Genomic DNA, 271,393 nt, shown 5'->3' with positions numbered 1-271,393 from the left:
CAAATTGCGCACTCTGTGGTCACTGTGCATTTATTAGAGTTTTCTGTGCATAAATTAAATTTTCTGTGCATTTTACACTGCTACTTTTTGAAATTGATGACAGAAGGGAATAGGAAAGCAATACATTTTATTTCACAAAACTGTTGCAGTATCTACTTAAATTCTTCCACAACAAGGTCAGAAGGAAAAAAGTCACATTTTAACCAAGCATACGTGGGTTTATCTCTTCCTGCACCTCATCTCTACATCATCTCAGTGACATTCTCTTTGCCAATGAATCTTACATGAGAACTGATGAACTTGCCCCTACAATGTCTCGAAGAACATAAAAGAGCAGCGGTCTATTCTCAGTCTCATTCAAGGAGTCAAGCAATTGGCATGAATGTCCTATCACATTCCCAGCAGAGTTTGAAAAATACTGTCTCTCAAAGGTACCTTTTACCACATGCTTGATGTGCCCCAGTCTTTGGGCGAATACGCCTTGTAGCTCCATGAACCTTCACCACCATCAGACAGCCAACTGAGTGTCTACTAATACTCAGTTTTGTTAGTTAAGTTGTCAGAGTCCAGAGGAGTTTTGCACCTTCATGGTCTGTGATGCATGGAAAAAGGCTGATAAAATTTCAGTGCAGTTAAAAATTACCCTTGAGAATTCATGGAGAATAGGCAGCCTTTCAGGTAATAGTGAAGGATGAGCATGCTGCTGAGGTTTAAGAAAGAAAGAAAATGCAGCCTGTCAGCAAAGCTTCTGTTGTGGAAACAGAAATACTGGAACAAGTAACTAGACAACCTTCTTGGAGCATAACACAGAGAGGGTTAAAAAAAAAAAAAAAAAAAAAAAGTTGTCAGAATAGATCTTATTAGAATAATCCACTTTCTATGATAAGTAACAGATACTTTAAACAAAGAAGAAGGAATTGTGATCATATTCTATTTTCTACTTTAGAAAATGTTTTGATGCTGTGTCTCATGACATTATCCTCAGCCAATTAGAAAACATGATGCAAGTCTAGAAGAGACCAGATATAACCTACATTTGTAAAACCATTCTCAGAGAGATAGCGATTATTAAGGTGAACAGTTGTTACAGAAGTTTGTGTTGAATGGGTTCCACAAGGGTCTTCCACAAGGATCCGCTAATATTCAACTGATATTCTGCAATGAGATACTGCAGATTCCTAGTAGTCTAGAGAAAAAAAAAAAAAAAAAAAAAAAACCTACTTTGAAAGCAACATCAGTAGAAATCTGAGCATTGCAGTATCCCCTAATATCCATTTTAACTGGCTGTATTGAACTCAAGGACTTGGGCAAACATCTCAGACCCTTTCAAATGTCCATTGAGCTTCATGTTCTGGCTCTAACTGTAACTGGTAGTGATGTCTAAAGACAGCACATGAGAAACAACACAAACATAAGCTTATGCATAGCCTCAGTGAAAGCCTCTTTTTCAATTTATATTAGCTATTTAAGGGTATCTTGGGCTGGAGATAAAATCTGGAGCTGTTGTTTCATAACACACCCATGATTTTTTCCAAGATTTTAAGCCTTCTTGGTTTCACGTAAGTTTTTCTAATTCTTATAACATCAACTGCATTTGATCAGTAATGAGAGGCTACTGGGTTAAATGAATCTTTAGTCTGACCACTCAAGGGTTTTCATTGAGAAGCAGTTACAGTGATAGCATGTGATTCCTGCCTCCATAACTCCAAACATGACCATTAACAAATGGTTTCTGTGACCAAGGGGTACAGAACACACACTTCCTTGGGTGCCTCACAATCAGTTTACTACTTGTTAAGGTAGAAATGTTTGCTGGCATGCGCTGTATCTACCTTCCTGCATGCACTGGTGGATTAACAACAGTTAGAACAGTAGTGTAGTTAGGACAGCATTTTAGAGGTTTATAAACAATAAGATTATCATGGTGGAAAAAGACAATAAAAAATGAAACGCTCACCCATGGCCAAGGCTCACAGTAGAAAACTTCAAAAAGAGGGATCTCTAGAAAGAGATCCTTCCCTAGTGGCAGTCAGCCCTTAAATGGTGTCTAGGAGAGGTGCAGCCAGGCTCCATCCCTTCTGGTCACACAAGTGAATTGTCTTCACCTGTACTCCCATGGCTGACTCAGTCCTTACCTCAGGTGATCAATCAGTGGTTCAGGCCCTGACACAACAGTTTCCTTACAGTCTGTGCAAAGGAAATTAGCTGTGTAAGAGGGGAAATGCATCATCAGTGGCTCATCCTGTTAAGGAATCAGGCTGCACCTGAGAAGTTCAACTGCCCCACATTATCAGCAGTGATCTCTAAGATGTCACTACTGCTCACTACGTACAATAACATCATCTAGCTATTTAGAAGCCTGCCATGGGTTTCTTGTAGTCTGGATATATACAGAACGTTGGCTTGTAGAAAAGCTTGCCACACCTATGAGTGTGTCAGTATTTCTCTTTATTCCATCTTGGTTTTATGGTACAAAATTATCTAGATTACACATAATTTATGTGTTGCACAGTTGCACAAATACTTCTGCAGATACCCTGGAAATACAATGTCTGGTAATGGTAGGCTTGTATACAAAATAGTGAACATACTGCACATTTTCATTTCTTGCAAGTAATTTCAGGAGGACTGTACAAGGGGCACTGGGCCATGCCTCAGTCCAGAGGTTTGCTCCTGTATCTAATCTCTGAGGCAGTCATTCACATCAGTAATGCTCTGACAGAGACTTATATCAATCCATGTGCCTCCGTAAACTTTGAATTATGGCTCTGTGTGGCACACATGGGACCTGTTCTGTTAATGTTTGCCATGGCTTTTAGGTAAAGTACTAACAAGGCACTATCATTCACTTGCCAGAAATTCATCCCTGCTTGTAAGAACACTATGTATAATGAAGTCTTAACAACATTCAGTCGAGCAAAAATACATATATTTTTTTCTTTCAAGGAGCAAATTTTTGCAGCTATTTTGACAAGCAGCTCCTATTCTGAGAATGGACATCTTTGATTTCATTGTAATGTTTTCATTCGAGAATACTGACAGAAAAAGATCTGATTCAACAGGCATAGAGATATCAGAATCTGAACTACCATAATGTAGAAACATAATTGTATTAGGAAAAAAAAAAACAACAACCAGATTTGGTAACAAGATAAATTTTCTCTAAGGCTAATACACACTGAAAATCTAAATGCCTAAAGAAAAATAGTATTTTTTATTGTTCCTGCAGCCTTGGGTGCTGCAGTTCTGCAGAAGGATCTCTGGTAGGTAAGGGGTGCTTTTCCTTTCTACATGTACCTACAGATGCTTGGCATGCTGCAGATCCTGCTTGGTTGGATGGCCACCTAACTCCCAGGCGCTATGCTGCTGAGTTTAACACCATGTATTTCAGCCTAGCAGCCTGAAATCATTTAAAAGACATTACATGACTTTAATTGTTTTGGATCAGCACTCTCTGTTAATCATCATCTGACTAAACCAGGACTACTCATGTAAGAGTTTGCAGAATCCACTTTAGGCAGCACTAACCCTTTGAAGACTGATGTTGTCAAACACTGTTCCCAGCCAATATGGAATAACTTAGGGAGAAATAATGGATGAATGCCAGCCGACATAAACAGAAAATATCAATGATTTTTTTATTCCAATCTTTGAACCATGTGTTAATTGCAAAAAGCTGTGTAAGACTGGTGAAAATGTGGAAAATGCAGTCTGCTGGGCTGTTCTGCAAACCGATAAAATCTATACAGAATTAAGACATGTGTCTTCATTTAATCTTATAATTGCCAAAGGCAGTTCATAGGCCCTCTTCAATTCCCTTCACTTTTCTTCCAAAATTCATGGGCTGCAAAACCTTTACTGGCATGTTTTCTGTTCTACCAATTAGAGAAAGGCGTGCAGAATCTTGATGTTATGACTATCAATATTATCTATTATGCCGAAGGTGCATTTCTGAATACTCAAAGCATATTGCAATGTCAAATTACATCCTAATCTAAATACAGACCTTGGTGTGTGAGAATTCAAAGATGCATTCTTCTAATTTGACACATTAATGTCCAGAGAATTGGATATAAAACTGCCATTCTGACCACACAGTAAAATGACTAAAGTAAGCTTATTCTGTACTCTGCACTGATAACTTTTTCACCGAGGAGGTTCCCTGTATTGTAGCAATCAGTGTGGAAATGAAAATCACATGGTTTTATCAGACAGCTAAGCCTAACCTGAGTAAATACAGTAGAAAGCTGTAGAAAGTGAAAGTTTGCAGTGAAATTTGTCTGTCTTCGTCCATGGGCCTTCAGTCACCTGCTGAAATGAGATGGTAGACAAGGGGCCATCTTGCCACCCTAAGATGATTCTGGACTGTGTTCCTGGCAGAATTACAGAATGGCTAATGTTGAAAATGATTTCTGGAGATCATCTTCTCTCAATTGTCCCATCTCTTCTCAAGCAGGGATACCCAGAGCAGATTCCATAGCAGCATGTTGAGACCGCTTTTTTCCTCCAAGGAGGAGACTCCACAGTCTCTTTAGGTAGCCTGTGCCAGTATGGTGTTCCATCACCCACACATTAAAGGAGAGTGAGCCCCTTGTGTTCCAGTTTGTGCCCTTTGCCTTTTGCCATGGCACTGGGCACCACCAAAAAGAGCCCAACTCTATCCTCTCTGCACTACCCCTTCAGGGATTCATACACATTGATGAGATCCCATTGAGCCTCTACTCCTGGCTAAACAGACCTAGCTCACTCAGCATTTCCTCATATGAGAGGTGAGTGATGAGTCCCTTTCTTATCTTTGTAATTCTTCACTGGACTCTCCCCAGTATGTTCATGTCTCTCCTATACTGTGGGCCCAGAACTGGACTCAGAACTCCAGGTGTGATCTCACTAGTGCTGAATAGAGGGGAAAGGATTGCCTTTCTTCACGTGCCATCATTTTGCCCAAGGCAGCCAAGAATACCATTCCCCTCTTTGCTACAAGGACACATTCCCGGCTTGTGTTCAACGTGATGTCCACCAAGTTGACCTTTTCTGCAGATCTGCTTTCCAGATGGGTGCCCCCAGTGGGTGCAGGGCTCTACACCTCCTCTCATTGAACTCCATGAGATTCCTGTCAGCCCAGCTGTCCAGGTCACTCTGGATGCCTGCACAACTCTCTGATATGACAGCCACTCCCCTAGTTCTGTGGCACTGCAAACTTTCCTGAGTAGTCCTAATCTTTACCTGGAGAAGATTAAAGAAGGTGAAAGATACCGATTCTTGATGCTGTGATCCTTGGCTTACATGCAATTTTGCAGCTACTTTGATCAGTAGTTTTTCTTCCCCATATTACAGTTCAGTAGATTCTGATAGTATTTCCTGAGATGCAAAAAGAAATTGGTCCTTCTTTGCTGCACTGTTCTTTCATCCATCTTCTTTAAAATAGATATATTTCTAGATACAACATATGAGTATAGTGCATATATGTATGTAACTATGTCAACTGACTTTGTGAGACAAGCAAGAGTAGCTTCTGAAACCTTACAAGACAATACCATGGACTCTGCTAAATCTCTGTGATTTCAGTATGTGCAAAATGACTGGAATTACTGTACTGATGCTGAAAAACAGTAAGCCATAACATGTCACCCTGCTAAATTCAATATAAGAGCAGCATAAGCACCTCTCCTAGTGCAGCTATAGGTGTAGCTGCCTAGTATTCTACTCACAACAGTGCTTTGGAGAGGGACTCTGTGTTCCAGAAATAAAAATCAATGTTGTTATTGTAAGCTCTGTAACTCTTTCTGATACTCAGATTTAAGTTGCTGTTGTTAACTGATAAAATGGAAGTGCATCTTCCAATGTTTTCTCATCTGAAGGGAGAGACAGTCTACCCACATCCCTAGACATGGCAGTGTTGTGTGAAGAAACAATTTAATGTGACTTATAACTGATCCCATAGTTCAGATAATAAAATCCCAAGTATTTGTTCTCTGATAGGAGAACAAAAGAGAGGAAGCAATGTAGTGAATAACTCTGAATCTGAATGTTTGAGCTGGTCACTCATGCCTGTCTAAAAAAGCAGCTTTTCATTTTAGTAACAGAAACACTTCTAAAGTAAGGTGAAACTACCATAAAGAAGAGGAAACTATTTTATTTTATTTTATTTTATTTTATTTTATTTTATTTTATTTTATTTTATTTTATTTTATTTTTTAACAGGGATGAGACTAAATTGATCTGGTTTGTAAATTATTCATTGTAAATCTTTTTTTTTTTTTTCAACCCAAACCATGGTTTTTATTTCTTGTTAAATCTGTTAGAATGTTAAGCTGATGAGTGCAGCACAGAGAGGAAGCAATACGTCTGGTTTTGTTTTTAAAGTAAATGCTTTCCAAAGCTCTGTGTGTGAATCCTGGAAAAGAATGGTTTTGATTTTCCCTTGAGAAAAGGGCCGAAGCATTTTTGTCGATAGACATCCTTCTCAGATAGAAACCTAATTTATTCTGGCCCTGCTGGATGGTTTCAGAGCCATGCACCCTGGCAGCAATAATACTGTCAGCTTTACTCTCATATTAAATTCACACTTGAGGAGCTATAGATGATGAATTTCAGATTTCTCCAACTCCTGATGCTCTTTTCAGATTTCGAGTAATTCTCAGAAATCAAAGCAAAAGCTGCTGGACAAAGAGAGTTGATAAGACTCTGATCTTTGGATTCATATAGTAAAACTTTAAACACATACATATTGGCATGATATCAATTAATCTGTAGGTAGCACAGTGACCTTACTTCAGGCAAGCTTAAATCAAATATTTTAACTCTCTCTTTAGATATGTTTATACCACATTATACATATATTCAGTTCAGCTGATCTGTCCACCAGAGATTTCTTCAGAACTGTGTACAGAGATTTATTACCAGTAAATAAATTTCCCAGACTTGCCTTGCCATAGGAATGCGGCTGGATTTCAACCAGGCTCTACCCAGAGCTTCTACTTCCCTTGTTCTCTCTTTTTCTGGAGCTCTTGACTTGACTGCACCTAACTTTTAGGCAGAATGCACCTTAAAGCCACTGCAATGAATGGTAAAAAATATATTGATAGGTTTCAGATTGTTAATTAAATATAAATTATATAACCTTACAATATTCACTGTTTAATGTGGATTGTTCAAGAAAAGTGTAAAACAAAGATGACAACATCATTGCAGCACAATTGTGGAGAGAGTTATATGATTTGTTTCAGTTTTGAGGAAATTAGGCTCAGTGGGAGAAGAAAAAAATTCCTCAGCCATAAGAACCAGCTGCTGCAACTGAAACATGGACAATAAAATCAATTCCTGATTAAAAATAAATAAATAAATTACAAGTATTTGGGGAAGTGCTTCTTTAGAGCTTAGGGCTTGAGAATTGTAGGGCTACGAAGACTGGTCTTAATTTGCACATTGCAAAGACCTCTGGAATGATCTCCTTTCAGCCTGAAACAAGCAGAGTGATGTTTCACATCAGCTTCTGGGCATGTGTTCATAGCTTTTCTTTTGCAGTACCTAGGTTGAGCTGTGATGCTACTTCAGAAATCCAGACACCAAAGACACAGACCCATGGTCTGTTTGAACTCATTTTTGGCTGTAATATCATGGAATTTGGCTCCTAAGGAGGATATCAGAAATATCTAGAAGTGCTGTTGGATGACACAATTTTTAGTATTCCACATCAAAATGGAAAATATAGCATTATTTTTTTTTCTCAAAGCCCCAGATTCAGATAATCCCAAACTAACCCCACACATAGAGGAAAGCTGAAGCATACTTGATTATCTTAACCTGTTTCTTAAATCTAGTGCCAGCTAGGTTCTCTATACATCGTAACTGTGAAGATTCTGCAAGGACAGTAAATGTTTCCTGTTGTACTACACTCAGCAGATGAGGGAAGCTCAGAGCCAGACACATGTGCAGATGCTGTACTTGCCAATCAAGTAGATGTAGACCCAGCAAGGAAAATGTTGGAAGGGAAATCTCTGGCATCATAGAGCATTCAAAGAAGTTTCCTTCACACTGAGATGGACCCAGCAGCATCAAATGTAGGAGAACTTTGGATTAAGTTTCACACTTGGGTGCTCAGGCTTGTCACTGATACTCACTGCACTTGGACATCATAAAAAATAAAAGAATTTCCTGTCTCTGAAATATTTTCATTCACAGAAAGCAGTGCCATGTAGATACCGTGGGTTTAACTGGTGAACTACAACTTTCTGGGATTAAACATCACTACTGCTCAGTAATAATGAGAAGAAAACCACTGCATCATAGTTCCCACTATGCATTTTACTATGTGGTCGCTCATTCACTCTCCTCAGCCTGACAACAGACAAATGGAGCAGCATCAGGACAGTACTTACTCAACAGTTGGCTCTTGCTTTGTGGTTTTTTCCCCTCTCCACATTTCAGCAGTATGTGGCTGTTTTTATTATTTCCTGATCTAAGGGCTCTCTGTGTGTGAAGATGTTGCTAATGGCTAATTGTGTTCATGCAATTCTAGGAGGGAATGCATTTCGACTTGAAATACTCTGTATATCCTACATTTATTCTTAATCAGGAAGCTCAACTTTTAAGGAAGTGTGCTGCTATATCTCCTTTATTTTTCTGTCTGACCACTTCCAAAAAGAAAAGGTAAAAAAAAAAAAGAGGATTAGCAAGAACTCCCTCTTTACTAGACTAAGATTTTAACTCCTCTGAAGAAGGAGGCTTTTGAGAAGGAAAGATGAATCAGTTTGAGTAAGAAAGGCGTCTTCATCCCCCACACTCTACAAACAGAGATGTCTGGTAGCCCTGTGAGGGTGGAATTTCAGAGGAAGTTGATTTCTGATTTCAAATGCAAGCAGAACTTTGAAATCTAGATATTACCAGCCTCCTCAAAACTGAGAGATGGCACTGAAAGATTTCCTAATCTAAGTCAACCAGCTTGATTTCCTGATCACTAGAATTTCAGTTGCAACTCTGAAGTTGAGCTGCCTCTCTGCATCTTGTATTTTATGCAGTCTTAAAGAGATGTACATGAACTGACTTGTGAATCTTTCAAGGGGTGCTTAAATGCTCAAAGTCCCCAGAAGAAACAAAAACACTGGCTCTTAGGGATGGTGATGGACTGAAGAATGTTGCCCAGGAAGGTGATGGAGTCGCTGCCCCTGGAGGTGTTTAAGAAACATGTAGATGTGGCACTGTTTGATATGGTTTAGTGGATATGGTGGTGATGAGTTGGTGGTTGTACTAGATGATGTTAACAGTCTTCTCCAACCTTTATGATTCTATGATTCCATGATCTCACTGAAGCTACACCATCATATACCTGTTGGGATGTAACTGCTGGGAGAAGCAGTTAACATTGGTTTTGGACCTTCTGTATCATGAACACAATTATTGAGAGATTAGACAAGTATCAGTGTAACTCACATAGCAAAAATCTAATACACCCTCTTCAGAATTCATGGAGAAATCTATTGGTTTCTGTGAACTTCACATCAGTTTGCAGTTTGGAAAGAATTAAAGAAAATAGAAGTTTACCTTGGTGTAATGCAATGGTAGATCTACATGTGTCATGCAAACTTTTGGCATATATTTCTATCTGCAATTTTTGCTTGAGGTTTGGTTGTTTTTATATGGATACAAGCTGGTGTGATTATGACCAACAAGTTCTCATTCTGTGACATGGGCACCATCCTGTGACATGGGCCCAGGTGACAATGTCCTCAGTTATTCACTTTCAGGATGGAGTCAAGCAACAATTAGAGTGTCTTTTAATCCACTCAGTTAATCCAGTTAATTGATCTTTATTTGTACAGAAATCTAAAAATAAAGCACAGCAAGTTTTGGTGGGAATGTGTTTACAATGGCTACTACCTGAAATGGAAGAGGAGGGATGGGATGGGATGGGATGGGATGGGATGGGATGGGATGGGATGGGATGGGATGGGATGGGAACACATGCAAATATCCTACCTGACAACAACACAGTACAGAATGCCCAAGTGTCTGTGTATGAAACCAGGTGAATGTGTCCCTGCTGTCAGTGTGAGTCTGATCTGTTACGGCGAGGACTGGAGGTCATGTATCTCTTTCCAAAAGATTTTCTTAAATGATCTCAATAATCATCAGATGAATGGAATCAAGCCTTTCATAATACGTCACACTTTCAAATCTTTTCTTTGGCTCTGAGAACACGCTTAACATTTTGAGCTCTGAAACTTTGGTATCAGCTGTTTTCCAAAGTGGAGTGTCTTCATCTGTAGGTATTCATGATCAGAAGATGATATGTTCTTTGTATCAGTGGGAGCTCAAAGCAAAGGTAAGATTGGTATGGGTGATGACATGTGCCATTGCTATCTGGTACTCAGAAGCAAGTTAAAAATATCTGGGCACATGCAAAAATGTACTCTGAATCCAAAGTAAAACCAAACACTTCATAGTGCCCCGAAGAGCATTTATCACACTTATCTTCTTTATGTAATTATGTGCTTCTGTAGGTGGTCAGTCTCCAAAGAGAAGCCAAGAGGTAAAAATGTGCATGAGAACACAGGGGCAGAGAGATAATGTTGAAAGGGCTAAATAGTTGTGTTTTAGTTTCCCCAGCAGAGAGAAAAATTCTCATTCCATGATGGCATGTATAACGACAGCCTGTTTCTAGGAAAAGATTTGAAGGCATGTTATTTTTTAAGATTCCATTAGAACACTTTTAAAAAAAATTTTCTAGGAATGCTCTTTTCAAAGCTTGCTTACATTAAATTTAAATCCCAAGCAAAATGATTTAGAGCACAGTAAGTTTCTGCAGAATTATGCAGGCAGGTCAGGAAATGTCCTAGAGAGGACTGTACTCAAACTGTACCTCAGAACTGTAGTGTATATGTAAATATATAAGTAACCTTACACAAACATAGAGCTGCATCTATTTTGCCCTTCAGTGCTGATCCAGAAATGCAGATCAATTGGAAAACATTTGGAATTGAGATAGGGCAGAGCTGCAGTGTTACAGGGGCAGTGAGCGGCTGCTCGGTTGGCTGTGTCACTACAAAATGGGAAGTGAGGCTCAGGCTGCCCCAGAAGACCCAACTGCTTACTCTGAAATCTTCCATTGTTTAGAACAGAATATTTTAGGTGGAGGAAGCAGCAGCTTCCAGCAGCGGAGATTCTAAGCCATTGCCTTTTGATTATCTAATAGTGCTTTTTTCCGCTGGATGATTTGCTACTCTTCAATAACGTGGCCATCTCAAATATACATGATGATGCATTGTCATGGATGCTTCTCGAGGCACAGATAGGGGTGGTGTAGCAGGGGGAGCAAACAGTGTGTGCAAGTGCTTGCACACACCACAAGCCCTAGCTGCTCCTAGAACAAAACCACGGCTCAGAATGATCTATGCTGTGACTGATAATCATATTAGTATTTATGGGAATTGCTGTGTAAAGTTACACATGGCATTCCTTGCCAAAGGATCGATTTAATGCTCTGCCTTTAAGGTCCATCAATTGTCTGAATAGTTTCCTCTTTATAGATTTGGGCAATATGAGACTGCATTTTCAGATACTCCTGGCGGGGGTCCAGTCATGGATTCACAGATGCATTGATTCAGAGGAGGAAATGAAGGAGATAGGGAGGAACTGGGGAAGTACAGACCTGGTAGTCAGAGTCAGATTGAACGAGTCCTCTGTTCCCCGCATTGGAGGGACTATACCAATCTCAGGTATGTTTAAGAAAAGGGTCTGAATCACTGAGTTCTCTTCCGAAATACCCAAGAAGCTTACAGTATTTTTGTCAACCTGTTTATTGGCCATTTAGAAGTCTATTTTAGAAATACATCTATGATTGTGCATACTATTCACTAGACTGGCATTTGTCAAAATGAGCCTAGCTTGTCTCCCCATTCTTCAAGCCTCAGTTTCATTCCCAAATATTTCAGACAGGCTATCTATCTGGCAACTCTTTCTCAGGACCTGGAATACCATTTTTTATGATTTCTCTACTTGAAGTGGAATCACACTGAAGAGTGTTGCATATCCTTGGCTAACAGCCCACTGAAGCTTACTTGCCATCTTCTCTTTCCACTTTAAGTTTTTATCTCAGCTAAGGGAAAGTCATGACATTCAGTCTGGTTTCCTTCATCTGCACAGTGCTCACAAAGCTAAAACAGGAGCAGTAAGGGAGGAAAGTGTTATGAGCCATTAGACCTTAAGCCAGTCCAGCTAATTCTGCTCAGAAACAGATGTTTTCACCAGATTTGCTGATTCTTCCCAGATATAAATCTTCTCTCTAGATTACTTGATTTCAGTGGAATTCATACAAGAATGCTGCCAGAAACCTGTATGTATGCTTTCCTGCCCTGCTCCTGGGTCACTCTCCTTGTTGATGGCCATAAGAGAAGGAAAGTACCAGCTGCACAGTGACTTGAGATGCAGAGTGGCTTTAGTCCCTGCAGCTCCTTTCACAAGAGGAGAGGCAACATTTCATAAGCAGACATTACTGATGTTCCCCTCCGCACAGGATAACCACTTTACATTCACAGTTCTCCATGAGATGCATAAATTAATTTGCCCAGCTCAGCTCTTCATTGTGACTCACATCCAGCTCTTCAAAATGGGAAAAAAAGCAAAGTTTGGTGCTTTGCTGCTTAGAAAGCGGCAGCTGCATAGCCAGCTCACTGGAGAACTTTGTATTAGCAATGAAGAAAAAAAGGTGCCCACTGCTGCTAAATGGTGTATGGAAAAATGAAACCCTAAGATACGTTTGTGAGGTGCACCAGAGCTATCTCTAATAGATACCACATGCTGCCTGACGTAGTGCCAAGGTGTTACGGAATCCTCTGAAAATTTAAGATGATGCTTTTCTTTCTTTCTTCTCCCTTTTTTTTTTTTTTTTTAATCCTTCTTTTTCTTTTGTTTCATAGCAGGCCAGAGGAAGGTAAAAAGGGCATTTTAGCATCTTGCTGTATATCAGTGGCAAGGGAGTAATGTAATCTTTTGTCCAAACACTTCTGTATTTGGTATTTATAATTTTAAGGATATATTTCAGGCCAGATATTTTCTCTTTCCAAAGGTATTTTCTCCTTTACATCTGTTCTGATGTTGTATAGCTGAAAGAAGATACTTTGCAGACGAACACACATATTTCTTCTCTGACTAACTGTTGTTGCCACTAGTGTGGCACGTTCATTTTCTCCTGGAAACTGAACTATCATCAGACTTAATTTTGTAGCATTTTATCACACAGTTGCTCCTGGAAAGAAAGAAAATGCTGTAGTATGGAAAGGGCAATGATAAATAAAAATATTTTTAAAGTCAAGGTCTTCAGCCAGATGAGCTCAAAGAAGAAAATAGCAATGCTCTTCTTTTAGGAAATCCATTACAGCATTTTCTCTCTGGCCACAGAATGGCATGAGTGCTGCTGTTACACATGTCTGCAGTCAGCTGGAATTAGAAGAATGGGAAAAGCTACCTAAATTCTGTGTACTGATTCCACAGCACCCCAGAAGCCACTGGAGAAGCTGGCAGGTAGAAGAACAAAGTATGAGGGGGAGAGCTGGAAAACAAGAAAGAGATCTAGTGAAGTTCCTTGTGATCAAAATGTGTTGCCATTTTAGGAGGTTATATTTCCTACCCCTTATTGACATTCATGAATGTAAATGTGTAATTTCATGTGTTGCTGGAAGAGTCCACCCTTTATGTCAGACCAGATGATGAAGCAGCCTTTCCATGGACACAGCAAATGCATCTATGATAATTTTTCCATCCACTAGCAAGCTCAGCTTAAGACATCTGTAACCTATCTATCTCAGAAATTGACAAAAAGTTAGTACTTTTCTAAAGTGGCCACATTATCAATGACATGTCCATCCTCTCAAACATCTGAGAACACTCTCGGGGTGAAAAAACACATTCCAGTTATGAATGCTGCCTTCAATTAGCAGCACCACTGATCCAGAAATGGTTTCTGGGCTGTTCTCATACTCCCAGCCATCTGTTAAAATGCCATCAAGGCAGCTCAGAAATCCTTGGGTTCGTTTCACTGATGTACACCTGCCAAATAGTGTACATCATAGGTAGGCATGGGCAAGCTATCACAGTCCAGCAAGAGCCATTTCTGTTGGAAGTCTCAAGGAAAAGACTGCCAACCTCCTGCCTTATTTCCTTGTGAGACACTGGTGATTAATGCACAGAGATGATCAAACACTTCTTTGCTATTAGATTCTGAGAAATCAGAATCCTTTCAAGCAAAAAAAAAAAAAAAAAAAAAAAAAAGGAAATAAAAAGAGAATCTGTAACATGAAAATACTTAAAAAGTTCAAGCACATCTTTTCATTGCATTATCTGACTATGAAGCTCATTTACTGCTATTTCTTTTTTTATTTGCCAAGGTAGCTTCCATAAAATCTATAGCTGCAGTTGAAAAGAAATATCCTGAAAAGACTGCCCTGCAATGACAACATATCAAGAACAATGTTCACAGGAAAAGCATTTAGTAAAAGATCATTCAGATGGCACTTTGCACGTACTCTATCAGTGAAATGCATCCACCTCTGAGGTAGTCCGTGGGCACTGTTAATGGTACGAGTGAGGAATACTGAACACGGCAGAGAATTGCGTATCCATGTGAACAGAAAAACTTTTACAGAAGCTATTATTTGAAGATAGTCAACTCCATTGACTACAGGCAGTTTATACGGGGTTGCTTTTTAATCATAGCAAGGAAATAGATGCTTTCTTACTGGTTGTCTCTGTATCTTTGATCTGGTCAGGCCTATCAACCCTTCCTCCAGGAAGACAGTGTCCTAGCAGGAGGAAACATCAACTGTTTTTGGTGAGATTTGCCTTCCAGCTCATTCCAGCATCCTCCTGTAATAAATACAAGTAGATGGGAAAAGGGACCCTCAACGATAGAAAGAAGGTGGTGGCAGTAGGTTTATTACCAGCTGTGGACACCCATACTGAGAGGACAGTATGGCAAATTCCTTGCTAGACACATAGGTGGTGAAGTTTGGCGCCCAGAACTGCCAATAAAGTGTGCTAGAATGAGCCAGTAAGTCTATAGGTATGCTGAATAGGGAAGAGTAGAAAGATTTGATGTAGAATAAAGTGTGGCTGTTAAGAAGGAGATCAAAGTCCAAGACCACCATGCCAACTTTTTCTAAATACCACTATATTTCTGGGAGAGAACCTCGGGACAGGTAAAGGTCTCAGGTATCAGTGCAAGGATAAGAATGGGGGTAAAACTGGAGGATTTAGGCCTATTAAGACTAGAGAACAGGAGAAAATTCCAACGGATAGGTGGAATGCACCTTTAAAGGAACAGGTCCAATTTACTTGTATGGGAATCCACATCTGATAAAGTTAATAATCATGGAAAATTCTCTTTACAGCTAACATACCATCAGAAGGGATGTGGCTAATGCACTGTACCTTTGAAAAGGCCAGAAATGAAATAAATAGCACAAGTACAACGACAAGAGGCGATCACACTGCCAACAATGCCAGTACTGAGTAACAGAGCAAGGGCAGTACTTGCAAATACATTTACAACAGCATCAGATGCCTAAAAACAGCATGAGGGAGATAGAATGCTTAGCATCAAATAGTAATCATCACCAAAACAAAACTTGTGGAATGCCATGGGAGGAAGATGACCCATGGCAGCTCTGCCATGCACTGGAAAGATAGAGTGGGACATACAGATTGAGGAGTGATACCATCCATGAAGAGTAATGGAAGAAATGTATGATAAGAAAGAAATTAACTCTAGAATGCTTGTGGGTAAGAAGACTGAAATGCTACTAACACCACAATCAAGCTGGCGGTAGAATTTAAGAAATGCTATTTCAGATCAGATCACCTGAAAATTTAGGACTGATAACTGTAGGAGTCTTGGCTATCTTAGAGTACCAAAGAGTGAATAAATGCAGTGGCACTATCACAGTGGCCATTGCAGTGGCCTGCAGACATCACAATGGCCACCACTGCCCTCACAAGTACGGGAGCACCAGCAGGTGGCTCACACTTGCTGAGCTTAGGCCCTCTGGGTGCCACACATGGATGCATAGGAGAGGAGCCAGAGCAGGAAGGCAGGCAACTGCCCGCCTGGGTGTGGGGTGAGAGAGAGGCAGTGCCAGGAAGTGCAGAGGAAGATGCCACCTGGAACGCAGATTCAGTGCAATGGGAGCACAAGAGGAACCACTGCATGACAGCCACAGCCACCACTCTTGTGTCCAGTGGCATGCAGCCCACTAACTAGTCTACAAGAAGGAATAAGATGAAGCACAGCTGTGTGCTTCATCAGCCAAAGAGTGAAGTATGGCACAGGCATGCCCAGCGCTCAGAGAATGGCGTGCAATTAAGTCTGTTCTGCCGTTCACTGAGAGGATGGAGATCTCATCGTGCTCATCACAAAGGAATTTTCTGCGGGCAATACTCAGGTGTCTGGAAGACTATGAGGTGCAGAATTGCCCCTTGGGGACTAAATGGCATGGGGCACCTCATCCCCTGTTTGGCAGTGGATGCTGAGGAGCCCATGGAGGTGCATCCTCCACAGAATGGCATGAGGCCCAGCTATGCCAGACATGGACAGAACAACGGGAGGCACAACTGACACCACCAAACAGGCAGCTACGGGAACCACAGCTACAGCCACCAGATGGCTACAGGAGGCACAGTTATGGCCACCAGTAAGACAGCAGTATCTAACCAAATGCTTTCCACTCTCCTGAGAACAGAAAGAGGCCAAGATGTTCCTGATTTTAAGAAAAAAAATATATTAATAATAAAAAACAAAGAAAGAAACAAACAAAAAACAAACAAAAAAAAACCAACCCAGATCCTTCCTGCGAATTTGTACATCTATTTCTTTGGGTGCTATAGGGAGGTACATAGGGCAGAAGTTAAAAGGAGGGCAATAAAACTGAATATAAATAGAAATAGACAATATAGGAAAAGAGAAAGCAGAATGGATTTAATAGAAATGTCAGGTAGGTTACCATTGCAGAGGCTAAAAAGTCAGTACTTTAAAATTTAAAAGAAGAGAGCAAGAATGATCACAAAGCAAGGCAGCTGAATGCAAACAGAGAATTAAAAAAGCTGAAAAAAACTCTCAAAAAGCACCTTGGATGGGCAGTTATGCTGGCAGCAAAAAAGCTGTGTAAAAACTAAAAAGCAGGAGGTGCTGGGTATTGTGAGATACTTAGCAGACCACTATGTAAAAAGGACATTGTACCAGTGTAAGTCCCATCTAGAAATACAGCCCTGAGGCAGTTCTGGAAATCTCATCCTTCCAAACCAGGCAAGAGGCAATCTGTCCTAGAAAATAGGACCTCAGAGCACTGGATGAGTGCAGTGAGTAGGAAAATTGCCAGCATGGCTTCTATCACAGGAAACCTCTGCACCAGCCTACAGCTCTATCAGTAAGCATATAGATAAAGAAGATCTCTTAGACCCAATATACCTCAATTTTCAAGAAGCCTTTTACCTGTTGAAGCTGTTTAAAGATGTTGAGATGTTTCTAAGGAAAGCTCCTTCAGTGGATAAAAAACGAAGGATTAGCTTAATGGTATCTTCTTAGCATAGGCTGCTGATGGTTCACCTACAAACAGTGGTTTGTAGGAATCTGGTTTTGGTTTGTTGGTTCTTTTTTTTTTCTTCATTTTCTTCATCAATTCCTTGGAAAAGGAGCATAGAAAGATACAAAACATGGAGGTAATGAGAACTTCCAGTTGCAAAATACCAGCATGATGGTATGGATCTTGTAAAACTGCGTGTGTGCATGGTGGGAGTGGGACAGATGAAAACATGAAGGTATGTAAACATGTGTTATGTGTCTAGGGGGAAAATAATCCCTAACGAAGGAAGTAAGCTAATCAGAAGTAGCAGAAATGGAACATGACTGCCGAAGGAATATGAGGAGAATGAGTCATTGAAAATGGCCAGGCTCAGAGACTGCCAAGTATTTGTATCAGTATCAGCACAGGCAATCTCCTATTGCCTGTACTGGTGACTGAAGAAAAAGCTCAGCAGAAGGGAGTGATGCCAGGCACACTGTGCTTGTTTGTGAGATGTTAGGCCTCGCAGCCAACCTCACTGAGAGTGGCTGGGTTGGAGAGCTAAGACATGGTTTATATTAAAACCTGCCTCTGTGACACTGAGGCATCCTTGGTTCTTCATGGCTTTTTTCAGAGCCATGTAGAAGGAAAGAAGTCAGCCCAACTATGCATGAAAATATTCATAAAAATCCATGCAACTTTTCTGCCATATTGCATCTTTTTCCCTTTCTTTCTTTCTTTTTTTTTTTTTTGATAGAGGACTAAGAGAGTGGAGAATGTGATACTGAGTAGTAATTGCCATCAACACTGCCAGAACCAGCTACCAGAAAGTGAGGGAGTGGTAGCAGATGCATCTTTGGTCCGTGCAGTGTCAACCTTCATAAGCCTCTACAGTAACAGGAGGGAGGTGAAAGAAGCTTTTTGTAGTCTCTCATCTGAAAAGACTGAACCGACTGCAGTGCTGCAGGTATGTATTCTAGTGAATAGAGAATTCAACAGGATGGATTAGGCCATTAAAACAAGAGCATGGAGTTCTTCCTATTTAGAAGGAAAACAATCTGAACCTAAGGTTTGGATTCATCATTCAAGCTGCAGCACCAATGAACTTTAAAGCAGACTGTAGTAAGAAAATTAATATTCCTCTCCCTTACCTTGGATGCACTCCTGCATCCTCACATTAAGCTTGTGGGCTTGCAAGGAACAGATTTTCCAAAAAATATATAAAAAAAAAAACATAACATGTAATTCAGTATGTGAGGCTGATTCTTGTGATCAACATATTAATTTTAATCCTGTTGATCATGTCTGCTGTAATTCTGCATTGTCTGTCATTTTCTCAGGGTTGTTTTGTAGTACCTTCTGAGAGGATTGAACATACTCTAGTGCTGCAGTTCTGTAGTTTAACAGTGAGAAGTTTAACAGGACAGTCATCAAGAAGAGCAGTCATCATTAATGCTGTTAAAATACTGCAAAAGGACATGGGCTTTTTTCCTTTATTTAACCCAGATCTCAGAGGAGATTTTCCGGTGAGGTTGGAGGTATTTTGTGTAGTTCCTTAGGATGATCAGTCTCTTGGCTGATTTCTCCAGTACTCCTTGGTCTTCTGTCTCCAAAAAAGAGTGTACTGTACTCTACAAACCATGCAGAGAAAAAGTTAGGGCAGTGGACATAGCTCTACTGTTGAGTGTGGAGCCTGCTTACCTGCCCAGATCACATGTGATGCTGTTGGGAATCACAAATACAGTCCTTACCAAGTGGCATCAGTGAAGAGGAACACCTGGGCACTGAATCCACATCATCATGCTCACTGTGACAGAGTACTTAGCATGGCTCCCATTCACAAATAACTTGTGTCTATCAGCTAGATCAGCATCACTCTTCATGTTCCATACTTCACGCTTCTTCCATTCATTCATCAACTGATTTTAGCTTGCTTAACCATGCTAATATGCAAAAGGAGGTTCTGATTTACAGGGCTATCTTTTCAGTATGAACACTTTTAAGTTCATTATCAGTTACAGAACGAGGCTCCAGGTGAGATGAAACCCTTGCCTCATGAATATTGTTAGTAAAGCTTTGTATGCTGATGATGGAAGCCAAATAAAAGCCAGCCAAGGTGAATCAGCATGTGCTCTGTGACTAAGCTATCTTTATCTCATGCAGTGACACCACTGATCCCTATTTAATCACACAAGATGACAGTACTGAGAGGAGATAAAAAGGAAAAACTGGCATCTATGACTGGGCAACAAATCTAAAAGCTATTGCAATTCTGCTGGAGGCCGAGGAAGGTGTGCTGGATGGAGAAGCTGTAATTTCCTTTAAGATTACAGAGGTTTTATGGCTACGGGATTTGAACCATTGCATCCTAGTGATTCTTTTTCAGACCTTGAGCACATCTCTGCTTGCCATGCAAAGGCTCACCTGTGTTTGCTCTCAGGTGAAAAAACGAGGAGCCTGGCACTTGGTGGAAGCCTCAGCATCGCCATAGGACAGACAGGGAGCAGGGAAGGAGCAGGCACAGTGTGAAACTGGGAGGGGAGCTGAGGGAGAAGTGGCAAGCACAGGTGCAATCTGTGGGAACCGAGTGCTCATGGCAGGGTTGCCACGGGAGGGCACAACCCCCAGTGCATCCGCTGCCACTGTTCGCTCCCAGATGGTGCAGCAGCTAACATTAGAACTGTTCAGCTTGTGTAAAGCACCAGCTCAAGAAAAAGTAACGAGGCTGTTTCTTTGAATGCGAGATGCTTCATCCACTTGCCCCCCACATGCCATCTGCCCAGTTTGTCACCCATGTGAGGGCAAATTGGAAGCAATCCTGGGCAAACAGCTCAGTGAGAAGAAAAGAGAGCAGAGGGGACGTAAGTCCCCATGAGCCCTGCCTGCACCATTTTTAAGACTGCTGTCAGGAATTAAAGTCCTGAGGGAACTGGTTGATGTAGTCGCCAAGTCTATCTTGAAAAGTCATGGCGGTCAGGTGAAGTCCCTGGTGACCGGAAAAAGGCAATGTCACATCCACTTTTAAGAAAGGTAGAAAGGATGACCCCAGGAACTATGAGCTTGTTAGCTTCACTTCAGTGCTGGAGAACATCATGGAGCAGATCCTCCTGGAAGCTATGCTAAGGTATGTGGAAGAGAGGGAGGTGATATGGAATAACCATGGCTTCACCAATGGCAGGTCCTGCCTTACCAACCTAGTCACTTTTCATGATGGCATGACTGCATCAGCAGACAAGGAAAGAGTCACTGATGTCATCTATCTGGACTTCAGTAAGGCCTTTGCCCAGAAAACACCCTTCTCTCCAAAATGGTAAGTTATGGATTTGATGGGTGGACTGTTTGATGGACAAGGAACTTATTGCAAGATAGCTTGTCGTTATCTAAATATTTACACCTCCGGACAAATCTGTAACAAGTTTTTGGAAGTGAGAAATCAATCACTGTACTAAACTACATAAAAAAAACAATAAATGGTTTGTCTCTCTTGAAACCATCCTCAGAGTACTGGGTCTTCACAAAGATATGCATCTACTGCAACTAAATAAATAGGAAACAGAAGTAAGCTTAGGGGTTGCTGAAGCTCATCCACCTGAGTGACAGATGCCATGACTAAATGAGAAGTATTTGTCTGTATTTCAGTCTCCAAATACAGGAGACACAAAGACAACAGACATCAGGAGGAGCACAACAGGTGACAGAATGTCTCATGATAACTAGAACTACTTGAGCAACGAAAATCCTTCTTGTAAGTAATACAAATCTGAAAGACCAGCTGGAAGCAGAATGCTTCCAAAAATCAAACCTTCTGGGGAAAAGAATCTCCTCAGTGTTGTGTGGCTCTCTGTGTTTTAGAAGAGACCTTGGTCCCTCTGCAAACATTTCTTCTCATTCCATCTGGATACGCGTGCCTTTTTCTTGCTGTAAACTTGATTTGTAGCTCTATTCCAGAGGGCACATCAGAAGGGAAGATAAACAGATGTAGAAGAATGATGAGGCTTTTTGCAATATCATCACCTTGGCAAAGGAGGGAGACAGTCTTGTGAAGCCTGTTGGATACTTGTTCATGAATTGATGCTGTTGTATTAATGATGGAGTTCCAGTCTGGTGCTCAATGGCTCCATAAAATAGCTATTCACAGCACAGAGAAAAAAAGCAAAAGCCCTGTGTATGCAGTGACAAATAAATAAGAGAAGCGGAGAAGTTAAAAAGAACTAAATCAAAGAAGCTAGCGTCTACTTGAGAACCAGTCACCAATTCCACAGCTGGAAGTGGCTACAGCTCATATATTTCTAAAGCATTTGGTTCGTTTTTAGGAACACTTTACCTGATTCTTCAATGGGCTTTCAGAACATTAAGCATCTGCTCTGTAAATACTACCTTCAGAGATCCACTGGGATTGTACTGCAGACTGCAAACCCTGTCATATTCAGTGCACGAGGGTCTCAGACTGCAAAAAATCCTTTTTTTCTCATTACACAGCTTCTTTTCCTCCAAACTCCTTAAGCTTCGCTGCAGATTTCATTGTTTTACTCCGATAACTCCAAGAGGTACTGTCAGGGAGCTAATGAAAAGCAAGAATGGAGTGCTAACGAGGGGGGAAAGCCCAGGAACTGATCTTGTAATTCTGCTTTGAAACAAAAATACAAAGCAGGATAAGTCCATCAAGGCAACTGTTGCCTTTTAATCTTATGGCTTTTTGCTTTGTTTTCCTTTTGAATGAAGATTTGAAAGAGCTAAAATCGTCCATAAAAGCTACTAACCACAGAGGCAGGCGGAGCATCACTGAACTGGATGTTCCCAACACATGACTTGAGCATTTGTGTGACATTCACCCCTTGGCATGGTTACTTCTGCGTGCTGCTGGACATCACCAGCCAAACCAGTCCAAATTAGAGTATTTCAGCAAAGTCAATGAGCCAGTAAAATATTATGCAGAATAATGGAGGATTTATTTATTTTCTCTGCTTGAATGATTTCCCCTTAATAGCTGCAGCTGTCACAGACAGGCATATATACAGGCTTGGAAGTTCAGGAGTCTGCATGCTAGAATGTCTTGCTTCAGTGGGCACAAGGGAATGCAAGCTGTGATCCACCTCTGCTCATACAAACTGCAGGAGGCAAAACTTGTTAAAAAAAAAAAAAGTTATTTTTCTATGCCATTTCCTTTTGTTGTTTGCTAGAGTCATCGAAAGGCTTATTTTATTTTCTTTTAAATTTGATCTCCTAATAGGGCTGGTGTTAAGGAACAAAATGACATTTTGGGCTACCATACTCAGCTGTGGGCGCTACTCCCATCATGAAATGCCAAAGAGAACAAGGTGCTACAGGCAGCAGCACAAGTGCACAGCACCAGGGTACCACCATTGTTAGAACAGGTGGAATTTTAAATTACACAGTGCCTGGTCTGCTCGGTGGCCTCTTATGTACACATGATCTTGCTGCTGGGACATGATAAGTGTTTTAGGTGGAATGACTGCAGTTTCTGACGCTATTTTCCTCTATACGTGACCCAGAGTAACTGATGTATGAGCATATTGCTTTGGCTGTAATCTCACCCACAGCACCTCAGCTATTCCTAATGACTGTGCTGGGATTGCTTATTGGAGCTATGCCACTGTACAGAAAAGAAAAGAAAAAAAAAAAGGATGAATGGTAGGGCCAAAAGACCAAGACATTTGAAATAAAGCTACTAAGACATACGGCTGATTTCTGTGTTTAGCTACCTAGTAACAAAGAATTTGAACAGCTGGCCTATTAATTCAAAAATTGGCACTTTCCTGCAAGCACTTAAACACTCAAATCCATTCAGCTGTCTGAAAAACACCTGCCCTCAGGAGAGCACTCTGTGATGTAGACCACAACCGATACAGGTGCTCAGGCTCGGGGGCAAGGTGAGATGCTGCATTAGATAGCTCTTGGTTGCTCCTTGCTAGAGAATGATGTAGTCTCAGCTGAGTCTACCAGTCCTCTCTCTATGCACTGTAAGTAGTGCCAGGCAAACATGGGACTGTGCTGATCCTACACTCCATTATTTTCTGCCAGAGGCTGTGTTGCAGTTAGAACCACATTCACTTCACTGCAGGAAGAGGCAGGGACAAACCAAAGCACAACATGCCCACTTCTGCAGCTAGGTGGACAAGTACACAGACAAAAATAGACTGTACCATGAACTATAGGGCTTCTAATGAGACCTGTTAGCAATTCTCTATAAAGCATTCAAGGATGACAGACAGAGCCCTGCATCTTACAACTCACTTCTCTGTGGGACAGAGAGCCTTCTGCCAGTGGGGAAAAAAAGATGTAGCTAGCAATTGTCCTCTGTTAAAGAAGAAAACAGATCATGCCATTCACCAGGCACTTTTGTGTGGGATCAGCTTACCATACACTGTTTGAATAAAAACAACAGCCCGTGTTTATTCTTGGTCTATGGCCAAATGAGGGTAATTCCAGTAGGTACAGCTTACAACTTCGTGAAAAAAATACTGAAACTATTCCTCATCTTCTGTACTTTGAAAGCACACACTTCATCAAGAGTAAATTAGTTAAAATACAGTGACTTGAACAACAGAGAGTATTGAAATACGACAATTGCAGAGAATTAAGGAGACTAGGTATGACTGCGTCCATTATTGATGTCAGAAAATATCAGGAGTTCAGAACATTTCAATAAATATTACCCCAAAATATTCAGTGCCACATGCCATAAGCAGACACATAGCTGCCCCACCCATTAACGTACAAGTGGAGTTCAGTGAAGCAGAACTGTGTGAGATCAAAGGCAGATCTTGCCCAGGAAATCCAGATTGCTTTCACGGCTGTAAAGAGCAGAAATGTAAGGGTGGAAAGTACCCATGCCAGAAAAAAAAGAAGCCAAGATGTGTATAGATGACTACAGAGACCTTGCCAAGTCGTTAACAGGCATTGGCTGGGATGGGAAACACAAAATTGTTTTTGCATAGTGGGATTTGGTTGAGGGGGAGCAAAGTAAGAAGGCAAATTGGCCTCGAGGTTTACAAGCATGCCTTCTTTCTTGGCTTGAAAGAAACTGAAATAACAGAGGCGAGGACACTGAACTCAGGCCTCAGCTAGTGTTTAGAGCTGCACTTTCATCAGCTGCAGAGCCTGGTACTAGTGTGCTGCACATGCAGAGACCCTCTCTGCAGCACTTTAAAAGATAAGCCACAGCATGCATGCTGAGACTTCGTTTTTCCTCCCAGCTTCCCAGAAAATGGGCCCGCAGCTGAGTGACAGCCTACCCTGCAGCATTCTTCTTAGGTGTCTGAGGTGCTTGGGTTAGTCTTTTGTTGTACAAATGCAGCTTCTATTCATCTAGCAACTACTAACTGAGCCACTCAGCTTTGTAAACTTCCAGCGAGGTCTTCCAGGTATGCGTCAAAAGCCCTTACTGAACTGGAAGAATAGCTTTAACACACTAGTTTTTGTCACTGCTGATTTTGTCTCCCAAGTTACTGTTGGTAATTCCACCCAAACCTGATTCCTGAAGATCCTTCAGTTAAGGAATGTTAAGATGGGAGGTCATCTGAAAATGCGAACTTGTGCTTCTGTGCCCTGGAACATGTGGACTTTTGTTTGCTAATGCATGACATAGGAATAGCAAGCCTCCCATTTTTACACATAGGATTAGGTGATTTATCCTGCAAATGCTCTGCAAGTAAGTTTCCAATACAAGTGTTATAAATGATGCAAAGTATATCTCAGTGTTGGACACCTTTTTCTTGCATCAGAGAACTGTACAAATGCATACCGTGTAATATAACAAATATTTGTGTGGTAAAGTTGCTATTTAAAAGTTGGTTTCCTGATCTCTTTTCACTTTTGGGACAATTCATATAATATCACAGTGGGAAGTGCTGACTGCTTTCAGAGGAGAGTGATTCTGGTTCCCTTCCAGGCTCAGCCAGCATCTATTATTCTATTTTTAGTGTTGTACCATGGGCATGTTGAAATCTTTAACACCAAACTGGTTACAGGTCTCCTGTTCCTGCTGATGGCATTTCTGAAGCTCTTGGCTGCTGCATCTTACTAGGGGTAGTATGGGACGTAGTGGGTGAGACAGCAGACATTTCTTTTGGATCAGATTGCTGAAAAAAGATTATTTGGCTTGCTCTGACACATGAAGCACCATCAGCTTGCCATCTCAGCTACCCAGGTTCTGTCAGCTGCAGGGATTCAGGACAGTCTGGTGACTTATATTCCAGCTATGGCTGCTTACCTCTAACCTCTTGCCTATTGTGGGTCGTAACAGTATAACCTCACCTGAAGTGCAGTTTTTCACCTGCAGCTTTATACAGACAGCACACAGCAAGGTAACCAAACCCCTGAGCAGACAAAGCCCATTAGCACAGTTTGCCTCAGTTCTAATAGATTAAAAAAAAAAAAAAAAAAAAAAAAATCCCTCCTAAAAGCTGTAGCAAGGATTCTCACTCTGATGCCCCTCAAGCACCAGATGTTACTTGGGCAACAGTCCAACTCTTTTACATTTGGTCCTCCAGCTTGTGGAAACCAATTATGGATCAATAACACACTCTTAAAGCAAGTGCTCACTTGAAACAGATCTTTACTTGTTGATTTGCAAGTTCAGTGTGGTAAGTTGTTAGGATGCTGTACTTATCTGACTTTTCTGCATCTCCGCTACTCGCATCCCATCAACTCTTCGCTCTGCCCTTCCAGATAATACACATTTTCCCTTCTAGAACTGCTCTGTCTTTTAGATATCTTATACTTACAACAGAAGTCTTACTCCCAAAAAGGAGATGGCAGATGTACTGTAGGAGCTTCAACAGTTCTTTCATTGTGCTGATTTACCCTGCAATGCTTGATGCAGCATCAAGACCACTTCAATGCGCAGTTATTACAGGACAAGCAGCAGAACATCCAACCTTCCCCAAACTGAAATACCTTTGCTATGCTCTTCCCACCACTGATGCACCAGCTTGAAAAGGGATAACCCCCTCCCTTTGGGAACAGCACGCCCACAACCATACCATGAAATTCTTGCCTCAGAGTGCCCGCTACATTTGCAGTCTGTCTCAAGTCTAGTTGCCCCTAGACTTCATTCTCTTCTCATTCTGCCAGTAAGAGCCAGAAAGCACAAGGTCAGATCAGGAGAGTACAAGTGGAAGGCTTTGGCACAGCTGGAAATCTAGTTCCTTCTGTGGCAAGGAACAAAAAGCTGCTCTCAGCTATCCATTGTACAGTTTTCAGGCTAGGCAGCTGACCAAACAAGTAGTAATACTATGAAGCACATTTAATAAAAAATGTTCTCAGACATTTTGACAAAGCTGGAGTACCTGCAACTGCAGCCTGTTGCTGAATACTGCAGATAATCTACATACTTGTTCCTACTGTCCTTTACTAACAGTGCTCTCCCTGGACCTAAATGAAGATATTAGTTGTGTTGAACTTTGCTCCCTTGCTCTATCAGTACTCTGTGTGAATGTATTCATACTACACTTCCTTTTCATAGTAAATGCAAGACTGGAAAAGGCTACCCTATGCCCTCTGCTGGTTTTCCAAGGCACCTGTTTTCATCTTGGAATTAAGCAGAGCTACTACCCTCCTCCTTCAGTCTATCGGTATGTTTCCCTGTTATTGCTCCATTTTATTCTAAGTGACAATAGGAAGTACAGAACAGAGCCACAGACAGATACATTACAGACTGCCTATTTCATCTTCCCTGTGACTTGGCAAACAACCACGGTTTCTCACATTGCATACCTTTCCAAACCAGACTGTTGAGGGCACTCAGATCCCCATCCTTTCCTAAGCAACGGGATGCTGGGGATGAGTCTGCACCAACAACAGCACTTTCCTCTGGTTGCCCGTTCACATTAAGGAGGGCAGCAAAATCTACGCACCTTCAGCCTGAACCTTGTGGACTCAAAGTTGTGTATCATCTCATCAGTTGTCCCATTATTTCTGCCTACCCTCCTCAATACACACCTCAAAGGCATCAGCAACCACACTAAGCTATGCTTAGTACAACTACCTATGAGGCAAAAGCCTCACACTTAATGCAAGCTTCAGATGTTCTATAAGCTACACGAGTACTGCTCTGGTGCTGAAATCATGTCAATCAAAGCCACTGCAATGGAGTGCAGAAAAATCTTAAAAGTGTGGAAGCAATCTGACTGTAAACAGCTGCAGCTGACATGATGAATGGACACAGCAATTTTCCAGTGGCATACATTTAACAACTTAGGGGCTTCATGAGCTAGCCAACAGTCTGTGCGTAATTGCCCACCTCTTCACAAGAGCTTGGTAAGGTCACTGAAGCCTTTAATATCTACAACACCAAGATCAGTGCTAGCACCAAAGCCTGAGCTCTTTAACAAGCAAGTTTTCTCTGCGCTGATCTGTAACAGGTCATTTGCTCAAGTGGCAAAGAACAGTTCTGGAAGGAAGAATGCCCCATTTCACCCAGTACATATCTCAAGTCACTTTACTTCAGCAAGATCATAAGAAACAGAAGTACTCAATGGGAAAAACAGAAGCTGATATCAGTATTAACGACAGTTTTTATTAGGAAATTTTTAACAAATCATCAGAAGTTCAGATTGACATTCACCTGCACGTTATGGTAATTCTGAGCAGTTTTTAGGTAACAAAAATTCCTGAACTTCAATGTAAACCAATTGCACCATAAGTTATTAATCAAGCTTTGAGCTGGAGCATTAAACAAGTAAAGTCAACTTCCAGACGCAAAATTCATCGTGCAATTGTGTTCTCCATAAGTGTATTTCTTCAAATAATTATCACTCAATCTTCCCAGAATCTCTGCTCTCAAATTTTCACCTTGCTGGTGCCGGACAGAAGTCCCAAAGACCCAGCTAGTTGATGTCTAGCACAACAAATACATACCTTTAATACACTGACTCTTAGATTGAGGATCTTATTCTGGCCTCAATTGTTTCACAGAACTGGAAACTCAAGATATTCATACGAATGACAATGTCAGCTGCCCTACAGAAAGGTATTTCACAAAGACGGGATGCACACATCCTCGTTCATTGTGGTTATTACTCTGCCATACATTTCATTAAATACACTTTAAGTTAGGTGAACCATCATTTCAACAGAAGAGAGGCATCCTGCAAGACATCATCTCATAGACAGGGAAACATGCCAGCACACTGACACCTGTTACAAACCGAGTCCAGTTTAATAACAGAATCCGTAGGTCAGAAACACCAAACCCCCCTTCCTAAAATCTGTTGCAGGCAGTTCTTCGGGGTACTCAAAATCTAACTTGTGGCCGGAAATGCATCTGCTTTGTAGCGTTGTTACTCATTCCCATCTTGAGCATCCACTTGGACTTCATCCTCTGCAAGTACTGCATATCACGCTTCTGAGCAAAGGCTGCCCCTTCAGGGAGGAAGGAGAAGAGAAAGACAGATACACATTTGCAGGGTTACTACTTACAAAGACAGATTAGAGTTCTGCAATTAAGTCAGCACGTTTTCTCTCCATACTGGCAAGGTTTTTTTCATTTTTTCTGCCAAAACCTCAACACGTCACTTACCTGTCTGGCTTGTCCAGCCCAAAGCTCTGTACTGCTGCAACACCCGACCCACTGCTTTCTTATTTTTAGAAACAGCCACCGTTCTTGACAGACCAAACCGCTGCTTGTAGTATCTCATTAAAGAACGATGACCCACTCTCGCACCTATTCAAAGGAGGAAAGATTAAGCATAATGATGCTGCTTCTGACAAATGATCATCAAGAATATTACAAAACTGCGTGAAGGACAAATGCTGAGAAATGCTGTGCTACCTGAAGGGAGGATCAGCTCCATGGTGTCATCATCGTATTCCAATTCTCTCTCAGCTGGGAGCTCTGCAGGTACCTCCATGTCTTGCCCTTCGTTGTGATCAGGGTAACTGCTCCTGGGGAGCAGCAGTAGTATATGTTTTATACGTGGCAAGAAGCCACAGTTATCCACACCCAATACACAAAAGATCCACCACCCACAACTACAGCAAGTCCCAAGTACTGTCATATGTCATCAACCATGGTTTGAGTGTTCTATCCAGTAATATCATCTCCTGAACAAAGGCTGATGACAGTCATCCCTTCCTCCACAAAGTTCTACAGTCCAGTATGGCTCTGTTACTACACGCTTAACAGCTCTTTATCCTGAAAAGCCACCAGTTCTGCACAACTGATGAATGGAAGCACTTCACTACAACAGAGGCCGTTTCTGACCAAAATGATCACAGCTGAGGAGAACCAAAAGTAGTTCAACAAGAGGCCTCTACACCATAACAATCCTGTTCAAATCCAACTGCTTAAAAGAAAAAAATCCTGAGTATGTTGTAAGCCTAAAATCTACCTAAAAGGTAACAGAAATTGCATTTATATCCTTTTATGATCTTTTTTGATCTTTGAAATCTAAACAGTAACAACAAATAGACAAAACAGAATTGAAAATGTATTTTCATGTAGGCATTAATATGCCTACAACAGACAGAAGAATCAATCACGTTGTTAAACGAATCTAGAAAGGTGGCAAAGCACCAACACAAACTAAGCATCTAAATTAGGAACAGGACTAAATTTTAAAAATTAGTAAGAGATTCTGATGAAAAGTTCAACTGAAAAGCATCCTTACCTAAAATCATAGAAGTCTGCAAATTCCAAAGCTGCATCTCCATCTGTGAAGAGCTTACAGTGGCTTTTATCATTCATGTGAGCCTGTACTGCTTCCGTAGAGTAGAAGGACTTTCCCTTTTCATTGCACCAGATGCAGATTTTCCCAACGCCAATTTTCTCTCCTGCAGAAAAAAAAGTGACACTTATTAGTCTGAACAGAGCCTGTCTACTCAGTAATTAACAGCTCTGTGATGTAAGCTTCCCAGCTTGAAGGCAGGGAGACAGAGGAAGAGCCTTGAGTCCTTCATTTCCTGCTGTTCCTATGCCTAGATCATATGGCATAAGGGACAAAGCCTTAATGTTGAAAGAATTCATATGACAAGGTATGGATCACCATGTATTCTCAATAAAACATTTCATGCCTCCAATACATCCTTCTATGCAATACTTCCAAACTAATTTATTCTCATCAAGACTTCAAGGAAGACATTTTCTGCACAGCTTTTAGCTTTTACTCACTGGTACTGTCAATGGATGAGTCACTTACAACTCACTAGATATTCAGAACCTCACCCAGTACAAAACAGTTCAAATGCACACTTCAGCAATTGAGTTTCATCCTCAGTTTTGTGTTAGCTGAAAAACATCTTCAAGCATTAGAACAACATATAAGACCTACAGGGTCTTACCACATGCTTGCACAGTACAGTTTTCCTCTCACCCTCCCTAGCAAACCCTATAACAAAAAGCTAAACTAGACAGCCTCTTGATGTGCAAGAAGAAAAAAATAAAATCCAAACAAGCAATGTCCAAACACACTTTAAGCTGTATCCAAGCAAAAATAAGCAGTAAGTCTTTAATTACCCCAATTAAAATCAGAGGATATTTACAGGCATACCCAAGTACTTTATTAGTCCTCTGAGATCCACAAGGTACTCTATGTCTGGAATGAAGAAACTGTGAACTTTTGTCATATGGGCCACATTCTTCGTGAGAGTTCTGGAATGGTGGGAACAGAACAAGCAGTCTGTGACCGGTATGGCCCCAATGGCGCAAGTGCTTTCAGCTTCTGCTTGCTTCTCCTCCTCTTCTCCCACAACTTCCATCTCTTCTTCAGAGCCGAAGTCTTCATCAGAATCCATGTCTTCCCAGCCTTTGAAATGGAAGGTTAGGAAATATTTATTTACTTATTTCTTCCAAGCACTGTATTTACCAATTAAGTTAAAAATGAGTTTTAATTGAACATACTGTTCTCTACTCTTTCCAAGAAGTGCCACATGCTTATTTCCAGGCACAAGATTATATCACTGCCAGTAAAACATTTCCTTTTGTAAAAACATACAGCAAAACTCAAGACTGCTCATAAAGAAGTTTTTTTTCCCTCCATTTTCTCAACAATTAATGCTTTACTGCAGTTTCAAAGCCTTACATTTGATTTGCTACAGCACAAGGACACGTGCATGCCTCATTAAAAACAATACAGCTCTGTCACAAACATAAAAATGTTCATTTCCAGCAGCAACTTAGCAGCAAACACCTCCCATTCACATATCCATCCTTAACAAAAAGAGAGCTACCAGAGTTACCCAGGATTTACTAACAAGTTGACATGCTTGCAGAACTACTGCCATGCTCAATACAGACTACAAGCAACTGCAGATTCCCCAGAGGTTCAAAGATCATCAGGAAGGGCTTGAATTCCCCATAGCAGTACTATTTCTTAACTTCTTTATTTTGACCTTTTGTAAATGCACAAAGCCACTGCCAAATATGACAGATATTTACAACCACCAGGAGAAAAGTATGCTTCATCTACATTCCAGTACTGAAGCTGGAATAGCATGCTCCTACTACATTCATTCCTGTCCCCAACTACTGACACAGTTTAATCATCTCATTCTAATGCTGTAATAGATGCATTTGCAAGCTGCACTGCAAACTACAGCACTGGCAGCGTCCAGGTTAAAACTACCCTCTTTTTTTTTTCTGGGAGTTTTGCAGCTCTGCTTATTTCAGTTGCCTGCCTTCCAGGCTGGCCTCAGCAGAGCTGTACACACAGGTGGGGAGGGTGAGGTAGCAGAAAGGGCAGTAGGGGTGACATTTCCTCAGCTATTTTTATTATAGATACCAATGTGCTGAGAAGCCGTGCCACCCCACGACAGGCTAAGGAGCAAATTTCCTCCTCTGATCTTGATGGGCAGTGAAGAACAAAACCTGCACTCCAAGCCCCCTTCAACAGAGCAGGAAAGTGAACCATGGTACAAAAGTAATAAACAGCATTAGATTTTTTTTCAGGAATAGTTTTAGGGTAACCTGTGTTAGCCCTGGAATTCTCCTGGAACTTTACACAGAAGATGGTGCTTTTATTGTTAACAGCCTTTACATTCAGCCTTTACATGCATTAGTGTCTTGTGCGGCTGGTTCTTCAGACACTGCAATGAAGAGCCTCTGCCTGCAAGTGTGAACTGACCTGAAACGCTCTGTTAAAACTTAACAGGAAGGTGTTCTGTGATGAAAACAGCCACACCTCTAAAGGAAATGAAAGGCAGCTTTTGCACAAAACAAACAGCTCCACAGCTTACCCCAAGCTATCCACTGACAGCACGCTTACCGCCTTACCTTCTTCCGAATCCTCTTCTTCCTCTGCTTCCTGTTTTGCCAGCTTCTTTGCTTGCTGTTCAAACCATTGTAGCCGCGGAGGCTTCTCAGTTCGTTCTTTACTGTGCAATGGACTGGCGCTTTCCATAGGAACTGGAGAGCTGCTTGCATGGTTAGGAGGTAAGGGCGCCTTCTTTGGAGATGAGGATGGCTGAGCTCTGATGGCTTGCTGTATAGCTGCATTCATTTCATCTTTGTCTACACTCTCCACGGCGAGCCCCTTTTCCAGGTTCTTCTCATTTAATATTTTCACCTTCTTGCTGATGGCTTGAACAGCTTTCTTCTCCAGCTCCAGGTGCTTCTTGGACTTCAAGTGATTCTCATAGGCGTTGAAGGTGGAGAATCTCTTGCTGCAAACCGTGCAGTAGGTGGCAGTGACTTTGTCCCGCTCCTCAGCCACAGCCCTTTGTGCTAAGACTCTCTCCTGGAAGTTCTCAGCGGTGACAGGAGGCATGTCAGCAACCTTGCGCTTCAGGTTGTAGCGGTGCCAGTCGGTTTTGTAATGGGCACGCTGGATGTCAGCGTCCTTGAAAGCCACACGGCAAGTGATGCACGTGTAGGTCGCCATTACTGGAAAGCTAAAAAAGGAAAAAAATAAATAAAATCACACCAATAAACATCAACAACAAAATCAACCCGACATCATCTGGATGGCACCCAAGTAAGGCAGCGTAAGAGATATCGTGACATTTGCTAACATTGGTGATAACTGTGCCTATGAGGAGGATCAGGTAGTTATCAGAGATTTCTGGTACCGCAGTGGCACTGGAGCAGCCCAGCTCTGGACTCAGCACACACTGTGCTTGCCAGGGCTCAGACAGATCAAAAATAGGGCTTTCTGCCCTAAAAGCAGTACTTTGACAGCCCTTCTTACTTTAAGTGAAAAGTTCCTATCGAGCTTGCAATCCGTTACCTACAGGCTTTTGAAGAGACCTGCAATTACTTCATAGTAAACAGAAAAGGGAAATCCTGCTTTGACACTGGTTTTCCACTTCCCACAGCCTTCACAGAATCACAGAATGTCTTGGTTGGAAGGGACCTTAAGGATCATGAAGCTCCAACCCTCCCGCCCCTACCACATGCAGGGCTACCAACCTCCACATGTAATACTAGACCAGACTGCCCAGAGCCCCTTCCAACCTGACCTTGAACACCTCCACGGATGGGGCATCCACAACCTCTCTGGGCAGCCTGTTCCAGCACCTCACCCCTCTCTTGGTAAAGAACTTCTGCTTGACAGAAGAAAAAATTATTACTTTTAAAAATAAAAAGCTTTCAAGCTATCCTGGACTGGTGTGTGCACTGTTCACAACATTCTTTGTCCTGCAGAGCCATCAGTTTGGAGACCACGAAGGCAGAGACTTCCAACTTCTGTTCTTCTCCCTAAACCTATGCACCCCCTTCCTTTTCAGTACTTAGTGACACGTAAGAGAAAAAATGATGGAATCTCTTGAACACGGTAAAAGAAGCAAACAGCCAAGCAATGTGTTCACATTGGAGACTGCCAAAGCTACTCCACGTGGTTAATCTGAGAAACAAAAGAATTGGCGTGTGAGGAGGAGAGGGGTCTGACAGCAGGGAGAAAAACAGCAGCTGCCAAAAGGGAGACTCCTCAGTGACGGACAAGCGAATGGAGAGCTGCTGTCTGAAACAGCAGTTTTCAAGAAGCGGATTCCTACTTGACTGCTTACAAACATATTGTCTGCCGCTGAAGGACCCCAACCTCCGGAGCACCTCCCTCCCCCACCTACACGTATACCCGTATTTTACTGCCATAAACGGGGTGACGCAGAGCCACGCCTGCCGGGGTGACCGTCTCCCTTCGGAAGGCCGTGGAGGGGCCCGGCCCTGCTCTCGCCAGGCGGGTACGAGGCAATAAGGCCCGGCTGCCATTCGGTTCAGCGTTCGAACCAGCAGCGTCAGCACAGCTTAAACGCGGAAGAGAAACGGAAAAAAAAAAAAAGAGCCGAGAGCCTTGGCGGCTCTGGGAGCCGACTCAGGTCCGACCCGCAGCGAGCCGCGACCGCAGCAGCCCGACTCCGGCTCGGGATCCGCTTGGCTGTGCCTGGTCTCGCCTCCTCCCCAGCCAGGGCGGACCGTGCCCCGCGGCAGCCCGCCACCCCGCTCCCGGAGCATGCACCTGCCGCCCAGAGACACGAGAGAGCCGCGCCGCGTGCCGGCTGACCTGAAGGCGTGGAGCCGCAGCCGCCGCGCCGCGCAGGAAGTCCGAGCTGCGGGCCGGCCGCTTCCGTCCGGCAAGGCCCCGCCCCGCCTCCTCTGGCGCCCCCTGCCGGCGTGGAGGCCGGCCCCAAGCGCGCCGCCCCGGGGAAATAACGCCACATCGGCAATCGGTGGCCGAGAGCTGAGATCAACGTTTATTCAGAGTGACCCGACACACCGCCAAGCGCTGGTTCACATCAGGGAAAGGAAAGGAATAAACAAAGTGCGGCAAAAAGTCGACCGAAGGCTTTTCTCACCATCTTTTTTTTTTTTTCCTATCTTGAGAACAGACATACAATTAGATATAATGAAAGATAAAAACTAACACGTATTTATTAAATGGTCTTACAAACAATCAATATAATAATTCCATGTTTACAAAATAGTAACCAAGCTAGGTAAAGTGCTGTGAAGTACTGTAAATACAGACGATTTGTAACGCTCCGGTTTCTGGTTCCCCACTATGGAGGTGCTGCTCACAGGGTGCCGTGCACCGGAGTGCTGCCAACACACACTGGGACTGCGGGGGAAGTGTGCACAGAGTGCTGAGGTGGAGTCTGGAAAAGCGCAAACCAAACCAGAGAACAAGAGCGGTTTGTGATCCGATCGCTTCGGGCCAAATGAGTTCCCCTCCTGCGCTGCTTTCAGCAGGAGAGCCGTGGGTCAGCGCCCAGCGGAGCCAGCAGGAGAGCGCGTGGTGCAGAGAGGCGCTCACGCCCTGCACTTCACGTGCATTAAGCCCTGTTTCAAGGCTGACAGCCCGGCCTGATACTGAGGTGTAGAAACACGTGGGTATGTTTTCAAGTGGGGTTACGGCTCTGTGTGAGCAAATCCCAGGGCAACGAACTCAGTGTGAGCTTGCCTCCATGCTCCACAGCCTGACTGTGCTGGCGTTGGCCTGGAAAGCGCCCAAAAGCCGGCCTTTAGCAGCACAAACACAGGCTTCAAAGCCACACACCTCCTCGTGCTCACTGGACCTTCTCCCTGCCCTTGTATTTCATTTTGGAAGATGAGAAGATGATGGCAAAGGTTAGCAAGGAGACAAGTTGAACCATGGGCAGTTGGTGTGACCAGAGTTGTACACAATGGCTATGTTGTGGCTGCTGCTAGAATACAGCTTAATGAAGGCTTCTGAAGTTATTTCCAACTAAATAGGATGGAAGGGCTTACGGAAAAGAGAAATATTTCCTTTGCATTCTGCTATCCAACTCTTGTGGAATGTACTGAGCAGAGGGTTTCCTACAGCCCTTGCTTGGGAGCAGAGACATTCCACAGAAAATAAACATCTTTCCTCTACTTTAGAAGGGATATCACATGCTACAAGATGATCTCCTTCCCATTACACAGTTCTTAAGGGGCTTGCATAAAAAATACTATATAATCAACTACTGTGAGAACAGATAAATTCCAGACACTCAAATAAGCAACAATGTCCCTAATCTTTAATGATATGCTTGCAAAGTTTTGCTATTAGTTTCTGTAAGAAAATTGGGACTCGCACTTCAGTGGAGAAAAACTGATCTGTGTTGAAACCAGAAAATGGATCATTTACAAAAAGTCCAATAAACTCCTCCAACGGCTTATCCTCCTTGATCTAATTTATTCTCCTAGAAGAGAGCCCAGCGTTAGGTACTTTCACGACCACAAGTATTCTTCATAAAATGACAGTAAAGTGCACGCTGTTGCAATGCCATCGCTGACAGCCACTCTCACCCACCCACTCCAGCCAAGCTTACAAAGGACTGCTGCCTTCCCAGCCTCCCTGTCCTGCAGCCTGTCATTTCCCAGGGCACCAGCACCCCTGTTCAGAGAGCACACCTTGTCTAGGAGCTCTGCAAAGTTCCATCAGCATCCTGGAAGTTGTAGGCTTCTTACTGTACCTACTGCCCTGTACACGCAGCAAAGACATAATGTTCTTGTCTAAGAAACATAAACGGCCTTTAAACTTTGTGATTTTCCAGAAAAAGCTTCCTTTGTTTCTATTTTTCCAAATGGGAAGGACAGGCTGAGGGAAGCTGAAAAGGAAACTGAACAATTAACAGTGTGAAAGCGACGTGGCCATGTTTTTTAAATAATTTTCAGAAACTCGCTTTTAATGGTAAGATGCTATAATTTTAAATCAGCAACTTGGGTGATCTATATCCAGCATCCACTTAATTCAAAATGCATTTGATAATGAAGGCACAGGCTCACTTTTTTACTGGTAAAAGACAGCAAACACGGTCAATATGCATTACTGACACAAAAGCACAAGTGACGATGAAGCTAGTGTCAAAAATTCTCAGCATCTTTCCTTTAGCTACAGTCTGTTTGGCCACCTGCCTACCTTTTCACCTCAAGAAAAGAAAAAGTAATTAGAATGGAGTTAACTTCAACAGTTTTACCTACACATACACATTAGTAGAAATTGTTATACTCTGTTGCTGAACTTTCTGAGGGTCCTAGATGACAGTATTCGCCTCTTAAAATGCCAGCAAATGGAAAATCACTTCAGTAGTAGCAGCTGACATGGTCCCTCCACTTTGCTAACAGTTTATGTCACAGTAAAAAAACGAACTTCTCCCCATTTCTTTGATTACTGTTGCGTGGTATTACAACTTGATTTTGTTAAAGGTGAACGAAGAAGCCCTAGGAAAAGTTAAACGAGTAACCTGCTTAAGATCCCATGCCATTCACTGAGCACGTGTGGAGTTTAAAATGGTCAATCACTGAAACAAGTTCATTTTTGTTTGAGTGTTTGTTTTAAATTACATGCCAGGAAAAAGACTCTGAGTGTCTTCCATAGCAAATCACTAAGTACTTTAAGTATCTCACAAGATCCAGCTTGTACAACTTTTGTTGAAAGTGATGGCAGTTGTTACAGGGAAAAACAAATCCAAATGAACAAACAAAACAGAAACAAACCCCACAACATTTGGAATTATGCAAGTAGCAGCTAAAAAAGCCCTTCTCTTCACCTCTAACTTTTTTATCTTCCCTAGTCCAAACAATAACAATCCCACCTGCTCCCCAAAAGGCTGTTCAGATTACACAGTAACTCATCTATAAAAATGTATTGGCTGACTTTACACAGGCAATACTGCCAAGGGCCAGACTCTGAAGGAACACAGCAGGTGGTCAGTCACATAGCGCGCCACTTCACAACTCTACAAGCCTAAAACAGCAAACAATGTGGAAATGCATCACCATATCCAATATAACTCAAAGTTTTTTAAGTGTTAAATCAAGTTCTCCAATAGTGCTGCACACACATTTAAACCAGACTTCTGGTTAATGCATTCTTAGGTAGGAGATACACAATACAAATCAGTAACTGCAGGGATTCATACTTCCTGCCATGACTGAAGGAGGTGAGATTTAGTTAATCTCACTGCGATCCTCTGATAACTCATCCTTGCTGTGTTAACCATTACTTGTATTGCATGGTTGGCAACTATGAGTAAATCAATTGCCGATGTTGAAAGTTTGGCTCAGGACCCCAAAATGCATGTTTGGCATAAGGTAAAAAACCTCTCCCCCAATCCTTTGGAATAGCTGACCTCCGACACACATCTGCGACCGAACAGTGGATAGATAATTCATTTCCATGCTATTACAGTGAGGTATAACTACCAGAAACATTAAACTATCAGTATCAGCTGATATTTATCCAGTTAATTCACTCTGCATAAGGGAAATTATTACAACACATCTAAAGTGATAGTTAAAGCTTACAGCTCAGAATTTTCCTTTTTTTGCATTTGATTTTGTGTGTGTTTTATGTTTCATTTCCTTTATGTCACCAGCTGCAATTCCCAGGTTAATGATTTCCAAGCAAATGTGAAAGGAAGCCCGAAGACTTCTTTTTTTCCTGGGATTCTGCTTCTTGGCCTTGCGAAAGTCCCAGTTCTTTCTCAATCTGCTCAAGCTCAGACTGGTCGAGCAGTTCAAAATCATCGGCTTCCTCGGTGTCTGTCTCCTCACTCAGGCTGGGCACCGCGCGTGAGGGAGCTGGCTGCACAGACTGCAGCTGGTCTTTGATGGCAGCAGACACTGCGGCGGCGATGACATCCCCAGCAATACCGCTCATTAAATTAAAGGTTTGGTCACTGGTCAAAGGCAAGGAGAGCCCTGCGGTGGACGGTCTCTCTTTACTCTGTCTTGAAGAATGCTCCGCCTTTACAGACATTTGTTCTTTCTTTCTGTTTTGCTGGATGGGCATACCGATGCTCGAGTCATCGTCATCATTTGTTCCTGCACCATTTTCTAAAGAAGGGAATTCTGAGAGATCTCTAGCGAAAGCTTCTTCGTGATCACTAGGCCGGTCAAAATCTATCACAGGATTAACAGAGGGAAACTGTTAGCAAACAAGAAAGGCTTCCCCCAAAATGCAGCCGTATTTAAAAATGCAATTTGTAAATATTCCTTTGAATACATTTATTATTCCATAATCTTCTGCAGTGTTAACATAGTGGAACTTTATCTTACATCTAAAATAAAATAACAACCTACTTTGTACTGCCTGATATCAACCTGACTTTGAATCTGAATTCGTACCGTGTGAGGAAATTATTCTAATCCCATTAAAAATGATTAAAATGTAAAACAAAGGAACAACAAAAAAAACCCCTTATATAAATAAATAAATAAAAATAAACTTAGCTATATTGCATTTCCCATTTCAGTGAGCCCACAACATTAAAATTTTCTGCCCAAAGTCATTTTGCAGTATTTATGCAGAGATTTGGAAAACTCTTGAGAACAACTCCTTTCAGTATTGTTTGAAGAAAATACCATTTTAAAGTGATATCTGGCTGTATATGAAAGAACCCATGCAAATGTTCATCGCAGCCAGTTCTAAATACAACAAACACCTAAAGTCCTAGCTATTATAATGTAACAAGTTTTTAAAGTCTTCTTCTTCAAATACATGTAAATTACAATATGTGTAAATTACAAATTTACAAATTAGAAATTACAGATTTTCAATAATTCTTTTAAAAGTGTAATAAATTTTTAATAGAATGTTTAAACAAAGATGAAAAAACAATGTAAAGGCTTAATTCATAGTTTTTCACCTTCATGTCCAGTGCTTGTGCTAAGTAGGGAACAGAAAAATGGAAACTACAGGTGACTGGTATAGTTTCATGTATTCAAGTGGATAAAAGCAGAGTGCAAACTAGTAAAAAATTAATTTTAATGACTGCTTTAATGGCATGTTTTTAGAAATCTGTAAAGCATACTGACTACAATGCACGGCTTGGTGGAATACGCCTGAATGAGCATAAAGGAATACTTTGGGCTAGTACTACTAGGCAATGTTTGAATGAGAAAGCAAAAAATATTCAATTTGAACTTACTTTCTATGAAAACAAGTGATATGAGCTTTCATAAGGGCTAAGGAAGCGAATCCTAAAGCTCTGATGCATCATTTTCTTCATTTCCTTTTGGAAAAAGAGGCTGGAAAGGTGATGAGGAAGGGCTATGTAAAGTGGCAGCTCAAATGCAGAGAGCTTTGAGAAGAAATGTGCCAGTCCTTGGATTCATCCAATCTGGTCTCATGTTTGTGTGTATGTCCAGTTTGCTGAAGTGCTCCGCAGGGCAGAAGAGTGGATGTTTTTTATTTTTTGCTTAGCAAGGCCTTTAACACGCTCTCCCACATTTCCTTACAGCATAATTGATGAGTGAACTGGGTAGGTGAACTGCTTGCTGCATGGAAAATTGGCTCAGCCGCAAGGCTTACGGGGCTGTGATTAGTGACACAAAATCCAACTGGATGCCAATTAGTGGTAGTGCCTCCGAAAGGCACTGCAGCCAACACTGTTCAAAGTTTTCATTAATGATGTGGATGATGGGTTGGAGTGAACTCTTGAGCAAATCGATGGACAGAAAGAAACTGGTCTTGGGCAGATGCAATTAATATTCTGGAGGTGAGAAACCTCATCAGGTTGGAGAAATGAATGGGCTGAAAGGGAATGTTATGAAGTCCGGAAATGTGCAGTCTTGCAACTGGGATGGAATAACCAATGCAGCAGTACTAGCTGGAGGCAATGAGACAGACAGCAGCTTTGAAGACACTCCAATTTACAAGTTTATGATCATGCAATGCAGGCCATTTACAACTCGAAATATTAGCAAAATAATTTACGTTATTAATTTGGCCTTTATAATGGGGCTATGTAATATCATTTACCATTTTCAGTGAACTTCTTAGAAGAAAGGTGCAAGATCAGCAGAGCAACAAATCTGCACAAAGGTTTACACCAAACTACCGATGTTCTTGGCATTTATTCTGGCTTAGTACAACTGAATGCTTGGTCTGTAAAAAGCACGAGCTTCAAGTTCCAGACTAGATCAGGACAAGTGCTTGAGGATCTCTTCCTAGTCTTGGTCTTAATGTCTCATTTAGGCTCATGACTGGATGTCTTTAACTGGCTGTTTAGCCATTCAAAGTATACACTTCTTTCCTAAAAGAACTGGTACTAACTTAAAATGTTTACTTGCTTAATAGGTCTGGTGGCAGAGATGTGGCACATATTTGGATGCATCTGTTTTACTCACTGCTACTTATGTATTTAGATGCCTAGTGATGTACTTCATTATTTTTAAGATGAAGACAGCTCTTACAGAAGTTGTATCCAAAACAAACACTGGAATGAAATTTAAATTCCGTATTGAAAAACAAACAAATAAGCAAACAAATGAAAACAAACCAAAAAAGGCCGAACACTTCTGTGCCCAAATTCTCCAATAGTTTTCAGGTAACTTACAGGATTGTAATTTGCTGATAAAAGAGATGGAGCTGTTACATACCATCAGATGTGTCTGTCTGTGGGGAATACCCCTCGGATAAGTTAAAGGTCCCATTATCGGTCCAAGATACTTCTGATACATCTGTGTCAGACACTGACAGCTCTTTGGCAACAACTGCAGGACTAACCTACATATAAATTCAAACATTCACACTACAGGAAGCCAATGTTTAGATATTGAAAGAGAAGTATCCTGCATATCACAGCACTATACATTGTCTCTTATTTAAGTTTAATGGTAGAAATACTAAAATAATACTACAGAAGACTTAGAGATGAACCATCCCTCTTCTTAATTCATGAATATATTCGGCTAAAGCACAGGAGATTCCAATTACTCATTAATGTAATATCTTACTGTAATGAAATCAAAGTAAGCTTGCAAATACAAAATATGCATAAAGAAACGCATCGAATGAAAACAAAAACATCTTCCACAAGATATGTGAAACACAGCCAAATCTTAACTCCTTATCCTGTAAGAATTTATCAATGTTCAATTATGTCTGCTACAATTTTTTATCCTATTATATATATATTTGAGAATATTAAAACTCCTTCAAGGTGATCACTGTCAAAGTCAGGCTCTACACATAATCAATCCAATACTGTGCCAGAATTTCTAGAAATCTAATTGCCTTTTTAACAACTGATGTTCTGATTATAATGGAAAAGTTGTCTGCCATACATATTGAGAGAAAAAAAGAGGTATTAGACTGTTCTCTTACGTACTTGGAAAAATATTTGTAGATAATATATTGATTTATAATATTATTGAAAACGATCTGACAAATGATTAAACAATTATCTGACAAATTATGTAGAGTTTCTATGCATTTCCCTTTTATATTTTAATTCTTAAAAATTAGCTGAAATTTCACTTCTGCAAATATAAACAGCTTGCCCTTGCTATGAAAGTCTAGTTTAATCATTCTACAGCCAGTACAAAATAAACACACTGATCTAGATAGTAGTCTAGATATTATCTATATAGATTTTAAAAAGAAGATATGGCTGACTGAAAAAAGTCACCTTAGGACACAGGGCTGATATGTCTAATTCACTGTCATCTTCTGTGGCTTTTGTTTTTGCTGTTTCTGAAAGAAAAAAAGAAATCATCCTACGCATGACAATGGACTTCCAGACTGTGTGTGTGCTCTCTATCACACAAGTTAGGTAGCACAGCAAACTTTCACCTATTGATATAGGCATCATTTATGTAACAAGCTATGGAGGTGAGAAAAAAGGCTGAGAAAAAGGACAGCTATCTATTAAAATATATTGTGCAGGCAGGAGAGAGAACGCTGCTCTGAAATGCATTCAAACACATTTATTTACCTGTATTATACCTCCTTCAGAAGCCTCTGTTGGGTCACGTTAACGTAATGTGTCCTCAATAATATACATTTATTTTTTAAACTATGGTGCCAGTACAAGCTGCAATCGCAACATACTGTTAAAGCAGGCAGTGTAGTTACGCCAGCACATTACTTTACTGTTACCTGAAAACATACAGTTTTCTGGATAACTGCATGAAGTATTCATTCCTTTTTTATTTTTATTTTATTTTTATTTTATTTTATTTTTTATTTTTTTTACACCCAGTTACTCTGCATTCATAACATTTCTTGCAAACATGCATACAAAGCATCCTGTGATGTTTGGCAGAATGTTGCTCCTAGAAGATGAACAGAAACACAATTTTCACCTAATTTCCTCTCTGTCTGAGAATAATCTGGTGAATATTTTGAACTAATATAAGCCAGCATCACTGGAAAGCACAGTCATGTTACTGTTGGTTGACTGTTTTTGCAACTTGCTGCTTCTTCTCTTGTGCCAGTACAAGGATGTGTGAACTCATGAACTGAAGCCAAGTGGTTAAGCAATGCAGGGAGCTTGCCTGGGTTAAATTAAATTCCAGGATGAGAGGCAGGAAAGAAGAACTCTAAACTGGCCCATTTTTCCAGCACTGGCTTATGAAATTTATGAAACAACAGCTTAATCGCTCTCTCTGCCAGATTCACTTAAAACTAGAACAAGGTGGAACAATGCATGAAAGGAACAATTCAATGCATTATTCCTTATTTCCAACAACTATTCCATTGTCTGTGAGAGAAACAAAAAATGCAGCTGGTTCCTCTCACTGTGTTTAGGAACAGGAAATTATACAATTATCTGCTGTAAGAAATATATATTTTAAAGCAGATATGAAATCTACTGAGATAATGCTGACTAAAAAGTTTAGGCTACCTGCAAACAGTGACTACAACTATGAAATTTTAATGATCAGAACCAGTGCTAACAAAAATAAGCTTAAGACCACCTCATCCACTTAAAATATTTTTCCTGAAATTGCTTCATAACTTAAAATCCAAAGGTTTCTGAGGTTGTAAAGATTTCAAGTGAGATAGGTGAGATTTTATTTTAAGCTGACTTCTTCCTGGTCTGACTAAAAACTCTGAATAATTTCAAGCTAATGGCCTACTATAATTCTTAAATGCTTACTGAGTATTTGAGGAAGAAAACATCTCATTTTTCTCGTTGCTGCTGGGAGTAAAACAAGGCAGATACAAATGCTAGAACAGAGCTCAGTCTCTTAGTGAAAATCCTGTGATGTACAGTTTTGTGCTCTTGAGTGATTCTCTCTCCTGGATGAGTTTGCCTTATCTGAATAGAAATAGACATTTCATACTTTACATCAAGTAGGCTTTTTTTCTGAAAATCTACAAGCAGTACAGCTAATCACATATGAAGAGAACCATCAGTCCTGCCTTGCTTCCTTCCATTAGATCTTTTTTTTCTTTTTTTTTTTTTTGTCACTATACTGAGATGCTTGACATATATTACCATTCATTAAGCTAATGACAGCCAGGTTCAAAGTAAGAAACACCTCTACATTTGGCTTCACAGGACAAGTCAAACTTTTTGCAAGGCGAACAAGGTGGCACATCTGCATACAGAAATGCATTATTTGGGACTGCACTTAATTACTCACCAGATCTCTCTTTTTTCTTCTGGTTGATGTATTCCATTATTCCAAAATCTAGTTTCATCAGAACAGACTTAACTCTGTTGCATAATTTCTGTCCAAATTCATTGCACTTGAGGAAGGGACATAAAAAGGCACACAATACTGTGATAAGGACAGAAAGAGAAAATGCACTGAAATATTGCTTTATAAAAAGTTAATAACTAAAGATTCAACAATGCTTCGTATTGTTAATTCTACACAATATAATTAATTTTGCATAAGATAGCCCACATTGAAATGCCTGTGTCTGACAAACTCTTAATAAATCCATCTTCTGGGAGCCACTCCAACTCACCACAAAACACCACAGTATTCACACCAAATGACACCCTTCTTAGTTCCAGCAAGGGACAATTTACGATCACTATAACATTCATCATCATCTTGATTTAGTCTGATTTTGACATCCCTATCTGAGATGCATGGCTATGCAACATTATGGCAGAATCAACAAGCTGAAAAAACCTGTAATCTGTCTTCCAAAGAGCAAATGACATTTGTCAGAATCTACATCTGTGTATGCACATATACATGTGTATATATGCATGTATGTATAACTATCAATAAAACATAGTCTCTATACAGAGACCGAACAATGAACAAATCACATTCATAAACTGTGATTGGAAAAGAGACCATACTTACACAAGACATAGGAGAGGACAACTCCAGGAATGTAACTTCCCAAGACAGTGAAAAATGTACACACACTGCAGACTAGTAGGCAAAACTGACAAAGACATGAAAATTGGCCATTAGCATTTCCATTTTTATAAACATTTACATCATTTTGCAAAGAAAAATTCTCCAGAATGTTGCATTCCAAATTAATCTAGTATGCAGTGGAAAATAGAAGGTTTTTTTTTTCTTTGTTTTTAATTAGGAGATGCATTAACACTTCTTTGCAAATAAGCATAAAACAGTGCATTTTTTGCTAGTCAGAATGTATTTCCTTTTCTATGATAAAAAACATGGTATTTTTACTCACAAGCTCAGTAACCACTAAAATTATGAGAAATTATTTTGTCTTCATTACACAGAAATGGCTTAATGCTAAATATGCAAGAAACAAAACAAATTGCTAGGTGAATTTTACAATGCATGCATCCAAAAAAGCAAGAAATCCTTTTATAAATTGTACATTTCTGCTGTATTATTTCATACAACTGTTATGTTCTGATGCTTGCTGGTCACCCTAATATCCCATAATGACAAGACAGAGTCGAATTTTAAATACAAAATTTGAGATTCAGCCTCTCCTGTAACTGAGATATATAGAATCATAGAATGGCCTGGGTTGAAAAGGACCACAGTGATCATCTAGTTCCAACCCCCCTGCCATGGGCAGGGTCGCCAACCACCAGGCTGCCCAGAGCCACATCCAGCCATCTTTCTGCAGAGCACAATATTGAGTACAGAACTGATCTGTTGAAAATTTACAGTAAAAATTCATTTGCTTTAGAGTTGAACTGTAACAAAATTGCTCATTCAAAGAAATTTTGCACACAGCTAATGTGCTTATAATTAAACTGCAAAATAGTGATACGGCTCAGAGAACAAAGTCTGGAAAAAGAAAGGAAAACATGCTGTTAAAATAAACTTTTAAAAATCAGGATTAGACCTATCTTAAAGATATAGCTACTCTATCACATTAATACAGGGCAAAATTATAGTACTGGGTATACCAATATTGCATTTTCTTACCTCAATATACTCCAACTTCTTTTAAACATCACCTCATCATCCTAACCACAGAATTTTTTTGCATGTGTTTTTGTAATTTATAAACCTTTCAAATGTATTTGATCCTCCTGTTCACTGGTATTTTCAGTCTGAACTAATATTTTTGTGTAGTACTACGTGTTTCCAATTTCTTTATTATTAAGGGCTTTCATGAAGAATTTTGTAGCATTTTTAATTGCAATCAAAAGAGAAGAAAACAAATACCCTAATCTTCTCTTTCTACATTTTTATGATTAACAATAAAAATGTAAAAGCAAAATCTACTTTTTCACAGTGCTATTGCTACTATCTGCTGTTACATTTATTTATTTTTTTCTTAGAAAAAGAGTGCTTTTTCACATTGGACTAGAACTACATAATCATCCTCTCCCCATTAGGAGAGAATAAACCCTGCTCTTGCTTGCTTCTTCATGAACTGCATTCTACAGCTCATTTTTTTTTCCAGAAAAAAAACATCAAATGCCTGAAGCTGTATAGAAGAAAAATTATCACAGTAAAATATGAAGAATTCTCTTTTATTATATAATACGTACAATACAGCCCTTACTGCAAACTACAATTATTTGGAAAAAAAAAACCCACACATGTTTTTGAATGGTGCTGTATTGATTGATTGATTGATTGCTTTTTATAAGCTTTATAAAATAGTCATGATTTAAATCTCCCTTCTACAGAATGACTGGTGAGGTTCCAGCAGCTGAATTAGTAGAACTTTACTGCTAAGCTTTACCATGGACACCTTTTCTCAGTGATCATCTATCTACTTGTGTTCTGCACACAGATAGCACTTAGAAGAAACTCATGATTGAATGTATCATAATATGCGTTTTGATCTCTTTCTCTGTGTTTTTTCCTTTTTTAAAATCTACCTCACCTTTGCATCCAACTGCATCAAATTATCACTTTCAACTCGCCAGTGCTTACCTTGCCAGGGTTTTGTTCCTTGAAGTGGGACATTTCTTGAAGAAATACAAATAAATTCATCAGTGCTTCCGAAAGGCACTGATTTATTCTGGGTCTGTAGTCTTGCCTGGAACTGATGACTTCCCAGCTGAGTAAAATGAACACAAGTACACAATAACTTTATTTGTAGCTCATATGAATACTGAAGTTGCCTGAAAATATGTGAAGCACTATTGTCTTCCAAACTAACCATGTTGAAAAGATATAGCCTTCAGCTATCTAATGGATGCTGCAGGCTAAGTGTATTTCATACACACTTTTTCTTTACACATTATACAAACTATGAGAGTCCATAAGAATTTTAGCTTTTCTCAGTAGGAAGTTATTCGATTGGTTGCTTTTGCCTAGTCCCTCTCCAGGAGGCACACACAGCCTACTACTGTTGTGTCATACTTCATTAGCCGTGATTGATGTTCATTCTTGTTTATCTTTTATTGTATTTCAGAACATGAACTTGTTAATATTGCTCACTTCTTGGTATAAGGGAAGTTATGGAGATTTCCAAGTATTTGGACATATGCTTCTATTTTTGTAAGGCACTCTCAAAATGAGTTCACATACAACAGCACTGCTATCTGTAGTCTGCTGAGCCTCATGGCCCAGTTATTTTGGAGTTTTGTTCCCCAAAATTACAGACTTATTGGCATTTTCATTTACTTAATGCCTAGCATTTTTCAGAAGATAGATGGATCCCTACCAACACAGGCTTCTTTGACCTCAAAAGTATTTCACATATTCCTTGGAGCGAGTTTACAAACCTGCACGTACCCACAACCCCAAGGTTAAAAAAGAATGTCTAAAAAACATTGCTCCCTCATGTTTTTTTGTTTTTTTTTGTTTTTTTTTTTTTTTGAGTCTATAAAGAAAAAGCTGTGATGATGCAGATTTTATTAGCAAGGGAAATGAGTTTGCTTAGAAAGCCAAGGAGATAATGGCTGAAAGAAAAGGGAGAGGAATTCAAAGTGTGATTTGCTTCAGAGTGACATGCACAATTGCACTGTACTACAAGAGATATGCGGGTGTTTCCTAAAAAGATAAGCTTCTCCTAGCAGGGCTGAAGTTATATGCTGCTACTTTCACACAGTTTTGGGAGCAAGCAAGGTGCTAACCCAGCACTGAGGGGATGGTAATTAAAATGGTCAAGTGGCCTGAATGAGGTAGAAACCTTGATCTGTGAATCACAAGAGCACATAAAGTAATGCAGCCCACATGGTTTAGTACATTGTGTTGTCAAATGTAAAGAAAGGCTTTAGATTGCTTCAGGTTCCTGGTCATAGATTAATTACAAAGCCATTCACACGCTTGCTAAATATATGCAAAACATGTATTTCACTTTATTTTCCAATGGAAAAAAAAAAAAAAAAACACCAAAAAACCTATTTACATATTTTCAATTGAATACAGTTTCAGTTGAATAGCCCACAGGGATAAACCACACATTCTACTAATTGTGATAAAAGAAGAAACTGAACTCCGAATTTCAAATCCAGTGTTTCACAAAAGTAACACTGTTCTTAAGCTCTCCTTGAAACTAGCAGCTAACATTTCAGCCAAAATGACTGAAATGAATGGAAAACCTATCTGACATCCAATTTAGCAATGTGCTTGATGAGTCTAAGGCCACTTTTTCTTAAAAAATCTATTATCCTAAATATGCAGGATAAGAGAGCTGCAGGCTTCTGGTGAATTGTACAGTTTGGTTCATCTGCTGTCCGCTCTTAAATTTGTGAATTTTTACATAGTTCGTTGTAAGTCAGGATTGAGCCTTCTTCCTGCTTGCACATGACATCCAAAACTACTGCAAAACAACTTCACCACGAGGTGGTGATACAGCACCATGTGTGTCAGGGTAAGGTTCGGGAGCCATTTTACACTGAATATACATAGTATTAAAGGAGTCACATTCAAACTGTGCTATGAGTAGTGAAACCAAGAACACAGCTTTTAAAAGAACTAACTTCTTGGCCACAGTGTAAAACCAGTTAAAATGCAAACTGTTGTCCCGTTCCAGGTGCTATTCTAGTACTTATTAGAGTACAGCATTTCCTATTGTACTGCAGTAGTGTGATTACCTCTCATGTTACAGAATATTCGGAGAGAGAATATTCCCCTTTAAGAAAAATCAAACCATTTTTAAACAGGGTATCTGAAGATCATAGGTGAGAGTCCTGTGTCTCAGATGAGGTGACTTCTGCAAGACTGAGAACACACATTTGCCAGCCATGTAGGACTGCATTCAGGTCTTTGCCTCTGACGGAGGCAATATAAAGGCATTCAGTAACTTAGGGAGGATTCAGCAGAAACACAGCAGAAGCAATTAGGAATGTTAGTAACACAGTAACACAGAACTCAACACATCCACAGTACTGCTTTCAACATCCATCCTCACTGATGGTTGGAGACTTAAGTACTATGTTAGAATTTTGTTTTATGAGAACGATATTTCATAGATAGGCTGTTCTCCTTACAGACACAGTGCTTCCAGCTTTTGTAACACAGCATTAATATGCATTTTAAGACTTGCCTGTTTATTCTAGAATTGAAAACTACTATTGTGACATTATTATGAATTACAAAATCTTTTCATACGCTTTGCTCTATCCTTTATTTAAAATTGTTGGCAAATAAGATGGAACTTAATGGAAGAGATGAAATGGGTAGAACTGATGTCTGCTCTCAAAACAGAGCTTTGAAATACACAGGCCAACTGTAGGCAGTTAGTTTAGTAATGTCAAAAGTTAATTGCAAAATCAGAAAAAAAAATTAAAAAAGGAAGGCATTAGTTGCAATAATAATGCAGAATATCTTCATATATACTAGCCACCAACATAAAGATCACCAATATAGATCATTGTGGAAGAAATACTACAGGGCACCAAGAGAAGAACAGTAACAATTAGAATACACAAATTATGCAGAAAAGTGTCACGTGGGGAAAGTTCTCTGGAGTTCCTCCTCTTGCTTGCTACCACTTCTCTCTTTTACCAGGCTGAGAAAATGAATGTGTGAGCTGCAGTGCAATACAACGTACTGTCAGATGCCTTGAGTCTGTGGTCAGCTGGTGGTGCACTGACAAAGATGAAACCAAGCATGGAGAGACAATTGTGAAGTTTGCCTCAAAGCATTATAGACCCACAACTAAGTAAGCTTGCTCCATAGAATAATATTTGTCAGTTTCTTGTAGTATTAATCAACAAGAAGCCAGGAGCAACCTGTCTGTTCTGCTATGTCCACACATTTTATTTTTATGAGGAATACCAGGGGACTGTTTATAGGTCTTGTACTGATCTTGGGCAACTACAGTCATGCATGGGATGCCTCTTTTCGCTAACATCTTCCATTAGTTGTCAGTCCCAGCAATATCTGACTCTGTGGTCCCTTGTTCTCTGGGCCCACGTGAGTAGCAGTGCTCATCAGAGGTCAGAGGATGGAAATAAGGGATAACTGCAGAGGGAGTGAGAAGGAAAAATAGGGGTGCAATGTATATTTGTATGTACACAAAAGTACAGAGCTTCCAGAATGCTCTAGCAGAAAATGATAAAGACTAAACCTACATCAGATCAAAAGTGTGCTCTTACAGCAGTGTGCTCTTGCAGCTCAGAAAGCAAATGGTATCCTGGGCTCCATCAGAAGAGGGGTTGTCCAGCAGGGGACATAGAGGTGATTGTTCCTCTCTACTCTGCTCTTGGGAGGCCCCATCTGGAGTACTGCATCCAAGTGTGGAGCCCCCAGTACAAAAAAGACAGGGAGTTGTTGGAGAGGGTACAGAGGAGGGCCACAAAGATGATCAAAGGGCTGGAGCACCTCCCCTGTGAAGACAGGCTGAGGGAGCTGGGCTTGTTCAGCCTGGAGAAGGCAGTGGGGTGACCTAATTGCAGCCTTCCAGTACCTAAAGGGATCCTACAAACAGGAAGGGAGTAAACTCTTTATAAGGGTAGGTAAAGGCAAGACAAGGGGAAACGGTTTTAAGATGAAGGAGGGAAGATTTAGGTTGGATATCAGGGGAAAATTCTTTACTATGAGAGTGGTGAGGTGCTGGATCAGGCTGCCCAGAGAGGTTGTGGATGCCCTGTCCCTGGAGGTGTTCAAGGCCAGACTGGATGGGGCCCTGGGCAGACTGGTCTAGTATTAAATGGGGAGGTTGGTGGCCCTGCATGTGGCAGGGGAGTTAAAGATTCACGATCCTTGAGGTCCCTTCCAACCCTGGCCATTTTATGATTCTATGAAAAGCTGACATGCACTGAAGAATGCATACTGTAAATTAGTGTTTAAAAACAAAATGGAAGAAAAGAGAGCCATAAAGTGTTGTGAATAATAAATGTGGAGCGTGTGACTACGACATCAGTCAACCAAGAGCATAAGAAAGTACTCCAGCATAATGTTACAGTACTTCAATAAATGACTTAAACATGAACCCTGTCCTTCCTGCCAAAATAGATTTTCTAATTCCAAGGTTACAGAGTGTCTCTCTGAGGATGTAAGTAGCCAGCTGTGTCTGAACAGCTTCACAGTTTGTGTACCATTTAGAAAGAGGAAAATTTTACTCTCCTAATTTATATTGAGTTTATATAAAATACTACACTTCTGTGCCTGAATTGCCAGTAAAACCGAAGACATCCAGAGAGAAAACTAATTATTCATATCCTTCTACTACTACATCATTCCTAAAATGGAGCAAATAAACAAACTGTTTCCCAGTAGCTGTACAAAAACACACCCTCCCTCCCCAGATGCTTCAACCCATCACAGTCACAAACACTGGCCAGAAGAGTCAGTGGCATTACATTCTCTAAATATGACTGATGGTGTCATACTCTCAGTTTGTATCTAGACATCTGTTCAAGCAAAGCCCCATCACATTTCTCTCAGAAAGGTCAGCAGCTCTCATGTTACTGGTTTCAAGATCTCTTCGTGATGTGCCAGATTTTTTTTAATTATGCACATGGTTTTGTATATACCCACATATACACATGACTTAGAACTGCAGTGGGCACAGAGCAGACAGTGATGTAGCAACTGAAGGATTGCAACTACATAAACAGAGAAGTCGATAATTATAGTGCTTCCAAACCTGCTTCATCTCCCTGCTGCAAATGCACACACTTCAAACCTGTGCAGACTCTGTAATTTTAAGTGGAACTTGGAATCTGTTTGTCAGGGTGGAAGAGCTCGAAGTTAAATTCCCAAAGATACGTAAAGCAAAATATAGATAATATGACTATTCTGTATTTAGCATTTTTTTAAAACTTGCTATCTAGAGCTTATAGAAATCTAATTCTAAGGAGCATTTAGTGTCATATCAGAGCATAAACATCTGATAAAATGCTGTTGCTATAAAGATGATATTTAAGGACAAACCTCAAAGGCAACCAGGAGTTTAGCATAAAACTTGAGCAAATTAGATGAAGTGTATAAACTGTGAGCAAAACTGGATCAGGAAGATTTACTTTCTCAGGGCTTTCACAGTTCTCTCCTGGGATGAAAGAAACCACCACCGTGCAAAAGGGAAAGACTATAATGGTGCAGTTACCTTTCTTTGAAAGAAACACTTCATACCTGGCATACACCAAAAATGCATTTTAAAAATTGTTTTCTAAGTTATTCAGGGACATAGATAATGGTTATTAAATGGTATTTAGACAATTATTATGAAGAATACTTAAACGTGCCTCTCTGGCCCTGCAATTTACATTTCAGTTGACCATATACTCAAAATGAAAACAGCTCCAAAATGTATAACAGTAGAAAAAATGCATCTTACAAGTGGAATTAAGAACCAATGATAAGATCACTAAGATCTATCACTGAAGTGTGTGGTAGAAAACAGTGCAATATTGATGGGCCTTAGTGTACTACAGTATACCCAGTCTGTAAATGCTATGTGCGCTGCATGGAAAGACATAATGGCAAATACCAGTGAACTCATGGCACAGCATCTTAATGACCAATATGGCTAGTTTCAAAGGTGATTACTACATAGAGCTGTGTTTTAACCTGTGCCACTTCTGGATCCTATGTAATAGTTAAGTATACTAAAATAATTATTTTTGTGTCATGTGGCTATGACACAGACAACAAAACTTGCAGTTTAAATTAATCATTTAAACCATGTCATGTACACCATGTAAACCATGACACCATGTAAAATTCTACTTTCTTCAAAGAGATCCATGGAAGAATTACTTCTGTAATTGAAAGAATGAGGAAAACAGCAAGCATCTAGAAATACACTGCTTCTCACACTTCCCTGAGAACCTTCATCCTAAAACTTTTTGTTACAAGGTCTGTATTTCTTGGAGAAATCTCTCCAGCTTGCAGATGTCTGTATGCACTTTATTTCTCACTGCTAATCTATAAATACTGCAAAGGCTTAGTGTGATGTGATAACGTGGCAAATATATCCTTTATGCAACCACATTGAACATCCTTTCACTACTAAGAACCATGAACATGTGGAATCTTTAAAATGTAGAAAATCACATTTTCATTTAAAAAACAAAAAAATCAGCCCTGAAGAGTTACACCAACACTTCCCAATTATAAAAAAAAAAAGCTAATTACCTATCATGTAGTTCAAATACATCATTTCTAAGACCTACATTAATTCAACAGTATGCAACACTGATGCTCAAACTTTAAAACTGTTCTGAACATTCATCAGTCTTCTGCTGACACCCCAAATTTGTGCTTTTTAATCATAGCTATTATTACTTTTTTTTTTCCTTTTGAAGGGAAGGTGTACTGGAAGCAGCTTTATAAAAGCTTTATTTCACAGCTTTCAGTAATAGCATGTCTCCTTTTAATTTCTATTTTTGGTAATATTGCTGTACAGAAGTATGTTTAAATGGCCAGCATGTGATAAGCCTGGATGTGCTTTTCTCAGCGGCCTGCACAGCAGACTGGCCAACACATGTGACTGTCAACAAAACAAAATATATGCAACCTTTCATCCCTGTGTCTATCAGCTTCCTGCACAGCGTGTTAAACTAAAGTCGTGACAGCATTTGTTCTCTTTAGCTCACGTGGGAACAACTTGTCACCACTGTGTTGCTAAGCCATACCAATCCCATAAATAAAGATCTTTTTTTTCCCCCCTCTATATTGCTCATCAAGAAAAACTTGTCTTAAAGAGAAAGCAGTAGTATCATTATAAAAATACACTCTATAAAGGGATAGGGAAATTCATCTTGTCCTAGAGGCTGCCTGAGGAAAAAAAAAAAAAAAAAAAGGCAGGTGACTACCAAGATTTTATTTGGAGAGGATGCATTTATCTCTTACATTCAGTTGTAACATTGATTCTGTTAGAAAGTGTTGTCAAGGGGCTATATTCTTTACCTAATGATTAGATACAAACTGGCGAGCCCAGCATTCTTCAACACAGCACAGCCTCCTAAGTGTTGTTTTTTTGCTGAATGTCCAGCTAGTTAGCAAATATACTCCTCCTAACATGTGGGGCATTCCCCTGTGCAGCTTCTCTATGCTGACTCTCAGCAAAGTGACAGGTCAGCTCTGATGGGAAACACTTCCTTTGGCCTACGCTACACTCTCGCCCTGCTCTCCTGAGAAGAATCTGGCTACTCCAGTTTGAGGTCATCCAGAATGTGAAATGTAAGTTGACGGTCGAGTGCTGTTAGTTCAAAGTCATGATTTACTAAATCAGCACAGACTCTTCAGATGCCTTTTGCATGAAAATGACTCTTTCAGAGTCACATAAATACTATTACAGACTCGCTTTTCTATTTAGTAGAAGCTATAATGCTATTACTACTCTTTGTGGACTGCTGTATTCTTAGCAAAAGAGTAGAAGGGCTGGGATCTTCCAGGTCAGCCTCCCATTTGTAATAGAAACTGGTGATGTAAAAGATGTATTTTCATTGCACTATTTTCGTTTAGAAAAGTAAGGAAGTTTTGTTCCTGTCAACAGGAGCATAAAGTTCTGTTTGCTGAATTTTAAATAACTCTGCCCAGTTTTATAAGTAATTCTTTTACATCTGTTTGTCTCTCCTCAAAGTCAATTCTTTTAACCCTTTTCACAAACTCAACCCGTTTTTTTCCTTCAGATTCCATGTTCTTCAGCTAAGATACTTCTAGTTCAAGGCCTCTCAAAGTCAAACAGCTAGGAAAGATGAGCTGAGCGCTCCTTAAGTTGCAGAGCAGCTGCATGAGAAAGAAAAATTACATTTTCAACTGCCAAACAAAGAATACTTTTAAATTTGCAAAAGCATCATAATGACTTTTTTAGATGATATCACAAGGTGGTTTTAAGTCTATGAAGAAAGTCATGGTGTTTTCAGTTGGCTCCAACGACAGTGGGAACCAGCAGCCAGTGGCCATTTGCTCTGATGCATTACTGAGAGCTCCTAACCGCTCACTGCCTGCATTTGTGCAGCAAGTTCAACAATTAAAGCAATATCAAATATTTTCCATTTTACTTGCGTAACATTAGCAGAAAACACAACTACTCTTATGTGATGACAAATCCGTCATTAAATACCACGTCAATTTGACTTTAAACCAGATCTCCATTTTTCTTAAATCCAAGTATACAGTGAAAGAGGTCATGCACTGAGATTATAGCTCAAAAACAGCTGGTTCAAAATACAGGTCAAAATAACAGAGCCTTTTTTTTTTAATCCAAGTCAGAAAAGACTCCTGGCTAACAGTTTAGTACACCATCCTTTTGATAATAAGCACATAATAGCAATTAGAACAACAAAGACATTGCTCTAATGCAGTTAGTTACACTTCAGTACATGCCTGAAGAACTGTATTCGCAGTGCCTTTTATACATTCTCGACCATCAATAGATTCCTCATGAGTTGTCATTTTTTTTATGCTGTTGTTTTCTTTAAAAAAATACAGCAACTTTCACATGTAATGGGGAAAATACTGTTGTTACCTTAACTACTTCAGTCCTTGACCTTTGATTACATCCTTGCTCACTGTTTTTCATCTGGCCTGGGATCATATAGACAAACAAAGCAGAAGCGGGTACCTGATCTTCACAACTCTTAAGCCTTTTACTATCTTTCCTAAGAAGCATTAAGTATATTTGTGCATACATTCCTTTGGTTATTATATTTCTAGATTCACAGTATGACTAACAGACTATTGACCAATGCCAATGCCACACCTTGAATGACAACGTTAATAAAATTCTCTGGTGACACAATATTTTCTAACGTAGGACATGATCTCAAAAGGGGATAAGGTATACGAAGTATTCAGTTGTATCTGAGGAATATAAAAACTGCAGCAAGCTGAAACCAATCAGTGAACAAAGCTCACTCTACAGCTTCTACACAAATACAAGTGTCCTCCTTTTTTAAACAAATAGACCCACAGCTTCAATTCTTTGAACCCTCAAAATTATATTATCTGTATCTGTGTATTTAATAGCTCTTCTGCAACCCTAAAATGCACTGCTATAGTATAGTTCTTTTATTATTCTAGTACACTTCCAACAGATCTTCCTCTTATTCCTTCCTGTTTAACTTGGACCAAAATATTCTCACTTCCACAAAACATTACCACATAAATGATGCAACCACGTAAAAATGATTTTGAGATGTATCTGATTTATTACCAAAGGCAGATTAATTCAAGAAAATAAGAATGTTTTGATGAGGTTACTTTCTCAAATCTTGCTGCTGAACAGCAAAGCCACAAAAGGATGGGAGATTAGGATCAAGATCAACTCATATAGTGGTGGTTGCAGAAACGATAAACAGGAAGAGCAGGCCCTATTATCGTACTTTTCAAGTTATTGCTTAAGAAAATTTGTCTTTCTTTATTAATAAAAAAGCTTTGATTCATAGAATAAGACGTCTTAGAGGTTTGGGCCTAACATCACCCTTTATTTAAGTGCCAAAATCTGTTCCAAGCCTCCATAGAGAAAGAATTGTGAACAAAAGAAGTTCTACATGACAGAGTGTGCATGCTTTGTACAGAAACTGCATCTTCTTACATGCTGATAAACACTGCATTAAAAAAAAAAAAAAAAATCAAAATTACAATATTATTTTTCTCAGCTGCTACCATTTCCTCCCATCTTGTATTCAATTAAATATTTCCAAAGGAGGAGATGATGCAAATCCTTTATAAAACTGATTCAAAATGAAATAAAAATAAAAAATAAAAATAAAGTGACTATGATTTGAATCCTCCATTTTTTTCTTCCACGTGTCATGCATGTTGCTATTTTCCTGTATTGAAAAATATATAGTTTAATAAGCTGAAGACTCAGCTAAACAGTCTTTAATGAATAGCAATTAACACTTCCGTGCTAGCTGTCACATATTTAGCCAACATTTCATTAAAAAGGAAAAAGAATGTGCTACCCTGTGCTACAATTACTTACAATCCATGCCATATATAGGGCACAACCTAGATCCCTGCAAACGGAAATGTGTAGGTGACCCCACCCTTGCAAAGACCCAATTATGCCACTGGGGATCCATTCACCCACACTCATCCAGTTAGGTGACAATGTCTGAACGTACTCATCTACAACAGACATCCAGAACGTTGTTCACCCATCTTCCAATGCTGCATTCATTTACATATTGCAAAAACATCCTCAATTATTAAATTTAAATATAAGAAACAGAGGTTGAATCCCAAGCCAGTGCTCTTCTGATTTCTGTAATTTCTTAGATTTTCCTATCTATATTAGATTTTTTTTTAAACTAACCTCTAAAAATGTCTGCTTCTAAATATATGACTATTTTGCTCTTTGGTATTAAATATTTATGAGCACTGTTTTGAAGCCAACATTTTATGTAGCATCAAGAAAGTGAAAATCATAATTACAGAAAGACAGTTTGGACTTGAAGAAATCTAAGTCATAAAGTCTATCATAGGCAAACATAAATAATATTTGCTTTTAAAATATCTTTTTTAAAATCTATTAAGCTGAATATATTTAGCACATTTATTCCCACAGGAATGTGCTAGAACACATTTGTAAAAACCATATTAGTTAATTTGCTGTGAAGTTTTTGGGCTATCTACTTTCTTCTTGTCCTGTTGGTGGTTTCTATAACTAATTCAGATAAAAATTCAACTTCAAAACGACTGACATACCTCAAAGGGACACAGTGCCCTATCCCACAGTAATGAATTACGGTTCTGTCAGTATGTGGCTGCACATAAACTATTTGCCTCTCTGACATTTTGAGACCTGTAAACTGTCCCAGGGTTGGGAAAAGTGACACCCAGTATCTCATTCCATTTAGCTTTAGTTTAAGAACTACACAAAGGATGTACAATTTAACCATTATGTAGACACTAATATTTTATTCTTCTCTTTTACAAAGCATTAGATTAGCATTATGGGCAAAACACTCAAAGAGTTAGATGATCTGTTGTAACACAGAGCAAACTAATCTTTGACCTAGTATGAAAACACAGGACTTCACGGAGAGATTAATTGCAGACAGCTTTGCTTTATGCAGCACTGTATGAGAAGGCCATCAAAATCTTTTACAGTACCTTTCATCTTGTCCCAGGTCCTCACTGTCTGACATTTCAGACGTAAGAAGAAATTATGTCTCTCTTTCAACCAATCTAGATAATCCAGGTAAGGGTCTTCTAGTCTGCTTTGTGTTTTAGTAGCACCAAACGAGGAAACTACTCTGTGTGCTGCAGAGAAAAGTGCTCCTTGCTCAAAGAGCAAATGTTTACAACACATCCTAAGTGTCTGCTTGTCTTGAATGAATTTCAGAGCGTTCTGCGTTGATTGGCCAATGCTATAAATAAACAAGTCCTGACTCACCTCGCACACTATGACAGGGTGTTTAGTAGCAGGCACAGCCAAGAGCACAACATTTTTTTCTTTTGGTCATGTGAGGGAGAATTACCACCCAGTTATTGCATCTTATTTTTCTCCTTCCACTGACACCCTTCCTCAATGTCTCCCACTTGCTCAGAATCAAGTGTACATAAACAGAAATTATACAAAGCTAGATGGCACTCAACTTCAAAAAGTAATAATTTTTAAAAGTATATAAAAAATAATAAATTAAAAAAAAATAAAAAATATATAAAAAATATATATAAGTATTTTAAAAGCTTACTGTAACTGTAAAAAGTTCAAATTTTATTCTCTGCAAAGTGAAAGCCACAATTTTTCTCCACTGACTTATTCACAGATGAAATACAAACTCAGCCATTGTTTTCAAATAAGGAATAGGAAGACAAGTTTTCAGTAACTATTAATTGCATTACTTTTAAGTTCTGATTCTAACTGTTCCTGCCACAAGCAGGCTGTCATGGGGATACCAGCAAACTATACTCGCAGCCCTCAAATAAAGAGGTATGCCAATAGGAGGAAGTTTTCTGCCAAATATCCCTTGTGAACAACCTAAGCTGAACTAACAAAGTCACTTTGTTCATATCACTTTCGGCTGTGTGCATGACAAGGATTCTGTCACTCCAGCTATACCAGCTATATTTCTATTAAATTTCAACACCCCAGCCACCTCATCTGCGCTTCATCAGCCCAAGACTCCAGGGATCACATATCTGTTGTTCAGCGCTGCTCCTTCACATGGCTTGCTTCTTCCATTAAACAGCTTGGCCTGTTCTTCATATAATGTCAAGCAATTACTACATCCAAAGATCTTCACATAGAAATCTTTTTTGTCCTATGAGGAAGCTCAGCAAGACTAGACCTGCTTGCCCTGTGTGAAGCAATAGGAACTGTCGTGGAAATGTGAAAAAAACAAAGCTGGAACAAAAGCTATGCCAGATTAATAATCAACCAGCCAGTATCCTCTGTTTGGTACACTGCACTTGATGCACTCCAGGTTACGTAGCACTCAGTGGAAAGTTGCTTAACTTTCAAAACTACAGAGGGACTACGTCCTTTCTTCTTACTTTAATATAAAAGACTTCAAAACAAACTGTAAGATCTAGATTAAAACTTCAAAAATTCCCAAAACAGCACAATGAGAAAACCACGACTTTCAACTGTGTGACTTATATTTACTATGCAAGTATTCGAATTAATAAAATGATCTCAGGGACACCGTGTGTCTGTGAACTTATTTTACTCTTCTCTGGCATTCTCCTTAGTTCTTTTCTCCTTTTCCTAAACCCATCCACACCCTTCCTCAGTCTTTTCAAGACATGTACTTAACAGTGTAATAGTACTGAACTTTAAGGAAGGAGGGAGAATAAAAACAGGAATAAAGTCTTCTACTTCTTAATTTCTTTAAGTATAAATATATATTAACTTATTTTATATTTAAAATTATTTGTTCTCTATAAAAATATAAATAGAAGTCCTGTTCTACTCAACAGAGACGTTCCATGCTAAACTATACCCACTTATTCCATCATCCTTTTTTATTTTTCCTACTTGTATGCATAGCTGAGATAATTACAGCTGTACTTCCTTCTAGATTAACTCAAAGCAACAGAACTACTCAATTCTAAATCTTCTTCAGCAAAAATCTTATCTGTGACAGTTTTACTTTCACATCAAAATTCTGAAGTCTGGCAAGCAGGGCAAGAATCAAAACAAATAAATGAAATCTGCAAACATACAAAAGCAATGTTCAAAGCATAACTGTAGCACTGAAAGAGAAAGCAAAACTAAGTCCCCCTGTGCAACTTTAATTTCTTTTACACGCATTAGGGTACACTTTTATATAGCCACGTACATTTTACTGAGGCACCACCTACTTTTAATACATTTCATGAGCACATTCATAGGCTAAAGAGATGTCTACTCCTGTATTTTAGGATTGGAACTTGCTGCAATCCATGCTGCTAAAGTACTACTGTGGACTGTTCGTTTTTTCTGCCCCTCTGCTCCCTGTGAGGAGCTGCAGCTGCCATCAGGACTCCCCTCAGCTCCTCTGCGCTGAGCGCCCCCAGGAGCCTCAGTTGCTCCTCACACGTCTTTCCACCTAGGCCCTTCCCCATCCTCACAGCCCTCCTTTGGACACTCTCTACAGCTTGATGTCCTTCCTACACTGTGCACCCAACCCGCACGCATTGCTGGAGGTGAGGCTGCACAGCACACTGCAGAGGGGACAGCCGCTGCCCCCGCCCTGCTGGCAGTGCTGGGCCTGGTGCACCCCAGGTACGGTTGGCTCTCTGGGCTGCCAGGGCACGCTGCTGGTTCATAATTTACTTTTATGATTCCTTGGAACTCTTCACATGCCCTCAGTGAGGAAAGGAGGATATTATCACCTTATTTTTTTATTGATGGAAATATTAGGTTCAGAAGTGTCTACTAAACGAGTACCTAACCAAGATGTCAAGGGTCAGTTACTTCGAAAGCAGAGCATTTATAAGACACGTTGATACTCATGGACTAGTTTCTACCGAGTTTAGTGCTCATTGCTTTTGTAAGCCAGACTTTAGAACATGTGAAGATGTAATTCGCTCCAGTGTAATAACACTAAAATATTTTACGAAGTTTCACAAAGACAACTATCTAGAAAATTCACCACAAATTTTTGATTAGTCTTAAGTTTTCCATACCTAAGGGAATGAGAGCTTGTACTGACCAAGCTGGAGACCTCCATCAGATAGGGCTCCAAACTATTTCACAACTGTATGAGATAAAACAACTTTCCAATACTCTTGGATGGGACAGCAGCAGGTGAACAAAAGCACTGCACTGAATCTATTCGAAGGCTATCTGGCATTTTCAGCTAAGTACAAAACTGCAGCTCAGGGAAAAAACACATTTCTATGTTCTCCATACATTCTTCTAGACTTCACCTCATGGCTCAAGAGACTCCTGAGCCAGATGCAAAGACTGGATTTTTAACACTCCTCAGTAGGTTTCAATAGGTAGAATTTCGTAAAGTTGTGCAGCAAGGACTTCTGCACTTTACTTACACTCTATTCAAAAAAATCACCAACTTTGCTCTGAACTAGCCAGCTCCAGCTTCAAGTGATTTCTAGGAATATGTCTAGAACAGGTAAAGAACAGCAATCTCTCATTAGCTTTTCACAGCTATTAAGGTGAGGTTGTGAGGTGGAATTGCCTAGAAGAGAGCTGGTATGAGAATAGTTAAAAATCATTTTAAAACATTTCCAGTACGGAAAACTCAAGTGACTGGAGAGAACAGAACTGAGGAGAGAAAAGTTCTCCCCTATCCATGGGTGTTTTCAAGGAGACTCTTACTTCCTTGCTTAGTTGCAGCTCATGCTACAAGTTTCTGAAACACACAGGACTTTGCTCAGTTCTCCATGTTCCTTTTACTCCTTTTTGCCATCTCCAAGGTCTTACCCAACGTGACTAATCAATCCCTGCTCCTCTCAGCAGTCTCCATCCTAGTCTTGCCATGTCTTACTTCTCACATCCAGCATTTTTTTTCTTTTTATTTTTCTATCCTTGGCTCCACTGGTTCCTAAACAGAAGGAACAACAACTTCACTCTTTAGTGAGCACTTCTACCAGACTGTGCTCCTTCTTAAAGGAATAAGAAAACTCTTGACTTGAAATCAAAAGGAAATACTGATTGTGTTCTGCTTTCTGTCAGCCTATCCAGACTGAAAAGACATACTTCGCTTATTTGCTTCTAGCATACAAGCAGTACCCTGCCATCAAACATCCTCACTGTTCTTTTCCTTGTTCTTCCCTATATATACTATACATATATATATATATATATATATATACACACACACTCTATAAACAGTGTAAGATGGTAGAGATCAGAAACATACGCTGTTATTTCAGGTGAATACATGCCACTGATTTACACCATGCTAAAAGTGTATTTTTATTCTTGGTCTCTGTACCTTTCATAGCAGCTCTATTTTTTCTTCCTTTTTTTTTTTTTTCCAATTGCTTATTTGACATTTTTGTAGAATAATTCATTATGATACAAATATCTCATTTCTGAATGTTCTGAATAGCCAGTACAGAATAAATAATTTTCTTCAGGAATTCAGAATTACTTCTTCCCTTACAGATGCTTTTTTGACTTTATCAGTCATCCCTTCACATAAATTCCCTTCTTTTTATACTTCAAAGAACAGAGTTGAGAAGCAAGATTTCCAAAAGAGCTGTCTTTCCTCAACAGTATTATATTTAACCAGTCATCTTTTTGTTTTGTTTCTTTCAATATTCCACGTTCACCTTGTACAGACCACAGCTCCCTCCAGGTGAACCCTATAAACCTTTTTTTTTTTTTTTTTTTTTTTTGTGTGTGTGTTTTGTTTTTTTAATTGCGTATAACCACTAATGTCTCAGTATAGAATTTACATAGTAAAGCTGGTAGTTCAACTGTTTCATCTTGGAATTCCTTCAGAGCTGTAACTGTATTTGTTTTTTTTTTGTTGTTCTATTTGATTACCATCTTCTGAGGCTGCAATTTGCTGTACATCCTTTGATATACCCCTTAAAGAAGGTCAGTATTGTGGAAACCACCTCTGTGGTGAACACAAATAGATAATCCATGAAGTTCTTCTGTAATGGCCAAATCTCTGAATTTTCCTTTTCTGCTTGATCATCTACTGACACAAAAAAGCGTCTTCTGAAAGATATCCTGCTCCTGATGTGTTAACAGGACTACGGAGTTTACTACATTTGCTGAGTACACTAATCATCACATTTTTACCCTTTTTGCAAGTTGATCCTCAAACTCTGCCAGCCTTGATTATTGTATTATTTTTTACTAATTATTGTATATGTATTTTTACACAGAGCTTTCCAGAGCACAATCTTCTTTATTTTATTTGGATAACTTTAAGAATCAAGACTTACTTCTGTTCATCTACATGACCTTGTTTTTTTTTTTTAAAATAAAGAAACTTCATGCAGACCTTTCTCAGTACTTTCTTGATAGTTGGTAACTGTTCTGCTTGCCTATGCCTATTAAGATAATCCCAAAGATGTTCTGGAACATAGTTCTGATGCTTGTTTGACATAATAGTTGATCAAGTATTCCTAGACATTTTGTTCTTGCCTTTGACTTGGACTGAACATGTATTGTAATCATCAAGTAAATGCCCTCACCAAATTGTGAAATTTACCTTTTACAGATAGAAATCGAATATTTCAAAGGAAGTTACCATCAAGAAAAGTAAGTATATGTCTTTGTCAGAGACAAGAAAGCAGCCTTACTGAGTAGCCAAGAGGATCGAAAATGCTGTGGGATGCTCTGTTTTACATACTGGACATGCTCAAGGACTTTAGCACGTAAGTGAAAGACAGTATACTATCCACGTGGAATGTGAAGGGGACATTCTGACAGTATTTCACATGGACTGTAAGCCTACAAATATTTTAGTATGCTTCAGCTGCCCACCAGCTCCAGAACTAGACAACTCCTGACGCTTTCCGTGTCTCTCCTCATCTGTAAGGACAGTGAGATGGTGCTTTCAGTGTATGAGCCTGCTCTAATTATTCAACTGAGGGTGAGTCTCATTTCTAGTAAAATTGATGGAAAATAATGAACATTGTACTGTACCCTTAAAAAAGTAAAAAAAAAAAAAACAACACCTCAACTGACTCAAAGCAAAAATAAAATTACAAAAAGAATACAGTTTAGATCAGATTTCCAGAAGAAATGAAAAGTCTAGCTTTTCACTTTTGTATACAGCTCAGGCTGGTATTATTTTCAGCAAGAATCTGAAGGCATGTTTAAAATTTTTGTACATTTATGCATTTATATACAAACCCAGAAAGTATTTTATCAATTTGAAACGCATACCCAATTTTCACATATTTTCAACATCCAAACATGCTGAATGATACCAATCCCAATCTTTTCTATCTAAATCTAATTCAAAATTGGATATAGAATTGTAGAATTGAGTTGAAAGGAACCCTTAAAGATCATCTAGACCAACTCCTGCAATGAACAATGATCTACAGCTAAATCAGGTTGCTCAGATCCTGGTGCAGCCTGACCTTGAATGTTTCTAGAGACAGGGCTTCCTTCTGTGGACAACCTGTTCCAGTGCCTCATCACCCTTATTATAAAAATCTTTTTCTTTCTCTGCAATCTTAATCTCCTCTCCTTCAATTTGAAAGTTAAAAAAAAAAAAAGACACTTAAAGACTTCTACGCACAAAGCAGAGTTTTGCACTTCCCTATATATGAGACTAGAAATGAAAAAGATCTTTCAATAGAAGACCTACAAAAGTAAAGAAATTAAGTACTCAGAAATTTTTTTTCCTCCTTATGGAATCCTGTGTATTAAGCAGGACTCCTTCTTCATATTTAGATGAAATAACAAATTGTTACAGCATTTTTAAAATCATAAGCTGCATATTCAGGATAACAAAACAAAACCAACATTAAGGTTTGACTGAAAAAAAAAAAAAAAAGACACAACATTCACAAAGGTAAACGTGAGATCATATTACACATGCAAAAAATATTTACTCAGCAGAACAAAGCATATGAATATGTATTTTTAAAGAGCTACAAAAAATGGGATATGAAAGCAACATGACTATTTAACAAACACCAAAACCTGACTTGTATGAGAAACAATGAATTGTCATGAGATATTAGTGGTTCATCATAAAGCATGCACACAGCAGAGTGCATGAGACTATTTCCAAGTTTTTCTTAACATAGGCAAAAAGGAGAGTTAAAAGCAGAAAGTCTTCAGCAGTATTTAAAAAGCTTGAAGGTAACAAATCTTCCTCTTGTACAAATGTGATAGGTCATGCTAGATTTATGTGACAAACAGAGAAGAGCTGGAGAAAGAGTGGTGTAAGATCTTACCACTAAGGGTGAAAATCTCAACTGCCTTGGGACTTTTTGACCATGGGATCTTGTTAAACAACTATAAAAGAAACATATTTTGGAGAAAAAAAAAATTCATCATATGTCACCTTTCAATTGAATATTCTTTTCTGATTTTTTTCCCAGATGACTTTTCACATACTCTCATGAAATTACTGTTTTACTATATATCGCATTTCCAATTTCCCTAAAACCTAAAAGGCCTACAAAGGTACTTATGTTCATCTACACTCGTGATCTGTAATTTAGTTAAGTCACATTAAAATGCAAATTCTTTGCTAGGCACATACAGTTCTCAAGATTTTGAGACCTCCCTCTCCACCTGTTTCTCTTGGCAATCCGAATAGCTTATTCTCAGAAATTGTTTTCTTCCCTTCCTGCAAAGAGGCGAACCCTATATATGCACACAGACCAAACAGCAAGATACCCAAACAATGAAATCAGCTTGCACTGGGCCAATCGATACAGGCTAAAAAATAGTTAAGAACACGTGAAGATTTCTAGGTATTTTTTAGAAGTGTTGATGCAAAGATAGCACAACTCTGAGAATTTTTGACTTATAATGTAACTATTAAACACACCACAAAACATGAAAGAAGCAGGCTGCTAGTATGCTACCAAGAAAAAGAACACTTAGAAGACATTTTTCTATGTAAATAAATTCAGAAAGTAAAAACTCACTCAAAATCATATACTAACAAATGCTTACATCTAAACGATTTTGTTTATTTGCTAGCAGTTTGCTAAGAGCAAGTTTTGATATTGGCATTCAGTAATGAAGAGGAAGAAGAGTTGTCCATCTAATTATATCATTTATTCTTAGATGCAACGTAAGAAAATCTCCCCAGAGAGTGGTTAGTGCAATTGCAAGCCATAACTAGATCAAAGTTCAGGTCACAAGCCCTGAATCAGACGCTGCAAACTTTAGGATGAATCACTGCAGAACTCCATGTACACTGCAAAATGGATGCACAGAACATACTTACATATTGATCATTTCCATTGACATCAACCCTATTCTTATGCCTCTGCTCAATGAGCCAAAGTTGTTGATTAATATTCAAGATTCTCTGCCAGATTTTTTTCTTAGCTAGCTTGGTTCTTCTGGTTGCCCTTTAGGGCATCCTTTTTTTAACATCTACATCATGAAAGTGAGACAGAAAGTGAGACAGCTTCCCAAATCATTCTGCTAATTTTTCTCATCTATTTACTACCTATTTATTGGTTTACTATGTGACAGAAGATAAAGACTCTTTAATATGTGTGAAGTTAAAATAATAATATTCTCTCCCTATAAAGAGCTTTTTCATTTGAGTTATTTAGTCTTACTGTGGCAAACTTATGAAACTGAGCAACAGAGACAAAAAAAAAAACAAAATTATTAAGATTGTGACTCAGTTTAAGGCCAGATTTTATCTGATGGATCATTCAGTAATTTGTATGCTACTTATCACTATTGTCCAATATATGTAACAGCACATCAGCAAACCTACTGTATTAAAATCAAAACAAGGACATGTAAGTTTATAATATAGCATTAAAGTTTTTACCATTTTAAACAGATCTGAGACCATTTTAAACAGATCTGTCATTTCAGAAGGGATACACTTGTGGTTGCAGAGCAATAAAAAAAAAAAAAAAAAAAAAAAAAAAAAACAGAAAAATATGGGAACTCCTCACTCATCCCAGCAGAGCTGTGCCAGATGAAAAGTAAAAAGACGTGTAAAGTTTTCAAATGCTAACACCAAAATGTAAAGAAAATACTCTTGAATTACACTGCAGAGGGTGTAATTCAGGGTAAGATAGGCAATAATAAGAAATAATATCAGAAATACAGTCGACAGAGAAATGGTATGCTTCATGTGATATACACATGTGTACAACTGCAGACTGAATAGGATGGTTAATTCTGAGATTCACTGATGGAAACAAAACTACCTTTATTCTTGCTTGATTGGTGTCTAATTTCTTAGTGGAGTTTCTCCAAAGCAAATATTTGTCAAACAGCAATACTTCTGCTCTTTTAGTATCCAGCTCTTAAGTGAAATAACTGCAAAATTTACATCTTTGAAGGCCAATAAAGCCTTCATACAAAAAATACAGCCAAGATTGCAAGAGAAATCAACCCCTTCTGCAATGACATCCTCCCTCAAAAACCTAAACTTACACCATTTTGGGGATGATGAAAGTCAAGAAACATTCAGCCCAGGAGCAATGATAAATACAGAGCTGCAGCCTGGCTTTTTTGTAACCAAGCACACAGGCAGATCTGCAGTTGAGCAGAATACCAAGCTGGTTGTGTGAATGCTGCCAGAGCACTCAGCCACAAGTGCTGAAATGATAACCCTTAGCCCTGCCTTAAAAAGATCATAATGAGGATGACATTTTGCTGAGAGGCTGACAGTGTTATCAGGAAGCCAAATTAAGTCAGTTGTCAAGACTTTTCTCCCAAAGCATAAAAGAAAACTTCCCCGTTCCTTTCCCATTCATTTTTATTTAAATCCATACCATAAGGGCTCTTAAAAGACATGTAAAGAACACCTTGCTTTGCAAGGCAAGATAACAGTTTCTATCCCCATTTCTACCTCATTTCTCATGGAAGTCTATAGATTTCAAAGGAAATAATTCATTAAGCTGTAGAAAATCTTTTCAATTGTATGTTTTCCTGTCAGAACACTAAAGAATTAAGCTTTAAACTTAGAATTTACACACATGCTTATATTTATATACATTTATACTCAGATGCATAAAAGCAAGTTCTTAGATACATTTTGACCATGCACCTTGTACAGATTTGTTGGTAAGAACACAGCCAAAAACAGGGACTTCCAAAGCCAGAGGTGGTGAATTTGTATTTAAAAAGCCTCCACAGAACTGCCCTGTAATTTGTATTTTTAGTCCACATATAGATCTACTTTTCACAACAATCCCGTGTCAAGGATTTCCAAAGCTTTCTTGCATTTATTTTCTTAACCTCCTGCTTGCTATTTTACGTTCCCTCATTCCAATACTGGGAGAGAAAAGACATGTTTCTTAGGATATCTTAGAGAACCCTTTCTCTCCTTAATTAATATTTCTCCTTAATTACTCCTTTTCCAACAAGTCCTACCTCATTTAATTGTTCTTTGTATGGAGCTAGTTCCTGTCTCTGCTCAATGTTGTTGCTCTATCCAGGAATTTTTGCACTTTTCACTTTTTTTTTTTTCTTTTTTTTTAGGAGGCAGCACATTAGATTTGTTTGCCATTTTGCTGTGTAAGAAACATTGAGGGACCTTCAGAAATTCTTCAAAGTAAATTCTTGTCTTTATTTCCTTGAACAACTTGCTTACGCCTGGCTATCTGCCTTTTTGGGATGACTTACGAATACGTTTAACAGAATGCTACCACCCCACACTGCTGAAGGATGCATCTGACCATTCAGTAGCTCAAACACTACATATTCTCATCTCTATTTCCTATATTCCATATGATTATTCTTTTGTTTTAGTTTTTCTTTTTTAATACACGGCAGAGTCCTCTCTCAAACTGCAGAGTTGCTTATTTGCTTTTAGAGTGAAACACAGCTAATGCCTATTGGAAATTCAGCTGATCTACTTCAAATTCTACCCAGCATTCAGTCAGTTTTCATCTGCAATTTTTAACAGATTTTTAAAAACTTCTGTCATTTTAAAATATTTCTACTACTTTAATACTGGACATTTTCATATTTATTGTGAAATTTTCTTAATTATTGACACTAGTAAAAATACTGGCCTACGGTAATGTCAATGGCCACAGCTATGTCACTTATGTCTTAACTGTACTACTAATCAAAGCTCTTAATAAGAAAAGGCTTAAAAATTTAAAGAGTACCGTTCTCCTTATATAAAATCTTAGACGGGAAAAGGAAGTGTGTGTCATACAGTGCTTTGAATACAACACACAATTGGACTTCAGAGAACTTTCATGTTTTTGCACTACAGTAAACATCTGTCTCTGAAAATTTTTGTTAAGCTGTTCTCCTGAGCAAGTCTGACCACCCGTATTCAGGAGAGGAGATACCTGCCTGAGAATGGAAACAATGAATATATACCACCCTCTATTTTCCTTAGTGTAAAAAAGACAGACGTGCAGCTTGAGAGCTGATTTCCATTGATACTTAGACTCTGACTAAAGCATTTAGGAATAGAAGCAAAAAAAAAAATAATTTAGGCAGCAGATGTATTTTGGTCGGTTAACGTGAAACAACTCTCCTGCTAGTAAGAAAAAAGAAAGCAGAGTCAAGGAAGAAATATCATAAGGCTCGTTTCAAAACAGCTGAGCTGTTTTACTCAACTGTGTGTTGAAACACCTAAAAGAATACGTTACTCCGCTGATAGGCTCACATGCTTGGACAAAACTGCGTGCCAGGACATTCCTTACTAAATTAGTGACTAATCAGATGTTGCACTGGGAAACACATCCTCACGTGTTACAACAAACACGGCTGCAACATCAAAAAAGTAGAAGAGCCAATGACTATAAGTTCTTATGTCCTCGGTAAATAATTTCCATCATGCGTTTGAAATCTAATGCCTGTATTTGGCAAACCAGATGCAATTAAAGGTCAAAACCTTATTGCTATATAAACTCAACTACACTTACACTGATCTTACTTCTGATTGCCATCGTTCTAAAGGTTCTGTGCAATGAAGCCCTCTTCCTTCCACAGCAACATCCAGTACGTATTTATAAATGCCTAGTTTCAATATTCAGAAGAGTTGTAAGAAACATTTATTGAGTTCTCAAATTAACTGAAGTTGACTTTTTTTCCCCCCCCCCCCTCTTCTTACCCTCAATTTTCCATCCACCTTTCAAATTATTTAGAATTTGAATATTTGGCAGTAGTTCACCCAGAAGGGCTGTTGGGGAACTGCCTATTTTCTCTTTGTATAAAATATTCTTGCAGCATTTAGGAAGCCTACTGCTAATGGAAAACTCTGTAATTCTACACTCTTTACAACCTGTGTTTTTGCTGTTGAATTATAAAGCAGTACAAAATATTACTTAAATAATCCAGTTTATCAAATCACATACAATAGTACAGAAAAGCAAACTTCCTAAGCAGAAAAATGAGGCACAGATTCAATGATTTATGTCTCAAAGTTTGCTAAAACTGTGCATTGTCTGCAGAATAACCTGAAGACTGCTGAAATCAATGCTCAGGGTCAGCCCACAGAACAATTTATGTTCATAAGAAACATTTATATACATACATTCTCATAATCACTTTTGCTGATCCACATGGCAAGTAAAATTATGTTTGGTATCAACTGTCACAAGCAAATGCCTATGATAAATAAACTTATGTCAGAGTTAGGGCTTTGATTTGGTAGCCTTTTTATACAGGGAACAAACCTTATTTTTCTCTGAAAATACTAAAATAACGAAGACAACACTTCTTCCTATGGGAAACGGGTAATTTAGAACAATATTGAATGAAGCAAAAAGCTAATTGCACTTGTAGCAGAAAAGCATCTTTCACATTTTTGTTTAGCATAACCCATACCATTTGCTTTTCAAGCAGTCTTGATATTATTATATCAAAATATACAATATGACTAAGCTTGCTAACTGCTCTTATGGGATTTTATTCCAATATGTGACTTGTTTCTGAAAAGCAACTCCAAAACTAAACAGTCCATTTTTCTGAATCCTAAAAGTAGCATCTCTATTTAGAGTAACACTGGGGGCTCCCTGAATGTTATAGTTTATAAATACCCTTTAAGATGACAAGTCAAATGACTTCAGGATTGCAAGTTATCTCTCACAGTTGTTCAACTGTTAAAATGGAAAGTGGTAAGAATAGAATAAAAATATCCATGGTGAAAATGTTACATGTGCAATGGAATAAACATAGAGAATAGGGCACATGAACACTGCCATTAATCTTTTCACTTCCATTTACTCTCTACCCTTTAAAAAGGTCAGTATTGTGAACCCTGCTGATGAGCAATACATCACTCTGTTCAAAGCTCCACGGTGATCAGAAATGCAGTCTCCCCCTCATGAGCTGTCTCACACTTACTGCAATGATATTCTCTAGATCAGGTGTTAATCATTCCATGCAACCCTTCCTAATTATAAAGAACCTCTTAAAAATATATACGAGGCAAAAAGAAAGAAAAAAAAGAAAAAAAAGAAGAGATTTCTTTTGCAAACAGAACAAATCCCTGAGGCAAGCAAGCATGCTCAACAACTGATTAGCGATCACAAAGGCTGTTCCTGTGTCTGGACAACAGTCCAAATAGAATATATGGTGTAACTCTGCAAAGAGTCACAAAAGTGACATTTTGGCTACTTCACTTTTCTGTTGTGTTTAATGAGGTGTGGTACCTTGTATTCCTAACACAACACCGCTACTTGTTAACCATTTCAAGAACACAACAACATGCAATTAAGGTTCATCTTTCTAGAAAAATGGATGATATGTTTTACTAAATCTGCCTGAGCTCTCTTCGATTCTTTAAAATAGAAATAGCCTTACTGACTCTGGGAGTTTGGAGCTGCCCTGAAAAAGGATATTCTTCAGCAGAAATTGACTTCTAATTTACAGCATCTGCAATGCTTTGGAATACAATCCATCAACTTCAAAACAATTAAAAGATTGTGCTCCAACTAGTAACCCAATTTTTGTATATCAATATACAGCTACTTCTGCATACACACACCTACAAATTGCAACACATTCAAAATGGATCTCCACCATAAATTAGAAAATCCTATTTGAATCCTATTCATTCAAATATCTTTTTGCTGTAAGAATAAATACTCTGGGTGAGAGCTGAAGCAGGGAATTGCAAGCACTTCCTTACAGAATGCTGCAGTTGTATCTATCTATTCCCCTGTCTGAGCCTGGTAGGAAGTACATTACAACCCTTCAAAAGACAGTTTATAACTTGAGGCTGAGTTCAACACTTGACTAGAAGTCCATTTGTCTAAGAAAGAATACTACTTTTTGGCTGATGTTTTTACAAAAATATGTTTAAACCTTCTGGATCTTTCAGCTGGAATGATCTTTATCTAAGATATGAGGGGGCTTTGTCACTTCCCCCAAGTACACTTCACTTCAAGTTTCACTTTCTTATAGAGGAAATACATCTCATTCACGACTCTGGGCGTGTTTTTCTATAATACTTTTAGGCCAGCGGCCAAAGTAAGTTACTCTTCTCTACCCTGCCTCTGAAGCACACTATAATAAACTCTGTCAACAGAAAAGAGTAAAAAAAAAAAAAAAAAAAAAAAAAAAAAGTAATAAAGCAAAAGGCTATATACTACAAGTGCAATAATACTCAAATTTGACAGCAACGTATATAAGTGTGTGTTTGAAGCTGATAATTTCCAAGGAATTTTGAATAAGCAGGAAAAGTGCAAGAGATGCTATACTTAGCAAACAGAATTCAGTATTTCTCAGAAAGCCGTACTACTCAAAAACGGTCTGTGAACAACATCGTCTTCAATTCAGGAAGTATTTTCCCTTTCTTCTACTCAGTTGACACTCTTTGAGTGGCTCTTGCACCCCAGAACAAGTAAAGTAAATAACTATTTCAGAGATCCTTCAAAGCATACAAAAAGACACAGCCCCAGCAGTTCTCTACAGTTTTCAAGATACAGTTTTCCTACTGCGATGTTCACAATCTTAAGAAATCATTCCGTGAAGATGGGACAGATCAATATTTTAAGAGAAGTTTGCAGTTTTCACCTATGACTAAAGTTCTTCCTACGAAGCCAGCACAAGTGAGAGCACATTTTACTTACCCTATAGTGAGATTTCTAAAGCTTTCTCTCATGCTGAGAAATACTGCTGATAATATTGCCGTGTACTAAAGTACTAAAAAGTGAAAGACCTTGCTGAAAACTTGGTAAAATACAGGCAACTGGATGTTTTTGCACTGGATATTCTTGCACTATACAAGAGAGCAAATTCAACTGCAGGATCGCCATACTTGCTCTTGCCTAAGACAGAAGAATAGATGTAGGCATCTGCTTTTGAGCTAGTGCAAGTGGAGAAAGGGACAAGTGGCACAGGAGAGCTCCACAGCAACTGGCCATTCCAGCAGTTTTATCTGTCTGAATCTCTGGTTCATTTCCTCACCCACCTCTTCCCTGTAATTGACTGTGTTCATTTTATTGCTGTTCCTTCAACTCATCCATTTCTAGAAGCTGTTCTGTTTTCTTAATTCTGGAAATAAGCTGATGTAAAAAATACAAAAATCAAAACAACTTGGGAGGTTGCATTTTTTCCTCACTGGTGATAATATGGGTATTATGAGACGTGCCAGCGAGAATGAAACAGCAATCTCAGAATTGGGTCAGCTCAGAATTAGCACTTCTTAGGTTCACAACGTACAAAGTCTCCTAGTTGCACTCATAGACACCTTTAACAGAACTGCTTTTTTGGCACAGTAGATCCATAAACATTCTTACAAATAAGTGAAAGGTGACTATAGCACCACACTTACTCAAAAATTAAATATGAAGTAGAGCTGACTTTACTGTATGTTATAAATTGCTGAAGAAAGGCTGACTTAGGCTTATGTAAAGTGATGAGTAAAGGCTGTATTTCCACTCTCTCATCATTACAAAGCAAGCATTTTTTCAACTGAGTGCAATAGTTCATTTCTATCAATGAGTAACAAAGGAAATTAATTACTGAGTCACATTTGCACAGGATGTAGCATACCCTGCAGTCTGCAAAGACTGTATTTATGTTAGGTACTCATTTCACACATTCAATCACCGATGCAGTGACTTCACATGAATAAAAGTATTTAAAATCTAGTTTATTTAAGCACAGTAAGAATACATACATGTCTTACGGTGCTGGTGCTCAGATGACCTATTTTTCAACACAAGGCAGACTGACAAAATGATAGGTATAAGGATTTTTGGAAGCCTCCATGTGAAATTTCCTGTTCCACACTATTTCTCCTGATTTATTCAGAAAATAACATTCGTTATTCGATATAAAAAAGAATGTTTCAACAATTAGAAACAATTAATGAAATGTCCTGTCAACAGGAGTTGTGAGACCAAGAAACAACTGTCAAACCAGACTATGCAAACTACTCCTCTGCATCTTTATATTTAAAGATCTGTCCAAAAACGCTTTCGCTATCAGAAGAACAGGGAAAAAAAAAATCAGAAGTAAGCAAAGGTAACCTCCTCCTTTGTATCTCAGTCCTGCAAAACCAAACGATGTGTAAACATGTAGATCTGTCAGAGCTCTCTAAATAGCTTGCAATAGTCTCTAGATAACCCTTGATAATTTTGACTACAAGTAGGCAATATGTTCAGAAATATTATCAGAGGAAAGGATAGGAAAGGAAGGAGTAAAGTGTTTATCCAAGAGCTGTGTTGCCCATATGCAATCCCCACAAGGTAACACATTCTATTGAAAAGCCATACCAAAGGGCAGGTATCAGAAACGCCCCGTTATATGAGACTGACGTGTCCTTAGTATTTTCCTGCAATATCTGTTCTAATCTTTCAAATGTCTCAGAGGAAATATCCTGGGAGGAGTGGCAGAAACTACAGAGGACAGAATGAGGGTTCAAGGAGGTGCTTGGATTGGAATATGCCAGGAAACCAATCAACCAGTCAAACTCATCAAGGAAGTATGATATTTGATAAGACAAATGGATGAATGCAAAAACAGGAATACAAAACAAGCAGTATAGAGAAAAAGGAGAATGTTCACAACAGAATCTAAGCTACTCGAGTTCTCTGCAATAGTTTTAGAGAAAATAAATCTATGCCTGGAATGTGTTTGCAAGATACAGCATAATTGATCTCTTATAACTGACAATGACAAGGCCTTGGTTTGGGGCATCATGGTAGGAAATATATGGATGCTATGAGAAAAGCAACATGAACCATCAGTTTCTGAAAGCCTAACTCATAAATCAGGAAATATCAAATTGGGGTAATGGAATATATCCTAGCAAAAAAAAAGTTAAAGAAACTCCAGTAAAATTCCCCTGGTCCCTCGTTTCAGCCAGTACTTCCTCAGAAGTTACTCCCTTTCTTGCCACCAGAAGAATGCGTCAGCTTTATTTCTTAGCTGATAGAGACAGAAGGCTAGTTAGGCTTACTTAAGGAAGTACGCCATGTTTGTTTGGTGGCCAGGCAATTCCAGCATTTTTATTCTTATTTATTCCGTGCATTCTGTATAATGAAAAGTGTTTTGCTCCTGGAGATGAGAGAGAGGAAAATGTCTGTTGTGGCTAAGGCAGAATCACGTTGCAGACAAAGCACTAGAGAACCACAGGATGCGGATCTGACTTCAAAAGTTCTCAAGTTACTTTCGCTGCGAGAAGAGATCAGTTGGATACAAGCATTACTTCTGGAAAACACACACAAAAACTAACCAAAGAAACAAACTCAGCCAAATAACCTAACTACTGCCAAAGAGACAGAACATTTGCAAAGGTTGCAACATCTCCTACGTTTCCCCTCCTCTCAAAGAAGAACCTATCAACTAAAAAACAGGGACACGTGTAGGAAAATGTATTCAATGTTTTCCAGACTTCAAGAGCGATTCTTCTGCCAAAGTTATAACCTTCCTATTAAATCTGTATTACTTTTCATTCCTGTAGGAAAACTTAACACACAAAATATTACGAAAAGCTGATTTTGTAGTTTACCAAATGTAGAAATAAACTCTGGAGAACACTCTACCTGAGAACAAAAGGAACAATTTGGAAACATCCAGCTAGGAAGTAGGAGAAAGATCATGCAGTATAAAAACAAAAATTCAAGTTTTTATAACGTCTATCTTTTTTATACAATCTGCAGGTGCTTGACCATTTACATATAATGAATTTCTGTGATTTGGGAAAAAAAAACATGCAAGCTACTATCTGAATTTTGACAATGCATTATTTAAAAGAGAAGATAATTACCTTTTTATATTTGAACAGAACAGCAGCTACTGTATAAATAACATCTGTTTGAAATGCAAATAAAACACTATTTTCATTTGCTAAGACTGTAGTTCCACAGGTATGTATCCATTCTCTGTAGGATGCAAACCACTTCTTACATGAAGAACATCTGGGAAAGTCATACTTGTAAGCAGAACTTTTTGAGGTATAATGACTAGCTTTTATTCAGCTATGCATACTTTTCAATATAAACTGTTAAAAACATACGGGCTAAGAGAAAAGAACACTTCATAAAATATTAGGAGTGGAAGCCTGTGATTACACCTGATTCGTTCAGAATACACTGAAACAAAAAAGGCAATATTTGCATTCTGAAGCCTAATTTTATTTCTTAGACTATAGTCTGTGTGCCCTTAAGTTGTGGGTCTGTTTTTGTTTGGTTTGGTTGGTTTTCTTGGTTTGTTTTTTAAATCTGTTAACAGACTTAATGCAGCTGAGTACTGCCATGTGAAGAACAGATTTAGTCCAGATGATCAAACCAAGACCAAAGGTTTTAGCAACAGAAACTGATACTCTTAGTCTGGTTTCAGTACTGACACAGAGGTGACTGGCCTTGGTTTACTTTAGCTTTGTTATTACCTTCAGCATCAAGGAGATTAATTAACACACAATAAACAAAAGCATTTCTGTAACAACCTTGATTCTGTTTAGATTTCCTAATGGAAATCTCTTATTTCCTCTTATTTCCTAATCTGCTAATCTTCAGATGGATCTTTTACAAACACCCTGAAGGAAAGAACACTCATCTTGATATATGATTAAGTATATCCTCAAAGTATCAAGAGTGATCTGAAGACAGAATCATACTGTGAGGAATAATCGTTTCAGAGAAACTGTCTGCATACATAGAGGTAGAAGTAAATCCAGTCCCTGGGCTTGCTTGTCAGCCCCTACAGCTTTTATGTCTGTGTATGGCATTCCAGCACATTACTGCAAGAGATACAGCAATGCATCGTTCTAACATGACATCCTTAAGATCAACAAGCCTTTAGAACAACAGGAAATACTGACACAAAACTTTATGCTCCTTGTCATCTCACCTAGGTGTACAGCATATTGAAGGGAAACAAAAGTTACCATTAAGGCATAACGTGCCTGAAGGCTGATTAGGTATCTCATTTAGGATAAGACAAATCACGTTATGTGTCTCACAAAGTATTTCCACTCTTCTCAATTGATCATGGAAAACTAGGTAGACTAGATACAAAAACATTTACTGAATTAATCTCAGGCTATCTTAAACCAATGCAGCAGGCAAAGCATATATGATAATCAGAGGTATGTAATGCCTCAGACACAATAAATGAAGCACATTCTCAGTGTAAAGAATAGACCTTCACATGTGCTCTAACCCTTACAATACAGACAAACTTCTACGCACTGGGCTAACACAAGTGTAAAATTTATGCAGGTCAACAGATGAACCCAGGGCTTAGAGAGGTACAGCCTGAATTTGAAGTTGCTTTAGCAAGGAAGGGATGCAGCATCTGCTGGCCCAGAAATGGATACAGTTGCCTATCAAGTAATGACACTTGTTCACCTGCAAGTGAATAGCAATCTTGACACTTTGGGAGGTCACATCTATCACCACAGCAAACTCTTAGGAAAGAAGTGTCTGAATGAGGGACTGCAGGGGTGGCAAAAGACAGGAGAGTTCTGGACAAGAGCCTCCATATGTCTGTATGCTTCTGCCAGCAGGGATACTGTCTAAGAAAAATCCAGGATGGCTAACTACCAAGCAGAGTCTCACAATAAGCTCATGTTTTTCAGCATGGAGCACTAAGCTGCTTCAGTTACTAGTTAGAAGCACCAACCAAGACGTGCCTTTTCGCTTGCAGCATTCCTTTGTTTCCTTACAGAAGTCTAAATCTTGACTGGTCTGATAAAACAGAACAGCAACGGATACTGTTCGGGATGCTGTGTATTCTTAGTTTTCCCTTCCCTTGGGAGCACATGGGAATGTGCAAGTCCATTTGACAGGCAAGCACCACTCAGGGAAGAAAGCGTCTTCTCATTTGAAATCAGAGCCAGGAGAACCCTCCCAGACAACTGGAAGTAGGATCAGATACAGAATGCACTGAGAAAAGTTCAGAATGAGATCTCATCCTTATTTGGTTTGAAAATTTTTAACTCCATATGGTATTAAAAGACTCTACTACAAACAAAAGTCCCATGTCTCCTTACACAGACACGTTGCAACTGGGAGACTGCTAGCATTCCCATTGGAAGCAAGGCAATGATAAAGAAGAAAGGCCATGTCACGCTGCCTAGTCAGCAGTGCTCAATAAAGATAAAGCAGAACTGAAAGCAAATGCAGCAAATCAACAGTAACTCTGCTGAAGGACTCTTAATGCTTAGTTCAGTGCTTAGAGTGTACCTGCAGCAGAAGGGATATGCAATATAGATGGACGTTGAAAAAAAAATGCAAGTATCAGAACAAAGATAATTAATCATCCAATTTCAAATGATCACAACGGTTAACTGCAAACATAAAGCCTTAAAGCATGCCATTTTACTCCTAAAATCCTCATAAAGCTGCGCCACCATTTGTGAAACATCACAATGATACTAGGTTTTAAAAACAGAATTGTGTAACACCAAGCACTATTTTTTCCGTTGTAAGAACACATGACTGCGCTCAGAAACAGCAAACATGGTAACTACTCAAAAACCAACACCTTTAGGACACAGCGGCACCTGAGATCACACTGTAATGGTACTGAGTATCACACAGAATCATGTCAAGAGAGAAAAAAAATCAGGAATTTAAAGGTAAAAAAAAAAATAAAATAAAGAAGGAATTAATGAAAGGTAAAAAGGAATTAAATAAGATCATATTACACTGTGTTACAAAAAGCAGCATATTTAGGATTGGGAAAAATCTCTGAGCATCTACTGTAAAACTTACATAAACAAAAACTATATCCTAAAATTGAGACTAAGTTTCAAAAGCAATGCCTTACAAAGGAGGCATGACTTTCAGAGCAGCCCTCGTACTTGCAAGGACTTCCTCTCACGTTGCATGACTTCTTAGTCTCGGTAAGAGCATTTTGAGAGACCTTGCTGAAAGCCTAATAGGAAATCCAGGTTAATTTTCATGAATATCAGCGTCCATCTGCAGTATTGTTGACTCTTTGAAAGTACAGAAGATTGGTGATGTGATTAAGAAATTCTGCTTGCTGTCCCCCAGTGCACAGTACAGCACACATACATGTCCTTCACTAAATTTTCTGACCATTTGCACAGAACAGATTTGTCTTTACTGACATTTTGTATTACTCTGTCATACGTTCTCTAAAAATAGATGCTTCTTTAGACACTTCACAATCCTCTGGTGTTAAGGTGGCTTTGAGAGCTTATCACCAGAAGTGAAATTTCAACTGCTGCACCCTAACTTTAAGCTATGTGCTAACTTTAAGTAAAGTCACATAAAGACTGCATTTGTTTGCAGTGTGGGTGCAGTATGGGGTCTTTTTTTTTTTTTTGCTTTATTTTTTTGCTGAATGTCTGTTACTGGGTTGAAATTAACTGTTTTTAAACACTGGGGCCTGGGGCTTCACTGCTCTTTGTTTTCTATGGGCTTGGACATGAAAGACCATTTTCATGTTAGCTTACAAGGGCTGTTTCAAAAGTAAATCCTTCTATTTTATGATATTGGCCCACAAGGTTAGAGGCAGATGTTGGTGGAACGGTATTAGAGGCTGAACATTCCCACCAAAATTCCATTAGGTTTTGTTGCTGTGTGACACATGGCAGCAGAGAGGCAGCTGGACAAAATGGCGCCTGACATGAAAGCGCATGTGAAGCAAAGGTACATCATTGAATTCCCCTCCTTGAAAAAAAAAAAAAAAAAAGCACACCTATTGACATTCCCTGACACTCGCTGAATGTTTATGGAGACCAAGAAGTGGAAGCAAGCACAGTGAGGTGGAGACTGGTATGTTTCTGCAGTGGCAACAATGACTTGAAAAACAAGCCGTATTCCGGACAGACAGCGACGCACAACTGCCATACCAGGAAATGAAGAGTTCTTGCTGATAACTAGTGACAATGCATAGCTAAGGGTGATGACTATGCTGAAAACAGTGTACTGTAGCTGAGAATTTGCTCTATCAAATAGTGTTGCGCTCTTTTCACACTTGTACTTTCCATGGCAATAAAAGGAAGGCATTACTTTCAGACCAACCTACATAAAGCTAAAATACGATTTTGAACTGTCTGGGTAAAATTCTGGGGCAAGAGGTAAGCAGTATGATGGGTCTCCTTACTATGCTAAATGATTCTAGTAAAGAGGAAGATCAACTGCAAAGAATCACAGAACTTCAACGATATATTTGCCAAAAGACACAAATCACTGAATCACAGAATGGCCAAGGCTAAAAGGGACCTCAAGGATCATGAACGTCCAACCTCCCTGCCACAGACAGGGCCACCAACCTCCCCATTTAATACTAGACCAGGCTGCCTAGGAAAATAGAAGTAAACATAGAAGTATTCCCATGAAATAGAGGCAAATGCAAAGAGACTCATCCTGAAAAAGGAACCTTAAATACCACACAGACATTAAGGTGCCCGTTGTTATATGTCCATGTAAACATCAATTCGGTGCTCAGTAGAGGTTAAAAAAGCCAATCTAACATTAGGATTTGACGGAGACCAGCTCAAGACGCCTGGGACAGACGGGCTTAGGCTCTGGTGGCGCAAGAAGCAAAGTTTATTGTTGTTACAGGGTTTTTATATCTTTTAGCTACAGGAGTATACAATACTTAAATCAGATAACATTCATGCAGCTGACAGCAATACATCATTACTTAATTAGCTCTTTGTGGATTATGGTCAGTACAGTGATCAAAAGGTGTTCTCTCCACAGAACACGTTCTGCTCTTGGTCATGGAACGAAGAAGCTGTAGCTTATGCTTGCCAGTTTCACATGGCAGTCCTTCCCTTTCAGGAGGGGCTGCATGTTTCACGTGGCAGTCCTTCCCGCATGTTTCACATGGCAGTCCTTCCCTTTCAGGAGGGGATGCATGTTCCACATGGCAGTCCTTCCCTTTCAGGAGGGGCCGCGTGTTCCCTGTTTGACCCTTTCAGGCCAGCCAGGTCTGTTTTGCTTAACAGTCTTCCTCAAGGATTTATCATGAGGGCATTTTTATTCTAATGCATAGCCCAAGGTCTTCAAGCTAAACAACTGTGAACTCTGTCCCCACATCATCAACATGACAGAAATGGAAGAAAAGTCACAAAAGGCACAATGAAGACACCAAAGGTACAAAGAGCCTCTGTTCTCATAATAATTAAATTTGTGGACTTCGCAGAACAGGATTAAAGTTTATGAAGATGCAGATTGCTACAGAGTATTAACAAAGTGTGATTGTTTACAAATTCTTCCAACCAAAAAAGAAAAGGTAGATTGGGATTAAGATGCTATAATTATGTGGTAGCAAAGAAGCACAAGGCTATGTGTATTCCTCACAAACCATGAAATTCAGCCATGGGCCTCCACACTAGATGATGTTGTGAATACCAGAAGCAAATACCGATTCCCAGAAACCACAAAACATGATAATCCTGTTGAGAAAAAGCATTTCTAGAAGTACTTGACACACTGATGTATTCTTTAATACAATTAAAATCAGAAAAAATAATTTGGAGAGTTATTAGAACTGGAACAAACAATAACAAACTTAGAAAAAATACTAAAATAATCCAGTTTCTATTTTAATTACAGGGAAAGTACACTCTTAAATTCAAGATTAAAAGATTAACTACAAGAAAAGATGATATCAAATAAGCAGCATATTAAAAATAATGTACCTACTTGTCAGTGATGCTCCGCCAAAGCTGTGCACCTGCAACAATGAGAACATAAGATGATTTACAATGCAGTAAAACAGAAATCACACATAGTTTTTTTCTTTTTTATTTGTAGAAATGTGCAAATTTGGGATAAAATGACTAAGGAAGTCTTCACAACAGTTAAAACTAGAGTAACAATTGTGAGAAAACTTATTTTTTTCCGTGAACTTAACATACCAGTTTAAATATTAATGAATAGTTTTTAGCTACATTTCCACACAGGTGGAGGAGATAATCAACATGGCTCTTGCTTTACAACTACAAACTGACAATCACTGTCTACATTCCTTACAATCCTGTACTAATCTTGCCATCTAGTGGCTAGTTGGAACTGTTATCCTGGGAAGAACTGCTTTTGCTGTTTGGAGTGACAATTATTTTCAAATCACTACAAGAAGAAATAATTCTACTCTATTCGTTCAATAACTACCCATGAAATTTGTGTTCAAAAAAATAAACAAAAAACACTGATGGCAATGAATGTAAGTGGCATAAAATAATCATTCTGTGAGCATAAAGCTGGGAAACAGAGGTCTTCCTGCTTTCACCTCTCCGATGAACAGTTGAATAATCCCATTGAAATTGAAGTGAACGCCAGATGAAGGCAGGCTGGTCTTCCCACTCTGCCAGCTTGGTAAATATTGGTATATCTTGCATTTGGCCAATACAAAAACATTAGTTAGCAGTAACAGCTAGAAGACAACTTGTGTAAATCACCACCTTCTGACTAGTGGGTTACTCAATGTTAGAGGTAACTTATACAACACTGACTCTAAAAATCTAATTAAGATAAGTTTCTTAAGTTGCCCACTAAGCAAGCAGGTAGCAGAACAGCAATTAAGATTCTGGAGAAGGCAGTGACAATGAACAATATTTCAAAAAAGTTTCTGAATAACTGCTGTAACTTAGCAGGGAACAATAGGCTGGGGAAGTCAAAAATGAAAAGACAGCATATTGCAGAGGAATACTGTGCATCTCTGATGTTATTTCCTGCATTCCCTAATGATTTTTCAAACACCTTGCATGGGATTCAACATCAAAGAACAAACAATATGTCACTTCAAAAAATGTTCCTATAACACGAAGTACAAGAGATGCCAATCATTTTGCCAAAGAATTTTCAAGATGGTAATGAAGTATAAGACAAAATAAATTAAAAACAAACAAATAACAACATAAAGAACAGACAATTAGCCAATAACTATTAATCTCTTTCAAACTTGGTACTATTCACATAAGAGTTTTTATGCGCTGGAAACTGCAGTGGAAACTGGAAAAAAAAAAACTTTCACTTATTTCAACTGTGAAAAAAGTAGGTCACTTTGCAACCTATTTCCAAAGTTGACTGATTCCTATCTGGTCTCCCAAACCTTCCAATAGTGATCTAGTGTATAGTCAGAAGAAACAGGAACTTTTAGGGAAATAATGTAATTTCAGATCAAGCAGCTGAGAGGCAAGAATGATTGATATACTCAAGCTGAAGCAAGTCTCACAGCACCCTGCTTATAAAACATAGAAGAACTTCATGGAAAATGGTAACAGATCATCATAGATTACATCTAGTATTTCTGCAATAATCCTAGTATCATAATATTAAAGTAGGTTTAATAATGTACTAATATGCTATGAAATACAAGTGTTAAAGCAAGGAGTTACATCTCTATACTGCCTTACCTTTTATCCTAGATAACACCAAATCCTTTATTATCTGTAGAACCAGCAGTCCAAGTATTATGAGAGAGGTCAGATGATACAATCTCCAAGGGGTCAATGCAACAAACCTGGAATGTTAAGAAAAAATAAACACTGAATTCTTGTGAGCTGACTGGAATTACATAAAAGCTTACAGGTGTTGTTAGTATTGAGAATAAAAAGAGAAAATTGACTAATCTGACATGAATCAAATTCAGTTTCTTCCTGCAGTGCTTTCCCAGGAAGCAAACACTAAAAGCTCCAAGCACAACAGGCTCATAGAATCATAGAATCACCAAGGTTGGAAAAGACCTAAAAGATCATCCAGTCCAACCATTCACCTATTCCCAATAGCTCCCACTAAACCATGTCCCTCAACACAACATCCAGTCTTTCCTTTAACACCCCCAGGGTCGGTGACTCCACCACCTCCCTGGGCAGTCCGTTCCAGTGCCTGACCACCCTTTCTGAAAAGTAATACTTCCTCATGTCCAGCCTGAATCTCCCCTGCCGTAGCTTGAAGCCATTCCCCCTGGTCCTATCACTGATGACACGAGAGAAGAGGCCGACCCCCAGCTCACTACAACCTCCCTTCAGGAAGTTATAGAGAGCAATGAGGTCTCCCCATTTAACCATACATTGAGTTTTTAGTAAATTTTTGTCCACACTTTTATCTAAGCACAGCTGAAATATACAAAACAGAATATTTTCATTACTGCATAAGAAGCAGTACCTTTAAAATCAATTTAGGTTTTAGTAACATAATTTTTTTTTTAATTCACACACAGCAGAAGTTAAACATTTCCTTGTGTTTCTTACAGGACCTAACTTCACAGCAGATTCTTATACAAATGATTCTTTCAAATGGGAAGATGAAGTAAAACCATGTCATTCATAGCACAACAGCCCAACTTGTCCTCAGAATGAGCTTTTGTGATTTTTGTTCTTCATTACAGAAAGTTTTTACAACATCCCCAGTTGAGTCAAAGAGACCCCGACTCACAAGAGATCATCGATAATCTCATGCACTGCTGCCGCACGTGTCCACATTAGCACTTCTGTTTTACTGACAAATGGCACAGCTTGCAGGAAAAAAAAGGATCTGATGTATAAAATAGTTAGCACTCAGTTATATGAGAAAAGCATATTAACAGCTTCAAGAACCTTACAGAGATCTGAGAACAGTAATTATTTTTGAGCACATCACAATCTTTTACAAGGTAAGACCAAAAATGATTAACTTCAAGACAAATAAATGGTGAAAGCTGAGAATAGCCAAAAATAAGAAGAAGTCCAGGGCAGTGGATCAACTAAGAGTAACAACAAATAGGATCATACAAAGAATGAAAATGGTTTGTAAACAGGACAACCGGACACAAAATTAGTTGCTGTGGCAGCTTTTCTGCAGGAACAAGGGGGAAAAGAATTGAAGCAGCAAGTATGGGGCACTGGAGGACCCCAAGGAAAACCCTCTGAACACTTGATTTTTATACAAAGAAAGCTACCTTCTAGGAGTTTCTACTAAGCTAAAGACACATAGTTGTGGAAAACTGCTCTCATATTCCTTGCAGGCCTGAGAAAACTGGATTGCATCAAATCTCCATGAAACAACTTTCCTTATTTAACTGTTCACAGAAACTCAGAAAGCCCAAGCACCTTCACCAGATCAGGATATGATCTCCTATACCAACAGATCAGCTCATTCTGATAGTTGTGTTCCGAATTGAACCATAAAAATACTTGAAAAAATAAGAATATTCTATGGGGGGAAAAAAAAAGTCTCAAAACAGTTACTCTACAATTTCAGTTAGCTCAAGAAAACCAGTAAAGATGTTTAGAGAAAAATCTTTACAGGCTCTTTCGTAACAGCCCACACATAGCTCTCATTAAATCAAACAATAATCTTCATCCTTAAATATCCTTGATTCTGTTGAAGGGTGAAGTTCGACTGCACTGAAGACTTTGTCTAACCTACTTCTTTTTTCTAAACTTGCTGACAATGAAGGAGAAGGGAGCTTGTGATACTGTAGAGAAAAATGAATAATTTTTAATGTGATTTCTTCATTTGTAACAATTGCAGACCTTTAAGTTGTACAGAATTAATACTACAACTATCCTATATGATCTTCACAGTGCTTGTTGATTAGCATTTTATAGGATTGAATAGCATGTTCTAACTTAACAGTTAACCCTGGGCAGCCCTCAGTGGTTGAAACACACCAATACTGGAGTTTATGCATGTGCACACATGTGCACATTGATACACACACACATTTTACTAGTTCTCAAAGGTAAGAGAAGATGCTTACTACCTTCCAAAGAATACAGAGAGCATTTGACCTACTTTACAGTCACAATTAAGCCATACTCATAGTTTCACTGCAATCACAGCTGTCACCTGCTGTTAAAAACGGTTGCACTAACATGGACAAGGATTAGCAAACAAGAATTAGCAAGGTAGCATCCTGTCTAAAAGATGTTTCCAAGTCATCTCATTCTACATTCTTGATACTACAGCCTTTCTGCTCCGTAACTTTTTGAGGAAAAAAAATATGCGATCTGTATGGAGCAGTTAACACAGCAGTCAAATGAGGTCCCTTCACATACTTGCAGAACTTCAAATGGGTAAGGATTTCTGGTGTCTTAATGCCGTTGTCAATCTTTCCTCCATTCTTTCAGTACTTGTTATTTAGATCGCACTGTTTGCAACAAAAGCCATCTCATACAAACTCCCAGCCACTGTGTGTCAGCCCTCAGGTGCTCCAGCAACACAGATCAGAAAAACTAGGAGCCATATGTCAGACAATTCTGTGCCCTTAAGTCCCTTAGGGGTCACTGGCTGACAACGTGACAATGTTCTCCCTCGTTTTCTGGCACATGTCTACCTCCAGCTTATTGAAAGGTTAGTCCAACATGCTGGGATCTGAAAACCATGTATTATGCTAATGGTGTAGAGATTCAAAATTCTTCAAGGAATTACCAGGAGGCATAGCAACCAGATTAACAAAAAGTCACAGTGGCACAGCAGAACTTTTGCTTATGATTAGGAATTAGTTGTTTTGGTTTTTTTCCTCCTCTTTTTTTTAATTAACAGGGTTTGAATACTTCTAAAACACATACCAACCTGACAAAACATCATATACTCTATATAGTATATTTAAGGCCTTCACTATGACAAAAATTCACATGCAGTCATCTTGTTTTAGGACAGCTAGAAATGCCTCAGGCCTCTCACCTGGGCAACAGTGGTCTCACCTGTGAGACGTCCTCTGGCTGACATTTAGAGCAACCAAATGGAAGAGCTAATGAGATAGTAAGCAGAGGGCAAATCACTGGGGAGTGTGAACTCTAATATTTGATTAAGAAACCATCTGAGTAACTTGACCTAACTGGACCTATTTCCAGAAGGAAGTCAGACTAGCTGACATCCTGTCGTCTTCCCAACCTACAGTCTTTCATGACGCCACAAACAGGTGATTTACACAGTATCTTGTAGAAGCAACAGCTGATCTCCCTCCTGTGTCATTTTATGACCATGGTGTCTCAACTTCCCACAATAGTTCAGTAGCAGCCTTGGATCTATCTACTTTACAGCCTCTTGCAGATACTGGAAAACTGCTGATATATTGCCCCAAAGCCTTCATTTTTTCCAGGCTGAAGAAGCCGAAGTTTCTCAGTCTCTTATTATAGAATCATAGAATGGCCTGGGTTGAAAAGGACCACAATGATCATCTAGTTTCAACCCCCTGCTATGTGCAGGGTCACCAACCACCAGACCAGGCTGCCCAGAGCCACATCCAGCCTGGCCTTGAATGCCTCCAGGGATGGGGCATCCACAGCCTCCTTGGGCAACCTGTTCCAGTGCGTCACCACCTTCTGAGTGAAAAACTTCCTCCTGATATTTAACCTAAACCTCCCCTGTCTCAGTTTAAAACCATTCCCCCCTGTCCTATCACTATCCACCCTCGTAAACAGTCATTCCCCCTCCTGTTTATATGCTCCCTTCAAGTACTGGAAGGCCACAATGAGGTCTCTCCAGAGCCGTCTCCGAGCTAAGCTAAGCCCAGTTCCCCCAACTCCTCATAGGAGTAATAAAGTAGCTCTCATTGTAAGAAAGATTCCCACCAACTCAAGCTCTTGTCACTTGGCAGCCACCTGCAGAAGCAGCACAAAAGGCAAAGACTGCTGAACGCTTCTACAGAATTACGATTATTAGCTAAAAGTCACTAAAGCAAAGGATAAGAATTCAAATAGCTTATTCTCTCTACCCCAACTACAGGAAACAAGATTTTCACCTTATATATAGGTCAAAAAAAAAAAAAAAAAAAGAGAACATGATTCTCTAAGCAAAAATATGATTTAAAAACCCCTTTCAAACAGTCTGCATTCAATCATCACAGAGAAACTTACTTATAAGAGGTAAATATGCAAGCAGAATGGTGATTTGGGAAATAGGATGAATAACAAAGTGCTCCACTGCAACGTTATCTCACACTGTCTGCAGGAAAACCTCCTGGGGGAAAGCAGTAGTAAGAACTGTATTTGTGGCTTATACATCACATTTACCATAACCGATTCCATTCAGATAGACATTTAACATAAAAGCATTCAAATGGAGGATGTTTAAGTGACCTAAACATCTTCCGAGTCTATCATGACATCAAATGCTACCATTACTTTAGTGAAAACAGGAGATGTTTCCATGAGTTAAAAGTATGCTGAATTAAACACAAAAATCAAAGATCCTGGCTTCCTTTATTCTTGTACAAACATGCCCAGATGACCTCAATTAACCTGTACTCTGGGAAAGTCCAGAAGAACTCTTAATCCCATTTTCTCATGCAGTAGCAGCAGTTTGATGTTAAAAAATCCACCTCCACCATACTGCCCTAAATCTCCTTTTCTCTAATGCTCTCATTAGTCCTGTAACATCTCCCATGGAGCACAGCATATTCCTGTAGAACTTCTATTGTTCTCAGGATTACGCTTGCTATTTTAAGGGTCTTGTCATCTTGAGCTACAATATATATATATATATATATATATATATATAGTTTTATATATAGTTTTATATATATATATATATATATATAATTTCTCTCTCGACACAACTACTGTTACACACAGAATGCCTTTGTGTCATGAGGGAACTACAAACCCAAGCTGTGTTGCAATTCTGCTTGCTTTAGGATTTCCATCTTCTGTAAAGTCCTCATCCTGGATTTGGTCCTTAATTATTCAGTAATGCTCACTTTCCCTCAGCTCCTCAATTATCCTCCTTGATTTATTTTCTGATTGATCCTGTTTTCTGCTGAGTGGTTCAAAAAATGCTGTCAAGTGGCCAGGCTTTTTATGTAACGCAGCCTGGCTCTTAAACAATGTCAATTTTTATTCCAGTAAACCAATCTCTCAGCCAAAACTATGCAAGTTGTCACGAAAAAGCTGTTGAGATAGTGGTGCTTTTTTTCTTAATTACACTGATTTAGCCTTCCATTCCACTTTACCTTTGAAGCCTTCTAAAATTTTAATTACGTGTGTTGGAAAAGTAAATATAAGCTTAAAGGCGTCCAACTGAAAACAAGTAGCCCCTACAATTCAATCCCAGCTTACACTGTTATCAGAACATTAACTTGACTTCAGAAAGCATGGGAAGCTTTTGGGAAAGCATCCGTTCGACAAGAAAAGGATTTGAAAACAGCTGAAACTGTTCTGAAAGAGTATAAGCTGAATTCAAGGCACGAGGAGTCTACCATCACTACCTGTACTTTCATGACCTGGACTCATCAAAAATCCAGAGATGTTTAAGTGAAAACAAAAGTCAAATTTAGATAGCCAAAATAATTGATACAGTCTCTGAATTTCTTACTAATGGCAGTCTTTCAGTACCTGCAGGAGGCCTACAGAAGGCTGGAGAGGGACTTTTTATAAGGACAGGCAGTGACAGGATGGGAGGAAATGGCTTTAAACCGGAAGAGGGTGGATTTAGACTAGATGTCACAGAGAAATTCTTTCCTGTGAGGGTGGTGAGACGCTGGAACAGGTTGCCCAGAGAGGTTGTGGATGCCCCATCCCTGGAAGCACTCAAGGCCAGGCTGGATGGGGCTTTGAACAACCTGGTGTAGAGGGAGGTTCCCTATTACAGGGAGCTGGAACTGGATGATCTTAAAGATCCCTTCCAACCCAAACCATTCTATTATTCTATGATCTGGTGGCACACTGATAATACAGAGTTGGTAATACAGCTTGGATGGGCAAAAGCTACATCCTCTTGTTTGCCTCTTATGTGGCATTTTGACTTTACAAACTACCTGCAGCAGAAGCAAAGCAAACTGCATAAGCTGGGTCTGAAGTTCAGTGCAGTCCTACCATGTGAAATCCCAGGAAACAAAAAAAAATGTCAGAGTAATTTGCAGTCCAAGAACATCCATCAGTCGCTAACAAGAACGATGCGCTTTATGCCTCGTTAAACAGTTCATGACGATTTATTTGCGATATTCAAAATAAAGGAGCTTTGGAAAACATGGTGAAATTAGCAAATTTCTTGTACCACAAGAATGCTATTTCAGTAGTAAATATAAAAAATGCATTCATATAGAGCATCTGGATGAAAGATTTCTCAGAGGGAAGATGTTACCATCAAATATAACCAAGGTTTTGTGATGAGATAGAGAAATTGCTAACCCTCAGCAGCTCATACTGCAACAGTTCGTGCACAAAGGGCTCTGAATGACAAACATATATCCAAGAACTAGAGTAACAGAGGAAAGACACTGTCCCCCCAGAATTAAATGGGTGGGAGGAAGGAACCATCATTATCCTTCCAACAACTGCAAAGCACTGAAATTAAACTTCACAACCTGTTCCTCTTCCTTCCACTACCAATACTGCTGATACAACAAAAGAAGCCCCCAGCCATCCTTCTGCACTTCTCTCAATCCTGAGGAGCCCTTAATCTTGAGGAGAACTGAGGCCCTATGCCCTGAGATCACAAGCACCTCTGCAGAGGGATGGGGGGTATTCTAGGCACAGGAGAGCAGTGCTGAGGCACTAACTGGCAGTGCTCCTCCAGCCCAGAGTGCTGTCAGCTCTGAGCGCTGTGAAGACAGGCTCTGCAGGCAGCTGGGCTCCACTCACACCCAGCACTGTGTTCTGGCTGGAGCTGAGTCACAGCAACCAGGCTGACCAGCTGGACTGGACCTCCAGAGGGAAGCAGAGGCAGCAAGTACACTGTGCTGCAGATACATGATGCCAACATAACAAGGGAGAGAAATGCGAGACCAGATTTAAACCAGTGTTTAATTTTCAGTGTCAGCTTTCAGAGGCTTGCTGATGAGATCATTCCTGATGTTCTTCAATCTCAAACCTAAGAATTTCACTGCATAACTCCCCACTTTGTCTCTCAGGTTCCCTGGCATGAAGAATGAGGTTTTCAAGGAGGGACAGAGATATCACCAAAATAAAAGCAATCCTTCCACTGACTTTGTTTCATCCTGACTCATTTTGACACTAAGAAAGAAGAGTGAGCTACAAATCCTGACAAAATAACTTCAATCATAAGTCACTCCACAAGTTGCAGTAGGACCAGTGAGAGTTTCTGTACACGTTATACACTGCATGCACTATACACGTAGACAAAAGAACAGCAAACATTGTCCAGCAGCTATTACTCACTGAAGCACAGAAATGAAACCACTTAAACACTGCCCTTGGTTTTTATGAGAGCCAATTTCAAAGAAACACAAAGCATTATAATCCTCCAAACTGCTGTCAGAACAGGTGAGCTCTGAGAGCTGAACCACATAAATTTCCCAGTGAAAGGACTTACCAAGGACACTTAAGAGCAAGACTGATAACAAAAGTCAACTTAGATTAAACATCACACACACGCTGCTCCCAGGATTTGAGAAGATGAAGTGGTTTTGGAAATATCTGAACAGATATTTTCTCGTGCAGTGTGAAGCTTCAGAAAATTCTGTGTGACCTGCATCATCACTAGAGTTATGGGGCACTAGGTGGAGTTTGCAGTTAATCCACTTATTTGCTTGTTTGCCTCTTGTTCATTGGAGAAGAAAGGAGGAAGCTCAAGCACTGGAAACACAGTTCAAGTTCACAGAATCAGGATTCAAGTCCGAAGGGACCTCAAAGCCCGCTCGGCCCCAACCCCGTGCTGTGGGCAGGGCTGCCAGCCAGTGGGTCAGCCTGCCCAGGGCCCTATCCAACCTGGCCTTGAGTGCCTCCAGGGATGGAGCACCACAGCTTCTATGGGCACCTATGCCAGTGCCTCACCGCCCTTTCAGGGAAAAACCTCCCTGACATCTAATCTAAGTTTCTCCTCTTTTACTTCTAAACTGCTCCCCCTTACACTGTCACTATCTGCCCATGCCAGTCTCCCTCCTGTTTATCAGCTCCCTTCAAGTACTGGAGGGCTGAGACGAGGTCTCTTCTTTAAGCTATCACCCCCGGCTTCTTCAGTCTGTCCTTACAGGAGTCAGTCTCAGGGTCTCAGCTGTACCATTACACAGAGTCATAACACATAAACCTCTCTAAGGCCATGGGTAACTTCTGAAGAAATTTCACAAAGAAAGGCAAGCTTTTTTTTTTTTTTTTTCCTCTATAAAAATGATCAGAAGATGTGCTGCAAATGTAACAACGAAGCCATGCCTGTGAATTCCAGAGTTTTGTCAACCAAACTACGCCCTACTAAAAAAACTTTAGCCGGAGAGGCAGGCTTGGTGCTCTGCAGCAACATTCCCACCGCCACCCCTCCATCAGGGCCGCCGACGGGGAGCAGCACACGCATCAAACCCAGCCCTGAGGGAAGGCACCCCCGTAGCAGCACGGCGCCGGCCGCGGGCCCCACACCGCCAGCCGCCACAACCGCACGGCAGCGGAGGCCCAGCGCTCAGCCGCACCTGCTCCGCGATCGTGGACGGGGACGGCGCGGACGGGCCCTCGGAGACCCGAGGGCTGCGGGAGCGGCCCAGGCTCCTCCCGGGGCGGGGATGAAGGCCGTGCTGTCCCCCGGCAGGGCGTCCCCCCGCGCCCGGCGCGCTCACCAGAAGAGCAGGTTGGCGCAGACGAAGCCGCCCAGGCTGTGGAGGGGCCGCTCCCAGCTCAGCGCCGCGGCGATGCAGCAGCCCACCGCCAGACCCGTCTCCCCGAGCAGAGCCGCCGCCGCCCCGGCCCCGCCCGACACCTCTGCCGGGGCTGCATCCCGCGGGCTCTCCGGCCGCTCCCTCCCGCCGCCGCTCTCCCCACCCGTCTCCGGCTGCCGCGGCCGCGCGGGCGCCGCGCTCGCCATGGCTGGGTGGCGGCGGCCGGGCTGGGCTGGGCCGAGCCGGGCCGGGCCGGGCGGGAGGCGGGGCGGAGAGGGACAACCGTTCCCTCCCCGTGCCCCCACCCCGATCGGAGGCGCTGACGTCACCGCGGCAGGTGTCACGAGGGGCTGCGCGTGCGCGTGACAGGTGCGTGGGGAGGGCGGGGCTGAGGGTGGCGGGTGGCCGCTAGCCGCCGGCCTCCAGTCGCCAGCCTGACGCGTGGTCTCTGCTGCCCTCCGAGTCATACAGCCGTTTAGGTTGGAAAAGACCATTAAAATATCCAGTCCAACCATTAAATCATCCCCACCATGCCCACTAAACCACGTCTCTCAGTGTCATATCGCCGTGTTTCTTGAACACGCCTGGGAGTGGTGACACCACCGCCTCCCTGTGCAGCCGTTCCCTGCTCTCACTGCTCTCTGAGAAGAAATTTTTCCTAATATCCAAGCTGAACCTCGCCTGGCGCAATTTGAGGTGATTCCATTTTGTTACACAGGACGAGGCCAGCTTCAAACCCCGGAGAGCATAACTGCTGAGATACATCCCTAGAGCATCGATTGCTGAACAGGCAAAATCTCATAGGGGTGCAGGGACCTCCAGAGAATATCAAGTCCAACTCCCCTGCCAAAGCAGGTTCCCTACAGCAGGTCACACAGGTAGGTGTCCAGGCAGGTCTCGAACATCTCCAGAGAAGGAGACTCCACCACCTCCCTGGGCAGCCTGTTCCAGTGCTCCGTCACCTCACTGTAAAGAAGTTCTTGCGCATGTTTGTGCAGAACTTCCTGTGCTGCAGTTTCCAGCCGTTTCCCCTTGTCCTGTTTCCACACGCTGCTGAAAACAGTCCGGCCTCGCCACTCTGCCCCCCACACCTTAGATATTTATAAACCTGGATCAGGTCCCCTCTCAGTCTCCTTTTCTCAAGGCTGAACAGACTCAGTTCACTCAGCCTTTCCTCATAGCAGAGATGCTCCAGGCCCTTCACCATCTTTGTGGCCCTCCGCTGGACTCTTTCCAAGAGATCCCTGTCTTTTTTGTACTGGGGAGCCCAGAACTGGACGCAGTACTCCAGATGAGGCCTTATCAGGGCAGAGTAGAAGGGGAGGATCACCTCCCTCAACCTGCTGGCCACGCTCTTTTTAATGCATCCCAGGACACCATTGGCCTTTTTGGCCACAAGGGCACACAGCTGGCTCATGGCCAACCTGTCCACCAGGACACCCAGGTCCTTCTCCACAGAGCTCCTCTCCAGCAGCTCATCCCCCAACCTGTACCAGTGCATGCATGGGATTCAAAGACTGTGTCTGTCAGTGTAAGCTGCATGAAATCTGGTAACTCATTAAATACTTGGCTCCTGCAGTGAAAACTCACAGAAATACAGTAATTTTGGTTTGTAGATTAACATCTATTTCAAGCTTAATTGGGTACACACCCTACTTCACTTGACCAGTGCAGCAAAAGTAGCCCTGTTCACTTAGAGGTGAACATACGTTTTATTTCTCTGAGGTAAAGAAAGATTGAGGAGTTGGTTCAGCTGTGATTGGATGCGGGTTTCCAGATTTTCTGTGAGGTTTGGGCAGATGACCTTGGGAGGGAGTTCTGTTGCTTATGATTCCACATGCCTGTGAGTGTATGAAAGTGATTAGGTATTGTTTATGAAGGTCTGAGAGAGTAAAAGGAAAGAGACAGGCTTTCCTTGTAACCCAACAACACATGGATGGAAAAGTAAGGCCTGGGAAGGAGCTTCAGCAAGGCTGGAGCAACAAATACTTTGTTGTTTTGCTTCAGCCCTTTGCTGATGGATGGAACTTTGCCCTAAAAAGACTCCATCAAGACAGCGTGCCCTTCCAGTGCTGGCAAATAGGCAGCTGTCTCATAGGGATGCAGGCTGCTGTTTAGCTGCTGAGCTCTCTAATGCTGCTCCAGCACCTCTGCTGGTTTGTAGGGTGCAGTGGATGCCTCTTTTGGGGAGTGGGAGTAGAGGCAATTTTATGAGTATGTGGGAGTAAAAATAGGGACCTCTGTCAAGGAGGAAAAGCAGTTCTTCTTTGAAGCCATTTTAGGATGATTTGTTGTGTGTGCCAAGCTGCTTGTTGTGGCTAGTACTGTCTATAATATACTATCAAACCTTCCCCAGCTTAACCAGTAGCAGCTATCTTTCCCTTGCCAGCATTCAGTTATTTTGGTATTGTGGGCTGACCTATTCAGGACCTAAGTCTAGCTGACTCCAAACAGCTACGAGATAAGCTGGGATAGAAGTCAGGTGTTCCTCATGTACTGTAAAGTGAGTGTGGGATAGTTAGCCACAGAAAGCACCCTTGGGTTAAAATATTTAAATTTGAGTTCAACAAACATTAGCTCTTAGTTTGTGTTGAATTTGTGAAATGCTGATAAAGGCATTATAGTCCTATGGCCCTACAGATTACAGCCGTGGCAGATTTTAGGTAAGTAACCCTGTCCGATATTCCATGCTTTTTAAAAAGATTGGAATATGATTGAATGCCCCCTGCACTTAGACATCACATCACTGTCCCTTTGATTAAATCATACACAAGGAGTTCAAGGATCCCCTGCTCCCCAGGAAACAGAGATGATGAAGGATGGTTTCAGAGAACAGGGTAGGCTATAGGTACACAACTCTTCCATATCTTGATTAAAATTGCTTCCGTTCTGCACTACAGGCCTCTGCTTTCCTGACCTATGCCATAAAGGTTATGAATGGAAATTAGTGAAAAAATCTTCCAGAATAGTTTCTGTTATTTAGCTAATGGAAAACATGCCTCGTGTACTGATGGATGACAGCTTTTCTTTTCCACTGTTGATAGTTAGTGGTGTGATTTATACGACTGAGCTTGGTCTGATTTATGTGACTGAACTTAGTGAAAGCACTCTGGTATAAACATCAGTGTGAGAGAAAAGATGGCTCATTCATTTGTGAAGCACTGCATTTTAGATGTTAAATGTGGCAGTAAATATGCTCTCTGGCCTTGATCTGTCTGTAGTTTGATGTTTTGACTGCTGGAGTTTAAAAGGTTTGCGTGCTATCTGTGCAGGAAAAATCTAGGATTGGTACCCAGTGCACAGCTGCATGCAGAATTAGAATAGAGAGTGCAGTTCTGGTGTCAAGGACTGTGATGTAAATGATGGATGAAGCCTGAGGAGAAAGATTTCTAAATGGTTGCATGGAAAGAGCTTACAGTTATCAAAGCCTTCTAATGCTTCTGAAATATGTCTGAAAATTCTCATGTCAGCATGGAGTAACAATGTTGATTTCAGGATTCCAGCTCAAAATGATATGCAATAATCAAAAATATCTTCAGTGGAAAATGCATAGCTTGATATTTATAGACAAACTGACAACATTTTTTGAAAAGTTTGAAGTTTAGCCCCTGAATAAGTTTTTGTGCAGCGCAGTGAATTGGTCTGGATGCTGACCTACTAGGAGCTGCCTTTAGACCTGATGTATTGAAAATGATCTTTTTATTCTGTGAAAAATTATACCCAGAGTAATTTTTCTTTGTAACTAACATAGTTAGTCTTTCACCACTGACGATAAACTGAATCCAAAGAAGACTCTCAATTCTTGCTGTCACAGTTGAATTCCATACTCAATGAACCTGATACTGTAAAAGCTTTGATGGCTATCTATCTTTTTCACTGTCTCCCCATTGTATGAGGTGTCAGTATGTTGCCGAATCACACATACTGAAAAAGATATTGTGTGGAACTAAGGAGTGTTTCTGGTCTGATGTCAGGGTCAAAAATCTCTTTCCAGCCTAAATTGCTGCCCCATTAGGTAATTACAAATGTTTGTCACCACCAGTTATATTGATGATTTTAAAACCAGTGAAAATCAGGTTAAGGACAAAAGCAAGACACGTCTTTAATTAAAAAAGAACATTTATTAACAAGTGAAAGTATATTAAGCATACAATCTGACAAAACATGAATGACTGAGGTTCTTGTTTACCTCCTGAGATCTATGAAAAATCGGAATCTAATCCGAATGACAAGGACAGATCTCGAGAGGTAAACAAGAGCCTTGATACGCTACGCATATTGTTTAACGTAGTTAAAAAATGACTTTTAAAAAGTCTGTTCTGTATTCTCCAGTTTGTTTCTTTTTAATAGCTATCAAGAGCAGGCACTTCTCAGAAATGAAGACAACAAAAATCGAACTACAGAACAACAGAGCACAACATGTTGTTCATCTCTTTCACTCGCTCTCAGCCTGTCTTCTGTTCTGACAGTGCTTTGAGCCAAACACAGCTTGTCTGTTCAGTAATTCCCTACTGCACTTCTCTTCCAAGTGCTCCTTGAATTTATGTTCTTGAATGCAACAGTGTCAGGGAGTTCCATAGGTCTGCCACCTGTTGTCTAGATTTACCTCTCCTTTAAGCTTGTTTTCTGTTTGCTTTGTTTCATCGCAGACTCAAACAGTAAATTAGCTTGGAAGGAACATCTGGAAGACGTTTGGTCTGACCTTTCTCCCCACATGGATAATTACTCAAAACACCTTTGTAGTTGTCCATGTCAGGTTGCTTCATGTCATGCCCATGTTTGTTCTGAATATCTCCAAGGGTTGTAGGTACTGCACAGTGCTCTGGGCTGCCTGCTCTGGTTTTTGGCCCCTTCATTGTGAAGAATCTTTTATGATCTATTCAAAATTTCTAATTCTGTAATTTTTGTTAATTACCTCTCTTTTGTCTTCTGACCCTCCAAGAGAAGGACTGACTCTCTGCTCTATAACCATACGGAAGATACTTGACAAGTAGATCCCCATGAACCAAGTGCAAGGTCTTGCATCTGGCTTGATGCAGTCTCAAATTAGGCAGAGACTGGCTTGACTGTGGCCCTGAGGAGAAGGATTTGGGAGAGTCAGTTGAAGAAAGATTCAACAAGAGCTGGCAATGTGTGCTTACAACCCAGAAGGCCAACTATATCCTGGGGTTGCATCAAGAGAAATGAGGTGATTCTGCTTCTCCACTCTGGTGAGACCCCATCTGGAGTAATGCTTCCAGTTCTGGGGACGCCAACACAAGAAGGGCATGGAGCTGTTGGGGCAGATCCGGAGGAGGGCCATAAAGATGATCAGAGGGCTGGAGCACCTCCCCTGCAAGGATAGGCTGAGAGAGCTGGGACTTTTCAGCCTGGAGAAGTGAAGGTGCTGGGAAGACCTTATGATGGCATTCCAGTACCTGAAGAGGCCTGCAGGAAAGCTGGGGAGAGGCTTATAAGGCCATGTAGCAACAGGATGAGGAGAAATGGCTTTAAAGTGGAAGAGGGTAGATTTAGACTAGATCTATGAGGAAGAAATCCTTTACTGTGAGGATTGTTAAGCACTGGAATAGGCTCCCCAGGGAGGTAGTTGAGTTACCATCCCTGAATTTGTTTAAAAACTGTTCGGATGTGGTGCTCAAAGGCATGATTTAGCGGAGGGTTGTTAGAGTTAGGGTAGTATGGTTAGGTTGTGGTTGGACTTGATGATCTTTAAAGTCTTTTCCAACCTGAGCAATTCTATGATTCTATGATTCTGTGATACACTGGAACAGATAGCCTAGAGAGGCTGTGGAAGCACTCCTGGAATGCCTGGAAGCACTTAAGGCCAGGCTGGATGGGGCTTTGAGCAACCTGGTCTAGAGTGAGGTATCCATGCCTACAGCAGAGCATTTGGAACTACGTGATCTTAAAGGTCCCTTCCAACCCAAACCATTCTACGATTCTATGAACCTTCTGTCTTCAAGAGTGAACAAACTCAGCTCTTTCAGCCTCTCCTGTAAGGAGAGTTTTTCACCTTTGATGCCCACCCTCTGAGCTTTTCAGCATCTAAGAGGTCTCTCTATTGCAAAACATTTATTCTTTTATTTAAATGGAATATTCCATAATCTTAAAACAGATAGCAGGAATGTGTTCATTGCTGTCCTACGTTACTGCACCGCGCAGTTAGGTCTGTGTTGCATCTACTGAAGGATTTTACATGTAAGTGTGTGTATCTATTAAAAAGGCAGGCACTAAATGTCCTATTCCACTTTCATCCCCTGCCATGTGCTTCTGAAACACAGGATTCAGCTAATATTCCAGGTCTTGGGCTTCACTACAGATATATTTCAGTTGTTGTAACTGATAGTAGCTGAAGGAAATGCAGGGAAATTCAGAGCCACAATTGAGAGAATGTCTGTCACCTCCCAGAAATGCTTTCAGAGGCTGCCCTCTGCTGTTTCTTTCAGCCATCAGCTTTGCATCTGGCTTCTTTGTTCTTGAAGCACTGTTGTGTGTCAAATGCAGTATAGTATATCTTGTCTGAAGTTATGTTTTTCAAGAACATTAGTCAATGAGGCCTTCTTCTTGAGGAGGACCGTATTCTGCTTAGTGCCTACTAATTTTTATTTCTGTCGTGCTAATAAATTTGCTCATCCTTCTTTATCTAAAAAAGGACAATGTATGGAAGAAAATAATTTAAAGAAACAAAGCCTAACACTTTGTTATCAGCAGTGGTGGTGGTTTCCTTGCAGCATTCTCTTTTCCAGGCTGAACAAGCCCAGCTCCCGCAGCCTGCCTTCGTAGGGGAGGTGCTCCAGCCCTCTGATCATCTTTGTGACCCTTCTCTGGACTCCCTCCAACAACTCCACATCTTTCCCGTATTGGGGGCCCCACACCTGGATGCAGTACCCCAGATGGGGCCTCATGAGGGCAGTGTAGAGAGGAACAATCACCTTCCTGTCCCTGCTGGGCACCCCTCTTCTTACAGAACCCAGGATACCTTCTGACAGGCAGGCACACACTGCTGGCTCACGTTCTGTTTTTCATCCACCAGGATCCCCAGGTCCTTCTCTGCAGGGCTACTCTCAAAGAGTTCATCTCCCAGTCTGTATAGGTATCTGTGGCCACTGACCCAAGTGCAAAACCTTGCACTTCGTTACATTGAACCTCATTAGGGTCACATGGGTTCACTTTTCGAGTTTGTCAAGGTGCCTCTGGATGGCTTCACTTCCTTCTAACTTCAGCATCCCTGTTGTCCTGCTGAGGGGAAAATTGCATTGCTTCCTTGTGTCTTCCTGACCTGCTCTTTGTCTTCTCTATTTGATTGAAGTTTTTGCAGATTAAAGTCTTCACTGACCTCATAATGTGTGTTTGCACGGTGCCAAGAATAATAAACAGGGTGCAATCTCAATCAGATTTCCCAGGTACTTTCCCAATATAAATAATGAAAAGCACAAAAACTTGTAATTTACAAATCAAAGCAAAATCTAAAACAAATCTTAAGAGAAGTCTGTGCTTGCAAAAGCTTGTGTGTGACCTTAAAATGAAATGACTCGTTGTCTGAGGTTATGAGACAGCTTAGAGTACATGTAATTATGCTGGGTTGTGGTAGACAATATTTGTTGGTAGGATGAAATGAATACTTGGTATTTTTAACATTATGTGTGCACAGATGTACATTTATGGGAAAAATTTGTATGCACAGCATAGTAAGTGAAATTGGAGCTTCCCAGTCCAGACTTCTCCATCTTTTCTCTTGTAACAATGAAATGTTCGTTGGGCAGCTTGAATTCATTGGACCCATTGGCCTTGTAAGCTAAAACAAGGTAGTACAATAGGAAAAAAAAATAAGAGCAAAGAATTGACACAATTGTGTGAACGTTGATGCTGCTTCTTACGCAGAACTGTTAGGCTTGGTAGTTTTTTCCTTCTCCACTAGGTTATGCTGCTTCTCAGTGCCAGTGAACTCCCAGCTGTAACCCACTATGAAGTAAAGGATGCATGTATGCTTATTGGGCAGTTTTAGTTTTTTTTCTGTCAGGATGCTCTCACACCCCTGCATGAAGTCCTTCTTTCCGCATGGCTAATATGTGTGACAGCAATAGTAAATGCTCCTTTCTCAAATGCAGTATTCTTTTCAGGTTTTACAGAACTGAGCTAACATAACAATGCACATTTCCACTTTCTGAGTTGTTGATGTGGGGTTGCACCATTGCTTGGATAATACAATTGGATCAAATAAAATGCTTTGATGCAACTGTCTAGGATCCGAGACAAAGGATTTTCTGGAAGAAAATGTATGTTCACAGGCTACAGTTGAAACCTGTTAAGAAACCACTTAAAACAGATGTTTTTAGCCTAGAAATCATACTTTTCAGCCACCTCATGAAATAATTATGCAACAATTCATAGTTGTTGTTCAACTCCAAAATGCCTTGCCTGTTTAATCATGATGTAGAAGTTTAATAACATTAATTGATTTTCATCTATCTAATTCTGGACCAAATTACTGTAACCCCTTATATGGATTTGCTGTTTGAATGTGTATGAGAGTCAGTAATGACTTCATGCATTGAATGTGTGAATAGCCAGAACTGCACTGCCCACTGCTGTCAGGCAGCATGCTGCCAAGTCTGCTCTGCTAAGGCTTCCTGAGGCTGGGGACTGTCAGTGTGCTCTGGGGAAGGACCAAGGAATTTCACTTGGGAATAGATAGTTGGAGGCCTGGAAAAGTGCTTGTCATTCACTGTGGCTTTCTGCGGAGAGGACCAGATGATCTTATGGATGGAGTAAGAGAAATGAGATGTGAAAAACAATGAAAAAATATTACTTATGAACTAATTTTAAGAATTTATGGAGTAAGTTGAAGGCTTGTCAGTTAACTGCATTTGGCACTTTGTTCCCCTTTCATCTTTATGCATATAAAATTCCAATGAAGAACTAAAGGCATGTCACTATCAAAAAGGCAAGTAAGGTAGGTAAAGTAATTGCAGTAGATAAGAATACCGTTGTTACAAAGCAACCGTAAGGAGTTTAGGACACTGCACAGGTCTATTTCTCTATCATCTTTATCAGATGTTGGAAAATGCTATAAGGCTGATGAAGGGGAACAAAGAATGTGCTTTGGAGAGAAATATAAAAGGTTTAAAGAAAGTTTCAGCTTGGGTAGTCTTGTAAATGAAGGCTGGAAGATGATGCAACTGCTAATTATCACTATATATTAGGAAGGAGGAGTGGGTTTATTTTATTGGTATCCCCTTTCTCCAAACCCACTCATATTTCATGCATTTTTCATTTCATGGCTGCCCACAACGAATGAAGATGTTGGTATGTCTAAGAAACAGCCTGAGTAGATGTTGCTTGTCCTAATCAAATGTCTGTTGGACAGCAGCAATGAAGAAGGGACTCCACCTTCTTGTTCTGATACAGATAAGCTTGTACTACAGTTGGAACCACTCCAGTGGTTGATTCCTTTGGATCACTGCTGCTTCTGCTTGGTTCCCATGGCTGCCATAGTGTTTGCAGTCTCGATGTGTCATACCAAAGGCCTGGTGTCCACTGCAATGTGTTGTAGGAGATTTTCTACATGGATTCCTTCAAGATAAAAGCTTTGTAGGTGTTTGCTTGCAATGTGAATTTAACTGGAAAAACTGTAGTTTGAAAGAAATAAGGACGGATGTAAAGTCTTGTTGACATACTCCAAATGCCTGTCTCTGCAACCTCCCCCACCTTGCAGCCGCTGTGTTCCAGCTCCAGTTTGTATCTGCAGACAATGAAACACAGTGGGCTGAACGATGTTCAGAATTACTTATATTCATTATTTGCTTGGTACTCTTCCATACTTCATTGGCAGAGCTGTAAATGGTGATCTGGAGTGCATGTCCTATGAGAACTAGAGGTTGTCTGCATCCAAGAAATTCCCACTGCTCTGCCTGAGTCGCTGTAAGATCTCCTTCCCGCTGGGCAGCATGTCTGTTAGGTGTTTGTACTGGCACAAACCTGCACGTATCTGCTGTTAGAGCTGTACGTCTCAGAAATGTGAGGCTTGGCACCTAGGTTTCTGATGCAACACTTCTTGGGTGTAGCAATTTCCTGTGCATAACTTGTATAATTAAGATTATTAAGAATTCTGGCACCCTTACAAATGGAATGTATATGTATTAGGAGGGAAAGTGCATCTTAGACTGAAGCCTGAGGACATGAGTGGGACTGAGGCACAGCCAGCTCCAAGGCGTTGGGATACTGGTGTGCTAATAGGCTGATGCATGATTGCATTTGCTTTCCAGCTGCCACTTCATCCTGCCTTTTACCTGGGTGGATGCTGAGGCTTGACTGAACAGCTTCTGATGTCCCCCTCCTTTTTCTTTTATAAACAAACAAACATAAAAACTCCCATCAATAATATTGTTGTGGCAGGAACTTACCTGAGCGTGTTCATAAGCAGCACTTGGACAAAACTAAATCCTCTTGCTGTGCTGGCTGAAAACTATATTTTGTGTTACTCCAAGGGTGCCTTGCCAGGAGCAGCAAGCCCTGTAACCTCCGATGTTATGTGCACGTACTGTAGGTGGCTAATAAAAACCAGCTAGCTTACATTGTGGCTATGCAAATAGCAAAAGCTTTACTTGCATATTGCCTGTGGAGTGGGGTTGCTCAGCAGTCCTTCCTTTTTGTTGTTTTTGTGTAACTGACATGTATCTTGATCAAGTAGGTCTTTTTGAGCAGATGGGAACTTCTCAACACAGCACAAACACGTTTTTCAAGAAAAGCACATATGGAGTCACGCTGTGTTCTTGGCTTGGCAAAATTAAGGGTTTGCTGCAAATCCAACGCGGTACAGAGTGAAAACAAAAGACAATACATACATTTTCTTTATTGCTGGACTTTCTGTTTTCGAGTAAGTAGGCATAATTCCTTAAAGGCTGAGTTTTTTTAATAACAGTACAATTTTTCAGGTTTTTTTTTTTCCCTGTGAATTAAAAGATACCTTTGATCAAAGTTTTGCTTTATATTACAGTATTTCTGTACAAAAATAGAAGTCCAAAATCAGCGTACTATTAGCTGATATTCCCCAAAGTATTTACAGGGCACTGTCAAGAACCTTCATTAGGCAACCAGGTAAAAATAGAGAACTCCATATTAAAGCAGTTGTGTTGTACACCTTTGCATTCTCTACTCAACTCTGAATGGCTCCGACCTCTGAGAGTCCAGCCACAATTGTAAGTGAGCGGTGCCTTTAAAAGAGAATATTAAAAACTTAAGCTGACATGATGGAGTACTGGAACTGATAACTGTATTTCTGTATTAGGGTAGTCTATAAATATTCTCAGCTACATCTCTATAATACAGCAGATACAGAATGCAGGCTTCTGCTACTCATATGGTAACATATATTTGCAACAGTAAAATCAATGTAAGAAAATTTTGGAATTTACCTGTTAATAAAACTGCTTATAAAGTAACCATACAATTGTAACAACTATAGCTCTGAACTATTAAAATGTACAGAAAGACTGTTTACACCATTGCACATACTTATTCCCTTTGCTCTGAAGGACTTAGGAAATACAGAATAAAATTAGTCAAATTTACCAACAGCTCAAATAGGCATGTGCAACGTGCACATCAGTGGAGGCAAGGGGAAACTAAGTGTTGGCATCTCTCAGGAAGGCTGCCAGCAGCTCTCCAAAAAAAATATACCTTGCTCTTCTCCCCTCCCTCTTCCCACATATATGCAGACCAGTAAGTTAGTGCAGAATGGATGAATACAACTTTGTTTTCAGTGTTCTGTAAGGGCAAAAAAGTTCCCCTTGATTTTTACCAGCAATTTTAGGTCAATACAAGGCAGGTTTAATGTCATAAGGCACTTAATACTGCTTGTGTTGCAGTGGATCAAGTCTTAAGGCATCTGTTACATCAACTGAAGGTAATAATGTGTTGGGGAGCTTTCAACGAGCCAGCAGTTCCAGTACGTGGAACTGCCAGTGAGTATTTCAGCTGACTTTTCCCTCCTCACCCTGTGGTCTTCCTAAAAAGAAGGCTGGAAGGTATTTTCCTTGGAAATTCAGGTACTTGGTTAGCTTGTCAACAGACGTGATCAGTATCGCCAGGTCATCTTGAGGCCAAGCAGCAATCTGTTCTGTTTAGAGCACAGCAGAACTGGTTTTGTTTTCACCTGGAGCTGCCCTGACTTCCATGGCTACTCACTGATCGAGAGGTGCTGTAGCGTTTTTTCACAATCATACTGATGTAAGCTTTCATCAGCTTTGCAATGTCAACAACCTGCCAAGAGAATAGAAAGAGCATCGAGTCCTGAGCGAGGCGATCCTATGTGAATGAATTCCTTTAACACTAATATAAAACCGTTGAGCTTTCAACAAAAGTCTCTTGCAGCTAAATAGAAACGCTGAGTATTTCTATCCGTCTCACTATGTCTTCCTTTTAGCTTTACAGGAATCTTTAAAAAACCCGGTAACATCTGCAGCAAATTCTTTAATTACGAAGTAGTCTGACTATCTGAATAGGCAGACTAGAGTAGTAGAAGAAAATGCCTTCTTGCTCTTACCTCACTAGTCTCAAAAAGCAGCTCTCTCTCATCCACCACGATCTTGTAGGTGTTGGCAAGCGGTGCTCCGAATGACAAGATGTGCTCATACTGAAACACTTCCAGAGGCCTCCCTTCCCCACGTTTGTAGACAGAAACCGCATCAGCGCTGACTCCGAGCCACAGCTCTTGTGGGAATCCCCCTTCTTTGCACTAGAGGAAAGAATGTAAATTAAAAGTGAAGGTAACAGAGGAACCCAAGCCACACTTACTGCTGAGATTCTCGTCTGTAACTGTTTTGGAAAAATAAAAAGTGTACTGCTGGTCCATCTTTGAATGCAGTGTTCTATGCTGCTCCTAAGCCTGTACCCAACCTATACAGCCTCTGTCTCATAAAATACTCATTTTATGGTAAGTAGTGGATTTAAATGGCTACAATGTATGCCAACTGCAGTATGCTTTTAATATATAATATTTTATTTTATCAGCTGTCTGAGTGTTGTGATATGGTATTTATGATTTCACCACTGTCATGAAATCACAATCCATACAGTATAAGCTATATTTTGAGTGTTCTGAAGATTTTACTCACCTCTACATCAAACAGTGTTGACCCATAGCCAGGCCATTCCTTAATCAAAGCCATATACTTTGCCATAGCCTGCTCCTGGTTCATCCTCTGCAGTTTTTTCCATTTGTCAATAATACTAGTCCTGGAAGCTGAGATCTCCTCTTTGACCCACATGTCTAACATCTGATCCTCCTCAACCTTCTGTTTGCTGACAGAGCCGCTGCGAAAACTCCTCCGCAGCGTTCCTTCCAGGAAGCTGGCTCGTTTCTTCTCAGCCTTCTCTGTTGCAGTGAATGTTTTGGTAGACTGAGTAATCCGAGACTTCAGCTTCTGCAAGGGATAGACTTCCTCCAGGTCCGGTACGGTGGTATGCAGAGTGTAATCTCCCTGAAGGTACTGGAGACGCAAAGCTGCAAGGACCTGGAGGGTTTCTTCAGGAGCAGGATAGTGTCCTCTAATCACTGCTTCGTGAGCCTAAAGAGGGGACAAAGATAGCTTTTCATGTACAAAGTGTCTAAAAAGACTGAGAAACAGTCTTTGTGCAAACACTGGATCTGAAATAAATAATCCAACACATCAATCAGGTGTGGTAAATTCTCATGCCAGATTTGTTCAGCTGGATAAGGCGGGGTTTACCAGAAGAACCGCAAGGCAACTGATGATCTTGCTCAAGGGGAATTTGCAGTTACTAGTACAGCTCTTTGAGAACCCAAATGTGAGGAACAACTGGATTACTAAGAAGGAAAAAAAAGGTGTAAAGGGGAGAAAATATGGATCAAAGTGCTTATTTGGGATGTCATCAATGCAACTATACATTAGGAAGAAACGGCTATCTAGTTTTACTTACTGTATTTAATAATCTGACTGTGAAACTGATGTTTCCAGCCAAACGAGCAAAGCCCTACCACAGCTTTGTAATAAACATGACTGAGGGAAAACAGCACATCTTCAATAATAACATTAATAAAATGTTTATATTTTATTGTGATCTGTAGCATAGATTGTGATTGTGAACCAAGTCTCAAATCCTGGATCTCTGCACAACCGATTTAATCTTTTGGAAATTCAAGGTCCATCAGTTACATCAACATAAGCTGATGCTGCTTGAGAAGCACATTTAGTTAAACAAGATGGTCAGTCAGAACATTCCCTGTGGTGACTAGACCTCTTGCTTCTTCCTTCTCTTAAAAGTGCTTCACAATAAAACCTATCTCCTTACCTGCTCAAACATGAAGGCAAATTCCACGCTATCTTTGGGGACATTTTCTGTGTCCAGGAAGCAATAGAGCTTGAAGTAGAATTTCCAGTGCATCTCCCCAGCTTCAGCAGTGGCAGAAAGCCTACTCGTGTGTGCGAAAAGGGAAAGAGAGATCAGATCTTTGTAATCAAACTCCTTTCTAAGCTGACACCTGAACAATCTAAGCACTAGCTGAATTTTACTTCCTCACACCTTGTATCAATCTGGTATTGTTGACAGCACTTAGTTCTTTTCATCAGTGTACCTCACTCTTGGGATCTGGGGATCTATTTATCTATATATTATTTAGAAACTAAGGAATCCCTAATCAAGGAATTACAAATGTTGATTCAGTTTCTCGGTCAACTTCTCAGACAACTGACTCTAACACAAATTCTTTTGACAATCTTTCATTTGTGACTCAGTCAACTGTTGACAAAAGCAACATTATTAAGTTCTGTTAAAAATGTGATTGCTCATTAGCCAATCCTTTTTTCCCCATTATTATATAGGTAAAGGAAGCTGACTGCCATGCATATAGTGTAAGGATGACAAACAGGAATGTAGGCTTGCATTACATTTTCTTACTGCAACACTACGGTAGTTTAAATTTCATTGGTAAGAAAAATGTTATGATCCATTCTGTGGTGACTTCCATGTGCAGTTAGACAGTGGTACTCAGAATGGCAACGATTGCATGGAATTCAGTTCTCCCAAAACTGAGACAGCTGCAATTTTAGTAATAGTAGAAAATTTTGTGGTACTGGAAAGGAAAATGTGGAAATAATAGTAATAAATATTACTCTACTGGTGTCAAGATTGAGAAAAGTCAAACCCAAGGAAATAAGCAGCTCATTAATTTGTTTAAAAACAAAACAAAACAAAACAAAACAGAAATGCTTTTGTTCCTTCCACAAATAGGCAAGTGCATAATTCAGCTGTGTCATCACAAACAAGCAAGGAAAGAGAGAATTCAGCATTACTGCCATTGTAAATGTATTAACTGCAACTTATTAGAACAGCGAGAGAAAGGGAAGTACACTCACTTTTCAAACTTTGCCAAGACGTCAGCCACAATGGTTCTGCTTTCAATTGCTTTATCAGTAGTTCCATTGTATTCAAACAAAGCAAACATATTTCTGCTGTCCTCCATGGCCAAACCACGAATTAACTTTTCAACCACCTAATGAAAAACAGTACGTGAAGAACACAGCAGGGAAAGGTGGGACCACAGAGGCAAAACAAATAATAGGACAAAATTCAGAGTTCAGTTTTCTGTTGGTCTAAAAGTGCTCCTCAGATATTCTCACTGTCACTATTAATAATTCCAATTCCACTTTTATCCTGAGTAAAGATGATTATTTTAGAACATGTATGTGCTATCACCTGGCCAGATATAACCACTGTATTTCAACAGCTCAGATACAGTTGTCCACCTTCAGCAAGCAGCGTGGCTCTCACACACACCGGTATCTACTGAAGTTATTCCAGTAAGGCCTCAACTGAGTTGTAAGTCTTTCCTGTAGTTTGTCCTACAGGAGAGAGCTGCAGTTGGATACTTCTCTGCAGAGTAAGTACAGTTCATATACACTATGTATATATGCACATATATATATGTATATATACAGGGTGGGGTACAAAGACCTGTAAGTCTTCCCTTCCCTTCCCTGACCGGAACAACTGTGCCCTCTCAACTGCAGGAGACAGCCCCGGAGTTTCTGAAATTTACTGGTGCTACTGGCTGGAACTGTCATGTGAGGAGGAACTGGTTGTGTGCCACAGCTGTTCTGTCACCTCACCTCTCCGGCTGTAGTGTGTGAGTTGATTGTAATCTTACAGGAGCCACCACCATGGCAATAAACTGTAGATGTCATTTCCTGTCTGCTGATCAGAGCTTCTATTTCATCCCGTGATGGCACAAACTCTCTGCATTTAGTTTTCTTCAGAGATTCGTAAGTAAAAAGTGCATATTTCTCCATTTCAGTTCCTGGAAACTGGTCACGAACCCTGCAAGACAAAGATTGCTTTAAGCTGCCAGTCTGTGACATAGAAAACTTACTTGCTTACTTACTTGAGAATTTTTTTTTTTCTGAAAGTGACAAGATACCCCCCTATGATTCTATGACCTCTGTATTCTGTGTGCTAGTTAATTGACACACTCAAAGCTTCATCTCACTGTCAAACAAAGTGTTCTGATGTGGTTTACACTGTGGGAAAACATATATGGTCATTTTGTTCTACAAACCCAATGGAAAGCAAAAACTCAGCTGCCTTTGTATCACTAACTACAGGAACATCGTAATGGCTCAGATCTGACAGCAAGATAATAGTAATATTCTTGTAATCAATGCCCCTTCTGTCATTAACAGTGGCTGAATGAAGACAAAACTACACTGAGGTACAGCAGAAAAAAAGCAAACAGAATTTTGACAGCTCAGTTTTGCAGTAGTGTCCCTCAGGATACTTGATTTCCATTCCTGACATTCTTGAGGATTCTCTCCAAATATTACTGAATATTCAGCAACAACTTCAATGAACTCATTTGTGATTATTATATATTCTATTCTATTATATATTATTTCTTCACAATGAACTTTAATGAAGTCCTGATTATTGAATGTTTCCAATGATAAAACACAAATTAAACCTTATTAGCTGGGAAAAGCTGGTAAGTATATGAAAAATTACAGAGATTCATTATACAAACAGCATAAAAAGATTCTTGCAGGCTTACAGCAATGCTTTACAATGACTGTGCAGTGGTAGTGTTGAGACCTACAAGTATTGTATCAGATAGCTGGAATTCTTTTTAATGAGAAGACTATTTTATGAGCTAAGTTAACTTACAAAAGTGAATCAAGATTGATTCATTTTTCAACTCTAATATTTATGTAAAGCAATTGACATATTTCGCTGATCTTACTTTGTTTGAAACACTTCTTGAACTCAAGGTTTTCACAGATATTTATAAAATAATTACGTTTAGCAAAGTGTTTTACACTAGTCCATGTTCTAGCACAAATACAGATACTACTTGAAATTACTGAAAACAGTTTGTTGCCAACGAACTGCCTTTCCTAATGACACGCTCCTTGCATTCTTCCACTGCTTTGGAGCAGAAGGAACTCCACATTCTGGATCATGCTGGGCTCACAAAAATGTTTCTTGTTTCTTTTTTCTGAACACTTGTTAATGTCTTAAAGGAGATTTGCAAATGGACCTTTTACCTCAAGTACATCTTTCAGCACTGCAGTCTTTTACGTTCATAATGCATTCCTCACAAAACTAAGGTAAGAAGGATGAATAACATTATAGCAGGTTGATTTGGACAGCTAGAAATGAGACCTGGGCATACTGCCTGTGGATCATCTGAGCAACTCTACACAATTATAGAAAGCTTCCCCCCACCTTTTCTCAACATTATAAATAATGCATTCAGTTTAGTGCACTTTGGTTGCTTCTTCAAATGAGAACAATTCCACTGAGATCAACTCCAATAATCTTCTTACAACTGTTTTTTCAGATTTATTCTTTAATGTAGCCAGTTCACCACAAGACTGCACGTTGTAGTCTCACTATGAGACGTCTGAGCACGGCTACGTGTTGTGGGGGAAAAACAGTCACACTTTTTTCTGTCTTTAGCTGAAATCTCCTCACCTTTTGAGATGGAACTTGAGATATTTGAGGATGCTGCGACTTGGCAGAAATGTGCAACTCATGCAGGTGAGTATTTGCCAGCTATACAGGTTCCCCATGCTCCCAGGGTTAGGCACTTTATTGGTCTGCTTGATGAGCTGACAGTAGAGCTCATCTCGAAGAGGTCGTAAATCATGTCCTGTTTGGAGAATACCTTGAATTATAGGGATGGGATCAGACATAGATTCCAGCTGTTGTAAAGAGTTAAATATCTTGATTGCTTCATCTTGCAGAGTTGTGTATCCTTTGTCTTTCAGCACTACGAACAAAAAAATGGGGAGAACAGTGTTTAGACTGAGAAATGAAAGGGAGAGCACTCAGAATCAGCATGGGAATTGTTCAGTGATGCTTTACAGCCCTTATTATGCAGGATGATTTCCATTTCAAATGTATGGTGCTAACTCATTCTATGAGCTATTCTGCTAATAAGATTTATTCTGAATTGCATGAACGACCATTTTGAAATTTCTGAGAATTTAGCTTAAAATATATGTCTTGCTTGATCAGATTGTTGGTTTTCTTTGGAGAAACTTCCTTCCAGAGCAGTCCACACTGCGAGAGTGCATTGCTTTGCCACTGTCACAAGAAAGTGATAAGCTAATCGGATAGTAAGTGAGGTAAAGCAGAAGTGCCTTATGCAAAGTGACAAAGATACACAACATCATTTTTGTCTACTGCAGTAGAAGTTCAGCTAAATCCAAACAATACTAATAAGACAAGATCTCTGCCGTGAAACTGCAACTTTCTTTTCAAGTGCTGGAAAAGGCAGCGATTGGTTCTCGTACTGCAGATTATTCAGCATGGGCTCACAACTTTCACAACATACTTTAAAGCACCATGCAGTACTTGGGCTTAAGGGGTGGAAGAGATCACTCTGATGTCTGAATCAATTAGGCCTACTGGACTTCAAAGCACAAAACTGTACAGACATATGTTACAAATATTAAGCTTCGAACCAGCCAGTACTCTGTTACAGAATGTAAATGGAACTCAACTGCAAGTCAAGGCAACAAACCAAGCATCAGTCTATCTGTGGAGCTCCATTTACGATATGGAAGACTTTGGAAAGGCTTCTACCTCAAAGGAAGCTGCCTTCTCTGTCCATGGGGAACAAGGAACTTGTGCATGGGACTAGCAGCTAGAGAGACAAGAACAGAATAGTGCCTTGCCAACTGGACAGGAGGAGGAAGGGAAAGAGAAGGGAAAAGCTTCTAAGGTTTTAATTCTCCTTGTCATTTGAGCAGCAAGATATCATTTGAGTTATCAGGAATAACCTTAGCTTTTAATCAGCTGTCAACATCCCACCCACCTCCCAGAGATGAAGCTTCTGATCTGAGTCATACCTTGTTTAATACACAATTGCAACATAAGTAAATCCACTTAAGGACATTAAATTCACCATCATCAGTAGCTGTGAACAATTCATTTAAAACAGACTTCTAAGTTAGTGACTGAACAAGGGATATTTAAAGACATGGTTACACCTGTTTCAGGAGTAAACAAACCACTACTTTTTCAAATCATTTCCACTCACATCTTTTGTCACGTAAGCAATACTTCCATCACCACTGATGAATCTTACACTTGTTTGGAATTGGAAGCTGTGCAATTCCCTTCACAGGGTATGAAACAAAAATGATTTGAGAGGGATTCAGGGAGACTGAATGAACTGGGTTTAGTTCTGCATTTCAGTGCCAGGCTTTCATACTGTCTTCTCAGTTGCATAGGTGAGAGTAACAAATCAGCATTACAGCAGCAACAGCAATCCTCCTTTCTGTAACACCCCTGTAGGAGCATCACAAGCCCATGGTTCTCTGCTAGATAAACTGATGTTCTCTACCTTCTGTAAGAAAACAAGGAAACTTTTTTCATTGGAAAATATATATAAACCATTACTGTAATATTGCCACAGACTGAAAACTCATGTCCTACAGTTTAGTCTTTCATAAGGAAAAGTATGACTGAAAAACTTACAGTTTAGATTGATGTCCCCATATGGCAGCGGCAGTAATGGCGAGTGCAGTGGATGATGAGTGTAACGGAGAATAGGGTTTCTCTTATAGATCTGCTCAACCACGTCAGCATTCAGGCAGTTTTCCTATTGGGGTAAGAAAAGAAGGAGTTTGGGTCTAGCATTAGCAGCAGTGCAATGCTTTGTGCCCTTAGGTTCCCTGTGAAAAGATTAGTGATCTGTGTAACCAGTGTCAGCTGGTAGTAACTCTAGATGTGGCTGCTGCGGCACTCTGTAGGCTATGGATGCTCACTGCCTCCTAACCTCAGTACTTGCAAAAGCCTACTTTATCTATGCCATTAAAAACTAACCACAGTAGAGCTGCAGGAGAGAAAAATAAAGTTTCATCAGTTTCCGGAAGTTTTCATTTTATAACTGTCTTATTCCAGTATTCCATGACTGGAGTTATATCAAGATGTTTGTCTTGATGTCAGTTTGATTTTAGAATTATTTATACAGCAGAACCGATCAGCTGTAATCTACAGGAACTATCATAAACCAGACAGTCCAGAAAACCAGCTGCTGTAAATCTGATGCACCCATTTTGTCAGCTAAATACTGTACTTTCTTAGCCCAGGTCTGACAAGTGGGTAACCACCGTCTTCTGTCAATCCTGAACTTCCACATATTTCTACAGCTCTGAAGAACAGCCTTCGCAGACCTGAAATTTAGACCTGATAATTCTTCTCCATGGGGGAGGCTTTCACGAAAGGAAAAGGTTAGTAGTTCTCCTCCTTGCCTTTTTTAAATTTTCTGTTTGTCTTCTGAAGACCATCATCCCCTCTCCTGAAAGCAGAAATCTTCAGGAAAACCTCTTCTGGCTAACATGCAATGTCCCCAGCATAAAATAGTAAGCATTAACTGAATATGTTTCTCATTATACAGACCCATGCTTAGCCCAAGCTACCACATATCAAGAAATGAAATACAAGGAAAAAAATACAATCGCAGGAGCTAAACACAATCCCACACATCCTGGTGTGCATCTTAGAGGGGACATAGCAGAAGAGGTCTGCTAACCCATGAACCCCTGTACACTACTGCCTGGTACAGCAACACCTGGTAAGCTACACAAACCAGTACGGCTTCTTACTGTTTTCATGTAAAAAAAGAAAACAACCCCAAAACAACTCTTTTCCTGTCCAAGCTGCACTTTATACTTTGTTGTTACACTGTTTAAATAGAAATTCCTTCAGCAAGTGAGTGAATATTGCTGATTCCACAACTAAGAGCCTTTTTTTCTCAGCCCCACCTGTTTGTTCCTACCTTAATATCCTGAATTAGCTGCTGAGTCGGGGTATCGATTGGCGCTTTAGTGTCAATCACATTCTGGATGGCACTTGACCAGCGGGTCGCTTCATTGAGTAATTTGGTATAGAGGCGGTAGCAATGTTTGCGTCCATATACAGTCACATTCCAGTAGCCTAGGACAGCAATACAAGCTATTAATCACAGAAGCCACATCTGCAAAAATACCACAACTTCTATTTGAAAACACGTGTAGTCCTGTCGGACATCGAGTACTGAATTCTGGATCGTGTTGGCAGCTTTTCAAGAGGCAAAGAACTTGTAAGTAAGTGCCGTAATACAGACATGTGGTTTTGTTAAGGAGTTTCTTCTCCTTAAAAAGGCACAAGAATAAGAACACAGTCACTGCTGTGCGGCCTTCCACTTCACCCAGTAATCACAGTAAAAGTGATCACAGGACAACATAGTGGCCTACCGTGACACAGCTGATGGGCCCTGCTTCTCCAGTCCTGTCTGTAAATGGATTATTTTGTACATGGGTCCTTCATTATCTACGGCACACACACTAACAGGTGTAATGCATGAGCTACCACTTCTATTAAAAAGTCACTGATTTTACACAAATGAAGTGGCAACTATGACAAGAAGAGCGTTTCAAATCCAGTTGCCTCTCTGTATCATTGTATAGGCTTTTTTTTTTTTTAATGAAGCAGATTCAATTAAAGAAAATCCATTTCATCTTTCACTAGCAAAATCCTCTTTGAAGTGTTGGTGACCCCAGTGAGATTACATAGGGCTGTCAACAGTCGCTTCTCATTTGCAAACAAACAACAGCCACATCTGAGCTGAAAACCAGTTCTGAAAATGCAGTGGGGAGCTGACTCAGGTGTAGCACATAGGTTAGCACATCCTTATACTTGCTCCACCAATGCTCCTCAGCATACAGAATAATGTATGAGGAGAGTGCTCCCCAGTTGTCTTTCTCCAGGTATTTGATGCGTAAAAGTTCAAGCTAACTTAGCAACAGTGCTCATCTATGATAACCTGAATGTTGGTGAGAGCAACTTTTACTGCTGTGTACATTATTACTTTGGTCTTTTGCCCATTAAGTCCTTATAAAATCCCTTAGTGGCCTAGGAACTTGATTTATCAAACTGCAACTGTAGTAATCTTGGACAGTGTTTGTTTATTATATGGTAGGTAGGACAGAAGGTAACAAAGCACATTTGAACCAGAGCAATTACCTGTCTCTTTGAAGATTTTTTCATCAGGTGGGACCACTGAACAGAGGCTGTTTAGGACCAGTGTACCCAATTTCAAAGCATTTTTTTCAGAACTCTTGTAGTAGTCCAAAGAATTGTGTGTCAGAACAAACCAACGCTTTTTTAGTTTTAATGAAGACATCTTCGGGTTGTTTTTCACTTCTTTGTGCAGCCATCCTGTGAAAAACACAATCTGAATCAAACCTTTTTTTTAAAAAAAACAAAGTCAGACCAAATTAAGTTGCTAAAAGTTAGTTACATACTTTTAACAACAAAAACATTGTGTGAATTGTTTAGCTAACATATTAAACAACTTCAATTAAAATTACCAAACAGTTTAATGATGAAAGTACTGTATTATATCCATATGAAAATGTTTCAACTTTGGCGTACAGATAGAATAATTCTTTTGTCAACTCACAAAACTGATTTTGTCCTCATTACAGTGATTTCCTACTTGGCTCATCAGGACCGTAACTGTTAATTTGTGAGTAAAGCCCATGTACAAAGATGAGGCTCCAGCACTACTATGGTGTGCTGGCATACTACAAAGACCATACAGGGGGAACAATCTCCTTTTTGGTTAATAGCCTTTGTTCACTTTATTCAACTCGGTTCTTACCCCTCACAATGAATTCTTGTCCTTCCACTCTCGTGTCCCCCTTTGACCTCTGAAGCAGCGTTATCCAGTGATGCATCTCTTCAGGTGTGTCAGCATTACAGTGAAGAACACGATTAGCGGTAATAATCACAAAGGAGTTGGGTCTACAAAAACAAATGAAGATTGATGAAGCCTTTACAATCAATGCACTGTTTAACTCACTTGCTATCAGCATAAACACCACTCGTTGTTTGCATTCTGTATTCGGATAAATACTGTCCATCTCTGTAACATTTATTTCAACAGCACTACAGCTAAAAATATCTTGCATTTAAAAAGACACAATTACTTTAGATTCGCACCAGAGTGCCAGGGCTCTGCGTGGTGGGAGAGTTTCACTCAAATTGCAACTTGTCATATCTCAAATCCCTTATGAGAAAACCCCCAGTCTTTAATCAGCTTTTGATCATAATCAGAACTTTATTTCAGGGTCAGATTTATTTAGAGTGTCTGCTTCAGTGGTTCCATTAGCCAAAACCAATTGCAGTTTATAAAGCTCTGTAGTAAAACAGCATGTGAACACGGACTCTTTTATTTTTAATGCAGTGCAACCCAATTTGCAGACAGTACAATCTATTTTTAATGAGAGTTTGGCTTTTATTCAATCCTACACGGGATTCAGTGAAGCATGAAGAACTAGCCCGAGTAAACTGTGCTGACGGCTCTCTGGATTAGAGGGGCAGGTTTTTCAGCCTACAAACACTTGCTTTAACCCTTTACCATCAATTCTTTTCATCTTGGAATGCACAGAATCACAGAGGTTGGAAGAGACCTTTGGAGGTCACTCGGTCCAACTCCTGTGCTCGGGCAGGGACACCCAGAGCAGGTTGCCCAGGACCACATCCATCCACTTCCAAAGAGCTGTATCAGATGTAAAGAATGGGAATGATGCAACCTGGGCTGCCCCATGCACAAGAAAGTCATAGATCCCCATTTTACTGTCCTGGTGAGAAGGTAATTGGGTAGAATTTAGAACCAATTAGAATTGTTTGTGGGATTGGTTCAGCCAAGTATGAAGGCACTGTCCAAAACCAGTGTGTGCTGTTTAAAAGACAGATGGAGGTCAATATAAAGTAAATAAAGTAACTAGGAGGTAAAATTAGAAATACTGGTTGATGAGAGATTACAGTAAATCAAGTAATGTGAAATGTGTGTAAATAAGTTATAACTATGCAAATACAGAAAAATAGAAAGAAGGAATATCTTTGAATATTTCAGTAGCATTTAATATTTAATATACTTTAATAAAACTCAGCAGTGTGACAGAAGTGGGTAAGGAGAGATCAGAACTTAGTGTTTTGGTCACAGTCACTTTGGTGCTGTAGTAGTAAATTATTCAGAAGTGGCGGATGAGGAAACACACAGAGATGTGAACTGAACAGAGTAATTTTGCTGATCATTGAGGAGAAGTCAGCTTTAGACTGAGCTGTGTGAAGCACGCTCTAGAAAGCGGCGTAATGTGATTCCAAAAGAAAAGCAATAGCAAGAGATATGAAAAATGATAGAGTTAAGGTATAAACTAAAGCAGATTAAGCTATCAAAGGAGGTTACAACCAACAGTCTCCAACCTTCCAGGTCCCCTTTTCCCCAGTTTAGGAAAATGAGAGAAGCCCCATCTATCTTTCTGAGCATGGATTCGAAGAGCTCCTTGTTCAGCTTATCTCTTCTTAGCTGCACCAGTGGTTTCACATTAGTCAAGATAGAAATACTTTATTGCGTACATCAGTCAAATTAATTTCCTAATTGAAAACCTTTCCATCCCTGATTTACATTTCTAGAGAAAAAAAAAAAAATTACAAGAAAAAAACAAAACTGTGAGACATGCCTCACTAACAACATTTTGAAAGCTTTGGACATCTGTGTTCTATTATTTAGGAAGCTTGGGCTGTGATTGTATCACAGTTACTTGTAGTATCTGGATTATGGTAAGCCAAGGAGAAACCAGTAACTTAAAGACAGCTGTTTCACACATTTGCAATGAGAGGACTGGAATGAATGTTTACAGTGCAAATAATATACCTCATAGTCAGTAATCCTATAACCCAAGCCAGAACCTGAACTTACATTAATTTTATCTCTCAATACACTATTGCTAGTTTGGGAATTAAGAATACTGTTTGGTTTTTTTTCAGTTTGTTTGTTTTCTAATGCTGCATTATCTTGCTTGTTGTAAAATACAATTTAATTCTAGGAAATTGTTATTCCATGTGGAATACAACATTCTTGCAAAGGAAGATAAAATGCAAAATGTTAAAAAGAATTTTATGCCTACCTCATTGCTATTGTTTAGTCTGGAGAAGAGGAGGCTCAGGGGAAACCTCACTGCACTCTACAACTTGGCTGTGATGAGGAGGGGTTTGGCCTCTTCTCCCAGGCAACAGCAGAACCCGAGGAAATGGCCAGAAGTTGTACCAGAGGAGGTTTAGGTTAGACATAAGGAAGAACTTTTTGTCTCAGAGAGTGGTCAGGCCCTGGGATGGTTGCCCAGGGAGGTGGTGGAGCTGCTGACCCTGGCAGTGTTGAAGAGGTGTCTGGATGAGGAGCTGTGAGGTATGGTTTAGTAGCTGTGGTAGCAGTGGTAATGGGAGGATGATTGGACTAGACGATCTTGTAGGTTCTTTCCAACCTTGTGGTTCTATGATTCCATAATTCTACAAAAGGACTCAAAAATACGCCTTTCAGCTGTGTTACTTTGTGTAAGTGAAATACTCTGCTTTTGGACTACCTTGGTAACAAAACTGCTGAATATATGGAGCAATGCCAGTGAAGCTAGTGAAGCCCCCACACAGAACACCACTCTTACCTTTCCTGTTTCAACACAGTGTTTGATACTGTCAAAAGGTAGACAAAATAATGAATCATTTGAATGTATGGTTGGTCAGCAGAATATATAGATTAAAGTATAAAGCACCTGATTTTGACTAGTGAAAGGAGAAGAAGGAGAAGAAGAAAGTCACTAGGCATGGTTCTGACTTACCTATCTGGATTGTCAGCAGCACAGACAGAATCAATTAGTCCTACATCGAGCGTACCCTATAAACAAATATCCAAGCAGAAAAGGAGGAAGACATTTACTATTACGTTACTCACAGTACTTTATTCAGAGACGTGAAAGAAACAGCAGCCTTGATCAAGCAAAATGAGCTGCAGATTTGGGCATCAATTTCTCCTAACCATTTAAGAGAGAAGACTCGGAGACTCATTCAGTAAAAGATTATCTCCAGTTAAGCCAGAGGCAGCTCAGAAACTGCACTTCCTCTACGATGTTCCCAAATCTGCCTGAAGTTTTGTCCAAAAAGTGCCACCCAATATAAATGGCATTCTTTTGAAGAAGTTTTAGTTTCCTTTGCCCAAGAGTAGCTTCCAAATTTATCACCTAAATCATGAAGTTGTAAAGAATGACAAATGCAAGACCAAAGAAATCTCAAATCTTTTACTCTTTGTTTTTTAATTTGCTCATTAACTGGATCTTTGCAAGGCTCCAAACTCAACTGTACACTATGGTGTGGCAAATAACTGGACCAAAGGAAAAAAAAGAAAGCAATGCTCATTTTTCATTGAGGTGAATGACATGGATGGAAGGAAAATCAGCCTGTCCTGGTGTACAGGGCCTAAGGCACATAGCCTCTAGCCAGTGTCCGGGCTATCATTGCATTTAAGGAAATTAGGTGGTGACTGTCAGAAGCTGCGGCCACCAGTGTCCCTTGTTTTCTGAAAATATTTGCTCTGAAAATTTCTTCAGATGTTGACTTACCACCGCATTTTGTGGGTTTGCCTGCTCATCATGCATCTCTCGGATCTCTTGCTCAGTGGATGCATGGACTTGACTCAGAACGCTAAACCACTGGCTGTGGAGAGAAAGGCAGTAGTGTAAGAAACACATCCCTTGTGCACATGCCTTTTGTCACCATTGTTCTGCAGAGATCTAGCAGGTTCTGCTGGTTTTTGAAATTGCTTAAGATTCCTTTTGTCAACATGCATACAAGCAACAAAGCTTTATGTCAGTTCAGGTACTACTGGATACAAACAAGCCCCTCCAGATCTCTTATCCAAATTCATGTCATACCCTTCCTCCTGAAGAGAAATACCTTGCATAAGATGTGGCAGAAAAGTGGCACTGAGCACACTGAAACATCTGAGGGTTAAGCAAGTATTAGTAACACATTATACCAAAAACCCAACCACTGCTAGCTACATACAAAGCCTTCAATGGAAAATCCAACCTTCGGATTATAAATTCTGCTACTCTGATAGCGTGACAACTTACACAATACTTACAGTACCTCTGCAAAGGCCAAGAGGACAGCATGTCCTTACAGTCCAGAGACGAAAAAGAACAGAAAACCCAAGGAACTACCTCTACAGTTCTTGTTCCCAATGGAGCATCGGAAAATCCAGCAGCTGGAAGGACCCATGCGGTTGAACCAGAACCAATTTGCACCACTCCAGTAGCCTTACATTTCCACAACAGGAAAACTGGGAGAGAGATTCCCAGTACTCTGGCCTCGGTGCTGAGCAGCAGTTGCAGAGGGATTTAATTCCAACCACACCTTCTGCTTCTGGGAAATCTCTACCATTCTGGCATTTGCATACGATAAAGCTCAACTGCTCTAAGCAATTCCACTGAAAGAAATTTGAGGGCAGAGCTTGACTTGTTCAGCAGGTTCCTGAATGCCACTGTTTGAGATACGAATTTGCCATTCCAATGAAAACTACCTGAGGCTGAGTTTTCAAAGGACTCAAAAGCCCAACCTTTAAAACTCAGTACTCACTTCTGTGCAGAGGGTTCACCATCACCAGGTTGAGAAAACAAATGCAAAACTAATGGCCTTAAATGTAAAACTACCTGCCATTGTAGTCAAAGAATTATGCCTAAAAAACTGAAATGCTGCCTCCTGAACTCCAGCATTCAGAAGCAACTGGTTTCCATAATGTAGACATCTCGAAACTGAACTGCCAAAATTGTTTGAGAAAATGTGTAGTCTGTCAAAAGGTTCCATCACTGCCATTATCATACCAAGTCCTTTCCAACAGAATATGTTTTCATTAGGAATAACACAAAGTATAAAGAAAAGGAAAGAAAAAGGAAGATTCGGATGCCTGACTGTAGGAGAAAAAAATGAGAATGTTTTTAGTTTTGATTCATTTGTTAAGACTTGGAGATATGCACAGAAAGGCTTTACACTTACTTACTTATGTGAGACAAGGTTACTGAAGACCCCTCAAAATGAGGAGAAAGTTGTCTGAAGAGAGAGCTATCAGTCAAAGAAACTAGAGACTCATCTACCTGAAGATTCCCACAAATTAAATTTTCCATTAGGCTCAGGAACTGCAAATGTATTTAAATGTCAGTCTTGATATAAATGACAAAAAGGCCTTCATAGCACTGTATGCACAATTAGTAATAATTTATTATTCAATTTTAAAGAACAATTTGGAGGTTTCCTAATGTCATTGTGTAATCTTTGTCTAAGCAATGAAAAATAAATCCATCACAGCTCTTGGCAAAAAGACAAAGGCAGATTTTACTTTCTTCCCCCTGGGACATCCCTTGGCTTTCAGCTGAGTAGCAGAGCTCAGGAATAAGGACAAAGACAGACGAGGGTTTTGAAACAGTGGCTAACCCCTGAAACATTACTTCTCAAGTACGCCGTGATCATGATTGAAAAAGTGATTCCCTTTTGGAAGGGTTCAGGTTTTTTTCTTTTCCCTTCCTTTCATATGAACAAAAAGCAACCTCAGATGATCATCTAGCCCATGTGCAAAATAATTTTTTTCCATAGCAGATCCAGAACTAACACAGTCCAATAATTTTGTACTTTTAACACTGCCAAACATTAACAAGGCTGGAAATCCTTGCACGTCTCTCACATTAAAGTTTTCTAAGATCAATATGAAAAAAAGAAAACATGGAACACATTGCTAAAACATAATTTAATCTAGATGGTGTATTATGTGTACTGTACACAAAAATAGCATACAGTGTCTCCTCCACACTTAGGAAAAAAGAGATTCATGACAGCAGACACAAGTCTTCATTCTGGCAATTCCTTACTGATCCCTACAAAGCAGTTACTGGGTTATGTACACGTGTCTAATAGGTAAGACTTTAGCTAATCTTTCCCTTTAAAATTTACTCACATCACACAAGAATCATAATGAGTGCTGAATTACTTTTTGAAGTGTGGTTTTAAGGATGCTGAAAAACGAATCAATGACTGCCTTGTAAGCATTGCTGAATTTTTATTCAGGGCAATATGATACCTGAAGGTATTCTAATTAAAAAAAAAAAAAAAAGATGAAAAACGAAGCAACTTCCAAGGCTTCAGAACAAAACTAGCTCAAGTAATGTTGGCATAGGCATTCTGTGCTCAGGCCTTCGGGCAGCAACACAATGGGTAATAAGATTTGATTACTAAGTTAACTTCATTCAAATGTTTGATTTTATAGGCAAGCATGTTATTATCTCAAAACAAATAGTGTGGGGATTACTTTATGTATTTATTAGATATACACTAGAACTGATCTGACAAGTTAAGCCTGCTCCTCACCTAGCAGCCCTCCCCTACCATTTGATATGGTAGCAGCAAAAGTAAGATCTTTTTTTGAATTGGTAGAAAAGCCAACACTGTTGTATGCTTCCCTTGTTCCTGAATATGCATTCATCCTAAAATCTAATGATCCCACTGCAACTTTTATCTGAAAAATACTTAGGCTCTGCTTAGGTAGACAGATCTCACCTCTAAATGGTTCTTTATTTCAGGTAACTGAGAGGAATCTTAAATATTGATTTAATCTATGCAGCTAAATGCAGCAGGATAATGCAAAAGAAAATCATTAAAAGCCAGCTATTACTTCTCTACATACATATTGTATTTCATTAAGTGTCTAAAAACAGGGAAAACAGACAGCTTCTAGGGAAATTTTCACTGAGTCTGACTTACTGAGAGTCTGAGTCTGCCGTATTCTGCCATGAGATTTTCTTATATCAGCAAGCCCTTGGAAAAAGTGTTCAATGCAATGTGTTTAACACACTCTGGCTATTTGGTGATAGCAGGCTAATAAAACGATAAGCACAAGTCAGAATGGCATGGAAGCTAAAAAGCAGAACAAAAAAGCCTGATGATTTCCATACCTTGCATCCTCAGGAGACTCAGCAATCAAGTGATAGGTCCTATCACCCATTATTAGATCAATACCATTTTCTTTGCCTGTATTATCAACAATCTCTCTGAAAAGAAGCAAATGACAAGACTGCGCATTAGACACTGCGGAAACACCAGCAATCAGAATTGTTGCACCCGATTAACTTGAGATATCAGGCAGTATTTATACACCAAACCACAACTGCCATGTTTTCAGCCTATACTCAAATAATGAAGCTATTAGAGTGCCACTATACAAAGTTGGCTACTCTATTGTTGTAACACAAGCTAAAGAAAAAGCATTATCAAACCAGGCAAAAATAACTGAATTCAGGTGATTTTTGGAGTGCTTAAGGGAAAGCTCCTGAGGATTAAAAAGAAACAATGTTATTTTTCTGTATTGTTTTCCTTAATTTGTCTTCCTTCCTCCAGTACTTCCGCGTTGTGTATTTTAAGTGAAGCAGCACCATATTAATAAAATTGGAATGGGAGGCTAATATGGAATGCTGAAATGTATCTCACGTGGTACGTTAGGAATATAATCAGTATTCAAATTCCATAGAAAAGCTACCGCCTATTTGTGCTAACATACATAACCTTAAATACAAGTGCCCTTTCTTCCAGCTGTTTTATGTACAAATCTTTGACTCAACTTTCAGTTCAAGTTAGGATCAACAACCGTTATCCGACTCTTTTACAGGAACGTTCAGCAGAGAGCTTCCCCAGGGAACAGCTGATGAAACCATGCAGTGACAACAAAATTTGGTTTGAGCACATTAGAAAAAGGACTAAATACATGTTATGGCATAGAGGATAGAAACAATTCAGTTTCAACCAAAAACAATAGCGGTAGGAAATTTACTCTCTATTCAGAGTTTCTTGAGAGCCAGTAGTGCACTGTTTTCACAAGAGCAAGTCAGGATGCCCATTGAAACTATTTGCATTGTCCTGCCTGAATCAGGCTCAACCAAGACTTTCAAATAAAAGATTAAACTCACTTTCAATTTATTTCTGGTAGACAAAAATAAAATGCACAGCTGCAGTTTACAAGATGCTGACTGGAATCAAGTGTTACAGCCATTTCTATTTTCTGTACCAAGGAGGAAAGCTTATGTATCCTTATACAGAAACAAGACTATCAATATTAGCAAGCTCTAATTTTTAAATTAGATCCACTGAATCATAAAACATGTTGACTGTTTAAAAATACTATCCCTTAAAAAACTTTTTTGATGCATACTATATCAAGCATAGAATTTTAAGGCATAAGAAACTTCTGTTAGCAAGACAGAAATTGTTAAGTTTGATTCAGCAATTCTAAATTTTTGAAATGCATATATGCATCTTGAAGACCTTCATGTAGAACTACCCTAATTGTTTCAAACGTAAAAAATCATAAATATCTACCAAACATATAGCTTTGACTCATGCTAACTTAAATATATATTCATTGCCTATTAATTCCACCCTCTCCATTTGTGTTTGCCTCCAGCTACAGACTTGGCATCGTGCTCTGAGTTGCCCTGAGAATCATTACAGACTAAGTAGGGCTTCTTGTCTGGGAGAAGGCACAGACGAGTTCACTACAGCAGCAGCTTTCTGAAGTACTTGGCACTGCCTTAACTGCAGCACTCCATGGACTTAAAAGAGAGCCAAGTAAGGACAACACTTGCTTTCAAGATCTTCATCAAACACACTCATGCTTCCATTTCTACAGTTAGAAAGCAGAGCACTCAGTGTATTCCCAGATAACTCCCAAGAAGTATTTACTAGGATATCATGTAGTATATAAACATATATAAACCTACTTTGCTGTTCTGACATCAATAGAACCCTTTAACTTTTCTTCACTGTCATTTTCGAAGTACATCAACCTGGACTGCCTGAGAACAAACCATCGTTTCTTCCAGTTCCTTCTGGAAAGAGTGGATGATCCGCCCCCCTTTTTGTGAAGCCAACCCTGCTTGAGTGCTTCCTGCTTGGAGCGAAACCACAGGAAGGTCTCATCTTTCAGGACACACCAGCGTCGTTTCCATGTGTTTATTAAGCCACCTGGCAAAAAGGGATAGACGTGGGTTCATGCATAGTTAAGACAAACAATTACATTATAAAACAGAAGCTGTGACCAACCAACACTAGGAGATGCTGGCCAACGTCCTGCAGTTAAGTCTCTGCTGCAAGACATGAAATGAAAGATCTAATTCTTGCATATCCTTAAAGCTACCATATAGTTGATAATCTAAAGAATCTTAAATTACAAATTATAATAATAGATATACTACAAAAATAATGTAACAAATGTATACAAATATACAGTGTATATTGATACACACATATACAGTACCTATATATAATAACTTACAATAAAGTTTTCTTCAGTATCTATGGTTATTAGGAGGTAAATGTTCAACTCAAAACCAGAAAATTTGGAAAAACCTACAAGAACCACACTTTAAGAGGGACATATGCCAGTGTGAGCTTGGTCATACCAAAGTGTAGCAATGCTGCACATAAACTTTCTGTGATTTTGTTTAATTACACAATACAGCTTGCATTGTTGTTACCTGAGCTACGAAAAAACTCAACCAAACCAGTATATTCTTGTCAATCCTTACCGCTAACTGTGTCAGAGGGTAAGAACCATGCTAGCAATGACAGTATACATCACTTTTCACATCAGTGTACCCATGCACCTGTTCATCCCTACTCCTACTGCAACAAACTAAGTTATGCTAGTGATGAGAACGACACGAGATTTCACCTACATTATAATTTTGTGTTGACCATTACAAGTCCAAGAATCTTAACCAGAGAACTCCTCAGTATATTGTTGTAGAGTCTCTTATGTCCCTTTGCTATGCATACACTTCCTTTCTTTCTTTTAGAACACAAAGGAAAGTTTACTGAACTCAGTAAAACTGGTTTGCAGCAGAGAACACTGTCCCTGGTACAAGGTTTTGATTGCAGGAATAAGCTTTCCTCAAAATTGGTTACAATTTGACTTTGCGAGATATTTTGCTGATTTTGTATTGGATATTCCATTGTTTGCAAGCCGGCAAGGATATAAAACGAAACAGAGGCAGCCAAAAAATTTAGATGTTTCTTTGCAGAGAGGAAAAACATTGCCAGATGTAAGGTACTGCAAGGAACTTCATTTGAGAGCAGCTCTCTCCTGACTCTTCCACCAGCCTTTGAAAATAGCTGAAGTCTACTGGAATTAGCATACAAGGTTTATTAAATATTTCTGATTAGTTTGTGTGTTTAACAAATTCTTGTTCACCCAGTACCTTTCATGTACAGAAAGCTGTGGAAGTAGGGCAGGCTAACACAGCTATAGACAGAATCCCTCCGGTAGGAAAGTTCATCATCTGTATCAAACCTGGAGTCAAAATCTTCTTCGCTGTCTTCAAACTATGAAAGAAAGGGACAAAAGTAAAATGATTTCTCAGAAAAGAGCTTAGAGAAAACAGGTTTAGAAGTCTTCAGCTAAAACGTTTTATGATGTACTGAATGAACACAATTTCTTTGGCTTTTATTACCTGAGCTGTAGCAGATATTTTAGTGCTAACATCTTCCTTCTAAAGAAGTCAGTGTTGCTGAAATATGTTTGCACTTTCCCAGACACCCAGTTTCACTGAAGTATTTTGTGAGTGGCGGAAGAAATCATATTCTTCCAAAAATATTCATGAGAGCAAACTGTCAATTCAGTGAACAGCACTGAAAAAAGAGCCCTTCAATTAACTGCTTCAGTAATTCTACTGTTTGCCATCATCTGAAATTTACCCTTGAAGTAATCTCAAATACATCTGACATCTTGGGGATTTCTGCAAGCAGTTTATTCAACCGTTCTTACTCACATGCAGAACTGAATCTGCCTTTTCCAAAATCAGTTCCCCACAATGCTACCCAATCCTCCCACTCCAATGGACACACAAAATTTTGCTTATGAACTGCATCCATGGCCAGGCACTGAGATCTTCATACAATACTACGCAGTTCTGCATTAAACTACACAGAACCATACCCTTGCATAATGCTAGAATTGTAATCAACACTTAACTATGCCCATATGCAGCGTAAATAAGTTGAATTATGTAATACAAGCATTTCTAACAACAGCTACAGTGACTGCATGGTTGTACAGTGGAAAAAAATCAGAAAGCATAAATCAATTATTAGATAATACAAGGAATGATACTTACAGAAGACTGAGCTCCTTCAGAACTGAACCTGTACGCTCCAGAGCTATTGTATGTCCCCACTGAGCACCGATAGTCCGGTGACCACTGGCTACTGTGCGAATTAGAAAAGGTCACACTGCTACCAGAAGTAATAGCACCATCTTCATAATCATCTTGGTCGTAATCATAATCTCCATCTGGAGAAATAAGTTCCACAGAGTCCGGTGGTCTGCACGATACATTTTCTGGCATGCAGTATGTAGATTCACCACTTGAAGAGTTGTGGAGACTGACTGTATCATGGGTAGGAGGTATAAGCATGGTGTCGCTAGCAGCAGGAATTGTTGGCACCACAGTATCGTTCATATACGGATCCTCTTCTGAGGAATCATCGCTTGTTCTGATGCCACTGGTCCTCTGATCAGAATGGCCGTGCTCACTCGGATTGGGCGAATCCTTAAATGCATCATCATCAGCTTCAAAGCCCTCATCTACCTCCTCCTCGGGATATGGCTGGCTGAAGTTAAAATTGGGCTTTTCACTGCAGGCATTTCCAGTTTGTTCAGTGAGCTCAGCAGGATATCCACTGCCCACAGAGAGCGACCTCTCAATGTTTCGGACACATTCATCGATCTCAGCAAAGTTCAGAGATTCCAGGAACTCCTGGGCTGCTCGACAAGCTTCGTCCTCGAGCCGCCTGAGTTCCTCATCTCGGAGTTGCTGCAGCCTCTGTAACGAAGCTTCAGTCAAAGACAGCTCCTGCTGCTTCTTCACACGCTGCAGGTCTTCAATTTCTTTTTCCAAACGCAAGATTTCTTCTACCTGCCTGCTTTCTTTCTGCCTCTCCACCTCTTGCTTCAGCTCCACTTCCTTCTGGGCTTTCTGAATGGCAGCCAGTTCCTGTTTCTTTCTCTCCTCTTCAGCCTGCATTCAAAACAGAAGAAAATATAATACTGTCTCCTCAATGCAAGACTATTTTGTAGTTTGTAAGCACTATACTCTGATCATGCTATTTATTTAAAAGAACCCTTGTCCCTACATCAGAAAGAAAATGAAAGAAAAAGAAAAATAAAAGAGTGATTGCATTTACTCAGAAATACTGAAAAGCTCAGGAACGTGAAGAAAGTTTCGTCTTTGCCAGAAATTAAATGAAGCATGAGGTGAAAGAAATTCCCATGCAAACAACTGTATCAAGTTTCCTTTGGTTTTATCTGCTAACAAAAAGTTCTGTTTAAACACCACAGATGTCTTTTATTTTTTTTTAATGGTTGGGTTGAGATACTCAAATAAACAGGATGGCTGCAAGTATTGAGAATATCATTTACCTGCTGAGCAAGACGCTCTGCTTCTTGCCTTTGTCTTTCCCTAAAAGTGAGGGAAGAAAATAGTTAGTAAATCAATCTTAACACATGATAATCAAATCCTGTGCTAGGGCAATAGCTCAGTTTTCAATCATCTGCCACAGGAAAGAAAGCCAAAAATAAGGTCACAAAGAATATGTCTGTGAATATGTAACTACTTTTTTTTTTAAATCAAAAGAAGCACAGAATTCCAAAATCAGTTGGCTTTACCTGCAAGAAAGTCTATTCAGAGTAAAACCTAATATGGAATGGAGTGTGATGCAAGGGAGCATACTGCACCTTTCCTCTTCCTCTTTTCTTCTTTCTTCCTCTTGTCTCCGCTTCTCCTCTAGCCTTTCCCTGAAAACACGTCGAGCAATCTGGCCTCGCCGCTGCTTCTGAAGAACAATGGCTGCCTTCTTCAGGCAAAGGAACCTTCTCCTAACAGAGAATGCTCTGTAGTTCTTCTGTATCACAACCACATAGTATAGAACCTTTCTATACCTCTTTCTGGAAAAAACAACAAAACAAAAAAGGACAAAAACATCACAAAATAGAGTAAATTTATAAGGAAACAAAGGATTAATGAGCAGTTATGACAAGTCCTATCATAGTCATGGTGACCTGCAATAATGAGGCACGGTAGTGAAGCAGTTTATTTTTTCTGCCTCCCTGGTGGTTTCTCCATTCTAATTCACATTCTCTTCCCCAGGAAAGGGAAGAGATTCCCTCATTTCCATGACAGAGCAATCTGTATTTTCGTTAAGGAAATGCACACTACCTGTCTTACATGTTCTTGTGCCCTTGACAAGAAAATACTACCAAGTACAGCTTGTACATGTGTGTATGCATGCAGAGAAGATACTCATAAGTATCTGTCCAACATCTCTGAAAAGAAAGATCATGCACAGGTAGCTCTGTCATTAAAAATGAATACAGTTCTTGAGCAACATATTAGTCAGAATATAAGGAGAAGACTACATTATGCAAACAAGTTTCCTCAAACTGTCCTCAGCTGATTTGTAGAAAAAGCAGAGAAATAAATAGATGGGATGAGAAACTCCACCTAATATATAATGCAGGAAGCTGAGTAAACAAATGAAACATTAATCACTTACCTAATGTTTAGTTCTTAAAGAACCAAACTGACTAGTTGTATTTGCCCTCTATCATGAAAAAGCAAAGATAAATATGCATAATTTGGGGGCAGCCCCATTAGGTATCATCATGCTAGATTTTCTACCACTTATTTCATACCAAGATACCATTACAAGGATGGCTGACCTCCAGTCTTCCGTACTGTCCTATTCATTATATCAAAATAACTCTAATTCCATCTTTTTTTTAAATTCATGAGTCTACTAAGGATATCAGATATTATCTTCAAAAGCCACTTACAGGATTCGGATGCCTGGTTCCTACAAAAAGTGAAGAATTGTGTCCAAGGAATTTTACCACCCGTTTGTACAAAAGCTTAATTAGTGTCGTTCCCATCCAGTCACTCACCGGGCTGCGTAACCTAAGATGTGTGCTCGGATAATCATTGCTGCCTTGGTGACTTCTACCTCTCGCTGTTTCTCTAACTTGTGTTCCAAGGACTCCCGGAGGAAAACCTACACAAGAAAAATTCTGGCTTAACTTGTGGATAGTGACGTAGATCAAGGACAGCCATGCTCACAGAGCCATTCTCAGCAGTAAGCCTGAATTCAGAGTCAAGCACAGCATTTCCTTAACAGAAAACATATTTATTGTGAAGGAAAATACCTGCAGATGATCTTCTGACTTTGGATTTCAGTTGGAAAAGATTGAGTACACTAAATATAATTAACAGATTCATTACCAGGCTTTGCCATCAAAGAGTAACATGGGCCAAAAAGCTGTAGGGCTTAGTATGAACTTCCTGATTTCACAGAATCACAGCACAGCAGAGGCTGGAGGGGACCTCCTGGATCCATGCAGTCCAAGCCCTGCTGCAGCAGGGACACTCAGAGCAGGGAATTTGGGGAGCAGAAAGACTGCCCTGAGAATTCAGCTGTTTTACATTACAAATAGAGCTTCTTTAACCTCTTGCTATCGTCATTCCTTCCAATGTCACTGGTATAAACCTGCAGAAGTACACTGAAATGAGGCTGGTTCAATATTCAGGCTGCCTGCTCTTGTACTTACAGGTGCAGAACTGCCGTGCTGGTACACACGAGGGCCAGGTATCCCTCACAGCTAACCAGCATCCTGCAGACAGACTGCTTCTGAGCTCACAGGGCGATGGACACATTCATCAACTATTTCTGTTTTGGCTCTTGTTTGTTTGGCTGGTTTGAGTAGTTTAGGAGTACAAAAGCCTATCACAAAACTGATGAAAGGCACAGTTCTGAGTTTTAAATGTAGAAAGGGACTTGATTTTGCAACTAATTATGAAACGCTAATGAACACATACAGTTCCACAGAGAGTCCCAAAGTCCAAATACATCGCTTTTATTCACGTATAAAATAGGCTGTGAAGGAAGAAGCCTTTTCTTTCTCTCACTGGGCAATCCTCCTTTGCTCTCCACACACTGGCTTTAAAAACGTCCCAAAATTCTGATTCAGAAAGGCATTCAGCTACTTCCTGAACCAAAACGTTAAGATGTTAAGCACATACTATGCACCGACTAACACATTTTCCTGAGCAGGTGCAATGCAGCCTGTGACGTGAAAACAAGAAAATTTCACACTCAAGCTGAATCACAGCAATGTTGTTACTACTCCTCTTAAATCACAAAGTGCCCCATAGTATGCTCAGTCTGAAACCAATGCTCACTTGTTCTCTTCAACAATAAGCTATTTATGAAGGCTCTTAAAAAATGCACACACAGCTCTGGGGGCAATTATCCCAGTCCTCAGTATGGGAGGTTACAAGAGAGCTCTGGTTCCTGCTGAGATCCTGCCAAGCAGTTGCTTAAAACAATTTGGGGTCCTCATAGATGTTATTATGCTAACATGCTAAAGCCTTGTCCAGGGTCTGTGCATAAGGATTGCTACATCTGCAATAAGAGGAACCAACATCTAGCTTGGTCTGCTATCACTGTATGATTTGCTCGCCACAGTTTATAAAAATGGGTTGAAAAATGGCTTCAGTTACAATCAGAATATCTCAGATTTCATGTCCCAAAATAACTTTAAAATGATCAAATCATATCTCCTAGTATAATCCCTGAGACACCTTACACATGCCAAGGAATGCTGTTTGTAATCCACTCTCAGGCCTTTGTACCATGTGTTAATAGTCAGGAAATCTTAGATCCTGTACTGGACAACCTTCAAACTTACCAAACGAGCATGCTGAAACACCTGGATTGTTTCATTACTCACAATTACATTCTTCTAATAAAAACAATGTGAAATTCTTTAAAAAAAAACAGTGGCAGCAAAGTTCAGGTTGTCTGGCAGGACACATATGGAGGTCGAATGTACCTCTGAGAACTCCTAGACTAGGACAAGCAAGCACATGTGGAGCTCAGCTCTGCTGTACCAACACTGGCTACAGCCCCTCTCTGTGTGACTTCCCCTGTGGAGCAGGAGCCAGGTAGGTGAGTTCACTGCAATGAATGCAGCTCCTGGTAGAATAGAGCACTGCCTCAAGGGCTGGGGACTTCTTGGAATTCCAACATTCAGCAACCATGTTGTACGTTCCGATCCTCACTGCTGCTCCTGCCTGTGAGTCCACCCGAGTGGGCTCTTCCTCTATAAGTGGCATGTAGGTTCAAATGCCTCAGACAGCGAATTCCTTAGCACAACTACAAATTACTTACAGGAGTCTCTAGAGCATCAACAAACATCCTCAGCTTTCTTTAAAGCCAAATGTAATCACCATTACAGCTACACTTCTGCAGCTGCGCAGTCAAAATCCCTTCAACCTTGTATAAGCAGTAGCCACAACACGTGCGGTTGGATTACTTTACCTTATTTTTTCCAAGCTGCCATTCAGTACTTGTGTTGTCATACAGACGAAGAAGGACGGCACATCTCTCATTTAAGTCTTCGGGCAGAGTTAAGTTTCTCATGAGAACTTTATACCTGGCAATCAAAAAGCATTTATTGCTTCATTTAGGAAACATTCCGTTTTTACTCTATTTTTTTAATATTAGATTTTTACAGTATTCCTCTACATGAGAACATTGATCAATAGCCACAACTGACACCTGAAGTGCACATGTCGCTGCTTTTACCTTTTATAAAAGTCTTGGAAGGGCCTTCGGACTGGGAAGCCAGCCCTCCGAATCCTCACAGTCTCCAGCATCCCAGAGTAGCGCAGTTGGTTGAGCACCACTGTCTGATCAAACTGATCTGGCATCTGAAACAAGCAAGTATTTGAAAAAACTTCTATTCTAAGCATCAGAAATGTTTTCATCTCTAAATAACCAAAAAAACAACCAACCAAACAAGAGAGCCCCCAAAACAACAAGAAAAAAGCCCATCCAAACAAAAAAATCTGCTTCTCTAAGTTTCCCTTGGTTTGCACGTCATTCTTCTGGGATCATTTTTAATTGAGAAAAAAAGACAGCCCAAACCACTCTGTCAGGGAAACCTTCAAGTGCAGACCAGCTCTGCTCCTGCTCTCTGGAGCCTTCCAGTCTCATCTCCAAAGCCCTCAGGTTGCCCCGTGCTTCAGCCATGTCTTGAGATAAGGCAGCGCCAGCCACCACCACACAAAGCAGCTCAAGACGGTGCTAATCACCACCTGCAAAATGCTGACAGTCCCGACACTGAAGTAACACCTCATGTAAATGTGCTGTGATTCACAAGCCCAGAGGTCCACTCAAGTACACGGGTTTACCCTCCTGGACAGCCATTTGCAGGATTAGAGGGCAGCCTTTAGTACTTTGCAAGTGAAAGTTTGGAAGGCAGGATCTCACAGTCACTGGCTTATGTAAAAGTGAAGAGGTTCCCACCGCAGCCAGTGCAAGAGCTTCAGCTGACAGAAATGAGAGCAAGATCAAGCCCTGAGCAACTCTAAATCAGAGGACTCTCCTATTACTTATAAACTGGCTTTCATCATGCTTCTTTTTCAACCTGGCAAATAAGTGACTCCCTGAAATCTGAACTTATCGGAAGTAATTTCATGAGAAGACAGACTCAAAAGTTAATTAAAAATATTCCAAATTTTTTCATCTGCTTAGACATAAAACAGAATGCTAGTGATGCTAGTGATGTTAACTCTCATTTTCTAGCTAAGTAGCTTCTAAAATTTTGATGCATCTGCTTCTAACCCCCTCCTTTAAGAGTCAGAACATCTAAAACAAGGCACTGTGATTCTTCCTGTCATTGATCTTTTCTTGGAGCAGTGAGAGACGAACTACTTCTCCAGTATTGAGCTGCAGTGACAAACATGTCCCCAGCCCTCACCACTCCTGCAGCAGAATTCTCCAGCCTCTTCCTTTGGAACAGGAGCTGAAAGTCATATGGAAAATTACTGTGTTCTGACCCTTCCTCTGCAGTCCAAAGCACTGAACAAAAATGCACATAATTTGTGGTTTTGAAAAAGCAGCCGGTTCCAGTGGTGAGCCCTGCCCTGCCTGGGGCAGTTGGTGCTGCAGGACCTGATGCAACCTGACCCAGGTGCATGAGGACATGGAGAAATTCTGCCATCAGAAGCTGCTGCTGCCCACTTCTGAGTTACGTGCATGGCATCCAAGGAAGTCCTGGAGAGGTGTCAACTCTTTACCACACTGGCTGCCACTAGGTTTAGGGTTCTGCTGCAAATCATAGAATTGCTTGGGCTGAAAAAGACTTTCTTAAAGACCCTCCAGCCCCAGACCTTTGCCATGGGCAGGGCTGCCACCCACTAGACGAGGCTGCTCAGGGCCCCATCCAGCACGGCCTTCAATCCATGGAAGGGGCACTCACAGCTTCTCTGAGCAGTCTGTGTCAGAGCTTCACCATGCTCTGAGAAAGAATGTCTTCCTAACATCTAACTTAAATCTCATCTCTTTAAGTTTCCTCCTTGCCATTTCTATCAGGCTGTGTAAAAAGTTGGACCTCCTCTTGGTTATAATCCTCCTTTAAATACAGGAAGGCCACAACAAGGTCTCTCTGGATCTAGCCTTCTCCAGAGACAACCCCAGCTCCATCAGCCTGCCTCTGTAATGTGATTTATCGTTTTATTTCCGTGCCTGCACATATGTACATTAATGTTCTAGGGGAGAAAATGCCTTTGTGAGCGATGAAAACACACACTTTTTTTTTTTCTTGATACTGTGTTTAATCTGGATTTTGCCAACAACAGTCAGATATGCAAGTCAAATCTTTGCATTGTACTGCACACATGCATGGATTCTTACATTGAAAGCACTGGTACTGTCACGACTGGAATTGCCAATGCTCTCTGTAACTGCCCTCCCCATGGCACAGGTGTGCGAGGGAACCAGCCTTGCAAACCCACCATCCAACTGCAGGAACACACAGCCTGCCTCTGCACAGGTCACCAATGCTTCCCAAAGGGAAAGTACTGAGCACAGATGCACATGCTAACCATCAGAACAGGATACTGATTGTACAAGTCACGTTTGATTTGTGTCACAGACTGACACATGTCAATACATCTTTTTCAATATCTGCTTTTGACTCTTCTACCCATACTCTTGTTGGCTCAAAGGGTAACACTACCCACCAGACTTGCAAACAAATTCATATTCTCAGTGTGGCAAGGCAGATGTGTGAATGGAGTGGATACATCAGAGTTAGGGAGAATTTCAGTGACACTGCAGATGTCTGTTCCTGCCCAAGGAGCTCAGAGAGCCAGCTGGCTGCTCCACTACATAATCTTTTTATCACCAGCCCCTGGCACCTCACTAGTCAAAAGTCAGCCACACTGCTGGTTTGAATTTTCTTGCTTCCTTTTTGGGTTTTTCTTTTTTTTTTTTTTTTTCTTTTTTTGTTTTAAACTCATTTCCACCCACATTCTGATTCACAAGGGAAGAAGAAACATTTTCAAGACTTTTTTCTTGTGAATACAAAAGTAAGGCACAGCACTGTTTGGTCACCAGCAGCTGAGATACCAGAAGCCTGCACTTTTTTAAGAAAAACGTGACACACTGCAAGAGATATTAACAGGAGGGCAACATAGGGACCATTGCAATTTTAATTACATAAGCATGCCCCTCCACTTTCCTAAGTAATTATTTTTAAGTACTGACAGACATGGTGGTATTAAATGGGAGGGTCAAATCTTGCCCTGGTGTATCACTGGAATTACATCCCCAATACATTTGGCTGCTGTGCAAAAACCTGGAGGCAGGGGTAAGCAATATGCTGGACTCCTACAATTCTCATTCTGGAGTTACCAGAAGATACAGATCTCCCATCACCTGGAGGGTTTTGGCTGAGCCATCACAGATACTTCAGCAATAAGGAGAGCTACAGCAGGTCAGGGAGGGAACCATAACACAACACACTAAAATGGGCTGCAACTACATTCGTAACAGCCACAAAGCCTGGAGCAGCATTAAATAGCTATGCAAAGGGTATTTACCCAAGGAGCTGAGGGACAGTCTTGTATCCTCAGAATTCCTGGGATAATTACATTAATTTTCAGGTTTGTACTCAGGTAACACGGAGGTCTGATAAGCATTTATCAGTGTTGTTGCAAAGAGGATTTGTTTCACAGACAAACACTTTGGAAGAAATTGTATTTTGTAGAAAAAATCCAGATACCATAAAGCAAAATCATATCTGTTTATAAAACACTATCAAATTCACAGTTTTTCATAGTAAAAATTAGAATTGTTTGCTGTGCAGATCAACCTTATAAAAGAGAAGGCCTTATAAAAGATAAGGGACTTGACCAATTGCTTTCAAAATTTTTGACAGAGGCAGAAAGCTTCAAGTCAATTTTGTTTTCATACATATTTCCCTTTAACCAAGGAATGGCAGCACTAAACAACTCTGACACACAAAATCAAAAGGCAAAGGCCACTCTCGTGGATCACAGTCACATTCGGGCACTGACCAACACGTATGTAGAATTTCTTAGGCTTTTGATACCTACGATTTAAGACTGTTCAACATGATAAAAGTTTCTTTAAAATTATTTCTTTTAAAGAGTGGTACACTGTTTTATAGCACAAATTGCAATTTCTCATTTCCAGAATCAAAGAACCCTAGGATGGTTTGGGTTGGAAAGGACTTTTAAGATCATCTAGTTCCAATCCCCTGCTATAGGCAGGGACACCTCCCTCTGCACCAGGTTGCTCAAAGCCCATCCAGTCTGGCCTTGAGTGCTTCCAGGGATGGGGTATCCACAGCCTCACTGGGCAACCTGTTCCAGTGTCTCACCACCCTCACAGGAAAGAATTGCTTCTTAATATCTAGTCTAAATCTACACTCTTCTAGTTTAAAGCCATTTCCCCTCATTGTGTCACTATATGCCCTTATAAAAGGTCCCTTCCCAGCTTTCCTGTAGGCCCCCTCAGGTACTGGAAGGCTGCTGTAAGGTCCCTCAGAGCTTGTCCTCACAGGGGAAGTGCTCCAAACCCATTGATCATCCCAAAGTCTTCCATGAATTTGCACTGTATGGCACTAGAATCAAGGCTTTAATGGGACCTGGAACCTGTGCAGGTGAGACTGGCTCCATATACTGCTAAGTAACTGCTCTGATAACCTGTGAGCCTCCTGAAGGGCAAAGCTGCTGTCTAATGTCACAATTAGAAGAAACCATTAGGACAGACATCTGATTTCTATGCATGATTTTAACTATAAAATAGTTCCTTAGATTAAAGTCTGATGGAGGTCAGAAAAAATAAAAAAGCATCCCCTTACCCTGGGCAGCGCCATCAGTGGAGGCTGAAAGTGAATAAGATGTATATAGCTTCTGTTGTTCTGCAGGTTGTTTTCTCCATTCAAACAAAGAGCACACCTGGCTTTCACCAGTCAGACATCCTTTTCCATCCCAGAACTACTGGCTGCCTCAGTACAGCCACAATAATGATGGATTTTGTTTAGGTAGGAGGAACTTCACAGAGAAAGAGAGATCAGAAGGAAAAAAAAAAAAATAAAAATAAAAGAATAGGAAAAGCAAACAAACAAAAAGCCCTCACAGGCTCTTGTTTACAGATCTCTCTTTGACAATGTGTGTAGGATGGCATCAGTTCGATGCCGTATTTTACAAGTTATGATTTTCTGTGCTTATGCAAGTGTGGAAGACAGATACAGAGTTGGTAAAGATGAACAATTAATACAAGGATATGAAAAGTAATTTTTTATTTGAAAACCTGTAACTTTTCTCACTTTTCTTCAATTCTGTTCTCCTTCAGTTCTAGAATGAAGTCTTCCCCTGCTTTGCAGTTGCCTTCTGCATCCCAGATTACACTGATGTCTTTTTCAGAAATAAAATTATCCTGTCTGCACAAGGGGACCCATTCCACCAGATCTTTCTGAAACAGTCCCCCATAATTCTCTGATCTCAATCACCAACTCTACAGGTGAAAACTAATGTTAAGCTTTTCTCCCAGATGAATGTGAAATGTGTGAATTACAATTCACGGTCTCTCTGAACTGATAAGAACATTTCTTCATGCCCATCGTTTGGCTTTTTAAACCACATGACCCTTAGTGGTTCTTAACCGTCCACGCAACCCAGCAGCCTCTACTTGTGCCGAGGACTCAAACAACCTGACAGAAGAGGAAACAAAATGCCTGTGGTCTCAATAGGAAAACAAATTGCAAAGGCAGGATGGGCAGTGGCTAGGGCATTCTTCCTGTTAATTCAAGAGACTTGAGCTGCAGTGCTATGTTGGTCACTGTCCTGCCTTGAACAAACCACCTCTCTACTCCCAGTTTCTCCAGCCACACGTCATTCAGGTGCTTGCTCCATCAACTTTGATGGCATCCTCTTACACAACAGTGTTTCAACGCCATAACCACTACAGTGACAGCACAATGATCATGAAAACCTCCCTGTGCCTGGAGTGTCAGTCTCAGTCATCTGAGAGCAGGTGCATTTCAAAGGAAGATAAAGAAAATAAACCCTCTGTGGTCTTCTCAAGTGTGCATACAGCTGTAACCAGAAAAGATTCAGGTCAAACAGCAGCACATTTGATGATGGCTCATTTTTGAAAATGTTCCCTTCCTATTCCAGAGCATTTGTGGCTATATAGGCAAGTGCTGTAAGAGTACAGGAGAATAAAAACTAAGAACATGTCACAGCTAAAAAGTTTTCTTCATATTTCCAGTGCATGGCAGTAGGAATATTTGGATAAACATTAAATAACAGTGAATATTTTGCATTCTGAAATTCTCTGGATATCGACAAAAAGCGTGAAAATCCTATAAAAAGTACCAACAATGCTGGTGGTAGCTTGTAAAGAGCATGGGCATTGTTAAATCAATCCTTACACCTCAAACATTCCCCTGCAGAACTCCAGGCCAGATTTCACTGCTCTCTCAATAACGATATACTGCTTCATTTATATAATCTCTGCAGGTCTGAACATGCAAGTGCTGCATTTACCAACAGCAAGTGTTTACATGATTAGTTGATCTTCTCTTCAATTCCAGCTACTGCATCTGGCTGCACGCTTCATCTTCCAGCCCAGAACAGTTCAGTTTAAGTGACAAACTGAACTCTAACGCTATAGGTTAGAGATGCAGATGTTAAAAAACGCTGCTGTGTGGATGGAAGACAGCAATTTTAGAGTTTGTGTATCATTTCAAAACAGCCAAAGGAGGAGAATTAATAAATTCCTAAATAAATTAAAGTATCTATCTTCTGCTTGTCATCCAGCTTTACAGTACAAGTGGGGGCATCTCAGGGATATTTTAATGAAAGCAATCATTGCTATGCAGCAGTACGTTACCAAAGTGACCCTTTGGCACCAGTTTTTAGGGATTTCAATTGGGTCAAGACATGACTGAGTCAGGACCACTGACAAAGATGTCATATTTCAGGTCTTGCCAGTCTGTAGTAAAGATAAGAACTGGATCTAGCTTGATAATTGGAGGAAAGCTGCTCAAATGCTTCTGACTTGCTTGCTGTGATTTCATGCTTTCACCAGCAGTACTCAATGCCCTTGCAATCCTGGAGCTATTTAAACTAGCCTGTGTCACTGTTGTCTTGTATTTCAGAGTAATTTTCTTTCTGATTGGTTTGTACGAACCGAACTCTACCCTGAGTAAACACACTGCAGCCTCCCTGCAAACCTTCCTTTCTGAAAGTATTTGAAGACAGGATTAGTCCACTTCTCTCAACAGTGGCAATTTAAAATCCTAGAGCAAAGCTAATTTCTCATGATTACGGTGTATAATTTCTTGTACAATAATTAAAACCTCGTGGAATAGGACCAGATCGTTAAAGGCACACACTTAAATACTGGAGACATCTAAGTTATCTGAGTAGGATTAGAACTGTGTATGCAGGGGCTAAGTTTTTAGCTGAAGTGAGCCTTTGTTGCTTGAATACATTATTTAGAGTCCATTGAAATGCACAGCAGGTCACACAGGCCGTTTGCCTACAGGACCATCCATGTGAAACAGACGATTAAGAGCATTTGGGAAAAGAGGGATTTAAGATTTGGAGCAGCTCTGGCAGCGGCTCAGGGCACTGACAGAAGGTACAACTCACAGCAGAGACTCAGCTGGAATTCTTCACGGGCCCTCCTTCTCCACCTGTGAATAATCCATTGCCATTTCATCTGAGGTCTGCCTAATTAAAGCCTCCAATCCCTGCAGACTAAACCCCAATCTGGCCCCATTCTCCTCACATTGTGATCGGTCAGCAGGCTTCTCCTGAAGAGATCAATCAGACTGCCTGATAGCTACACACCATGGAGGGACATACTGAGATGTACTAATTACAAAGACAGCTGTCCTGCCTTACCAACCCGATGTCAAGGCAGTCAACACCAGTTTGTTACAATGGTCAAGAGAACAAAGCCACCTGCCTGTGTCATGCACTGCTCCACATCTGCTGAGGCTGCACACAAGCCAATTGCACAAGGTGAAATCCTGACCCTCCAGGTCAGCAGGGACTCCACATAACCAACACAGACTAAAACTACACCCATGTTCTTTTTTTAGCACTTTCATCATACTACTATTCCTCCACACCAGACTTTTCAACTATGACCTACAGGTTTTTTGTTTTTTGTTTTTTTTTTTTTATTTGCCACCTTATTGGTAGGCTGGTCAAATAAGTTCCTTTCTGTATCTAAAAGCAGTAAAACACATTTTAGGATGCTTTCTAACGTGATTTCTTCTTGTTTGCATGACACAGATAATAGGAGTTGAGCTAAATGATCTCCAGAGGTCCTTCCAACCCCTATGATCCCGTGATTGGCTACTTCTTAGTATCATGCTTTTATTGCTGAAAGACCCAAAGATTTACCAGGAAGTAGGAAATCAGGACAAAAATACTTGAGATGAACTTCATCTTGCATGGCCGAACCTGACATAGTTGTAAAACGTTGTCTTGGAACTACCATTTTAAAAACCTCACGCTGTCTACTTCTAATGTCCACTGCAGTATTACCACAAGCCATCAGGTGCTTCAATACCAGAAGCCCTTCAAGTGGCCAGTTCTGGCTGAAATGCTAATACGGTATCACTTCAGCAGTACATTCTGAAATAGCACTACAGATAACTTGTTGCCACGGTTGCATTTCTCCTTGCTTACCCTCAATGACAGAAAATCAAGCAGCCCTTTCTTGAACTGCAACGCCACACAAGAGAAGAAGACATAGGAGCTGACATGGCACTCATCTGAAGGACAAAAGATGCCAGCTCATAAAGCACAAGGCGAGCAGAAGAGGAACCATCAGTCCAAATGGCACTGCTCTGTGTTTCAGTCCTCAGGCGCTGACCTGCCACTTTCTCTTGGTCTGGTCACGCACTATTCCCTCAGGATCGCATGCCTGAATTCCATTCAGGACGTGAAAGCCTTCTGCGTGTGGGCTAACCTTTGTTTTTCATCTGTGTAACTGCTACTGAAATACTGCATCTAAACCTGAAGTACAATAAAGGAGGATGCGTAACTGGAAAGCATTTGGGAAGGGCCATGAGAGTAAAGACCAGACCGAAAAAAAGCAGTAAGAGTCTTGAGGAGCTTGAGAAGCTTACCAGTGAGAGGACTGTGAGCCCTTGATGGTACTCTGCAAGTACCTAAACCAAGAGCATACCTTCAACAGCAGTTTCTAAAACATAGCAGATAAACATATCATGAGCATGAAAATCAAGAGAAGACATTCAAATGAGAAGGCACAACATTTTTTTTCACTGTCTGCATTCATTGGAGCAGCTCATTTCTGCTGCTGGACCCTCTAAAACCACCAAGCACAAAGGGAGTACTGGGTGTCTTCCTTCTTCCAGCAGGTGGTTTTCCTGACTGCTTGCCATGCAGTTGGTTAGACTAAATGATCTCAGCAGCTCCCTTTCATTTGTGGATAAAACAATGATTTATTTATTTGGGAAAGCTTAGTGCTGGCTGCTTTAACCTTTGGTACTGGAACTCCCAAAGATTGACTTTGCATCAAAGATAGGAAGGAGACACAGCTACTGACCTGCAGCGCCCGTTATCATCCAGAGCTGTGCATCCCACACAAAAGCTTCATGGGGCAGAAACAAGTCCATTTCTTATGCAAGTATTTGACAGGCCAGCAAGGGAAGTTTGGCTGACTGTCTACAAAGAGTCAGGCTGTAGAATTGTGCACTAGCTTAGATTAAGTCATTACAAAGCCTTTACATAAATGTCACAAATTAACAAAAAAATCCTTCACATTATCAACTCCAGTGTTAAAAAAAGGAAAAACCCTGCAGCAGTAATAAATCATAACTCCAAAAACTTCAAGGTTTAATAAAAAAAAAGTTTGAGTTATCTTTAATTAAGCATGGAGTGCCATGACAGTTAGCAACTTCCTAGTTCAGTACCAAAAACCGGACACAAGCAAAGTTAAGCACTTGATCACATCCTTTTTCAGTACTGTGGCCACAAGCAGTTTCTCTTTCTCTGATGTGTTTTGTGCCTGAATGCAGTTCATTCCCTCAGTAGACCATAGAAGGCAGCTATAAAACAGAGCTGACGTAATGCACAGCTGTGCTGCTTTCTCAAGCAAGTAAACTTTAGAGCACACTTCCTACTTTGAAGAAAAGACAGGAATTAAAAAAATATCTCCTGAGGAGTCCGTTCACTTCCTCATGTATCAAGTCTTCTATGTCAAAGTCATTATGAGAAATTAGCCAGGCTTCAATCATAGCCAATACCTTATATGAGTAAATTAGGAACACCGCAGAATATTCTACTGAGCAGCTTCGAGTTGCTGGGAAACCAGAGGTCAGGCAGCACTGAAAGGGCAGATTATTCCCATCTCAGCAAAGGCACAGGGCTCCATTCAGTGTGCAGCCCTGGCTCTCACTACAGGCTGCAGTGGCGTGCGACCCAGCAGCCTGAGGGACAAGCACCACCCAGCTGCCCCAGGACCACTGTGCACCACTCTGCACCAAAGAACTCCTTCATCTCTCCGTGGCAATTGCTGTTTTGCATCATCATCAAGGGCACACTTCCATCTGGAATGCCTGGGACATCCAGGGACTTACAGGGCTACGCTTAAGCAGATTCACAGTGGTCCTGTAGACTTGCAGAGTTCTGAAGACCCACTTAAAGCTTTAAAAGCAGGAAGAAACTTGTAAGACTGCAGTTCTGATATTTTTTAAGTCTACAGAAGGGAAATCAAAGTTTACAGAAAGTCGTGAAGATCCCTAAGATTAGCAGAGACATCTGTCTGGCTGACATCAAGTTGTGTGATGGCTCAGATAAATGACCCAGCTTAATCCCATATAGTCACTATGCTAATTGTTCCCACTTTCATCTCAGCACGTCTCAGATAGCATCAGTCTAACTTTGGTATTGTTCTTAGAATTTGGTCCTTCATGCTTCTCTTCTGTCCTCATGCTTTCTTATACTATACATTCAGGACTTGCCCCGTGGATCTACAACCAGCTAGACAACAAGATACCAAGGCCAAGAGAGTGGTGTATGTTTGAAAGAAAGGACAGAAAACAAAGGCAGTTGTTTGTTCTTCTATATGTGCGTATCACAGAAAAAGGCAACAAATACGTTCTTCTTGGACTCCTTTGTTATAATGCAACAGATGCCCTCTCTTTAATTAAGAGTTGGAAACTCTCCTACATGAGTTCTTTGGTGTTTTGGAAAACAACATCAAAATCAAATTAGATTTATCTAATAATTCGGATTTTTTTTTTCCCTTAGAACAAATAAAAAGCCCTTTACTGATTTCTTTATATGTTACCTAAACAGAAGATGGAGAAGCTCTTTCCCCCACATCTCCTTGCAGATCGTAGCCACTTCTGCTGCCACCATGGCCAGGCTGAAGGCACAAATAACTCAACTTCAGCAGCAGGAGATCGGATAGAAGCTACCCATACTCCCTACAACCACTGCTAATAATGTCAGTTGGCAGCCAAACAAAAAACACCCAAAGAAACAACCAACCAGTTTGATTTCATTGCCATAGATTATACATTGGCAAGCACTAACATTTGCAATCAAAGACACTGTATATTTTCCTCTCACAAAAAAATGGCACCAACTTAACTGTTTGTGCCGCTCCCCACACACTTGTGAAACAAGTGTTAACTACAGACTAAACTGGCTTTGCTTTACTAGCATGTTCCAGAGTTCCCCCAGTCTGATGGCAATCATCTCTCTTAACACCAATATGCCACATGAAATAAAATCAAGTGATCTGTGTGTGTACACATACACACAGAATGAGGTGCAATATATGGTAAAAATGACATGTGCACCTAATTAATTTAACCTTCAACCACTTCAGTGATTTCACTGAGATGCCACTGTTCATCTCCAGTAAGCATGCAAATTTTAAATTCAGGGATGCTTATCAATGGCCTTTTGCTTTGCTAAGCACTTTTATTAGTGCTTTTATTAGTGCTTCTTCTTACACGTTTTGTTGACTCCATCTATTTTTTAACAACCCTGTGGAGAAAAGCTCTGCCCTAACTTAGAATTTTACAATCTGCTGTGTTACATTTAATTAAGAACATGGCTCTTTCTGTCATTTAGAACTGAAATTTCCTCTATCCATCTTCTCTCTGCAAAATCTGGAAAATACAATATTGAGACTCCCTAACTGCTAAGATGCATTTTCATTGCTGGCATATCCAAACTATGTTTTCCAGGGTAGCATTGCAGACTGCACATCAGTGGAACAAGAGATGTAAAAAAAATTCCTTCTGCCTCTGTGCAGATGTCTACCCAGACTGAAGTTGCTAGTCAAGTGTAAGAGAGCTGCACATCCACCTCACTCTTCTCCAAAGCGGTGTGACAAGAGGCACTGTGGTTATAGGGACTCTATTACGTGCAGGACTGCACATCCAGAGCAGCATAAATAACTAAAGCAAAGCTTCTGGCATGCACTTAGAGCTCATTGAAGCCAATGAGATGCACATGCCCTTTAAGGACTTGGCTGATCTGAGGTGCTCTAGGTTGTACATGGCAGTGGTCACAGAGAAACAGCAATTTTCGATGTCTACACAGCATTTTCTCCTCTGATAAATTCCTAGGCTGACATTAAGTATACAACAAAGCATAATGCCTACATGTTTGAGTCAGAAAGGAATCATGAGGGTAGAATCAGCTTTTCTAAACTGGATTTTGTTTGCCATGTGAATTGTCTGATTACATGAACAGTTTCTGTAACAAATTTAAGTGCTGGGCCGCTTTAAACAAAAATCAAAATTTCTGCCTTTGAAAGACTACTCAGTTAATGGTAACATAACTTAAATGCTGGACACGATCTCTTTTTGGCTAAAGACACACAAATTGTTTGACTGGCAAATGTTCTTTTTGTGCTGAATCTGGGGCAGCCCCTCATGTGAGAAAACCAATGGCACTAAGGCTTTGGCATTCATCTGGCTTTCTGAAAGCGGGTTCCTTCTCTTAATCTACTTTATCTTTGCTTGACCGTAAGACGTTTGAGCGCTCCAACAACCCTACAAAATAGATACCTAAAATTTAAGGTTTACAGAGAGTAAGTTTCAAAAACGCCGTGATATATCTCATCCTGTTAACTCTGAAAATACAGCACAGCACTGAGAGTTTGGCAACAAACTTGCCTTTTCTACGCTAAACATTGTGCAGTGCTCACAGGTGCGTGAGACGCTCCAAGGTGGCAGCCAAAACTGGAAACTTCTCAGTGGCCTGTATGATTTACACAGTGCCAAGCATTTCTTGGCTTGTGCACAGAAAACCTGGAACTTCACAGAACTGAATGCCTAAATGAAGTGTATACTTACCTCATGCACGGGACTCAACAACAAAATGAACAGTGTTCAGGGAAGCAATAGAGTTTAGCTTCCTACCACCTCCATAGCCAGGCTCCAAGGAGCCCCGGCCTGCTGTCCAGCTCGCTACTGCTGGAACGGGCAGCTCATCAGGAGCTTGGAGGAGAAAGACCAACAGAAGCAACCTCAAACATCATCATGCCTTCACCCCAAGCTTCCCGTAGATTAGGCTGATTGCCATCATACAGACACAACTCAGCAGACATCCTGCAACATAGCAACAGTGCAAGGAATGGACACGTCTTATTGTTTAGGCTTATGAAGTGCCTAAAACCACTAAATAAGACATACTGAGTGTAAAGTAGGCCACAAAAAAAAGCAGATTTGATGCCCTCTTAGGAAATATTTCCCGCTTAAAATATGTTGTGAAGTGATTGCAAATGTTCTGGAGCGTAGTTAGTCCTCACAAATCTATCACAAAGAGTTTTTCTCCCATGAAGTCTCAGTTTGCAGCACCTTTGATTAAATTAAGAAGTTTCACAGATATACATGCACACAGATACAGTTAAATAGAAAAAAAATATTAAGAACTAACCCAAATCCACTATTAAACAGCATTACATTCTGCTCTTAACATAAATTTTGTGCTCTGAGGATGCCTCTGACAATGATTTGAATAGCTGAGACAGTGCTACAGCTTTCAGCTGCTTTCTGTCAGCAATCCTGCTGCGTTAGAAAAAAAAAGATTTTTATGCTTCTATTTATGTCACAAGGTGCACAGGTTGTAAATACAAGTTTTTGAATAAGCTACTAAGAAACGAAATCAGTGTTACCTTTTTGAAGCTATGCAGTTTTAGAAGAAAAAAATTATTAAGTTCATTTAATTCATGTTCCACACAACAAAAATACCTATTTTTTTTTATCAACCACCGCTGTTACAACCTGAGGTTTGAAAGGACATATCTTAACATCATAGAGAGAAGAACCATCAGGACTAATGAGAATCCCTTTTCCCGGTTCCACATGCACTTTATCAGATCGTATCACCTCCATCTAGATTTGCAAGGCAAATCCAGGGTTGCTCGAGACCAGAATAAAACTCCCATAGTCTTCAATGATGCAGGATCCAACCCATTCCCTTCCTAACAGGTTCTCTCAAGCAGCTTTATTCTAATTTTCAACCCTGTGGCTGAATTCTAATGTTTGCAGAGGCGAGTTCTTTAAGTGAGAAAGAAAGAGTAAAATGCAGATCCCATAACAGAGCTATTTTCCCTGCTGGGCTGGGGCATTTGTCTCACAAGGGGCAGAAGGGGGCAACTAACACAAAGCAAACACAAAGTATACTGCTGTTATATCTTTCCCATTACTATAGTTATACATATTTTAATCATACTCTGTTTCTTGTGTTTCTACAGTGAAAGAATTACTGTCTCAAAAGTGTTCCATCAAGTTTCATTGGAAGCACGAAAACATTAATTTAGACTTCTGGATGCTGCTGGTCTCTTGCTGGACTTCCTCACAGTCAAATGCACACTGCCACTTTCCATAGTGTAATCAAAGCCAAACTACAGCCTTGCCTTACACCTTAATGAATTGCAGGAGTACTACTTTCCTCAGCTTTACATAGCTAGTTCTCCTGAATCTACATCACAAATTGCTGAACAGCAGAAAAGATCTTTCTGCCCCAAAGCAGACCACCAGTACAGCTCACATCATCCCCCCACTGCATACACACTCAGCTTTAGCTCTGATGACTTTTTTCTTGCTCTGCTAACAATAACTCCTTTAACTTAAAGAGAGAGCATGTTTTATTAAAGCAGATTGCTTGGAAGGAAAGCTCTTCTGGTGTTTGAAATTATGATCAGACCAGTAGTTTAGTCATCTGTTCATAAATCCAATTCTGCAAGCACTCAGCCTCCTTAAAAGAAAATACAAGACCAGAAACATTTTCCATACAACTTGCTCTGCCAAACTCAGCTTCCTTTTCCCTTTCTACAAGTCCACCACAGCTTCAAGCATGCAAGATTGAAATTAAAAACAAAAATACAACAAAACCAGAACACAAATAAATGCACAAATTAAACTCCTTACCTTTTAAGACTTTTTCACCCTTCAGCGTTCTCCCATTGTGAAAAACTGAATCTTTAGCAGCTGCAGCTATGCACACACACAGACACACACACACACAGACCAGGGCTTTCTTCAGCTCACTCGTATTTCAAGTCTTTCATGTGATATCTTTGGCTGTACTTGCTTAATTCATTCCTGCTGCACTCAAAGGAAGTCAAGCCTGGCGAGGGTTGGCTCTGCAGCAACTGCTGTAGATATTCCTGACTAACAGGACAGCAGGGCTAATCTCACTTTATAAGCATCAAGAATGTAAATACATTTCACGGCCAAATTCCTAAACCTTAAGAGATAAAATGACAAAATGCCCTAAGACACAGTTCAGCAAGGGAGTTACGAATCTAAAGTTTTTACTAGAGAACAATAGTCTCTACCCCAGCTTCACTTCTGGAGCTTTAACGGTGGCTATTTATCATTGGCTGTACATATTCCCTTGTAGAAGTTACCATGAGAACACACCGCACAGGATTTGAATGTAAATTGCAACCTGGAGATGTGGGGGGATTTTTGTTGTTGTTGCAGTTAAAAAAGAGAACTCCCAAAGCCCGATGAAGTACACAGTTTCTGCATGCACGTATTTGCATGACAATGCTTACAATTCAAAGGCTTGCTGCAGTGCACAAGAAGGAAGAAAAGCCAAGCTCTTTGCTTGGTATACATGAAAAAACAACTACTCCAGACTTGTGGTCAGCAGCTGCAGTTCTGCAAATGCCGATCTGTGTACAAATCACATAGGAAAAAATTAATAAAGCAAACGCCCACTAGGTAGTGTAAAATACAGAATAAGATAGGTGAGACTGTCTGTTACTGCAGCAGTCTAAGCTCTTCTCACTTCACAAGTAGCAGTTCAGAAAGAATTAACAACACAGCAAGAAATGCACTTGAAAAATGCCATTTCACTTGTCTATTGAACTGTTCTGGACGTTGCTTCCCCAAAGCAGTGCTTGCTCACCTGCAGGCCCCCGCACCACTCATGGGAGCACACCACCAGGGTTAATGTCTGAAATCTGAAAACGTCTCCCACTGCTTGTAGACAGACTCCTACCAAACTGTCTTTAAATGAAACCTGGTGACTTGTGCAGATGCGTGCTGCAAAACATGCCAAAATCTGTTTGCCTGGGATTTGATGCAATCTTTGCAACGCAGCAGCTGCTTCCTCCCAGGCAACGCCATCCTAGTTTTCTATCCTTACCACGCTGACTGAAAGATAAACTCCAATGCACTTTGCAAAGGGATGCTAGTCAGCCCTGCTTAACCGACAGCAAACCTTGCTGAAGAAGACACACCTGTCAGATGTAGCCTCATAAGAGGAACTACTTGAGGCTAGCAAGCAGCTGTGCGGTAGGACAGGGACAAAGGACACCCCAGGCAGCACTGCTGGCACACAGCTCGGAGACAACAGAAAGGCTGGGCTATGCCTGTACAGCACAAAACTCCTTGCAGGAACTGTCTTGTTCTGTGGATTCAGAACTATACGTAACATTACAGCTGGCACTTTGTGAGCTTTCCTTACACCCACTCTCTGATAACACTCTCACCTCAGGACTCTTCTAGTGCCTGGCCTAATTACTCAAGTGATATGCCAGGAAATGATGCAGCTGGGACATATTCCACAAGTCTTGATTTGAAGCTATGTAATTCTATAAAACCCAAGGCGACAAGATCCAGGTAGCTGAATTAAGCAGCGTCAGCTGGGCGTGATGCCATACCTTATGACTGTGCCTTCCTGGGGAAGAATAAAGCCTTATGAGCTAGTTAAAGCACCAAGGATAGCTCGTGTTTGGCCCCGTGCACTTGTGGCAAGCGTTGTAAAAGCAGGGAACATGCTCTGATTTGGGAAATGGCTGTGCTCCTCAGCAGGATGAGCCTGCACAGCAGTGCTGGGAGCCATACCAGACTGCCTCAGCAAGTCAGATCCACGCTCAGAGCCCGCGGCTCTGCTTCCTTGAGCACCAATGACAGCAGTAATTGGCAGTCAGAAAGCCTACTTAAGACAAATATTTACTGAGAACAACTGTGATTAAAGACAGATTTTTAAATTAGGCAGCAAGGATCTCTAATACATGAGCTGCTTCCACACCTGCAAATGAATAATACCAGACCTTAACTTTCTACAGACAGCGCCGCACACACCCTTTAGTTGTACCTGGGCCACATAACTTATTGCCTTTATTTTCAAAGTATTACAGAGAAGCTGTACAGATGATGATCAGGATTTCTCTTCTCCCTTTTTAATGGATGTACCCCACAATGTGCCAGCTCCCAGCACCAGAGAACAGTGTAGCTTTCCTGCAGAAGCCTACCCCAGGGCTCTACAGCTGAGTCAGTAAACCATAAAGATACCTCCATTTATGGTCTAAGACATTTTAGCTTTTAAGTGCTGGGCTCAGCCTCCTTAGAAAAGCCACAAAGGCACCTACGCTCCAGAAAAGAGACCCAGAGTCTGCTGACTGACCAAGGCTGGTATATAGAGCATGTGTTTGGGCACAACTGCAGTGGGATGTGCACAAAAATCTGAAGCTGGGTCACTGTATTAAGGATATATTTTTGTCTAAATAAAGACTTGTAAAACAAAGATAGCTAGCAGTTCTGTGCTGAAAGTTTAGTAGAATGGCCTTAAAGCTCAGAGTCCTCCCTACATCTTGAGGCTGCTCTTGCTGCAGTGGCACTGTATTAGTTCTGTCCTCATGCTTATTTCTGCAAAAACCTCCTTACAAAGTAAACTCAGTAATTCACACAGTCACGGCTGTATGTAGGACAATATTCTAATTCCAGCCTGACAACCAGTTCACACACTGCATTCACTGAACTTCTACAGGCTCCACACCCCCTGTACAATTATCCGTGCAGATAGGACCAAGCTGTTCTCTCACTGTTTCTCTGTATCTGAGCTGTACTTCCAATTGGAGTTTAGACTGGTATCATGCTATACTTACATTTGTAATGATTCAGAGCTATTTTAAGAGCACAATTTTCATTCAGACGCCAAGTGAACATGTTTATATCTTACTTTATACTACAGGACATGCTGCTTGCTATTCCAGTGTCTCATGGCTCTTTAATGACCTATATCTCAAAGTGCATTGCAGGTGCCAACAGCCTTACCTTGATCCTTTTAAATGGCTCTGGCCTCAGAAGCACTGTTAGTAATCTTAGCACCTGGACACTGACTTTTTCAGAATGAATAGACACTATGATGATAGGACTCCTAAGTAAAATGAATCTTCACAGAATCCATTACGAACTTTTTGTACCTACTTTTGCAGTAGGTTTATAAAACAGCCTTAATTTTGTCTCATTTCTTTACCTTATCTAATTAAATTTTAAGATTATATATATATAAATATATAAAAAAATGTATATGTAAAATAATTGCAAAGAAAAATAATTGTCCTTTCTAACATCACATGCTTCAAAGAAGGCTTGCATCTTGCCAGTGGCCAGACTGTCACCGCAACAGAGGAACAAGAGCAACAATACATGAGCAGAAAGTGAGATGAATAGAAGCCCAGCAATTCAAAAGTTCAAGCAACCCACTCCGACACAAGTTTCCAAAACACAAAAAATGAAATTCTTGCCTACATCAGAAATTTCATAACAATTCTAACGAAGCCAGGAGTTTGTCCACTAGGACCAAACTGGACTGGACTAAGAGCTGGGTCTGTTTCTTTAACCAAAGAGAAGTGAATATGCCTGTCTAAGTGCGTGAGAAAACAACAGCTTCTGAATGTGTTGAATTCTCAAGGCCAGGAAATTACAGGCGCGAGCTGTAATAATCAGAGTTTTAAAAAAGATTAGCCCAGATAGGGCTGTCCAAGAGAAAAATGCAGATGTTGGAAGTAGGGGCCACTTACAGTGATTATACCAATGTTAAGAGTCAGATGAAAAATTCTGAATGGAGAAGAGAACTCGAGAAGGCAATTAAGCCAACTGCCAAGATTGGCTCCTTCTGACCAATAGGAGAATTTTTGCCTCTGGAAGAGCTTGCAAAGAAAATGAAGATCTTAAATTTATCCTGAACAGACTTCTAAGTAGCCCCAAGGGTTAACAATTTTTTATTTAATAGCAGCAAACTTGGAAGAAATATGGATGTAGCTTGTTTTAGAAAGACTTTTAAAAAAATTATTTAATATGCCCCAAAAAGACAGATGGAGAACAGAAAGGCAAGGTTGCAGGGATGAATCATCAGATAGAAAAGGAGGCATGAGAAGAAACATGAGGAAAAAAACAGCAGAGAAACTTTTGTCAAAGTTCAGAAGGATGAAATGATACATAGTTCTGAATGCTGCACTGAAGTTCAGGGAAATGAAGAAGGGGCTTCATTAGCAGAAAACACTCTTTAACCATTCCAAGTGGAAAAGTCTCCAAGTTATGGCTAGTTCAGAAGAGACTGGAAACTGCGAAAACACACAGATTGATTGTTTAGGGGTCTCCCAAAGATTAATGGGTCCTCTGTTCTTCTGTCTGAGGCCTAACTGCAGAAATGTCTTGTGACAAAAGGTCATGGACTCTATGCGCTCTCTTTAGGAAATTGCTCTAATGAGTGTAGATCCTGCTTTGATATGTAAATATTTAGTAGTCTACTGCATATGCTGAATTGCTTTTGCTTGCCACTGTAACATATTTGAAAATTAAACTTTTGATCAACTAAAAATCAAATAATTACCGTAAATTATCACATCTCTTATTTAACATGAATAAACTTTAATGAGTAGAAGAGCAGAGGAAGAACTGTCAGCTGCATATTCTGCTTTTCAAAGCTTTGAACACCTTCCATTTGCTTATCCTCATTCACCTACAGAATTCAAACATACTTCCAGAGTGAAACAGCTCTTGGGCACCTCCACCTCCTCCTCTCCAGAATTATAAGGGACGCTCACTGATGGGTGTCACCTATTAATATCCAATCAAGAACGCAACAAGTAGCTTGACTAGCTCTTCATGACACAACTCAATCTGTCTCCTTTTAGAGTTTTTCTTGTCCAGCTCTCTTTTAATGCCACATATTTCAAAAAAAGCAGCTATGGTGGACTTTTCTTTCATATCATTTGCTAATTCTCGAGCATTTATTTTATTTAAATACTTCTTGAAGGATGACATTTTAGCATTTCATGTGACTGCTATTGCAGTGGACAGAAAGCATGCTGAAAAATGCTCAGTAAAGATTCTAGTCTTTTTCAGTCCTAACTTCTCTCTTTCAGGGCCTCATCTGGATGTTTCAAGCAGTGTATTTCTATCCAGCCTTGCTCAGTGAGTCACATATGTGATAATCCCTGATATCTCTTATTCTGCTAACATCTCTCTGAGCTGTGCCAGCTCAGAGCTATGCAGACTGATCCACCTTGTTTTCCTTTGTACAGCTGGAAAAAAAAAAAGCAATTAGTCATATGACAGGAGAAACTGTGACAGTTTTAACTCTAATGTGACGTGTATCCACGGAATCCAGCCAAGCTACAGAAGAGACAAATGCTGTTCACAGCCCTGCTTCTACAGCAGAACTGTTCAGCAGGAGCTGAATACTACTGACTAATACCAACTAATTCACCAGATGGCATTAAAAATCTCCGTGTTGGTAGACAGAAGGAACAGACAGCAGTTGCCCAGCAGACAAAATGGCAAATCACGAAAATGCATTTTGAGAACAATTCCTTGAGTAAAAAATACCATTCACAAGTATTATGTATGGCTTTCCTTCTAATTTCCCACCAAATGGAAATGGAGTTGGTACTGTACCAGCTCCAACAAGTAAAATGCATGACCGTTTCCCTACTCTGGCATCAATCTAGTTCTTCAAATAGCCTTGTATTTATTTGTTAAAGCCATCAAATCCAATTAATCTGCAAATTAATTGAGAACAAGGACAACCATTTTTGCATAAGATTTCATTGATATGCTTGTACATACTTGGAGAAATTCCTGTAGATGGTGCTTTACAATATTTTCCTGCACAGAATCCTACACTTACACGTGGTTTCTGAGAATGAAGCAGTCTCAGACTTCTTTAAAGCTTCCATTTTCACAGCTGCTGTGTGAAAACTTTGTTTTAATGCTAGTAAAAAGTATGTGCAAATACAGTAGTGTATGCCAAATTCATTGGGGATGGAGCATTTCAGTGGGAAAAGAGTGTGAGAACAAGAAGTATGGGAGTGAGAAGCTACTTTCTTGCTATAGAAACACAACTTGCATCAACCATGGCAAATCCTTGTGACTTTGGCACTGTGGAGATCAGTCTATCTTGGATGCAAATGGACAGACAAGAAAAAGAATGCAAATTACTGTACTAATTCTTATACTCCAATGGCAGCAGGAGGGCTTTATAAGGGTTGTGGGGCTTGCAGAAAGAAATGGGAGAAGGGAGAACAGGCTTTTCAAAAATGCATTCCCTCGGTGATCAGAGATGTTGTTGCACACATCCCTTGGGGGTAGTGGTGGATGGCAAGCTGGACATGAGCCAACAATGTGCCCTAGCAGCCCAGAAAGCCAACTGTATGCTGGGCTGCATCAAAAGATGTGTGGTTGGCAGAGGGAGCTGACCCTGCCCCTCTGCTCTGCACTGGCGAGACCTCATCTGGAGTACTGTGTCCACAGGTGGAGTCCTCAGTACAGGAGAGATGTGGACTTGTTAGTGTGTGTCCAGAGGAGGGCTACAAAAAGGATCTAAGGAATGGAACACCTCTCCTGTAAGGACAAAGTAAGAGAGCTGAGGCTGTTCAGCCTGGAGAAGAGAAGGCTCCAGGGGAGATCTGAGAGTGGCCTTTCAGTATCTAAAGATGGGCTGTACGAAAGAAGGGGACAGACTCTATAGCAGGCCCTGTTGTGATAGCACACGGGGAAATGGTTTCAAACTAAAAGAGGGAAGACTTAGAATGGATATAAGGAAAGAATTTTTTTACAATAAGGGTGAAAAGGCATTGAAACTGGGTGCCCCACTCCTGGAGACATTCAAGGTCAGGCTGGATGAGGCTCTGAGCAACCTGGACTAGCTGCATGTGTCCCTGTTCATTGCAGGGGAGTTGGACTGGATGATCTTTAAAAGTTATTTCCAACTCAAATAATTCTATTATTCTATGACAGGTGCTCACTGACCCCAGCTGCCAGCAGAGGCTCTGTCATCCATGGGGTCTAGAGACTGCAAAGCAAAGTGTACTCAGAGCATCAAATACTTCCAAACACATAAAGTAGGTTCTGTTGACCTCCTGGCTGCTCCCACTTGCTAAGACACGAACAACCTGTATGTTATTTGACACACTACAAGGAACAGTGCAAAAGCGGAGTTAAAAACAGAATGTAAAGTCAGGGATGTACCATCCAGGTAATCCAAAAAAGCTGGAATGATATTTATCTGATTTGAGGTGGGTTTTTTTTTTTTTGTTTTGTTTTGGTTTTGTTTTTTTTTTTTTGTGTGTGTGTGTGTGTGTGTGTGCTAATTAACCAGATATCCCAAGGAATGTAGAATATAAACTAGATTTATAGCAGTCTCCTATTTCTAAGTTACAATACGAAAACCATAGAACAAGTGTACTTGTTGCATTTTTGACACATGCAGACTATGCTGAACAACAGCCAATAAAGCCAGAATTGCTATACTATTATCTCTTTATTTCCTGCAGAGACCTCCAGCACATCCAAGCCTTGACATTGTCTTTCATTATCTACAAATTGATATAGTACGATTCAGTTTCCAAGTGTCCCTTTAAAACATAATTCTATAAGAGAACATAGCATAGAATGCCTAGAATTGTCCATACATTGAAAGACTAACTTTGATAACAGCAAGTCAGTGATACCTGTTTTTCTATTAGTACAACCATTTGCTTCCTCTAATGATTTAAAACTGAGGTTGTATTTTTGACATTTTTTTCCTAAGTAAGCTCTCACAAAGTTGTCAAACGTGCAGCATTTTGTAACTTTTTAATACACATCAGAGAGTTTTAAACAATGACTATTAAAACGGTGCCCAGAAACAGAGGCTGCAAAATTCAAAAACTTTCTTCCAATGTCTTTACTTGGAAGATTCTTTTACAAAGTTAGTGAGGAACGCTACTGTCTGCTTCACGCAGCCATACATAACCACACACTTAGTAAAAGATTTGGCCTGGAACACAAAGAAAAGATGGGGGAAATTTTAAATCTTACCTTCTGCACATTGGGTTTGATGCACCGAACAAAGAAAGGATTTGAAGAACTCAGCGTTGCCATTAAAGAATGAAGTGATTCCTAAAACACAAAGACAGTACTTCACGAGTGGGCTTTTTGTACAAGTGAAATACCCCGGCAGAAGCTCTTATAGCTTAGCTGAGCAGAGAGTATCTACTGCTACACCTAGTGGTTCTCACCAGAAATTGCACTATTATGTAAGCCAAGTCATTAGACAACGAACACACAGAACAAATACATGCACGCTTGTTTCTTTTACTGGCCCTTCTGATTAAAGCCGTCATCAGTGCCCTACAGTGAACAAGATGCACAGATGGATATGAAGGAAGCTGTTCATAAGGAAACATTGAGCTGGAAAATTGCTGTTCCAATTAACTTTGAATGAGTGTTTAAGACTTAGGATCTGTACTCCCAATCTGCAAAACTCAAGCAGGTCACAAAGCAGGACAAGGGGGTTTAAGGTGGAATTAAATAGCTACAAAAAGCAGGATTCCTCTTTTCCTTCCAGCCAACCCATAACCATTCATTTTCCATTTTGCCTTCAATCATTTTGCACACACAAAGTTCCCCTCTCCTATACAGCGTCACTTTTTATTGCTAAAAGGACACTGGCAGTAAATGTAATCTAACAAGAATCCAAAACATTTTTGAAAAAAGACTTTAGGATACAGTAGTCATTGTTTTATCAGTGCTTATTTTTCAAATAAATGCCCTAAGTTTACAAAAATTGAGTAAAGAATACGGTGGCAAAGAAAACATCTCTTAATGAAAGACTTGCAGCATTAAGCAGTTCCACAGTTACTTCATTTGCGAGTTTAGTAATAGAAAGATAGATTACAAGGTTCAGGAAAAATAAAATACTCCAAGTTTTGGAACTCTCTATGACCCAACACACATTAGGCTCTCAGTTATCTTAACCTCAAATGGAAGATAAAAATCAAAAATCCCTCAGTCCTTTTATGATTATTATTTTAATTACACATCCACTCCTTTCCCTCCTGAGCCATCATTCCATATCTTATTCCAACTTGCCCTACTCTGTATTATTAAATACACATACCATTTAAAACTGAAGTTTTATATTTACTTTGCAGAAATACAAATGACTGAACAGAGCCCAGGCTCTAAATGGACCTGAAAAGTAGCAATGATAATGCTTTATCCCTCAAAGGTAGTGCTGTGTGCCAGGAGGCAGAGAGGATACAGAGCAAGCTGCCATGGAGGCAGAAAATTCACTTTTTAAAGGAGCAACTGTGTATCCTACCATATGTTCTTGAGCGAAACTGCCAAGGGCAGTGTGTTGCAACAAATTCTTGCCTTAATCTGCAAACCAAGGGCTTTCTTGATAATTAAATGTGAAGTGATAAAGGCAACAGGCAAAGTTGTGGATGTGCAAAGGATCTGCTACAGAGTCAAGGGAGCAAATGGTGAAGTGAATGGAGACACAAATGATAGTTGTCTGCCTTGTTTGCCTTTGCTGGCCTCCAGACCAGGACTCAAGGGCAGCAAATATTAAACAGCACAAAGATACAAAGGCAAATATTCTAGTGCAAGGACAAATATTTACAGCTTTAAAAAGTAAAGGCTTCTCTTGTACAAGCCTGCATGAACATTACTGTATCTATGGACAACTAAGTCAATTCTTAGACTTCTAACAACAGTGGCTACGACTTGCACAGATTAGAAACTTGGTCAGTCTAAACAAAAATGAGTTGCTATGTTTTCACAGCTATCTTTCATACAGGTAGCCAGATTTTACAAAGTTCTGCACACCTTTAAGTCAGTGTCAGACGATGTACCAATCTGAAGTAAGCTCTGCTTTAAGCAATAGACTGAAACAGGTGATAGCCAACTTCAGCTATTCTACATGCACCCTGTGGCACCACTCCCCATCAAGGCTGTCAAATGAAGAACAGCATGGTAATCGGCTTGTACTAAGAACTTTGCCTTCACAGTTTTATTCAGTTTCATTCAACTCAAATAAGATGTACTAACCCCTAGAAGGCTTTAAAACATGGAAAAATGCCCAAACAGATCCTTTGGGGAAAGTATGAAAGTCAACTTCTTGTAAAGCATGTTGACCAGTTAATGGTCAATTAGAGTAGCTTTGGATAAGAGGCAATCATGTTTTCACATCATATTTTATCATGCTTTATGCTGTCCATGGATGCCGATGAAGATGAAATGGAATGCTGTGTACTACTCCTTGTAAAGTCAAAGCAAAAATATGATCAATTTCTATGTAGTACTGTCTGTAGATCTACTTTGCACAGAACCAAAAAACTATGTGGAAACAGTATCTTCCCTTATCCTGAAGAGATATCAAAAAATACCACCCATCACAAGAAATGAGTACTCTGTGAGACAAGCAATGATAGCACAGAGATATGTGCAGGGTATACAACATCAGTGTTTTTAATAAAATACACCGTGTGCATCTCAGCATGCATTACTTGCTGTTCTGTCCAACAGTCAGCAATAATCTGCTAGGATAAAATCTGCCCTCAAGGGGATTGAGTCTGCACTCTTTAAAAAAAAAAGTGAATGAAGAGTACAAATATATATTAATTTAAGCAGAATGAAAGACAACTAATCCAGACTTGTACTCATGTAATTTAAGGAGGGTTTTGTGCCAATCTTTTAAATTCTTTGCAGATAGACCTTATGCTGGATTTCAATTTCGTGCCATTCTTGATGGCAAAGCTATAAAGACTCAAAAAAAGTTTTTAATAAAAATGTTTTTCAAACTAAGTTAAAAAGAAGTGCAACACCTTAATAAGATATTTACTCAGAGCTTATTTTCCGTTGCACACAGGCACTGCTGCAAGGCTTTGTGCCACTCTGTGGTTGGTTTTGAATTAGAAAAAAACAAGACCAGCGACGAACTTCACAGGAGAGCTTTACAATAAGGACAGGTAAGCAAGTGGAAAGCAACTGGAGTTTCACGTGGATGGGGGGATGAGAACGTTGGCTTCTGCATGAAGCTAGCTAGTATGCCCCTTCAGTTGATTACTAAGTACAACGTCATAAAAGAGATAGCAGCGCTTTGATGCTGAATTTTCACCTATTTTGATCCGCAATTGTTCTTTACTGAATGGGGTTTATCTGTCACTGATTAGATACAGAGCAGAGATGACACAATAACTAACCTTGAACTGTAGACTGACAGTGGGTTTTCTGTGCTTGCTTCCGCATTTAAGAGTGTCTTGATTGTTGCGACTTGAAACGTGTTCAAATAGATCATAGATGAAATCAAGACTGAAACAGGAAGGAAGAATAAAATAAGTGTATAAGATTTACAACTATAAAATGCGGAGTAAGCTCTGTCTCTTTGAAAGGAAATCTTCCATGCAAACAATGCTTATCAATTTTCTCCAAAACTTAGACACTACCTTTGCAGAATTTATTCAGGGGAGCCAAAAAAAAACCCAACCAACAACCTAAACCAAAGCATAACAAAGAGGTTCTTCCTTCTTCTTTCCCAGCACACAATTAGGGAAATGAAGAGTGAAGAGTCTTTGCTGGATTTTACTTCGTTCACTCAAACAAAACTCCAAATGACTGTAACAAGTATCTAAGGACTAAAATCCAAGAATTCCTGTTTGTTATGGACCACAACACAAAATAGCTACCCACATGAGCTTCACTTTCAGATGCTAGCTGTAAATGCTATTCTTCACACTATCCAGTTTGGTATCCCCCTCCTACCACTACAGAAACACAGATCCTTTAACTCCAGACAGACATTGGTGCAAGAGCAAAACTGGATTGTGTATCTTCAACTCATTTGCTACTTCTACCTATATACTTCAGTCGATGGCTTTCATGTCAGACACATCACAAAAGCAGAACAAGGAATGTAGTGGAAAAATTCTCAAGAACAGTTTCCTGCACAGAAGAGCTGAGGGATTTACAAACAATTCCCAGAGCAAAGCAGGACAACTGGATGGACTAAGGTAGCAGCTGAGAACAGAAACAACCTGGGCTTCCCAAACCCTCTTCTCCTGGGAGCCCTCTGTGTGCCCTGGAATCTAAACCAAATCCTTACAGAAAGGCTCGTGGTCCTGCTCCAGCTCACAAAGTAGTGCAAGGATCTTGAGACCTAACACAACAAAATGACAGGAGGCACACAAGTAGCAAAGACATCCAAGAGTAAAATTCCAGTAATATAAACTAGTTTTGGAAATCTTTCCTTTTAAACTATTGCAATTAATTTGCAATGTGGTAGGTCTTGAACACTAAGCTTTCAACCAAACTAGGAAATGCCAGAAATATGAGGAAATTGAGCTATATGTGAAACAAAAATCATGCAATCAACCTGCCTGCGAGGCATCCTGAAACAGTCAAAAATGATCAGCTACTTTCAGTATCCTTACTTATCTAGAAGCAAGTTTGCTGTCTTGCACCCCTCTGTACTGAACAGGAACAAAGTAGTGCACAATGTGGGAAAGCCTGACTCAGTGAGAGATTTCAACTCCGCAGTATTATGCAACATTTAGCATAGTCAACCCTGAGCACAACTAGCTGATATGATGCCTTTTAACATGATATCCTAAAAAAAATAAATAATAATCACAGAAATGTACCTGCTTTCACGAAGCAAGTTCAGGAGATCATCTCTGAATGTATCTCTGTTCTTCTCCAAGATCCCCCGGACATCATACTGGACCTAGCAGGAAACAGAGCTGATTCAAACAACAAGCCAAGCAGTCGAGCAGCTCTCACAATAGTGCTACTGTAAAAAGCACTGAGGGAACAGACTGCTTTAGTTAATTTTCAGCAGCCTCAGGGTAAAATTAAGTTAATGAAAGCTCTGTTTGGAATAATTTCAGCAAATAAAATTACCTCCCCAGCATAGTGCTTCACTCCAAAGTTGTGAACAGCAACTCGTGGTTTTACATAAAAAGGATTGTTCTAATTGGAGGAAAAAGAAAAGAGAAAAATATTTTGAGAGAGTCAGGGAATAGAATAATATTATCTTCTAAACCCAGATTTAAACAAAACATTGTCTTTCTGCAAACTTCCCAGAAGATTTCTACTGCAAAGGTAAACAACCATCTTATAATAATAGGATCTGTTAATCTGGGATGCTCCAAATGCAATAAAAACAACAGATTTATAGCATCTACAAAGGCATTATACTAAAGCTGAAACCATCTGGCAAACCCACCTATTAAAGGCATTCTGAGAAGGAAGGCTCTGCCTTAAACCAGCAGTTACAAAGATCAGTAGACATAAGCCTGAACCACCAAAATTCTTGAAAATATTTCCGGGATTACAACTAAAGGTAATACTGATCTGTACTGAGAGAACAGCAACCCTTTGGTAAATGACATCAGTGTGGTTATTTCATTAAATCAAGGGAAATAGAAAATCTAGGAAAATTGGGTTACTGCAGGCTGTCATTGACCTAGGAGCAGAATTTGACCTGTTCACCAATATGGAAATCTAACTGGACTGTAGCAAGATGGGACTGGACATTAAGAAGATAACTGACTCAGTCCTCAAAGCAAACGATGTGGCCTGCCATGCAAGTAGGATCCTGTCCAAGATATCCTCTACAACTATGAACCATATTTAAACCGCAGTCTTCTACAAAAGCAGAAGGAGCCTCCATACTGCACACAGGACACATCAGCAAAACATCACATACAGCGTGCTGGGCATTCAACTTCTCCAGTAAAGTGGAGTCAGTAGCTTGAGGGAAATGGCTCTCTTCATTGATGAGTGCCAGCAGGCCAAGTTTCTAGAACAGCAAAAAAAATAGGCATAAGATGAGTTACACAGATACAGACTTTGTCCTCAGTTTGGAAAAATTACTACGTTCTTGAAGTTACTGTTTGCAGAGAAACACAAAACAGAAAGTACACGACTAAAAACCCCGTCTCTAGAAGACTACAATTCTATTCTCCTTGCAACTTTCGTTTTGAAGCAGATAGTATAAGATATGCAGGCAAAATAAAGAAAAAAGAAGGTACTGGAAGAAGCCACAGTCTTCTTGATGTAGGGAGTGTTTAGGTATATACAGTGACATTGGCCCAGAATGCAGCTCCAGCCTCCAGGATCTCTGGTGATCGGTAACATAGGAGCTCCCCAAGTCTGAGTTGTTCAACATTCTTTCTTTCAAGAGTTTATCTACTTACTTGAACCAATGAGAACTTCTAGCACCCACAGTGCCACAGGCATAGCAAGAGATGCCCAGCTTAACTATGCACCATGCAAATCAGACCCTCCCTTTGTTTTGCATATGTCTCTGCATAATTTCCTTTGATGTTCCCTACTTCTTGTACTAGCATAGGCAGTAAGCAAAGTAAGCTACTTTGCAGTTAATTATATGTCCAGCAAGTTTTAGGTTGATACAGACCTAAATGACCTGTAGGTCTCAGAAAAACACAGTTCTTCAGGTGCACATTTTAATAAGTTACATCCCATCAGACCAGAAGGGGCTCTGCCAAACTCCACTGTCCTAATGGCTGTCACATCTGGACAGATGCATTTTCTGCCCACCACCACAGTTCTGTGATCACTTGAACTCAAAAAGCCATTCACTCCACTATAGAGATAAATTCATGCTGCTTTCTTGTACTGCTGCCAGAAGTGAACGCAAACAAAATATATGTAACTTAGGCTTGGACATCAGATGGAATTCAGCCATTTCTTGGCAGTGATCTTAGATCTCAGATGTCCTTTGTCGCTAATATTCCTATTAATAATCATGCAGAAACCCTTTCTCTTCTATGTGTTTTTTTAGTACTAACACAAGTCAAATTACAGATGAAGCAAAAAAAAATTTAAAAAAAATCACATCAAAAGTTCACTACTTAAACATACAAGAGCTGCTATCACCTACAATTGTTTTTTGTTGTCAAGAAGTGTTTTAAAAACATTACAAGAGCACAACCTAGAATTAGGTACTGATATCAAATACTTTATTACCTTTTCAATAAGATCCAAGCATTCACCATTGTCTGTCCAGTCAATATCCTCCCAAACTAGCCCTTCCCTAAGGAAAATAAGGAGAGCCTTTTTATTGATAACTACAGGGAAAAGATTTTAAATATACAAATGGGAGGAGATTATCGGTTTGTCTTGCAAACTAATGTGATATCAGCTTGCTTTTAAAAAAACATACAGCCACAGAACAAGATAGGTAACCCAAATTTCAGATGAATATTTTTGTTTCCAAAACTCTTTCAAATTTTACCTGTAACTCTTACCTGCTGTATTCCAGTTGCTCCAAAGAAAAAATGTGCTTATTGAAATACTCCTGGAGCTTTTCATTTGCATAGTTAATATTGAACTGTTCAAAACGGTTTACCTAAAAAGACAAGCAATTTTAAGAGATGCACATACTAAGTATTTTACTTGCAAACAATGAACTAAGTCATAACACATTTAATAAACAAATTCCAGTGAAAATGACAAACATATACAGAACAACGAAGCATCAGTATCAGACAATCCATCTGAAGAAACTTCTGAAGTGTACCTCGAAGTTTTCAAATCCAAATATGTCCAAAATTCCAATGGACTTGAAGTCCTCCTTGCTTCTGATTCTGCTGTTGATTTTCTTAATGACCCAAGCAAAACACTGAGAATAAAGTGCCATAGCCATAGAATCTCTGCTATCTATTGCCTGCAATAAAAACAACACAATACCTCATTCATCACTTAGCAGACTTAGCCAGCCAGCGTCCTCTGCACAGCACAACACAAGCTATAATGCAAGCGGTTTTATATTCCTGTGTACCTTGACAGTAATTGTCTTAATAGACGCCAAGATTCCTCAATTAGGCTTTAACAGGGTAAGTTGTAGCATATTTAATCTACATGGCTCTAAAATTGCATTTCAAAACTAAAGCAGACAAAAATTAGAAAACCATAGGCTTAAACTGGGGTTGAAGAAAAGAGAAGGGTAGGAAATAACACATTATTTTGCCCCCTTCCACTAGCAAGCATATTTTGACATATATGTGTCTAATTCATTTCTTATAAATAACAAAAGTATTTTTAATAAAAATGTTCTAAACACCAAATACAAACATCCATAATGGATGTTAGTGTGTGTGATCCCCATTTGGAAAAAATGTTAAGCAACCAGACAATAACAGTTACAAGAGCCAAGCTAAAAGCCTAGGCAAGAATGATAGAATAGGATCCATTGAGATTTCTGGAAGTCCAATTAAACCTTTCCCAAAAACCTGAACAGAATTTTTGATAGCAATGTTAATGTATGAGCTAAGCTGCTGTTCCTGAGCAACTAGAGATTTAACTCTGATAGAAAATAGATCCATATATTTAAAAGGCCATAGAAACACATCAAAACACAGGTGCTTTTACCTGTTGTATACTAAGAGGTGTTAGGATTTCTTCTCCCCTGAGTATCATTGACCTCTGTGTCAATGCTTCAGTTAACTGTGTAGAGTCCAACCCCAGCAGTTCTGCAGATCTACCCAGAGCTGCCAAAAGGAGACAAATACAAGCATGCTCTTGAATACGTAAGGCACAGTATTACAGATTGAACAGCTGAAGGAATTCAGTAGTAGAAATTCATCACAATTAAGTCACATATTTTTCCTCTAACTGCTACATAACAAGAATTCCAACAATCTTCTTACATCAATATACTTTTCCATACACAAAAAGTAAATAATTTTCCACATGAATGTGTTTCTGCTTTCTATGGGATGATAAGAATAAAAAAGACCAATGAATTTTTTTTCCTTGCATTTATATTTTAATTCGCAGTTTTTCTGTGATATGTAAAACAGCACAAAATATTATTTTTTTATTGCTATATATGAACAAATATTTGAAATGTTCATAAGCCCAGTATTTCCTTACATGTTTCTGGTTGAGGAACACACTTTTACACTCAAGTTTTAGTATTTTTCTAATGCAAAAATATAATTTCAAGCAAGCAATTGAAGGAATTTCACTGGTATTAATGGAATAATATACACTCAAGGTATTTCCTAACCTTCATTGTTGGATGCTAGATCTCAGTTATCTGATTCATCTGTTAAAAAGCAAAACCAACACTTCAATTGACATTTACAGATGCTAAAATGCCATAAGGCCTTTTCAATGTCTTTGATATGGTCTGATATACTAGCAGTGAATATAAGTTTCATAACCTCAAGAAGTACTGACATACTACAAGGAAGTGCAGCCTTCTCACCTGTTTTAAAGGACACCTGCGCCCCACCAGCAGTGATAAACTCAATATTTCCTAGATGCAAAATGCCAGCCAGCAGCCTCAAAACTTCTCGCACTTCCTCCTTGCTGAACTGCATCACTTCCATTGCAGTCTGGAATGACATGAGGAGATCTTAAAAAAAAGAATGCACACTGACTGAATAATGGGGACAAAGACAAACCCACCAACGGTGCTGCCAGGCCCAGTCAGTACTGAGAGTAGACTAGCAGGAGTTGATTCCTTTGCCTTCAGCCAAAAATTAACTACCAGAAATTCCCAAACTTGGGTCTAACATGCTCCTCTGAAACAGTGATCAGGCACTGGAATGGGCTGCCCAGGGAGGTGGTGCATTCACCGACCCTGGAGATGTTCAAGGAATGTTTAAACGTTGTGTTGAAGAACATGGTTTAGTGATAAATATTGGTGATAGGTGGACAGTTGGACTGGATGATCTTGCAGGTCTTTTCCAACCTTGGTTACTCTAGGATTCTCTCTGAGACCAGATCATGGCTTTTCACCCTTACAGTTAAGGCACATCAAGTTATGTTCACTGCAGATAGACAGATGATGTGATAACTTCATTTTTCATAAATGATTGGTTACAAATGGAAAACCTGATTCATGCTGCAAGTAAAATTGCAGAGGCTGAAGATGTACTTTGTATAGAAGACCTTTCACAACAGAGCTCTAAGAAAGGCAGCAGCGCTATGAATTCATCCCCATGCCCACTGTGCAGCTCCTTCCTGTCTCCTACAAAAAGACATACAAAGGAAAGAATCTGATGTGCGGGGACTTGAGAATCATCCCGTCTCCAGGAAAGTGTCAATAAAGAAAGCAAAGGGGGGCAAAAGAAGTTTATACTAAGTAGTGTTTCCAGGACCTACATTGTAACAAAGTGGATGAATTGAATTGGAAACAATAGGCAAGTGAGAATGACAAGGTTTCTGCCCACCTCCTGCTCCTGGAAAGCAGCTGAGCAGCATCATGCTGTGCTCAGAGCGTGTCCATGTTTCAGACAGCACAAAAACTCCACCTGCCAACTTAACTTCATACTCCACTCAGCGTTGTGTGATTAGCACAAACTAAATGTTAAACTAATCTACTTAAGCTATGTGACTACAGTGTAGGGAAGTTACCAACACTTCCTACAGCTACCCTCCAAATCAGGAAGTCTCATACTAAACACAACTACTGCTTCCAATACACGTTAATTTTTCAATTTGGCAAAAAAGGTGAAGTAGCTAAGCAAATATCATTCAGGAAGGGCACAAAAGCATTCATTCGTATTGATTTTTAAAACCTACTACACATAACCTCAGTGATTTGGCAAGCAATTAGCAAATATACCGTCAGTACACTTTAATTGCTGTGGCTAATTGCTGACATTAGCATGGGTATAAGGCATAAAGCCGTTCAGAGGAAGCCTTCATCAGCATTTGTCTTTCAATCCAAATTTACATCTTTCTCATTTCTATCCTGTACATTACTCCATATGATTGCATTTTCCACAAGATCCATATAAAGCTTTGGAGTGAAAAAGCAGTGGAAACAGACATACCTGTAATATGAAACAATCTAATAAAACAAATCCTTTTCTACAGAATAGGCTGGCTACTCCCCAGCTGCTGTCTGTTCTGACAGTTTTATGACAGTTTTACGTGAACAATTTCACGTAAGTAGCAGACATAAAATAAGCCTTTTTATAAACATAACTGTCCATTTCACTGTAGACATAGCAGTTCTACTTATACTGGAGGAGCAAAGGAGGGACAGGAAATCTACTACTTTATTTTGTGAGCTTTTATAATGAAGAACAAAGGGCGACTCTGTTGTCAGAGGATGTTTGGAATGAGTCAGGTTTAAAGGCAGGATCCAGAACTCTGCTGTCTGCTCACACCTCTGCTTGTGATGCTTTGTTTCATGGAAAACACGGGCTGCTCTGACAAAGGGATCGCAGTTCATGTTCACCTCATGACATGCTTCTCCAGCAAGGTATATGGATAATTTTGGTACAAATTTAGTAAGTTTACTATTCCAAACTCCTGTGAATGTCCCACAGTTGGGCAGGTACAGAGTTGCAAAGATATGTAAAAGCCCTACTGTCTTCTCAACTGATAGTATTTTATTTCCCAAACATAATCATGTTACTTAATCATAATCTATTTGGAAATGGTAGAATTAAAAATCAAATACTGGAGGAAAGGCAGAGATGGGCTCAAAGTGACAGTAATGTGTTATCAGAAAACTTAAGTCCTCTCAGCACAGTCCTCAATGGGAGAGCTTCAGACAGAAGCAGAATGTCACAGAGAGCACAGGTAAGTACAGGAAGCCTTTGTTCTCTGCTCCATCAGTTGGCCCCAGGTGTCTGCACCTCTAACGTTTTTTAAAGAATTAGTGAAACAACTCACAATGACTTCTTTGAAAGAATCCTTGTCACTGATTGTCTTATCCACTATACACCCAGACTGATTCAGGTAGTGGTAGTTCTCCGGTACAGATAAGTAAAAAGCATCTGATGAGGGGAGAAAAGAGGAAGAGTGAAAAAAAATACCTCCAAGCAAAAGCTGTCTGCAGATTAGTATGTCAGAACTACACAGTTCACAATTTATTTGCTCAGAATTATGACAATGTATGAATCAAAATTCTAAATTAAAATCAAACATGGCGTTTTATTTTGCTGCGTTTCGTTTTATTTAGCCATACGATAGAGATAATTCTACTTTTTAGCATGCAAAGGCATCAGGCCCAAAGGGAGATACTGAAACAGCTTTAGGCAAATTTGCACATATACAAATGTCATTTCTTTTGTTCAGTGGATTTATTCTTTATGAGAGAAGATTAGAGGAACCAGGATTCTCCTCTTTGTTGCTGTGGAGTTATTCAGTACTGGCAAAAATATTCAGCTTGAACAGAGAGAAGCACGTTTGTCCCCAGGTAGTTTTCCCAGGGCCACAGCAGAAGCTGAGAGAAAAATTACCCACAGCTCGGTGACATTTCTCAACTAAGCAGGTGACTTTATTAAGTAGAGCTCAGATTCACACCCCATAAATTCCAGCTGGATAAATAATCTATTTCCTCTCTTAGCTTATTAGGTTTCTGCTGCTGTCGCTGTGGCTGACTGCTAATATAGAGCCACTACAGTTGTGGGATTTGAGCTTTGCCACTCACCTTTCTCCCTCTCTTCAATCCCTGCCAGCAGAGCATAGAATATATGATAATTTCTTTCCCCAGGATTTTGTCTTACTACACGATTCTGTCAAAGTAAAAAATAGTTTATATTTCAGTATTTTAAGATGAACATTCTTGATCTACAGTTTCAAAGAAAATATCAAACAAAATTAACTGAGAGTAAGCAAATGTCAACTTACTTTTTCCAATAAATCTACAGCCAAGAACAAAAACTGTGGTCAAGGAATAAAACAAAAAGAAATTAATGCACAAGCTATGTATAAATTTAATTCTTTCATCTGGGGTGATAGGAAGATCATCACAGTCTCTTCTTATTACATGTCTATTGCTACAATAGATGAACAAAGTAGCAACAACAGTAATATTACAACAGTTATAATGTCAGTGTATTCCCAATGTAATCACCTCTTCTCCTCTATCCCATCAGAACTGGACTTGCAACTTCTTACATTTTAAACAGCATCTGCTTTCCTTTACTTTATCTTTTATGTAAAGTTTTGGAGCACCTTTAAGGATGAAATTTGGTCCCTGGGTGGAACATCCTTGGGTATGTTCTCATCTTCACACTCTTCTGGAATTGGCTCATAGCTCAGTTTTGCCAGTTGCAAGGCAAACCCAAGCACCTGACCCACCCACACTCACAATGTAGAAATTCAGCAGCTCTGCTCTTTTAAGTACTTTTCCAGAACTCGGAAATGTACCTTCAGATATAATGAATGAAGGAAAGAGCTTGGGATAACTCAACTTATTCCAAGAACTAAGGCCTAAGGCTCTATTAGCTCACTATGTAGAAGCGTGTGCATGAATCATGCTAGCAGCAGCACATAAAATCCCGATCCTCCAAGAGTCTACACATCCCACCCTGACACAAACACATGGGTGTGTTTGCACAAACTCATACCGAATTTCGTGTTACTACTTCCTTTTCCCAACCTTACCACGTCAATTTAATTGTGTGTATTTCAAAATAGGGAAAAAAGACAGAAAAGTGTAAGTCACTTCTCTCTCAGCCCTCCACAGAGGAGATTGCCAACGGAGGCAAATCACCAAACAAGGATACAATCTATAATTCTTCCTCCCTGAATGTTTCCTTTCTGACAGATGTTCAGCTGAATAAACTTCCCAAAGCGACTTGAGTTGCTGTTGTAAACAGTCTTCGCATTGCCAAAAGCTTCCATAATTGGACTGTGAAAATACAGAAGAATAACAAAACTGTTAATGTGTGACCAGAATGACATGAGTTTCACAGGAGGCTGGCGAACAGAATAGCACTCTGTAAAGCCTACTTCTAACACTCTCCTCAGCCACAGACAACATCCTCAGTACTATCCGCAATTTATTAGCAGTGGGCATCTCAGTTTTCTACCAAGAGATGCAATTATTCAAGAACAAGAAGACTGACAGTCCTAAGCTACCTGTCAGCTAAATCAGTAATTGTGCAAAAGATGCATATGGCTTTCATTATAGTACTCAAATCATAGAAATAAGAAATCTCAATTCATGCAAATTGTTATACAGGTGTAGGAAAAATAGGGCTTGTAATAAGGAAATTAAAAAATGTACACAAAGATACAGTCAGTAAAAAGATAAAGATGAGATGAAGCATGATAAACAAAAGTAATAGCATCTCAAATTGTCTTTGTTTTTAAATAGCTTAGAACCATGTGGTATTTCATTTGAACACAGAGAACTTCTTTATGCTTGTGCAGTGTCCAACTTATCTGATGCATTTACTCATCTGTCTTATCAGTCCTCCTTATCTTCCCTTTACTGCTCACATAGTTTATCCTCACCATGCTGTATCTTGCTCTACCATATCCTCAGGCTATATAAACCAATCGTTTCTTCCTCCCATCACCCATTTCCCTCTCTGATTACCTGAATTCAGCTCTGAACAAAAATGAAAACTGCTACTAAATCATCCATCTCCAGACCATGAATCTTTCTGCTTCATCCCAATGTGATCATGTCTCTCTAGAGCATCTGGGTACTTCTGTTTAATGGAATTTTTCCCATCTTCCAATAGTCATCTTATTGTCTACTACATGCACCTACATCTTTAATTACATTGTAAGCTCTTTTATTTTAATGACAAAACTTGTCTGCTGGAAAAAATATTTTTTATGTCAGCAGTACTGACCACTATAAAAGCAGTGAACGTATATATTATACTGCACATACAGAGAGACTGTCTTTAAATCACTTCTCAGCTATTCAGTCTTTTCAGACAACACTAGCAATAATTTGCACAAATCTACATAGGAAGAAAGGAAGGTTACCTCATTCATGAGGTGATTTTAAGGGCATTAAAAGGCATATATGGCTGGGGGTTGGGTGGGGGGGGCAGCAGTTTGAAGGGGCAGAAATTTCTCCAGTCTTTCACAGCTGCTTGAAGCATTCAGAGATCTTCACAGGATTTTGATCCAACCAACTTTTTCTTAACCTCACCACACCTTAATACGTGTATGTAAAACAGCAATAGGGCCCTTGGTACAAATAAAGAATAAAATCATGTTTTTCCATCAAACCAAACTTTAATTTTTTCATCTTCTAAAATTGTCACACCTCTGTTGATAAGACCTTCATTCACCACCCAGGGCAATGTGCCCTGGTACAAAGGGAGTACCTGCTTACCTGCTCTCAAGAATGGCTTGCTCCACACAGGAGGTCTTCTCTCTGCAAGACATCTCCAGCGAATGTTGGCTCATTGCAGACAAGAACTTGAGAATCAGCTTAGTGCTTTCTGTCTTACCAGCACCACTTTCACCACTGAAAGAGAAGTGGCAGAAAGTGTTTTGACAGTTACATCCAAAGGTGATGGGAAACACTTCTAGCGCAGTTGGGTATCTGCATGATTACGTGCTTTTGTTTTTGTGCTTAGAATGTACCAGGCTCAGTACTGAGTCAGGACAACGATCTACCTGCCCACTCTAGACCTCCGCTAGCCACCATTACACAGATGCCCAGAATTTCCCCTCTATGTTCCTCCATCTTCCAGACATTTGCTGCTCAGAAGGTTCCAGATCTAGAAGAAGATTCCAGATCTAGACATGGTTTCTGTGTGTCTTTTAACCACAACGGATTTTTATTTCATTGGTTTCTAGCCATTTCCACATGCAGTACTTTTGATTACAGCTTTTTTTTTCTCTCCTGGAAACTACATCTAGTTCCACAAAATTGGACATCTATCTAAATCAAAAGGAAAAGGGCTTGTACACAGTACTCGATACATGAGCAAAGAATACATTTACTCAATGATCTCTATTTTGTCCTCCATTTTTTAGTAAGTATTTGATTCTATTTAGTTTTATGACCACTACTGAGCATTAAGTGGATGGGTTCTTTGACACATTTAGCTCTCCGGCATGGTGCTTTTCAGCTTGGGATCATTATTTTATGTTCATCAAATTGTCTCTGCAGCTTTCTTTGTAAAATGGTTTATAAAACACATTCTTAATGAAATGAAGATCAAGAACAAGCACACTAAACTCTGAAGCTGCTTATACAATCCTACAGCACTAGACTAACAGCAGATTAAGTTGGATCAGTCTTTCAGGTTCCTTAGAAGACCTATGCCTAAAAAGATGCTGTCAAGGGCCATAAAAAAAGGCGCTTTTTTTAGTACACAGTCAAATCTTTACAGCAGCTTTTTATCTCATGAATTTAATGTCCAGCTTGTTTCACATCACTGCACTCAGTATTCTGAATATATTGTGTGACAGGAACCCACAAGGCCCTCACTAAAGAGATTTTTAACCTTCCTCCATGATTTGTTCTACACTGAGAATCTCACCAAGGGCGCAATAGTCTGAACTTTGAACTGCCGCAATGGAAAAGGGGTCACAAGGAGAGACTTCTCATTCTGAAGAACATAATGCAAGTGTGGCTGTATCCACATAACTCTAAATCACTTCTCATTTCTGTCCTTCAGCTTTAAATCTCCAGAGACAGATGGACACAGACAGAATAGCCCCCCTCAGCAAATATTGTTCTTCAAACGCACATGTGAATTTTGGTGTGTCAGTCTCATAAGAGAGCCTTCCCTTCACAAGCCTGGGTCTCATCCAAAGAACAGTTTGTTTTATGTTTATCTTCAAGCTGAAGAACAACAAGAAAAATGTCAGGCCATCAAATGATAACAGAGAGAACAAACTGCTGTCACACTGTGGTTTCCCACTCGTGGCATCAAGCTGAACGTAATTCAGGGTGACTCTTGCTGTTCCTTGTATTGTTCTGCAATTCTTCTGAGTGCTTTTAAGTGGAAGTACTATTATATCAGAGAGAAGATTTTTGCTCATTTCTGTATGGATTAAGCCATCTTAAATAAAGTGGTATTAAAAATACAACCTATTTTTCTGTTCTTACAACAGTGGGGTATGGGAGCTTGAATTTAGTCCCAACTTGTGAAAATGCCAGCTAATCACAGGTGAACTCAGCCCCTGCTCTTGATCAGGACAAGCTGCTCAGCTATTCTTTAAACAAGAGAGACTCCTTCTGCTCCTATCAAGGCACCCAGGCTTCCTACCAGCCCTTCAGCCCAGCTGATGGGCATGACATTTCACTGTCCATGAATAGCAACCATGTCAGCTGAAAAAATCAAAAGACATAACAGTTTTTTAATGTGTCTGTCGTAGTGCCAAAGTTAACTGTGGCAGGCTTTTGTTTTTGTTTTAAATGAAATTGAGATCAATGTGAAATTAAACGTTATTCAATATAGACATTTTTTTCATTTTCTTTACTGAAATACAACATCTTATGTCTTGGAGAGTGAAAACACCATTTCACAACTGTGTTAATATTACAATACCCAGGCTGTGCACACTTTCTTCAGTTTCTTCAATATGCCATTCTGTTGACATTTAGGCTGCAATGTCTTTTTTATGCAGCATTATCACGAATTGGAATAAGGCTGTGTAACACAGAATAATAAATAAGCACCTACAGATGGCTCCATTTAATATTGTCTTTTCTGTAATCTCCTCCTTTTTAACCTTTGCTCAATATACCAAAAAAATGTATTGAGTCACTACTGCTGACTCAAACCATATTACGTTTTTTTTTCCCCTGAAACAAGCTGTTGATTCAGATTCTTTTCTTATTACCCCTCTTATTCATACAGAAAAATATTCCAGGTGTTCTAACAGTCTAGAACCTTTGTGACAGTTTTTTTTTAAACTCAGTGCTACATCTCTAAGAAGCTCCAAAACAAAAGGGAATTTAATCTGACTGCCAGCAGGGGGCACTTCAAGTCCAGAGGATCACAAAAAAAAGCATTCTGAACTTCACTTAATTGGGCTCCTAGATGAGTTACTGGGTCTTCAGATCCCAGTAACAGCAGCAGGTAGATATCAGAATGTGAAAGTTACTCTAATAATCGATTCATTTTAACTGATGTTACTGTTTAATGTGTTTTTGTGGTGGAACAAAATTCTCCCTTTGAAACAATGCCCTTAATAAGTTTTGGTTATCCCTGCAGTGTTCAGGCAGTTTGACTTAAATGAACTGTTCTATCTGTTATGTGAAATATAAGACAAAGACATTTACCCAATTTCTTACATTGCAGAGCTTCACAGCACCACTATTTCATACGCCTGAAATAAGCAGGAACACCTGAGAGTGACTTGTTTGAACACCTTAATCTAAACCAGTAAATTATACAGGCATGAACGGAATGTGGAAGACAACTACCAAGTTGCTGTGTCTTCACTCCTGAAGCCCCAGACTAAGAATGCAAGCATGGGAGTTTTCCTAAACCTCAGCAGAGCCACTGAAAACCATTAGTCATTTAAAAAACAAAACAAAACAAAACAAACAAACAAACAATCAAACTGCCCAGAGTCATTTAAAGATAGAGCAGATATCACTGTTCTAGAAAAGTAGATTTTACTTTTAATTGCTTGTTTTGAATTGTATCTTCCTTCATATTTTGTAGAAACTAAAAGCGACCTTGTAATACAAAAACAGCCTTGCATTATGGCACTTGCCTGAAACACTGAACTTTTACAAATCACTGCTTTAACTCAGGCTACAGTAAGCTATTTTAAAAGAGTCTGCTAAGGCAAAACTCCTCCATATTATGGTTTATCTGTACCAAGGTTTACAGAGACTGTTTGAGACTCCTCTGGAACATTAGAGACTTCTGCTTGTTTCCTTTTTAGGACACAACCTGCTTTTCTCTTGGCAGCTTGTGGGGAACTGGAAGGAAAGGTAAATATGTGGGCTAGAACAGAATGAAATTAATAAAGATAACAATGGCCACCTGCTAGGCACCAGACATGATTTCAGGCCCCCAAATTTGAGTATGCAAATTGCTCACAGGTAACAACCTGACATTACACCATGGAATCATGACTCCACGCTAGCTTTTTTCACATGATCAAGATTAAAACTTTGTATGTATAGAACTACATATGAAATTAAAAAATTAAAGTAAAATTAAAAAAAAAAAAAAATACAATTGAAAAAAAGCTAGAAAAGCACACACAGCTCAGTTCACCCGTGTCTTTGTCATCACCAGGCAGGACCTGCCCAGAGGAGAGGGCATGCAGGGTCTATGAGCCAAGAGCTTTCAGCTAGTCAAAAACTGAGCTAGCTGTGTTGCATGCACCTCATCCACATTTCTAACAATGGCTTGTGTGCTGAACTACATGCACCAAATCCTCTTCTTAGGAAACCTTGCAATTTCTTTCTGTAATTTTAAATGGTGATGGAAACTGCCTATTACAAAATGTGCTGCTCCCACTTTGCCTCATTCCCTCTCTGTCCTGATGGCCATTAGTGCTTTGATTCTACTACTGTTGCATGGGCTCCCAGGGAGGATTAATATTATGTCACTTTGTGTTCAGCTCCCACACTGATCACATTTACTTGTGCTGTAGGCTGTTGGACACAAAGAGCAAACAGGCACAGAAATACTTTAAAGGGGAAAAGGAGGAAAAACAAAAAGCTCTCCCTGCACTGTGCATCAGCTCCTTTATTGAGCCTGAAGGTGCCATGCTGCAATTGCCTCCAAGCTGCTCCTGCTTACCTGGCAAGCAAGACTTCAGTGTCTCCATGCATGTGTGCACCAATGCAGCAGAGCTGACAGGCTGGGAACAAAGAGCCACACCAGGCAAAGAGCTCTGTTCATTGCTCTTCAAGAGGAGCTGAAAGCTGCTAAAAGCTAATGAAATGCCAACTGTTCTTAGTGCACATTCAGCAGCAGCAAGATCCTGAATACCAGTGATGTAGTGGATCAAATGGGAAGCTATTAAACTGTCATTAAATTAAAGCAGGACAAGATTAAGAAAGGAAAAATAATCAGGCACAATCATGCAGCTGAAATGGGGATGGTTTCTTCTTTTGCTGCTGTTATTTACAGCATTTCTTGAGACTGGTGTAGGTCTTTTTTTTTTTTTTTTCCCCTCTAGATACAAGACCAGGCAGTGGAGACAAATTACTGAACTGCACATGGATGTGTTTTAAAAGTCTAACATGATACATACTTCAAAGCTCTCTTCCAAAACTCTGATGATTGAAAGCCTGCTTTCTTGTAGAATTTTCCTCTCTGTTCAGTCCAAATATTTGTTTCTAACTCTTGGGAGGTTCAGTGTCAGGGATAACAAGGTATAATCACAGCAGCAGCCATTTACCTGATGAGGATACACTGGTTGTCATGACGCTTCCAGAGGCAGCGGTAGCACTCGTTTGCCACAGCAAAGATGTGAGGTGCAATCTCTCCCATGTGGTGCTTGCTGTATTTCTCCATGGCAGCACAGTCATACAGGCCTGGGATGGTCTTGTAAGGGTTCACAGAAGCCACTATGGAACCAATGTATGTCTGCAAGCACACAAACCAGAGCTGTTACTAGATGTGAGGTAGAACAGAATCATAAACCTCAAAAATCAAGGAAAACAAACACATGTTTCTAAAAGTGTATCACTCTTCATGGAGTTTGGATAAGGGCAGAAAATAATTTTCCCCTTTGAATAAGAGCAGCAGAAGGGTGAAAATAAGCATCAGACAGCATGACAGACACCAGCCCAATTACAGGGTAACAGGCCCTAAGGAAAACACGCGAATTGGCAGATGTTGACAAAACCCTGGATGTACACAAAAATTGACTACAGCTTTGAAGCACAATGGCAATTGAGGAAGCATTCATTTCTATCCCATTGCAATTATAAAGCACATCAGTTAAAGCCACCCAGGTAATAGCTTGTGTCTACTGCAATAACTAATTGAGCTGAGGTAACACGTAATCACGTGTAACAGTCTATTTGCACTGCTGTTTGTTTTCTATCTTTTCCACCTGCTTCACAGTTATTCTCTAGCCAATTGACCACATTTTTCAAATAAAATCCTATTAAGTGAGGCAGGAGATAACATTAAGCACATTATCTACAGAATTTCCAGTGCAGTTATGGGGCATGTAAAATGGACTGATCTATCATAAGGTGCGTGTGGGGGGGGTTCCCACTGTGACAACAATGTCATTTTGTTAAGTACTCATTCTGGGGTTACATGCCAGAAGCTAACACCCGGCTCCAACAACCCTACTGTGCACTTGCAAAGATCTGGGCTGCTGCTCCATAACGTGGTCCCCATACACAGACAGATGCTTTGTCAACAGATAACCCTGTCATCACCACCAGGAATCAGCCATGAAGTTCACAGCAGGACTGGCGGCACTCTCTTCATTCACCTTACCCAGACAGGGCTCCAGCCTCCACTTCAGCACCTTCTCCAGCAAAGTCTCCACGGGTACACTTGCCAAGGCTCTGGCTATCAGCTCCCTCACATCTTCCTCTCCTCTCTTTCAAGCTACTCCATGTCCCCAGAGCATTTACATTTTCCACCTACCTGCCCCTCTCCCTCCTCTTCCCCTTAATTAATATGTAATTATCACGGTGTATCAGCTCTCCTATCTCACCATTACCCTGTTGTTTTATTTCCCATTATCCATCTGCTCATCTTCTGCCAAGCCCAACACAAGCAGCTGAGCAGCAGTAGAGCTTTTGCTAAGGGAATACAGAAATGTCCTTGAAATTACGACAATTTTATTAGATGAAATGGGAATACTCCTCCTCACTCCAGTACATTTTACTGAACTAAGAGCTTTCAGTCCATGTGCTTTATAAAAACTGCTATACTGTGCAATAGCTCATAAGGTTTCAGCTAGAGGAAAGATACCATTTCAACACAAGATCGTATCACAGGGCAGTTGCAGCACTAAGACAACCACTTAATTTCTTGGGATCATCCCCTCTTGAACAAACTTCCTCAGTTCAATAAATATTTCAGCACAGATTGCATGGGAAAAATTTTAAGAAGTTTTGTTTGTTTTCTTTGTTGTGTTTTTAAAAATTTATTTACATGAATATAGTGCAAGTACAACCAATGCAACAGGCCACTACACATCTTTACCTTATTTAGATGTTTGACTGAAGCCTTATTAAAAAGTAAGCATAATAACTTGATGCACACTATGGTAAGAGATGCCATAGCAAACAAGGAATTAACCCCCCTCCAAACATATGAACACTGATAATATGTCCATGAAAATAAGGAGGCAGCATTAATTTGGAGCAACCTGCATATTAAATTTTTATTTTAAGTCGATCCTCCACCTACCAGCTTCCCTCTGGCATCTCTACAAGCCCTGCAGTCAGGGACTGAGACATGGTCAGATGGTCACCTACACACGGCACAGCTGCTGGCTGCTCACCCCATTTGTCCCTGCTCAGGGCTCTGCCTCCTGTCCCCCTGGAAGCCCTGATCAGCCTCCCAGTTTGACTGCTTGTTTTCAGGTTAGGCTTTCCAGTTTTATAAGTGCAAGCATGTTAGCAGCAACTTAAACTGGTGCTAAGACACAAAAAAATAGGCAGGGCTGCCAAGTTATCTCCTGAGCTATTCCTGCACCAGGCATCATCCATACTGCAAATTAGAGCAGTTCACTCAGAAACAGGAAGTCAGAATTACTTTATTATGCTAACATGATAAAGCAGCTGTTCAGATGAAATTGCAGAGAAGGTATTTTCACTCTCACTTTGCTTAAAAGGGAGTGAATTTTTTTTGTTTTTTTTTTTTTCTCTTTGCTTCTTGCAGTCAATAGTTGCTTATTTTAACAAAAGCAGTTCAAACTCCAAAGCAGTTATGAATAGGAGAAATATTCAGGTGTCTGCCAGAGCACAAGGAAGCAGACAGAACTTCTGAAGATTTCCTGTTGAAAAAGTCTGAGGGGATTTCGAAGCCCTGTGTAGGGTTTATATCACAAGCCTGCTTTCTTCTGTTATAGACTAAACCGGCAACAACTCATTATAATAATTATTACCAGTAATAAATAAATTTGTATAAAAAAATAGTTAAAATTGAGCAATTTAGTCTGAATCATGCTTTCATTAATGAAGCAATTAAATGTTGTCCTCCTTTTCTGCATTCAAATTTTTTACTGAAATTTTACAAATTTTACGCTAGATGATCATTGTCGTCCCTTTCAATCCAGACCATTTTATGATTTTATGATTCTGATTTCCCAGAACACTTCTGCTCTGCATTTTAACACAAAAAGAGGAAATGAGATTGTTTGCTGGTCCTCTAAGAAAACTTTCAAAATTAGAAATTCAAACCCTGTCTTCTCAGCCACACTTTCAGCAAGACGGTGGCATCACAGGATTCAGGCCTTCTAAGTAAAAGGAAAAAGTAAGAAATTTCCCTTAAAAGTTTTTTGCAGGATCTCTACACACAAAAACAACAGATAAGAAAGCTGCCCTACTACCCAATCGCTTCATTAATCCTATAAATCTAACACACTCTATAGATCAGGACCACCATTGATCTTTATCTTTTCCCCTTCACGCATATCTTATCAGCCTTTTGCTCCATGCCCAGCAACCATCCACCTTCCACTCCTTCACCATTATGCCAAGACCAGGACTACACCACAATATCTTTCCTATTCCCAAGGATTCTTTAATGATCTCCGTGTCTTACCCAGGCATGCTTTTCCCATCTAAGGTCATCAGTTTTATCACATGGAGTTTTTCTCATGACTCCCCCTGTGCATCAAGGTACTTCTCTAATTCCCAGACTTTTAGCATCTGATTTTTTTCTTCTTAAATAAATAAACAAAAAGAAAAGGATTTATTTCAAGTTTTGCATGTGGTGCTCCAGGAAGGGTGGACAAGACGGTAGGAAGACTCTGCTGAAGGGCATTACATGTTGCTCCCAAAGTCTTTGATCAACAATTTGAAGCTAATCTGAAGCTAAAACTGGCTGCACCATTGAAACAGGCACAAGAAGACTACGCTCCTCAATTTCAATCACTGTGCTCCTTCACTAACACCAAATATAAAGACATTCTTTACTATTTTTCTTTTTTTGATACTAGAAATGCTGGAACTGATCAAATACAGAATTAAGATGCTTTGTAACAGATATACACATTAACACTAAGCTACCACTTTGTCCATACCAACTCTCTTTTCACTGTACTTTCAATACTTTCTCCTTTGGGAACAAAAAAAAAAACATCTATGCTTATTACAAAAACAAACAAATTACATTTACAGACACATCAAAAATTACGTTTCTGGATTGTTTTTGAGCAACTCCTGACTGCTGGAGTCACTGAAGGAATGGATCCTCTCTCTGACAAGGACTGATTGGTTGTGTCATGTTTGGTTGTTGATGGAGGATCAACCTGACAATTTATTCAATAGCATATGTTGAAAGATTATCTCTATTCCACACTAGTGTCATACCTTTAAATCATCAAGGTTACAGTAACAACACCCAATTACAATGCTTATACTTTCACAGCCACGTGCAAAATCCAGACAGTTCTTCTGTAGCTTTTCAACACTGAATTTCAAGGTTTCAGGGTGCCAACTCTGCAAATGGAAGCATTTGCCCAATGCTGTAGACACTGTCTCCATTGCTTCCAGTTCTCCTAGGTAAAAGGATTAATTGTATTGATGACTGCACATATGCTGAAGCTAAGTTAACTAGATCAGCCACCATATACATGTCAGCATAGAAAGGAGAAAGAAAACTGGACCACATTTTGGTGTGCTTTTTGGGGGAGGGAGTACAAGGGGCACAAGCATGTCATAAGAAGGATGATAATTAATGCTCTTATTCATGGTAGGATCTTGATTTATACTCTCTGTGGTGAGAATGCCTCATATTTCAGCTGGTGTCGTGTTCATTTCACTGGGATGGAATCCAGTTTTCTTCTTAAATTATAAGTTAAAATGTCTGAAGCCAAATTTCTTTCTTAAAAGCCATAATCAAGCTGAATGACTAGACTACGAGTTTAGATGTTTCCAACCAATCAAGCCATTTGTGTGAGGGAAATGTCATACTCTGTAATCATCCCTACATACTTGGGCTTCTGCAACCCTCACCATGTCTGGTGACTCATGGTGGGTTTCCAACAGCCCAAAATTTACAACAGCTTTTCTTTCCCCTATTGTTGCACTCCTTGTCAATGCACACATCATCATGTCAAAAGTTTTTCTTTCTTCTTCTCAAAGTCAGCTATGGAACTGACTGCAAAATGACATGTTTGTAAACACAAAGGACATGCTACAAATATGAGACTCAGCATCCTGAGGAGAAAACCTTTTGAAGGGAACCAGAACAAGACAGAGAATATCACTAAGTTCAAGTGCCAACAGGCAGCTGCCTACATTCAGAACCCATGTGTTAGATGTTCTCCCTCTCACAGTTTCCTGCAAGCCTCTTCTCACACACAATCACATTCTTTAACTGCACTCTCAGGCTTCACTGCACAACCCCTCAACCTTTCCTACCAGCCACCTTCCTTATGGTTTCTTCTCTTCCTGTGCTAAGAATGGATCAGATTTGTGGAATATCAACCATTTCAGCATTTTCAAAGTCAGGCTTTATGCTCGTTTTCATTGGCACAGCTTGCAGCAAGATTTTGGATAGCTTCAGAACATTTGTACATGATTTCAAATTATGAGAGATCATCTGTTGGGCAACAGAGTCCTCATTTAGATGAATCTTTTCCATTGTGTTCACCCTTCGATTCAACTGATATGATCTTAAGCTTCCCTTACTACTGAGCTTTAAGCAATGCTGCCCTGTTTCCAACCCATTCCAAGCACTAAGGCTATGTTATCACTTCAGGAACACAGTGGTGCTTTACAGTCCAGTTACCTTTCAATTCTAAACTACGTTAAGCGAATGCTACGCTCCCCTAAGTTTTAACCTTGCGCATTTATAGTGTCCTTGTTTTATAGACAGCTAATTAAAGCTTACAAATCTTTTTATTTCTTAAAGGTAACAAGAAAGTTTTGTTCACCTTAGTGATCAACGAAAATAGTGGAACAGTGTGCAGAGGCAACTGTATCGTTCAGCTTTACTCAAGGAAAGTCTCAGGGAAGGTGAAGGACACTGCGAGCCCTCCACAGACTAAGAGACCCATTCCTAACTTAATCTCCCCTTGCTTTTCCATTAAATTTCTCCCGTGAAACAGACAATTCTGTGATGACAGAGATACTTGAGTAACTTTTCAAATTTTATTCAGAATCTGTACAGAACTACAGAATCTCCAAAGACTTTTACTGGAGGGTACGAGAATTGAATTGGCTTTGAAGAAATGCCCAAGTATATTCAAAGTGTCAAAGAAGAAAAAAACTCACCTCAAAGCCAAAAAAGACAAAAGCCAAAAAAGACAAAAGCCAAGTGGAGAATGTGAAACTACTGTAAAGAAAAACTGATACAAGAGGTATCCAAAGGTAAAAAAATAATAGTACTCTGATGTACAAGAACATAATACTGATATCAGACAGACACCTTTCCTGACTTAAGAACGTCACCAGCTTTACCAGTAGTTTTGTGTCTCAGTCTCAAATGGATGGAGTCTCCTTATTTTTATCACATTTTCTAGGGACTAATAGAAGAGAATCTCTACCACCTATCTACTGGGTGTCAAGATAATCATTTTTAGTGATATAATGCATAGACTTTACATAAAACATCTACTGCCAATGCAAGAATCTTTCTTCACCACAGCCAAGGGAAGAGGTGACCTCCTGAATACAATAATGTGATCGATCAGGATGAGACATTGATTTTTGCCATTTTCATGTGCTTCAATACAGAATGTGACTGTAGGTTTGCTACAGCCTGAGATACAATCTGTGTGCACAAGTGAACAGCTTAGCTCTAATGAAGAGATCTCTAGCTCAAATGAGAAAAGGCTCCATACAAGGTGGAGACCCCATGGCTTTTCATTTCAAATGGCCCGTGGCCACAAATTGGTTCTTCCTGCTTTGTTATTGTACAATGCTCAAATGATTTTTTCAAAGCTGTCTGAAGGTCTAATTAACCCTCAAGCAAGGGACAGAAATGTTCTTCTTCCCCATCAAAAATCTCAGCAAGATAAAAAGGCTTTTCAGATAAAACACATGCAAATGAAAACAAAAACTCTGGCCAATGATAGTTAGTATCTCTCGAAGACAGGAGAAATATTTTTAAGATATAAATTTGGAGACCTATGTCATTCTGCCTGTAAATATATTCCATACTGGCACCTACCTAGATTTTCAAAACTTCCATGATCCTTTTATGTTTTAAAACCTTTTGTATAGAAAGAGCTCTTTATGGCAGCAAGCAGGAAGAGCACAAATTATGCCATAATAGAGCATGAAAAGAGAAATTAAAATGAGAATAACTGAATTCCAGGTAATTTGTTGGATGCTACTGAACTGCTGTCAAATAGCCAGGGGCCTAGAAATCAGCACTAAGATAGCAAACAGTAGTAGCAGCCAAAAATCTGCTACAGGGAACTTCTGGACCTCACTGGTATTTGAATGGAAATGCTGACAGACATCAAAAGGAAACAGTTGAAACTGTGAAAAAGAGATTACATCCTTTCAAATGAAAGCAACGGTCTGACTACAAATCAACAGTCCACTTACACAGGTAGACAACAGCTATAAAATTAATTCAGTCTGAACTTAAATTGGTTGTTCATAGCCTTTCTATTTTTGAACTACTGGAATATGTGAATGAGGCGGTTGGTCTGTGAAACATAAGCAGTTAATTTTGAGCAGCTCACTTTACAGTCAAAGCCCAATTCATGCTAAGAAAACACGTGCTGGTGACAGACAAGTGGCTTAAGTTTTGGAATTCAAATTCTTGCCCTCCTTTGTACATGTTGGAGACCAACAGACCTTGAAGAAAGGAGACCAAATTTATCTGCCAGCAATACAAATATGCATGCAAAACTGCCCGGTACCATTTGCAAAAGTTCCGATTGTTAAAAAATAAGAAGTAAAAAAATTGGTCTACTTTCTGTTCTTCTCAGCTCGTACAATTACCAGTGACATTCAATGAAGATGTGAAAAAACCAATGCAAAAAGCTATCTTTCACATCTAAGAAAACAACAGCAGTGCAATTACCAATGCTAAAGCCTGTACAAGATTATAGATTACTACTTCACCATTTTCAGTGGTTATCAGCAAGTAGGTTCAAAAGCCACAGAATTCAACAGGAATTTACGCTGCTGACTATGCATGTATTACTTATTCTTCTATCAGCTGACCAAATGTAAAAAAATAAAATAAAATAAAAATAGTGGCGTACAGCAGACACAAAGAGCAAGGCTTTTTGATGTTTTAACAGAATTCTGACTTCCTCCTCCTCACCCCTCACTAAAACAGCCCAGTGATGACAGCTGATAAGATCCTTACAGCAGCACATACATACAGCAAGTTACCAACAAGTACCTGATTGGCTACAAACCATAACAAAAATCAACCTAACAGCAAATCGCTCGTGTAGCGCTTGCGTTAATGATAGCATCTGCAATTACACAGATCTTTCTGAGTACTTCCCTTTTAAGTAATATCATGTTCACCAAAACATCCCAGACTAAAACATTTGCTAAGATCTGACTACATGCGCCTTAAAAATCCTCAGTATTTTCATTAATGAGGTCAGGCAAACATCATTTTTTATTATTATTATTAGCAGCAATGTAGCAAGTCAGCAGAAAGAAGTAATCCAAAAAGAAGAAGAAAACTTGGTTAACCAACTGATGGGATTTGTTTACTTTTACTCCTGTCATTACAGCTATGTTCTTCCTCTAGTATGTACACAAAAGAAAAAAAAATAACAAAATAATGGTACTTGGGCAGACAGTTGTTTGATCTACTTAACTGACCATTTTTAGAAATAACGATCACCAGAAATAGATTCCACTAGATTTCCAATTAAAACCCTGCTGCATTTATATAGATTTTGTCTACTGCTCTCCAACAACAGATGTGAAATGGAAGTTGTAATTAATGCTTGGAGACAGGAACTCACTTTGAACTACTTTTTCAAAACATTATCAGCTGTGTGTAAGCATAACATGTTAATTATGGAAGTTAAGCAGCTATTTACAGGCATTTTTCTTGCAGTCTTCGCAACTGAACTCTGTTTTGTGCACCTTCACTGAAGGAGCTGTTAGAGACAATTACCCCATTTCTGCGGTAGTACAGGATATAACCTAACAGAACCCATTGAAATTCATCAACATGACTTCTAAATTCCTCTACTGTAAAAGAATAGCAATTAAATAATCGGTAGTTTCCTCAGTGACCAAACAGTAGATCCTGTAAAATTATTACTTGGAACTGTTCAGCGTACCAAATACTTTGAACTGTGCAACTACTGCAAGCTTGTAGACAAAACTAAAATAAACTGAGTTCTAAAAGGCAGTGAAATAACAATGGATTTGGCCCAAATGTACATTAAAGGGGAGATTTAGATCAGATGTTATTGGAAAATTTTTCACTCAGGGATGTGTTGAGGCACTGGCACAGCTGCCTAGAGAAGCTGTGGGAGCCCCATTCCTGGAGGCATTCAAAGCCAGACTGAATGAGGTCCTGGGCAGCCTGATCTGCTGGGTTGCAACTCTGCTCCCATCAGGGAATTGGAACTGGATGGTCTTTAAGGTCCTGTCCAACCTAAGCCATTCTATAATTCCATGACTGTATGACTACTAATATAAACCTGCTTCAAAGTGAATGAGCTACAACTACTAACACAGTTTGTGTGAAAGCAAGGAAATGCTTTGGCCTCTTCTCAAAAATTACTCTTGTTAATTAACAACATTACTAAAAATGAGACAGAAGTACTGCTTACTAGGTGGATTAAATTGCCATTTCTCTTCCTTAGTCAATGGCCCATGCTACAGAGTTATTCAGCTGCCCAGTGTATAGGCACTTGATACACTTTTGTTTAAGGAGCATTTTCGCAGGAAGTGCATCATAGTTCTTCTCCTTAAGAAAACAATCAGAGCAGTTTTCATCTTTTTAATAAAACACATTTGGGCTACTATCTTTCACTAATCTTTTGTCTGTCTGCCTCCACCTAAAACCTGTATCCACAGTAGAGGACATCCATACAGCAGTGCTTTCAAATTCCACAAATTACATCTGTCTTGCTTTATTTAATTATCCTGTACCTCAGCATGCCTAAGATTTTCCCAGTATAAGTACCAGCATCCGCTTCCTGTTGACATGGCACTTCTGACAGAGCAACTGCACTGCATCTGAAATACTTTTACTTTACTGAAAAACAAATGAGTATGCCAAACCCTAGACAAACAAGTCACAGGGCAGCAACTGACCTGGATGCTAAAGTGTCTCGATCTGCAAACAGAATTTAAAAAAAAAAACAAACACACACACAAAAAACCCGACAGTGACTATTGATAAACACTGCACAAACAACAACTGGATGCCCTCAGGGCATTCTCATGACTGCAAGGGAGATAAACATGTAATAATTAGATGATTTAACAAACTACATGCTGCTAAGGCAAATTAACACAAATAGATTTTAAAAATTGATGTATAAATAAATTAATATACCTTTTAAGTACAGATAAATGAGCACTCGGGGTAATAAAGTAGACAGAAATTCTCAAGCTACTTTGTCAGAAGGCAACTCTTCCAGTTTAGCCATGTTTTTTGTTTGTTTGTTTTAAGAATTAGATTTTCTTTTCTCATACAAGTTACATCATGTTTGCTGCATCATCTGAAGAGACAAAGAGAGCCAGCCCCTGAGCTCCTAACTACCACCATCCTCCTCTGATGCGCACATGGCTGCTACAGCACTACATGCCTACGTGGCTGGTACAGAAGATTTTATACAAATACATATACTGAACAGATGGTTGTGATTATTGGTGGGCAAACTGCAATCCTAATTTGAAACAGAGCAAAAATAGGCTACGTTCCCTCACCCTTCTTGGCCACCACACGCTTCTCTTGCTCCAAGAGGCTCTGCCCCAGCCCATCGGAGGCTGCCAGACCCAGCATATCCCTCTGGGAAGAGGGCACTTTTCCACTCTAAATAAAATGGCACTTGTCGAACAAACACCACTTCTAAGGGAAATGGGTCCACCTGGTACTTTAGAGCTTAACTCAGCAGGAAAAAGGATGTGAAGTGCCATGAGACAGCAGAGTGCCCTGGTGGCCAAGAAGGCCAATGGGATCCTGGGGTGCATTAAAAGGAGCAAGGCCAGCAGGTCAAGGGAAGTGATCCTCCTCCTCTACTTTACCCTGTTCAGGCCTCACCTGAAGTTCTGTGTCCAGTTCTGGGCTACCAAGTACAAAAAACCCCCATAGATCTCCTGGAAAGAGACCAGCAGAGGACCACAAAGATGATAAAGGCCAGGAGCTTCTCTCCCATGAGGAAAGGCTGAGCGACCTGAGTCTGTTCAGCCTTGAGAAAAGAAAAATGAGAGGGGATCTTATTTATGTTTATAAATCATAAGTGTGGGAGTCAAAGGTACACCAACCTCTTTCCAGTGATCTGTGGGGAAAGAACAAGGGGAAATGGCCACAAATGTGAGCATAGGAAGTTCCGCACCAATACGTGAAAGAGCTTCTTCACAGTGAGGGTGACAGAGCAATGGAACAGACTGCCCAGGGAGGTTGTGGATTCTCCTTCTTTGGAGACGTTCAAGATCTGCCTGGACACACCTCTGTGCAACCTGGAATAGGGAACCTTCTTTGGCAGGGGAGTTGGACTCAATGATCCCTGGAGGCCTCTTCCAGCCCCTACAATTCTGTGATTCTGTGAAGTGCTTTGGAACTTGTTTGTTGCCTGAACATGGGCAAATGAGGGCTGATTTGGCTCTGGAAATATCTGTAGGGCAGTCCGTGAAGTAGCTGCAGTTATTTTCAGGCCTACTTTTGCCTCAGCAAAAACTCCAGCTCTCTGATCTGCTCTTCTCTAATTCACTTGCCTACACCAGCTCCTAACCACTGGCCACAGAGACAAGAGAACTGCAGCTCCTCCCGCAGCCAGCTCAGACACTATAATTTATGTGTCCTGTAGTACAATCCACACACGATGTGGTTCATGGCATCGTCTCCAAGACAAAGTCAGTCTCTCTCATGGTGTGTATTTAACTAAAAGTAAACTTGAATCAACAGCTTAGGAACAAGTCTCCTTTGAATGGCGACAAGAACAGCTGCCACAGCACTTCCCCTCTCCACACCATGTGCCCAGTGCTGGCTTGGCTTCAGAGGCAAGGAAATATCTTGCTCGCCTTCACAAAAGGCTCCATTTTCCAATTTGGGCACCTTCCACTTTTAGCACTGATATTTATCTTTCTATATTTCTCCACACATCAGCCTAGCACAGAAGCTAATCTGAGCATTCAAATACAGGAACTAAAACTTGTCTAAAAGCTGGACGTCCCCACTCAAGCTGTTCCTTTAAATGAAATGGGAGAGGGAATAGCAACAGAACCCCTCCAGGATCCCATTACTGGCATACTAAGTTTGTTCTTTTCCAGGGGCGACCCAGAAGCAAGCTCTTAGATAAAAGCAGTATTAATCAAGAAACCTAAGAAAAAAAATTCTAAACAGGAGCCTGCTTTGAGGAGATCTTATTGCTCTCTACAACTCCCTGAAAGAAGGTTGTAGCAAGGTGGAGGTCAGTCTCTTCTCCCAGATTATGCTGATAGGATTAGAAGTAATAGCTTTAAGTTGTGCCATAGAAGGTTTGTGTTGGATATCAAGAAAAAATTCTTCACAAAAAGAGTTGTAAGGCATTGGAACAGTCTGCCCAGGGAGGAGACAGAGCAACTGTCTCTGCAGGTGTTCAAGAAATGTGTAGATGAGGAACTGAGAGACCGGATTTAGCGGTATGGCAGTGATGGGTTGATGGTTGGACTAGTTGGAAAGACCAGTAAGATCATCCTTAAAGATTCTCTGATTCTATCTAGGAGGAGCATATACAGCCTGTGTGTCTCACAGACTAAAAGGAGACAGCATGCACTTTTATTTTATTTTTAAACAGAGAAACAGGCAGAAAGTATCACAATTAGTTGACAGACTTGATGCTGATACAAAAAGATGACTGCAGATTAGAACAAATTTTGTCATTTACCTTCTTACTAACAACATAGATTCAGCTACTTATCTCAGCTTGTTAAGTACAAAGCCAGGCATCATTTACGCTATGAACAGCCTGTAGACCAAATCAATAAGCCAAGCCCAACATCCCACAAAAAAAGGGAAGAAAAGTCTGTGTTGACCTTTATAACTGGAGCTGTTGGCGGCAGGAAAGAAAGTCACTGACTAGTTTAACAATCTTTGACATCTATAGCAAATATATTTTATACTATTAATTAGGAAATAGCAAGGAGTTTAGGAGTATGGGTATGATTATGTGAGATGAAGAGGGAAAAATGTTATTAAGTAAAGAAAAGTAAACTTGAACTCTAACATCTGAAGATATTTACTGAGATGCTCACTGCTGGATAAACAGCTCATCAAATACACAACAGGGGAAGACGAATAAATAATGTCTTCCTGGAAAAGCAACTGTTTAAATTTCTTTTAAATTGCTTCTTTTGTATTTCTAAAAAAGTTCAAAGAAATGGTTTACAGCACAAGTTAATGTATTGCACTTCATACCATTTTTTGTACTTGTTTGGAAAAACAAACCTCCAAACTTATACCCTAAACAATGCATTCTTCATTGCTAAACTTAAGAATTACACAAATATGTTCGTACTACTACTAGTAAATTAAAAAGCCACAAAGTATACTTTTTCCCTCGGTCGTGAGGTGGGCAAGGAGGTGAACAGGGCTGAAGCACACAGAGAGACAATGATAAGCATCTGTAAAAGCAGCATGTGACATTTATAGGTTGGTTTTATTGAGTGACGGAGAGAAATCTTCCCACGGGGATGACTAGCTCCTCTGCTCAAAGTACAGTAGGGTGTTCCTAATTTATCCCTACTGTACAAGGGACAGATACAAGTAAGGTGTTTATGTGGCTACATGACACAGTGTGTACACTTCAGTGATGCAGCAATTACTGGCCAGAGGAGACAAAGTTCAGCCTGGAATGTTTTGTTTCTGGCATGCAATGGGTTCCACTATCCTGTATAAGAATTAGTCTAGTCCCAATGAAGAAAGATGAGGAAAATCATTTCTTCAGCAGGCTACAATTATGTGTTTAACAGAGGTAAAGCTAATGTACCTTCCAGTCCCAGAATGCTTCTTCTTAAAACATATACTGATAAATGGATAAAGTTCTCATAAAATTATGTCAACTATTTAATCTGCTTTTCTCAGGGTTTCTGTTCCTGGAGTTCTGTCTCACTAATTTACTGCTATTGGAAAAGCAAGACTGGGGGTACCAACTAGGAAAGAGAAGATGCTTTTTATACATTTCCTGGTTACATATACAGGACAACAGAGACTCTTTCATATGCAGTTCAAAATACACCTGTTTTTCACCAATCACCTTTACTCAATCAATTTTCGGGTTAGTTATACCAAAAAGAAGTAAAATTTGCAAAACTGAAAGGACAATAAATATTTAGAGGCAACTGAAGACCTGCCATCACTAACAGCAAATAAACCTGTTTGTCTAGAAACATACACCACATTGAGCACCAAGTGTCAGAATATCCTAAACTTGTGACAAGCTGGGAAATAAACTAAGACACGTCTCTTCAGAACAAGGATATTTTTCACTTTTTCAGAACATCACCCTTCTATACTCACACTTGATTGAAGAGGAAAGGCTAACATCCACATCCCACACCTCAGTACATCCAATTGCTCAGAAGACTTTTCTTTCTAAATTAAATTTTCACTCATAGTAAGTGTTATGGTCTAATCTAACAATGCTAGTAGAAGATCAAACTTTTCTCAAATGTCCTCCTTTTTTTCTGCAGGGTTGCTCACGTATGCTGTTCATTTTTTGTCTACTTTTTCTTCTCAAAGTAAAAACAGTCAATTTATTTTCAGAAGAAAAAATTATAAAGAATGTTATAAAGAGAACTACCTCCAAATGTAGGGCTCCCAGTACAAGTCCCTTTAGAGGTAGCTTAAAAAGGAAGAGAGCTTCCTTATGCCCTTTCTTTTTGTCATAAATAAATTTGTAAATAAAGAAAACATTTTATGTTAAGATTTGCTTATGCTTAAAAATAAACAAGCTGAACTTAATAGATGAAGTTTAAAATAAAGCATGTATATGGCCAAAGCAAGGATCCAAAAAGACTATTCAAACTTTATTTATTTATTTATTTATTTTCCTGTGAAGTATTATTAAAAACAAACAAACAACATCATAAAAGCAACCACTGAACCACTGAAAAGTGAGATTTCACAACCCAGAACAGCTACTTCTATTTCTTTTATTTCTCTCACATTAAGCGTGCTTCTAGATTCAAGGAAGATTAGTACCTAATCCAACCAAGACTAATAAATTATTTAAAGAGCAGGTTAACCTAATCACAATCTAACCTTCATTATAGATCTGAGAAAAAGAGTTCTGTATTGACTAATTCTTAGTTTCTGAAATTCCTAAATGGCTGCCTGCTTTCACATGCCCAAAACTCTATCTGTATTTAAAGGCATAGGTTCTCAGCTCGAATGAGCATAATACCATTCCCTTTCTATTATAACTGTGATGTTGGCCACAACTGGACCTTGGACCTCCAAATGACAGTTGCAGATTAAACCCCACTGCATTATTTCCAGTCATGTACATAGCATACAACGTTGGAAGAGGTAGGCTAAAGGAGGTGAGAAAAAACAAGACTCCTACACACAACCTTGTCATTGTAAGTGTAAAAAAGCATATGTAGTATAGTGGTTTTCTGAGGCTTGCCAGGGAGTACCTTGACATCCCCAAGCTACCTCCTCCTTCTACCACTGTTGGTAAGAAGTCCCTAGGACAAGGCATGCTTCAACTCTCTAAAAATGCACAAAGAACTGGAGAACATTAAGAAGGAAGATATTACAGAACTGCAAAACACACAGCAGTTAGACAAACGAAAACATTGCCTCTAGATATTTTTCTTAAATTTAGAAGAAACTTACATAGATTTTATCTTGCTGATATCGTTGGAATAAGTTATGCATAATGGAGCCTTCATGGAGATCTACTAGTGCTGCCATGTCTTCCACACTCTCCACACTTGTCTGATGCATAGGCGTTACTTTTTGATGAGTGATGGTGCTCTGTTTATAGGTGAATACCTGAAAGAGTTAAAAAATAAATAATAATTAGAGAACATTCTCAAAAACTCTTATCTGAGGAAGGAGCTTTTATATAAACTCCTATTCCCTATACAGTTCATGAGTGATCAGACTTGCAAAATGATATAGCTTGCCATTCATACCTTCTTCTTGCACTTCCTTCACAACAATTAAAGCCTCAAATACATGTAAAGGGGTCGTATGAAATTATCACGTACTGACAATGCACTGAGGTCTGAGGTTTTTTTCTAGGCAAAAGAAATCTAGTTTTACAATGGACTACTGTAATACCTTATTAGATGAAAAATAAAACAAGCAAATAATCATCATCCAAAAATCTAAGGCCAACCAACACAAGGTAGTCTTCCATTCCTTACTGTACACCTCACTTAAACTCAAATTTCTTTGGAGAGGAATGTTTTACGCTGCAAACAGGAAAAAAAAATATATGGATCAAACAGGCTACCAGTGTTAGTATTTCATCTGAAAACAACCTAAATGTTAAATGTTTCCACCCAGGTCTCTGATAAGGACAACCACCAGGTTAGGTCATGCTTCTTAATGTAATTAGCACATTAAGTTCACCATACAGCAAGTATTTCAAAGCAAATGGCTGCGCTAATTTCTAATTAATGTACTTCTAAGATAAATTTCAGAGGCATGCTACAAATGAACAGTAAAAGCCCTTTAAAAGCCATAACTCAAATACTCTGTCATAGAACACTTTTATATATCTTTTGTAAAGCCATGGAAAGTACACTCAAGAGTTGTACATATCCCCAAACTACTTAAACAAACTTTCAGGAACACTGACATCGCTGAAGTTTATAAGCCAATTGCTCAGCAATACAGCTTCCCATTTCCTGTTAATTTACATCTTGACAACTCATCCTTATAGACATATGTCTGCATCTCACAGGCAATGCTACTTTGGCAACACTAGTCCCTGCAAAGGTCATCACTGCAAACTAAAAATTAGGTCAGGGTGTTAATGCAAATATTTTAATAAGGAGGAACACCAAAAAAACAAACCTTCCCAAATCCTCTGAAATAACATTTATAAAACCAACTGAAGGAGTGCAATAAGCAGCAGCCCAGCTGTTTATGAGCACTGCAGGACTGCCCGTGCAGGCAGGGGATTACGCAGCAGAATGGAAAGGAACAGTTCTGCTCAGGAAAAGAAAACCCATCAAATATTTTTCCAAACAAAAACATATGTATGCTGCTGCTAATGAAAGACTGAACAAGGGCAGCAGCCTAATCAAAGACCAACATTCAGGCAAACAGATTCTTAACACTTACTGCTGCATGATTTTGCCTGTCTTGCTGAGACAAATGAGAAGAGGAAACAAATGAGAAGGAGCAACAGGCAGAATGCAGAAGAGACCTAACACTGAAGCTTTGGGTAGGATAACCCACCAGCTGACTGAGGAGAATTGCCTGATGAAATCTGTTCACTGAGATCCTATCCCAGACCGAATATATCAAATACTGGCACAGACATTTGAACAGTTAGAGCTGCCATTCATTCCACAAGAAAGTATACTGGGGTAAAAAGAAGATACAGGGAACAAATTTCTAACAAATGCTAAAAGGCTGTGCAAACATCAATGGGACACACAGGTCACATGAACAGAGAAAGGAAACAAAACATTATTTCTAGGAGGAGGATTTTCATGTTTGTGATATCTAGTCTTTGATAAATGACGCAGAGGTTAATAGGGTATTAATGAATGCAGAGCATTCTGCATATCACTAAGCTAATTTACTGACAGAAAATTCTCCAAGGAAAATAACAGGACAATTGACCTGCACATGGTAGGATGACTTAAGATGATCTTCATACATTCATCCTTTGTATTCAAAACCACAGTTTTCTCTTGCTTAGGCACATCTTTCTCATACTTCCAGCTCTTTCACACATTGCATTCTTGGTTAGATGTGGAAATGTCTCTGGGAGCTGACCTTTATGCTTCCTTATCAACCATCTAGAAAAGACACTAACTGGGCTCAGTGGCTGTCCCCAAGACCAGAAAGAACAACGGTCCCTTCCCCATGTTTTATTTTCACCAAAACCATGTATCCTTCAGATTCCCTAATTCCACTGTAAAACTTCAGCAAAGTCATCTACCATCAAAGCCATTAGATAAGGGCAGCAAAATCACATGATAGATCTCATGTCCTTCAAATGGGCTCTTGGTAGCCCCGCTGCTCGAGCCCTGAAAAGCTTGCTTTGTTTTTTTCATCTTGACTCATGCCTTTGTTAGGACACGTACGTGAAAAGGCTGCCTTGAACTTTAATGTTACTAATTAGAAGGTCACACTATGAAATATTGCAGCAGATGAAATCCCCAGGAAATGAAAGCTGAGAGCCATTCAATGGGGTCAGTGTGCAGAAAAGGAAGATAACCAAGTTGGCTCCTGAACTTTACAAAGACCATGCTGGCAGAGCATAGGAGTGTCCACCCTCAAGGATACTGCCAGCATTTGGAGAAGGTCAAGAAAAGCATGCAGGAAACTTGGAACAAAATCTAAAACAAATAAGAATTCAGCAAAAACTGCTTTCCTTTCAAGATATAAATGGTCCAAGATAACAAACATGCTGAATATATGGAAAACTATAAATTAAACCCTAAGAGAGGATGCAAAATAAGAACTGTCAAAGTTACTGTGGAAATGAAAATTAGAGGTTGAGATAGGAAGGAGCAATGCAAACAGCAACAACAGAAGGAACAAACTCAAGAAACATAAGACTAAACAGCAAATCTAGCTGAACTCCAAGAAACAGTACTTGATGAGGAAAGAACATGTCTAATCTGCTTGAGTATCCTTACCATGCCTTACCTTACCACTGTGATAAACACACCAAAAACAGACTCAACCGCTTTCAATTACCCACCTGAAAGCCCAGGGAATGAATGGGCCCCAGGTGACAAAAAGAAAGGCTCTCACAGCTGCTGTAGGATTCTAAAATAAGGTAGACAGGAACTATCAAATGCCCAAATATCAACAGCTTGCTGAAAGAGCAACCATACCTGCAGGCTAGAGGAACAGTCTTTACTATAGTATTGAAGATTGAAAGACAGCAATTGTGCTGTTGAACCAGATTACTTCCTCTAGTAATAACAAAGATAGATTGAACAGACAGTAACTGAGTACAGAAATACATGAATGAACATTAGAAATAGGGTCACATGCAGAAAATGTGAAAAGAAGACACATTGGCATGGTTTTGAAAGCAGTTTTCAAACTCTGATGAGACATCCCCATGCTCCAATTCATGCTTATTTAGAACTCAGCAGAATTATTCACTCAATTCACTTGTCTCCAAAACATGGTATATTTTATCAGCCTTGCTGTGACAGGGCCATACTCAGAGCAGTGTCAAGATCCACCTCCATAACCATAGTTCCTGCAGCATTCATAAGATCTAAGAAGACAAAATGACAGGCTCTAGAGTGAGAACTGCACTCATGCTTCCAAAAATATTACCCAGATGAGAAAGGATGACAAGCAGAAAAACAAAGTCATCATCTTACAATCAGAACATCAGCCTTTCACGTAGAGCCAAAGAAAAAAGTTAGAAGGAACCCTTGGCAGCACACAAGAACTTCCAGGACGTGAGCATGACCTGCATTGTGCACACTGGACATCTGACAGTGCCTTTTCTTTGCTGAAGACCAGTAAGACACTCTCTGATGCACTACAGAAAGCTGCAGAACTTCCAAGAGCATAGCAGGATTGAGGATGAGACTGTAGGTAAACACTGAGCAAAGGGGTTTTTGGTGGCTGAGGTTTTGCAAAGGGTCTTGTTCCAAAGAGACAGAATGTCTTAGAATAAACCATTTCATATGGGACCCTATCTAGAAAGCCAACAGCTCTTAGATCATTTTAAGACACAGGCAACAATGAAAATAGTGGCTTTATTAAATAAAAGTATCCTTTTACTGTACATTTTCTGCATTACATATTGCATATATTCATAAATACTGTTGCATCAGCAATGCCATACTGTAATCCACAATGTGCAAGTATGTATTCGGTAAATCTGTGTCTTTATATTCAATTATTTTACATGAATATACTCTTAAATCTACCCATGAACTTACTGGAGAAATACATCAAGAAAACAAGCAATCAACAAATCAGGAGTTTGAGGCATATGACTGCAATTAAATTTATTTCATTTATGTTTTTAGAAAAGCAATAAAATCAACATGAAATAAACCTTACCATATCTCACTTCTTTGCACTGAAAATGACATTTTTATCCTGTGCAAGCAATATGGTGTGAGAAAAAATAAGTCTTTCCAGTATTCCCCTTGGGGAATACCACAAAACAATATCTAGAAACCAGTCCTTAGCTCAAAATCTAACGAAAATCACATTTGGAGAAAAGATTTAATTTGTAAATGCAATTTATTAACACCAGGAAAGAACGCTAGAGCAGGCACTCAATGACAGGAGCACACAAGCTTTCTCTCTCACTGTTTTATTTCATGACATGATGCCAAGTGACAAAAATACCTGCTTGAATAAGGGCATTAATCAGTATCAGGGGACTTCGCAACAGCTGAGTCAAGTGAATTTATGATAATGCTGAATTAAGTGCTTAGTTAAAGCATATCAAAAAGTGCACAATCCTCATTTCTTGCAAAAGCAACAAGTCCCACTCATGGCTTCCCAGCCTGCACACAGCCAACACACCATCAAGTCTCTCAGGGTGTTTTGTACGTGACAGCTGTGTGTTTAGTTTGATGCTGATGAAGAATACTGGATGGGAAGACAGCCAAAAGTATGCTAAAATGTTCCTACTCAACAAGTAAGTATTTGAGTTATGACAGAGTCTTCATCATTTTAGAGAGATTTCAGTAAGATCTTTATTTGAAGGCAGAAATGAGCCTACCTACACCTTCCGTACACAGAAACAGTCAGTTGAAAATACTGGCTTTGTTCATGCTCTGCTGTTAGTCTGTACTGAGGACCACCAGTATTTCCCTTGTATTTAGAAGTTAGAAGAATGCAATAAATCTTGCAAGATCTCTTTATACATGACTCCAAGCAGAAACAAGAGGACTTCAGCTCACATTATAAATTGCAGAATGCAGCATTCCAACGAGAAAAATAAATCATTAAAAGCTCAAGGACCCGGAGATTGAAAACAAAAATAAAAATCTAGTGGTTTACATTTTTTTCATGACGAGAGCTACTGGCTAAGTGTATGCTTTAGATACAGGACAAGGAAGTGCTCACACAAATGAGAAGCAGCTTAATACCAAATGTAAAGCAAATTAACATGGTCGTTCTACTATCAGCAAGATAACAGTGCAACCCAAGTAATGCTTCTATCCAATAACTTAATGTTTCTCTGTAATAGCTGACCTTAGACATTGATCCTGTTGTCCCAAAACAATCTATCAAGCAACAAGATGTACTAGTGCACAAGGCTTGCTTTGATACAATATAATTTAATCTTTCTCAAAACAAAAGAAAGTCATGAAGTTTATGATCTATTATAGAATGGAGAAAAATTAAATAGGTCTCATATCAAGAAAAAGAATATTACCAACTAAACTGATACTGTAATACCAACAGCCTTTCCTTCAGGCAAATATCCCGTACACACGTTACTGAGAATCAGTTTCTTTTCGTTCCCACTTTACAGAATTCCTCCCTGCCTACCCTAGGAATCACTCCATTCCCCATCTTCCTTTCCAAGTGAGATGCCAGGGAGGTGGTTGAGTCAGCATCCTTGGATGTGTTTAAAAACCATTTGGATGTAGTGCTCAGGGACATGATTTAGCAGAGGGTTGTTAGTTAGGGTAGATGGATAGGTTGCAGTTGGACCTGATGATCTTTAAGGTCTTTTCCAATCTGAGCAATTCTGTGATTCTATGCCTGGATACTTGCTCTGCCCATTATTGGATCTATCACATCAGATGAGTTCTGCATAATTACCTGTTTTGCTTTCACTCTTCGTTCACTCCACCCAATTTTTAGCCTCAGTTCCTCCTCTTCTAAACCTTTTTCTCACACAGAATCATCCCTTTCTGCTTCTGAACTCCAGAGTGTGGAGAAGCATGCTGCCAGGCCAGTGAGCACTGCTGTCACTGTGGTAGAGCTCTTCTTTGCTCTTTCCCTACATGTTCACTGAGATCAGTAAGCTTGTCTGGTCAAGACTTCTCACCAAATGCCTATTCTGCAAGCACTATTTCAAGACCATTTATTCCACACATGGCCTATTTCCTTTTGCAGACAAGCTCTACTATCAAGTACAAACAAGCTCCCAATTACAGGTTCAGTGCTCATGACCCTTTAATTGAGCTTGCCTATACAGACAATGAAGAAATTTAATTCCAATTAAACACATTGATTTTACCCAGATTATACTACAGTAAGCTTCTAGGCTGTCCACGCTAATTCTGACGAGATAAAAAGTGCATCTTTAATTTCTTCACAAATGACCTTGTATGACCTACAGTTCTCTGCATATGAAGACACCATAAAGCTTCATTTTTAAGAAGTCCACCCACCTATAAATACCGTAGTGCTGCAGAAAACCTGAAGCATCCCTGGCACATCACCGCACCGTGCTTCAGTATGGAAAAGTACCCCTTTCTGCCTGCAAACCGAGAACTGAAAGGACTGCAGCTTCCCAGGCGTTTGAGAGCACATAACCAAAAAAATAGGCAGAAGACAGACCATAAGATATGACTTAGGATCCTCGCTGGACAGCAGGTCAACAAGATCCAAGCACCTACTAGAGGAACAAAGAAAGGTCCAGACCAAACTCTGCTATGGTATGGTTTGGGGGGGGTATTAAAATGCCCTGAATCAGCACTACGAAAGCATCCCACTGGAAGCAGCACCCACAAAAAAGAGGTAGCAATGATTCTCCCCTGCTTCCAGCATGAACCACCTGAACTAGCTCCAAGGAAAAATAGATGAAAACTGCTATTTCCTTCTCAGAGAAGAAGACCAAAATGTTCCCTCTCAGAAAACCTAAGAACATCCAAACACCAAAAACCCAGCAACAAAGGAAATCCCTCTGTCATCCGTTATCCATCATTTGCCACGCAACAGAAAGTGCATTTCCAGACAATGGAAGGCACTGAAAGCATTATCTTGACTGTCAACACCATTTAGAGATGGAGTGAAACTCCCAATTTTAAATTCATATTTATTCAATGATTTAGACGAGATAAACAATGATTATTTGCAATTGAATGAACAAGACAGAATTTGAATAAAATGCCCTGCTATCAAGAATTGAAACAACTCTATTCAAAAAGCAGCCTGCAAATTCCACCAGCTTTTTTGAGTCACACAGCAATTCATCTCAATAGGCCATTTTTCTTCCAAAAAATAAGAAAAAACCTGCAGGCAGCTGATTAGACTGCCTCTGAGTCTGGAATATGAACAGTCTTTGTGTAATGTTGCAGTAATAAAATCAGAGGCTACATTTATTTGGCAGCTCGAGTTCGAAGCAGCCATTCATGCAAAGTCAGCCTTGCCCTGGACGAAGGCTCACTGAAGAAGGTTACACCCTGACAAGGTCCTCTGGGAGGGAGAACAAAACCAGAGCAATGTCTGCACAAACCTTTCAGCCTCATTTCTCTCTGTTCCTCTTTACACCATGCTCATATGAACTGACCTGTATATGCAGACAGCCTCCAAACCCTGCAGAGACCTTGCCTTCTGTTCACCATGCCCCATGTCCTTTGATAATGTCACTAAAGCTGGTGAAGGCGGTACAGCAAAGGAGGATGACAGGTGGAGTGCGTGTGGAGAAATTCTCTGGGAACAAGGCTATCAGGGCACCCCAACCACTACCATCCAACTTCCACTCACAAACACTAACCTGGCTCTGCTGCCCCAGGTAGCAAAGAAGCAGAGCCAGCACACCTGAGACAAAATTAATGAAGGAGAATCATAGAATAGCTTGGGTTGGAAGGAACCCTGAGGATCATCAAGTTCCAACCCCCCTGCTGCAGGCAGGGCCACCAACCTCTAATAGAAGACCAGGCTACCCAGGGCCCCATCCAACCTGGCCTTGAACACCTCTAGGGATGGGGAATCCACAACCTCTCTGGGCAGCCTGTTCCAGCACTCACCACTCTGCGAAGACCTCTCCCTGACATCCAAAAAAAGGATAAGCAAAGGAAACCCTGCTACTGCATCAGCTATAAAAACAAAGATGTTCTTGTAGCATCTGATGCTGGAGGCATCTCTTTTGTTCCTCCTGCAGAAAAAAGACAGTACCTGATGGGCTCAGGTACTCCCACTGAGACTGCTGCAGCAGTCAAGCTTTCAGTTAACTGACTGCTCTTCAGCGCAGCCAACACCTAAACGAGGACGTAACATTAAGGATTGTGAAAAAATGGCACCAGTGCTGCCAAGTAATGAAGTACAGCTCTTAATAAAACAGAAAAAATAAATGTTAAGTGAGGTGCCCTAAACCATCAGTAAAATAAAAAAATACAAAGAAATAAAACACTGATATTTTTCCTGAATCCAGTGTTGAAGTCAAAAATGTCTACTGAGTATTTTATGTGAATTTTTATGATTTAAAGACTTTGCAACTTGCACAAGCACAGAGACTCATACACAATTTTAGCTTTCAGATCTCCAGACAACATTAATTATAAAACTCTCATAATTTAAGTATGTTGCCATTTTATTTAAGTTTCTCCAAAACTTGGCTTGGTTTCTCCTATTATAAATACCTTTCATTTCACAGCAATAATATTTAACTATAATCAAATAACTTAAAATCAAATGACTTTTTGTTCACAACAAGAATGGGTCTGTTTCAGTGTTACCTTTCCTTCTTAATTTAAAGGCTGCCTTTTAGGTTCTTCTGTACTGACAGCTTTCCAAAGAAGCAGAATAGTCAAAAGGTTAACACGACAGTAAGTTTGTAGAGCTCTGAAATCCTCTTTGAGGGACTAATTTCCAAAATCATTTGATCCCACTCCGGTGAAATGTAGATAAGAGCCTAGCATTACTTTTGCTTGATCAAATAAAAGAATTGTGAGGTTTTGTTTTATTTTCGTGCTATGAGGAGAAAAAAAAAAAAAAGAATATGAAGGATTGGTACAAAGCTCTGTATAAGTTCATAGAGATTCAGAAATGGTAAATCCAAAGTGATGCATGAGCTACTCATTTTAACAGACAACAAAATCCATAGATTCCTTCTACTCTTTTTTTAAAGCTAACTTTTGAACTTTTTATATTATATAGCCAACTGTTTTGTAAAGACAAGCCAGAATCTCCATCTTACTGGCAACAGATTCTCTGCTCTCCTTTCCATGTCCTACGCCCCTGCCAGTGGTTACTGCTGTTATTCCTGAAAGCAGGGACTGGGTGATAAGTGATTCAAATGACACACAAATCCTGGCTCCCATACTAGTCCCTGTCACCCTCATTTTCTAAAAGAACAGTCTTTTCACTGTGCCACTGTTTACCTGTTGTTCTGCTGGTCATCTGTGGTGAGAGGTTTTGACACGGTTATAACTGCTAACTACAGAGCCAAGAGCATATTTTATTCACAGCCCAAAGCCTCTTCATTGAAGGACTTCTTTTAAGACCATTAGCTCTCTATTCAATTCTCTTTCTCCAAAAAGCAAAGTATATAATGCTAACATGTGAGGATGTGGGAGTGTAAAGGGGAGGAATTCAAGCCCTGAATGCAAGGAGCTTCTAAGCACATCTATATGAAATCAAACATGTACATGATGACACATAATGCATAATGGAGAATGTTCAAAGCAGAATTACAAGTAGGTGAATGTAACACGTGGCATGTTCCCTCAGCATACAGTGCAGTTTTTATAGTAGCTTTGTTCACAAGGCTACTCTATTTCAAAGTTAACTTTTATCATGAATACCCATCTCGAAAGAATTTGTCAGCCTTTCAGGAAAGCGCTGCCTGAGGAGAACACAGCAAGGCCAGTCCTTTCATTACTATATTCATTAATCCAATTAAACAACAATCAGGAATCTTTCCAGCTCTGGCTGAAGACAATGGGAAGATGTTCTCAGATGACACGGGGAAGGGGTGACCCCTTTTTTTCTGTGTGCCCCATTCTGACACAGAGGCAATTAATTACAGGGTAGGAAGCAACAGATCACCCCTCAGTGGGTCTTCAAAGCTGCCTTTCAACCTATTCAAATTAGCTCTGGGTCTCACAACAGTACAGTTTCTTCCACCCAAGCATGTGCCCCAGCTATCAGAAACTTGTTTTTTTCTTGTTAGCAGTGTTAGCAATGACCTTTACTTAGGTTGTGTATCAATGCCTATGAAGTCCACGAATGAAAATACTATCACATCATAAAAGAGGTGCAGGCAGCTCACTCAAAGTCGAAATTAACTAATGTCACTGACACAGCCAATAAAGGCTGTATAAGCATTGGTGAGAACAGCACAGCCTTGGGCCAAAAGAAGTTTAAGACATATTGCAAAGCATACACTGGGGCTAAATCTCACCTGGCTCCATACACTGCCAGTAGAGTGCCTTCTAAGCATGGTACATGAAGCAGGACACTGGTATGCATGGTACAAGGGCACCGAAGTTCCTGTCTGGAACTAGCTTGAATATAATAAGAGATCACTGGTGACTTCACTGCTCGCATTGCATGGTCCAGCAGTAAGGCCAGCATCAGTGACACAAGGGGACTAGGAGGCAGTGACAGAAGAAGGCTCTGGCCAAGGAGGTAGTGAAGTCACCATCTCTGGAGGCATTCAAGAAACGTTTAGATGCTGTACTAAGGGACATGGTTTAATAGGGAAATATTGGTGATAGGTGGACAGTTTGACTAGGATGATCTTGGAGGTCTTTTCCAACCTTGGTGATTCTATGATGTGTAGCACAGTGGAAACTGACTTTGCCACAGAACAGATGAAATGGAGAGAAGCAGTTCTGCTTCAGCTCTGCACCACAGTAGAACAGTCTTCCTGGATGCTGGGATACTATGGATCATAACAACCTCTTTGTGGCACCCAGTGCTCCCAGGGACAGGGGTCCCTCAGCTGCTCCCCAGACCCAGCAGGAATCACAGGGACTGGGATAAGGTGAGGAAAGGGGGCCAGAAGCAGGAGTAATTGTGAAACAGCAAGACCACGTTCAATCAGCACAATGAGGGCTGACCCACCATCCCCAAAAGACAGCTAGCTGTGGCAGGAAGAAAGCCTGCTGCAGGAGAGGCCTGAACAGGTCTGGACAAGAGTGAAACAAAGCTGTGTGCATCTTCCAACAGCAGCCAGCCGGCCAGCCAAGGGCCTTTCCATACAAGTGTAAAACCACCACCCACAAACACCCGCTGAGAGGCTGAGTGGGATTGCATTGCCCCACGCCTCTCAGGGGGCTGCTACCAACAGCTCAGCTGCCAGCTCTGCACATTTTCCTCTTGTGACTCCATTTTTTCCTCAGATGTTTGTTTATTTTTAAGTGTGTGTGTGTGTATGTGTGCTGGGATGGACACACACACACCACACATACATACACACACACACACACACAATACAGCTGAAGTCTTCCAGCCCTCTTCTGCCTAAGGACAGCTCTGGCTTCAGAACAAACACAGCTCAATGTTTCACAGCGTCCAATCATCATGAAACCACAGCAAAGTGAGAGGGAGACAGTGAAATAAGAAGACTAAAAAAAAAAAAAAAAAGACTATTTTTTTTGCGATAAAATTTTACATTTCTGGTACAAAGAAGGAAAGATCATCTGGAGATACAGAGGTACAAATAATTAAAATGCAGTAGTGCTTCCACTGTCTGCTTTAGTGAAAAATATTATTTTGTCTATAAAGCTTGGTTCCATTATAAGAATAAAGAACAAACCAGACTCAAAGAGGAATAAGAGATGCATGGTGTAAAAGAGCTTTTCTTCTGTCTTTCCTAGACTCACTACAACTTCCCCTTTTTACATCCTTTGAGAAAACTGCATGTATTTCTCTTAATTTCCTGTTACTACGCAGGTAAGAATCTCATTTCATTGCACCTTTGCACCTGTGAAGAGCTTGTGCTTGTTAAACATGAAACCTTCAGATAATTAAAAAAAAAAAAAACAAAAACAAAAAAAAAAAAACACCAAAAAACAAAAAGAGAGAGGACTAAGTAAGCGGCACTGCTAGAACTCAGTCATTCCAGGGCATGAATCAACAAGTACAGCACATGGAGTGGTCAAAAGACGTAACAGATTCCAAAGTAGTGTCATAAGTTTTACTTTGTGACATGGATATTGCGTGAGAACATGCATTATATGCAGATAAGGAAAAGTAGTTGCTTGTGGCTGTAAAAGTTTGACAGACTGTTCTCCAAGTCACTCCCATAAAAATCAGCATACAAACTGGTTGGCTTACATTTGAACTACGAACCTTTTGCCTTGCAAGAAAGAAAAGGACAAATTTAACACAGGAAGGTTGCCCACTAACTAAAACGTGCACAATTTGATTTCTCACAGCTAACCTGTTTTTGCGTTTGAAAAGAAAATTACATATCAGATAGCATGTATGTGTATGTTGGACAAGCTCAGTTACAACTGGTTCAAAATGAAACAAGCAAAGAGCAATTCATAGCTCCCAGGGTAGTACTTCCATAGTTGTGTCATAACGATGAAGGAGACAGACAAGGAAGATGCCTTATATTTAGAAGGTTACTTGATATCTTTGTATTTAACCATGGTCTTTGTAGTTATAGAAAGAAGAAAAAAAACAAAACCAACCTTTTGCTGCAAAGAAAAATACACCAAGCATTCTTCTTTGTTTGTAAGGATACAATTTGGTTTTGAATTTGTCTTGACAAGCCTCAAGCACCCTCTAAAAGCTCAAGTCTAGGTAAAAAGGCTAGCTACACAGTAACAGGAAATATATTGAGATTAGCCCCGTGTGCTACTAAGAATTTTTTGAAGAAAGGAGAAGTGGATGAAAATTAGACCACCTTTTCTGACTACTTGCTTGGGAACAAAGGGTTGGGAGATTCATGGGTAATGCAAACTTTCCTATTAGTGAGTAGTAATGCCTTCTACACACACTCCCATGATACACTCGCCTATCCAAACAGGTTTATTTTACAACGTTTTCTGATAAATGTCACGTTTTAAAACACAGCTACAGAGATTAATGGGAAAAAGCTCCCCTGCAAGTGAGGTAGGGCTGCTTTTTTCCCCATATTAAGATCAGTGTTCTCTTCCCCTAAAGACACCACCCCTCTTACCTTCCAGAACAGGCTTGGCTTATTACATGCACAATCTTGTCAAGGGTGCAGTCTTCCTGCTAGCATACAAACTATTTACTCTTACTACAGACACTTAGAGTGCGCAGTCCTTTACGTGAGAGAGACTCAGAGAGTGGGGAATATAGCAACACGTCCACAGGGGACCAAGGTGAGCTGGTAATAAATAACTCTTGGAAAACCCTGCTGAACTCCAGGCAACAGCAAGTTCCTGCACTGAAGAGAGCACATCCCAGCCTTACTCCTCTAACAGCTAGAGCTCACTGAAAATTGCAAGCAATCAGCAAAATTCAATACACTGTTGTTCACAATACTGGTGGAATGCAAAGCCAGCAAAGATTTTTTTTTTTTTTTAAACTCATTTTAAGGCAAGAAAAAAGAGAAACAATTTGTGCATTTGTGCTGCAAAGGATGTAGAAGAAAAAAAATAACAGAGTTGCTCTGAATGTTTTTATCTACATAAGTTAAAAGCTGATGGGTGTATTTGCCCACTGAAGTAACGCAAAGAACTGTAACTTTATTTGTTCTGTAGGAGGATTTTTTGAAAGCCAGATTCAAGGAAAAAGAATGCATTAAAGAATCACTTAGCTTAGCTACACAGAGCACTACCTAATGTCATGCTACCCTGAGAGTATTTACCTCAGCTAATTAAAGCTGTTTCTCCCTATTCCTGCCTGACCTATGCATGTTTCAGAACCAAGACACAGATTTACAAAAGACACACTGTCACAACACAATCACTCAGCTCCATGCACCAACTCTCTACTCTTCTGACAAGGCAAGGATTTATTACAAGTACCTTTAGTCTGTGGGATTAAAGCAGAAGTTTCTAGAAACATTTACAAGGGCATGTTTCAATCGTACAGTCAAAGAATATGAAGCTAGAGAGACCATTATATTATTTTCAATTGAGCAGCCATATAACTGAGAAAACAGACACATCTAAATTCAATCCCCATTTAGTAAAGCTTCAGCCGTGAAATATTACAAAATTCTTTTCTTCCTCCTTAAAGGAGCTTTCATTTATGACCTAGAAGCCTTTTCCCTGGCAAACATTTTTTTTTTCTTTTTTTCTTTTGTATACTATTAATGGCCCTCAATCCTTGTCCCACTGATTTTCCAAAACCTGAGTTGAGCAATGTTGTGAGTGGTTCTCTGCCTCACCTGCCCAAAGCCTAGTGTCCCCAGCATCAGCGATGCTGAAGAGTATTCAGCATACAGGGAATGGTGTGTGTGGAGATAAGGACTGCAGGAGGGCGCTCCTGGACCGTCACATTCAGAGCACAGAGGTACTGCCCAATAACCATACTGCAGCATGGCCCCAGGACTGCAATCCTGCTTAATATCAAGGCATTAGTGCAAACACATTCTCACCAGCAAGGAACAGTGTCTCACAAAACCAAAATTCAGAAAGCGTATCTGTGGATACAGCAGTACAAAACTGGTTCCCACTATACCAACATGTACAGCATGGGTGCACTCTAAGAAAAGTCTTCTCAAAACTCAAATGGTCTTACTTGAAGGCCAGACTCTTGCCTTCAAGTAAGCCGGTTAAGCTGGCTACAGCCAGGATACAAACATGAAAATAATTCCAAATGAGAGGAAAAATATTCATCTCCACTAAGTATTTCATTTGGAAGTATTTTATTGCCGCAAACACTGCCTGAAGCTACGAAACAGGCAAACAGAAGCCAATTCAACAGAGGCTCATGCTCCTGGTTAACAAGAAAGGGACTTCAGATCTGCAGTTCCAATTACCTCTGTACTTTTTTTTTAAAGGCCTGGCGAGGAGACATGACAAAGTAGTTGTAGTATTGAGCTGACTCTCCACCAGGTGACTTGTAACTAAAGATTGACTCTAAATCAACCGCAAAATATGGAAAATGTCATGATACAAAAAAGCCTTAGGATCTGTACAGCAAGTTCTTTCACCATCAAAACATGAATCAGATACAGCACTAAAAGCAAGTTTCTTATATGTTAATGCAAGTGCATATACAACTATTTAATTGAATTTCTAAAAGAATCAATTGATGTATATATAAGCACATACAATGTAAATATACCTATAAACATGTATGTGTGTATATAATCCTTTAGGTCAGCACAGCAAAATGTTATCAACTATTCATGTATAAGACAAACGATTTATCTGTCACTCTGCATTACAATAGCCTGAAACAAAATTCTCTGTGCCAATCTCTTTCTGCATTTTTCCATTAACATTCACACAGATAAACAAGCTGTGGACGAGCAAGCAAAGCAGGCAAAGACCTCTGCAGTCAACTTTATCAACAAAAGTTCAGTACCAGTGACAAATAACCATCTCATTTAGTTCAGAAGACATGTTGGTGCAAGAAAACCATGCTTGTTTCTTGCATGGTTTGAAAATTAATCTATATTAAGTCATTCTCAAAAGACTCCTGTATTATCAGAAAATAACTGTTGTTGTTTGGAAATGTTCAATTTTGGAATTCACAATACAGTATGGGAAGGAAAAAACACCCCACAGGAACATACCTGTGGAATACCCACTTGCAGCACATTTACAGATGTTAATAGAATTTTCCAATGTGCAATGTTACAACACATTCCCCGTGGTTTTACATTACTTGGATTTCACTGCAGCTGAAATTTTCAGAGGAAGAAGAGGATCTAAAAGGAGATGTATGGCTCAAGCTCAATGCTTAGAATTTAGATGCAAAAATTTTAGCATGAAACACTGAACTGTACATGGCAAAAACAAGACTTATCATCCTTAAAATCAAGCTATGCAGGCTCATTGTTATTTAAATTAGAGTGCCTGATTTCAGTTACCACTATTTACAGGTTTTGATTTAACTGATTTCCTAGGACCAAAATAGGCACCTTTATCAAGAGGTTGCACAGAAACGGAATGTTCTCACCACACCACCAGACCATGTCTACCACAGAGAGCTTCACCTCGCCAGGCAGGGACACACACAACACACTTGTGTAGCTCCAGCACCAGCAAGGGAAGTTGTTGTCACCCGGATGGATGTAGCTGGCCTACCAAAAGCCCTTCTGTAGAGGACAAGTCGAAGAAAACACGTGCAGGGTGTACAGTCCTTCTAATAGATGGGATCAGATAAAAAAGCTGAACACACACTTTTCTTGGACCCCTCCATTTGTTGAACTCACAGCAAGGTCACTGAGACACCTCAGACACGCTCTGATGTGGACAGAACATGAGCAGGCACTGGTCTCTGAAGGCACTGACTTGTCGGCATTAGAGGCTCTGCTGCCAGGGCAGGTCTGCACTGGATCCTGCTGAGGTAGCTCTGATTCACAACACAAATTTTCCTAGCTGAGGCCTCAACCTCAGCACAGAGCATGCTTTTTGGGTGAATTTTCTTTTCCTCACAGGGCTTCTAGGGTTACTTGTTCCAGGGTTAGCCGCCTGTCCCCTCAACTGAGAAGTGCTAGCACGTCTGCCAAAATCTTCTTTGAGGCCCTTTGGGGCACAATTCAATCCTTATAAAACTCACACAGATGTAATAAAACTCAGAAACGATTCCCTTGGTGCTGTAGGCTCCAACAGCCCAGTGGTCCTTCGCTTTACTGTACTGCCAGCAACTGAGTGGTCCAACCCTATCCAACTACATTGCCTCAGCTGTTACCGAAATCACTTGACCCTTTCCCATGTGTGACCGAAACCATGCTGGCAGGGCCTGAGACCTTGGATCCCACAGGACTTTTTTTTTCACAGTTGCAGTGCAACTCAGAACAGCTTTGCCTCAGCAAAATCCAGTAACTAACTACGAGGGTGTCCTTCTGCTGATACAGTCGCACCACTGCAGTCAAACCACTGCGCTACATCAGATGGAGTTACAATAGTATCAGTGCCCACAAAGATATTTTTATTTTGACTTTGTAAAATACTCCCAGAAAGTCAAAGAAAAATGTTGGGAAGATACAGCAGGGAAGGGAAAGAAAGACTTTCTGTATCAAAACAAAACGCTAATGTCAGAATTCGTATTGCTGTAGCTAAAACAGTTCCAATCACAATTTGGCTGTAGCTTTCTTCAGGTCATGCAAGGAGATACATTGGGTTGCAACTCTAACTTAATATAAAAGGTATTCTTTTGTTTTGTTTTCCCCAAACATGAGGATTCTTCACACAGGTCAAGAACACAGGCACTTGTTTATGTATCTGACCTGGTGAGAAGGAGCTTACCTCTGAAGTATTTTGTCAAACTGTGAGGTAACAAAGTCTAACCAACCAGGCAATCTGAAGGAGGTTTGAACTGCAGGAGAGACACCCACTTGCAGCACATAACTTCACAAGCCCAATACTGAATGCAGTGAATGAACATTTCACAGTTCAAACCAGGAATGCACATGCACTCAGAGCAACCTCCCACGGAGGAACAGCACAGAACAGTCTTCAAAAACACAAGAGAATTTCACATGTTGACAAGACATTGATGCCACCTCAAATTCAATATCACCAAAGATGTGTTGCTGATACAAACTCAAACAAGCATTCCCACAACTGCTGCTGGATCGCAGGGCAAAGAAGCATATCCAGATCAGCGGCCACCAAATATTTCTTTCCAATGGGAAGGGGCTGTGATGAATGTATATTCTGGCTACTGAAGCAACAACATCCAATGGATTGTCATCTTCAACAGTTACACAGCTTCTACCCTGGCTGGACAATCCCAACTTCACAGAAGCCCACGGCAGTCTCTGACCAAACCAAGCTCTCAACGTGCATGTGTAAGCACATTCCTCATTCAAACACAGAGCACACACTGCCCAGAGCATTGCTGCACATTCAGGTGCTCAGCATTGTTACAGTGGTGGCTAGCAGTTCTGCTGGGAGACTTCTGAAAACAGTTCTTCTGGTGAAGCTCCTTACAAACTATAAAGCGTTATATTCATTAATATTTGCTATTATGGAAAATCTCTCATGACTATAGTCTTGTTTTTATTTACGGTAAGAAAAGTTGCAACACTTCTCAAGCAGAATGAAAAAGTAAAGATGACACTTTGGGGTTGTTGTTTTGTTTGGTTTCTTTTCATCTCAACAACATGGCGTTGTTGGAGTTTTTTATCCGTATAACAATTTTGAGTCTGAAAGCAAGTAGTGAAAGACAGGCCTTAAGATATCAAATTTCTACTCCCAGAAACTGAGTTTTCCATGAGCTCAAAGACCAAAACTCAGAATTTTACTTCTACCACATAGATCAAAAGAGATTCAAGACCTTTTAAAATACAGTTCAAACGTCATTTGTACTCTAACGGTACGAACTGGCTTCTCTTTCATGCCTCTTCACAAACCTGTTGTTCAATAATGAGCTTTCAAAACTACAGCCTAACAGTAAAATTCATTGTTCCGTTTATATTCTTCTCATTATCCTGGCCTCTTGCTGTGTTAGCTCCTTTTAATGGATGGAGCAAGTATTAGCTTGATTTCCTACCACACATCAAGTTTTCAGCTGAGCCTAGCAATATGCATCTCTTACAAGTGATAAGATCTCTGTTGTTTTACTACTAAATGCATAAAGCTAGAGATTTTATTTCTACCTTGCAACTGACATTGAGAGCATACTTTGACGTGGCATAAATTCTGCAGACAGATGCTGATAGAAGAGATTCAAACCAACACCAAAATGTAGCTATCATAAAAGAAATGAACAGAATATATCTATTTTCACCTGTTTGTAGAGAACAAAACAAAAAGTAACTTGGAAAATAAAGCCTTTGGAACACTACACTTGATGCATAACAAAAGAAATTTTTAATACTTGAAATTAGCAATAGCATAATTTAATGAGGAAATTAAATTAAAACCAATGCCTGTTCAAAATGCAGATTGCAGAAAATGTAAGAAGTAGAATTAAAAAGTAAAATCAGTAAAAACTAACTTCATTGCTAAGTTTTCCACGTTATACTCACAGGACTGCGAACATCTGAACAAAGAGAGCTAGCTATAAAGTCAGGTGAAGCTGCACAAAGGGAAATGCAGATGGCAGCCAGATGCAGTGCTAACAAATCATTCAAGTGACACCACCGGGTGGCTGCGGCCTCAACTAATGTGCCAGGGCAGCATAACTGCATGCTCTGCCATGGCCAAATCCATGCTAACACAGACACTAAATGCTTTTCAGGTGCTGGACCACTATTTTTTTTTTCCCTATACCAGAAATGCAGATTACTTTTTAAATTTCTGAACTGGCAATTAGTGGATAGCATTTGTGAGTTTGTTTCTGTCTCTGCCACCAAGTCTCCTGCAGTGCTCCTGGCTGAAAGCCATGGCCAAAAACTCTGGTAGAAGTTAAAGTTTCAAGCATTAAAAACCTGGCATGCTCTGAAAAGCCGAGGAACCCATCTCTTCTGCAAACCCACAGGACTAACAGCCAGCCTTCCTAGCAGCATGTATCCCACCCAGCAGACATTACAGTCATGTAAAGGAAAGCATCAAGAAGTTTTACTCAGACCAATTTTTCTCTGTAGTTGCTGCTGTATGCCAAGGAGGATCTTGCTCCTGTGTGAGCACAGATCAAGCCACTGATGGCTCCGGTTCCTCTGCTCACAGTGTCACCTACAATAGAAGAGAACACTGGCCCAGTCCTGCCGTGAGTTTTCAATTGATTCAGCACTACAATTCCCTCGATATGTTGCATAAAGGCAAATGGCCAATGGCATGGTGGAGTAGCAAGCAAACTGGCATCTGCACACACCACCGTTTTGCAGTGAATATAAAACAGCAATAGCCAACATTCAAATTTATTTGGATTTAATATGTACCTTTATGCACCCAAATCTTTCTGAAGCATCAAAACAAACTACCACAATCCTTTCCAGAATTCCTCACTAACTGCCAGGACAAGTCTCAGCCTATCAATACCAAGATAAATGAGTAGAACAGCCCCCACAACATTTGTTTATTTAAATTAACTGTGGAGTAGAAGAGCCAGGAGTAAGTATGCTTTATTTGCTGCAGTCATTTGCAAAGACAAAGCCGTATGGCCTGACTATGAAATAAAGCACTGGAGTCAGCAGGACTCAAGACTGAGGTTTAACACCAACTCCTTGTGTGACCTTGCAGTCCATCACCTCTCCATAAATCCACCAGCCCTAAATGAAAGCAGGGCTTTGCTGCTTAACATATGCAGTGTCGTGTTTGGCCTTTGTTAAATAAACATAACACCCCCACAAAACTAAACTGGAGAACAATGTTGTTTTTTTTTTTTCCCCTTCCATACAAAGCACTTTGTACTGTACAAAACCAGAGTATTCCACCAAGTGGGAGGGAAAGACATGTAAATATTTACCCACGTACTGCAAAGAACTGTTACTCAGAGAGGTGTTAAGCCGGTGCCTGTGTAATTCAAGAACCAGATGGGGATGCTGGGGGTGTTGCTGGCAGGCAGAAGGAGTGAGCCCATATATACTGAAAGCAGGCGCTGCGCTGAGAAGGCTCAGAAAAACTCATGTCAAGGGACAGTTCCTGCCAGGCTGCAAACTGGCTTCATGCAAAACTGAGATTCAATGCTGCCACAAGTGCCCCAGAGCTTAATTATAGCAGTAGATGAAACTACTGGGTTAGTAACCAGACTTTTTTCTGCTTTTGATCATCTCACAAACCTTTCCAAAAAGCAGATGTGTTTTGGATTGGTTAGCAAGCCTGGATATTCAGAGGATAGCTTTTTTCCCTTATGCAACTTATATATTATTTGCCCATGTGCCTACCAGAAAAGAAAGTTTATGCAAAGAATGGCATGAAAAAGGAGGCCAGAAACTAGACTGCTTCGGTTGTGTCCTGGTGCAAATGGAGCATCACTGTGTACCTGAACTCCTGCAGAAGTAACAGCACAGTAACAGCATAGTCCTGGATGTTAAGTCTAAATGCAAATTAGAAAGAAATTTAAGATCAGTGCCATGCAAGGAAATGATGCTGATGAGACTCTTTCACGTGAAAAAGCCTCATCATTAAAAGCTCATAGTAAGAGCTTAAGATTGCAACTTGAGAAAAAAATATCTACAACCGAGTACCAAATGTAAAGCTAATTCATCTTCCACTATAAAGAATAAATCCACTCTCCATTCAGAAGCTTCTCAAGAAAAGCAGCTTTTGTAGCTATTGTTTTCAGTTGATATCACTTCAAAGGCAAACATGTTTTGCAAACCTAAGTGTGGTAATGTTTGCCCACAGTTCCCTAATCAGTTACCCACTGCTAATCAACCTTTTCTTTCCACTTTAATGCACAAATGGAGGAAGCACTGCTTGTAACTGCAGCCCTGAACCACATCTGATAGGCTACCTAATATTTACATAACGTCCACACTGTAACTGATGACCACATCACACTGTGCATAGGTTAAAAGTCATGCAAAAATGCACAGCTAGAGAGCAGCTTCAGCAACTCAATGTTTGTAGTGTCTAAATCTTTGTCTACTCCAAGCTGCCTCATCAGCTGAGGAGATTGGGTACAGTAAACAGTTTGTTCAGCTTGTAGAGAGTCAGATGGAGGGATTTCATACTCAAACAGCATTGATTCAGGTAGCGATGCTCAAGGACTTTTCAAACCCTGATTGATTGCAGAGCTTATCAATATCAAAGACGAATGCTTTTCTCCCCAATCATGATTTCTTTAGCTGAGGTCCAGGGGTTTAAGATAACTTTAGTGTGAATTGGCTGGAAAAAAACAAGACTTCGTTTAGAAAATCTTGTAGACCTCTACACTGCTGTCTGGGATTTCTTCTGCAGAAATGGATGTGCATACGATGCAGACATTTCAAATCCCACGTATTTGGGATGTGGCAGACTAATAGTACATGAGTGCACCTGTGTGTGCACATGGACATCTCCTCATCTCACCTACACAACACACATACAGATGATGTACTGCTTTTCAGAAGAGCAGCATCAACCTATTATAGAGGCACTGAGATATTGCATTGCATTGGAATAGCTCTGCTACTTTTAGAAAGCATTTGAACAAATCTATTTGATGCACACTTTGTAGGCATCGTGGGATTAACAACTCCATTTGGAGTAATTGAATGTGCCTCTCTGGTCTGATCTGTTAACACTGTCACACATCTGAAATCCAAAGTAAAAAAACACCCAGAGAAGCAACCAGAAGAAAACAGAAGGCAATATTAAGAAAATCTGGGCCCACAGCAGTCCTCCTTCTTCCGCCCACTTTGCATTCTGCCTGGGCTGGATGCAGCCCTTACCTCCTGTATCAGTTTTCCAGTCACATGCAGGCTCTATGCAGCAGTAACGTTCTAACTCTTAAATGTACGTGCTCATATTCTGAACTTACCAAGTCTTTGTCACGCTTCCTTTGCTTTCCCAATCATGCAAAAATATAGGGTTTTTCTCCTTTCTTTATTCTTCCTTTCCCAGAGCACATGTGAAAACCATTACCATATCTCAAATGCCTAGCAGACCTTGAATTATCCTTGTCAGAACTTTGCATTTCCTGGGCAAATCCTGCAGTGACAGATACCTTCTCTAATTGCATTTAAGCCAGTGATGATGCAAAGATAATGGCAACAAAGTCTGGCCATCAAATTTCAGTGTATATTAAATGCCTCCTGAAAGCAGCATTAATAATGGAACAGATTTTATTATTTACCTTTAATTAGAACTCCTTGCTGATGCTAGTGAAAAGCGCACTTTCAAAAGAAGTAATCAGCAGTAAAAGACATATCATTATTTTCATTACAGGTTTACGTGGCATTTCTGGTTATTAACATTGCTAAATATTCCTTTCCTAAATCTGCTTTCAGTGGCTTACAGTTCTGCTGCATTTGGACAACTTCAGATGAAGCATTCAATGGCAGGCACATACCTTACAAACGATGGATATACTTGCAGTTTAGCTTATTTTAAGTCTATCATCACAGATAAATTAGCATTTTTGCTTCACTCCAGCTGCACTAATTGCGGCGATTCAATACCTGAACGTTCCACCAGCCTTTTCTTTGGAGAAGGTATGTTTCATTTAGAAAGTGAATGACCTCCTCAAGAGGCAAGATGTTATCTTTGCTGTAAAAGCCATCAGTTAGACAAAGCTATAAATCACTGCAGAAAAATCCCACAGTGAGCGCTCAGTAGCACCTCAGATATTTGGCAGCCAAACACCTCGGGACAGCCTGCCTGCTCACGGTGAGCCTCAGCTGCTGCTGGGCAGAACCTCCCCTTGCTTCCCCACCGCGAGCTACGTCAGCGCAAATCCCAGTATGTGAAAGGAGGATGAAAAGTCCGTCTCCCTTGTATTCTTTGTTACTCGGAGAAGATTTACTGAGGTTTTCTGCTCTGCTGACATTTATTGAGTGCCCTTCATCATGGTCAGCCTGGGCCAGGTGCTGTAGCTCCTCGAGGAGCATGAAGAAGCCTGACCACAACATCTCCAGCCCCTCCCCTTCCCTTGTACACACCTCTCCTCATCTGTGTGCCCCAGTCACCTCTCTGCCACAGGTTGCACTCCGCATAACTTATGGTGCAAGGACGCACTACAGCACTCCCTGGCTATCTCTCCAGTGCTTCACTTCACGACACAATACAACACTTACCCCATGATATATATAATTTTAATTCTCCTTAGTTAAGACAGCTTGAATAGATAAACCTCCTTAAATCATCTCTCAATTCCATCAAGTTTATACTCAACAGGAACTTACTTGTTTTACAAAATAGAGCGTGCCATATGAGGCAGAAGCACATGACCTATGCTAACATTTCCCCCCTCCCCCTTCCTTCAGCGAACATAAAAGCACCACTATAAAGGGTACTTTAAGTTCCTTTTGCAACTAATACTGAAGGAGTTTATTACTGCATTGCAAAAATGCTTTAGGGGAAATCTTGCTCAGATATCCTTCTCATGAGAAAGCTTGGTGCTTTCAAAAAAGTTGCTTTGAAATTTTTAAGAATACATTTTGAAACTCCTGAATGCAAAACATGCTCCATCTCTCTTACATGTTCCTGCATTTCTGCTAGCTGCCCTGAAAACAGAGAGTTCTGGACATGGTCAAAACAGAATGTGGAGTTCCCCAAAAACTATTTCATCTTTAAATGAAGCATGTTTTGGGCATCAAACCTTGAAACTGATCCAACATCAGAACCACAACTTGATTGCACAGGTTTAGTTTGCTTTTAAGTTAACTTGTGCAGAAAATGATATCTGGACATATAGACTTTTAAGGATTTGATGTAAAAAGGTAATGAATATCTCAAGTTCTACTCAAGGGACTACAGGGGAAAGATCAAATGAACTTTTCACCTACAAAAATGGCATTGCAACCTTCTCCAGATATCCTGCTAGAGGCCATGGGCTGCCTCCCTACCAAGTAAATACCACCACTTCATGACACGTGCTGAGTACTACATGCACCAAGAGCACCAATACAACCAACACAGTACTCCAAGCATCTGCCTGATGGTTTATTTTGCTTTGTTGCTTTTTCAAATTCCATAATACAAGATTTTTCTTCCCCTAAATTGACTCACTGATGCCACTGAATGATGGCTTTTTAGTGATGTTCCACAAGATGATGATATAAAGAACTGGATGATATGCCAAAGCTAACACAAAGTAGATCCACACACAAAGTGGACACAGCACATACAAAGGACCCTTTGGCTTCTACTTTCTTCTAGATTTTTTTTTTTTTTTTTTTTTGAGGCCAGTTGACTGGAGAAACAAGCACTGCCAACGGCACTTGATTTATTCTGCTCACAGGATAGTAGCTAACAGGTCCATGATCCCACTACAGAGTAGCCTGCAGCATCAGACAGCCACATGTCAAGATTACTGATTGTGTTTGCTTCCCTAGCCAGCAGCTTTGGGAGCACGCAAGGACAATCTCTTCTCAGGTCTGTCATTATGCTTGAAAATGGTCGCTCACACACTACAATTTTTTTCCACAAGCACTCAGTGACTGAAATCCCTTTCAAAATTACCCAGTCATTCTGACTTTTTTTTAAAGGAAAAAACAAACAAACAAACAAAAAAAAACTTGCTTTAAATAAGTAGGATAGAGTACCCAAATACTTGCTGATTTTGTTCAGCAGTTCACGCAGGTAAGTTCACGGCCATGTTGGTGAAAGCCTCTTCCATGTACAAATCTCAGTATTCAGCCACCATTCATCTGTACCTTGAGGTACAAAATGTCACTCTCACAAAACTGAGTACTGCACCCCAGTGTTTGGTTAACTCAGACCACATGTTCCTGAAGCACCAGCAGCACTGAGTGACAAAATCTGTTCCAATCCATGGGAATTCAATAACAACAAAAAAAATGGAAGTGACAAGCTTATTATCACGGCACTGGATCTGGTGGTGGTGTTGTTGCTTTTTTGGCACATGGCAGCCTGAACTTCTTTCCATGCTTTGTGAACAGCTGAATTGTGTTCTCTTACGAAAGAAATTAATATGGCAGCTTGTGTACATCTGCTTTAATCTTAAAACAAAAGCAGTTTTTTTTTATCTTTAATGGGAGCACAATAACAGCACAACAAGGCACAGATGGTTTGGATTTTCTATGCAGAAAGCAAGAGAGAAGACTGACATCTTAACTGTATATGTAGCCACAGCTGATGACGTGGCCACAGCAAGCGATGGGGACACAAGACATAACCCTTTGTCAGCAGCTTGGATATTAACTGCCTTGAATCAGATCTTATAAAAGCAGAATGCAACTCTGTGCAGAGATAAATGCTTTTGTTCATAGAGATTTAATTTACATTGTTAGTAAAGCACTTAACAGCAGCCTTACTAATGCCAAACAAATTAATTTCAGTTTAGTTAAAACAAGCAGTCCCATTATGTTTAGGAAACACTGAACAAGACCCTTGAAAACCCAACATTAAACAAGTTATTTATGGCCACTGCTTAGCCTTCCTGCCCTCATCATGTGTGCATTAAAAATCTATAAGCTGCTTTCTTTCAAACTCCCTAAGTTCTGACAAAAAGTGGCTGTGCACTGGTAACTTGAATGTTAATTCTGGAAAAAAAATCCCTACAATCAGCTTGATCTGGCAGCCAGTTTTTTTTTGTTTTTTTTTTTTTTTTTTTTTTTTTTTTAATTCAACCTTTAAAATAAAGTATTTCATTGCAGGATTAAAACTTTCCCTTTCCTGGAATTAATCAGACTGATAGTGGTTTTGGCAGAAAGGGCAGTAACAGGAAAAAATGTAAGGACAGCACATGTGCAACACATCTCAGAAGACATTTCATAACCAGGTCTGTATTTTCATGCAATAAATACACAGTAGTTCAGACAAAAACACACACAGAAAGAGACTTCTCCATTACCCTTTAAAAAATACTGTGAGAATAACTGCTGTCTAAAGATGTTGCTTTTGACAGAAAGCAGATAAAAAGGCAAGTTGAATTAACTCCTGACATTGGAAAAAAGCTTTCCTACTAAAGATATTGCTTTTTTTTTTTTTTTCCAGCTCAATGAACTGTTGTTTTAATGTTTGTGTGCTACAGTAGGAAAGAGATTCTCCTATAATCTGGAGAATTTAAGAGACTCAAAGTAGCGATTTCTCCAATTAGCTGGTACTTAAAAAGTATAACAAAAAAAAATGAGAAACATCAGAAAAACAATTGTTCGATTTATGAGTGATTTAGTTTGAGTCACTGATGAAATATTTCTAAGTAACATTTAGAGCTTCAAGGCAGCATTTCTTTTGACAGAAACAGGACTGTGAGGCCCTACAGTGACACTGAATCCTTCCTGGAAGCAGAGTTGCCTCTGTGGGCTTCAGCTGCAGCCCAGGATGCTCCTGGTAGGAAAGGAGATGTGGGAGGGACGCTGCTCAGCAGTCAGGCAGGCCCCACTGCTGGATCAGTGGGGATATCGGGAGGACAGACGGATGGAAGGAGCCATGTGAGGCAGTTGGCCTCCACAAGGCCAAGCCTCACATCTGTCACGAGCCATGTTTACACGTGTGTTGACAGATGCTTGCAGCAGGAGAGGCTTAACCTTGACGTCCTGCATGAAGATGTAAACACCCATAGAAGACAAACCCAAAGAATCAAGAGACAGTATGGCTAACCCCACACCACCCCTAATTCCCATGCACAGCCCCTTAAGAAGCAGCAACTACACTGCTCCTGCCCACAAATAACCTAGAAAGCCAGCATACAGATAGCCAGAGCACCAAGCTCTTTAAGTATATCAGAAATAATCAAGAGAATTATTACAGCTGAGCCAAATATAACTACAGAATAATATGCACTTTATGATGTTTAGACAGATGGAATCTGATTTCCTGATTTAAAGCTGCTGAATTTGGAATTCACTCCACACTTAGAGACAGGGGACCTGCTTCCCAAATGCGCACAGTAACAGTAGCTGCAACTCTGAGTGCCATTTAATTAAAAAGCACAACATTTTTCATAAGTTTCAGAAAGAGATGAATTCATTTAACACCAAACACAGTCGAGACCACTATATGCATTTGTGTATTTTAATTAAAAGGCTGTAAACACAAGGAAAAGCACAAAGGACTTATTTAAAATGGGCTCTTGTAAGAGTGTATTTCAAGGGCAATAGACATTGAATTCAGAGAAAGGTAAAAAAAAAATTGAATAAATAAATAGAAAAGACAATCCTGTTTGGAAATGCAGTCAAGTCTTCACAAGGAAGAGCTAGAAGCAAGTACAGCGTCTTTCAGTGATAACTAAGAAAATCCTTGTCCAAAAGGATTTACTTGTCAGATGCCTGATCCCATGAACCTACGCATCCAAACACAGCGCTTACTGATACACACTCCTACTGACTTCAGCAGCTTAAGCCAAGTAACTTCAGTGGTGTCATTCATGCCCCATGAATATGAACGGAAGACTCTTGTTTCAAAGGACTACTCACAGTCCTAAAAACTAGCTCAAGGGTCCCAAGCAGGGGTGAGAAAGAGCACAAGGCAAAGAAAAGAGTAAAAGAGTACTTGTGAGAAGTGCTTAATCATTTTCCTGCAGGTTTCTGGGGTGGTTTTTGTTTGATTTTTGTTGCTTTTTTTTTTTTTTTTCTTTTTTTTCCCCCCTTTTCATATAATCACCAGGTAAATTTAACAGAACTCTATTTACCCTTCACTGAACCATCAAAAAAAAAAAAAAAAGCTCACACAATTCCTAAGCAATTCCCAAATCTTAACTCCTCTGAGGAGAAACTGTCCTAGCCCTAAAACAAAAAGGAAAAAAAAAAATTAAAAAAAAATGTGAAAACTATAGAAAACATACCCAAGTCATGTTTAACAAGAAACATCTGTAGACTCTCCATTTCCTGCAATGCACAAATGCCCAAAAAGAGCCATATTAAGTTAAACACAAAGGAAAAAAATACCTTTGTTACTGATCAAACCATTTACAGGTGCCTGTTATTTGAAGTGGAGGACACTGAGCAGTGCTGCCTTTGCTGACATAACACCACCCCGTGAAGGGCTTCTATGTAAAGCAAGTTCACAGAAAGCTGTTTGAACTGACAAAATCTCTAGCAGTGAAATCTGACATGTGTTTCTAAAGAACCTACACTTTTAGGATACTACAGCTTAGCTGCTTCTATTTATAACACGTTTGATTTAAAAGTTCCTCTCAGTCAACTAAGCAAGTATGCAATTAAGAGTTCCTAAATTTCAATGTCAGGCTCTACATGGTTTGCAGCAATTAGTTGAACTTTCACTTCCCATGTATGAATTTCTTCATAGCAGATTTTTTTCTACACACACGATGTTGCAGCTTTACAGTAAATTTCCACTGAAGGAAAGTGGTGTTATTTAGAATGTGTGCAGTGAGGTGCTATTCTGAGAAGTCCAGAAATTCACTGTCTTTGATGCAGCACTCCTTACACAAACCACAATTATTCCTCAAGCAAAGGGAATGGTGGTTATACAGTTGCTGATGCTATTTTTCTACCTATTTGAATGTACAGAGGAAAAAATACTCCTAATTATGAGACAAAAAAGACATTCTTGGCATTAATGCCATACAACTTGAGAAAGTTCTCCTGATAGATTTCACATATCCCAAGCTGTCTGTATTTAATATCTACGCTTATCACTGGGGATAGTTTCAAGAGCATCTATACAGCAGGACAATATAGTCCTTCTTCATATAATGGTAAATGATAGGATTTCTATCTGTAATAAAGTTCATGTTATTTGAAAAAGGAAAAAAAACTGGAAAGTTTTCTCCCCCCTTTAGAACCACTGAGGCTCTACTGAGCACATACATACAACTCATCCAGACAAAGCAAGAAATAACAGCAGGGCTTTCAGCATTTTCTTTAACATTCACTTGAGTACCTTAAAAGCTCACATAGCTTCATTAAAAACTTACATGTTACGGCAACAAGGAAATGTCTGCTTTACTGTAAACACATCCTTAAAAAAGAAATCATTTTAACCCCCCGAAAAGAAATAAGAAAACTACACACAAAGATTAAACAAGATCTGTAATGCCATCTTAAAAATATATACACACACGCAAGGAAAGATAGGGTTGTCTTTGGCTGTTGTTTTTATTTTTTATCTGGATACTCATAGACTCCACTAACATACTCGAGGCATTCACTGGCATGGCATTTCCAAAACTTGAGGCACTTTTTTCACCTTCATACACAGTGAGCGGAACAAAAAATTTAAAAGACAAAACAACCATCCTGCCTAACAGAAATTATTGCAGCAGTCTTCTCTTACAGAAAGCAAGAGATGCTTACAAAGTGAAAGATATTCATGCTATTCCACCAGCCCATCGAATCACAGAGGATGATGGCAGCAGAAAACACAATCACAGCAGTCTTTAACAATAATTAACAAATGAACCACTTAATGTGAACATGCAGATACCACTAGAATAATTAGTCTTGCTCAATGAATAATTTTATTAGCATGTGATTATCAAGAAGAGATCCAAAACCTGATATGCAACTTGTTACAGCTCTGAAGAGTATGGCATAATCTACACATCAGTATTCACATTCAGCAGCATTACTTACAACCAGCACTCCTGCACAGTGCGACTGAATGCCACAGGTTTTTTTTGCTGCAACATTATTTCCACCATTCAGAGTAAAATGGATAGAAGAAATTAATCAGTAATGTATATTACTATGTTTTTTCACATTATTTTTCAAACTAATGTGAGCAAACACCTGAAACTGAGCACAACTGGTAAACTTGCCTTCCAAGTCTCATTGCCCTGCCAAGTCTGCCTTGAGAATTCAAGCAACATACTCAGCTGAAAGGTGAGTACTGCAAATCCTAACAGAAGTTACTCAGTAGGAGAAGATTAACTACAGTGCTGTGCTTTGATAAGGTCGCAACACTTTCATCAGTTTGTCATTAGACTTGGCTACAACAGCTGCAGTTCTCAGAACAGTCTGGGAATCAAGGCACTGACCACACTTGAAAAACCACCATCCCCTCCATTGATGTCTTTTCCCTTACCCACCCTGCCTCCTTCTTCAAAATGAAATACAGTTTTGCAGAACATCATCAAGCCATTAGAGGTATTGTGAGGCATTATCTAAAGCGTTCCTCTTATTTTCTACCTTTTGCAGTACGCAGTTAGCTAAGCAGCACAGGCAAGACATTCCAAAGGATGCCAGAAAGCAGCTGGATAAACAACATGAACTGGCACTGACACCAACCAACACATCTCCTTAGAGTGCACTTCTGAAAACATAAGTCTTGAAAAAGATTCAAATAATAAATGCAGTGAACTGCTGATCTGCCCTTTGCTGGAGCACAGTAAGCTCAGACCCACTGGTGACAGAGGTGTTACGCACTGATTCTGACAGCTGTTCTCTACATCCCAGCTGTTCCTCAGCACAGTGTAACACCTGCTCTTAAAACAAGCGGGACAAACTGAAAATGTTGGGTTTCTTTCATGTGATGTTTACAGCATTAGGCTTTTCTGAGGAAATGGAATCAGTTGGATTATGTAACAGTGGTGGTTTATGTCTTTCCAAATTACCTGAATTTTCAGCCTGCATTACAAACAATACACGTAATACATATATACAAGGCTGCCAGCAAGCAACTTTTCCATTCTCTGATGCCAATTCTAGCTCTGCCATTGCATGTTAAGACACCAGAGTAAGCTGTTCATTTTAGAACTGAACCTGCAGTTCCTGTAAGTAGGTCTGCCAAGCTGAAAACACTTCTAAAAGTCAGGTTCTTCGCAGTCAGCTGAGACTACAAAACTCTGAAAAATTCCAGGTAGCCTCTCCTGAGCTTTTGTGTCACTCTTACTAGAGGCTGGATAGGATTTACCCTTAAATGAAATGCTCAGTGCTACACATGGCTTGGAGCATATGCTATTGTAACAACACAGATGGCAATCTTCCTACTCTGCAAACAACATACAACTGTGATGCTTTAACATGACAGACCCTTCTTTATCCTGCTTTAAACAAATAACAGAGGAGATGGTCTCAGCATCTGCACTTCACTGGGCCTCAAATTTCAGCAGACCAAGTCAAGGGTAAATTATGAATACACAAATCCCCAAATCTGAAAAAACAAACATACAATTTAACGTGCATCCCGCTGAAAACACACCAGTACAAACAGGGTCTTCTTGTTTTCTTCTAAGGAAGCTTTGCACCTAGTCACTCATCTTAGCCTAGTTTTGCGTGCAACCTCTCCTGTACCACACACCTTTGAGTCACCAGTCCAGACACCTGGTGATCTGAAGTAGGCTATGCTGATCTTTCAGTTTCCTACAGTGTGGCTTTCACTACTTGTCCATCCCACTCACACAAAAATGAGCATCTTAATTCAACACTTTCCAGTATTGCTACCAGTCAGGAATGCCTCTATCAACATCCGTCTTTTGTTCACTTGATAGCATTGTGAGTTACCTTCTTCTTCATCTGCCCTCCTCCCTCAGCCAAAACACCCTTCAGATGTTTAATGTGACTAACAATCCTGTCTTCTTCACTCACCCCCTGCGAGCCAGTCTCTTCACCTCTCTGCCTCCCCATACCTGTAGAGCATGGGGAACTGTAGAGCCACCAAAGACATGACAAGACATGGGTGCATGATTACAACCTTGTCTCTGCTACTCTGCACTTTCATTTTCTCTGTTTCAGACCCCATTAGTCTCATGTTTCTTACTGTCCTACACTGCCAGGGTAGAAGCAATTTAGCCTATATCTTGCCCATCAAAAAGCATTTAGCAATTCTGTCTGGTTCCTTTCCTGCTTGCAGAAAAACTTGAAAAAAAGAAAAAAAAAATAGAAAGGGTACCCTGACAGACATGCTTTTCCACCTTGTTCACTCAGAAAAAACATTACATGAAGACAGCAAGAAAAAAACATTACATGAAGACAGCAAGAAAAGGCAATGTTTTCCATCCTATTAAACTTCTATCAGCCTCATTCGTTACCTGAAGCTACCTCCATCCAGTGCAAATAAATATGGAAGCAAAACTGAGGAGGGTGAAAAAAATACATCCCCCAAAAGTCAAAGACAGTATTCTCCTGATGCTGATGTTCGTGTCAGTGTTAATGTTTATAACTAAGTCTTAATGTAAAACTTAAATTCTACTGAAATTTCTTCAAGAAAGCCCCAAGAAGGGAAGTCTGATACACTGTGGCCTTGTGGAGTAGAATAAATAGATATATGAAGACAGCAAGTGAGGAAGCGGAGCACTTCCATGCTGTCAGCAACCAGTAGGGCTGGTTCTGCCTTCTTCAGGCTGAAGAGATGAAGAAAAAAAAAAAAAGACAAAAAAAAATACGAGTTGTCCATTGACCTCCTTCTGCAGCTGGCAGCCAGGCCCTGCCAGTGATGTGCTCACATAGCAGGCACACACCACCTGCAATTGCTGAGGTAACCTGAGCAAACAGGATGGAGCTGCTGGATCCATTCCCATTTCTCTAGAAAGACAGGAGGCATGAGTACTTGGCAGGCAGAAAGCAGTTAAAACAAAACAAAAGATACTGAGCAGAGGAATGGTCTCCTTCCCTCATGATTCTCACGTGGTAAGGACTGGCAGAGTTGCACGAAACGTGCTGCCCTGATGTTATTGCAGGAGGTCTGCCTCACTTTTCCCACTTGATGATGCTTCTCTCTGTGAAGATGTACAGCTCTGGAAAGGCCACCCAAGGCCAGCACATTAAGAAACCAATGATCTGTGCTGAGAAAGGCTCACAAAACTGGCAGCCCTCCTTCAGTTTTGTTAGACACGCTTACACCAGCGAACCAGATATACAATGGAAAGAGCTCTTAAAACCAAAGTTCCAAGTTCAAGTCATTCACAAACCTTAAATTTCATGTTCCCCTATGTCCTCCCCATTAAGGAGAACAGTTTCTCTTCCAAAAAGTGGTAAAAGCAAACATGAACAATGCCCATACCTGGCCATAGTCTGTCCTGAACACGATGACTCCTTCCGCACAGGAATGAACAGTACTTGGATAATGCTGATTATTTTCTCGCAACCAGACTCGAGACCCCTAAAACAAAACAAAATAAAGTTACAATGGCATAACTGAAAACCGAAGAAAAAATTTCACTCAGCATTTTTTCTTCAGAAATACTTACCAAATAAAAGGAGAACATGTAAGAATAAAATCTAAATAAGCAAGTGAGAGAAAGTAATCTTTCAGTAAGTACTTGTCATCTTCCACTGAAACAGTAAGCACAGGAGAACTACACTGAAGTACTTTTGCTTGTTTGCTTTTTCAAATAGAAGTGCCTAAATGCCAGCATGACCAGCAGGAGCTCATTCAGTGAGTTACAGCCACGTTAGCTTCATGTTAGCACACGTAAAATGACAAAGCAGGGTTTGAATTTACACACACTGTTTAAAAGATGCTCCTCTAAGCCAGCAAGCTCGCTACCTGCTTATTTTCAACCTCTGTTAGGATCACAGCACTTCGCCTCTATCACCTTTCATATTGTCTCTCAATTCTTTGCCCTTTATCCTGCCCTGCTCTGATGGCTGCACAAGAACTCAGGATTTCATAAAATCACCAACAAGTAAAGCTACAGAGAAATAGTATTTGGTTTTTAGATCCAAAGAGGCAACACAGATACAATCAGCAAGTCACCAAAGTCAAGACAGGGCAGGCACAAACTACTTTAGTTTTTAAACCAGCTATCTACAATCCTCAAGGAGAAACACTCAAAGCTATTCAGCTGCAACACCCCAGTGGTATGAACCTCAAATCTAGACTGTACACCTGTTCTCTGCACAGACATAGCAAGCTCCATATCAGAAACACAGTATTTTAGGGTTTATATGTAGAGAGAAGATTTTGTGTCTCCTCCCCATCAGAACAGACAAATTCTCTCCAGAGAATTTGAAGAAAAGGGGCAAAGGTGTGATAGAGGTGGGCTAGGATGTACCCTGATAATAAGAAGGTTGAGAATTTAGTCTGTATGATCATTATCAAAAAACAAACAACAATTCAAGTAAATAATCTTGCATGTTAACCTCCAAAGATCATCTTTACCTGAATTTGATTTAGATTTGAATTAGAATTAGATTTAAGCCTTTTAAAAGCTGTTATGAGTGCAAATTCTTAATGAACAATTAAGACAAGTATAGTTTATTTCTGTTACATGGCTCATGTAACTCATACCACAGAGTTCAGCCGCATTACAAGCTGTATACACTTAAAATAACGTTGAATAAATATCATTCTTGTTTCCATGCTGGGAGAACATCAGCACTGAGAAACAGTAATGATCACAAAGAATACAAAAACTTTTGCTGCTGGGTTTCTCTGAACGGCAAGAGCTCAGTCACACAGAAAATCAAATAAGAGCATCTGTGATATCTCCTCCCACTCCATCTTTTGTCAAACTGTGTTTGTTTGCCATTTTACTTCCAAAACTTTGAGCCAGATGGTTTGCAGGCTTATAGCAAGACTGAGGCACTCAAGGGCACCTTCCCCAGTGCCCTCAGTGTACGCTCAGTCAGGCACAGGAGCCCAAGGGCCAACAAGCATCTTACTCTGTAGAGAGGGTTTGCTCTCTGGCCTCCCTGGCTTCTTCCTGGCAAAGCCAATGAACAGAAATGTCCTATGTGTACCTCAGGAGTGGTGAACAGGCTAACCAGGGAGGTGGTGGAGTCACTGTCTGTAAAGGTATTTCAGAGATACGTGGATGTGGTACTTAGGGACATGTTTTAGTGGTGGCCTTGTAGCACGAGGTGATGGTTGGACCCTCTGATCTTCCAGGTCTTTTCCAACCTAAATGATTCTGTGATCTTCAGCACCAAGCAGCATCTACCACAGCCTGCCAGAGCAGAGAGCAAAAGGTTCTTCTCTCGTGCTAACTTGGCTAAACCACCAAAGCATCCCTAGCAGTGCCATCTCCATGTCCTCAGCCCCATTGTTTCACCCGCACATACATCAGTAACACCCACAGTAACACTCCTGAGGCAGCACAGCCAAGGGGACTTGGCCCTGGCCTCCCACCTCCCAGAGGAAAGTTTCAGCAGCCTGCTGCAGGGCTTCCAGCATCCCTACCAGTCTGTCTTCACCTCTGAATTTGACCCACCTAAATACACAAATATGCTACAACAATCCTATTTGTCCAAAAGCGCTTCAGGACAACCAATATTCCATTTTTCAGCTGGTTTATTATTTGCCAAATTCTCTGAGCTCAAGTAACATGAAGTTTATGCTTTCAAGGGCAATGAAAAAGCTTATAAACATTAAACCACAACAATATTTGCCAAAACCTCAGCATTCAAAATAGCCTCTCATAAGGAGGACAGTGTTTTCTATAGCGAAATTAAATAATGAATTCTGCAATTTTCTGGCTCTGAAGCCAACACAGGGGCCTGAACAGAAGCATTCAGCTGGCTGGCCTATCCCTAAAATAAGCAAGCATGGAACAGTTTGATTTAAACAAATGTACATTGTTAGGGGTCAATGGCCACTATTCAGAGAGGCTGGAACAATGCAGCTTGCCGAGCCTGGGGCATCTGAAATGCAAATACAACCTGTGCTGTGGTGAGGTAGCTCAACAATAAAACGTCTATGCGTTTCAGGATGGATTGTGGGACCTCCCAGTCTGGGAGATGGAAAATTAAAGTCTTGGCAAAAGATCTAGCAGGAAGTTACAGTCGCTTTCCATGCCCAGTTAGCTCCACAACTGCACTCAGAAGCACGTTTGCTACAGGCAAGTGACAATCTTGAGAACAAAATCCTCATTACTTGTTAATTTACAGACAAGACTTAGTATATAACAGTCTTCAGATCTAAAAAAAATCTTCCAACTTTGATCACAGAATTCAGATGCACTTTCAATTCACACTATTTCAATTCCTGACCAAGTGCAAGAGATAAGTGGCTTGAAATGCCTGCTATCTCCTGCAGCATCTTCTGGGAACGTGTCAACACCTCTGAAACACGTCTGCATCTTCACTTTGACTTTACTTCAAAAAAGCAAGTAATAAAAAAGGATTCAGTGAAAAGGTTCTGAGAATTCTCAGAACCAGAGGCCTGGAAGCGAAGAATGACTTCCAAGCCAGAACTTCTGAACTCACTGAAGATGCAGCCAATGAGCTGTGCAATAGCCCAAAACTATGAACAACAAATGAACAACAGCCACAAAACTGCTGTAAGTGCATAGGTAGTGTGTGTATACATATGGATGAACAAGGATATATTCCCTAATAACTGTTCTCATCCAAGACAAAATGCTACTCACTTACATATTATATTGTAAAATTCAGTTCTACCATCAAAGTAATTGATTCAAAGTAGCCAAAACTGCCTTAAAATAAGAAGAACGAATATAAGTTATTGTCACATCTCCATTCAAAAAGTATTTGCTATTAAGCTGTGACAAAGCAAAGGGAACAACAGTCAATACCTATTTAGAGAACCCTTCATTTATGCACTACAGTAGGTTGGCTCCAAACCTAAATTCTAAGGAGGAAGAGATGTTATTAACTAGGGTGAGCTAGACATTGCTTTTTAATGTGGTCTTGGTTATCTTCCACAAGCTAGACATTTATCTTCATTCTTCCTGTTTACAAATACATAAACCAATCACTAGGAGGGCCACAGCAAGAAAAAAAAAAAAAAAAAAGCTATCTTGACAATAATATAACCTTATTAATTTGGTATTAATGAACTCTGTTGCTTCTGAAAATTCACCCTTCATTGCACCCAAAAATCCTAATATGCTAAGTGCATGCCTGGCCAGACTATTCACTGGCAAACTCAAAGTTCACTGTCAGTAGGATCTCTCTTACTGACCTCAACTCACGAAGCATTCAGCCTCCCAAACAGAAAACCCAGAGAAACAAACATGACCTTTTGTCCAGCATATTAATGTGTAATTCAGCATACTGCTCTGGATCTAGGTCCCCTTCTCTGCAGCGCCCATGTTTCCCAGTTCAGGCTTTTCAGGCTCACCAAAAAAAAAAAGATTCCCCAGCACTGGGGAAATTTCAGGAGTGGCTGAAGTACCAGAATTAGTACTAAAGTCTGTGCACTCTGCTGCCACACACCCTGAGAGACAGAAATAAATGAATATTTCAAAAGTCAATTTAAGTTAACTAATGAGTTCTCTCTCTCTCCAAACATTCTGCGTCCCACTATGGAGTGCAGTAAAACCATCATTTTTCCTCAGGAAAGGCAGAAGAAGTGATGGAGAAGGACTACTGCAATCCTGTCTCTGCAGAGAATGAGTGAAAGCACACTTCTGGAATGTATTTGAGCATTTAATCTAATCCCGTGTCTCAACTACCCAAAATGACTACACACTAAAATCTTAGTAAATACCGAATCTGGCTGAATGCAATAAAATTCATTTTTAGAAGGCAGTAAGTGTAATTTCCTCAGAGAGAAGAGGAATAAGCTACCAACACCTTCCTGTCGATGAATTTGGCTCTGCCTCCTAGGCCAAACTGCTGTGTTTTACTGTTTTAAAGCAGAACAAAGCCACGAAGAAGTTTCCAGGGGATATAAGGTCAGTGTAGGACAGTTTCGTGCAGAACAAAATCTCCTGAAAGCTTGGTGTTTCTGTTGCCTCTCCATCCCCCACAACAGATCAAAGCAGCAGCTCTTCAGCTCCTGAGGTCTGGGCAGCAGCTGTTGATTAACCTTGAACAGAATCCATCTCCTTCTGTTGCAGTAACTGGAGACAGTGCAACACCAGCAATAGAGTGCCACTTTAAAAGTAACTGGATTAAAACAGATATTGTTACTGTTACTAACTTGACAGCAAACTGAAATACATTGTTACCATCCCCAGGCCTTCAAATCGCCATCACTTCCTGCATGATGACCACTTTAGACAAAAAAGCTTTAAACAAACAAACAAAACACAACAACATACAGTTTCCAGCTATTCTCCACACAGACAGAGCAGAGATGAATCTTCATACATGCAGGTGGACAGGCATGCTCCATCCCACCTTCTGCTGCTTAGCTTGAATAAGCAACACCACTAGATGAAAAGCCAAATAGCAACTAAGTTCATTCACAAAGCTCTGAAGATGTGGTTGTCAGCTCCCAAGGATGACAAGTAGGAAACAGTAGCGTTATCATTGCAGAAGAAAATCCAGCATCGAGATTTTGGGAAAAGGGGAACACGTACAGCAACTTTTGTCTAGCAGACATGCAGTTTTAAGTCCCTCTGTAAATCCTCAGCAGAACAGATGGCCCTGAACACAACAGTGCCTCCAGTGCTCTGCACTGCATCTTAGCTTGGGAGGGGGGAGAAAGTGAGCTGTTAGAACTCAATAAGGAAGATAAAGTCATTCAGAAGGATGAGAAATGAACTAGAAGAGGAGGCAGTTGTTGGTGACAGAGGGGAGATGTAAGCAACACAAAGAGCTTGGGGCCATCCTAAATTTTTCCATCACCATTCACAGTGGAACAGGGGGCAGTAACAGCCAGGCAAATGACAGACTTCCCAGGATACACATCACTGTCTTAAGAAGAAGTAGTATATGTAATTTGCTTTCCATTATTTGGTTCCTAAACATGAAATATATAATATCCTCACAATAACATTAAAATTAATCTTAAGAAGTTTGGACAACAGCTGGTAAATGAGACTGTGCTGCTGGGTCTGTTCAGCCACACCTCCTAAGCACCATGTCACCCTTGCCTTTCAGAGTCCCACCCAGCTGGCTGAACTCAGGCTTGGGAGAAAATCCCAGCAAGGCCTCAGCTATCAGTGGTTGGCAGATGTGGGCTGCCCCAAGCTCTGTAGACAGAACTCAGGTCCTTCACCCCCTGGCTGCAATGACTCCCCCAGTAACATTCACCTGAGCTCACCACTCACTCGACCCTACCTGTACTCGCTATAATATATCAGAGGCAATGTTCTGAATCTAGGAAAAACATCTTTTCACCACATCGAGTCCAACATTTGCCCTGCCTACACCCAGCTAGGAAAATGTGGTTTTCTGGACTGCATCAATCGGCTTCAGTGATTTGGCAGCAGCAGAGCTGAGGCTGATTTTGGAAACCCAGGTGGATGTTATCAAACCAAGACAATGACAAGTCCAGCATGGTTTATGAAACACCTGGAGGTGACTGGAAACCAGTGCTACAAATTCAGGATGTAAGCACCCTTAAAATTCTTAAAAAATAAATAATTAAAAAGGAATCTTAAAATCTGTGCACATCTCTACATACAGAGCCCAACTGCTGTGCCAGGCTTTCACAAGCAGGCTTAGAACCTCATTAGAGCAACACACGAACATCTCAAGGAAGGGCAGCCCTGCACTCCTCCATGTTCTTCCTCCTCATCTTCTGCACTCCAGGCAAGCATAGAAAAAGCAGATCCTGCCCCTGAAGCCTACAGCTGCAAGGCTCATGTTAGCTGCTTCCCACACTAATTTGTATGCTGCAAACCACAACAATCACTGAGCAACTGCAAATCACCTGTCTGGAGATCACCTGATGAAAACACAACCAATTAAGCAAAAAATAATGGCATATATTATTATTAAAAGGCAGAGCACAGGCATATTCCCAAGCATCAAAACAGAAACATGCATATAGCAGCCAGCTACTCAGGCTTTGGGGATGAAGCCATGTGCGGAGGGTGCCCACCAGGGAGCTCACAGTGTTGAGGGTCAGTGCTGTACCAGTGAGCATCAGCCATAACAAGTTGGCTTCTCACCTGCAGGAAGCTTCATGGAAGACACCTCACAACACTTTGCTGAAGGACATTCAAAGCAGTACGTCTCTTCCTTCTTCAGAGGTAACTCAGGAAGATACTTGTGCTTTTTATGGCACATGATACTGAGCACCTTTTGCCCTCCAACTTCTAGAAGTTCATTGTTGTACAGCAAAAATGATGTTTTCTAATTACAGACAACAGCTTTCTAATTAAATCCTCCTAAGTAGCATGTGCTACAACAGTTCTACAAAGAAAGGTACAAGAGTGTTTGCTGGAGTGTTATGGGAACTTCAAGTAACAGGACAGAAGCAAGCACCTGTCACAGCAGTCAGGGTATACATTATCATAGTATCACAGAATCACAGAGGTTAGAAGCGACTTCTGGAGATCCTAATCTCCTATCAAAGCAGGTTCCCTAGAGTAAGTTATACAAGAAAGCATCCAGGTGGGTTCTCCAGAGGATACTCCACAAGCGCTGTGGGCAGCCTGTTACAGCACTTTGCTGTAAAGTAAAGAAGTTTTTCCTCAAGTTCAGACAGAACTTTTCCTGTGTTCTAGTTTGTGCCCATTGCTCCCTGTACTCTTCTTTGGCACCACCAAAAAGAACCTGGCCCCACTCACTTGACTCTTCATAAGCACTGTTAAGATCCCCTCTCAGCCTTCTGCAGACTAAACAGCTCCATGCTTCTCAACTTTTCCTCACTGACATCCTTGGCATATGGTGTTATAGACTTACCCAGGTCAGGCAGAAGAACTATCTGTCGGTAGCAGCTCTGGCCATGGCCTGCCACTCCAGTGATTCCTAAGACTCTTCCTTTTTTTCCCAAGTGAGAAACTCAAGGAGAGACTCAACCATGAAGTGAGATGTGAGTTATATATGGCTTGATTGCACTTCAATGTGCAAGAACCCCTCACTCCTCTGAAACATAAAGACAATACCTTAAATTGTAGAGGATAAAAACCTATATTCTAATTCAACTTCCAAATAACTTTTAAATAGAATAGAAATATGCCCTCATCTACCAACCTTGAAACAAAGAGCAAAATGTCATTAAATATGAACTAGCCACTCACAAGTTACTTCTCAAACTACCTGAATGTCCTTATTAAAAAAAATCAATTGCAAGAGGCATTTGAAAACAACTATTTCAGTGATAGGTGAAAACACCCAATGAAGAAGCAAAATAGGGATCTCTGGGGACGGGGAGGATTAGGATGCAGAAGAGGAGAAGAAACCAAACCCAAGTACATTCCCCTGTTCAGTTATTCAATGGTTTAAGCCTAAAAACCAGAGCTAACCCCAGCATCATTAGAGGTTATGTGGCACCAAAGCATGCTGTTAGTACTTCATATGCGTGTGAACAAACATAGAAAATGAAGCTTAGCAGAAACCCTGGGATTGTATACTAAAGGAACATTCAGCAACAACATGTATATTTTAGATAAAGTTAGCCATTAAGTTCAAATAAATATACTGATCCTGCAACAGCGTTGAAGTTTTGCATTTTATCAGCTCCTCTCAGAAGTGAGATGATGCTTTGGGAAGCTTTCCACTGCAGTGCCTCACCCATGCTGATGAATACCAATGGCATGCAGTAGTTGCAAGGTAAAAAGGCAGCCTGAAACACTGCATTCATTATATCCAGCCCCTCAAGGTCACAGCCCCCTGAAAAGCGATCTCCAGCTTTTGCTTAGTCCACTCATTCACTCTGACCAGATATGTTTCCTTCCAGTAATCCTACTGTTATTAGCGTGTGTTTTGATTTTTCTGCAGTTGTGACAATACAAAATGAAGCATCTACAGAGCAAGGCATTTTTTCCTTCTTCAATTTTCGTAGAAATTACATTTAAGAAAAATTTACTCCTTTTTAGTTTTTTCACTAGTAAGCTAAAAAAAAAACAAACCACAACAACAACAAAAAACACCAAACAGAAAAGGAGCAGGTATTTGTATCAATGCACAGAAATTCCGCAACCCTTCTGCTGTCATTGATACTTTCACACTGCATGTTGGCATGAACTTCTTAATGCCATAGCACTTCCCATCTCGCATCTATAGAGAAACCCCCAAGGCAGGATATATCTGAAAGCAGCCCACAGATTTCCTGGGATGTACACCACCACACCTTCCCTTTTGGCTCAGAGCAGCTTTTCAAAGCAGCTACAAATCTGCACTTCAGCTTTCATTTCCTCACTTGCAGGCACACCTAGAGATTTGACGCATTCACGTTCCTCATCCTTTTCTATTTTATTTTATTTTTAAAAGCAGGAATGAATGTTTCCTGCATCACTCTGGTGCTGATTGTAATTTTTTTATGCATGTTTACACAAGCTGGTAGCTGTTAAAAGAAAAAAACATCTACTCCAAAAAACATCAACAAAGACCAGTTTGTTTCTACAGTTTAACATGTATGTGTTGCTTCATTTTGCAGGCTGATGGAAGATTTAATCTGAAACTAAACTACAAAGCAATTAGGAGATATTAACCAAACAGAAGCAGTTTGAAGCATTAACACCTGGCAAAATGAGCCTTTATCCTGAGATGAACAATGAGTCAAGCAAATGTATCTGGGCTGAAACTGCTATAGACTGCTATTTCTTAAGTGCAAATGCATAACAGAAATTGGGCTGAACAGCTGAGCGCCTCATAGACTGAAAAGGACTTTCTTGGCCAAATGACTAATTACATTTTACTTGTTCCAGAGCTGCATCATCCAGACTCCTCACACCAAAGCTGTCCCTGGAGCTCAACAAGAAATGGAACATCCCTGCAGTAGAGATTTTTCCCTGCTTCTGGATCAGGCTAAAAATCAGAGCACATTGTCTCCTATGCGACCAACTTAGGCCTTGACACTAACCTCACTGTTTTGGTCTAATTCCAGGGAGAAGATCCTGTTTCTTTCACATGAGGACCTACCACTGCGGACAGGCATTCACACCACCCCCAGTCTGGCAGTGCCCACAGAGCAAAGCTGCACTGCCTGGATTAGAGGGATAGACATGAGACCAGAGAAAGACATGGCAAGAGTGCAGATGCTTTTAGACAGAAATATTCAAAAGCAAACTCCAACAGATGTCAAGGCTGGTGAAAATAAAACAGTGACAGCTGAGACCTCAGGATGTGAAATGTACTTGCATGCGAAGTCCAAAGATCTTTGTGGAGAGCTGAGTATGCACTGACATGCAGAGATTGTGCTCCTGCGGAGAACGTGCCCAGAAGCAGGCATTTCTTTCCACTATGGCCACCTCATCTTCTAGACACTCTATTTTAGAAGAGTATCTAATGCCTTGGACTACCACAGGCCCCTGTTAGGCAACAGACAGGCAACCACAGAATCAAAGCATATCCTGAATTAGAAGGGACCCATACGGATCACTGAGTCCAACTCCCAGCCCCAAACAGCACCACACAAAATTCAAACCCTATACCTGAGAGCACTGTCCAAATGCTCCTCGAACTCCAGCACTTGGTGCTGTGCCCACCGCTCTCTGGTGAGGAATTTCTCCTTGACACCCAGCTGCCCCCTCTGTGCCGTTCCCTCAGCCCTATTACTGTCACGCAGAGCAGAGCTCAGCCCTGCTGCTCCGCTCCCTGTGAGGAGCTACAGCTGCCATCAGGGCCTCCCCTCAGCTCCTCTGCTCTGCACTGAGCAAATCAGAGGACTCAGCTGCTCCTCACACACCTTGCTCTCTAGGACTCTTCCCCATCCTCACAGCCCTCCTTTGGACACTCTCTACAGCTTGATGTCCTTCCTACCCTGTGGCACCCAACCCGCACGCAGTGCTGGAGGTGAGGCTGCACAGCACACTGCAGAGGGGACAGCTGCTGCCCCCACCCTGCTGGCAGTGCTGAGCCTGGTGGCACCCCAGGTATGGTTGGCTCTCTGGGCTGCCAGGGCACGCTGCTGCCTCAGAATCAATTTGCTGCCAACTAGAATCCCCAGATCCCTTTCCATGAGGGCAACACACACACAACATGCAACAACTTCAAGTCTGACAAAGACAAGCTTTTGTCCTGTTAGGGAAGTGCCCCAGTAGGCTTACATAGCTCAGTTCCTCACACACTGCCCAAAAGGCCAGTTGGAATCCACAGTGCAACAACCCTCACAGCAGACTTTCACAAATCACACTGGTTGTCCCTGGAGCCCGGAGAACTGCGATTTTTCCACTAACTACCACTGAAAGTCTACGTAGTCCAGAGTGTCAACTTTTCACATAGCAATGTATTTTAGTTGGCCATGAATTAAGCCTGTCAATTCCTTCGTAAGAGTCAACCCAGACGATTCCACAAACATCCAGCTCCGACAGTAGGCTGCAGTTCCCTGGTTTGTGAAACCTGGGAGGACTTTATAAACTTGCCGCAACAGGGATGTTGCTTAAAGTTATTTATAAATAAGGTGACCGCACAGTAAACTTCAGCCAAATTAGCTGGTTACCTAAATTAAAATGCAAGTGTAATACTCAAAATGCAGTATTGGTGATTCTCGACAGCCCACATAAGTGCCTTCTCTTAAAAAAAGGCAATCTAAGGTGTATGGACCTTATAGAACCAAAACGCCTGCACAAGCTCAAACTGGGAATTTTCCACAGCTGCCTGACACAGTGCTATTAAAACATATTTCACCTTACATACTTACAATCAGATTTTTATGGCACTAAAGAATACAAGTTTAAACAAATATAAATTTCTGCCTTTGCATAAACACTGCCAATATCTTTTGCTATTTTTCATACTAGTAATAAATTCATTCTCATTGCTTACAGTTATTACAACTATAAGTCAACAGAATAACCATTTGTTTTTGTTTTTGTTTTTGTTTTTTTTTCAATAGATTAGGTAAAGTTATGTAAAATGAAATTATCTAAGTATGAAAAACAACTTTTCCATAAATGATGAAGTGTGCAACTGTGAAAGGAGGAAAAGTGTGTGGGTAAATCGCTGTAGAATAGAATAGGATTGAAGAAATTTTCTTTAGTCAGATGAGCACATGCAGAATTTCAGCTGATGTGATTGGGATGCACACCTGCAAGTAAGTGCTTCTTAAACCCAGACCTCATTTTGGAAAAATGCTCCAGCCTGGTTACCCAGTGGGATGCCTGTCCATACTGGACAGCAGTGCCATTAAAAAAAAAAATAAAACCTCTTGAAACATGATACTAATTAATTACTCAGATTGCTTTAGCCAAAAATGTATTTTTATTCTTAAAAAACAAAAAACCAACAAAACAGCCTGTTGTTATTAATCTCAGAGCAGAACATCTGAGAACCATCTTGTTCATTATTACCAGAAAATCCAACCCCGCATGGCAGTTCTGCTCAATCTGAAGCCCCTGCAGTGTTGCTCAATGCTTTGACAACAGGAATCATGAAAAGCTACTTCCACTTTACTGCAAACTAATGCTGCAGTAGCAGTGTTGTTCCTCCCCTGCCAGATCCATATTACCTTCTTTCAGTGGCCAATCAGAAATATTTAACTTCAAACACAACCACTTTGCTTTACAAAGAAGTCATAAGTAATATGAAATGGAAGAACTTCATGCTTACAGCACATGCTGCCTTTAGCCCCATAATCAGCATATAAAATACACTGTTCTACAGGGAGGAAGATTTCCTCATCTATAAGGAAATAAATTTTGAGACTTTGGAGTTCTACACAAGTTTCACACACGGCATCAGAAAATATTACAATACAAACAAGGTCTATACGCTTGCTCCTTCACCAAGGAAGATAACAAGCACTTGGCCACTTCAGGAGGTAGATCAAGCTTTATTTGCAAAGCCGAAGAGCAGATACTCAGAACTGCATTTGTCAGAAACAGGAAAACCATTCATATTAGAAATTTCTAAGAGCTACTGTTTCTTCAAAGAGCAATGGTGCTGATCACGTTCGCAATACTGCTACTTACTCCCACACCAGCATGAGGGCCAGCACCTCATGCACCACATCTCTGTCCCAAAGGAGCTTAAAACCAGAGGCTGGAAATGGAAAATCCTGCAGCTGTCTTATGCAACAAGAGAACCATGGTGAAAACAGATTCATTAACTTGTTGAAGGCTGTAAGTCTTGGAGAGAGCCTGCAGTGAAACTACCCAAATCCCATGATAGCATTCACATGACATCACCTTCCCTCTTACTCACTGGCTGACTGCTCTTCCTACAGCTTCCCTGTCGTTTCAGGTATCAACTTGTCCCTCTTTTCAAGAAGTTGACTGTATTTTCATCATTCTACCTACTCATGCACATGACAAACACAGCTAAACTTTGACAGAGCGTTTATCACTTAATTGAGATCTGTTAAACAAAGTGCCTATAAAATATTGTTTGGGTCACATTTTAAGCTCCCTTTCATCTCTGGATAGCCAACAGCATGTTCATGCACAAATATGACCATCAGAACTTCTGTCTATATTATCATGACAGTATGTGTGTATCTGAAGTTTTCTTCTAGGAGTTAAATTTCCACACATGTTCACATAAGAAAGCTTCTATTTGTAGACAGAATCTGTACCTATATATAAAAGCATGCAGACATACATGCTTAGTTTTAATTCCTTAAGATCACATTGGGACTCATTCCATAAATGCACCTGATTTTCAGAGGTAATACGCAAATTCAGCCAACTTTTTTTTGTCTGGTTCCTTAACACATATATTGTCCAGGTCTGTCCCTCAGATAATACTTGTACTTGATTATTTCTGTTAATGTGTCCATGAATATGTGATTACATCCACTGGTCCTTCTGCCACAAAATGAAATTTTTAGAAACTGTTTTTGTTTTTTTTTTTTTTCCCCAGCAAACTCAGTCTCTAATATTCAATAAAGAGCACAAACAGCTAATGATTCATTCTAACAGCATACACATTCACACCCTCTATTCTTGAGACAGATGTGTGAATAACACAGCCAATACTACACCACAGACATTGAACATGCCCTATAAAACTTAATTACTACTTCTACTGTACACAATAATGAACAATGTATAATAAATATAACATCACTTCTCCCTACTCATTTCAAGGAGAGGGCAACATCCAACATCCTCTTCCTCTTCAAACAAGTTTTCTACACAATGTCTCTAAGTTAAGGTTACTCTTTTTCTACTAACAGCAGCTCTCATGATACCATCTGGTGCCTGAAATACACAGGATGGCATGTAATTACCCTTACCCACAACTACAAATCAATTTCTTCAACCGAGTTACAAAATACAGAAGACACCTCTCCCTCTACTCCTGACTCTGTATACTGCTCCACTTCCTTTCCACTAAATTAAAAAAAGCATTATTGAAACTAAGTCTTCCATGAGCCAATACGGTATCGCTTCCTAAAATGAAAAAAAAAAAAAAAAAAAAAAAAAAAAAAAAAAAAGGAAAATCTCGTATTGAGCTTTAGAGTCAATGCTGACAATCTCCACTACAGTGGAGTAGTAGCCATTCTTCCCTCAATATGCACCTTGCAGAACACCAGTAAGGAGGTGGCTTAATAATTTAGTCAAAAGAAAATGAGTTTGAGGAAAAAAAAAAAACATCAAAAAACAAAACCCTCATTCTAGCTTTCCAGGAATATGCCTGCAATAAGAGAAGGTCTTCAGTCAGCATACAAATCAACAATATTGACATGGGTTAAAAAATGGCAGTAAGTTAGACAAGTCATTTGCTAACAAAGCCACATCTGTACAGGGAAAACAGAGAGCCAATTGTGATGGAGACTTCCTGTCCTAATTCTTGATGGTATGAACATGGCAGCAGAACCACATCAGTTCTCCTGATTAAAAGAGTCAAAGCAGCAGGCACTATGTGGGGCTACACATTCCATTATCAGCTTACAAATTACAGCAGTAATGCAGAAGAGTACTTTGGTATGCATTTAGCTGCAAGTGTAAGAGTAGCTCTATAAAAGTTATGAGTTCTTGAATTGTGGGCATTACTACTCAAACGTAATTTGTCTCAACATCAGCAGTAATTACCTACTGAACCTTAGTCATTTTAATCAGCTACTGTTTGGTAAAGTTTTGAGGGTTCCCTGAGTCACCCAAAGCAAGCCTGGACTGTGTAAGAAGCCAACAAGTAACTTGTATCCAGCTAGAAACCACAACAAAAGGGATTTGAGACCATGCTGAATATTAAGTATATTGAGACACATAATTCCATCTCTGAATTAGAGAAAAGTCACACATTCACCCAGAGATTATCAGCTATGCTGAATCGAGATCTCCTTACTTCACTTAAACAGAGCAACAATTGAAGCTAAATCTTCAGGGAAAATACTACATACACATTCCGATACTATACAAGTCCAGACATCACATTTTATAAAACTAAACCCCAGCATTTTCTGTTACTGCTTATTTTGGGTTCATTAGCTGTAGCCATGATCTCATAACTTAGCTTTGGAGCACTGAAACCCTAGAAATCTGCTGCCCCTTTAAACCTACCAACATACACGCCTGCAGTTCTCCAACTACTTCCTCCTCCTGCACAGCCAGCAGCACTACAGCAGCAGCTTGTTCGGGCACTGCCAACGGCTGCTGATAAGAGATGTGAGGCTCAGGGCAGGGAGCAGTTCACATGACTGCAATTCAGAAAAGACCTTTGTAGCAGCCCATGCTGCAGGAAGTTGCATGAGAGCTTTTCTGTAAGGTGGAGCTGGAGCAAGCAAGACATGCCAAGCTGAACTTCATTTGACTCAGGATATCCCTAAGTGCCACTGCATCTTCACAAGCACTTTTACTATTATATTCCAAAACAAGAACAGGTAACATGTATGTAATGAGAAGTGTGACAAACCCACAGACCTACTCAGTGCTAAAGGAGGAAGAAGATATGACTGAAAAAGCATCAATGCTTGGTCAGTCAACAGACAAGAAGCCTACGTCTGAAGATGAAAGCCCTAACTCTGCACCAGAGAAATCAAAGACTGGTTAATTATTATTTAGCTCTTCATGCAAGCCCGGAAGTTCCTCACTTAATTATGCTGAAACACAACTTAGGGCACAAGGCAGCTGATCCGTTGAATGAAGACTTTAAACTGAGAACATGACTTGTGGGAGCAGCACTGTATGTAGGGCAGGGGAAGAAATCAAGAGATCTGTACTGTGTAAGGTGCCCTGAGACATCCTCAGGAGGAGTTCAACACAAAATCCCAAGGACAAAACCTGCATCTCCTTGAAAGCAATTTCCAAACTGCTGGGGTCCAAGAACAGCCATCAGGGGGATCACTGCCTATCACATGGCGATCCTCCACCCCAGTGCTCCGGCGCACATCCCCAGAGAGCTGAAGGCAGGCAGGAAGAAAACCAGCCGCAAGACAAGAGGTTGCAAAGCTGGTGGTCTTTCTGTTGGGAACGTAAGCCACTAGAAATGAACTGATACATAGAATTCCTTCATCTATTTCATAGTGGAGCAAAATAGCCACTTAAGCAGGTATTCTTGAAGAGGACCAGTTTTCTTTGTGCAGAAAAAAAGAGAAGCTATTTTTAAAGCTATCTAGAAAAATGACATAGCGTACCTCAGTTTTCACTACATGCTGCAGATGAAAAAATAGAACAACCTCTCTCTTATCCATTTGAAAGCCTAACAAGTAACTTGGTTTTACTTATTTATAGATACTAATGGTTACCACTTCTGAACTTATTTTTTCCTTCCCAATGAGTCACCTTTTCAGTAGGGAAACTAAGCTGTCAGCCACTAAGGTTCTTCTGTTATTTTTGCTCAGTGTGCTTTTCGAGATGTCAGCAAACTTGCAGGGCTTCGAAAAATAAACAAAACAAATAAAAGTAAGGCTTCCTAATTGTTTCAGTCAATTCCAACTACAAAAAGTCAGAAAAAAGGAGCACTTAAGCAAAGCAATTGCTTTTTTGTTTTTAAACAATCCTGACATAAGTCATTGTTACATAGTTTCTCCAAGTTATGCGGTCATTTCCGCAACTGTGTCAAATCATTAACATAAACATAATAGATGAAAGCAAGTACATGCAAAATACAAACATGTTAGTTGACTAACATCAGCATTAGCAAGGAACAAGAGCATAAACATCATATTTTAGATCTGTTCGGGCAATGAGTAAAAGGTTCTATTTTCCTGCATACCTCTCCTCTACACTGGTACAAGAAAAGAACCAACGGCACAAAGCATTGCAGCTGGATTTCAATAAAATCAACAAGCCAAATAAATACACACATCCATAAAAGAAGAGACCATTTATAAAGCCACAGCTTTGACCTTATTAATGTAGACTTTTTTAAAGCACACAAAAGGACCATCCTAGCTTTCAGATATCATGAGACCTTTCCATAGGTGAAGATGCAAACAAGAAGGTTCCCAGTGATCAAAGGCCTCTGGCAAAACACTCACCATGCTGCAGAGAACTCTCAATATTTCTCCCTCTTCTAACAACTGCAAAAATTTGATTGAAAATCAAACAAAAAAAAAAAAAACCACCACCAACAACTGCTCTTCTGAAGAGAGTAAGCAGAGTAAGAAGAGAGTAAACTCACTGCTTACAAGTAACTCTGTTACAGCACCTAGAACAAAGTTAAGGGAAAATACAATTGCATGAAAACAGTAAAACTTTCAGTGCCAATAAAACTAAAAGGAGTAATTTCTTGCTCCAGTACTGTTATCACTGATACAGCAGTACTAACATGCTAAAGTTGCAATTTTAGAGCACTTAGGACATAGGTCCCATTGCAGCACTTTCTTGAGGATAACCTCACATTTCTCCAATAAGCCTCTGTAAAGCTATCCAAAAGCATGCCATCATTCAACAACACAAATAGAAGAAAAAGACTCTAAAGGACAATCCTAAGAAGCACAACTTCTCAAAAAAAATTTATATCATTGGAACCAGCTCTGCAGTGACTTTGACCCACTATGGCCACTCAGACTACATAAAGGGACTGCACACTTTTCAAAATCAAGCATTTGCAAGCTTGATAGATAAGCTTGATAGATAAGAATTTCAACAGGTAGCACATAAGCTCAAGAATTCGGAATTCATTATTACAGCTTGTATTTGTCAGTTCCAGAAGCAGCTGGAACACAGTAAGTCTCCAGTTACTATCTGAATAAAAAGGATCCCCTGACTAACATTCTTCATTGAACACCACATGAAGAGCTCTAAGAAACAGGCTGTTGACAAAGGACCAAGCCCAAAAGGAATAATAGAATCATAGAATGTCCTGGATTGAAAAGAACCACAATGATCATCTAGTTTCAACCCCTCTACTATGTACAGGGTCGCAACCACCAGACTAAGCTGCCTAGAGCCACATCCAGCCTGGCCTTGAATGCCTCCAGGGGTGGGGCATCCACAGCCTCCTTGGGCAACCTGTTCCAGTGTGCCACCACCCTCTGTGTGAAAAACTTCCTCCTGATATGTAACCTAAACCTCCCTGTCTCAGTTTAAAACCATTCCCCCTTGTCCTATCACTATCTACCCTCGCAAACAGCTGTACCCCCTTCTGTTTACATGCCCACTTCATGGGCGTTACTGGAAGGCCACAATGAGGTCTCCCCAGAGCCTTCTCTTCTTCCAGGCTAAACTAGCCCAGCTCTCTCAATCCTTCTTCACAGGAGAGGTGCTCCAGCTCTCTGATCATCTCAGTGGCCCTCTTCTGGACCTGTTCCAAGAGTTCCACCTCTTTCTTGTGCTGGGTGCCCCAGGCCTGGGAAAAATACATAGATCTGGGCATCACTTTCTGTCTTCCACCAGCTACAGACAGCATCACCTTAACTGCCTTGTAGGAAGGCTTCCTTCTGACAGGGCTGTGACTACAAAGTAAAAGTTTAACACAAGCATTTAATTACACTGCAATTATGCTTATTCACAGGCTTTGTATAAAAGACTCAGGGAGTTCACTACTGCACCCAGGCTGGAGTCATTTAAGGTACTGAATCACCCAGGCAAAATGGTACGCATTAACACCGAAATTAGGAAGAGAGGCTCTCAAAACTGCAAGAGAATTGCCCTTTTGGTGCAAATACTATGCAGCTCTACGTCAAAATCCCATCTGCCATCTGCTCCAACTTTTCAGATTTGGCGTGAAAACTATTGGAAATCTAACTGCAAGGGTTGAAAGCGGGCTGCTGCACACATTATATTTCATAGCATAGATTTGCTGTGCTGAATAATTTGTTTATTCCTGAAAATAGATTACTAAATATCACATGGCAGAAGGCGACTCTCAGTGCTTAAACAACAAAGAGCTCACTTTATCAGATATTCGTTCTGGTATACTCTTTGAAAAGAAACAGGAAATGCCATCCTTCAAAGCCCCACTGTAAAAGCCACGCTAACTTTCTTCTGAGGAATATACGAGACTCAATCATTACACAGAGTAAACAAACCTATTCATTGTACTTATCACCAGAAAGCTGTAATAAGGAGATAAACTGAATTCCCGCAGCCACATCTATATTTAATAAGGGGAAGAGATCCAAAAAAGACCAACAAGACAAGAAGTCTGACCTACAGAATCCCCGTCTATTTCTTGTCCTGGCGTGAACCCCACAGCCCTGCCAACTTGGCTTCTTCCTGAAGCAAATAAAAATACAGCCTAACCAAGATACACAGTTCTTTTCTGAGCCACTGAAGTGGTCAAACTGAAGTGATCTCTTTATGTAGTCCTCTGCTACTGCTAACTGCACAGCTTTGTAGAACAAAGGAGTTTGGCTTTTCCTCAGGATAAACAAGTCTGTAAGGAAAACAATCCCCTACCTCTCAACAAATGCATTTAGCTTCACCTGGGTAAACATTCTGATGACGCGCTAAACAGCAGCAACTAAAATAGGACCAAATCACCTGTTTCTTTTAACACTGTAAACATTAATATGTTTTGAAAACAAGCAATAAACTTCTCATATATCCTAGTACCAAGACCAGGGCCAATTTCTCTGAAGGCAAAGGGAAGGCATGAGAATCCTTCCAGATAAATTCTGAATTTCTGATATTGAGTTCAGGAAGAAAGAGCATTTACCTGTATATCGCACAACACAAAAAATGCAATATTGACAACAGTACCATTTTCAGAATCCAGCACTGCATCAACAGCTAAAAGAATGTTTTCTCCAAGTGCTGCAGAACTGATGGAGTTCTTTACAGCCTTCTGAAGGTGTGCAAGGCTCTGAAGGAAGAAGACCTAGGGACTTCAGGTACTCACATCAATTACAACTTTCAAAAACACTCAGCTTTGTAATTCCAGCTGAAGTTAATGACAGCTTCAACTCAATCCCAGCATAAAGGCAGACAAGCCATAAGAAAAAGCCCTTGGGTAAACTTGTTTAGGGTGGGAATGCTCTATGCCCCCAAGGGAAAGCCAACAACCAAGCGTTTCTGCTGAGGCACGCGGCATCCCCTGCAAGGACATTCTCCAAAACAAAACAGAGAGAGCCTTATATTAGCACACTGTCCTATCACCTATAATAAAGGATTATTGACAGTTTCCAGGAACATATAGGAAGAATCAACACTAACACATCAAAGTGCATGTAGCCTTTTATTTCCTGAGCCATCCAACACAATGATTTACCCTTTGCGTGCCATTACCAGGATCACCTGTGAAGACACAGCTCAGCTCCTGAGGCCTGCTGCTAAGCGTTCCCCTCTTCTTCTTCCTTCCGTTTGGGATATAACAGAACCAAAACCAAATAATTTCACAGAACAATTGAATTTAAGAGAACTCTTCAATATTCACCTTTGCTCAGTATTTACTAAAAAATCTCTAGCAAGGCTCTCCAAAAGATCAGGATTACATACTTTCAAAAATACAGCTTGATACTACAAGCCTGGCAAAATTCCCCAGTAAAGCAGAGGAAGTATATGCAGCATATGTACGTATGTGCTTTATTTGCAGAAAAATGCATTGACATACAGCTACAGGAAGCTTATTCAATTCTGAAGTCCAGCAGGATACAGAATGGCACAGGATATCGACAAAGTTCGTCCTCCTGGGTGCTTCCTTGTCACTAATTGTCACTGGGCACTTGTCAATGTCACTAATCCCAGAAAGATTAATAGACATATGGATGCCCAGATTTGAGCTCTACTCCAAGATATTTCAATTTAGCCACTGGAGGAAAGGCCCCTGAGATGCATGAGAAATCCAACCTAAGATGTACTGCTCGTAATCCAAATTTTCACTGCAAGTTCACAAAATTATAAAAATGACCATCACCTTTCAATTTTAAATACTTTCTTCCATCCAGAAGAGTAAACTGCCAAGTTTCCCTCAAAGTCATAAAAGGGCTGGAGTGTTCTCTGTTTTGTTTTTTTTCCAATTGTTGAACATGGTTGCTTCTTCTTCGCACACAATAACTAAGCACAGCACCATTGGCTAAGAGTAATAACAAGATCTCATACAGAAACTGTGTTAAGCCACTCCATAGAAGAGTTTACTCAAAATGGAGATGTTAACAATATTGGTCAGTAAAACCACATACTGATTTCTGCCAGGTTTCAAATCCAAACCAAAATTAGTCTGTTACCAGTAAGCTGTTCAACAAGGAAAAACATGTATTAGCATGTTCATCCAGCACCATTCGTATTTGAGATTTCAATGCAAAAAAAAAAATAAAAAAAAAATAAAAAAAATCTAACTTTTCTGTCAAATGGAAAGGATTCCATGGGTTAGACTGAAAAACTTGTCACTTGGTCACAAAGTAAAATAACACCTGATCAGAGAGTATGCCACATCAGGTGGTTAGTCCCTGGAGTAACACCCTATAGAGCAGCTGCAGGACATGCAACATCTACCTGATCTTTAAGGTTTTTTTCCCAATCTGAGCAATTCTATGATTCTATCCAGCATAAGGCACCAAAAAGCAGCATAAGCTATACCTGAAGTACCATCCTGATTATGGACTTTGCAGAAATCAATCTAGGACTGGACAGGACGTTCTGTCTCAACACCCTACTGCTTCTCCAATCTCTTCACTCCACCATTTCATCTTTTTCTGTAGATACTTTTCCAACATACAGTGTTCTAATGACAAAGCAGTCATTTCTTCTTCAGCATGGATACAGTTTACTTTGTAAGACTGACCTGGAAAACAGCGAATACCAGTTCTTGTTCTGCATTCAAATTTTTAAAAGGACACATCTTTAAAAGTACAGAGTGTTTGAGCTACTTAGTAGTCTTCTAGCCAAAAGGATAATCCAATTAACTTTTCTTAGCAGGTTGGCTGTCCAAAACAGAGTTGCATTGCTGCATTACAATTAATATTGCCAGTGGATAATGCTCAAGTTTCAGACCCTCACAGGCTATCTTAGGAAATCATAAGTAATACAAAAATAAATGAAAGAAATAAAGTAAAACCCAAAATACCCCAAAAGAAAACTCGTCCAGAACTGTTTCCCCAACACCTAGCCAGTTTTTTTCAAGGCTCACTAGTAAATTAAGATTCCATGCAATAACAAACAGCAGGAAGATCAAGAGAAGAAGGAATGTATAAGTCATGACCCTCTCACACAAGCCTGAAGTTATAATCAGTCTAGCCGGTTCTGAGGTCACATCCCCAAGCTTGTAGCCACAATTAGTGACTTAAGGGTGGTAATTCTCTTTTTTCCCCCCCTCAGCGTAAGTCTTAATTCCCAGTGACTTTTCACTGCTTGCACTTCACCAGAGCTCCACCCAAAGCTACATCTAACTCAGACCTCAGCTGGGAGATATGATTCACCAGGGGAAATACCAGTCTTGTGGCTGAAGGGGTTTGTGAGATCAAACTGCCCAGAGGACACATTTCCCAGCTCTCTGCAGAAGGATACATGGAATCAGACAGCTTGTATTTACTGCACTGTGCATGCAAAGCATGGAACTGCTGTTCCTGCCAGAGTGCACTGTAGGATAGTACCATTATCTTCCTCACCCAGCATCTGCACTGGACCTGCACTGACCCAAGAGATACCTAAAAACATTTCTGTTGCTGGATGGTACTTTCAGTTGATACCCTATATTCACTTCTGATATTAAAAGAAATAAAAATAAAAATAAAAATAAAAATAAAAATAAAAATAAAGGCATGCTGTTCACTTACCAGAGGCTAGCCTGATAAAGTGACACCACATCAATACACACAGAAATGCATATCTACATATAGGCACACAGCATTGAGGACCTACTAATTTTCCATGAGTAAAAGCTCAAAAATAGAATCATGAGAGACTCACACCAAGCTGAAAGCCAAGATTCGGCTAAAATCATCCCAGTGGTACAACTAAACCAGATTACAGTATAATTATTGATGAAAGGCCACTATTTTTTCCTTCTATCCTTTGCAGTACGCTGGGACAAAGAAAGTACTGGGAGCAAGCAGGATTTCTCAGGTTATTCAAGGGAGCATTTAAACCACATAGAATCTGCACGAACTCCATCAGCACAACACAGAGCAAACCCAGACAACGGGCGATAGCTCTTCAACCATGCACTGAAGGAAGCTCTTCCTCTGGGCATCAAAAGAAGAGCATGTTGGTCTTCCAGATGATAAAATAATCTTGGTATTTACTGGTAAGACAATCCCATGGCACACACCAGTGATCATAAGGATTTCACTTAGAGAAGCAAACCTTGCCTGGATTTCATACACACACAGCCAGGAGTACACATGCCAGATCTTCACCAGAGCCTTGGCCATGTTTGGTCTCCTGTGACTGCCTGGAGACTGGAGGACCCCAGAAAACCTCCAGCAGCCCCTACTGGGAGCAGGCTGACTGGCCCTGAGGTAGACACTGATGGAGTTGGTCCCTTATGACCAAGGGCAGCTTTTGAAGAAATACACTGCTTGCTTCTACACAGCAAAATGAAAACCTGAAAATTGCATCCAGGTGCAAAGCAACTGCAGCTGTAGTGTTTTCCCTTCTTAAAAACGACAACAGAAATCCTAAGTGAAAATATATTTAAGAAGGAAAATCTGAGCAAAACTGTTCACACATGACATACTATCACGAATATAGAATATATCAAGAATAATTCTGGAAAAGAAAAAATAAATAAATAAATGCAACCATTTTCATTAGGTATCACCAGAAGGTAAAAAACTATACGCAGAAGCAAGCATAATTTTCATAGTGGTGGGGTTTTCACAGCCCTCCTGTAGCTGAGGTCAGACTGAATATAAAAGAAAAAAAAAAAAAAAAAAAAAAAAAAAAAAAAAAAAAACCTGAGCAATTTCTGCACACCATAAAGCCTCTATATTGCTAATTCCAACAGCTATGCTTTATAGCTTTAAGAGAATTCTTGTGTCATTTTACAATGTTCATGGTGCCAACGGGGCTGCTAGGCTCCAGCCCAGTTATGATTATACTTCAGTTGTACAAATACATCTTATGAAAGGCACATGTGAAATTATGTAGCAAGCAGTGGAAATGACGGGCTACCAATACACCGAACATGATTTCCTGACTTACAGGAACAAACCCACCAAAAAATTGTTTTGTTTTGTTTTGTTTTCTAACCCAAAGTAGCCCTGAGCCCTCTTGAAATGATGAATTCTGCTCAAAACAGAATGTTCTCCAATCAACATAAAAATAATTGCTGGCTAAACAATTATCAGCTTTAAACTTTAAGAAACAACAAATAAATAAAAGAAGTACTTACGCCTCAGAAACTTCTGAAAAGTGGCCAACATAACAGCAAAAAAAAAAAGCACAACTCTTTGGCGAGGCTATGGCACTCAAGCCCTTCAGAAACCTAAGCTTTATGTCATCGCATGAAGGATGGTGGCTCTTCCCCATTGGACCCAGGAAAAGTTCCCTTCAGGGTGCTTATCTAGAGTGAGAGCTCTCAGCCCTGGCAGGTACTACCTGACAGCCCCCTGAAGTTAAGCTCAAAGCCTCAGAAGGTATTTCTATCCCATATCCTTCCCACTGGGGGAGGTCTAACGCTTGCTCCTTCAGGACATATGCTGGGAACACCCCTCCCCACCAAAAGAGGGTATTTATCAGACACTTTCAGCTGTGGAAAGCACACCTTAAGGAAGCCACTCTGAAAAGGCTTGAGTCCAAAGGAGGCCACAAAGATGGGGAGAGTGCCAAAGCATCTATCCCACAGAGAGACTGAAGGAGCTGGATTGTTCAGCCTGGAGAAGGCTCCAGGGAGGCCTCACAGTGGTCTTCCAGTACTTGAAGGGAGCTTTTAAACAGAAAGGGGAACAACTTTTTACATAATCTAATTGTAATAGGACAATGATAGGACAAGGAGAAACAGTTTTAAACTGAAAGAGGAGAGATTTAGGTTAGATGTTAGGATGCCCATAGAAGCTGTGGTACCCCATCCATGGAGATACTCAAGGCCAGGCTGGATGGGGCCCTGGGCAGCCTGGCCGGATGAGTGGCAGCCCTGCCCAAGGCACAGACGAGGCTGGCTGGGCTTGAGGTCCCTTCCAACCAAAACCGTTCTGTGATTCTAGGATTTTATGAACTCAAGGATCCAGCAGTATCATTAGAAATAAAAACAAACCTGTGCACAACATGAGAGAAACATCAGCAGGATCTCTATGATGATGATGCTTTTAAAACCTTGTACTTCTAGGATCTAGAAAGAAGGCAGGAGACAGAACGTTTCTCCCCCCCCACTCTTTCAGCTTTGATAAATAACAGGAAAAAAACCTGTCTTCTAAGCTCAGCAACAATGACACGAACCAATTCCTGCAGTCTGCACACTGGTGCTGGCAGCCCTAAGGAGTCAATCCCCATAACCAGGCCAGTGACCACAGCTCAGTGGGACATGCTGTACACGCAGAGCAAAACAGCTCCCCCATGAGAAGAGGGCCTGCTCAACTTCTCCATCCACTTTCCCGGCGTGGGAACTTCAGCTGCTGAAAAGGCAGTTTGAACTTCCATCTTTTCTGTATGAAATTTCCTCGTGTTGCTTCTCATCTTGTGATGCATTTCCTCCTTCCTTCATGCCACACATCCCCTATTAGCAGGGATACACTTTCCAATGAAGACAGAAGCCCAACTTCTACTTTAAGACAGCAACCTGGTTGTTTATCAAACATACAAGATGTTTGCTCAAGCTGTTTTGAGCAATGCATCCAAATGGCTCTACTGCACACATCCACATTTTCAGTATTGTCATTCACTAGGGATCTCATTTTTAACACTTCAGACATGAAAATAAGACTCTACATACACTGAAAAAGTTCAGATTCCAACATGTATCTCCTTTCAAACACCAAAAGCTTGCACAGATCAGTCAGCAGCCCAAGATATTTTTAAGTAATCTCTCAAAAAACTTCTCTTCTGAATTTAAAATGCAATTTTATGAAGTCATTTTATATCTTCCAGCAATAAAAGCATTTTGGAAGGTACATTCCCAGGCTGACTTACTGAGCCATGATCTTTACTGAGAGCAATTTTTAACTTTTACATTTTTGCTTGTTTGGCTGGCTGAGTTAGAGAACTGGTGTGGAGATGTACATCAAGGTTCACCTGGAGATAGAGCACCACTTGTCACCCAGTAAGACTAAAAGCCAGAGATAGGAACTAATAATGGGTAGAAATGGGATAGCAAGATTCATAAGCAAAGGTTGCTGTGCCGTGGATGGTGTCAGCTGAGCAGCATGAGCTGGGAGCTGCCTTACCACTTATTTACTGCAGCAAGTACCAACAGGAATGCTTTCTCTACAACTCACACATACATATGCTCAAGCAAGGTCTTATGCAATCTTCCAACTTTGTTCCAGTGAGCATCATAACACACAATAAGTAGGTACAACCAGCACTTAACTATGGAAAAATACAGAGGAAAAAAAAAAAAAAAAAGATACGTGCAGGTTTTTCCCTGGAACACCTGCTAGTTGTTTGCATACAACAGCCACACTCAACTCCTATCTCCAGTGCACTGAGCAGAGCTCCCTGGTAACACCAAGCAACACTCCCTGCTAAGTGTCGGGTTAATTCTCTTTAAGACCTTTTCACTTGGCAGCTTCTCACCAAACAGGCAATTGTATCAGCAGACATATGTCACTGTCAAGCAAGAGCAGACCAGCCCCAAAACCTGCTCCTCTCATCCAGTTTCCTCTTCCTTGCGAGCACCAGAACCTATTTTAATTAGGATAATAATTCTCTCAGATAAGTCAGTAAATATTTTCATAAAGAGCAGCTGCAGGATGTCAGCCTCGCACAAACTCAACCAGCAGCCAGCAGCTCAGCCCAGCCTCTCCAACACCAGTTGTTCTGTGGTAGCTGGGTCAGGCCCAGTGCATTTCTGCCACTGTGCGTTATATTCTCCATGTGCAATTTCCATATGCGAGGGAAGGAAAATGTTTATACTCCTGGGTGGGGCTCTGGATGCAGATTAAAGTCAAGGTGCTATATTTACTGATCTTTTAAAGTAATATCAACACCTTGAAAGGGAGCAAAAGTTCTTAAGAAAGATCAAAGTTTGCATGCGGCAGCCACAGATTAACATAAATATATGCTGAAATACCAACACAGCCCAGCAAAATTTACTTGCTTTTTGCTGCGGGCAAGTAATTTTGGCTCACAGGGGAGGCAAAGCCATTAGCTCCCTTCTTCATCTTTATGTAGGGCATGCTACCATACCTTGTGTCAGAGCGAATGACTCCCCAGATTAATTCTGCAGGGCTCAGCTAATGCAGGCACACTGCTCATGGCTTGCAAGCTTTGAAAGGTGAGGGCTGCATCCTCCACGGGTTAAAAAGCCATTATTGCTTAACTCCAGCTTCTTGAAAGTTAATCCTGCATTTCTTCCCTCTTATTGCACCTGACAGAACTTTTGTTGTCAGACAAATGAAGAGCTAACAAGCAGCAAGGTGTACGGGTCGCTTTTATGTGACTAATTGCCGTTCTGGTAAACAGATCGCTTCTCTTTAGTTTTATTTTTCTTGTGGGACTATAGAAGTGCAGAGAGCACTAGGCAGCTGCTCCACAAAGGCAAAGGAGAGTTCTGCAGCTTAATCGCTATCCCGGTGAGCAGATGCCTAGCATGCATTTAAAATGTTGACAGCAGGATTGCTTCGTTGAGGGATGTCATTAAAACACTGCACACCATCCACCAGCAGTCCCAGCTCAGCTGCAGGCTGTGCCAGTGATCCACAAGCACTGCGCGCATGTGGACGCAGCCACACTTGTACCCAGTGCCTTACACTTACAAGGCAAGCTGCTGCAGTTAGTTAAGCACTACCACATAAAACAGCCAGCTCAGGCAGCGAAGAGCCAAGCTTCTGCTTGCAGTGTTTGCTAAGAGCAAGCAGCAGTGTGCCTTTGATTCCGTTTCCTCACATGGCATAACGAAATTGTGAAGATCACGGAATTACAGAATCACAGAATAGCTTTGGTTGTAAGGGACCTCTAACCCAGCCAGCCCCAACCCTGTGCCGTGGGCAGGGCTGCAACCCACTGGGTCACAGGGCACAACTGTCCAACCTGGTTGTGAGCATCCCCAGGGATGGGGCCCCACAGCTTTTATGGGCAGCTGTGCCAGCACCTCACTGTCCTCTGAGTAAAGAATTTCTGCCTAAAATCTAACCTAAGTCTCCCCTCTTTTAATTTAAAGCCATTAAAGTTGCACGAGGTAACTGCAAAGTTCCAGCTACTTCCAAGACCAAACTGCCGCTCCTTTGTGCTTTGTATCGGAAGATTTTACATCTACTTAATACCACGCACCCAACAAACGGCCCTCAAGCACAGGCAGCTTGACACCAGCCCTCTCCTGCAGCTCCGCCACCTCAGGGCTCCCACGCCCAGCGTCGAGTAGAAGCAGCGCTCTGCCCACCTCTCGTTGGGCACCGAGTCGAGGCACGACGATCTCCCGGTGCCGGACCGGGAGGCGGCGCTGGGCCGCCCGGGCGCTCCCACCGCTCCTCCACCGCCTCCGTTCCGGCGTGGCTCAGGCAGCCCGCCACCGGATTATATTCTCCAAAAGCATTTCATTTTCGGTCAGAGCCCATTAAAACTTGCTGCTCAAACTCCCCCACCCCTGGGGCCACAGCTGCCCGCAGCTTGCAGCCGTGCCCGCCGGCTCCCCGCGTTCCCACGTAGCGCCGCGCGCTCCTATGCGCTGCCCCTCGGCCCCGGGGCTCACAAAGCGGGGTCGCGGGGCCTCTCAGCGCCGAGCCCCGGGAGCGGAGCGCCCCAGCCGAGGGCACCCCGCAGGACATCCCGTCCCGCCGAGCCGCCCCGCTCCGTGCGGGAGGCGCACCGCCAGCCCCACGCTCACCTCTGCCAAGAAGTTGTCCATGATGCCCCCCGGGCCGCCCGCGGAGCGCAGCGCCGGGACCCCGTCGCGCACCATGTGCCGGGCCCGGCCCGGCGCCACCGAGCCGCTCTCCGCCGCCTCAGCCGCTGCGCCGCTCCATCGCGTCCGAGCCCGGCGGCAGCCCGCAGCCTTTGTCCGCCCACCCCTTCGCGCCTGGAGGAGGAGGAGGAAGCAGCAGCTCCAACAACGCGCTCCAGCCCCGCGCCCGGGGCCGCCTCGTCCCGAACCGACGGGGCAGGGAAACGGGCAGAGGCGGGGCCGGGGCCGAGCCCCGCCCGCAACTCGGGCAGCGACCCCCAGAGCGCAGCCCCGGGCCGGCGCGGAGTCACAGATCGCTCTGTTCGATCGCTAGGTTTGAAACGCAAAGCAGGCGTGAGACAGGAGTTCCTGACAAAGTTAGAGCCTCTTTAAAGAATGTGTACCTGCAGGCTTTCGTTGTATGCAGCAGGATCTTATTTAAGTTTGTTGCGATTTTGTGCACGGGCTCTGAGGCGGGTGTGCTTTGTATTGAACGCATCTCGCGGCAGCCCTGGTGTGTCCCGGCCGAGAAGAGCGGCTCAAACAGCTTTCGGGCCACTTACCTAGGAGCACAATGCGTTCCGCTTGGGGACACCTTTTGCACGTCTCCGCAAGGCTGGTGGGAAATATTCGTTTATGAAAACATCTATTTTTACTTACAGGAAGTACCGTGAAGAAAAGGTTAAGCCACGAAGAAAGTAAAGGCAGTATTACAGTCTTTTGTTCTCAGGCAGGTCCCGGCTCTGCTTTGGGAGCTCCAGCATGGGAGTGCAAGTGCAGATGCCCTGGATACCAGAAGTAAGCGCGAGTGTGCAGCTCAGCTTGTCAAGGTGTCACAGCTGCAGCTACAAGAGCTGCTATAAAAGCGAGCTTAAAGGAAAAACGTTCTCTTTGTTTTTGTCCCGGCCATGAGGCAACCCAAAGGATGCCCTGCAGCCTCCCGGGTTCTCTCCACCCAAGTGTGCAGTGCACACCTCCCTGCATCACTCCACAGTTCAAGTTTTGCAGAGGATTCCACTTGAATGTGCCAGCTCACTGTGAAGTTAGCCTAGATTACTCCATTAATACTGTGAAAATCCCTACGTGGAAGCTCTGCAGCTCTCATCCAAACTACCGTGCTTCCAAAGTTGCTCCAAGGGAATAGTTTTTTTCCACAACCACTGCTCTAGAAAGCTTTCCCACTCAGACAAGACCTAATTTGGGGAGGGCTGAGTCAGATCTGGGGTATTTATGAAGTTACTTTGACTTCTCATTGAGTACTTTGTTTGACACTATGCTATTGGAATGCACTGTAATATCTAGCTGCTGTGTATGGAGGTCTACAAAGCACAGCACCACAGAAATTCAAGAGAATTTTGAATCTACCATCCAATAAGAGCAGCCTGTGCTTTTTTAAAAATAAATATCACAGTACATTACAGAAGACCAGATTTTTGCTGCCTAAAAATGTATCACAGAAAGAGCGGGCATTCTCTTGCGATGTGAATACATTACAAAAGGCTGCAAAATGCTTAAGATTTTTCTTAGAACAACTGCAAAGAGCTGTCAGCAGGAGGGGATTCGGAAGAGGGATTTGGGGAGCAGAGGGAAAGGGGAAGAGCAGTTCATGCTGTTGCTCCACCGAGCCACTTCCTCTCCCATTCTTTAAATCAGCCCTGCTCGGGGTTTGTTAGCTCCAGCATCTGTATTTCATAGGAAGGAGGTTTTGAAGCACTTTTCTTAGCTCTGAAAATGACCCCAAACTGGTTTCCTACTCATTTTATGCAATTGTTTTGGAATTTGGAAACCCCCACAGATATGCTTCACACAGCTCCATACATCTATGAACATCTGGGGACTTGGCCATGCTGCACAGCTCCAGTTTTTGTTTAATCGGTGGAAATTCCTTCACTGATTGTGTGCCTAAGGTAAATTACTTCCTTTTGAAGCTGCTCACATACATGCAGGCTCAGTTTTCAGTCAGGAAGGGACAGACGCTCAGCTCCACCTCCTCGCTGACCCCAAAGGTCTCTGCTTGGTGTGGTTCTTGGTGGTGGGGTGGCTGCTCAGCAGGTCCTGCCCCCAGCAGCCTGCTGGCTCCATGCACTACAACCTGGGTATGTGCTGGGCCACTTCATGCTCAGCCAGCCCACCAGCCTGTTGTAGTACACAGTGAGATTTGTTGCCCTGTTTGGATCGGCTTGCATCTTCACACAGCTTTTGTGACCAGATTTCCCTCTACCAATAGTAGCTTAAGTCCCCATGTTCTACCAAAATGTCCCACAAAAGACAGGCATTTCTTCCTCCCAAAGATCTTGGGCTATCTTAGCAGCTGCAATTTTTGTAAGACTGGACATTTAGAACAGATTTCAACCGCTCATCGCTATCAACTAGTAAAAATCTCCCATAGCAGGCAGCTCTGTTCTGCCCTAGAGGCAAAAACAAAGTACTGACTGCAGCTCAGTTACCTGTAAATCAGAGGGTTCACCTGAGCCCTGTGTCTTCACTTGGAATTTCCACAGATCAAATCTGTAGAATTTTTTAAAAAGGTTTATTACACCTGCATTTATTACACAGTTCATAGATACAATTGCATCCCAGTAAACCGTTAACTCATTCACTACCTCAAATACACTCAGTTGAATTTTAGACATCCATTTCCCAAAAGAAACATTTTCCCCTGTTCTCATCTATGCTAGCTTTCATGGCTCCTCAGGGGCAGCAGCACCCCAGGGCTGAGACTGTAGAGTGTCCCCAGGCAGGGCAGGCAGGGACTTGCCGGTGGCTTGCCAGGAGCAGGGCAGCAGAGGCATTGGTGCAGCCAGTAACTCTGTAAATGAAACCAGTTAGGTCGTTCTGTTGCCAGCCTGGTGTACTACCACAGCTTTCAGCTATTTTTTTCAGCTCTTTATGTGCACTTATGGTTTCTGTGCATTTGGCAAATCCTGCCCCTGGTTCAATAAGAAAATACTCATTCAGCTGCCCAAACCTTACCACAAAAACCACGTGAGCCATCTTTATACTAAAAAGCTTTATAAACCTCCCTTTTCTTAAAAGAAAAAAAAGAAAAAAAAAAAAAGATGATGTATTTTCTTTGTATGTGATAGTTTGTTCTTGCATGGCTTACTTTAGCTTTGCAGCTGCTGTTTTTTCCACAGTAGTATAACTGAACAGAGTGAATTTTAGCTTTAGCATGCCTGGCAGGTTTATTGCACAAAAGCTTTCCCTCTGCATTGCCCTTTGGAGAAGCTTGCCTTTCCCTATATTGGCACTTGGTTGCTTGGTCGTCTACCTTACCCCACAGCACTGCCCCCCTTCAGTGGGACATGCAGATTGTTTTCAGTTGAATAATTAATTGGTGATAGAGTTTGTTAATTCAGTCTTGTTAATTAAAAGGAGCCTAAATTAAAGTTTTCTTCTCACCAGAGAGAGCCACTGCATTCCTTTGCTCCCAGCTCAAGGTCTCATTTTATTCAATCCTATCTCCAAAATGTTCTCTCGTATTTTTCCCTTTGGAGTCTTTGTTTATGACATACTAAGAGTGGCTTTGCATATTGTCTGTATTGCTGATACAAATCCCATATTCTTTAAGGTTAACCCAAATAAAGGAGGCCTTTTAACTATTGTTTACTATTTCACAAGGGCTGCTATTGCCCTTGTGAGCTTCTGTCAGATTTCAGCTGACTTGTGGTATACAAGATGTTTGGCATTGACATTATCCAAAAAAAAATCTCAAAGTTCAAAAGCAAGACACTAGTGGAGTGTCTAGTCTTGACAATGTTTCTGCAGTGGGTGACAAAGCACATGCAAGTTGCTAGCATGGAGCATGATGTGCTACCTCACAATGTTCAACAAATTGAAGTGGACCCGGGTTGAGGAAACATCTACTACCAATACAAGCTGGAGGATGAACGGATTGAGCACAGCCCTGCTGAAAAGGACCTGGGGTTCTGGTGGGTAGCAAGCTGGACATGAGCCAGCAATGTGCCATCACAGCCCAGAAAGTCAACTGTATCCTGAGCTGCATCAAAAGAGGTATCGCCAGCAGGGTGAGGGAGGTGATCCTGCCCCTCTGCTCTGTGTTGGTGAGACCTCACCTGGACTACTATGTCCAGATGTGGAGTACTCAGTACAGGAGAAACATGGATCTGTTAGACACATCTAGAAAGGGGCCACAAAAATGATCCAAGGGATGGAACACTTCTCCTATGAGGACAGCTTGAAAAAGCTGAGGCTGTTCAGCCTGGAGAAGAGAAGGCTGTGAGGTGACCTGATAGCGGCCTTTCAGTACCTAAAGAGAGGCTACAGGAAAGAAGGGGACAGACTAACTAGCAGAGTCTGTAGTGATAGGATACGGAAAAATGCTTTCAAACTTAAAAAGCAGAGATTTTTGTTAGATAAGAAGCAAAAGTATTTTACAGTGAGGGTGATGAGGCTGCCCCAGGGGGCGGCTCAAGGGTGAGCAGGTTGACCTGAGATGTGGTGAATGCCCCATCCCTAAAGACATTCAAGGCCAGGCTGGACCAGACACTGAATGACCTGATCTACCTGTGGATATCCCTGTTCATTGCAGAGAAGCTGAATTAGATGACCTTTAAAGGTCCCTTCCAATTCCAAGAATTCTATGATTCTATGATTGTTCAAAATTTAAGCCTTAGGTCCTGTTATGTGGAGCTATATCATGCCAGGACAAACCTAGACCTTAGGTGTGCCAAGCAATGGATCAAACTAATTATTCATGCTCATATAAGAACTTTAGTTATTAATATCTAGGAGTAATAAATAAGAAGTGAAAAGCTGGCAGATTTTTGTAACAGCTTCGTTTATAGCTACTGTGACAGTGAGTCATTTAAACATTTCCTTTTTATGTAAACAAGCTTCCAACAGGAATGAGCAAAAAAGCTGGAAGAAATTTTCCTGGCTTCAGCCTCCCTCCTTTTTATGGATCTTCCATCAGCTTCTTCCATCACTTTGACCTTTTTTACACCATAATTCCCCTGGCTGTAGTTTCAGCACAAGTATTTGGGGGAAGTCCTGGATCAGAAAAAAATAACAACTCTGGAAACGTCCCGCAGCAGTCACAGACACCATGGATGCAATACCTTCTGTGCTTCTGAGCTGAACACATAGCCAAAATCACAAGCTCATTCCTTGTTTTCCTGGAGCTGGATTTCCATGTAACAATGCATTTAACCATTTAACCCTGTCAGTTTGGGGCCTGGCAAAAGGCATTAAGTGCATGTTGACCTGCCAGTGATTTTATCTCTCTTCTGTTGGCTTGCTTGTTTAGTGTTGTCACTCCACAACATGCTTGGATTGTTTTACACAGTTTTCCACCATCTCTACTTAAGAGATCCTGCATTAGTAACAGACATAACAAGATGGACAGTTTTCTAGATCTCTATGATCCTGAATTCTACAATTCTCCTAGACGTTGCTTCCCTTGGGGAACTTCTGCCAGTATTACTATTCATGGAGGCTGGCTATTCCCCAGATTCAGCTTCTGTCCCTCTTTGCTGTTCTAGCCTCATGGACCTCATCTCACTCGTCCCATTTAAGGTCACTGCTGTACTTCTTCACCACCATCATCTCTCAGTTCAGCACTTCTTGCCTTACAGTCTTGCAACCTATTCATTTTGATTCTGTGCATCAGCTTGGTATACAGTTTTTACAGAAGATATCACTGTGTATTGTACATTTGCATTTGTTTATCCCAAAAAGGCATCTACTGAAAGAAAAAGAGAGGATTGAAAGACAAAAGCTGTTGGAATCAGGTAGGAGATAAAGATGCAAAGAAGACACAAGAAAAATGTTTAAAAAAAAATCAAAGTTTTTCTTATCTCCTTAAGAATCAGCTTACAAGTATATTTCCCTTGCCTTCTCCTAAGAAACTTGTTTAAAGCCATGTGTTTAATGGCAACTTGTGATTCAAAGGCCTCAGTCACAGCTTATGCAGCTGTTTATTTACCAAGTAGCTAAACCTGTGTGAAATATTGTTGCCCCTCTCTGAAGGTTACCTCCATCGAAGCAGAGCCCAGAGATGGAAAATATGAGGGCACCTTTTGCTGTTTCAGGGCTGAGCAAGCTAGGTTGCTTCAAAACACTCCCTCTAGCAATTTAATGTAGGTCATCCACATTTCTCCTGAGACAAACAAGGAACACCCACACTTTTCTTGTTACTGGCAGTGCAATGGAAGGAAAAATCTTTGGTGCAAAGGCAGCAAACTGCAGCAAATGCCAATCATAACATACACTACTGCAGTTGTTCAATCAGCAAATATAAATCTGAGGTTTCCTTTGCACTCGTGGTGTCAGGTTGGTTTAAATAGTGTCCATTCTTTATCTCCACTTCTTATTACTCCCTCTGCCATAGTAAGTGCAAAGAGTAAGCCTACCTTAGCGCTGTAGGTTGACACCAGATCCCTCCCACTTTTACTGCTTAGATTCATGGTGGGGAGCAGTCCCAAAACATGCATGCCAGCTTCCCTCTGAAATTAAGCTAAAAGATATGCTCCAGAAACACTCTTCTAGCAACAAAAAAGGTATTCAGAACAGAGGGCCAGATTAGAGCCAGTGTGAAATGCAGACTCCTGGAATGCACTTAGTGTAGACAATGGGTCCTCAGCATGATTTCACCCTGTGGATACGCTCCTATTCCTCTGCACTATTTGCTTGTACAGCTTGGCCATTGTGCCACCATGGGTCAGTGCAGCAAGTGGGACAGGGAAACTGATTCAAGCATTTTATTTTGGCTTGGGTTTTAGTTTTGATTTCTTGGAAGAGCTTTGACAGAAAAAAGTTTTAATTATGAACTACTCCCTGAGTAGGTTTAGAAATGTACTTTGCAAGCAAATGTTGCAACTGAGAGAGATATAAAGACAAGGGTGCTCTGCACTGCTCTTCACATTTATTTTCCATACCTGATCACAGCTTCAGAGAGCCCTGAGGAACAGCCTTCACTTGCCCTTGTGCTTTAGGGAATGTTTATGCCTTTCAAATATTTAGTCATGATCAGCCTGCAGGATAATTAATACTATCCATCAATATTCTTCTGCTAGAAGTTCTTTCTGTGCATCTGCTATGCTAAGTAGAATACTCTCCCTTGACCCCAGATTGCTTCCTGCATTTGAAATCAAGAAATCTTATCATAGCACAAGAGAAAACAATGTTCATTTTAAAGCAGACATTATTTCTCACAAACCTTGACAAAGCTAAAATCACAGCAATTCAGACTTACTAGTACACTAAAAATGCTGCAGATCTACACATTCTAGAAGGGGGTGTTCTTAAAAAGAGATTTGAATTTAATAATAAAATAAAATTTGGTCATTGTATCTTTTTCTAGCTATGTTTATAACTTAAATTTTGCTCTCAAAACCTCTGTCATTACATTAATGTGATACATTCATTTTTGGTAGCTTATTTTCTTTGCCCAAATACTTTTGTTTTGCTTTAGCATATTATCCATGGATAATTTTAGGAAGTGTTTCTGTGGAACTGTAACTTTATAGGTTTGCTTATTTATTGGATGCATTCAATCAAATAAACCTGCAATTCCTTTAGTACAAACAAAAGCAAAATTCCTGGCTTACATCAGTTTGCTGCCCCAGAATAGAATCAAAGGCTGTTGAGGTAGTTTATGTCCCTACTTAGAAATAGGAAAACCTTTGTTTTGTGTACAGAGATACTACGCACTTCAGCCTGAGATGTTAGAGAAGCTGGGAAGCAAGCACAGCACTACCTACATTCTTGGCATGCAGTCTGTCTGAAGCAGTATTTGATGTTTGTGTTTACTTGCAACACATGACAATTAATAGACTGAAAGACATTGTCGTGATGTTTAGCTTCAGGCTCGTTAAAACATGTACGACAGCGTATCTTCTATTTCCCTTGAACCTTATCTAGATTGCTCAACTGTGAACCATTCCCCTAACACCCATAAAACTGTGGCAAGGCTCATTCTTTTCTTACTCTATGAATTACAGGATTTGCACAGGATGCAGCAGCAAACTGGAAATAGAAAAAAATGAAGTAGAAAACATTTCTACAGATACAATTGCTAACATTACACTACCAAACAAGGTAGTAAAGTCTGTATTTTTAAATGATTTTGTGGTATTGAGTCTCTTAATTCCAATGAGCTTTCAAAGGGAAACAGGGAAATAACTTGCATTTTGAACTCTGCAAATTCTTTTTTGAAACAGTGACACCAATGATGGCACATCCAGTCAAGTGGACTACCAGGTTCTCCTGCCCAGCTGCTACAAATAGGTGGAATTACAGTTACAGTGGAATATACTGACTAATGGCCTCATTTTGTCTATTTCTAACCACAAATGGAAAATTTTGTTGTGTTTGTGGGCAGAAGTTTGAGCACAGCACGTTGGTGTATGTGGGTTTTCTGCTTCAGTTATTATAACAGTAAATTTTTCTGCTAGAAAATTCCTATGTCTTTAGAAGAGACTTTTACTCAAAAGCTTCCCAAAGTCTCCTAGAAGCTCTACAACACAGCTTACTTCTACTACACTCAGCACAAACTGTGTTTCATAGAAACATGGAATCATAGAATGGCCTGGGTAGAAAAGGACCACAACGATCATCTGGTTTCAACCCCCTCGCTATGTGCAGGGTTGCCAACCACCAGGCCAGGCTGCCCAGAGCCACATCCAGTCTGGCCTTGAATGCCTCCAGGGATGGGGCATCCACAGCCTCCTTGGGCAACCTGTTCCAGTGCATCACCACCTTGAAAATTTCAAGTTTAAGGGCTTCAAAACCAAATGGAAACCTTTTTAGAGAGGAAGCAATGGCCAACATACTCACATGACAATCCTAGTTGAATCAGGTGAGATGGAGGGAAATCATCTAAAGGAAGACCTGGCAGAATAACCCACTGACATCTTGAAGATGAACAGGATAACAGTGTTGCTTCTTCCCGTTACCAGAGTAAAACCTTCAGGAGGTCAATCAAGCCCTTGCTCAGTGTATAGGTAAAGCGCTGCAGCCATTCAGCTTGTGAACAGTAACTTGGCAGAATGGCTCTGCCTTGTCAAAGTGAGGCAGTTTCTGAAGCCCGATCTAGGCTATGTTATAAAGTTGAAGTTGGTAACACAGCAACAAACTTCAGTTTCCTTTCTGAAGGAAAAGATAGCAAACCTGAAGGATTTTTTTGTCTGGACTAAAAATAAAAATGCGTGGCTAAAACTAAACTTTATGAGTTGAAAACAGATAAGCAATTCCGCTTTGAAGGTTAAATGAATCTGCTTTTGTCTAGATGTTTGCTACATGTGATGGGAGAAGGTTTCCTCTTGTTTTCAGAAAAGTAGGTGAACCCCTTCTCAGGAAAAAGTAAACATAAAAAGAAAAACAACATCAAAAGACTAAGCTGGGTGTTGTTGTGTCCTGAAATGTGGGCTAAATTAAAGCTGTGTGTTTTGTCTTTCCTGCTATTAATAACATCCTCAGAGGATACTGACTCATTCGATGACTGAAGTGCTTGTGGTTTGGGACCCATTCTGAGCCAATAATTTTGGAACCAGGGAAGTTTTCCTTACATAAGGAAGCTTCCAGATCAAGCTGACTTTAACAACAAAGTTAGTGAGGCACTGGAACAGGTTGCCCAGAGATGTGGAAGGCCTGTCCCTGGAGATACTCAAGGCCAGGCTAGACCAGGCTCCGAGCACCTGATAAAGCTGCGGATGTCTCTGTTCACTGCAGGGGAGCTGGACTAGATGACCTTTAAAGATCCCTTCTAATTCAAGGGATTCTGTGATTCTATGACCCCATGAAGAATGGGTAGCAAAGAACCTAAGCTGGTGCTCTGTAAAAGCAGAACAAGCTATCATTTTTTAATTCCTAGGAAGTGATACATTAAATGGCTGTGCATCTCCTGCCCTCATGCTGTGTTCATGCTTGTGCTTTTTAGCTTGATTAGAAACCCAGGTTTTCCTAGTACTCATGTAGCAGGATTACTGTTTTGAAAGCACATGCCCTTAGGGAACAGAGATAAATAATTCAAATTTACTACTGAAAGTCACCTTATACCACTGTGCTTGGTGTTTACTGGGAACTTCTAGCAGCCAGAACCTTCCTAACATTTCCACTGTGTGACACTCTTGAAATAAACCAGCATTTGTGAGCCACATTTGTGAGCCATTTTCTGCCCTCATGCTGTGCTATATACCTGGTGAATGCGAATGACAAGGCAATAAAGGACTTTCCTTGTCAGAAGTCCCCAGTAAGAATTCCTTTTCTGTTTTCCCAATACTTGCCCTGACCTCAGTAAGAGAGCAAACCAGCTTCAAATACATTTTTCCATGCAGAAAATATGTATTTTTAATTTTACACATGGCTGTAAAGCAACAGTTAATCATTCTTCAACAGTCTAAGTGACTCTAAAAGGACACAAGTTGAACTTTGAAAACAAAAATGTTTCAGTATTGTAATATGTTATCTCAGTTTGAAAAGAGCAGGGTTCTATAGAGCAAATTAGTAATGTATGCAGTAAAATGTTGCCTCAAGATGCTCACTAGCTAGGAAACTGTATGGGCCCTCATATGGTTTACTTCTTTTTCCTCCCATGTTCACGTCTACTTTTTTGATGCTGCTGGTTTCCAAACTACTGCTGGATGTTAGGAGTCACCTGGCTAAGCTGGGGAGCCCTGTGCACATGCTTCAGTGAGCAATCAGAGCAGTGGCTCACAGACACACACACCACATTACGTGTCTTATTTGGCATGTTCCCTCGGGTGCATGAAGATGAGCTTGTGCTCACTCTTCACTGAACTGAATTGGGCGCCAGTGGCCTTGCCTGAAACATCTAATTACTGTTAGTGATAAAACCAAGGAACCCAGGAACTGCTGCTTGAGTCTCGCACTGCAACTGCTAGTTGGTGCACTCTGCTCCATAGATGTGGAAAAGTATTTCATTTCACTTCCCCATCCTTCACTTCACCCATTTTCTAGGCTGCAGCTTGGAGAACCCTTGCAGGGAAAGGTTTTGAACTGTGCTGTGGGATGCTGGATGTACTCTGGTATCCTTCTGCACCCATTTCAGCTCTTCAAGCAGCGTTTTTACCTGTGCAGCATAACAGTGCAGTTTCAGTGCAAAGTGAAATGCTATCTTGGCACACCGAGGGAATGGATTAGTCTGTAAGAGCATATCTTCAATACAAGGCTTAATAGCCTGTACAAATTGAGGGAGTCTTGTAGGTAAAAAGCTTCTCCACTGCTTTAAAACTCTTACTCAGAATGGGTTTCTTTTTGGTTTTGGAGGAATGGGAGATGCTTTCAGAGTGACCTTAATTTACCCAGACTATACAATGGATGGCATGATCAGGACGCTCACACTGACCACTTCTTTCTCTGTGATCCTCCCCCAGCATCTTTTGTCCAAACTACATCAGATCCATTCATGAGGTTTCCTTCTTCCAGTCTTACACTATTCCTAAAAAATTCACAAAGGCATAATTGATATTCCAACAAATATTGGCAGCAGGAAACAGCATGCAGACTAAAGCATTCTCATCTTGAGAAACAGGCCAACAAAAGGACTGTTGTCTTCATTTTGTAAAAGTTTATTGTCAAATTGCTTTGACTTGAGCATTAGACTTATCTATACGTTGCTCTGTAACAAAATTTGAAACGCTGACAGAACAGCATTAGAACTCACAGCAATCTCACAGGACCTTTTGCAGTCAGTCTTTATGCTCACCATGATAAAACAGGAACCAAAAAGGGCACATTATGTCTAATTACCCTGACTTTAGCTTGACATTATGCAATGGAGAAATTCATATCTGCAAACTGTTTCTTAACTCAGAATCTAGCATTTGTTTAGTTATTAAGATCTTTCCAAATAAAGCATTTTTTAAGGCATTTTCACTGAAAAAGGTACAATCCAAATCACAAATATAATCCATTTTTTAAATTTGGAATCCTGCCACGAAGAGTCAGTACCTGACAGTAGTCTTGACAGTAGCTTATGAACACACATGTAGCTTGGAAAGCATCTGGTGTTTCCTGAGAGAGCTATGCTTTGTCAGGAACATCACAGTCTACACTGAGGGTAAAGAGAACAAGGTCTAAAGCCATGAATAGGTGACTCAAGTAGTGACTGTCAAACACCACTGGATTTTTACTATGTGTTTAAGTACAGGGCTTATATAAATTCAGCAGATGGTCTCTGCTCCTACTAAACCAGGGTGAAATGGGCAAAATGCTGACAATAAATCAATAAATTCTGAAAGAGCCCTTAAGTGTTCTCCTCATAATACTAGTACTGCCATACTTATCACCAATGATTCAGAGTCCAAATATTTCTGAAGGTAAACTAGGCTTTAAAAGATCTCTGAAAATCAATGGCTTTAGGTACTTTTGTTAGCCAGTGAGGGAAAATGTACACTTCAGAGCTGATTCCTGGGCTAAAACTTACACAACAGGAATGGAGAAACTGGTCTCGGATCACAACACTTTGTGATCAATTAATTTTACTTACATAGAAAGCTGACTCCTGTAATCATAAGTCTACTCAGTTAAAGAAGTCATAAAAATATCGGACAGATGCGAACAAAATCCAATCAATTAAAGATCAAAGCTGAGATTAGAGGAAATACCACTGCATAGAAAAACTGTTAAGATGAATTTCACGTAAGCTCTGTGGTAGTTAATAATCTTGCAGTATATCTAACGTCAGAGTCCTGGGGAATAGGGCAGACTGAACACAGCTCTTTACATGGGACAGCATGACAGATAAGCTACAGATTTTCATTACAAAACAGCTTTTTTCATTTCTACTGGATTTATTACAGTAGTTATTAAGGTCAATAAAGCACACTACTGACTCTGGGGAAGATGACAAGACATACAGCAAACAAGCTGTTATTGATTTAGCTCAGGGAAAACAAAATACCCACTGGCCTATTCCCAGAGAAGTTGTTTACTGCTTTTACTTATTGCTGGATGACAGCTAGCGTGACCGATATCTTTAATGTTTGTTACATATAAGTACCATAGTATGCTCGACTATGTATACATGTGATGCTTCAAAACACCATGATGCACAGTTGAGATGCAACAGTCTATGATAGGAAACACACAAATTGATGCCAGAAAAAAAAAAAAAAAAAAAAAGGAAGTTTCTCAATTAGCACAGGATGATCTCTTAATAAATGACAGTCACAATCAAAGGAATATACTGGACATATGCACGTGATATCTAAGTACAGCTTTTCATTTTCCTCATAAATTATGAAAATAAGTGGATGTCAGTTCCTTGTCCAATTATAAACAATGTCAAAATCTTTATTTCAAATTTTGAACAGTGCTGTTATAGTTTATGGTATCACTGAAAGCTCTTGACAGGTTTATATTATGAATGAATTACAACCAGCTGTGAATTATAGGGCTGCATTTCTATCAAAAGATTCAGGTAATGTCATAAACCACAGGAGTCTGATCCACTAAAATCCCAGTGGAATTACAGATCTGTAACTTCCACCTCACTTGTAATTTTACATGCAAGCTGTATGTGAGGAAATATTAATACCTTTACACCTCCTTGCCTAGATTCCCTTCTCTCAACTCATCCTGCCCCATCATTCTCTCCTTTTCATGTTTCTTCAGATCCTGTCATACTGAGCAACTTTGCTTTGAGTGGCAGCTATGATCACTGGCTGAGCTGTACTTCTAAGGCTCATGAGTCCAATTCTTTATTTTATTTTACTTTATCGCTATTTGAACTGCACCTTGCAGAAACATCAGGAAAAGTAAACACAGGACAACTCATGACACAGACCAGTTTACAGGCCAGAGGACTGGCTTAACCTATCAGAGAATGAGGCTGTGCTTCCTTCTGGGTGCAGGAATGGTATATCTGGCGCATGGTAAATCTCGTGCCCTGCCACTTCTTTTTCATATTGATGCAAATTCCTAGGAGGCACTGACTGTCTGTCCCACTCTGGTTATCCACAGCCCTGCGACAGAAGATTTGTGCCTTATTCAAAGGAGGAAACAAGCCAAGTCATTCTTAAGTTCAGCCCTTTTGAATGATATATTTTGTATTTTCCTGCCCAAATCTCTGTGCAAGAGGGACGTGTCACCAGTCAGTGTGCTGGTAAGTGTAGCCCAGTGCCAGCAAGCCATTGCTCCTCCAAGACTCCCACTGCTAGCCAGCCAAACAGACTCAAAACACAATGCACTCTGCATGTCATGTCAGCGTGACTCAACCATATCACTTAATACCCTCATGCACTTTGATGAAATGTCCACAAATGAAAGGATACCGTTTAGATACTTTTCACCTGGGTGAGCTGCTTCTTGGTCTGTCCTCCCCAGTGCTCACAACTTAAAATTTGTGTTTCTTTCTAAAAATGTTGCACATTTCCACGCTGACAAGGTTGAGGAAATTTAAAAGCTACTAAGGGTTAAATAAGTCTAATGGCTAGCAATGAAGCCCCCAAATCCAGAGCTACAAAAAGCTGAAACTTGTAGAATTTGGCTCTTGAAAGCAGATTATACAGGTGCAGAACTGTGACAGCTGTGTATGATCATAGCCAGGGAACAAATTAAATTTACTCCTGGAATTCCCTCGCAATTAGTGCAGAGACACTGCACACCATCAAAGTCTGTGCTCACATGTCCAGGATTTCACAAAGTGAAATGAATGCTCGTGACATGAGCTATGTTTCAGTGTGATTAGCAGTGATTAAACAGCAGAGAAGGCCTGTGCAGAGCAGAAGACCTTCGGCCTCATTTTGAAATCTGATGTGGAAAAGCACTTCAAAGAACATGTAGACCATCGTTTTAAGGTGGAAGCCACATCCATTGGATTTGCAGTAGTAACCTTTCATAGAAAGCACTTGTTGAGACTGTAAACATCCACATAACAAACAGCCTGCTGGACATTCCCCCTTAGCCAAAGCGGATTAGCGCAGCTCAGGCAATTTCCCTGTACTGATGGCATTCTCTTTTCACCACCAGCTTATCTGCAGATGATTTTTTTAGTAGGAAGAAGACGAACTGGCGTAAGAGAGTAACCTAATTCCAGTGAATTATTTCCTCCAGTGTATGACTGGTCACAGGAATATAAAGTCACAGTCTAACTTGTATCCTGCATTTACACAAACAGTTGTTGCCTTTTTCTTTTAATTATTATTATGATTTAGGTTTTCGGAAAGGATTTTCTTGATGTATAGTATATGAAACCTAAACTAACTCACTATTTACATAGCCAACTAAAGTCAAGTCACCAAATGCAATACTAAAACTCCTCCTAAGATGGCCATGTGCTATATTGTCTTCATTTTTTCTTGACTGTAGTATCAACCATACTTTTCCAATAGAAGAAATTGATAAATATGTGGAAGCCAAATCTATTAAAAAGCACTGTACACTGACAAAGACAAGGCAAAATCACAGTCCCTAAATGGCGATGGTGTCAGGAGGGCCTATGAAAGAGGAATTATAGTCACCTTTATAAATGTGCATGAACTGCTTGACCTTAAGAAGGCCTCAGCATCTTGCAGAATTTCTGTGTAACATGAGCTGTGGGTACCTGAGTTCTCCTTCTGATTTTCCCA

General features: G+C 40.4%; 3 protein-coding genes across 6 annotated transcripts; all 3 read right to left on the bottom strand.

Annotated features, from left to right (window-relative positions):
* Positions 1 to 28,069: 28,069 nt before the first annotated feature.
* On the bottom strand, positions 28,070 to 35,092 carry ZNF622 (zinc finger protein 622). 2 transcript variants are annotated; one of them, XM_052703794.1, is made up of 7 exons: positions 34,961 to 35,092; positions 32,782 to 33,398; positions 31,061 to 31,315; positions 30,182 to 30,344; positions 29,344 to 29,456; positions 29,092 to 29,235; positions 28,070 to 28,934 (listed from the first exon to the last, which is right to left on the bottom strand). In XM_052703794.1, exons 2-7 carry the CDS (start codon positions 33,386 to 33,388, stop codon positions 28,807 to 28,809), a joined length of 1,410 nt encoding a protein of 469 aa, XP_052559754.1. In that variant the 5' UTR covers positions 33,389 to 33,398; positions 34,961 to 35,092; the 3' UTR covers positions 28,070 to 28,806. The 2 variants fall into 2 exon arrangements, with proteins under 2 accessions (XP_052559754.1, XP_052559753.1); XM_052703793.1 differs by having other exon boundaries at positions 35,006 to 35,071.
* Positions 35,093 to 35,175: 83 nt separating this feature from the next.
* On the bottom strand, positions 35,176 to 94,148 carry RETREG1 (reticulophagy regulator 1). Of its 3 annotated transcripts, XM_052703789.1 has the most exons (9): positions 93,866 to 94,148; positions 84,792 to 84,898; positions 83,080 to 83,110; positions 47,530 to 47,656; positions 45,508 to 45,592; positions 44,827 to 44,964; positions 42,864 to 42,928; positions 41,833 to 41,959; positions 35,176 to 39,351 (listed from the first exon to the last, which is right to left on the bottom strand). In XM_052703789.1, the coding sequence occupies exons 1-9, from the start codon at positions 94,108 to 94,110 to the stop codon at positions 38,840 to 38,842; spliced, it is 1,437 nt and encodes a 478-aa protein (XP_052559749.1). In that variant the 5' UTR covers positions 94,111 to 94,148; the 3' UTR covers positions 35,176 to 38,839. The 3 variants fall into 3 exon arrangements, with proteins under 3 accessions (XP_052559749.1, XP_052559751.1, XP_052559750.1); XM_052703791.1 differs by lacking the exons at positions 83,080 to 83,110; positions 84,792 to 84,898; positions 93,866 to 94,148 and adding an exon at positions 68,465 to 68,484; XM_052703790.1 differs by lacking the exons at positions 83,080 to 83,110; positions 84,792 to 84,898; positions 93,866 to 94,148 and adding an exon at positions 59,062 to 59,307.
* A 10,588-nt stretch (positions 94,149 to 104,736) lies between these two features.
* On the bottom strand, positions 104,737 to 255,942 carry MYO10 (myosin X). Its single transcript, XM_052703762.1, has 41 exons — positions 255,783 to 255,942; positions 226,852 to 226,950; positions 193,103 to 193,261; positions 177,369 to 177,556; positions 172,372 to 172,506; positions 170,798 to 170,922; positions 169,917 to 169,930; positions 169,717 to 169,801; positions 168,957 to 169,060; positions 166,531 to 166,660; positions 165,690 to 165,808; positions 164,839 to 164,985; positions 164,567 to 164,667; positions 164,286 to 164,352; positions 163,003 to 163,095; positions 162,195 to 162,263; positions 161,936 to 162,018; positions 160,499 to 160,607; positions 157,329 to 157,409; positions 133,985 to 134,109; positions 133,718 to 133,832; positions 131,286 to 131,392; positions 130,080 to 130,289; positions 129,765 to 129,804; positions 128,461 to 129,363; positions 127,546 to 127,669; positions 126,067 to 126,310; positions 124,249 to 124,344; positions 120,868 to 120,961; positions 120,091 to 120,146; positions 117,075 to 117,217; positions 116,435 to 116,629; positions 115,209 to 115,366; positions 113,906 to 114,029; positions 111,893 to 112,190; positions 110,035 to 110,242; positions 109,282 to 109,418; positions 108,218 to 108,338; positions 107,020 to 107,472; positions 106,449 to 106,640; positions 104,737 to 106,165 (listed from the first exon to the last, which is right to left on the bottom strand). The coding sequence occupies exons 1-41, from the start codon at positions 255,855 to 255,857 to the stop codon at positions 106,055 to 106,057; spliced, it is 6,237 nt and encodes a 2,078-aa protein (XP_052559722.1). The 5' UTR covers positions 255,858 to 255,942; the 3' UTR covers positions 104,737 to 106,054.
* Between the last annotated feature and the right edge of the window lie 15,451 nt (positions 255,943 to 271,393).

The sequence above is a fragment of the Tympanuchus pallidicinctus genome, unplaced genomic scaffold (genome assembly GCF_026119805.1).
Source record: "Tympanuchus pallidicinctus isolate F22 unplaced genomic scaffold, pur_lepc_1.0 scaffold5, whole genome shotgun sequence".
NCBI classification, from domain to species: Eukaryota; Metazoa; Chordata; class Aves; order Galliformes; family Phasianidae; genus Tympanuchus; species Tympanuchus pallidicinctus.
This window is presented reverse-complemented; position numbering and strand designations above follow the sequence as displayed.

Coding starts and splice junctions, on each gene's coding strand:
- ZNF622 (XM_052703794.1), bottom strand. CDS start 33,388: ATGGCGACCTACACGTGCATCACTTGCCGTGTGGCTTTCAAGGACGCT. Junction 30,345..31,060: donor AGGACTAATAAAGTACTTGG/GTATGCCTGTAA, acceptor TTTTTTCTGCAG/GAGAGAAAATTGGCGTTGGG. Junction 29,236..29,343: donor GGAGCTGATCCTCCCTTCAG/GTAGCACAGCAT, acceptor TCCTTTGAATAG/GTGCGAGAGTGGGTCATCGT.
- RETREG1 (XM_052703789.1), bottom strand. CDS start 94,110: ATGGCGAGCGCGGCGCCCGCGCGGCCGCGGCAGCCGGAGACGGGTGGG. Junction 45,593..47,529: donor AGGAACAAAACCCTGGCAAG/GTAAGCACTGGC, acceptor TGTCTTTGTCAG/TTTTGCCTACTAGTCTGCAG. Junction 41,960..42,863: donor TATCAGCCCTGTGTCCTAAG/GTGACTTTTTTC, acceptor ATTTATATGTAG/GTTAGTCCTGCAGTTGTTGC.
- MYO10 (XM_052703762.1), bottom strand. CDS start 255,857: ATGGTGCGCGACGGGGTCCCGGCGCTGCGCTCCGCGGGCGGCCCGGGG. Junction 172,507..177,368: donor AACCAGTGTATCCTCATCAG/GTAAATGGCTGC, acceptor CTTCTCTTTCAG/TGGTGAAAGTGGTGCTGGTA. Junction 127,670..128,460: donor CTGAAGGAGCTCAGTCTTCT/GTAAGTATCATT, acceptor TTTCTTTCATAG/TTTGAAGACAGCGAAGAAGA.